Here is a 236875-nt window from a genome sequence, read left to right as displayed (position 1 = left end):
GGAATCTTGAGTCTCGTAGCAAAGACTGAGTAGAGTCAGAGTAATGTCCCCTAGCCTTGGACAAACTATCAACAAAAGAAATAAAATCAATATACTTACAGCCACAAAACTTTTATATTAAAAAATGCATACACATGTGTTTGTTCCCATCCATATGAACAAAACAGCGTTGAAAGTTTTTACAATTGTTGCATTTCTGGAACGTTTGATGATTTTGAAATCTTGAAGCGGGACCTAGATCTACTAACAAATAGCCGCCATGTTTTTTGTTATCAATGGTAATCCCGTTCACAACAATTGATTTAGTTCGAAAACTTTTATCTCTCCCTGGCCAACCAGACATGAATTAACGCGAGAAAGAACGATAAACTTACAAGCCCAATAGATGAATGGAAAAAAAAATCGTTACAAATCACGTGACGTCATATGGACGTCTTTTGACTAATACGGTTTGACAGATATCGGCTTCGGGAACTGAAATCTGAATCCGATTACATTTTTTTCCCAAGATCTCTGGAACATTCTCCTTTTAATTATAGGGGCTGTTTTAATAATTTAATTTTAAAAAAAATGTGGGGGGTGGGGGGGGGGGGGGGGGGGGGGGAGTAGAAATCGTATTTTATTGGGAACTGTACGGATTCGACGAAAATTGTTTCCGACTTAATGTTTACAGCTGGTTAGGTTTTTCTCTCCCCCCCCCCCTACCAAAGCAACAAACCTAAAGCAGGGTCAGGGAAAGGGGATATCACGGCTGGGAATAAGGGTATACACAGAATGGAGTCCTAGTTTTATTGGTGAAAGTGAAAGCAAAAGACGGACATGAGATCGCAGGCGTTAGAATAAAAGGGAAGTGACGTCCAAACAAGGGAGGTCAGCTATACAAATAGGACCAACGGAAAGGGGAGATTATAAGATAACGTCCCCTGGTGGGGGAGAGAAATATGTGGCTCGCGATAGAAACATTTGTTTAGGACTAGTTAACGTCGTTCTAAAAATAAAAATTAAAAACCTAAGAAAAACACGGTTATTTTAGTGTAATTTGCAGAACGATAGATAGTAGAGTAGTACTATCTAGTATCAATACTAACCATAGCCGATTCTTTAAAAAACACATGCACGTAAATTCTGTTTTGTTATAGAGCAGTGGTTCTTAACCTGGGTTCGATCATCGAAACACAGGGGTTCGGTGAGTCAGTCTCAGGGGTTCGGTGCAGGTTAAGACAGACACCCGACTCGTATTATTCAGGATGGGATTGTGTCAGTGCGGACTAAAGAGCTATTAACAAAGGTTCCGTGAATATGAAACTGGTGGGGTTTGGAATCTCTAAAAAGATTAAGAAGCACTGGTATAGAGTATCGCAATCAAGTCAGAATTGCGTAAAAGCTAGAGATAAAATTATTATAAGGGCTAGGCTTGGGTTGGCGGTACTAGTAAAATGTAGTTTCGATAAGACTATTCGTGGTCTTGTAAAAATTACATAACAGCTAATATTCCTTTTTTTTCTTCTTCCTAGAATCGGTTTCTCCATAGCTAGCGATGACAAGAACATACTTTAAAATATAATATCATCGTATCATCTATGAATATAGCCGAATGTACACCTATCAATCCGCTGTGTGCCTTCTTGGTGAACGGTTTTTTTTTTTCAAACGGTATCTTTCAGGATTTCACTCATACGCTTAAGTTACACTGGAGTCTAACCTAAAAATAATCCTACAACGTACCCTTCAGAACCTTACGGTCATTTGTTTCATTGACCTCGCCAAATGAAGGGATATTCTTTTCAGCACTATACCCATCCGCCTTTACATTCCCTCACCAGAGCTTGGTGGACTCAGAGACGTCGTACGGACTCTCGAGCCTGGGATCCGAACCCGCTAGGCAGTCGAACGCTCTACCATTCGACCACATCGTCTTTAATCCTAATACATAAAGTTACACAAACATCAAACTCAAATCTTAATCCAAAAGCTTCAGACGAAAGAAACCCCCTCCAATACCCCCCTCCCCACCCCCTCCAATCTCCCCCCCTCTAAAACATAAATACATTCTAATCCATCACGTCCAGACGGTACCAAGTCCAGGTCGACTCCCATGGCAAACAATACACTCAATTCAAACATAGATTAGATCGATAATGTTCTCATGATGGTGATGAAGTGGGAGGTAGGGGGGAGGGGAGGGGAGGGGGGACTTACACCAGGACAACCCGTATGACCGGAAATGCCAATCAAATGTTTGTCGGTATGTTTGATTATAACGTTACCGGAAGTGGCTAACACAGGACCGTACAACAGTCAGGATATGTGAAAGTTGTATGTTTATGTCGTCATTTGAAGCCATACAGGCCCATTTTATAAGGTCTTAATAGCTTGTAGATCTACCTATCAAGAACAATCTTGGGAATGAACTGGGAAGGAATTCTATGGAACCCATCATTTAAGTTGTGTATCTGTATTTATGCGCACATCGTTATTTGAAATGCTATAAATCGTTAAAGTTTAAAAGTTTATTTTTTGAATTAGTTTGTCAAATTTTGAAATAAAAGAATGCTATTTAAGAAAACGCTTTAGAATAAACTAAATATCTGCCTATACTAAGCTTATATATTTATAATTCACTCTTAATGATCCTTATTACTGAAGAGAAAGCTAGCCATTTAGTACTAGCGCCTAGGATCTCTTTTCTTTACACTTTAGTACTTGGTCATAAAAAAGAAGCCTCTTTTTAAACTGAACTAACGAAACAAATAATTCGTCACTGACTTTTATATTTCAAATCACACATTTCCCGTCCGCATTTTTAATCCCGCGCAACAAGCGAACGTAACGAGGTCACTTGAAGTAAACAAGAGCCCCGCTATTCTGGAAGCCATCGATCACGTGACGCTATGACTAACCAATGAGTGATGAGGGCATGTTAACAAGCTACTCAGTCTCCCCCATCAGAAGGCATTACTGACAGCCCGGCTGAAATTTGTGTACATGTCGGTCTAAGGGTCAGCGGCCCATTTCCCCCCACTCGAAAATTCCTTTCGCGTATCCTCGGGGCGAAAACCCTGACTGAGGTCAAAGTGCATCCATCCCATTACCCCCATCTTGTCTTTTCACTTCGGTTGTTGTTAAGTGAAAATTTTCAGCCAAACAAGGAATCGGGAAAAAAAAATTATTATTATATTTTTTTTTATCATTCTTTATTTAAACTTTCAGAAGTTCTGGGATTTGGCAATGTTGATGAAAATATCATTTCCTGCCAAGCTATTGAGAGCGCTCATGATGAAAACAAAAAGATCACCCAGAAGAGAAAATTGCAATATTGACAGATTGTTTAAAACAGTAAACAAAACAAAAATTCTAGCAAAAGTGAAATAGAAAATCATAGATAATGAAATAATTATTTAAATCAATATTTTAAAGTCAATGTGGCTGAAATATAATAATATTAATTTTAAAAAAAATCTTATTACATTTGATATTTTTTACATTCTTTCTGTGAAGCTGCGATTTTAATTACAGTTTTTATTTTAATCATATTTTATTTTCAGCAACTTGTGTACAGTTTCAAGAAAACGTCAACAGTTGGTGATGCATTTTTAATTTAATAAAATTGTACACAGGCTAAAAAGGATAAATGATTCAATAAAAAGATTGAGGAGTTAATGGAAATATAGTTTTTTTAATTGAAAAAACAACAAAAAACAACAAGCCGAATTCAATTAAATGTTAAATTGCTCTAGGGTGTGCTGAGAGTTGATTAGGTCACGGATCAAAATCGACCGGGCGTTTTCAATATGACCTGTACAGATTGAATACGAACAGGTCATATTCAACTATAGAGGTCATATTCAATTTATACAGGTCATATTCAATCTGTACAGGTCATATTCAGTTTGTACAGGTCACATTCAATTATAGAAGGTCATATTCAATTTATACAGGTCATATTCAATCTGTAGAGGTCATATTCAGTTTGTACAGGTCATATTCAATTATAGAAGGTCATATTCAATTTCTACAGGTCATATTCAATCTGTAGAGGTCATATTCAGTTTGTACAGGTCATATTCAACCTGTACAGGTAATATTCAGTTTCAGAAGGTCATATTCAGTTTCAGAAGTTCGTATTCAATATGAGGAGAAAATGGTAACAACAACCTTAAAATAATGTAAATCTCGAGGCTGATATGACGAGGGCGTTTGAGAAATTGAGCTATCCCAGAAGCAAGACCCTATTACATGGTGGATGAGGTTTGTGCTGGACTCTTAAACCCATGTAAAACGTGTGTAGTTGTAGCAAACACACTATATGTAAAGGTTTTTGAATAGGATCCTGACGGTGGGATTAGAAAAACTAACCCGGTCTTTAAGGCAAGTGAAGTTGAGTTCACTTGTTTCTGTGACCTCGGCATATGAAGAGATAGTGTGGTCAGCACTATGCCCAGCCATCTTTACTTTCCCAAACGTGAGTTAAGTACCCATCAGAGTTGGGTGGACTCAGGGACGGTCTACTGACTTGAACCCGGATTCGAACTCGAGACATAGGGGTTAGCAGTCCAGCTCTCTACCGCTAGACCACTCCGTCCCCTAACCCTTGTGTATAGGGTAGGGATAAGACCCCGACCCCTTCATAAGAGGTGTGGGGGTCTTTGAATGTAAATAAATATGCAAGTAATATCAACGGCGTTCTAATATTTATTTATAGCGTACGTAAAATAGAATATCTTAGCGATATCGGCTATTTTCCATTCATACATTACTGCTTAATACGTTTTAAGATTAAAACTGAGCATCAATGTTTAAACGATAATTGTGCTTCCACAATTTAATCTTACGCAGTTTTATAAATTTTAGAACACTAATCAGACAGGGTATGTGGATACATAAAGAGTGAGTTAAGCAAAAGTTGAGCACCCCTGAAGTCTAGAACATGAACTCACCCAAACCACACGTGGTATTGACACGTACTCACCTTTGGTCTGGACGAAGTTGTCACCCCCGCCGATGTAAATGAACGGGTCCAGGTTCAGATAATACCCGTGGGCTATCCTCTTCTCCGTGGCCTTACCGTCCAGGTAAAAACTGACCACACTCTCGCGGTGGTCGATGGTCAGGTTATGCCACCTGGTGAGGTATACGCCAAAGGTAAATGGTACAGGTAAAATCAGTTTTAAATATTATTCACAAATAACGTGCTTTATAAACTTAATAGAGTTACACGGCTCTGACAATCGTGACTTTAAATGTGCACACGCTATACACAAATAAAATGTAAACAATAAAGTTAAAAAAATATAAATTATACAATTTAAAGGAAATTAAGTATAAAATTTTACATATTTTAATACATTGTATTTAATTGCTTTATATAAGCCTACTATTTTTACAAATAATGTGATATATTCCTTGCATTGAGTTACCAATGTGTTTGCCTAATAAACAAGAGATATGCCTGCACGTAAAGCTCTTCCTTGTGTTCAAAACAAAGTTGTTGACTTATTGTATAGGGATAGTATTAAAGTATTAATGTATAAAACACACAAGGTTTTTAGTGAGTGAAATTATTCAGCAAACAAATCATTATTAGAAAGTTAAGTAATTAAAGTATTATTACAGTAGATTAATTAATAAAAATATATGCAATCTAAATCAATTATGTTAAGAGAATAGCAATACCATTTTTTTTTAAATTATAAAATTGAAATATTATACTTTAAAAGTATAAAATGCATTATGTAAAAATGATAATAATTAAAACAACAAAAAATACATTCCAAATAAATATTAGTTCCAACACTTAGTGAAGCTGTTCCTAGAAAGGTCTTATCATTAATTTCTGCAGGTTAGACTGGGTACCGATGTTGGAAAAGTTTTTGAACGACTGTCTTAAAGATTTCCACATCTGTTTGAAAACATTGTCTTTATTTAATATTGTCAAAGCTACTTAAAATCTAGCAAAAGAAGTAAGTTTGTAAGAAATTTTGAAAACCCCTGAAAACTTGAGAACCACTGCACCATTGATTGCAGCAAGCAATGAAAAACCTGCGTTGCTGATAACGTTACTGATGCTAAAAACTTGAGAACCACTGCACCATTGATTGCAGCAAGTAATGAAAAACCTGCGTTGCTGATAACGTTACTGATGCTAAAAACTTGAGAACCACCGCCCCATTGATTACATCGGCTAATGAGAAACCTGCAACTCCTGCCGATAAAGGTACTGATATTAGAAACGATGATAACCACTGCACAATTGATTGCATCAGCTAATGAGAAACCTGCGTGGCTGTCGATAAAGGTACTGAGGCTAGAAAATATGAGGACCACTGCCCCATTGATTGCATCAGCTAATAAGAAACCTGCGTGGCTGTCGATAAAGGTACTGAGGCTAGAAAACTTGAGACCCACTGCCCCATTGATTGCATCAGCTAATGAGAAAACTGCGCGGCTGCCGATAAAGATACTAAACATTTGATTGCAGCAAGTAATGAAAAAATCTGCGTTGCTGATAACGTTACTGATGCTAAAAACTTAAGAACCACTACCCCATTGATTGCATCAGCTAATGAGAAACCTGCGTGGCTGTCGATGAAGGCCACCCAGCTGTTTGTTGTACATCATTTCCGTCCCTCCCTGCGAGCAAACGACACTTCCCAGCATGCCATTGATTAGCCGCGCCATTTGCCAGGGAGCCGCCATTGTAGGCTAACCTTCAATCTCCCACTCACAGCGGGATGTCATTAGTGTCAACACTATTGAGTGACTATTCTCATCCAGTCTGTCTTCACTATAGGGTAAAGTTTTCTATTCACATCCCATCTCTGTCTTCACTATAGGGTAAAGTTTTCTATTCTCATTCATTCTCGGTCTTCACTATAGGGTAAAGTTTTCTATTCTCATTCAGTCTCTGTCTTCACTATTGGGTAAAGTTTTCTATTCTCATCCAGTCTCTGTCTTCACTATAGGGTAAAGTTTTCTATTCTCATTCAGTCTCTGTCTTCACTATAGGGTAAAGTTTTCTATTCTCATCCATTCTCTGTCTTCACTATAGGGTAAAGTTTTCTATTCTCATCCAGTCTCTGTCTTCACTATAGGGTAAAGTTTTCTATTCTCATCCAGTCTGTCTTCACTATAGGGTAAAGTTTTCTATTCTCAACCAGTCTCTGTCTTCACTATAGGGTAAAGTTTTCTATTCTCTTCCATTCTCTGTCTTCACTATAGGGTAAAGTTTTCTATTCTCATCCCATCTCTGTCTTCACTATTGGGTAAAGTTTTCTATTCTCATCAAAAATTTGTAATCGCCATTATCAAAAAGTACCTAATAATTACTAACTTTAATTATCTTCTATAAACTATAGATGGCAATATACAAAGGCTTAGCAAGCTATTTCGGCGACCAGGACGAACTATCAATTTTGCACCCCCACCCCCAGATTAGGCCTTCATATGGCTACATTTATTTGCGTTAGTGAAAATGCACCCCCACCTCCCTACTGCGTATTTGATTTTTTTTTTTAAAGGCGTCTTATTATTTTGAGTATCTAAAATTAATGTAATATCAATCGTTGAACTACACAAAGCGGCAATTGAAAGAATGTCATCGATATTGACTAGAAGTATGTTATAATAAAGCTACTATGTTTATACTTCAAACAACCTATAGTTAAGTAGCCAATTGATAAAATATATTGTTTTGACAGGTTACATAATTAATATAAATTTTTTAGATATAATTTATAATGATTATGTGATGAAATTTAAAGAGTTTTTTTTGTGTTTTTCAATCATGTCTTAGTTACACTTGGTTAATTTAGCTATTCTTATGAAAGTTATTTCCCTTGAATGAAATTTTGGTATTTGGATTTCAAAATGGGAGATAATTCGTTCTTTAGCTTAGATTGACTGCTTACTCATAAACACAACTTTAAGTTATTATTTGCTATTGTAAAAATTATATAGAGCAGAAGTCCTAAACAAAATATTTTGGAAGGTTGTTTTTTTAGCAAGTTGAAAAATAAATACATTAGTAGCCGTTATAGATTGCAATACTTAATATTAGTAGACATATAAAATGAGATAGTGCAATTAATGCGTCTAAAATCGTTTTAGTCGCAAATTAATCATCTGATTAATTAAGTGTCTTTTTATTTATATTTTTCTCCCTCTCCTTAAGCAGGGGTCGGCAACCTGAGGCTCGCGAGCCGCATGCGGCTCTTTTGATGTCAAGATGCAGCTCTCCAGCTCCATGCACAAATATTAATAGTTATATTATTTCATTAAACAGGATAAAAACACTCATCAGAAAACAGTGAGAATAAGTGCAGTAGAAAGTATACGGACAGCTGACAGCTGCTAGGGCACCAAGCCCAGTCCTACAGCAGTGCTCTGGACAGCTCCGTGGCAACAATTCCATGCTTGCCACAGCCCACTTTTTCGAATATCGTTAGATGGGAATGTTATTTTATTCAGAATGCATATCCCTATCTGTCAGTTATCATTAATTTGACCTGAGTAACGTAGTTTTTTTTTAGTTATTAGCTTCCTACTATTGAGCTGGGTACTGGACGGTGAGGTACGAGTTTACCCTGCGTTAAATCATAAAATGGGATGTACCTGGGGAGAACCACTATAGGGGTAGTTTTCTATTTTTACAAACTTTTATTTAACTTGCTTCCTCTATCGTCAGTCTGTTGACAGTCTATCTGTCGTCACAGATCGTAACGGACGAGCAACATTTTAATCTTTAAGAAGCGTTACGATTCTTACTTAGATAAACCAAAAACATTGTGTATGGATAATATAAGTTTTGTTTGAAAAAATTTAAACATTGGGGCTACAGGACTTTACCCCTCGGACATTTCCCCTGTAATAACCCCCCCCTCCCCCTCTCAAGTTAGAATCCTAACTCAAATTCTATACCTATATATTACCTTAATCCTAACCTTAAGAAAAAGACAAAAGCATTAGAATTCACCTCAGCCTAAAACTTAACACAAAACCAAAAACAGATCTAGACATTGGTTTAAGCCTAACTTTGACCCTAACCCTAATCATAGCCCTGACCCCAACCCTGACCGTAACACTAACCCTAACCTTGATCATAGCCCTAACCCTAGCTGTCCATTAAGCTGTGATCGGGGGGGGGGGGTAATCGACAGGGGGGTAATAATGTCGGGTTTAGCCTAGTTTGACATAATCGTACGACAAAGGATGATGACAATTCACGAACATTCCTTGTCTTGATTAGTCCAACGTGCTTTTTTGGGCTGTTACCTTTCAAATATCTCTTTCATGCCTAGTACGTACCTTACTCCAACTATTATAAATGTCTTACAAAGCAATCTTCAAGCAGAGATCGAATTTTTAAAAGCAAGACATCTACATTGAAACAAGCCTTCATACATTTCAGACGTCTCGCTGTCTAAATCGTGTTATTCTAAGTCACCGCTGTCCATTTAGTGCAGGGGCCTCCAAACTACGGCCCGCGAGGTCCTCTCATCCGGCCCGCGGAGATCTTTTTGTCCACGGAGAAAACGTTGATAGGTGATGGCTGAGGATCTTTGCCCAGAAAAATCAAAGACATGTCCGGAAGAAACTGGCCCCCGAACTGAAATTTGATAGTCAATGCGGCCCTCGGACTAAAAAGTTTGGAGACCCCTGATTTAGTGTGATCGACAATATTCAAGAAAACCATTAAACTACTACCATTTTAATGATGGGATGAAACAGAGAGGGCCTAACAAAAATTTTGTATCTGTGACTAGCGTGTTGTCTCATCGATTCTACTATATCAGTGGTTCTTAACTTGGGTTCGAACTGTGAGTCAGTGTCAGGGGTTATGCGCAGGTCAAGACACACACCTACTCATATGATTCATGATCGGATTTTTAGCGCAATTTCCATACGGACAATAGCGATTATTAACTCGTCATTTCTGGATGTATGGATGTGTGTCCGCAGCCTTTAAGTCGTATCTCCTCCTCAACGAAGCAATATCGAGGACTAGTTCCAAAAGCAAATATGTTAAGCAAGTTCCAAGGATGATTGTGGGCCAAAAAAATTCCCGGAATTCCTTCCTGGATTTCCCGGAAAAGCCATAAAAACTTGAACAAATGCAGTTTTTGCTCCATATCTCGGCAAACAGACCACTTAGCGACTTGAAACATTTACCAATCGATTTCTGCCATAATTTAAAACAATATTGCCGAAGAAAGTTTTCAAAAATATCCTTTCGTTCGGTCACAATTTTTTTTAAATATATTTTAAACTGAGCATCGTGTAGGCCTAGGATGATTTAAACTGAGCATCGTGTAGGAGTTTATATTTATAGGATGATATTTACAAAAAATTAAATTGTCACTAGACTTTTTATTAACTTGTTTTTTTTTAGTGCGGATAACACTATTAAGAAGGGTTCGGTGAATAGTGAATGATCATATGAAACTGGTGGGGTTTGGTACCTCCAAAAATGTTAAGAACCACTGATGTAGATCAAGTAAGACACCTTTCTGGCAACAACAAGCGGAAGTCCAAGAAGAAACAACCAGTCAGCTAGTGATTTACTCATCGGTCGCTGGTGGCTTCATGGAGCGATCACAGGGTCAATTGGCTTTCGGCGTTGACAGAATTTACTTGACTGTGTTAATAAAATATGATGCTTCCAGTGTTTCTTTCATACTTTTTTCGCCAAGGGGTGGGGGACACTTAATTTTAGGGGGGGGGGGGAGGGGGGTGGAGGCGTGCGGACTAAATTTTCAAGGGGAGGGCGGACATTGGTAAAAAAAAAAAATTTCTATATAAATTCCATTTTGTTCGGGTGTGTGTGGGGGGGGGGGGGGGCAGACTTTTTTCGGCCCCCTCCCCACACACCCTCGAAGATATGCCAGGAAGAAACTGAATGCTTCATTGCTAACTTATCATGGCTAAATATAAGTATTGCTTGAATAAATATAATGTATCGAACTTTAGAAATTGATTACTAATTAGTTGTTAATAAAAAAAAAAAAAAAAAAAAAAGCAAACAAGAACTTAAAAGATTAACTTTAATGATTAGTGTTAAGCAAAATACGTATTATTTTAAAAGCTAAAAATATAAAAATGCAGCCCATAACCAAGTGCAGTTACGAAACAAAACAAAAAAAAAAGATTAAAATAAACAGTGTGCTCACCCACTTCTGAAATGAAAAACATCAAAACATGAAATGTTTTAATTCAAATAATACACGCTTTTTCTATATGATGTTGGTTTGTGAGGTGAATGATAACTTGTCAATAGCAACTAGCAACAATGAGGAAGAAGATAAAGACGTAAAGGTTTTATAATGCAATAAGTCTTAAGTTTTCATACACACAGTTAACACATCAAAGGGTGTTTTTTTTAATTATTGAAAACAAACTACAGAGTTAAAAATCTTTATTTTAATATTCATTACAGGTTAATTATTTCTAGAACAATTCGTTTAAATATAAAAAATCGTATAGCTAATAGCTTGCATATTTCAAGATTATAATAATGTGCAATGATAACTAGGAGTGTTAAATTATTTCTAGTCCATTTACTAGACAAGTGTGCTAATTACACTACGCTACACGCGTGTAAAAATAGTTTTTTTTTCTCTGGGCAGGGCATATACTGATATACAACATTACACTATAGATACTCAACAAAATATGTCTACAATATTACAACGAGCTGCGTAAAAGCAGTCTCTAGATGACAAACAATTTTTAAAAAAACTTTAAAAGATTGAGAAACACATTGAAACAACATGCAAAAATAGATTTTCCAATTGAAAACATCTATAATATAATCGGGCTGAGCGTGTCCTTCCTTCCACCCCATGCGGATCATCTCAACGACAGAATCGTTGAGCCTCTCTCCGACTGTGTCGCTGAGAATAAAACCCTTTGGTGGTTTCTCAGTCAACACTGTCGTTGAAAATAAAACAATAATTAAACATGCTCTCCACAATTAGGAAAGCATAAACTGTAGGTGTTTTGAAGCTAATATTCCAGCCATTTTGTTTTGACGAGAGCTAGTCCAGATCTAGACTAGATCTACTTGATCAACGATTTACACTGATGTAAAACCTACGTAGATTCTAAATCAAATCTACAAGATCAGGATTTAGATCTAGAAATCTACATTATTGACTAGACTAGAGAGAAAAAGTTAAAAGTATGCATAGTGCGTCGAAAGTAAATGATAGAATCTAGATCTAGAAAAATGAAAATCTAGTAATTTTTCAGTAGCACTAGACTAGATCTAGATCTAGTCTAGATTGACTAGATAGAAAGATAATTATTTCTGTGGCATAGCTGTCCTTTAGCATTTAGGATCTAGATCTACTCAATTTTAAATCTCTTCTATTTCAAATTGTTTGTAGATCTATATCTACAAGATTAGGCTTAGGTCTAAAAATATACTAAAGTTAAAGCTACACAAGTACACATCATTCCTAAACTTAATGCCATTAATGGCTAAAATTCACTGAGCATTGTTGCACTTAAGACTTAAACGTAAGGCCTAAATACTAAATAAAATTATTACGTTAGCTTAATTTTCGTGACAGCTTTTCTCTTCTTTTTTGCCATGCTTAATTTAAGTCACTTTCATGTGCTGGTAGCTTAAAATAAAACTTGTTTAGTAAGTTTATTTCTTTCTCCCTTTCATAATGCTGCAAATATGAGTAAGACGCTTATTATTATAATTAAATAGCTGCGATAAATAATCATTTGCATCTTTTTGGGGGTATTTCTTTTACATGAACTGTGAAATACGGTATCTCAAATTTTGCGCGTAACTCAAAGCGAAATATTACTCGCTCAACTGCTCGTATTTAAAAAAATCTGGTATGTCGAGGCACTAGAATGTTGAGGTACCACAGGATCTACTATGTATTGAAAGAAAACATAAATTAATTATAGAATAATAGGCAAATATAGTAATAAAGTAGGCCTTATAGCTTTAGATTTTATTCAGCCTACTAATAAATAATTAAATAGGCCTAAAGTAGTACTAGATATTAGTTAAATCACTAGTATTGTGTAGGGTTATTTTTATTAAAAAAACAGATCACATCTTATACATTAAGGCGGGCTCAATAAAATAAAAATAATTTATTTAGGACCTAGGCCTATCTTTTGGAGATCTAAAATTCTAAATGAAAAATAAATTATTAATTAGACCAACAATAGGCATAGTATGCTAAATCTATTTTAGTATTTAAATTTAAGGCTCGGCCATCTACTAAAAATTTTATAAATGTCATAAAATGGCCTACTTAATTATAATTACTAATTACTATTAGGCCTAAGTTTAAACTAGAGATAGCCTATTTTATTAGTAGAAAAAGTATTAGTCATAGTTAAGATGGTATAGCCTTATGTAAATTAATGTAATCAGTGTTAGATATTATGATATCGATCAAGCAATTATTATATAATATCGGAAAGGGGCCTAGCACTCTCTTAGTCATTAGTCTATTAGGTCTTACAAGTAGTTTAGCCTATTTATATATTATAGGGCCTATAGGCTGTTATTTAAATTAGGCCAAAGGCTTATTAGGAAAAGGCTTAATAGGCTTTAGTTTTTAATTAGGCAACAAGGCAGAGGCTTAATGTTGCTTATAGATTTAATTTGAAATTATTATGATATACGCTACTCTGCGACTATCACTATAGACTGCTATAGAGTATATTATAGCCTAGGCCTATCTAAATAAAATAATTCAACTCACTTAGCTTACTATAATTTTTAAAAATGTTTAGTTAAGTATTCAGCTCTCTATGTCAGCTAAGGCCCATAATTGTAATTATCCTACTGTTAGATCTATTAATTATTTAATAATTAGTAGGCCTAATTATAGGAATTAGGTCTGATACATTAAGTCCTATACATTGGTCGTAGAGTAATACTATTGGGCTAGTAATTATATACAATATCTATACAAGCCTACTTATCGTTAATTTGGAAGTCTTTGCATTGACCTTAGTTTTCAGATGTAGCAGCCTAATTTTTATCAGATTATACCATAAAATCAAAAGTAGACTTGTAGATCTTTTTAAAACAAGGCATGAAATATTAATTTAAATAATATAAATTAAACAAATAGCCTAAATAACAACTACACAAAGTTAAAGTCATAATAACTTTTTATAAAGGTATCTTGAATTTCAACTGGAGGTAGTTTTGATAAATATTAGTATTCTGAACATTAAAATAGGTAGACTTAACATACATTTGTTCTGAAAACATATTTAGAAATTGGTTTTAAAAAATGAGGTTAGGATTGGGGTGATAACTAGTTGAGGATTAGATTTGATATTCATTGTGTTTATCCATATTGTAATTTCTCTTTTACAGGTTCATCCAAAAAAAAGGGAAGATCTGATTTTTACCAATAATAAGACTACAGCATACTAAATGACACAAGATGTTCTTTCTCTATTACCTCTTACATTTGACATAAAAGTAGGAAAAGGTATGACAATTATTAATAAGCTGCTTTAAATTTTATAATTTGTTTTTTTTATAACTTAATTGTACCATTTTTATTTCCAATAATGATAAATATAATTTAGTGTCATTTATATTTTAAAATATTTATATTATACTAGATATAATTTACTTCTATAATATTACTATCCAGGTTTAACAGTCTATGCCTACAACATAGATCTCCAGGACTAAAAGTACACAAAATGGCAATCAGTATATCACAAGTGTAATAACACATGCATCTAATCTGCTTCAGTGGCGAGAACTGGGTGAATCCTCTCAAACATTAATCAGGTAAGTTATCACAAGTTTGCTTTGGTTTATTTTGAACATGTTGATTGAGATAGATTTTTATTTGTATAAATATTGTATTTTAAAAAATATTTTACCTAGTAAAACCAAGTCAGTGGTGATGATTGATACAATATCATTATGTATTTTTTTAAATATTTGTTTTGCAAAATATGCTGATTTGCAGGAAGGATATATATATATATATATATATATATATATATATATATATATATATATATATATATATATATATATATATATATATATATATATATATATATATATATATATATATATATATAAAACAGTATCATTTAGTGGTTTGTCTTACAAATTTGAATTATTTACTTAATCTGTCTTAACTGCTCAACAGGAACTAGGCATACCTAATGAGCGTCAAGCTGATACAGTAGATGTACAGAAAAGTTTATACACCAGGTAAATATTGATAAATTTTAAGTTTTCTTTTTTTAAGGATACATGTAGTGTTTTGGGAGAAAGGAATTAAATTATTTAAATTAGGCCTAATAGTTTATTTCTCTAGCTTATGTTTCACTTAAAATAACTTAAATTTTTCCCCCTTTATCACTAAAGCAAAATTTTATAGATATCTATGCCATGATTCATCTCATTCAATCACTTTTTTCTTGTTTTGTTTTGATGTATTAAACTAATTTAAACTAAAGATTTTTTTGTTTTTTTTGCTAATTTTATTATTTCAGATGGATGATTAAGAAAATCATTTTGTTTTGTTTCACGAAGTGAAAAGTGATGTAAAGGGCAACTAATACTTCCATCTACCATAGTTAAACAAGAATCTGCAAATGGTGATAATTGCAATAATCTTGATATATTAATGTTTGGCTTTATAATTATATGCAATTGTTTCATAAATAAATTATTTCTCAAAATTTGATGTATTTGGTTTTCTTACTTTGTACATAAGATGCAAGTGATTGAAAGCTGAAAAGGGTTGTATGTAGTTATAGTATTCCCAGCACAAGTTGACATTAAAACAGCTGAAGCCCTTTAAAAAAAAAAATAATAATAATAATCTAGGAATGCTGTTTCTATTAGCTGAGCATATATTTGGAAAAGAACTTAATTGTTTACCAGAGAATACTGTGACCCAGTTTGTACTCCAGGCAAAAAGTGTCTATGGTTAATATTATTAAGTTAAAGAAAAGTATCAAACAAACAGGATAATATTAATAAGCAAGACCCCCACACTAGAGAAGTATGGAATGAGTGTTGCATGGAATTCAAATCAACTTTGATGTTGCTAATTGCTACACTGGCCATAATTGGCCTACATTGATTTTTGCTGAGGTAGGCAACTGTTTAGATGTCGACTAAATAAAGAAGAAAACTGACACGGCAATACCAAAATCAAGAACTTGTAAAGTTCGTGGTTGCTAAACCGAGAAGTCCTGAGTTCAATCTCCCGTGTAGATGAGGCTCTATAGTTGGGGATAGCAACCTATCTTGGGGATACAACACTTGTTCTTGGATTGACAAAAGATAAGAAAAGAAATCCAGAAAGAAAAGCAGCTGAACGAAGAAGAAAAAGGCTGGATATATTCGGTATCAACTGTACAATTTTAACAGACACACATTTCAAACTACACATGCATTTCAATGACAAAGTTCAGTGAAGCCATAATGTTGAGTTTGACTGAATGAAGAACGATATTGTTATTTCAAGCAAAGTTAAGGTTTATTGTCTTAAAGACATTGTCGTGGATTGATTTAGACTAAGACTTCCCTGTTAAATAAGCCGACAACGATGGCTCTTTTTATTTCTCGTCTTTGATGTTGCTTTCAAGAACTTGTATGAGATTAGATTACCTACATACATAAGGCTACACAGTTTGGAATCTTGGCTTTCTAATAGTGGACCTGGCTACATGACATTACCCCCACCCCGTCAATTACCCCCCCCCCCCCCGGAGGAGACCCCCCCCTCCCGTATTTACCCCCCGGGGCAATTACCCCTTGTCAATAACCCCCCCTGGAGAATCCCCCCCCCCCCCCCGGCCTCAAGTTATGATCCTAACTCAAACTCTATACCTATGTATTTCCTTAATCCTAATCGATAAAAAAATGACCAAACCCTAAGCATTCACCTCAGCCTAAAACTTAACACATAACCAAAACCAACTCTAGACTTAGGTTTCAGCCTAACCTTGACCATAACACTAACCCTAATCCTAGCCTTAATCCTAACCCTGACCATAACACTAACTCTAATTCTGAATCTAACCTTAGCCCTAACGCTAACCCTAACCTTAGCCCGAACGCTAACCCTAACTCTAGCCCTAACTCTAACCCTAGCCCTAACGCTAACCCTAACCATAACCCTAACCTTAGCACAAACGCTAGCCCTAGCCCAAACTCTAACTCTAGCCCTAACTCTAACCCTAGCCCTAACGCTAACCCTAATCCTAACCCTAGCCGTAACCCTAACCATAATCTTAACATTAGCCAGAACGCTAACCCTAACTCTAACCCTAACCCTAGCCCTAACGCTAACCCAAACCCTAACCCTAGCCGTAACCCTAACCATAACCCTAACCCCAGCTGTACCTTAAGAGGTGTGTGCGTGGGGGGGGGGGGGGGGAAGATGTCCTCCTTGGCGGGGGGTAAATGACAGGGGGTAATTGCTTCAGGGGGGGGGGGGGGAGAACTAATAATCTGTAAGTCCTACTATTCAATACATTTGGTTAACATAATGTCGTCACACATGTAAAACAAAATAAGCAGTGTTTTTATTATTTGTATCCTTAAAAAATGCAAAATAAATGCTACGCCATTAACTCAACCCTCTTTTTTCTCGTTACATATCGTCACATAAAGCCACCGCCCAAAATGATGGTGACGTCAATATACAATCATAAAGTGGTCACCCATTAACCACGACTCACTCTTCAGACGATTTTGCACCAAACCCCCCTTCTCTAATTGTAACAAATTTTCGCAAAAAGCCAGATCTTCACTCCCCCCCCCCCCCACCACTCTCTTTAAAAACACTACACCTCAACACATAACCCCCTCCGCCGTTCCCCTGAAACTGCATTTTTACTTTCTCGTATATACGAAGTATAGAGAAAGTCTTGTAATCGTGCAAAAAAAAAAAAAAAAATCGAGATTTTTTACAAATCTCGACGTTTTACACCTCACTGATACGGAAAAACATAATTTTGCAATCTTGTCCGTATGTCTGTGTCTGTGTGTGTCTGTGTGTAAACACAATTACTTGAGTACCGTTACAGCTAGGTTGATGAAATTTCATATATAAGTATTTTATCAAAATCATAGATCCGTATAAACTTTTGAGTGATTTCCGATAACCGAAAGTGGTACTTTTTCTACTTTGAATTTTTCAAAAGCCTATAACTTGAGTACTATTGCAGATAGATAAATGAAATTTCACATGTAAGTAAAAGATCTAATTCTCTACCTTTTGTCAAATTTTGAGTAATTTCCGTTGACAGGAAGTACTAATTTACACTATTTCCGATTTCTCAAAAAACGCACGTAAATTTATAAAGTACTAATAATGTTGCGTACTATTATGCACATCTTTATTTGACGTTCACTTGGTGTGCAATTCTTTTTTCTACGAGGTTTTATTCTATTTTAAAAAGTTTAAGTATTTAAAATGGATTAAAAATCATGTCTATATCCCGAGTTGCCATTCCCCGTAGTGTTATATTATAATATTCGAGAAAGGTTAGGGGAGATCACTCCCGGTTTATTATAATATGTACTGACCTCGATAAACATTGAGTTAATAAATGAATTAATACCAAAAGCAATCTTTTAAAGCCCGAAATAACGGATGAAAGCAAAAATGTGTCGTCACACTTTCCGATCATCCCTTCCCATAAATGAAAAAAAAAGCCTGAACATACTAAAGGAGAGTATGGATGTTGATGGAGGATCCCAACGTTAAAAATTAAAGCAGCGCAAAATTTCAGGAATCCATGTTACATATTATTATTTTCCGTAGGTATAACAAAGGTATTTACATTGTGTTTTATATTTTACGAGCCGCTATCATACGCCGCTATTTAGTTGTTTCATTTTCTACTTTTCAGTAATTCATAATTTGTGAATTTGACAGTAACAATGCTGCCACTGAAAATATTTGCTTTAAAACACTATCAGTATCTCGTTAAGGACGATAACCCCCCCCCCCCCCTCCTTTCCCAAAAATCCTACCCCCCCCCCCCTCCTCGTGAAAGCAGCCCCCTCTGAGTTACCTCCACTAAGTTTAAAATCGTTTCAAACTAAATTATCTGCCCCTAATAGCTGTCACTAAACCCGGCTCTACGATTGTAAACATTTAGCTTGAACCACAGCTCACCAGACCATGTAGGGATGGGGGTGGTAGGGATAGAGAGAAAGAGAGGGGGCTGCTAGGGGCACTTACAGCTTGGTGTTTTCTATGGTATCCATGAAGAGAATTATTTATATAGAAGAAATATATATTAAACCAGCGTACCCGTCCCGCGCGTTGCTGCGGTCTCAGAAGACAGACTGACGCAATATTTTAAGAGGATTCCATAATTACATTAGCAATCACGTATTTTTTTACGCTTGACATTGATTTCTAAATCTAAACAATTTAAATGTAATCAAAGCCGGTATTATTTTGCTTTCATCATAGTTGTTGAGGCGCAAATTCTACCGCACACAGTAGCCCATTGTATCCATAATGTATCGCACTCTTTAAAACGAACGTAGGCGCAATAGTGTTTATGAGGGACCCACACAGGGGCGCTAGACCACACGCCAGTGGTGCAGTAGACAAAAAAATTCCCTACTGTAGGGCGCTCTTTTAAAACTCATAATGTTCCTCCCGAAGCCAGTGGCGCATCGGGTCAAACGAATTGTCATCGAATGTCGTGTGCCACAGGGTCAATATTGTAGAGTGCTCTTTAACACAACCTTAGGATATCTCAGGGCGCCAAATCGCTTCCTGCCGGGGCGCCGGCAGAAGCGCCTGATTCCATATAGTCAAAAATTATTGTTGCCCATCGTGTCTTTAGTGTATAAATTAAAACAAAACAAGTTAATTAAAAAGTCTAGTGACAATTTTAGCGCAATTTCCTTATGTTATCTAAAAATAGCTCTGTCGTAGCGTAAATCAAGAGCAGGGTTAGTAAAACCATTGGTTAGTTATTAAAACGTTTTTTATTAAATAAACCTAACTACTAACTAAACTAAGCACCTTGAAATCAAGAGCAGGGTTATTAAAACCATTGGTTAGTTGAACTTGATTATCAACATGATAATCATTAAGATGATAGATCTCTACTTCCGGCATGTATATACAACCACACCACACGCGTCATCACGTTCAATAGATGCGTCATCGCGTTCCATGGCTGCGCCATCACGTTCAGTAGGCGTGCAAGTTAATTAAAAAAGTCTAGTGACATTTATGCGCAATTTCTTTATGTTATCTAAAAATAGCTCTGACGTATAATGATGGGGTGCGTTCAAGCTAGAAGAGCGATCGGTTTGTAGGTGTTTATGTAATTTTAAAATTTGTGACCGAACGAGAGGATATTTTTTAAAACTTTCTTCGGCAATATTGTTCTAAATTATGGCAGGAATCGATTGGTACATGTTTCAAGTCGCTAAGTGGTCTGGTTGCCGAGATATGGGCCAAAAACTGCATTTTTTCGAGGTTTTTTGGCTTTTACGGGAAATACATGAAAGAAACCCGGAATTTTTATGGCCTATGCTCATTCTCGTATCTTGCTTAACATAATTGCTTTTGGAACTAGTCATCGATATTGCTTCGTTGAGGAGGAGATACGACTTAAAGCCCGGACACACATTCATCCATTCATTCATTCATCCATCCATCCATCCATTCCCAGAAATGACGAGTTAATAAACGCAATTCTCCAGAATGGAAATTGCGCTAAAAACAAACGTAGGCGTCATAGTGTTCACATGGTAGCACGGGGTGCTTCGGGTTACGTAATATCCGGGGCGCCGGCGGCTGCGCCTGTTGCTGCTTTTTTACCTTAGCCCCCATGCAGTTTTAATATCGCCGCCCTGGATTTTCAGGCGCCAAGCCGTTTATTAACAAAAATCGCACCCTCCAGGGAAACGCCCATAATAAATTTTAATTTTTGTTTTCGCAGAAACCTTCTCGTGAGTGTTTTCATTAACTCTCGAAAGTTTAACGGCACTCAGATAAACGATGTCAAACAGCATCCGTTTTGTTTTTTACAAACTGTGTAGAGAAAAATTGCACCCTCCAGAAGCGCCGCCCTGTTAAAATAAAAAAAAAATAACCTCCCCTGAAGTTTTATGGCGAGCGGATGAACGGGATTAAACCGCAATCTACTTTTACGTATATATACCCTATATAGGGATCTATATATAGAATCGATTCGCGCCCTGCTGGGGCACCGTGCTTGTGAAATATATCCAGTGGTATTCTTAACTTAAGTTGCATGGCCATAGGATGAAAGGTGTAGTGCTGCATAGAGGACATAAACAAACCCACAAACAAACAAGCAAAACTTCATTATATATATACATAGAGAGAAATATAAATAATTCTACATATGCATATATATATATATATATATATATATATATATATATATATATATATATATATATATATATATATATATATATATATATATATATATTTATAGCTACATTTGGTGACTTCCCATTTTCCCCAATGGCGTCAAATTTTGCACATAATCCACCTATTAATTCATGTGAAAAAAAGCATCGTTTTCATCGTAAATTATTAGATTTTGGTATCAGCCTCTCTCCGGTCGTCGCTTAGCAAATCTGTTATCCAAAAATTCAACAAGCATGTATTCACCTGTACATTTTGCAGTTTGTGTCATCTCCCCTCACCCCCCCCCCCCCCCCTGAATGATAGTTTTTAAACGTGCACAGTTAATTGTATATTTTTTTATCTGCAGTCAGTTATTAGTACAGTTAACTCTCATTAGTCATTTATTGAACTGGCAAAATGCTTACTTCTTCTATATATTTTGCTATTTTTCGCCATGGTGTCACCCCCGAAATTTTGCCACCTTGCGCAGTCCTCAGCCCCGCCCCCCCCCCCCCAACCTTGTGACGCCTCTGGTTAGGGGTACTACTTGAGTACAGTAAATATGTATATGTATATATATATATATATATATATATATATATATATATATATATATATATATATATATATATATATATATATATATATATATCGGGGGGGGGGGGGGGTATAGCCCCTTGGCACACCTTGTACCTACGCCACTACATAATCATGTTCTTAAGATTATATAGCACATTCTATGTATAAATTCGATAAAAATAGCTATTACGTATTCTGCAATTTTATATTTGTAATAACATATTGTAAACGAAATGAGTCTTAAATTCGATTAAAAAATGGGCCTTTATATTATGTATTTTTTCTATTTTGCAATCATATCATGTATTACTTGTTGTATAGCCTAGATTCTATAAAAATATACTAATATATTCTATATTACATAATCCTATATTATATCGTTTAGTAATCTCTACCCTAATGTTTTCTAGATCTATACCGAATAATCAATATTCTGTAATTCTAAATTGCGTATAAATTAATCATACAATCTCTAAAATTAATCATAACTATGATCACAATTAAATTCAGCAATCCACTGTATTAATTTATATTGCTAAAAAAATTTAATTATCAATTTTAAAGACAGAAGATACATTTTTTATAATATTAATTATTTTTAGCTCTGTAAAATGAATGGTTGTTTAATTTTTCTTATATTAAATATTTTAAGCGATTAATTAATCGAAATGGTTTATTTCCGTTAGCTAGTTTTTACAGTTTATAACTATAATTAGAGTCTCAACGACAGAATCAAATGAGAAAAAATCTATAGCGTTATTATATACCGACACTGTTGATAAGCCACTCAACGACAGTGTCGTTGAGAATAGTGTAGGATCGGCTGTTTATCGATAACATGTTTTTCCTAAGCAAAGAGTTTATCCTCGTCATCCAACTGACGGATATATCGTGAACATTGCTAATCCTATTATTGTCAAGTGTATCCTGTACAATATACGCGAATGGGTTACCGGATAAGGATAAGTATGCCACTACAGGATAACACTTAAGGTATTTCCTTCATTAGTAAATGTATGAAATTTAAAAGAAAAGCTTTGATTGTGATAAAAAAACAACAACTGCGGATTAGTTTGAAAGGTGCTTTTCTGGGTTCTAGAGTAGTAGTTCTAATTCTTGGGCGGCACTTTGTGATAAGCATTAAGAGGGGGGGGGGCTGACAGGGAGTTAATCTTTTTTATAATGTCATGCGCAATGAACCAAAAATATGCGCCTAAATGGTCTAGGTAATTTTAAATACGTTGAGGTTTTACGCTGCTTCAAAGTTACCAACTACGATGCTCAATTAAACCTAATGCCATGCGCAATGAACCGAGAATGTTAACTTAGTTGATGCGTGGCGACCGTGCTATTATCGCGCCTTAGCAAACTAATGAGGCCCAGCGAGTGTAGCGCTAGACTGCTAACCTAAAAGTCTCGAGTTCGATTTCGTGTTTTAATGAGTTGAACGTCCCTGAGTTCATCCAGCTCTGATGGGTACCTGACTCGCGTTAGGCAAAGTAAAGGTGGCTGGGCATAGTGCTGACCACACTGTCCCTTCATATGCCGAAATCACTGAAACAGGTGACCTCTACTTCACTTGCCGCGACGACCGTCAGCATCGAGAAGGGAATTTTACTTTTACTTTACTTAATTTCTAGATGATGCGTAGCTAACTCAATGTTCTGGCTGGTGTAAACGTAGTAGTATTCCGGCCTCTTAGACACAACCAGTCCCTCTCTGTAAGCAGGTAACAAAAGCTCCGTTCAACATATAGATGCCAAATAAATGTTAATAAAGTTTGAATAAAGCTTTTTTACACTTAATTCCCCCCCCCCCCCCCCCCCCCTTGCGTAAAATGTTAAGTTTTACGGTAATGCGATGTGTTTCACTTGTGACGTCATACAGATCTCCCAGACAGGACACTGTCATAGCGTAGATATAAAGAATTAGACGACTAGTAGAGGTTACAAAGGACGGTGCGAACTTGACTGTAGACGATTTGGTGCGAGAGTATTGTGCGCATGTGGAATACAATATTTGTGGCGCGAATGTGACGTGAGCATGACACGACAATGTACCAATGACGTAGACCGCAGCAGTAACGTGAGTTGGGGGTTAGTAATTGTAGGAGACGGATGTATTCTTTGATATTGTGCAAATAAGTGTGTATTAATAAAGTTAGTGTTTTTTTCATAAACGAAGTGGTTGACTTTTTGCTAATTAGTGTCTGCGGAACATAAGAGTGATTCCCGTCCTACTCACAAGTATAATAGTTGACGTATGAATAGTAGCAGATCAGAATATAGAAAAGATTTAGAGAATATATAATTATATAATATATATGAAACCCCCCATCACATATTGAAACCCCCCATCACATATTGGTGGAGCACAAGTGGTCCTTAATTCCGCAAGTGGTGTTTTAAAAAGGATTCGAAGTTGTGAAATTTGAAGCGGATTCGTGTTGACCAGAGGTGCTACTTGATCATCGCAGGGAAACAAGATAAGTACCTTCCTCTGATTTTTTTTAAGTAACCGGGATTGTTTGGATCCGTGCTGGTTATTCAGCAGTTTTTCTTCTTCGTGTTTGTTTTATGTCTTTATAGATCTAGTCTTGTTATTCTTAAATTGGCTGAGGCTTCCTAACGATAGGACACACTGAGTGTAGGCCTGCCTTTTAAGAAGTACATATTACTATTAGATGTAGAAGTCCTGTTTGTACTGCCGTTCTTTACCTTCTATTGTTACCATAGGTCCTGTATTATTGTTGTGATTATCGCGTCAGTTATCTGTGCCGTTTATCGCTGTTTGTATAACACTTTAGTTATTGTTGTGTGTACGATTATTTTGTGTGCGTTCATTCAAATTATTAAAATTCACACACCATGACTGACCTCGCTCAGTTGTATAAGCTAGGCAAGACGCTTGAAAAAAGTGGTGCTGAGCTAGAGGCATGGGTTGAAGAAAAATATAGAGCTATCACGGCTGATAAAGAGCGGTTGGCCCAAATAGACGCAGACAAGTGTATTAGAATTGAAATGGAACGTGGAAAACTGGAGCTAGAAAAAGACAAAGAAAGGACAAAAGAAAAATCAAGACTGGAATTGGCAAAAATAGACCTTGAGAAAGAAAAGGCTAGAATAGAAATGGAGAAAGAAATTGAATTAAAACGGTTAGAAATCAACAAAAAAAGTACACAAACAGAGCAGGTTGAAGCACCACCAACAACAACCAATTCTTCCAGAAGCATGCTATATAAAATGCCTAAATTTGAAGACAAAAAAGACGACATAGATGCTTTTATTCGACGGTTCGAAACGATCGCCAAGTCAGAAAACATAGCCGACAATATGATGAGCCAACACCTGCTCACCCTGGTTGGTGGAAGAGGACTCGACGCCTGCCACACCCTGACTGACGAGGAAATAAAAGACTACAAGACATTAAAAAAGACCCTACTAGAATTCTACCACCTGACAGAAGAAACTTACCGACAAAAATTCCACCAACTTCAACCTAACAAAAATGAAGATTTCAAAGTGTTTACTAATGACTTAAAACTTACACTGGAAAAATGGATTGAGGCAGCATCTATTAACAAAACTTATGAAGATCTATTCCAATTCGTCCTAGTCGACAAAATATTAAATTCAGTCCACAGTGATCTATATTCCTTTTTACAAGAAAGAAAACCTAGAGATATAAAGACTGTCACAGAAATGACGCAGAAATTCATAGCGGTCCACCCGACAAATCCAGTATGTAAAAAGTACGACGAGACAGAATTAACTTCAGTATTCATGACCCATGTTGCCGACGGAAGCAGGGACAGAAGTAAATACAAGAACCATATGCAGTTCAAACCCGACAGACAACAACAGATGCATCAGTCGGACAAACGATGTTTTTATTGCAACGGCCTTGGTCATTATAAAAAAGACTGCAGGAAGGCCAGAAGACCAAACTCGTTTCAACATAATAATCAGTTCCGTGCACACAGTGCGAACGGTCGCTACTACAACAGAACAGAGCATGTTCATTTTATGAGAACAATAGGACACCATAAACTGCCGAGCTTCCAATGTAGGGTTAATGGACAGGTGGTGAACGCAATCAGGGACACAGGCTGCAGCACACTGGCCGTCAAAAGCAGTGTGGTACATCCCAACCAGTATACGGGTAAACATATACCTGTCCAGGGATTTGATGGTAAAATTTCCCTTCACCCTACTGTACGGATAGACGTTCACACACCATATATATCAGGTAGATATGCCGCTGTTGTTTTTAATAAAGGACCATACGACCTGATCATCGGCAATGTGATTGACAATCAGACGCTACCTCAAGGTGACATAGATAAGTGGCTGCAAACGGAAATAGTTCAGTTGGTAGAAACGAGGGCCCAAACTGCTGCTAAAGTTATAGAAGAAAGTAACAACATACAAAAACCCTGCAAAGAAGAAGATGCTGAATTACCTGCAACAGTTGTAGACAATGAAAAATGTATTGAAAATAAAAATGGTATCCACTTAGAGAGCGAAATACACGAAAAAGAGGTGCCTATTAATGAAATACAAGCAGGAATTACTGAATATCTTGGGGAACATGAAGGTTTTAGTGCTGTTATAAAACAAAGGTACTCTGATTTCATTGTAAATGAAGTTGATTTAGATGGAAATGAGGTGCATTTAACACAAATGACATGCCCTGTTGAGGAGACAGATGAAGATAAAAAAGCTGAAGATAATAATGACAAGATTGTGTTGGAGAAACCAGATGTGATTAGTGATGAAGATCTCTCCAAGATTGATAACCTTGTTAAAACAGGACTATCATTTCACAGTTGTTCCCATCCCGGGAAAACAGAACCGACTGGCTGACATATTGTCAAGAAACTAAATATAGCTTACACAGTCACAGGCAGAGAGCTGCTCCTGCACTACAGATATGTGACACGCAATACAACACATGTCTTTTCTTTGTGTGTAGTAGATCTCTTTCTATTTTAATGCTAGTCGTGTGTAGTTAATGATTTAGTAATGTAGTTGATATTTTGTTGACAATTATAATAATGTAGTTACTATTATTATTATGTAGTGTGTCGTGGACAAATAACCAGCATATCAAAATTTGGTGGGTTTTTCTTTAAAAGAGGAAGGTTATTTGTCCGACGGGCACAAAAACGCTTAGCTGGCATATGTTTAAGACGACATGTCCGCTCATATTTTCTCAGAATCTGACGTCATCTTCGTGAATGCTACGCACTGATGCCCAGCTTAAATGCAGCGGTCAAACGACCAGTACATCATGAACGTGAACATATGAAACACATCGTCAAGGACACGTCCGCAGGATCATGTCAAGTAACTCATCTAGAGGAACCAAATCAATGTGAGATGGGTCATCCTAACCAGATTACTGAAACCTTACGCATGGTCGCGGTCAATTTCCGACCAAGTCGTAACGGCAAGAAGGGTCACCATAACCAGCTAACAAAAGCCTTACGCACGGTCGCGGTCAATTTTCGATCAAGTCGTAACGGCAACTTCAGCTTATAAATATTTGTTTTTCGGTCACAGTGTTGCCAAGTTTTGTGTTTATAAAGCTCAAGGGAACATTTAGACGTCAAGTATAACAGGGAAAACTGTCTATACAGATGATAAACGTTTGTGGAACTGTCTCTACCGAAGATAAAGATTCATTGAGTGACGTATATTTTGTAAATTTGTCTACACAGATGATAAACTTTTGTGGAACTGTCTTTACCGAAGATAAAGAATAAATTGACTGACGTTTATTTTGTAAATTTTTCAATACAGATGATAAAGTTCTCTACTGGCAGTTCAAGATGCGGCATGACATTGTTGTCGTTTGTTTTTTTGAAAATGTGAATGCTGGAATTGTTGCTATTGAAATGTTAATGTAATTCAGTCATTGATGACGCTATGACTATGTATTTATACGATGATTGACTAAGAAGACAGAAAAAAAAAAAACTAATAGTATTAGTTTTTTTAATTGTAGGGGGGGGAGGAGATGTCATAGCGTAGATATAAAGAATTAGACGACTAGTAGAGGTTACAAAGGACGGTGCGAACTTGACTGTAGACGATTTGGTGCGAGAGTATTGTGCGCATGTGGAATACAATATTTGTGGCGCGAATGTGACGTGAGCATGACACGACAATGTACCAATGACGTAGACCGCAGCAGTAACGTGAGTTGGGGGTTAGTAATTGTAGGAGACGGATGTATTCTTTGATATTGTGCAAATAAGTGTGTATTAATAAAGTTAGTGTTTTTTTCATAAACGAAGTGGTTGACTTTTTGCTAATTAGTGTCTGCGGAACATAAGAGTGATTCCCGTCCTACTCACAAGTATAATAGTTGACGTATGAATAGTAGCAGATCAGAATATAGAAAAGATTTAGAGAATATATAATTATATAATATATATGAAACCCCCCATCACAGACACGATGATGTCACCGACCAACCAGCTGTCTAGACATGTGTTTTGTGTTGATGTCCGTGTAAATCGTGTACACGTTAACCCCGTAAAGCTGCGAGATTTGACCTGTCACACATCAGTCATGCAGGGGATGGGGCGTGATGATGCAACACTGACGCGATCGTACAGTTTTATTTGACAAGGCAGGGATCGAATTAAGGTCACTAAAAATTAATAACAGGTCTTCGTGGTTGGGTCGGTAAAGCTTATGGTTGCTAAACTGAAAAGTCACGAGTTCAAAAACCATGTAAATGAGGTTCGATAGTTGGGGGTGCAGTGTTTCTTTCAGACTTTTTTCTCCGATGAGATGCCTGAAAGAAACTCTGGCTGAGGGCAGCAACCTATCTAGGAGAGAAAACACCAACATAAAACAACTGCTGTCTTGTAGCTTTTAATTCGATGGATCCAGACTTTGGTAACGATGTGTGATCAGTGTTTCTTCCACGCCCACCCCCCCCCCCCCCCCAACCCCGAACGAAAAGGAATTTTTATAGAAAATATATACATTTAACAGTGTCCACTCCCCCCCCCCCCGGAAATTTCAGTCCGCCCCCTCCCCCAAACATTTATAGTGCCCCCCCCCCACCCACCGGAGAAAACATTGTGTGATGAGGAGGGGGAAGAGTCCAGAGAGTGTGTCGACACAATGTAGCATTTCGTTTGAGAACTAATATTAGAAAATGAACTTCAGCCGCGATTTCGCTTTTTAAAAGGATTATGTTGTATGAATTGTAATTAAAATGTCTCAGTTTACTGAACGTTGGCCGAGCTCAGTCAATATTTTAGAAATTAATGGCAGTTTAAAAACAAATGTGACGTCATTTTAGGGGAGGTGGTGTGACTTTTTGAGACTAGGCCTATAGGGAAGGGAGGAGTTAAATATCTGTTTTGAAAAAGCATGACGTCATTGCGGACGACCACGAAGTGATGAGATAAAGCAGTCTGCAACAGCACAACAAGTTAATTAATTGATTGATTGATTAATCATAGGTTGTGTAATAACGAGGCACTTTAATGAGAAAAAAACTAATTATATTATCACAGAGGCGTAGCGACCCTTCCCGGCGCCCGGGGACAAACTTTCGATTTGCACCCTCCCCCCCCCCCTCAAACTGTCAATTTGCACCCCCTCAAACATTCGATTTGCAACCCCCCCCCCCCCCCCCTCAAACTTTCAATTTGCTTTCCCCTCAAAATTTTCCGGGGTGGACACTGATAAATGTAAATGCCGAAGAGCAGAGTTTCTTCCAGGCATCTCTTCTACCCGCCCCCCCCCCCCCCGAACGAAATGAAATTTATATAATTTATATAGAAAATATATACTTTTAACAGTGTCCGCCCCCCCCCCCCCCCGAAGAAAGTCTACCGCCCCCCCCCCTCGAAAATTTCAAGTGCCCCCCCCCCGGAGAAAAAGTCTGGAAGAAACACTGCCGAAGAGATGCCTGAAGAAACTCTGGTAGGGACCGGGGCAAACTATCGATGTTGCGCCCCCCTAAGCAAAAATTTGTTATTCTGTTATTCGCGTTGGTGAAAAAAAAGTAACCCCCCAAACCCTACACCAATTCGAGAAATCAGTCTGTCAATCAAGCAAAGCAGCAGTCGATTTTCTTAATTTAACTGGGCAGAATGAACTTTCTATTTTATTTCTACCCAGTTTGGCCGCCCCACCCGCCCTCCACTGGCTACACCTCTGTGCACGTTTCTACCCCCACCCCCACCCCCACCCCCCCCTCCCGTTTTTTTTCCTTTCATGAATGAATGACCATATGACCTTCGTGTACTTGATCTGCTAATTTAAGCGAACGCCCACGGATTGAAGGTATTTTATGTTGAAATGCGCATTTGAACTATGACTATTTTCATAAATGTATTATTTTCAAGGAATCGAATACAAGAATCGCTGAACCACCCCCTGTGTGGCTTCATAGTTGACAGACAAATAACCGGATTTTAAATACAAAAACTGAAAAACAAAGAAAAACAATGACACGGTTGAATGTAGGAAAGCCCCGGATGTTGACATAAGTACCTCGCACGGGAAGTAGGTCACAATTTTCCCTACCACCTTAGGTGCTATAAATATATTTAGCTGTGTCAACAATTCTATTACGAGTTTTAAGGCGCATCTTTTAGACCCCGTGGTAGCAGAGGCGTATCTACAAAACTCGCACAGAAGAGGGTCTTGTGGTCTGGTTAGCGTCTGGAATATTATACTGTTTTAATGTTACACCGCGTCCTGTAAATATTGACATTCTATACATTTTTTTTAAAATGTCGTTCAAGGAAGATCTACTACGCCTACCTTCGCTCGTCAATGCTTCTTAAACAAATATAGACTATGCGTCTATATCGCCTTTCATAGTTTTCACAACTCAATCTATAGCAGGGGCGTAGCGAGTGGGGGGCGGGGGGTGCGGACCGCACCGGGTGACACCATTTAGGGGGGTGACACCAAGGCAAAAAAATAGCAAAATATAGAGAGAAAAACTTGTGGGGGGGTGCAAATCGAAAGTTTGAGAGGGGGGGGGGTGGGGTGCAAAATCGAAAGTTTGAGGGGGGGGGGGGGTGCAAATCAAAAACTTGAGGGGGGGGGGTGCAAATCGAAAGTTTTGAGGGGGGTGCAAATCAAAAACTTGAGGGGGGGTGCAAATCGAAAGTTTGAGGGGGGGGGGGGGGTGCAAATCGAAAACATGAAAGTTTGTCCCCGGGAAGGGTCGCAACGCCTCTGGTGGGGGGGGGGGGGTGACACCATTAAGTGCCGCACCGGGTGACACCCGACCTCGCTACGCCACTGATCTATAGTATAAATTAACCCTTGACGGTGGGCCCACTTTTCTTCTTTTTAAGCTGAAAATCATATCTGAAGTAGGGCCTATATTTTTAAATAGCAACTTTAAGATAAAATATAATTTAAAAAATGTTTTTATCAATGCTAATAAAAGATCTACTTATTGTAATTGGTATTTTAACGCCCACTACTTCCCTTATATATTTTTTCAAACAAATTAAAATGGACACCAAAAAAATTATTTTAAGACGTCCTCGATTAGATACAAGGGCAGTCAGCTTGATATGTGAAGGAAACCGGATTATTTCCCTTGAACGCAGTATCATAAGCTATCCTAAACGAGTTAAGGGGATTAACTTTTGATAGTTCAATATTACATTTTTCATTTTAAGAATTACTATAATTAAACGGCAAATGGATTACACTGTCAGCTAATCGTTCTGAGTTAGTGGGATTTTCTTAATTAAATGACCAACGTAATTTTACTTGTATATAATTAAAGAGCCGAGACTACTTAGGCGTAACTCAAAAGTTTGTATAGGTTTTGATGATAAGTCATATTGAGAATAAGGGGCGGTTGGGGCGAAGATCGTTTGTTATGGAATCGGTGAGGGGGGGGGGGGGGTGCGGGCCGCACTGGGTGAAACCATTTAGGGGGGGGGGTGACACAAAGGCAAAAAATAGCAAAATATATAGAGAAAAAATGATAATTCCACTTAATTAAGTGATTTATTCGAGTGTTAAATAATCTTTTAAGAGCAAATTTGATAAATCTCAACAATGGTGGTGGGGGGGGGGGGGGGGGGGCGGTGCAAATCGAAAGTTTGAGCGGGGGGGGGGGGGTGCAAATCGAAAATTGAAAGTTTGTCCCCGGGAAAGGTCGCTCCGCCGCTTGGGGGGGGGGGGTGACATTATTAAGTGCCGCACCGGGTGACACCCGACCTCGCTACGCCACCGCAGCTACTGCCTTGTAGGCTATGAAAGCAAATCCTGAAATTGGAGTCAACGGGCCGTAAGGCGCATTACATGATGACACGTAATACTCAATTGTGTTTTAGGAAATCTCGCCCAACAATACAATTAAGAACGAAAAAGAAAAAAAAAATATTTGAAGTAATACGAAACATGAAATATAAAATTTTTATAAAAGGTTGTTCACCTTAAATGCGCGTTTTTTAGTGGGAAAAGATGATATGTGTTTTTATGTCTCTAAGCTATGTTTATAAAACGTAAACTTCAACGTTTACTGGAGTTTATGGGACGGCGTGGTCGGATGATAAAACGTGCGACTGCTAACCGGCAGGTCTCGAGTTCGTGTCCCTCTCCTGAGTCTGTAGAGTCCACCCAGCTCTAATGAGTACGCGACTTACTTCAGTGAAATTAAGGCAGCTGGACGTCATAGTGCTGACCATATTATCTTTTCATATACCGAGTTCACAGAAATAGTTGCACTCGAGTTCATCTTCCAATAGACCAGACTACCAGGTCTCAAATGGTAACTTTTCTTTACTGGAATCATTAATAATGCCGGTTTAATTGATTTGAATGTTACGATTTGTTTTTTGGATTTTGTTGGAAGAAGTGAAGAAGTCTAATGGAGTTGTCCTCATTTTATTTAGTTGAAATAAACGAAAATCTATGTTGTAAAAGGAAATCTATGTAAACTAATTTTCCAAAAAATAAATAAATCGCCGAAATGTTTTCACAATTACTACTATCATCATCATTTTAAGCGGCCTTTAGTATTGGCGCTGCTGTGAGGATGGCAGTGCCTAATTGACATACCGCTACAATTCACTGTTTGCAATCCGCACTGGCAATACCAATATTGGCTTCCAACTAATGCAGTTTAACTGGCCTGTTTGGTGTTTGTGTGGCTAGTTCAACAGGGTTTATTGACCCACCTTGTGCGAGTCACAATGGACAACTCACCTTCGTGACTGTACAATACACACACTAGCTAGAGCATTATAGGGGTGTGATGAGTTACAGGCCAAATCCATAGGCGGCACCAGCCTTTAGGAATTTGGTGGAAGTAGGGGGGGGGGGATGGAGGAAATAAACACATCGACACAGGACCCTTTTCTAAGGGGTAGTTTTAAAAAAAAAATTGTTATTTCCACGAGGCCTACAAAGTAATTGTAATGAAATATTTTTCTATATTATTTTAATTTAATTTTTTTTTATTTAGCTGCAGTTTTTGAAATGATAGAATTAAAGAAAAGAGACTGTATTTCCGATTTCATTAAATACGTATCCAGTTGTATTAAGTTGTATTCAGTGTTTCCTCCAGGCATCTACGCCCCCCCCCCCCAACGAAATGAAATTTATATAGAAAATATATACTTTAAACAGTGTCCGTCCTCCCCCCCCCCCCCCCCCGGAAATTTTAGTCCCCCACCCCCGACATTTTAAGGCCCCCCCCCCCCCACCCCCCCACGGAGAAAACAATTCTGGAAGAAACACTACTTGTATTTAGATATTCGATTTCTGTTTCCTCACAGTCATTCCGTCGTTTATTTTATACTAAATCGAGTCTGGGTGAACTCTTCATTTAGCATTTTTTTTTGTTAAACAAACAAAATGAACGTTGAGTTATGATTTACCTCCCAAGAAAGGACAGCAAAATGATGCAAGTGTCAACAACATCTGCCATCGCTTCTTAATCAGATAGTATTTACATAAAGGTAGGCAGAGTTTCTTCCAGGCATCTATTTGGAGGGGAGGGCACCGCCCCCCCCCCCCCCGAACGAAATTGAATGTATATAGAAAATATATAATTTTAACAGTGCCCCCCCCCCCCCCCCCCCGTAGAAAAATGTCTGGAAGAAACACTGAAGGTAGGCTAACGAAGCTTTCTTTAAACCGCGCCCGTGACAAAAAAGCCCCGTCAAAACAACCCCGTCAGTCCGACCCCATTAAAGAGAGCCATTGTAAAAGGATACCATAGCCTGTTTTTGTACATGCGTGTCTGGAGTGTGTATGTTTAATTTAATTTAATTTCAGTTACACGACACAGCCAAGCAGATGCATAAAAAATAAACAATAGTATTCTAAACATAGGCTATATTTTAAAACAATTATATCTGGAAATAGGTGACATTACAATACGTACGATCAATACATTTATGAACACAGTAAACACCTGTTGCATAATTAATCTCAATCGGTCTTTTGTTGTTCTATCGACGAACTTTTATGTGTGTAAAGTCTACGTGCATTTGACAACTAAAACGTAAACCATAAAGAATTGTGATCTACAATATTACAGCACTGCGTAGTTCTAATACTAAATGCGTTCCGATTTTTAGAATATTAATCTGTGCTCTTGGAAACCTATTTGCAATGTGTAGGCCTACTTAATACACTCAGTCAGTCTGATCCCTCCCACTTTTACAATTGATTTGTTATCACACGGTTATGTATTGTGTTATTCAACCTATACTGTCTGTGATAATTCTGGTTTCGCTACTTGCCCGTACAGCTTATATACATGTAATTTTTTAAAAATAAACAAAAGCAGTTTTATTATCTATGTCGTCAAATTGGACGTCATCACTCGTATGGACATAACAGTATTAACAGGCGAGAATGCATAGGTGCGGGGATTGCTCCTACTGTAAGCATTTTCCATAGAGATGACACATGATTAATGTATGTAGATTAAAATGTATAGCAAGCCAAACTTAGTATATACAATGGAGTGAAATGGTGACGCTTTCTCTTCTACACATTAACGTGGCTGCTCTCCTGATCATCCAGTAGGCTTAGTATAACAGACCACAATCAGGGGCGTAGCCAGGTTTTCGGTGTAGAGGAGAGACACATGCAAATAGTAAAAAAAAAGTGGGAGTAATCTGCCCTAAACTTTATCGAAAATGTTAGATAACACTAATAGGGATGGCAACTTCAGTGCAGTCGGGATATAATTAAAAAGAAATCATTTTTCAAATGCTTAATTAAAAAACAACGAATCTCGTAGAAAAAAGAATTGCGCACAAAATGAACAGCAAATAACCTGGGTATAATAATGCAGAACATTATTACTTTAAAAAGAAAGACAGAGGAATCAAGTTAAAAATAAATTCATTTGCGTTTTTTTGATAAATCAGAAATAGGGTAAAGTACTACTTCTGGTCACCGAAAACAGGCAATTATATCTTCTACGTGTATCTGACATTTCTTCTATTTAACTGAGACAGTATTTACGTTATAGACTTTTGAAAAAAAAACGAAAGTAAAATAAGTTTCACTTCCGGTTATCGGAAATCGCTAAAATGTTAAAACAGAATTACAAAATTGAAATAATACTGAAACGTGAAATTTCGTCAACCAAGCTGTAACTTTACTCAAGTTATCGTGTTCACAGATACACAAACAGATACATACATACAGACAAAATTGCAATTCTTTTCCGAATCAGGGAGGTCTAAAACGTCGAGATTTGTGAAAATATCGTTTTCGATTTTTTGCACGATTACAATACTTCCTCTATACGCCGCATACAAGAAAGTAAAAAGGTATTATTAGTATCCTTACAAATTATAAAAGACAATTACAGGTACCTCTAAATAGCGCCATTGTCTTTAATGTGTGAGGATACTAACACTTCCTGCTTTATTTCTAATTGCAAATAAATTCATTGTAGCTACCATTTTTATGTGTTTTTTCAAATGTATACAAATTGAGTATAGAGATGTTACTATTCACCCTTCCTTTTCCCTTATTCTCTGTGTTATAATAAAGTCCAACGAAACAAAGAAAGCCATTTGTTATAGCTCCATTTCTACGATCCTTCTATCACACAGTTGTATAAAATGTGATTTCATTCATACCCTGCTAGAGCAATTTCCCCCAAAATGGATTCCATTGTTAACTAACATGGAGGTACAGACTCTGACCTCAAAAAGGCGTCATCATTAATGTACTGACGCTGATTATAATGACCTTCATTAATATTATAACTGTTAATTTTTTTTACAACCATCGTAACTTATTTTAATTATTTTTTTAACAGTGTATATGCCCAAATTTTTGGAAAAGACGCCTCAGTCCTGAAAAGTTTTCAGAGAAGAGTAACAGTAGGCGAAAGCAGAGTTTCTTCCAGGGAGATTCCCCCCCCCCCCCCGAAAAAATTCTACCGCCCCCCCCCCCCCCGAACGAAATGACATTTTTATAATTTATATAGAAAATATATACTTTTAACAGTGTCTGTCCCCCCCCCCCCCAGAAGAAAGTCTACCGCCCCTCCCCCGAAAATTTGAAGTGCCCCCCCCCCCCCCGAGAAAAAAGTCTGGAAGAAACACTGGGCGAAAGGGTGCTCCCTTCGTGAACCTCTTCGCCACAAAACGAATGGACTAAATCATATGTTTAAAAACGTATATCACCTACACATCGGCAAGACATTTCTAGAAGTAATTTTATGATTTATTTACACCTATTACACTAGGTATTCTCAGCTTCAACTATTAGATCTAGAATCTATATTTAATAGCTAACTGTAGTAAAACGGCTTCACAAAGTGCACCTCAACTCTTTCAACAATTCGCAGCGCCTTTGGAATATGTCCATACTCTTTTTTTAAAAATATCTTTGCATACATTTTAATTGTAAGCTATTTTAAAGATTTACGAGAAAATAGTGATGCCATCTTAAATTTTATTGGTAAAATATTTACTAAAATTGTTTAACTGGGTTGCCGCTTTTGCATAAAAAAATAATTGAAGAGTTCCTAATATTTTTTTCTTTTGTTGGTCAGCATAGTCTCCTCTTGATTACGCCATTGCATTACGCCATCTTGATCCGAGTTAGAAGGGGAAGTATATAAACAAGCACCTTCCGCCCTGTTAGTAAAGGTGGACTTCACACATGAGCCTTCAAAGTTCATCCAAAATGTCTCACCACAATCTTTCAATGCTTCTACCCCATGTAACACTCGCGATGCATTACGATGAAGTACCTATGATGTCAACATTTGGGTCTGTTTTCTGCTTGAATACGCCCGAAACCCAGTGTCCTCTGTCATTCCGGAAGAAAACTGCACCTTTCCTCGACTCAGTCATAACCTCCTCTTAGGACTTATTACAAAAAATATCAATATTAAAATGTTATAGTATATATATATGAAGGATAGGCATAATCCATTGCTCAAAATTTCAAGTGATATTTGTTTTATACTCTGCTTGTAATCTGTATGTACTGGAGAGTACTCTCCAACTGTTGCCAGTCACACAAAAATGAAGTATAAACAAAACATGCATCAGGAAAAGAAAACAGCTGGCAATACATTCAGCCCATAACCCATTTACATCAGCAAAGACTTTAATAGATATACTTTAGTGTGGTTACGGTTAAATTAGTGAAATGGGGGATCCAATAACAAGGAAAAGTGCAGCTGTAAGCAGATTGCGGAATAACCTCCGTAAAAAGAGGGAAGCTTTAGCAGATCAATTTGACTTCAAGATGTACATATCGTTTCATTTTAAGGATGAGGTACTGCTTTATTCTCATTTGGCCATAGGCTAATGACTTAATTTCCAAGAGCCACCATAATATAGGGGCCTATATATAACTTCTGATTCTCATCTTTCTAATTAAAAAAAATATTAAAATATACTTCTCTATTTCAGAAAAAGAAAAATGCACTCTTTGAGGTGGCTGAAGTTTTGCCTGTGATGACAAACAATTATGAACACAGCATACTGCAAGGCGTAAAGGTGTGCATTAGTAAAATCAGTTTTTGTTTCTTAAGCTGCACCAGCCTAATACTAATAACCCTTTGAACCCTTAGCTCCTGAACCTAAAATATCCATGCCCCTGAGCGCCTAAGTTATATGTACACACTACAGACTCTAAATAAAAAAATAAAAACTATGAACATAACAACAATGTTAATTTTATCATTTCAATTAACATATGTACATGATTTATCGCCAATACTTAGATCTAGTAATCCAGTTGTTTGAGTAGGTAGACCCTTCTTTTAGACATAGGTAGATGTAGACGTAGGTAGAATGCCGGTTTAGAATTTTAAAATCGTCTTTCCATCTTAAATTGTAAATGATAAACATAAATTTGGTTCATTGGCTCAGCCAAGCCAGGAATTTGCCACGAGTCGAACAATACCAGTTACTTACTTTTTTAATATCACAATTTTATGTACAGACTGGCGATCTGGGATCAGGTATCTAATACTGCTTTATCTGTATCTTGGGGTATGGAGATTTAAGACTAACTGATAAAGCTGTACCGCTGGTTCAAAGGGTTAAATGGTTGTTTTAAAGGGGTTATTAAAAAGAGAATTTATATAGTTCTAGGGTTTTATTTAATTTAGGCCTCCAAGTTGAATTAATTTGGATTATCCTACTTCAATTTTTTTTTTGTTTACGTAGATGTGTAGAACAGAAATGAATTGAACTAGTTCCATAATTATAAATATTTATTTAAGTTAAAGTAATTTAACAATATTTTTCCACAGAATGATTCATATTCATATGAAAGCTCACGTGAGCTGATCGAGAAAGATGTTGTCCAATTTCATGCTCATAGATGGCAACCCTTGAGACGAGTAGGTTTTATTGTTATACTTTTATAACATATCTGTTCAATTTTTTAACTTGGTAACTTAAGAAAAAAAATTTAAATCTTTAAATGCTCGCAGTACTTAGTATATCTTATTCTATGAAATGTAAAAGAAACACTAATTTTCTCCTTGATAAATCATTTAATCTTTTTTAAAACTCTTTTCAGGATGTAATTGGTTGTACTGGACAAGTTGACTTTTTTTTGTGGCCTCGCAATGATATTGAAAAGATTCAATGCCATTTATTTTCCCGGTGGAAGGGTGATGATACCCCTTATAAGCCACTTAATGTAAGTTGTAAAAATAACAAAAATTCCATAGGATAGTATTTTGTTAAAAAAAATTTCTGACAGAAATAAATTAAAAATGATCCTGTTGTCGATAGTTTTTGAAAGGTTTGACTTACATTTTTCAGGCTGAATACATTTTTCGCAGTGATGACTATGAGCGTCAGCTAATGCGATTATTAACTGTACGGGACAAAACTGGACTAATTGTCACAAATACAGATCAGACTGTTTTTCTTTTTGTGGACAAGCAGCATATGCAGGTAATGAGGGATCATTTACAACATATACTATATATCTAAAATGTTGCAAGTTGTTTTGAACTGATAAAATACTAACTTTAGCTACTGCTTATTCTTTTGTAATCTTTTAATACCTGTCTTAAAATTTACTTTTAGACAAATAAAAACAAAGTGATGGTCTACAAACTACGCAGTGTGTGCCTTTACATGCCCCAGGTAAGTTACATTATCAATTATTGAATGTGATTATTACTTGCAGTAAATACATAATGCTAAGCTTTTTCTTCACTTCTTTTCATGCTAGGATCAACTGATGAACTGGGGTGCTGGTACAATCGAGGAACTGGTTACCAGTCACTTTATGTGACTTTGAAGTCATAATGCTACTTCAAGAAGTACATGCTGTTTGAGGTTCATACATATGAATTCCATTCACATTTGTTTTGTCATAAAATCCTTTTTTCAAAAATAGAAGACATTTTTAGGGACAAGTCGTAATGTATTATTTATTTATAAGTAATCTCTCTTTGTTATCTCTTTAGACTAAATGAATGGCGGAGTTGTTTTACATTCTGTTATGAAAACATTTTAACGTGTTGATGATTCTTATAATTTGAAAAGCTTCTCGCAGAAGTCTGGGTTTTGTTATATTTTTTTTCCACCTTGGATGCAGCTATAAGTCCATAAATTATTATTTACTGTTAAACTGATTGCAAGACCAGCTTACCAAAGTCAATCTCCTAAGCACAAAACAAATTGAGGATGTTAAATATAAATCTGGGGCAGTGGGCTTACTTATTGTTTACAATTTCTGAGTCACATGTAAGAGTAAGTTAACAAATAATAAATACTGTTCCCCACAATTGAACTATTTAATGTTTGTACTTTCTAGTCTTCCCAACTCAAATCTTCATTACATTTTACAATCATACTGTTTCTTAGAAAGGATTATTTAAATTCACTGTTTGAGTTTCTATTCCTGAGAGTTATCATTTTTTGATGATTTCTTTAAGAATTATATCATCTGGTAGTACACGAACTTTAATTCCTTTAGGTTCCTTAGACTGGGTTTTTTAAAACTTTGACAAAAATTAGGGTTTACAGGTGACGTAATGTCATTGTCACATTGTGTGGACTCAGCCTACTCATACACTCTACTAATAAAAACTAGCATGATGACCAGTTGAATATTTTCTGTCTAAGGTGACACATTGATGAAATTTATATAGAACTCACTATAACTTACTAGCATAGGGCTTGTAAAATAGTAGAGAAAAACCAACTGAAGCAATTGGTTGGATTAGTGTGTGCAACTGCTGAATGTACAATTACCTTATAAGGTCGCTTTAATGAAATTTGTTTTTATAAGACAAATTCAAGATTAAAAGCCAATGTGAAAGGTCTTCAGAACTGCCTTTTTTGTGGTAAAAGTGTTGCTGTAACAATTCTTTCCTTAAGGTTTTTTTTTTTTTTTTGCTTAACAATTTTGGCAGCTTTAGCCATTCATTTACTTCTGTTTTTGTTTAACAAAATGTTACTATGTTAATCAGATTTCTTTTTGTTTTTTTTCAATTCCAAGATTATTTGTTGTAAAAAAAAAAAGAGCTGTAATTACTAATTTTTTGTAATGTTATTTTCATTCTTGTAAATGAGAGACTACTGGATGAGAAATGTCTGACTTTTAAGTTATTAAAAACCAACTTAGTTATTACAACACGCTGATTAAGTAATAATTTCTAATTAAAATTCATTAAATCATTTATTTCTGTAACCTTTTCATTATAAAATTTTCAGTGATTACAATTTATTGTAATAACTGAGTATGTTGAAGATGAGTGATGGTTATTTGCTTCTTAAGTTGCAGTGTTAACTAGTATTTTTACTTTTTGTGTGTGTTATTGTTTGAAGGCAAACTTGCTTTCTCATGAAAAGAATGGTACAAAAAATTGTTGTTTTCATTATGTTATGTTGCCATTCCTTGCTTAACCATGCCATATTTCATGTTTGTATTGCTTGATAAGCAGTTCACATTGTTTGTAAACATTTTGCCTCAAAGCTCATCCTGCAAATAGGATTCCAGATGAGCTTCTTATTGAAATTATTTAGGGTAAGTGCCTTACAAATTAGGTTGCATAGATACATTTGATCAAGTGCATGTGAAAAATTTAAATGTGACTTCCTTTATTATAAAGTGTAAGTTTTTTTATCCAACTAATATTAAATGGGTTTTTTTTTTTTTAAATAAAGAAATTTTAATGCAGTAAATGTTAAAAAGCATTTCAGATTTCTGAGTATACCTGAGGATTTAAAAAAATCCAAAATTAAACAATTTACGTACTGGTGGTCACATGACCGTTTTCTTAAGCTTATAAAGCAAGCAATTATTCTTAACCCTAGAACAGAAATTTTATTTTATGATTTATCTAGTCTTTTAATAAGCATGGTTTAAATTTTTTAAAGCTTTTATGGCCATTTTATTGGAGTGAAGATGAATAACTATAGGTGTGAGTCATAGTGTGCTAGCATTAAAACATTAATGCAGAAAATTCACTTTAATTGTATATTAAAATGGTGTGTCTGAAAATCTACTAAACAGATTTTGACATATAAAGATGACCTAGGTGTTAACTGGCTAATAAATGTTTTGTAAATATGCTGTATGTGGTCATGGAAGATAAAAACAAGTTTACATGTATAACAATTTATCTATGGAGCTGTCATATAACCATGCAAAAAGATTTTGTTAAATTCTTTTATTAAAAGAAATTTAAATTAAAAATGATTGAAGAAAATAATTTTTTTTACATTAATTTATTTTTAAATAGAATACAACTCATCAGATTTTATCACACCACAAGTGATTTATACAGTGTACTAGCTAATGAATATCATTGCTAACACCAGTGAAAATTCTTGGACAATCACCTCACAATACAAAATAACTTTTGCAGTTCCTGTCAATAGGCATACTTTTTGTAATTTTTTTTTTAGAAAACAATATTCTCACAATGGAGACAAAACTAAAAAATCAGCAGTATAAAACAATCACTTAACTTTGTTCATACTCCAAATATTTAAGTAAGAAAATTATAGAATAATTAGTTTTAAGCAAAGGTTATCATCACATTTAGAGACACTAAAACAAGAATACAAAATGGGATGTGGATTTGTTGTTCAGGTGCAACAATATAGAAATTTACAGAAAAAAATGTAACAGTAAGGTTAGCAGTAATCCAGTATTTTTAAAAGTTGTGAAACTTAAACTCTTTAACACAAAAACAAGTTGATGCATAAAGTCCTTATGCCCTAGCCCTGCTCCATCTTTTTAATTAACTCCAGTAAAAATGGCTTGACAGTAGACAGGCCTACACTCTTGTTCGCCTGTGCAAAAATATCCTCTACTGAATTTGATAATTGCTGTTGTCGAACAGCTGTCTGTTCTGTGGCCACTTGAGCAAATGATAGGAAGCTGGAAATATGTTGAACACTTGATAATTATAGTATTACATCAAGCCGTACATGAGCCAATGACACTTGTTTGAAAACAAATGTGTGGGCTTTTATTTAACAAGTAAATAGTTTGGGGGATAAAGTATGTTACACGTATATATTTAAAGTTACCTTTTCCATGAAGGCATGATGGAAAACAAGTCAGGAATGTAGTTGGTCAGCACTTGGCTCTTTAAAAAGAAATTAAAATCTTTGATAACACTTTAAAAAAAAAATAAAGGCCTACATTTATTATTTTATTATCTGTTTTTAATTAGCTGCATGAAAAAATTGAAGTTTGCATATTATGATAACCTTTAAGTAACTGACTATTTTAATCTAACTGGTATTTAAGTAAAATAAAGTCTCACCTGGGCTAGTGCTGTAGTTGTTATATGTAAGTATGATGGCAATTTCTCAACATTTGAGGCCTCGTTTTTAACCAGCTCAACAGCCTCAGACCAAAGCTCATGCTGAAGTAGGTACTTCAATGCCTTCTCTACACAATTACTTACTTCACTGAAACAGACCAAAGCTCATGCTGAAGTAGGTACTTCAATGCTTTCTCTACACAATTACTTACTTCACTGAAACAGACCAAAGCTCATGCTGAAGTAGGTACTTCAATGCTTTCTCTACACAATTACTTACTTCACTGAAACAGACCAAAGCTCATGCTGAAGTAGGTACTTCAATGCCTTCTCTACACAATTACTTACTTCACTGGAAACAAGTAGGTTTTTTTTAAAAATGGTTAAGAATGCAGAGTTTTAATTTTAAAATGTTGAGAATAATACTAAACTGATAACTTGAAGAAAAATTAACTAATTAAGTTGCGTATCAATAAAATGCTGATGCTATTCTTTTTAGAGAGTTTTAAATTTCCCCTCCTAATGTACAACTTGACAAAACTAACAATGACAGACAGGGGGTCCATAGGTGACTCCCCGGCCCAGGGGCATAGTGGCCCTTCCCAGCGCCCGGGGACAAACTTTCCATTTGCACCCTCCCCCCCAAACTATTTATAATGCAAAAATGCAGCTAAAATGACATTTTAATTTGTTTTTCCAACCCATTACCCCCGCCCCCCCCCCCTCGCTACGCCTCTGCCCCTGCCTACACTACTGTTGACAACTAGCAAGAATGAGTGTGAACTACCAGATGATACCTAGCAAGAATGAGTGTGAACTACAAGATGATACCTAGCAAGAATGAGTGTGAACAAGCACATGATACCTAGCAAGAATGAGTGTGAACTACCAGATGATACCTAGCAAGAATGAGTGTGAACTACCAGATGATACCTAGCAAGAATGAGTGTGAACTACCAGATGATACCTAGCAAGAATGAGTGTGAACTACCAGATGATACCTAGCAAGAATGAGTGTGAACTACCAGATGATACCTAGCAAGAATGAGTGTGAACAAGCACATGATACCTAGCAAGAATGAGTGTGAACTACCAGATGATACCTAGCAAGAATGAGTGTGAACTACCAGATGATACCTAGCAAGAATGAGTGTGAACTACCAGATGATACCTAGCAAGAATGAGTGTGAACTACCAGATGATAACTAGCAAGAATGAGTGTGAACTACCAGATGATACCTAGCAAGAATGAGTGTGAACTACCACATGATACCTAGCAAGAATGAGTGTGAACTACCAGATGATACCTAACAAGAATGAGTGTGAACTACCAGATGATACCTAGCAAGAATGAGTGTGAACTACCAGATGATACCTAGCAAGAATGAGTGAACTACCAGATGATACCTAGCAAGAATGAGTGTGAACTACCAGATGATACCTAGCAAGAATGAGTTTAGACTTGACCAGGGCTGCCATCTTAGGGTTACTTGATGCTACACAATCAGGAAGACAGTTGCAGGCAGTTTTGTAATAGATCAGCTGAGGAAGAGTCATACATGACTGAAGTTCATTTCATTCAGTAAAATAAATCAAAATGAATTAAACAAATCAAACTTTTAGATTAATTTTTAAAAAATTGGTAAAAACAATGTTTGCCCAAGAAATCTTTGCAAAATATTTTAGTGACAATTGCTTTTAATATTATAACTAAGTACATTTATTTTAATTCTTGGGGCTATTTAAATTTAAAAGCTTCCTATTATAGAGTTTTTTAATGTATTATTTTCTACAGTACAGTAGTAAAAAAAACTGTAAAAAAGTAGTGAGTTTTATAAACATTTAACACAAATTTTTTTCCCCAGGCTGCTTGTACTTCAGTCAACACATCATTTCACACAAGTAAACAAATATTAGCATTTTGTGTTGATTATACCTCAGCCCTATACATCAGCCTAACTCATGTAACTCAAAACAAGAATTATATAAACAAGACAGGAATTATACAGACAATACTAGAATAAAACAGATAAGACTAGAATAATACCTACTGTATGTTTCTTGCGGACAAAAGCTGAGACACCAACAGAATGTTCACTAACAGATTCTGCACATTTAACAAAGTTCAGCTACAAGGAACAAAGATAGATCAATCAAATCTAATGAAATCTTTAAATAAATGAAAGGTTTTATAATAGAAAATTTTAAGTTATAATGTACCGGTTACTCTTCTATCCACAAAACTGTCAAGATGTTGTTGATTTTTAGAATTGCAACAAAAAAAGTATAACAACTTTATTATTTGAAAAATTTGACTGTTGTAAATAAAAACTACATATCTGGACAAAATTAGTTTATGGGTTAGAAACTTGTATTCCCTTTTGGGTCTAGTTGTGTGGTCCTAGTTAAACTAACACTTACTAGCTTATCAGGGTGGAGTTGAAACAACAAACGACAGATAATCTCAAAACTCATCAGATCGCTGCTTTCAATTCCAAGAACTGCCTGCCACCTCGGAATTTCCATCTGGTCAACTACAACTGGAAATAAATTTTACAAGTCCATGGAGTAAATATTTTAACTTTGTCTACTAGTTTTGAAATTTAATCCCTATTTAGAACTTTTTTGAAAAGATTATTGTGGTTATCCATCCTTGACATAAAGTTTTTTTAAAAATGATTTTTATATCCTCCATTTGATCCTCCTGTAAATGATGTCACATGTCAGCCTTATTCCCACCCATAAAACTGTAATTTCTTGAAATAATTATCTTTTTTAAATATATAAACTAAGCTGTTTCATTATTTTGTATATTAATAAATTCTTAATCAATTTACAAAAAAAAATGTAAAAAAAAAAGACTAAATGTTATAAAAATATTATTTTAAATGCGAAAGTGTGATGTCACAACTTTTGAAGCCCATATTCACCATTACAAATCACTGCTTACAAATCTCTTGGGGGAAGATGTCAATTAAGCACAACCCCCTTATTGCTTAACCAAGCAATTATTTTTTTTTAAAGTAAAAAACAAAGCAAAAAGTGTAAAATCTCTAATTCTAGGCTAACGACATACTGACTTACTACAGTCTATAGTGATCCCTTTACACAAATAGTTCAAGAGCTCTTCAGGATAAACCTGTGAAAGCCAAAGCATTTTAGCATGCTGTGAAGACTTGGACAAACTACGCATCTCCATCAAACTAGAGACCATGGACTCGCCAACATTTTCTTCCCCTTTCATGACAACCTGTATAGAAAAATGTTTACATTTACAAGAATGTAAATAGCAATGTAACGGTCATTTAATTAATATTTAAAAATAAGTATATACTGCAAATTATATAAATACCAACTATTTGGACCAATCTAAAAACCAAAATTAAATCTAACAACAAAGTTTAGGCATGGTGGTTATGAAACAATATGACCTACCATTTTTGATTCTATGAGAACTTTTAACAGACTCTCCAAACGCCAATATTCTTCAAGATAAGGAACTGTAAGTAGAAATGTTGACACAATGAAAATTAAATTTGAATATTTAACAATTAAAAGAAGCCATCTTACATGCAAAATTAAAATACATAAAAAATAAATATGAAGTTGATAAGTGAAAGCAGTTGTTTAATCACAGTAATACAAGTTAAACCAAATCTAATTTTTACAGAAACTTTATTGAATTAAAAATTACAATTATACATACTTGATATAATTTTGAAAGAAGTAGAATGACATTGATGGTGAAGTTAAAATACAAATGGAATAAGCACTGACCAATGGTTTGTGAAATTTGTGAATGAGGTTGAACATTCTTGCCATCAGTGTATTGTTTCTTTAATTTTTCCAGTTGTTGATTTGTGTTATAATCAAAGTTTTCCAGCCTCTCCTAGATCATAGGTAACAAATTATGGTGGCTAATGATATCTTTTTACTTTCTCGTATATACGTAGTATAGAGAAAGTATTGTAATCGTGCAAAAAAAAAAAAAATCGAGATTTTTACAAATCTCGACGTTTTACACCTCACTGATACGGAAAAACATAATTTTGCAATCTTGTCCGTATGTCTGTGTGTCTGTGTGTCTGTGTGTGTGTGTGTAAACACGATAACTTGAGTACCCTTACAGCTAGGTTGATGAAATTTCATATATAAGTATTTTATCAAAATTGTAGATCCATATCAACTTTTGAGCGATTTCCGATAACCGGAAGTGGTACTTTTTCTACTTTGAATTTTTCAAAAGCCTATAACTTGAGTACTATTTCAGATAGATAAATGAAATTTCACCTGTAAGTAAAAGATCTAATTCTCTACCTTCTGTTACATTTTGAGTAATTTCCGTTGACGGGAAGTACTAATTTACGCTATTTCCGATTTCTCAAAAATGCATCTAAATTTATTAAGTACTAATAATATTGCGCACCATTATGAACATCTTTAATCAGCGTTCGCTTGGTGCGCAATACTTTTTTCTATGAGATTCTATTAAATTTTAAAAAGTTTAAGTATTTAAAATGGATTAAAAATCATAACTAGATCTATATCCCGAGTTCCCATCCCCTGTTGTTTTATATAAGAATATTCGAGAAAGTTTAGGGGAGATCACTCCCGGTTTATTTCAATTACATTCAGATTTTAATAAATGGCCTTTCACCCTTGACAAGCACATACAAGAGTTACCATTTTAGGACAGCACATACAAGTTACCTTTTAAGGACAGCACATACAAGAGTTATCATACAAGTTAACTTTTAGGACAATGGAAATTAATCTATTTCTGTGACCTCGGTATATAAAGCAATACTATGCTAGCTCTATGCCAAGCTGCCTTTCCCTAACGTGAGCGAGGTACCCTTCACAGATGGGACTTAGTGACTTCGTTAGTAGGTCTACTATAGCTCAGGATACAAACTCAAGACTTTTGGGTTAGCACTCTACCCTCCAACCCCCCAATCCCACAGAACATTGAAGAGCAAGACAATTGAAATAATGACCAACCTCTTGTAGATGGGCAATACGTAGCACGTCAGTTTGTAGCAGGTGATCATCAGGCAACTTGTCAGCAGAGTTAAACATTTCTTTCCCCTTGGTATCTTTTCCCTAGTAGGTTTAAAGAAAACACAGTGAACATTTTTATTAAGCTTAACAAGGCACATAGTTACTTTGCATTATTAAGGATATAGCTGATAAAATTTTACAAAATAGAGCAAGCTAATTTTACATGCAAAGTATATATTTAAGTTTAAAAAAAAAACTTCACTGCAGATATTTCAATGATGAAGCCAACATAACAACAAATATATGGATGTTGAACTAAACATCAATATGTATATAAATGAAGAACCAAACAATTTAGATCAAACGGTGTGTACCTGCAACCCAAACATTTGTTCATGAGTTAAAATCCAAGCAAAGTATGCTGGAGATGTGCTAGGGATCACCTGGTAAATGTTGCATGTTGTAAAAAGTTTTGTCACGCAAACAAGGCTAAAGTCTTGCAACCTGAAAATACTAAAAATTCAAAAGTATTTTCTTTAATGTGAAAGTCATTTAAAACATTGTATGTATTTCATCCTAGGGATACAATTAGATCAACTTTAATGTATATTAACTTGAGTTTGTAAACCAATTTTTTTTAAATACTCAAAGTATAAAAATTTAATGGCGGATCATAAAAGTTAATTGAAAACCAAACATAGCCACAGTAAGGTAGGTAACTATTGTTTGTTGTTTTACAGTACAGCAGGAGTAGGCTTACATTAAAAATATATTTGAAAAGAAAAAAAAATGCTTTTGTAATATTCCCACCAACTTACTGAACTGTTCCTTGAACAAATACTCCTACATGCCCCTTGTGTAGAAACCAATCAGAAGATTTTAAATTTGAATCTTCGCATATTAATGACTTTAAAATTGTGCTCTTCTTTGACATTTTCTTTTTACCAGTATCTGAAAAAGGAAAAAGAAAGATCAGTCATTTGTTATTCAATGCAATGTAATTTTAAAATGTATTTGTTTCTTGTGCTTTGGTGTCTTATTTATATTAAAATAAAAAAGTATCTTGTTAAAGATGACTAGCCTGTGAAACAAGTGTAGTATTCTAGTTGACCTCCAGAATGTAATACTGCAACCTCTCCTCTTGAATTATCTGCCCTTACACCAAGATTACCTTGACCTGGGTCAGCCTAAAAAAATAAAAATATATAAAAATTACATTTTGATATTAATTTGTGCTAACGATGCTTATGAACAATGTCAACATCTCGGATCATACAGTTGCAATGATGTTAGTAAACTCAAAGAAAAGTTATTATTACGCGAATGCAAGCAACAACAAACCAGGGATGTGTTTAGTCGGTTCACAGAAAAATGTGCAAAAGGAAAACTGCAAACAGAAAAATGTGCACATACAAACTAATTATACTAATACACTTTAATTTCATCATATTTCGTGGAAAAGTTTTTTATAATGTTACAATGTGCATGTGGGTTTTTTTTTTGCCAGTGTCTATAAATGTTCGATTTTAGAAAAAAAAATATGCCCATGCACACTTTTTAGTTTGCAATTTTCTGTTGCACATCTTTCTGGTCACAGTTTAGTCTGATCAAGCAGTTAATGGAATATGTATGAGAACAAATGTTAGCCACAGAGAAAGGTAGAAAATGAAAACAAAAATATATAAAACTTACTTCTTTTTCTTTAAATGTACGATTTAAGAAGTATAAAAATTAAAAGGACAAACAGTTGTACCCTTTACATTGCTCAAATGTTCTTACCTTAGCTAAGTATGACACACATATTAACATGGTTTCTTGAAAATCAATAGCTGGTACAGCAGGGAAACTTATGGACTCATTGCCAATATAAAAGACAATCAATTGGCTCTGGAAGTCATACATCATATGCACTGACACATGCTCAGGAACAAACCTGACAAATAAGAGTAGTAAAAAATTAGTTTAAAAATTCAAAACAATTATGTAAGTCTGGCTACAATATTCTTGTTAAAATGCTGCTTTTGTATTCTTAAATTCCCAGATTTTTACCTAATCAACAGCCAAAAACAAATGTCTAAAAACAATGAAAACTTACTTATTTCTGATGAAAACTACATCATTAGACATGGTCAACATTTCACAAGGGGGGCAATTAGACAAAATTATTTCCCTTGTGCTTTGATCAGTCTCTGCATGATGTTCAAATCCTGATGAGTTTTTAAAAAAAGTTGTTGAGAAATAATATATCAATACAAACAGACGTCACCTGAAATGAAAGCGCTGATTTTTAAACTGATACTTTCTATAAGATGTTTATAAACACCTTACAGAACGTTTTTAATTTATATTAGTAAATATGAGGTTTTAATAATGAGGGCTAGCATCTATGTGATAAGCATAAAACATATTTGGAAAAAACTTAAGTCCATGTAAGAATAGTGTTTTATTTATTTGAAATTTTGCCCATTATTTATTATTCATTAGCTTTTACTACAGCTTCTAGAGTAGCAGTGCTTTAGTTAAAATTGACCCAAAAAAATAATTTATTTGTTAATTTTCTTTTTGTAGATAAAATTTTACTGGTTAATACCTCGAGGTAACTGCCTCTTACATATACAGTATGTAGTCACTGCAGAAGTAGGTGAAGATTTTTCACACCACAGCAAGCACCTGAGTGTGGAGAGGTATGCTACACTAATAACCTCTGTATTGCCTGAGGTGCTAAGGCTTAGATTACCAACCAGGGACCAGCTAAAGTCTGCACCAAACCGCCAGAATTTCATTTGACCTGCTGAGTCCACCTAAACAGAATTATACAGATGATTAAAAAACAAAGTTTTCCAAAAGATTTTTCTGGCTGTTTTTTTTATTGTACTCAATTGTACTTAAATTGTCCAAGCTAATTTCCTAGACTCCATAATTATGCTGTTAATTGTGAAATAAATAATGAAATAAGAATACACTTTTTTGACCATATAAAGTTATGTGTGGCCATATAATGCTGAGTCTCTTTTATCCTGTCTAATTAGGTCCCCAGTACAGTTGGACCTACTCAGACAGACTTGAGCCTTAGAAATGACCTAAAGTAATCTAGAACTGTGAGAAAGTAAATAGACCTTCAGTTTGCCACACCAAACCAGGCCTTAGCACACTCTATTGCTAGATGTTCTGATATCATTAAGTTATAAACAGAGACTATGATCTACAATATAAACACTATACCAGAGCTACTGTATCCACAGACACCATAAAGACATCAACTAGGGAAGATCTTAGATGTGATATATCCAGGCATCCAATGTTTGACATCTGTAAATAAAATGAATACTAAAATATGACATGATGTTTAACACTAAGGTAAATGATGTTACTTGCATTTCATTTGTGTTTATTTTATGAAGCTTCTAATCAGACAATTTTCCCATAAGGATGCTGTATCTATTTCATGGATTAAAACTTATAATCTAATTTATACATCATTTCTGATGGTTGAAAAATAAGTTATCTAGGTTACCATGCTGACATTTTTTTGGTGGTGTATCTGATATATAAATGGTAGTTTGAATCATTGGAAACCAGTTAAAGAAAAGAAGCCAAAGAAAACCTGAGGTTTATAACTAGCATCTAATATCACTTTCAGGAGGTAAAATACCTAGTAAGATGCTTTTAAAATAACTTTCTATCTATAAGTGCCACTGAAAATTTATCTTTATCTTCAAATTAATAACAAAATATTATATTATGTTGGTAGCTTACATTCTGATATGACAAAGGCTTGCAATCAAATGTGAAGAGTTTCCTGCCATTGTCTGTGGTTATTAGAATATGTCCTGGTAATGCCCAGACTTGACTTACATCCCCATAGACTCGTCTACAAACATCAGTGAAAAGCTAGGAATAGAAAATGTTACAACTTTGTTTAATTTCATAATTAAGTCCCTTCATCTATTTACTATTTAAATTATAGATCTTTCTAATAGTCCAAGCTCAAAGCCTAGGATAACAGTTTAACACAATATTATAATAAATAGGCATATATTAATCATATATATATATTATGGATGTATGCCCTAATTATAATGTAATAGGCCTATATAATATATAAATCTCAAATAGACTCTGTACCTCAGTATGTATATTTGTAAAAGACATGCATATAGTAAAAAAAAACTTAATCGCCATTGTGTAATATATTTCCTAAACCCGGGCAATGCTCGGTATACTGCTTAATAAACACACAAGTCACAGTCCTTTAATGGCTTTAGTCTTTAGAAATAGGTTTTTTACAGAGGACAGTGCAGGGCCCCGCCAGGACAGCTAGATTATAGAAATCTAAATATAAATGTCAAACTTTAAAAAAAATAGTTCACCTTAATTATATTCATTTAATAATGAAATATAGTATGGGCTCTACAATCTACTATATAATTATAAAGATCTATATCGATCTATGCCCTGCCCGTACTATTTTTTGAGTTAATTAATAGTTTTATATTTAACTCAGTCAATGAACATTGAACAACAAGACCACCCGGTTCCCGGTAAAAAATGTATAGTAATAGTATTATGTATGTACTATGTAGTAATAGTTAGAGTATAGTATGACATAATTTAAAAAAAATAAAATTTTTAGGCCTATTTTTAATATTTTATTTCAGTATTTAAATTTTTTTATTTTTATTTAGACTCTCACTGTCCGTTACCGTTAGTCTAGTCACTTCTCTTCTAGACCTAGTGTCTACTAGTGACTCGAGTGTTAGTTTGACCCACCTCTGTTCTGCACAAAGGAATGCATTGTGCAGCTTGGTAAATGTTAACTTCCATAGGAATTAAACGTTTCTAGGAATGTACCAGTGTAGATCAAACAATCAAGACTAAAAATTGATTTTTAGTGATACACTAAAGACATTTTGATGAAGCCTAGGAAAAAATTTTCAGTGTTTAATCTTTCCTTTTTGTTTTTGTTTACTTTCCTACATGTCATGTGACTTCCGTAAAAATAATTTTCGGCGGTGTAAAGTTAGTACCGTATGCCTAAATTAAAAAGTATTAGCCTAAACTTCTATTAAATACGTTACGAAATTAAGAACTAGATTTGGCTTATTCTTTAGTTTTAGCTTTTAAACTGAATATCTTCAGTCATCATCATCTTAATATTAGATTAGAACTACAGAAGATAAAGTCTAGGTATTTCCATCATATATGAAAAGTTTTACTTAACACCGTAAATTGTTTTTAAACTGCTAAGTACTGTTTGTGTCCAAATTCCAAGTGCCACTCCTATTGCTTTGTATAGCAGTCGTAGATCTAAAAAGTCCATAACATGCATATTATAATCTAGATCTATCTAGGTTATAGATCTAGTTTAAAGTGTAGGTTTAACAATTTAATTGGTCGTCTTGCACTTATTGAAAATGCATGTATTTTAATACATTTAAAAAAATATTCTAAAATTTATAAATAGAATAGCAGCAACAATACCACACACACTCACACCCATGCTTGGCAAGAATTTTAGGTGCTTTTAATACTTTTATCATCTATCTTGAATGCCAACAGTACTGAACCAGCAGAATGATGAGATTGAGAATGACACAACTACCAGCTGTAACTGTTAAGTCCTACCAAACTTACAACAGTTTATACACTTCAGTCAAACATACCTTGCAGTTTACCAAGAGTGTTCCATTTTCATCCTGCAGTAATTTTCAAAAATTGTACAACAAAGTCAAAATCAATGCATCAAATATTTTTGCTACAGGACTATGGAATGGAAATCACCATCTTTGTAGATTTCAAACTAAGACAACTGTCTATGCATATAGATATTTATCAACATGTTCAGAAATTCCATTTAAAGTAATTAAAGAGAAAGCACATATTGATAAAACATCAGAGGAATTTTCCAAAAATATCAACAGATTTGAAAAAACAGTTGAAATATACCAGCAGGCTGTCAGTATTTCTCTCGCAGGTGGAGGTGAAAAATCAATTGAAAGACATGTAAAACGACATGGAAAAATGGTGATAACAGACAGATTAAAATCCTTGTTTGATGATGAGTACCTTGAACTATCTCTTATTGGTGGCATTGGAATGGAATATGGACATATTCCACGTGCAAATGCTTTGACAGGTAGTAAGGCTTTTGGAATAAAGAATATTTTTTTCTGCATTTTGTTTTAGCTTGGTCAGGTACTAAAAAAAAAAATCAAGTTTGTACACTGATGTTGCCATAAATATGAAGATTATACTTAATTTTCAACAAGCGATCACATTAATAAACAGTTACTGAACTAAGTCAACATTGAGTAACTTAGTTTATCAATCAATTTTTATTACAATTTACACAATTTTTCAAACATTACTTTTAAAAATGTGAATTGTGCTGTCACATTTTCTGAATTCCCTCTCCCCTAGGAGTGTGGCATTTTCTATGGACTATCCTTTGAGTTATTATTTTATATTAAGTTGATCAGCATTTTAATAGCATTAACTGAGCTTTCTTTATAACTAATTGGTTTTCAAAAATTTTCAGCAATAGGTAAAGTCATGGGAAGATACTGCTTAGTGTTGGCTAATGATGGGGCTTTCAAAGGTGGCTCCATTTATCCAGTAACTCTTAAAAAGCAACTTAGAGCTCAAGAAATTGCAGAACAGAACCGTCTGCCTTGTATTTATCTTGTAGATTCTGCTGGTGCCTTTCTTCCTCTACAGGTATATTTAAAATTTGTCAAATGTTTGTTAAAAGTTATCATCCTTTTGATAAAGTTTTAAGTCAGACTATTGCTGAGTTTAAATTACAGTGTATCATTTTGTTCAGAATAAAGAGAAAAAAAACTGTCTTAAACAAGAATATAAGCCTTCTAGACATGACATATATGAAGCTAATATACAACTTTTCTTTGTAATTCACAAATACTATTTATTATACAATGAAGTGTTATTTCCTTCTAAAATAACAGAACATTAACTGTTATTAAAAAAAACCCACTTATTCCTTTGCATTTTATTACTCAAGCTTTTTTAAAACTTTTTCTTTTCTAGTCTGAGATCTTTAACCTCGGTGGCAGAGCCTTTTATAATGAAGCTGTCATGTCGGCAGCCAAAATCCCTCAGATTGCCATCGTCTGTGGTAGCTGCACAGCTGGAGGTGCCTACATTCCAACCATGGCAGACGAGGCAGTGATCGTACACAAGACAGGGACCATTTTCTTGGGCGGCCCACCCTTGGTGCAGGCAGCACTGGGGGAGATTGTTTCTGCTGAGGATTTGGGTGGTGCTACATTGCATTGTGGGTAAGGATTTTGTTGAGCTTGCATTTTTTACATTCTTTGTTTGCAAATTTTTAGACTTTTTTCAAATTGGTAATTTGTAACATTTGAGAAACCTTTGAGGTGAGCTGTATCAGAGGCGTAGCGACCCTTCCCGGCGCCCGGGGACAAACTTTTCGACTTGCACCCCCCCTCAAGATTTGCACACCCCCCCCCCTCAAACTTTCGATTTGCACCCCCCCCCCTTCAAGATTTTGATTTGCACCCCCCTCAAACTTTCTATATGCACCCCCCCTCCCAACCTTTCAATTTATTTTTCCAACCCATTTTGGCACCCCTTAAGGTCGACACCCGGGGACATATGTCCCCTTCCCCCCCTCGCTATGCTACTGAGCTGTATATATGTAAAAAATAAAAAACTTTTGAAAATTATTAATCCAGTATTTTATATGTTCACAGTACAAGTGGATGCACTGATTATTTTGCTGAAAATGAAGCTGATGCATTACGCCTTGGTCGGGATATTGTTGCTAGTCTAAATGTTACATGCAATGACGCACTTGATTCACATAAGTATGATGAGCCTCTTTTTGATGTTGAAGAGCTTCCAGGAATTATTCCCGCACCCCACAATCACCATAAGATTGATATGTACAAAGTAATTATTGTATAAAACAGGGTAGATAACCTTTAATTAAATAAGAAATATTTTGATGCATGCACTTTTAAAATATAATATTAAAAATACATTTTTTGATTTCTGAAATAAGGTCAGAATATTACAACAATTAATTACATAATTGTTTCTCTTTAATTAAAATACTTTAAAAAAATAGATTTTCAAGTTTGATTTAAATAAGGTACTCTATGTTGCAGATAATTGCACGTATTGTTGATGGTAGCAGATTTCATGAATTTAAAAGTATGTTTGGCACGTCAATGCTGACTGGCTTTGCTCACATAAAAGGGTATCTATAAATTCTTTTTTTGTTTCGTCAATTTTATGAATGACACTTTAAAAAAAAATCATATTACATTATATAGCTTTAAAGATGTGGAAAAAATATTTCTTAAATCAGTAAGTCAAAAGTTTAAATTCAATATAATCACAACAGCCATCTTGTGGGAATAATAGCCAGTCAAGGAGAGATAATGGAAAGAGAAGCATCCAAGGGAGCTCACTTTGTTCAACTATGCTGCCAGAGAGACATCCCTTTGGTGTTTTTACAAAACACAAGTGAGAGTAGCCTTTCACAGTCAAATACTAAAGAGACAGGTATGTTAAGCCTGTACTGTTTTTATAGTTAGTTTGTAATTGATAAGTGGTTTTTTTTTGGTTTGCATTTAGACATCTAGCTAGAACTTAAATCTAAGAAAATTTCATTTTTTAAAATGTATGCAAGTATTTTGAAATTTTAGTTAACCATTTAAAATTTTTGAAAATATCAAATATTCAACTATAAACATTGTTAACCCAGTTTGATTAATATTTAAAATAATTTAAAAAGTTTAACCAGCCAACCTTATGGCATGTTCAAAACCTTATGGCATGTTCAATAGTGGTGGGTGAATGTGTCATCATTTGTTGACTCAGGAGCAAAGGCCTACAGCTACGTTTTTCCACTAGACTCTGTTTTGGGCAGCTCTCTTTAGTTGAGCCTACATAAGCCTAGCAGCCTTTAGTTTGTAGGCACTGTATGAAATATTCAAAAAGCTTGATAGTAGGAATGTTCTGTCTTGCAATTAAAAGCCTGTAAATGTATTTCTTCTAGCTATTGTCAACAGTGTATCTTTGAAATCACAAGCTCGAATGCTGGCAACTGTGAGCTGTGCTTCAGTCCCAAAAATTACAGTCATTGTGGGGAATGGATTTGGCCATGAGCATTATATAATGGTATAATCATTGATGTTTCTCATTAAAAAGATATTTGATTGTTTTTTTTTCTTCTTTAAAAAGGGTGAACGCAAAAGTGCTAATCTAACTTAAAGATCTTTTTAGTTTAGAGTTTAGTTTAGTTTTCTTTTCATATGGATACAATTTAAAAATTGAGCCTTTAACTATTTGTTTTTTAATATGAATTCGTAGGGAGGCCGTGCTGTTAGTCCAAACTTTTTATTTGCTTGGCCAAATGCAAGAGTGGCCACAATGGAGCCAACAAAGCTGGCCAGGGCAGTGGCAGAGGAAGTAAGTGGATTAAGCTTTTTTATTTTCTTGTTTATCATGTTGTATATCCAAGGTGAAAACATATGATATAGTCGAAATGTGTAATTCAGTCAGATGAGTTCAAACAGAAAGAAGAGTTTGAGAAATTAGTCGAGAAACATCACAGAGAATCATCAGCCATATTTGGGGCCACGAGGATTCTAAATGATGGCATTATTTTACCACAGGAAACTCGTAAGGTAATCAAATTATTGAACTTGTTTGTGAAAGCTTGATTACTATCTAAATACATTTGGAGTTGTTTAATGCATTTGTGGGTTAGTATTCTGTGTAATATCACAGTTGTTTAAAGATTTAATTGGGATTTATTATTTCATGACGTGTGTTATTGTTGTTAAATTTCACCTCTTGTCATGATTTTACTCTATTATTTCTGTGCGAAAAACATTCAACTTTTATCTATTAAATATAATAATTTGCCGCAACACCTTTTTTTTTCAAGAATATTCAGAATTTTTAATATTATTTATCAAAATTATTTACTTTGGAAGCAAAAACTGGAATCATTTTTTTTTCATTGGATCTTTACAAATCTTTACATTTTATTTTACAACTCTTCAGGTTTTGTCAGAGTGCCTGTCTATATGCAAAGCTTACAGACAACCTGTCAGCCAAGACTATCCTGTGTTGAGAATGTAATGTTATTCCTGAGATGTATAAAGAATAATTTGTTGTTAGTTAGACCTGGGATATACAGAGAATTTGTTGTGATGTTAGTCTTGAGATATATGGAGAATAATTTGCTGTTATATTTGACCTGGGATATAGGCCCTAAAAAGAAAATTTGTTGTAATGTTAGGCCAGAAAATAATTTGTTATCACTTCTTACTGCAGCATGTATTGTGTTTTCACTGCTTACATTTCCATCCCAATTTCCAAAATGTTTTTTCTGCTTGTTGTGCTAATTTCATGTTGCCTTTGCTCATATTGTGATTTCAGTATCATGTCAACAATTTTTATTCACTACTTATGTTGTGATCGCAGTACCTTGTTGCCACAATTGTTTTTTCATTACCTACATTGTCATCCAAATACCTTGTTGTCACAATTATTTTTTGTTATGATCAGTTTCCTGTTGCCAAAAATGTTTTTCATCGCTAATGATCATAATTTCTTATTGCCACAATAATTGTTTTTACAATACTTGTGCTGTAGCCATTTAAATTATTTACCAAGTCCAGGATTACCACTGGTGAGTTCAAAGTCTTGCCGTACTTAAATTTTGCATGTTTTCATTTTGGTATTGGCATTAATCAGATATTCATTTACCTTTCCCACATGTAGCATCCCCACTTAATTCATGTTATAAAGTATATTTAAAAAATTATTTTATTAATGTCAGCTAATGAAATTATTTGAATGAAACTGAAATGAGAATCTGTTATTGCAAGGGTAATTTTTGTTTTGATGCAAACACAGTGCACTAGATGTGTTTGTTATGTACTGCCATTTGCATGTAAGCCGGGTGATTTTTTTAATCAAAGAAATTTTATTTTGTGATACTTTAATTTACTGTACTGTTATAAAATAAATTGTATACACATTTGAAATTTTTTAGATTTCATTACATTTACTTTTCTTTGCTCTTTTTTTCCTGCTTTTATAATACTGGAACATAATTTTTCTTTTAAACTTACTGTGATTAGTACTATAAATCTTCATTTGCTGAAGCCTATAATTATCTAGCAACATCTGCCATATAAATTGCAAATAGTAGCTTTTTTAAAAATCAGAAAAAAAATATAGCCTTGATATTTTAATGAATGAGCAACTTTAAAATTATTAAATAAAATCAAATAATTTTAAAACAAGGTGAAAACAAAAATAACAAGTTCATCTTTTAATATATTTTTTACAAAATAAATTGTACAGCAAAAGGAAACGTTTACATTAACTTATAAAATAACAAGTAAAGTAAAGCAAATTACATTTGTTTTATAAACACCAGCTCATAGTTAAAATGTTTTATATAGCAATTATAATGGTTCAACTTGTATGTGTACATTCCTCAAATCAAACTCAGTTGACTTTGACTTTAAAAAAAACTAATTTCAATTATAAAATCATTTTAACAGCTACCTAAGCTAATCTTTGATACAAAGTAAATCGAATGCTAATGGATAATTTTGTGAAGAAAATTTGTTACTAAATTTTATAAAACTTTCTTAATCCTAACACTTATTTTGAGGTGATTTTTTCCCCATTGCCATTGGCAAGCAGAAACTTGCAATCAGCAGTTTAAAAAAAATTAAATAATTTAACCCACATATTCAGTTGTGTGGATTAGAACACATGATTAGATTATTTGACATTAGTAAGTAATGCTTGATTGCCTTGTTTTTGTTATTTTAAGAATGAATCTTATGGAACACATTTTTGAAATAAACCAATAGATTTAGCTTAAGTATAAGTTACTGAAAAGGAATATAGTAATTCTTTGTTAAAACAAAAAAAATAATTAAAAATTTGGCTTAAAATTATTGTTTACAAAATTATTTTGAGTAAGAGGGGGGAGAGAAAAGAAATAGATTAAGCCATTTAGATCAATTTCAAATAAAAAAAGTTAATAAAATAATTAAATAGCACAAAATTAATAAATAATTATAATGATTGATTTTGATGGAGAATTAATTTCAACAAATTTTAAGGAATAATTAATAAAAACATATTCACATAATGGAATTATATGGATAGGCATTGCGTCTGTATAAGTACATTCTCTCATTATCATTTAAATTATCTGTAAGTTAAAAATCTTAGAAAAAAACTACAAGAAATGGCAGGTAAAAACAATTAAAAGTGACTAGATAGTTTCCCTTCTTTCATTTTATCAATTACAATGGCATTTGTTTTAGCCTCGTATAATCATTATCACTTCAAAGAGAAAAAACTAGCTTTACACTTCAACTTTAATGAAAAAAAAATGCGATGTTTTATTTGAAGTTAACAGCAACCTGACTGGAATAATGTAGTGATAAGTACTTGAGTCGCAAAAACAGTTTTTATAAAAAACAAAAATTGTATTCAAAAGTTAGAAGAATAAATTTTGCTTATTATTTTTAAATAACTACAATCATATAAAAAGTTAATTTTCTTGTTTTGTACTTTGTAAAGTTCTATTTAAAAAAAAGAGTAAAAATATAACAGATGGCGGCCATTTACAAAACAAGACAATTTTGTCGTAAATTAACACTCCTAATATATCATTATAATGTAAATTCTATAAAAGCAATTTACTACAGGTACATGGTAGATAAATTAAAATGGAATTCAGTAAAATGCAAATAAAGTTTGTAATACTTATTTAAATGAAAACAACTTTTTCATTACATTAATGAAGTAATACAACCATTTCCATGAATAGTTTTTGATGTCAAGATGTGTTTTTACAGATGATCTTTGCATATGCACAATCTGAACATTTATACAGCAGATGGAAACAGGATCATAAAAATAATAAATATTAAAAATACACTCAAACAAAAGCTTTGGTAAAGTAATTAAGTAATTGGGTGTCTGAATCTTTGATTCAATTTAACACATTTTTTTCTCTTCCTACTATAGGGCACTAAAATCAGATATTTTTATTTAGTTTAAAGTAACTAATAATAACCTTTTTAGACTACACTGTTATAGATTAGTTTAAGAAATTAATATTTCAAATTAATAAAAACTGTAAAAAAAAAAGTTATTGTCTTATGCAAAATTACTTTTTACAGACTATACTCACAATATTTAAATAATTGTATATAAAAAAGGTGTACATAGCATTCAATAGAAAAATAATAAATGCACAAAACATCTTAGGAAAGGCATGGCCATTAAGTAGTCAGGCATAATTAAACAGGCTAGCAGTAACTTCATTCTAATGTCAAACACAGCATCTCATACAATAGAAGAAATCAAGATTTGTTACAAATAAATAACAATTTTTGTTTACACATGTGAATTTGTAGCCAGATCATTTACATAGACAAAAAATAAAAAAATGGTCAGTTCATTCAGGGCACTTATAAACAGCTGAAGTTGTGCACAGCTTTAAAGCAACAATGGTGATCCATGGTGGGAGGGGAGGGAAGGAGGGAGGAATTCCACATAGATGTTCTTAACTCAATATCATGAGCGTTGTGATCTCACTACACTTATATTTATATAAGAAAAAAAGTAACACTAGTTATCTTTACAGACCTCTCAAGTATGTATTTATATTAGAATACATGTACTTTGAATATAGAACTAATACTGTAAGACTAAAAAATAAATTTGGCTGTTATAAACTTTAATTTTAAACATTGTTAGGTAGACGTTCTGACTGTATAGGTGAAACAATTTATTGCACATAAACACAGTATTTTAAATTGAAATAAATTGTCTAATGAATGATAAATTTCAATACATTCAGTAATTTATAAATTATAAATCTTAACATACCAGTAGCAATAATACAATTATTTTATTAACTATGTAACATACATATACAATACTGTAAAGAAAAAAAAGCTTATTAGAAATGCTTTTTATTTTACGGTTTTTAATTTTCAAAATGCTCAATTATAAATACACTAACCAACTTTAGGTTTCTAAGTATTATTTAGTATTATATTAGTATTATAATAGTATTTATTTATGTTGAGTGTATCAGTTTGTCTTGATTATTTTATATTAACACATTGTCCTTGTTCATGGAGATTAAATGCTGAAAGCATTCCGATATCGCCAAAAGTAAGTCTGTGCAAATGCTGTAAATAAGCTAAGAAGCCATTGCACTCGTATTGTAGAGGTAGCAATGGGGAGTATGAATACCTTTGCCACAATCACGGAGCATGTCCAGAAATGTTTGAAGCAAACACAGATACTTTAAAATTGTAACTCTTCATGGAATTATTTAAAGCTACTAATACTTGAGTCGTGCGGGCTGGGTCACACCTCGGAGTCGTGCGGGCTGGGTCACACCTCGGTGTCGTGCGGGCTGGGTCACACCTCGGTGCCATCCCGCAGCAGCCTCTCTCTGGCGCTCAGCTCCGACATGTTGGGTGAGCTGTCTGGGTGGATGTCTGGAACGTGAAACGAGAACAGTTTATGGTGGTGGGTGTCGTAGTCGTCATCGCCCAGCGTTTCAGGGGTGATGTCGTCCTCCGTCACCTCAGGTCTGGACTCGGCCTCGTAACCTGAGTCTCCATTGCATTCAGCACCGCTGGTCATGTGACTGGACCAGGGTGGGGAATTGGACCCTTCATATGTGTCTGCTTTCTGAAAAATCGTTTGAAACAAATCTAATTACTTTTGAGTGAAGTGCGGTTTCCCCAAGACAAAAGAATAAAATTATTTTTAAAAAATTAGTCTAGAATACAAATTAACACTTAAATTCAGGCAAAAGTGCATGCCAAAAGCTGTGAAAATGCAACAAATACTAAAGGTTATAATAAAGGTCTTTATTGTGTCTATCCTAAATGTAAATAATAAATGTAAAAATAGCATACACTGTTAATAATAAAGCTTACTAAATAAAAGGGAATTTTGAAAAAATTAATAGGTCTGGAAATATATTTATAAAATAAATATTCCCTAGATGTGGCATAAGGTTGACTATAATGCAACATTTAAAAGGAAGAATTATAATGTAAAATAGATTTTATAACTTCAAAATAATTTTTAAAATTAAACATAATAAGCATAAATATTTTGAAAAGCATTTACTCTTCCAAAGTGTAGGTGTTATTATTTTACTGGAAAAGTGGGTCTTCTAATCAAACTAATATTTAAAACAATGTATAATACATATGGTAATTCATTCAACATTTACTGTTTTATTATTTTAAACAATTCTGACAAAAGGTTTGTAGGATAATAGCACAAACAGAAAAATTGACATTAAGTTCATGACATTTATTGGAAAAGAAACTACAGAAAATTAGGATATACTTAATACTTAGTCTTTCAGCAGCTATTAAGTAAGACAGTTGTATTTATTGAATTGAATGTATTGATAAAACTACTATTTATGCTTTTAAAACTAATCAAAAACATCCAGAATTTATTTTTACATAACCTAACAATGAATTATTTTGCTTAATAATTTAAAATTTATTTTCTATGTGCTTTTTGTAATAGCACATTAAGTATTACTTAAGTTGTGATTTTTAATGTAAAGGAATAGGGGAGGATTAGACCAGTAAACATTGGTTGAGGACAAACCTGGTAACTGTCACCACCAAAGCTGGATGGGTGACCAGAAAAGCTGCTCAATCTGGACTCCTCCAGCTCATCAGGAATGGGCAATAAAGGTGTACCGGTATTAAAAAATAGGATGTCTTCCTAAAGCCATGAAAATAAATCAAGCAAAGGGTAGCAGGAAATTATAATTTTAATGAAATAAAATGTATTTCAACTACCAACAGGCAATTTTGTAATTTGAAAGCTCATTCAGTTTGAGGTGAACATAAAAAAAAAACAATATCCTATGTGCTAAGGTTAATGATAAAACCATAAAAACAACAAAAATTTTAGAACACAATATTATTTAAAATTAATATTCAAAATTTTAGAATGCAAAACAATATTCATATTTGTGCAAATTAGTAAAAAAATAATTTTGATTTTAATTCATTGAAAAAAAACTTTCAACAAACTTAAAGAGTAAAAGTCCTGTCAAAAGTAGGGCTGTGGATTCAACAGAATAAACAAACTAGTTTTCATACATCTTGAGCCAAAATGACACTTCAAAAATGGTATTAAATTATAGCATCTATTTAAAATCTTTGAATGGCCTTGAATAGCTTATACAAGAATTAACCACAGGTGTTCATTATTGCTATAAAACCAAACTATGGTTAAAGATTGGGTAATATTAATCTGAGTACATTTTGTCCAGAGATTTATAAAGTTAAACAAATTAATAGTTTAAATTGACAATTATCCAGTAAATTAAATTTGAAATTTTTATTCTTTCCAATACAACTGGAGCCAGTCATTTAAAAAATTCAAACAAGACAAAAAATTGTTCCAGCTCTTATTTTCCACAGCCCATTTTATAAAATTGGCAGAAAAGTTTATTTGTTAAAAAACTTAAAATACTTGAGATTAGAAAAAATACTAAGAAACAAAACAGTATTTAAAATGTTTCTACAGTTTCTATAATTTAATATGTAGTTTTGTTTTGAGGGAAATATAGGCCTACTTATCTTGATTTCAAGTTAGCTATCCTTCAACATTAAAATCAAAACAATTTTCTTTATAATATATAATAAAACAAAGAAAGCATAACAATTATACAGCACATGTATTTCACACATTTGAAAACAGTAGTGGAAAGTTTAGCTACACTGCAAGTGAAAGCATTCATTAGGTTGAAATCGTTTTTAAAAATTTTAAAATCTTTTTTACGCTGAATTAAAAGAATATACAATTTAATTAGCATAATTGCATTTTTTTTTTGCTTTTTGAATGAGCAACTAATAAACAAAATAATACTTTGATTAAGAGTTTAAATTACACATAAAACTGAAAAATTAATTCTAATTGATACATTTTTGGTCATTTCAATAAGAGTACTAACTACTATAGTAACATACATGATGAAATAAGGATAGGTAGACAACAAGCCTGAAGAATACTCAAATGACTTCAACTTTCTACTTCACAAATGCTTTGAAAAGTCTCAGAAAACAGGTTAAAAAAACAGAAAGCAAACCTTTTGGAGAAACAATTGAAACGCTTACGTGTCTAATGGGACTTGTAGTATCAGCTTGTGGATCCCATTCCAAGTCCCCTTCCCCATGGCTTCTCCTTATCATATCATCTGGAGATCCTTCATGGCAGGTATTAGAATAAAGATACACAATTGAAGCTGGTCTTCAAATCAATTTTTTAATATTTAAAATTTATTCAGTTGGTTAAACTATTATTAATTAAATAAGTAACAAATGGATGGCTTCTTTTTCAAAATTTGGTTTTAGGTTTGAATAACAGTATTTCAATATATTAAAAGATTTAATTTAAATAGAATCAAAAGTACTGAGAAAATGCATCTATTTTTTTTCAAAGACAAATTTTTTTTCCCTCTCTTTTCAGTGCTTTAAAACTAAAAGTAAAACAGCCATGAGTATACCAATGTACAAATATTCAATTATATTAGATGGTAGGTAGATTTGTATTAATACAGCTAAAAATAATACAAGATGAAGAAAAAATGAAAAAAATGTTTCCACTTAATCTTAATGGTTAATTGTCAAAAGAATATTGGAAGAAAGGTTCCTGGTCTTCTGTGTTCAAAGATTCTATTTCTGTTTCTCTACAATTCACTCTGACATACTCACCATTCTGAAAGGGAAACTGCCTTCTCTCTAGCTCTTCAAGTACCTCTGAGATAGATGAAGCTGGTCTCTGCTTTCGAGCATTGAATATAGGGCTAATGTATTCTTTCTCATCATCCATAAGAGGCTAGCCAAAAGTGAACAAAGTAATTTAATGAAAAATACATTCTCCTATCTTCTGAACTAAATAATGTATAATGTTCATACCTCTTAGTTGCTAAAAATTTGAACAGTATCTTTAGGGTTAACCAAACTGTATATTTTGTTTAAAACTTAAGCTCCATGCAAGGTATAAATAAAATTTTATTTATTTTTATATATTTGAGGACAACTCACATAGCTTCCTTGATTGTATCTCTTTTTAGAGAGATCTGCAGGTAATGTGTCAGCTTTTGGTGCTGTAAAATGGTCAAATGGTTACTATTAAACAAGGATCATAAAATCCAATTTTAAGAAAAAAAATATATTTATGGATAGAAAATCAGTCTTTATGTAGCTATACATATAAGTGATAAACCAACATAATTAGAAATTCAAAGATATTTTAACTGATATAGATCTATTAGAAAATGGGATTAAAAATATCTGTAGATATGGTAGATTTCTGTACACAAACAGGAAATTATTTCAAGAAATAAAACTTCGAAGAGTAAATTACAATTTTTCAAATAAAACAGATTTATAAAAATTCCTTAATCTCAAATTTTAAAACCTGATTTTAATAATATTGCACTATATTTCTAACCTAAGCTGTGTTTGAAAACAAGATGCTCCTACCTCTGGGCCCCAATATAGCAGTGATCATACTAAACTCATCCAGCTTGGCTAAATGATCTGCAGGTACAGGGCTGTTGGTCATCTCAAAACTAGGATTGGTTCTGTTGCCTGACCTGGGCAGGGTGTGGGAGGGGAACTTGGGGGGCTGGGAGTAGGGTGAGGAATGGTTGTTGTGGTTCAGGGGCTGTTTGAGCTCCATGTCAGCATCACCTTCATTCTTGACCAGGTAGTCGCCGCGCTGCTTGCGCTTCCTGACTAGGATCAAGGCCACGCATAAGGTGATGATCAGCAGTGCCGCGATGATGGAAACCACAATAACTGGAACAGTAAACATAACATGAATGAATGCATAAAAATTGTTTGTGAATGTTTTTTAAAAAATGGTACATAATTTGTAAGTGAATTATTTCTAATTTTATATAATCTAGTTTTCAGGTTAAGGGTTGCTCATCACATATTCTCAACTCTCCAACTCATCAAAATCATCACAAAGTCCAATCGCCCCACCTCCACCTCACATTTATGGGCAGACTCTCTGTTGCATTAATTTTTTTTTTCAGACTACTTTAAAATCATTTATTTTATATTATCCTAGTAGAATCATACTTTAATACAACCTACAAATTAACATAAATTTTTGTTAACCAAACTGTGATAAATCTAACAGTTATAAAACTAAGTTAGACACCATTTGAAGAAAACAAAGAGAAATTGTTAAATGAGCAAGATTTAATCCATAATATCCAGAAACAGAAGCACACATTGACCATCATGTACCTATTAGTAAATTGAGTGAATTTAAAAAATAATGAAATATATGAAGAAGAACACTGAAAGGATTGAAAAATGGAAATAAAACTGTACTTACTAATTGTAATGTCATCTACAGGGTCCTTGTCTTTGGATTGATAGATAGGGACTGTTTCATTCCTAGAGTTGCTGGACAGCGTTGTTGTAAACAGAGGCGTTGTTGGTGGACTGCCTTGGTTGGGGATGGGCCCGAGTGGCTTCACCACAATCTCACTGTTTAACCACGGTGGCATTGTGAGAGGCTGAGTGGATTATAAGACACAGATCTTCTTCTTCATCTTCATTTTTATTTGTAATGCTGGAGGGGATTTCCTTCAACACAATTAAGTATTACATGGCAAATTGTTATGCACCAAACAGGCCGTTCTCCAATTTCAGCCTGCTTTTCTTTCTGGATTTTCTTCCACAGCATAAAACTACAAGAACTACAAGGCAGCAGTTGTTTGATTTTGGTGTTTTCTTTCCTAGATGGGTTGCTGTCCCTAGCTATTAAGCCTCATCTACCCAGGGGTTTGAACTAGGGACTTTTTTGGTTTAGCAATCATGAGCTTTACTGATCCAACCATGCCAATCCACAAGACACAGATGAATATATCCCAAACATGAATACAAATACAAATAGCAATTCAGTGATGATCATAGCTTAACATTTAAGGAATAAAACTTTAAGTTAAAATTTGAAATGCAGTTCAGACGGGAGAATTCAAAGTAGAATTTTTTTGGTTTATGGCTAGCTGCTCTAACTCAATTCAGGTACCCATATCAGCTGAGTAGGCTCAGAGGTGGCCTACAGCAATTACATGGTGTAGTAACCATGAGCTTTACTGACCCGACCTTGTTGACCAGCAAGACACAGATGAGTGAACTGGTTAGCCTCAGAGGTGGCCAATAACAATTACAAGATCAACCATTCATCCCTACATATTGTATAAGTAAAGTACTGTAGCATAAAATGAACCAAACTTGCCTTGTAAGTCCCAGGTGTAACCTTGGACACTGAAGTGCTGTACCTGGTAGTTGTCTCCTCTAACTCACTAGTTGAGCAAGTGGTAGTTGCCTCCCCTAGAACATCTATGTTAGATACATTGATGTACAGATCTCGCAGGGTGTAGAACATCAGCAGGCTCGAATCCTTGGGTTTGAAAACTGTGTCTGTTTAGTAAGAAAACAGGAAATTTGGATTAAAATAAATCTTTTACTTTTTTTAAAGACATGAATTACTGTCTTTAAGAAATGGTTTTATGGGCTTTACATTGCCAAGTAATTGTATGAATAAATTAGTTATGTTTCATACACATTAAAGAGAATGCAGGGACAAAAAGCAATTTATGATCAGGAATTTTCATTAATACTATTAATAGATTCTAGTTTTGATCTAAACTAAAAAGTTATCAAAAGTAATATATTGAGAACAATACAATTAAATTACCCACAAAAATGTTTTTAATTAAAATAATATAATTTTAGGGGAGGATATCATAGTGGCATTTTAGTAAGTAATAAAACACAATATGTGCCATAATAATACACAAAACACTTTCCTGTATAATATAACAGTTCTTAAAAGTGCAATGCTTATTAATTAATGGTATATATTTAAAAATAAATGTCCACATGTCAAAAACTTACTGGAAATACATCCAGAGAAGTTAGCTACATTAGAAAATTTTATAGCATCCATTATATATCCTCCAATGTAAATAGCATTTAAGTTATTTAATGGATATGCTGGATAATTATTCATAGTCTCCACTGTTCCATCCACCTGTATAAATAAAATTGAATTGTTACAATCACAAAATTAATTTTCTACATACAAAAAATCATGTATTTAATGTTAATTAGTTAATGTTTTATTTGTTCAATGCAGAGAGTTACGGTTCTTTATTAGGTTTTTTTAAAAAAGTTAAATGCACATTTAGTTTTGTAATATAAAATTGTAAGTAAAATGCTTAATGATTCTAATAACTAAAGATTCATTTATTCAATTTTAGTTATATCAAGATACTTTATTTATTATTTTGTACTATTTTTGTACTATAATGGTTTAAGCATTTTTTAGTAAGTCTATTTTCTAATTTCCTACTGTATTAGTCATACTTAACTAGACAAGTGTTATTTCAAAAATGCCTAAATTACATAACTTTTTTTTCTCATTTTTTTTATTCTCATGCAAATGGGGTTATTTCTCTTTGTGATTGAATCTAAACAAATACAGATAACTATGTCATAACATTTCACTGCAACAAGACTAAATTCCTATAATGAATAATGATCAATGATAATTTCAAAATAAAGGGTATGCCTAGCCTGTAATTAATACTAATACACTTCTCAATACAAAATATGAGAAATAAAATAAATAAAGATATATTTATGATGATTTGCTGGATACACATTGGGCCTGCATTACATTAAAAATGGTGTTAAAAATTTCATAAAATTATGTGTGTGAAATTATTAGAAATGTAGGTATGTTGAAGATGTAAATCTTCTATTATGTAAAAGAAGCAGCTCAACTTTAAGTCAAAATGCTAAATCTCTTCTCAGTCTAAAATTATTGTTGTGACAAAAGACAAATCCTTATTTTGATTGACTAAATATATATCCACAAATGTTTCTCATTTACACGTAGTAATTATGCATGATTTGTTAAAAGAAACTTTGGATTAAAGCAAAATTAATAACAAGCAAAATATGTTCTACCACTAATTCAAATTAGTGTTTTTAAGCATAATTAAAGTTGTTATTTGAATAACTACTTAGAATCAGTCTCATTTCCTACAAGCAAAGTATGTTATTCTACAAACTAAGATTAAAGAAAATGTCTGGGATGTTATTTCAGTCTGTGTATCATTTTGTGTAAATGTCTTCACATAAAAATGACAAGTTGCCAAGATTAACAAAAAGATGATCAACTTCCACAACAAAATGAATCAGGATTGTGAATGACAGATGATGGAGGGTTAAAATACATGTATTCAATAGCTTGAAGATGGCAATTACAAATACCAAGAGCATTAAAATGTGTTGACCAAGCAGACAAATGCAATATATAAAGCTGCTGTAGCATATTCATAAAAACTTTGAACTTGTTTTAAAATAATTTTATGAATGAGTAAACAATTAGGTGGAATATTAAAATCTGTTTGGCTGTTCAAAATCAAGAGATGAGCTTAATAACATGCAAAAAAAGTTGCATTAAAGTACAAATAGATAAACTCTATTTGGTCTTCAAATAATAAAATATTTTTTCATATTTTTAAAAATAAAAAAAAACTCTATTTGGACTTCAAATAATAAAATATTTTTTCATATCTTTAAAAATAAAAAAAAAATTAAAATCAAGTTCAAATAAATAATAATTATTTTAACATTTGTTCACCACTAAAAATATACTAGATAATACCCACAAATTATTTCTAATAGTAAGACATGTTCTACATGCTAAAAGCAAACATTTTGCATAGAAGGATTCTGAAGCAAAATAGTAAGAAGAAATGCATATGTATAGCTAAAGCATAAAAATGAGAGTGCTGGATTAAAATAGTGGCATCAAATACGGACATGGCTTCATATAGAACGGCAGTACTTACAATGACATTTCCAAAAGGGTCAAGAGGTTTGACCTGTAAAACCACCACACTGATGGGCTGCATGTTCTGAGGTACAGATTTACAATTCATTTAATTTTTCCCTTTACAGTTGTGTAAATGCTGTTCATATGTTTTGTTTAATAATATCTTAATAGTTAACTTTATGATATATTGGTTTGTCTGTAAAAGATAGTTTTTCTTTTAATCCTTTACTAAAATGATTCTGATTAGTTTTATCTTTTAATCTTTTACTGACATGATTCTGATTTTCAAATTTTATTTGAAAAGTTTGGCTTTGATATAGATCTACTTATAAAATGAATTCCAGCACTTTTTGATATTGTGAGAAGAAAATGCCATGTCTTGTGATAAAACAATTTTTTTAACTTCTACCTTGTGAAACTGTCTTTAAAATTTAAAGCAACAACAGCAATTTGAACACAGAATAACGCAAATAAAGATAATTTAAAATAAAACAAAAATGTGATTTTTTTCCTAAAAAAATAAATAAGCTCACAATAACGTGTTTATTGTATGTTACAGTTAATGTATGTTATTTATTATTTATTACTTTTTTGTCATTCAGATTAGCATTAATTAACAACAGTAACACAACAGTGTTACACTGTTACATTGCCATGCAAAGATTGCCATGCATCAGTCTTGAATGTTTTCAGACTAAGCTTGCAGGCATAGTTTTTAAATCATTACAATGTAAAAGTTAATTATTGAAAAAATTTAATTAAAAATCTTAAATAGTTGTATTATGAATGCACTATACATAAAAACAGATCATTATTAAAATAGCTTTAAATAAATGTTGTTTTTAATGTATGAACCTCGTGGAAATGACCTAAATTTTTTTCCCCCCTTAATTATTTAAATAAAATAAACTGATGGTTAAAAAACAATTTTCTAACAATTATACTATGAGCTCTAAAATACAAATCACTAATCAAACTATTGTTTATAGGCCTTTAGGTATTATAGGTGAAGTCCTACAAAAAGTTAACCTAAAAATTTCCTTTTCAAATATTTGTCAAACATTTTAATAACAACATAATGCCAAACTGTATTGATACAAAAAGTTTCCAGAAATAGATGTTATTTTAAAAAAATGATGTACTGCAGATTTATAAAGAATACTCAAAATAACAAGCTAAAAAATGTTGTTGAAAAATTTAAGGCCACAACCTCTTCATCAAAATGAAAATGAAGTGTTATCAATCAAATGTTTTTGTTGTGTTTTGATGTTTAGAGCTCTATTTAGGTAATGGGACAGAGGTATGTAGGGGATTTATATTGATGGTGGATATCAGAAGAAAATGCATAGCTATGAAAAGAAAGAAATGTTCATATTTATGCAAACAAATGAGTGGGAGAAACTGAACTTTGGTTTGATCCAATAGATAATAAGCGATTGCTGCTAGAATGCCTGCTCAAGAAACATTGATGGCTGCAAATCAAAATATGTTTAAAAATTTGATATAAAGACATTCAAGTGTAACTCACTTGCAAATTAATGTTTGGTGTTTTTCTGCTGTATGAAAAGTCATGAGCTCTGCCATCTTTAAAGTCACCAGTTAGTTTCATTTTATCTGGGATGTGGAAAGCAGAGTATTTGGTAAAAAATAAAAATATCATATTTAGAAATATAATATTTAGTTAAAAAAAATCAAATTTTAAAAACATATTTATGCTACATGTAACCCTTTTCTCTTTATCAGTAAAATAACACAAACACCCAAATGGTAATTTTCAAACCTTATATACCATGAAACAATTAAATTAACTATATCCAAAATAGATCTATTTTTACTTTTGCTAAATAATTCTCAGCACTTTATGCAATTTTATAAAATGCAATCCAAATTTTTAGATTTATTTTATAAAACTTCAATTCCTTTACATAAAATTAAATAGGAATCATATTGCGTAGTGAACTAATTAAAAAAAAATTAATACAAAATGTTGCCGTTTAGGATTTGAGATTAAAAAAAAAATTACTTACAAACTCCTGAGCCTTGATTGGTTTCCATTTTTAAATTCCCCAGATTATCCAGTGTGATGAGAATGTAATCTTTAAAACTAAAAACGACAAATATTTTAAGGTGTAAATTAGTTTATACAGTTAAATGAAAAATACAGAATAAATACAATTGAATTTTTAAAAATAGTGACATTTATTTTCCACTTACTTTGAGCTGGCAATGTAAGCCAACACTGTTTCTTTACCAAGGCTGTAACTGTTTTTGTGCTGGTTGTCATACTTAAAGCGGAATGACAAAGTTTCACTCACACTGTACTCTTCCATGGGGCCAAGATCGAGTACATGACGTACCACTGTATTGCCTTTCACTAAAATTGAAGGCTCTGACAAAAAAATGAGAAATTTAATTTAAATTGAGATTAAAACTATCAATATCAATATAATAATATATCAATCAACAACTATGATTGTAACATAATAAATAAATAAAATTTTTCCTTATTTGAAATAATTGGGCAAGAAATAACAAATGGAATTAAAATGTTTCACAATAAAAACTTAACAACATGGCTTCTATTTAGGATAGGATTTTTACAATCTATTTAATTGATAAGATTTACATAAAGAAAATTTAAAGGCCTAATTATTTTTCATTAAATTTGAAGTGTTTAAAAAAACATTAGAACATTTTGTGTAAAAGTTGAAATTATTATTAGCATCCAACTCTCAAGACAACCCATTTTATGATTCTGTTGGTAAGTTTAATAGGAATTTATTTTGACATAAGAACTGCATTCATAGACTGTCAAGAGTCTACAAGTGTATCCACAATAGCTAGGTCTGTTGACTTCATACCAAACTTGCTTACAAACCTTTTTCACATCTAAAGCCAGTGAAGCCGCTATCTGCACAGTTGCATTCAAAATTTTTATTCCTCCATTTTTCCTTGCAAATTCCTTTATGCAGACAAGTGTTCACTTCACAGCCTCTTTCACAGGAGAGTGCAACCACTGTAAAAAAATAACAAATCATAGTACCAGTGTTTCTTCCAGACGGGGCTCCCCCGAAGAGATGCCTGGAAAAATCTCTGCATAGTACTGACCACACTATCCCTTCAAATGCACAAAAACAGGTGAGCTCTACTTCATCTATCCCATGGATGGCTGGGTCTAAATGAGTAGCTACTTTTTAAAGATTTATTTAAATGAAACTTCTATAAATGTGTGAAATAAACACAAGAAATTTAATACTATAAACTTTTGATCCAAAAACATACACGTGTCATTATCCAATGCTGTTGCCTGTTCTGATAATGAAAACACATGATCTCCCACACGCATCCCTCTAATGCACCCTTCAATTGGCTTCAAGAAACTGACGTCACTTGGCAAACCTCCAACGTATGCATGTACAAAAGCTGGTGGCTCTTCCAATGGGTAACTCCAATATACATGTACTGAAAAAAATAATTTGAAGCATTAATAGATAGTTATCTTTCATTTAGATATAACATTTACCTGGTTAGATATTAATAAATTTATAGCTGAAACAGTAGGATATAAAAAGCTGTGTGTATTTACCCTCATTTAAAGCATTTTTGAATGGCTTTGATCTGTAGATTGAAATGCGGCCTCTCTTCATTTCAATGAATTTTGACTGGCCTTCAACTATCAGTCGAGTGTAGCTGTGAACATTTTCTACAACAACTTGCTTCCATTGGCCATCATTCAAAGGCTCTGTCAACAGACAATTTTATGTAATAAAAAATACAGATTGGCTAAGGTTAACTGAAGCTATTTTTTTGCTTGCTTATTGTCCACAAACAAAAACTTGCTTTCAAAACAATAGTTTTATTTTATTTTTGAAGCTGTTTTAATGTAACTAGTTCTAAAAGCACGTCAGCTACATTTTTGACATAGTAAAAAAAATAACTACAATTAATCCAGTTCAGGTATTTCAACTGTATCTCAGAATAACATGTTTTAAATATATACCTTTCTTAAACTTTTTATTAAAATAAAAAAGAAAAATACTAAGATGTAAATCTAAATCATAAAATGAATATTTTGTGAAGGAAATACAGAAAATCTACAGTTTGTTACTTTGAATAATTACCTTGTGTAGAGACAGTATCCTCCACAATCTGGTAAAAATTGTTGAAGCTGACCTTAATGACATTGTTCTCAACCAACTCCAGCAACACAAAGTTGCCCATCTGGTCATGGGCATAAAAGAGCACCACATTTGTAATCCATGTACGGAAACTCAACACAATTGTATCTACCAGAACTGAGGGCTTGTCAGAGACGTCAAAAAAGAGAAAGGAATTTGGCAGCCCACTGAATGTGACTGAATCCTTATTCAAGTCTGGCAGGAAGAAATTACATTTTTATTATATTTTGTATTAAACTTTTGGCATAAATAAAAAAAAAAATTTGGCAACATTTTGAGGTTAATACTTATTTTTTAAGTTTCAAGTACATTTACATTATTTATTAGTGATACTTTTTATATGTCTTATTATGTGTGTTACTTTTATATCTAGTATTAATATTAAAGTAGGTCTTTACGATTTCTTGAGGTTTATGAGGTTAATACTTTTTTTTTTTCACTCCCGGTGATTTAGGGGATCTAAAATTTAATACAATTCTTGTTACAATAATACTTTTTTTTATTGTAGGTACTGCAAAATTTAATAAAATTCTTGTTACAATAATACTTTTTTTTTATTGTATGTACAGCGTGAATAATACTTTGAAGATAATTTTTAATGTTAAGGCTAGAAAGATCCTAGGCTATAGTTTATTTATTACAGATAAACCTTACAAAAGAATAAAGCATGTAAAGTGCAAATAGAAATCATTATATTGCAGACAAAAAATTGTAGTTGTGAAACTGAATCATTATATAACTCATAATACTGCAGACAAAATTGTTTAGGCACTTTAAAAAAATATATCACCATTTATTATTTAAACTGTTAAATTTGAGGACACAATTAAAATATGTCACCTATTTCACAGTTGTCTCCCATATGAGCCCAAGCATCAGTGCATGTACACTTGTAGTGTGACCAGTCCTCTTCACAAACTCCTCCATTCTTGCATGGGTTGGGCCAGCAGTATGACATGCATCCCTTTGTGACACCACTAGTACTGAAACATTACAAGATTTATCCTATTACATTCTTTTAAAACTCATAACAGAAAAAACAAAATTTGTACTAAAACATCATAAGATTTATACTTTTACATTCTTTTAAAATTGATATCAGAAAAAATACCATTTGTACTAAAACATTTACAAGATTTATCCTATTACATTCTTTTAAAACTGATATAAGAAAAAAATCCACTTGTACTAAAACATTACAAGATTTAACCTATTACATTCTTTTAAAAAACAACATCAACCTGCAACTTCTACTTAAAAACTCAGTAAAGCTTCACAACACTTCTATAGTAATTAGAATGTGGATCTCACTTTACAAAGATATAAACACAAAGAAAATGAGCAACACTTAGTACCTGGCATCAATCAACTTAGTGAGATCAACTGACTCCTTGTTGTAGACAAAGCCGTGCAAACATCCAGTAAAATCTTCAGCTGTTTCCAGAATACTGCAAAGTAGAAAAGTTCAAAAGGTTATTGCTGAATGGAAAATAATGAAACAAATTGTTTTAATTGACATTAAATTAATTTTTTAACAAGATTAGTTAAATTCTAAACATAATTATTTCAGTTGGTACCAAAGTATACAAAATGATTAAATTTTAACTTAAATTTGGTAATATACTATGCTTCAAAAACTATTCTTACAATTTGATATCTTAATTTACAAGAAAGAAAAATTTAGAGGATACAGCATTCAAAGAAACCTTTCCTTTATCAGTAGATGTAACTTCTATTCAACTGTAAAACAATTCAAAGAAAAGTGGTATAAACATACGTTTTGTTGACCCCTCCAAGATACAATACGCCAGTGAAGTTTGTGACAGATTCCACCCCTTCAGGTACGTCAACAATAGCCGACGTGGAGTCCAGATAGAATCTCACGTTGTAGCGGTCATGTTCAATGCTGATCATGTGCCAGTCTCCTTGGTCAAGCTTCTTTGGTGATCTCAGAATTTTTTCTATCTTACTTTCACCAAGTTGCATGAAGAATTTCACATCAGTTTCTGAAGTTAAAATAACACTTTAATTTTAAAGTTTTCAAAACATAAACATGTAATTGAATAGTCTATAATGAATTAACTTGAAAATTATATTTATAAAATGAATTAATAGAAAAATATAACTGAAAACCATTTAAATATCATCTATCATCTATTGATGTAAAAAAAAATATATTAAAAAAAATATATCAAGCACCATACATACAACATACATTTCATACAACTTCAATAACAATTTAGTTATGTTTCTTTGAATTTGTGTTTTTGTGAAATATCCTATTTTAATCTAAATGCTAGTCGCTATGTTAGTAATTAATACTAATTAACCTGTGCGGTGAAGAGAATATATAGCCATTACAATTGGATCAAACTTAGACTTGCCTAATTAAGCTTAGTTAGCATTTATATTTGAGGTAGATTATTAATATACTGAACAAAATAAGTATAAACCTACTTTAATTTTAAAGTAGAAGAAGCCACAAACCTGATATAATTTTAATATAAAAGATGTTGCCAGTTTTGTCTTTAGCCAGGTTGTATGGATGCTCCTGTTCCTTGCTGGACTGGTACATCAGTATTGCATTTGTTTTGTGTGTTTTGAAGTTCAGTTTTAAATCACCTGAGGTCCATGGATGCTGTAGTAAATAGCTGTCCCTGTTTGTTATAGTTATTGAACTCTCTAATGGCTGGTCATCTGGATAGTTTTAAAAGATAAACAATTGGATAAAGTGATTAGGATGTCAGAATGGATTTTTAAACTGTAAACATGTAGCATATCATACGGATAAGATAACTTTTTTCCCCAATATAACTTGTCTGTAACAAAGGCTTTTACTTAATTGGTATGAGATTAAAAGTACATTAACCAAGCATTGAGTCTTTAAAAAATAGTTCAAATAAATATGGTACATAAACAGAAACTGAACATGATGTTATGGTTCTATACTTATACTAGAGGCACTGTATTTTACAAGAACCTCAAATAATTGCTTTAAACTAATAGATCTACCCAAATAATTTCCTGTTTATTTTCTGCATTATTTTTTTTTTAAAATAACACATTAAAAAAATACAACTGTAATACAGGATGCATTGCATCTGTCCATTTGGATTTATAAAATGTATTAGCACTATGTTGAAGATCTTTACCCCAGCAGAAGATCCTTGCAAGTTTTTTGTTTACAAACATTAAATATGCTGACAGAAGGTTACCTACCACTTCCCCAACACTTCAAAGGTCCTAAGGTCATGTTAGCTGAGCCTTGCGGGTTCTGGATAAATGTCAGCTCCATGATAGGAAGCTGCTCCTTGATCTTGTTGAAACCTTTGTCTATTGTAATATCTTTCTTATCTGTAAGTAATAAAATGGTTGCAATGAAAGTTTTTGTTGTGATGATATCTTGATAACTGAACTATTGTCACAATTAATACCTTTGAAGTACAAAAAAAACCCAAAAAACCCAGAATTTGCAATTGAAAAAAAATTTAAATAAATTGTTTCAAAATGCATAAGTACAGTTTCCTTTCCAACCTAATGATCCACAGGACAAATAATCAGGGGTCCAGTTTTTTTTTAAATTGACATATAAAGGGATGACCTGGTAAGTCCGAGATCCAAACTCGACACTTTTAGGATAGCAGTCCAGCGATCTACCACCCAACTATGTCGGCCCATGAATTATATAAATAACTAAGTGGTAAATAAGAAGAAAAATTTAAACTATGTTACATTGGAAGAAAAATATTAACTCAGTTTTAAATTAGAAAAAAAAAGCATTGAAATTTTACCCAGATCACAGTAGCAAGATTTTCCACCGCAGCTCTTGCCAGGTGGGCAGTCACAGTATCCAGAGGACGGGGCACCAATGTAATCTACTATCTGGCCAGTTGATGATTTGAACCACGTCTTTTTTGTAAGCCTAAATTTTGTTTGGAAAATTAATTATAATTGATTACTGGAATGTATTTTTTACAATTTTTTAAAATTGAAAATAATTCATAGCTTTTAAAGTTCTACTATCAGTTAAAATTCATTACATTGTGAATGTGAAGTTAATATCAGGTTACATTTTTAAACTAAAATTTAAATGAACAATTACATTAAAATTAATTAAAAATGATCTACTAATTATTCTTGAAGGATAATATAGCTGTTTATCTATAAATAAAAAAAAAGATTAATGTATACTTTAAAATTGTGACCACGCTTTAAACAAAGTACATAAAGGATGATTACTGAAATAGAAAAGTATTAGATACTTACTCTATTGGTGAGTTTGAGCAAATATATTGTATATATTGTTCACAGTGACCAGATATTTTGGTCAGTGTAGTTACCTGCTCCCTGGACAGTTCCCTAAAACATAAATTACAAAAGTAATGTAAAAATATTATGTGTAGGCTCTTATTTAATTAATAATTCTTCAGTTAAGTAAGTAATTTAGTTTTTCATACATTAGCATAGCCAGGGTGAAACAAAGATGGCTGCACTTTTATACATATTTATCAATTTAACATAGCAAAAATAAAATAAAACTGTCAACTTAAGTCAAAACATATTATTGAGGACATATCAGCATCCGACCTTATGTGGTCACCCACAGTATTCAGAGATTTACTAGGCTATGAAATCACTAATGAATAATGGTGCTAAGCTTGATTAGAAAAATGACCTGTATTTTAAAGTATACTGGATGTCAGGTAGCCATGATCCACGGACAGTGGTGTTGGGTAAGAAATTGTGTTCAACAATGGTTGTTCCCCCGACTTGGTTGGTGTCCATTTCACACGTGACGTAGGAATGTTCCAGTGGACCCGCCCCGTCCACGTCGATCAGGTAGACGCCGTTGGTTCTGTAGCCCATTCTGTGATACTCCTCGCATGATGCAGCATGCTTGGCTTTTGTTTTTTGAAAAAATAATCAACAAATTAACACACAATAATATTGGAATGCTTTGTTTTTGTGGTTTTTTTTTAATAATCAACTTACAACAATAATTGAATGCTTTGCTTTTTGAAAAAACAATACAAATAAACAAAATGCTTTGCTTTTTAAAAAAAAAAAAAAAAAAAAAAAAAAAAAAAAACTCACAATAATATTGGCATGAAAACTCTTATGTAAGTGTAAAAACTTTGTAATTATTTTAAAATGTAATAACATGATACAAAGTTTAAAGTTTTAAATAGTATTTTTTAAACTTTAAAATAAATTCCTAAAAAAATATTACTAATTACTAGTCAACATTATATTAATTTTAATCCAAATATAGTTTTTTTGCAATATTTTAAAACAAAAAATGTGTGTTATCTTACAGAAATGGCAGGCTTTCCCTACGTAATGGTCCCCTGGACATATGCAGTGTGTGCCATCCCAGTCGGACAGACATACAGAGTTATGTTCACATATGTTGTTGTTAGAACAGTGGTCAGTCAACTGACACCTGCAAGATTTATCTTGATTGTAATCAAGCTGTTTCATTTTTAATTCTACATCTAAAAGAATCAATGTTGGAAAAAAATTTCTGATCACAAACAGTTTATTTAACAAATTTAAGCATATTGTGCCTGATATAGGAATAAAAACTGAAATGTAGTAAATATATTATACTAAACACATTAAAGTTTTACTTTAGTATATACCAGAGAGCATGTACAGAAAATATGATAATCTGTTGCATAAATGTGAGAATAGCAAGGATAAAATTGTGAGAATAGCTTATACCAGTGCAAGAATATGCAGATTTTTCTTTAGGTTGATGTAAACACAAACTCACCCATCCAGCAAGAGGCCTATAGCAGCTGAGGAAGACATCAGGCGTATTGGATCTAGTCGCTGACCTTGTATTTTAATTCTGTGCATGCAGCCAACAAAACCATGCTGCCCTGAAAAGACAAGTTATTTGATACTATGTAGGCCTATTAATTTGTTATTTGATATGTTTTAAGGTAATTTGATAGATTTAATAAACATTTGTTTTATTCCTGTCAAAAGGAAAAAAAACTCTTATTCTAGTTTTTTAAAATGACATTTTAAAATAAAACTTTTGTTCATTTTAGCAAAATTTTGGTATCTATTTTCTTTAATTTTTTAACCCTAGACTGCTATTGTATGAAATTACTCTGTACTGGCTTTAGACCCTGCTATTGTGTGAACTTACTGGCCTTAGACCCTGCTATTGTGTGAACTTACTGGCCTTAGACCCTGCTATTGTGTGAACTTACTGGACTTAGACCCTGCTATTGTGTGAACTTACTCTCTACTGGCCTTAGACCCTGCTATTGTGTGAACTTACTGGTCTTAGACCCTGCTATTATGTGAACTTACTGGTCTTAGACCCTGCTATTGTGTGAACTTACTGGCCTTAGACCCTGCTATTGTGTGAACTTACTGGTCTTAGACCCTGCTATTATGTGAACTTACTGGTCTTAGACCCTGCTATTGTGTGAACTTACTGGCCTTAGACAATGCTATTGGGTGAACTTACTCTCTACTGGTCTTAGACCCTGCTATTATGTGAACTTACTGGTCTTAGACCCTGCTATTGTGTGAACTTACTGGCCTTAGACAATGCTATTGGGTGAACTTACTCTCTACTGGCCTTAGACTGCTATTGTATGAACTTACTCTCTACTGGCCTTAGACAATGCTATTGGGTGAACTTACTCTCTACTGGCCTTAGACTGCTATTGTATGAACTTACTCTCTACTGGCCTTAGACTGCTATTGTATGAACTTACTGGCCTTAGACTGCTATTGTATGAACTTACTGGCCTTAGACTGCTATTGTATGAACTTACTCTCTACTGGCCTTAGACTGTAGCCCAGCACAATTGTGCCTCTGTGTTCTAATGGCTTTGAGTACCTTCTAGAACTGATGGAGTTCCCATCAACCTTCAGTGTTACTTTGCTGCAAAACAAATGAAACCAAAACAAATTGATAAGTGATGAGAAATAATAGATCTATATTTTATACTTAACTACTGCCTTCCATTTCTATCCCTGAAAGTTATATATCTATATGAATATATATTGAATGCACTGAGAAACAAATGCAGTATGTCCAAAAAGCTAAAACTCAAGAAAAATTAGTTTATAAATCACATTCTCATATTAAAATAGTGCAAAAAATTTAATATTATGTATAACTCTCAAAATATATTTGCATTATATTTTTCTGATATCTAACACAAATGTCTGGTATTTTCTGTTATTGCCAATATAAGTAAAAATGTACATTGATTTCACAAAAAGTGGACATACTGTATTTTTCTTCTATACAGTCTTTATATGTATTTTTCTCTTGACCAATACTAAGAGAAGATGAGGAGTTATCTCCCATTGGTTATTATCTTCCCATTCCCAACAGTTTGACTACCATGCAGTAGCGTACGCAGGGGGGGGGGGGGGAGCAGGGGGAGCGGCCATTTTCAGCAAAGTGGCGCCTTTTTGGAAACTTTTAAAACTCAAAGTTTTAAACAATGAAATTTGTTAAATAACTAATTTTGGTCGGCACATCTATGTAAATCACAAGATTTCTTTTCATGCAGCAATTAAGCATTATTGTACTAGTCTAGTTAGTAGTGTCTACGTTTACAACACATATTAACAGCTGCATCAGTTTGCCATTCTTAAAATAACCATTATGATGCATTGCAATGTTTAAAAAACCTCTACGGTAGTACCACTTGGCAAGAGGGGTGTTAAGTTTAAAGCAACTGTATAATGTATTTGCTTACGAATAATTGAATTAGAAAATGTTATACATAAAACTTCACACATAATTACTTTATATATACAGTTTTAATCGTGTGATTAATTTTTAAAAAATTGCAATACAGAAACAAATACAACTGATGTGGCACCTCTATTTAAATTTACTTATGAGCAAACTGCGTAGTGGTGGGGACATTTAAACCACCACCCACCCACCCACCCCGAACTGATCTGTTAAGTACATGTAGAAAAACGCGTAAAGATGTACCTAAGTACCATGCCGCCAGAAAAATAGCTTTTTAAACATAAAACTCTATGAATATTGTTTTTGCAATTACCAGTAAAAATGTTTGTGATCAATACAGTGATCTAACCCATACCTATCACTATGTTAAAAAATGATCTTTAAAGAACACAAAGAAGCAGTAGTTAATTAAAATATATGGTCTGAACTTAAAGACAGATATTTAGTTAAATGTAAGTTGTTATTCCGAATGTTTTGCTATCATATCGAAAAGCGTGGTTTTATACCAACTCTGATTTTAAAAACTTTCATTATGCTGTAATTTTTTAGCATTTATGATGACGATATATTAAATTCTGATTATAGACAAAAACATTTTGTAAACACGAATAGTGTTAAACAATTTCATTATATTCTAAAGTAATTATTTATTTGTTTTGACATTTATAATTAAATGTGTAGATATATACATATTGATATTAAAAGAGTGATTATTTCCCCTATTTCAATTGTCTTAAATAATTTCCCAGGAATTATTATGTAATAAAATTTTTTTACAAGAATTATAAAACATTTTGTGTTACATTCATTGTTTTTGGTTGTAGTGTATATATATATATATATATATATATATATATATATATATATATATATATATATATATATATATATATATATATATATATATATATATATATATATATATATATATATATATATATATATATATATATATAATTTTAGATTGATACAATTTTTGTTTTGTCGGCCTACATTGTGTGTTTTTGCTTATTCTTCAGAGTGCTACTTTCAATTTATTTTACATTATAGCAAAGTAATGACATACAGCTAGTAATTAAATATATATATATATATATATATATATATATATATATATATATATATATATATATATATATATATATATATATATATATATATAATACACGTATATAGAGCGTGTTACAAATTCAGCGCCTTTTTTTTCTCTTTTTGCTCCCCCTACAACGAAAACCTGGATACGCCTCTGCTACCATGCTAAAGCTACAAACAGCTAATGTACTAATCCCTATTGGGTTGAGCCTACCTGTTGGTCAAAGTGACCATAATTTCATGCACTTGTCCATCACTGATGATGGTGGGTTGTGTGATGTTCTCATGGCTCATTGTGTCACGTGATGATGGGATGAACTGGACCACGGCCATTTTGTCCACTATCCACAGCTGATGGGACAAAAAAGCAAAGAAATAATAACAAAATAATAAAAGGCAAGATAATAAATATGTTATGAAAAAAAATGTGATAGATTCAACATATAGAACTTAATGAAAGCATTATAGTGAAATAGATCTAGACTGCTTGAATTCTGTTAGGAGGGTGACAATCAGTGCCATTATCTAATCGTATTTAAACGTGATGTTTACAAATGTAATGTCACATTTTACTGCACTATTTCTGGAGTGACGACTTCTATGCTTTACAAATGTGTCCTTAATCTCAAATTAAAATGAAAACTTATCTCCAACCAAACTCTTCCGTTAACGAAAAAACATTTATTTTTTTAACGAAAAAAAAAGTATTTTCCTAATCCTAATTAAATACCATAATATTGTAACAAAATTGGTAGTGGCTCTTTAAAACCTGGGAGATTTTGTAAATTGTAATTTTTTGTCACTAGACTTTTTTAATTTTTTTTTATTTATTTGCAATTAAAACAAGTACATCAACATCAAATTTTTAAACATAATTTTGAACACCAAATGAAAACGAAAGGTTTTGCAAATGTACATAATGAATATTTACATGATGTCATGTATTTGATTATAAAAAGAAAATTGCAAAGGATGACAGTAAAAGGGGTGAAGGTCAAATGAAAGTGTCAGAAGTCTGGGTGGGGAGAGGAAAGGAAATTTTTCAGAGAGGGTCAATGGGACAGTGAAGCATTTTCTATGTAGGGAAACAACTTAAGTTGACTAGTTGAAAGGGTGTTGTAGTGGTCGCATTGAGTTTTCAAAAGGTTGCAGTGTGAAAGATGAGGGGAAAGAGACAAGATTTAGAACTTTAAATAAGTTCTGGATATTGATGTTGCGGTGGGTGGTGGGGTCGTTGGAACAGTTAAAGGGATTGTGGGGTTATCATGTCTGGGGGTAAAGTGGATAGAGGGGGAGAGAGGAGGGGGTAGATTTTTTTTTTATTTTTATTTTTATTAATTCAATTGTTTTAAACATTTAAATCAGTAATAATAATATATTTGATAGATTTTGCATAGCATCAAAGACATGAACAATGAACATCAATTGCATATATAATAATCAAAGGGAAAAAAATAAAATGGCATAAGAACTAGAATAAAATAAGGTGTGCAAACTAGGTTTCTCTTCACTGCTTAGTTTAGTGTGCTGCGGAGTCAACAGTTCACACTGTAGCCACCCATGGACAGAAATAGAAACGACTGTGGGAGAAGGGTCTCTGTAATCACGTACTGATCTATCATTCCAAAACTTTCCATGACATAAAATTGACCCTTCGCAATGAAGGCACGCTACCTTGAATTGTCCGCCAGTCTGGTTGAGTGGGGGGGGGGGGGGGGGGGGGGGGGGAATGTGTGTGTGTTGGGGGGGGGGTTGAGGTGGGTATCTCTTTCTACCATTCAGGTTGTGCATTTTAAAACCCGGGAAACAGAAGACTGTTCTAATGTTAATTTACTTGGGGGCTGATCGAGTGATGTTTGGCTTGAGACTGTCTAAATTAAAATTAATACTTTATTTATTTCTTTCCTGTATATTTCTTTTTTTTTTCTCAGTTAAGTGAGAGTTCCCAGTCTATGTCTTAGCTTTGCTTGAAATATTTCTTTTAACTCGATGTCCGTGTATTTTGTGAAAAAATATCTGACTTTATTCCTAATTTGCCATATAGTCGATCTATAAATAGCCATTGCTACTAGTCTGTTTTCGTCTTCTGTTCTTTGTCTAGTCGTGTTAATTAAATTAAGTGTGATTGCTTTATTTGTTGTGGCTGTTTGATTGGTGGTGTTTAATATTTTCGCAAGTGTTTGCTTTGTTTTCTGTACTAATATACAATCTAAATAAATGTGTTTCTCAGTTTCTTGTATATTTTGTTTACACGTTTGACATGTTATTTTAACATTTTGATTTGACTTTGTATTTCGTGAAACTGGAGTTGTGTTAAAAATCAGTCTGTATGCTATTTCCCTTTCTTTTGGTGTAATGCGTTTATTATGTAGGTTTCTAAATGTATCTTTAATGTCTATTATATTGTGTTCCCTGGCCCAACTAATTCTCGTGTATAAGGGTGTCGCTTGTTGTTTGATTAGGATGTCGTATATTTTTTGTGTGTCTTCCCCAATAATGCTTTTGTTTCCTTGGAATGTTGCTAGCGTTTCTTTATAAAAGCTGCCTATGTCATTTCCCCCATAGTGTGGTGTTATGATGTTTAATTTTAAAATGCTCTTTATGTTTAACCCAATGTAGTATTGTGCTAATGGATGATAATGTGGTTCTATCCTTATTCTATCCAGGTGTTTTAATCGGAAGGTGTTTATTTTAGTTTGAATGTCGTGTAGCCCTATACCTCCATTTAATTTATTTTGTATTAAGGTTTTGTGGCTAATGTTTCTAATCGTATTTTTGAAAATGAACTCTCTAATGTGCTTGTTTGTTTTTTTAATAAATGAGTTGGGTATTGTAGAGTTCGTCGCTACGAAAATTATTTTTGGAATGATATATCTGTTTACTAATGCAGCTCTGGCAAAAATGGTTGTATTGCAGTATTGGTATTTTTCCAGATTGTGATTTATTTTATTTTTCAGTGTGGTCTAGGTTTCTTGGTCGTTTATTGTGGGATCGCTAGTATAGGTTATTCCATAAATTTTTAGTTTGTCAGTTATTGTTATGTCTATGTGATAGTTATCTTTACCTTTCCATGTACCTATAATTTCTGGCTCTTTCACCTAAAACGGTTGACGATCCCTGATATAGACTAGACATTTTAATTTGAGTTTTGAGAAGTTTCCAATTAGCTTTTAGTATAGTTAACAGTTTTCTATTTAAACTGAAATCCAATGATTAATCTAAATTCAATACTGTGTTAAGTTAATAAAGCATTCATTTAATTTTTAAAGAATATTAATTGTTAGTAACATAATTACTAAAAAATCTCATTAGTTCTGTTGCGGGTAAATTTCTTTTTATTTCGATCGACTTTTGGGAGCGTAGTTATAAGTTGTTTCCCTTAGTATTATCCCTGTTATAAATGGGAAGTAACTGGTCGAAGAGTGTTGACAATTGTGAAGAATGGCAAATGACGCATTTTCTATGTATTTCTTAGCGTCATGTACAATCAAGAAATTGATTGTCTTTGAACATAACTATTTCGTTACGCTATTTCAAATGACGATAGTGGGTGGGTATGGAGGTAAAATTCTGATTCAATTTCTAGATGATAACCACAAATTGTAACACTTAGACGTATATGAACAATAACCAAAAATGTATAATAGGTAACTCACCTCCCTCCTGCAAACACACGCACACAATTGTTTTACACACACACAAATTATCTGCCCTTAGCCGGTTCTCAGATACAAAACATCAGTGACCCCAGCTCTTATGACTGATCGAGTAAAACTCGCTACTAATTTATCTTATTATCTCCCCTTTTATTATTGACCATGTTCACGTGAATTGTTAATGGCAGATTTAATATTTAGATAAACCAAAAAAAAAATGATCTATATATATAATTCTCTTCTGGGAGACGCTAGAAAACAAGCTGTAAACGCGCTCCCTACCATCCCCACCCCTACATGGTCTTAGTGAGCTGTGGTTCACGCTATGTTTACCTTCGTGGAGTCGGGTTTAGTGACGGCTATTAGGGGCAGATAATTTAGTTTGAAACGATTTTAAACGTTGGGGGGGGGGGGGGGGGGGGGGGGTATGGCCCTTAACGAGCTACTTATAGTGTTTTAAAGAAATATTTTCAGTGTCAGCGTTGGTACTGTCGAATTCACAAATTATGAATTACTGAAAAGTAGAAAAAAAAACAACAACTAAATAGCGGCGTATGTTATGCCGCGGGCCGGCTCGTAATTTATATTTTAGCGTTGTCTTCAGAGAATAATGTATCTGGATAAGTTCGAATGCAATCACTGCACTAAAAAAATTATCAAAATTGATTTACATGGCTTGACACAATCCTACAGACAAACTGACAGACAGACATTGCAAAGCAAGTAAGAGCTTATAAAAAAGAAAATAGTTCACCTCAATAGTGCCAAAATCAAAGCCGACTCCCGATTCTTTGCGAGACATGAGCTCAACAAAGAGCACGATGGCCGTGTTGTGGAACGTTCGGAGCTTAAACTCCACGCTCAAGTTCTGTTCTCTCTCTCCCGTCATCCATTGCAGCATTGAGGAGGACCTGCAACAACCCGGTACATCAGGCAACCCGGTACATGAGACAACCCGGTACATGAGACAACATCAGACAACCCGGTACATGAGACAACATCAGGCAACCCGGTACATGAGACAACCCGGTACATGAGACAACATCAGACAACCCAGTACATCAGACAACATTAGAAAACCCGGTACATGAGACAACATCAGACAACCAGGTACATGAGACAACATTAGACAAAACGGTACATCAGACAACCCCGGTACATGAGACAACCCGGTACATCAGGCAACCCGGTACATGAGACAACCCGGTACATGAGATAACATCAAGTAACACAAGTAACAGCCCCCCCCCCCCTCAATTTTTTTTTTTTTTTTTTTTGTAAGTTAGGGCCTACAGTACTTTATATGAAAACATGCCTTTGTACATTTTGGACCTACGCGTCTCTTACCTCGGGAACGAGATGGGAATCTCCGTGACCTCCTCACACCCGAACTGTGGCTGTCTGCCGCCATTGTACCGACACTTGGGGTTGGCCTGGGACAGCTCGTACAGGACAGACACGTCATCAACGTACACGTTACGCAAGCAGCCGACAAAACTCTGCGTCACTGGGAGACCTAGGATTGAAAACAAGAGTCGTCATGTTATAATGTCAATGGTATTAGTGCTGTTAGACCTGTTTGAAGCTATGAGTTACAGAAGGGGGGGGGGGGGGAGAGGGTGAGTGGGGTCCCCGTACCGGATGACACCAACTCGAAAATTCTTTCAGGAACGTTACTATAAAAAGTTCAATTAATAAAAATGGTTGGGAGAGAGGGGGTGACACCAAACCGACAATGCACTTTTTTTTTGTTTGGGGGTGGGGGTGGTGTGGGAGGAGGAGATGGAAGGGGGGTTGATACCCTTAGTTACCAGGTGACACCCGACCGACTGTCGGGCCTGACGACTTATATATGATCGTATATACTCAGATATGCTACTATAGAGGTGAGAAGAGAAACAACCTACTTGTTTAATTAGTAGGCTCATTATTATAACTACTTTATAACTGAATGGTGATATCTTTTTTTTTAGACCTATTTAGTTATAAATATAATTTTTATTGATTTTTTTTAGTATATGTTCTTCATTTAGGTTAGATTGTATTAAATCCATGGCCCCTTTAGCCATCTTTCGGTGACCATTTACAATAATTAGTGTATTTCTTACACTTTACATTGTTTCGTAAACAAAAATCGTTTAAGTTTTTCATCGCCACATCTTTCGTTTCATAGTGTCTGTAAAATATATTTTTATGTGGGATCCTAATGTTACACTAAAATGTTTTAATTAGGTTGTAACGACAATTGGGCTTGTAAGTTGTTAAAGTAGCTTACCAAGTTCTCGCTCCGGTAGTTGCCAGCTAGCGTTTTTGTTGTTTTTCAAACCAAATGTGAATATTTTTATTATTTTTTTTTTTAAGTTATGAAATCTACTTTCGCTTTTGGAATAAAACTCCGACAATGAGTTGATTTAAGTAAATTAAGTTTAAAATAACACACACACAAATATATTATATTTTATATAGATCTAGAATACACCCTGTATAATAATAATACATTTATATAAAATATGAGATTTATAGGCCTAAAAGATTTCAATCGTCAATCTGAAATCAAGCCTAAATTTTATATATATATATATATATATATATATATATATATATATATATATATATATATATATAGCCTAGATCTAAAATTCTATATATAGATTCTAGATCTAGATCTATGACTTAAAAGAAAAAGCCCTCTTGAAAATTCCGACTTAGACAGTAACATACGACATACAGGATTTATTTTTAATTTATAGACCCAAGAGTAGTATTGAGATCTAGATTCTAGATCTAGATTATTTTATTTTACAGTGTAGTTGAGTGGAATTAATTACTAAAATTAGGCCTAATAAATAGGCTATTTATTTTAAGACAGGTAGACTAGAGTATGTTCAATATCAATCTATATAGAGAATTGATGTTTCTAAAGCCTTGCATGAACTTAATTTAAATATATTTAGCTGCCCAGGCAAAGAACCCAATGAATTTTCCAGAATTGGCTTGTCGTTTGACTGATGATAACAAAGAGAATCACTTAGGATCTTTGCTGATAAGAAACTCTGAAGACGTACCTTATTTTTCTATACCTAAATGTGATTTGTCTAATGAAAATATTTATTCAGTGACAATTGCTAAAGATATTTTACCATTATTTCAAACATCATCTTCTGAAATGTTGTTTTCTATCTCTAAACCTTCCACAATTTCTTCAAGTTTCAACAGATATTTTAACATCATTGCCTACTTCCCACAGTTCTTATGTTCAAAATTTGCAATTTTCTGAGAAACAAAGTAATAATAAATTTGTACCCAGTGTTTTAGTTTCAGCTCCATTAAAATTTAATAAACCAATCAATTTCAAAATTAAATGTTTCTTATCCCATATGAAAGTAGTCTGTTTTATTTAAGAAAAATCACCTTTAAAAAAATTTAATGTTTGGATGTCAATAAATTATTGACATGGACTGGTTTGCGGGTAAGCTTTTATACTTAATGTACAATGAAGATTCAGTTTTGATGTCAATATAGTTGCTTCTGAAAGAATTAAACTATAAACAATAGCATTTATATAAATATCTCAATGGCAGTTCAGTATACTTTCATCATTGTTTTCAAATAACAAAACAGAACTACAGTTTTAAAATTGAAAAGAATGTCATAAATGGATGGTTTTTTAATTACTTAAAACAGAAGATGCATCAATACAGCATTACAATGTATATGATTAATATTAGTTTTCATGGACAATTATCATTTAAATTCTTCATTAAAAGTTAAATTCAGCTTCCTTGTGTCTAAAAATCCACATCCATGCTGTTCCATTTACCTAGAAATTAAATAAATAATATTTTTAACAACTTTCAGTAATATGAAAAAATTAATCATTGATTAAAACAGACAGGCAATATAGCAGATGAATTAAAATTCACCTGTTTCTGTGACATTTGCATGTAAAATTAGAGTGTTCAGAGGTATATACCCAGCCACCTTTAGTTTCCCTATCTTGAGCCAGGTACTCATGAGAGCTGGTACTCATGAGACTTAGGACATCATACCAGGACTAAAGCCAGGGATCTGAACTCTTATCTTTTAGGATAGAAATGTGAAAGCTACTGTCTGACAGTCCCACTATCAAACCATACATATTAATACTTACAGTAAATAATCTTAGTAGCAACATATTCTTTAAGAATTAGAACACTGAATCGGTTTCAAACTTGGGCTTAAGCTGAAAAATGGCTTATTATAAAAAAATTCAGCTCACCTTTAGTTCAAGATCAGCACCAATAGCCACAGTAAAGTGTGAGAAAATTGCTTGCCAAGTACCTAGAGAATTTAAATATAATAAATTATTAAGTTTATCCATATATTATATTAAAGTAATTATTTAACTAATATGTGATATTAATATATATATCTATATATATATCTATATATCTATATATCTATATATATATATATATATATATATCTATATATATATATATATATATATATATATATATATATATATATATATATATATATATATATATATATATATATATATATATATATATATATATATAGAGAGAGAGAGAGAGAGAGAGAGAGAGAGAGAGAGAGAGAGAGAGAGAGAGAGAGAGAGAGAGAGAGAGAGAGAGAGAGAGAGAGAGAGAGAGATAGATATAAGGTTTCATTTATTGTAAAGGTTCAGTTTTCTATCTACTTAGCTTGTCTTAAAAACTAAAATATCTGAGTTAACCATATCTTAACTGTTACAAAAATTTAGTTTCATTTTCATTACTTGTAACTAAAAATTGTAGTCAATAGATCTAAAACTTTATTCTATTAACAGCTAACTGTAACCGTACTGACTCTGACCAATTTATTAATTTTTGTACCATGTAATTCATTAATAATTAGGCTTATACTAAAAGGCCGAAAGTTATCAATTGTAGAATTTATAGTCCCTGGTCTAGACTAACAAATCTAGTCTACAAGTCTAATAGTACTTATACACATGATCTAGTTTCTAAGTTTACTACAAGGCAACTTGCTAGAAGACTAGTACTTAACCAAACTTTAACTTGCTAAAAATAAAAGGCCTAATACAATAGTAGTTGGACTAGTAATACTCTTTTTTTACTGTGCTACTTACACTGCTTTTGGTACTATTACTACTAACAAGACTCTATTGTAGCTTGATGGAGATCTATCATCTTGCTCTTCTAGTAGTCTACACTACTTACTACTTAGAAAAGTAGTAGCACTACTGTAACAATTTCAAACTAAATTTAATCTATATATTACTAGATCTACTAATTGCAACACTGTAGTCTGATAAGTCTATAAGCCCTAAATGTATCTGGATTCTAGTCTAATCTAGTTTAAGTCTAGTTATTAGTACCTACACTCTACAATAACAATAGTCTACAGTACTCTACACAACACTCTACTACTACTCTACTCACTCTACTGGCTTCTAGTAAATAGCTAGAGTAGATCTAGTCTAGATTCTAGATCTAAAAAAATCGATTTAAAATTAAAAACAGGTTAGTCTTACTAGCTCTTTACTAAACTTAACTATGGTAGGTTTTACCTAAACTAGATCTAATCTAGAAATCTAGATCCTACCATACTACCATCTGCATCTAGATCTACTATCTCTATCTCTAGCCATCTATCTACAAGCTACTTCTTATAGACTTCTAAAATATTAAACAGTAATCACTGAGTAATCAGTACTAGAGTCTAGTTCAGTAATCTAGCTAGATCTAGACCTAGATCTATTATTAACATTGTTGTCAAAGTCTAGATCTATATCTAGCTAGATGATAGATCTAGAATCTAGATCTAAATTTAAAATCTAATAGTAAAATGTTTAGATTTAATTAAATTTTACATAAACAAGAGAATGTGGTCAATCTAACTTTCTAATCTAGTCTGATCTAAATCTAGATCTAGAATCTAGATCTATCTCCACTCGATCATTAAGTTAAGTAATAAGTTGTAGGCTGAGTGAGACTGAGAGTCATCCTTTTCTTAATAGATCTAGATCTATTTTTAATTTAATATTTTATCTAGATCACTAAAATACTAGATCTAGAATCTAGATCTAATAGATTCTAATTCATGAACTTATACGCTTAGAACTGGATTAAAGCAATGTAGATCTTAGTATGTAGATTCTAGAATCTAGATCTAGATCTAGATTCTAGGTCTGGGAATCTTGAGTCTCGTAGCAAAGAAGTAGAGTCAGAGTAATGTCCCCTAGCCTTGGACAAACTATCAACAAAAGAAATAAAATCAATATACTTACAGCCACAAAACTTTTATATTAAAAAATGCATACACATGTGTTTGTTCCCATCCATATGAACAAAACAGCGTTGAAAGTTTTTACAATTGTTGCATTTCTGGAACGTTTGATGATTTTGAAATCTTGAAGCGGGACCTAGATCTACTAACAAATAGCCGCCATGTTTTTTGTTATCAATGGTAATCCCGTTCACAACAATTGATTTAGTTCGAAAACTTTTATCTCTCCCTGGCCAACCAGACATGAATTAACGCGAGAAAGAACGATAAACTTACAAGCCCAATAGATGAATGGAAAAAAAAATCGTTACAAATCACGTGACGTCATATGGACGTCTTTTGACTAATACGGTTTGACAGATATCGGCTTCGGGAACTGAAATCTGAATCCGATTACATTTTTTTCCCAAGATCTCTGGAACATTCTCCTTTTAATTATAGGGGCTGTTTTAATAATTTAATTTTAAAAAAAATGTGGGGGGTGGGGGGGGGGGGGGGGGGGGGGGAGTAGAAATCGTATTTTATTGGGAACTGTACGGATTCGACGAAAATTGTTTCCGACTTAATGTTTACAGCTGGTTAGGTTTTTCTCTCCCCCCCCCCCTACCAAAGCAACAAACCTAAAGCAGGGTCAGGGAAAGGGGATATCACGGCTGGGAATAAGGGTATACACAGAATGGAGTCCTAGTTTTATTGGTGAAAGTGAAAGCAAAAGACGGACATGAGATCGCAGGCGTTAGAATAAAAGGGAAGTGACGTCCAAACAAGGGAGGTCAGCTATACAAATAGGACCAACGGAAAGGGGAGATTATAAGATAACGTCCCCTGGTGGGGGAGAGAAATATGTGGCTCGCGATAGAAACATTTGTTTAGGACTAGTTAACGTCGTTCTAAAAATAAAAATTAAAAACCTAAGAAAAACACGGTTATTTTAGTGTAATTTGCAGAACGATAGATAGTAGAGTAGTACTATCTAGTATCAATACTAACCATAGCCGATTCTTTAAAAAACACATGCACGTAAATTCTGTTTTGTTATAGAGCAGTGGTTCTTAACCTGGGTTCGATCATCGAAACACAGGGGTTCGGTGAGTCAGTCTCAGGGGTTCGGTGCAGGTTAAGACAGACACCCGACTCGTATTATTCAGGATGGGATTGTGTCAGTGCGGACTAAAGAGCTATTAACAAAGGTTCCGTGAATATGAAACTGGTGGGGTTTGGAATCTCTAAAAAGATTAAGAAGCACTGGTATAGAGTATCGCAATCAAGTCAGAATTGCGTAAAAGCTAGAGATAAAATTATTATAAGGGCTAGGCTTGGGTTGGCGGTACTAGTAAAATGTAGTTTCGATAAGACTATTCGTGGTCTTGTAAAAATTACATAACAGCTAATATTCCTTTTTTTTCTTCTTCCTAGAATCGGTTTCTCCATAGCTAGCGATGACAAGAACATACTTTAAAATATAATATCATCGTATCATCTATGAATATAGCCGAATGTACACCTATCAATCCGCTGTGTGCCTTCTTGGTGAACGGTTTTTTTTTTTCAAACGGTATCTTTCAGGATTTCACTCATACGCTTAAGTTACACTGGAGTCTAACCTAAAAATAATCCTACAACGTACCCTTCAGAACCTTACGGTCATTTGTTTCATTGACCTCGCCAAATGAAGGGATATTCTTTTCAGCACTATACCCATCCGCCTTTACATTCCCTCACCAGAGCTTGGTGGACTCAGAGACGTCGTACGGACTCTCGAGCCTGGGATCCGAACCCGCTAGGCAGTCGAACGCTCTACCATTCGACCACATCGTCTTTAATCCTAATACATAAAGTTACACAAACATCAAACTCAAATCTTAATCCAAAAGCTTCAGACGAAAGAAACCCCCTCCAATACCCCCCTCCCCACCCCCTCCAATCTCCCCCCCTCTAAAACATAAATACATTCTAATCCATCACGTCCAGACGGTACCAAGTCCAGGTCGACTCCCATGGCAAACAATACACTCAATTCAAACATAGATTAGATCGATAATGTTCTCATGATGGTGATGAAGTGGGAGGTAGGGGGGAGGGGAGGGGAGGGGGGACTTACACCAGGACAACCCGTATGACCGGAAATGCCAATCAAATGTTTGTCGGTATGTTTGATTATAACGTTACCGGAAGTGGCTAACACAGGACCGTACAACAGTCAGGATATGTGAAAGTTGTATGTTTATGTCGTCATTTGAAGCCATACAGGCCCATTTTATAAGGTCTTAATAGCTTGTAGATCTACCTATCAAGAACAATCTTGGGAATGAACTGGGAAGGAATTCTATGGAACCCATCATTTAAGTTGTGTATCTGTATTTATGCGCACATCGTTATTTGAAATGCTATAAATCGTTAAAGTTTAAAAGTTTATTTTTTGAATTAGTTTGTCAAATTTTGAAATAAAAGAATGCTATTTAAGAAAACGCTTTAGAATAAACTAAATATCTGCCTATACTAAGCTTATATATTTATAATTCACTCTTAATGATCCTTATTACTGAAGAGAAAGCTAGCCATTTAGTACTAGCGCCTAGGATCTCTTTTCTTTACACTTTAGTACTTGGTCATAAAAAAGAAGCCTCTTTTTAAACTGAACTAACGAAACAAATAATTCGTCACTGACTTTTATATTTCAAATCACACATTTCCCGTCCGCATTTTTAATCCCGCGCAACAAGCGAACGTAACGAGGTCACTTGAAGTAAACAAGAGCCCCGCTATTCTGGAAGCCATCGATCACGTGACGCTATGACTAACCAATGAGTGATGAGGGCATGTTAACAAGCTACTCAGTCTCCCCCATCAGAAGGCATTACTGACAGCCCGGCTGAAATTTGTGTACATGTCGGTCTAAGGGTCAGCGGCCCATTTCCCCCCACTCGAAAATTCCTTTCGCGTATCCTCGGGGCGAAAACCCTGACTGAGGTCAAAGTGCATCCATCCCATTACCCCCATCTTGTCTTTTCACTTCGGTTGTTGTTAAGTGAAAATTTTCAGCCAAACAAGGAATCGGGAAAAAAAAATTATTATTATATTTTTTTTTATCATTCTTTATTTAAACTTTCAGAAGTTCTGGGATTTGGCAATGTTGATGAAAATATCATTTCCTGCCAAGCTATTGAGAGCGCTCATGATGAAAACAAAAAGATCACCCAGAAGAGAAAATTGCAATATTGACAGATTGTTTAAAACAGTAAACAAAACAAAAATTCTAGCAAAAGTGAAATAGAAAATCATAGATAATGAAATAATTATTTAAATCAATATTTTAAAGTCAATGTGGCTGAAATATAATAATATTAATTTTAAAAAAAATCTTATTACATTTGATATTTTTTACATTCTTTCTGTGAAGCTGCGATTTTAATTACAGTTTTTATTTTAATCATATTTTATTTTCAGCAACTTGTGTACAGTTTCAAGAAAACGTCAACAGTTGGTGATGCATTTTTAATTTAATAAAATTGTACACAGGCTAAAAAGGATAAATGATTCAATAAAAAGATTGAGGAGTTAATGGAAATATAGTTTTTTTAATTGAAAAAACAACAAAAAACAACAAGCCGAATTCAATTAAATGTTAAATTGCTCTAGGGTGTGCTGAGAGTTGATTAGGTCACGGATCAAAATCGACCGGGCGTTTTCAATATGACCTGTACAGATTGAATACGAACAGGTCATATTCAACTATAGAGGTCATATTCAATTTATACAGGTCATATTCAATCTGTACAGGTCATATTCAGTTTGTACAGGTCACATTCAATTATAGAAGGTCATATTCAATTTATACAGGTCATATTCAATCTGTAGAGGTCATATTCAGTTTGTACAGGTCATATTCAATTATAGAAGGTCATATTCAATTTCTACAGGTCATATTCAATCTGTAGAGGTCATATTCAGTTTGTACAGGTCATATTCAACCTGTACAGGTAATATTCAGTTTCAGAAGGTCATATTCAGTTTCAGAAGTTCGTATTCAATATGAGGAGAAAATGGTAACAACAACCTTAAAATAATGTAAATCTCGAGGCTGATATGACGAGGGCGTTTGAGAAATTGAGCTATCCCAGAAGCAAGACCCTATTACATGGTGGATGAGGTTTGTGCTGGACTCTTAAACCCATGTAAAACGTGTGTAGTTGTAGCAAACACACTATATGTAAAGGTTTTTGAATAGGATCCTGACGGTGGGATTAGAAAAACTAACCCGGTCTTTAAGGCAAGTGAAGTTGAGTTCACTTGTTTCTGTGACCTCGGCATATGAAGAGATAGTGTGGTCAGCACTATGCCCAGCCATCTTTACTTTCCCAAACGTGAGTTAAGTACCCATCAGAGTTGGGTGGACTCAGGGACGGTCTACTGACTTGAACCCGGATTCGAACTCGAGACATAGGGGTTAGCAGTCCAGCTCTCTACCGCTAGACCACTCCGTCCCCTAACCCTTGTGTATAGGGTAGGGATAAGACCCCGACCCCTTCATAAGAGGTGTGGGGGTCTTTGAATGTAAATAAATATGCAAGTAATATCAACGGCGTTCTAATATTTATTTATAGCGTACGTAAAATAGAATATCTTAGCGATATCGGCTATTTTCCATTCATACATTACTGCTTAATACGTTTTAAGATTAAAACTGAGCATCAATGTTTAAACGATAATTGTGCTTCCACAATTTAATCTTACGCAGTTTTATAAATTTTAGAACACTAATCAGACAGGGTATGTGGATACATAAAGAGTGAGTTAAGCAAAAGTTGAGCACCCCTGAAGTCTAGAACATGAACTCACCCAAACCACACGTGGTATTGACACGTACTCACCTTTGGTCTGGACGAAGTTGTCACCCCCGCCGATGTAAATGAACGGGTCCAGGTTCAGATAATACCCGTGGGCTATCCTCTTCTCCGTGGCCTTACCGTCCAGGTAAAAACTGACCACACTCTCGCGGTGGTCGATGGTCAGGTTATGCCACCTGGTGAGGTATACGCCAAAGGTAAATGGTACAGGTAAAATCAGTTTTAAATATTATTCACAAATAACGTGCTTTATAAACTTAATAGAGTTACACGGCTCTGACAATCGTGACTTTAAATGTGCACACGCTATACACAAATAAAATGTAAACAATAAAGTTAAAAAAATATAAATTATACAATTTAAAGGAAATTAAGTATAAAATTTTACATATTTTAATACATTGTATTTAATTGCTTTATATAAGCCTACTATTTTTACAAATAATGTGATATATTCCTTGCATTGAGTTACCAATGTGTTTGCCTAATAAACAAGAGATATGCCTGCACGTAAAGCTCTTCCTTGTGTTCAAAACAAAGTTGTTGACTTATTGTATAGGGATAGTATTAAAGTATTAATGTATAAAACACACAAGGTTTTTAGTGAGTGAAATTATTCAGCAAACAAATCATTATTAGAAAGTTAAGTAATTAAAGTATTATTACAGTAGATTAATTAATAAAAATATATGCAATCTAAATCAATTATGTTAAGAGAATAGCAATACCATTTTTTTTTAAATTATAAAATTGAAATATTATACTTTAAAAGTATAAAATGCATTATGTAAAAATGATAATAATTAAAACAACAAAAAATACATTCCAAATAAATATTAGTTCCAACACTTAGTGAAGCTGTTCCTAGAAAGGTCTTATCATTAATTTCTGCAGGTTAGACTGGGTACCGATGTTGGAAAAGTTTTTGAACGACTGTCTTAAAGATTTCCACATCTGTTTGAAAACATTGTCTTTATTTAATATTGTCAAAGCTACTTAAAATCTAGCAAAAGAAGTAAGTTTGTAAGAAATTTTGAAAACCCCTGAAAACTTGAGAACCACTGCACCATTGATTGCAGCAAGCAATGAAAAACCTGCGTTGCTGATAACGTTACTGATGCTAAAAACTTGAGAACCACTGCACCATTGATTGCAGCAAGTAATGAAAAACCTGCGTTGCTGATAACGTTACTGATGCTAAAAACTTGAGAACCACCGCCCCATTGATTACATCGGCTAATGAGAAACCTGCAACTCCTGCCGATAAAGGTACTGATATTAGAAACGATGATAACCACTGCACAATTGATTGCATCAGCTAATGAGAAACCTGCGTGGCTGTCGATAAAGGTACTGAGGCTAGAAAATATGAGGACCACTGCCCCATTGATTGCATCAGCTAATAAGAAACCTGCGTGGCTGTCGATAAAGGTACTGAGGCTAGAAAACTTGAGACCCACTGCCCCATTGATTGCATCAGCTAATGAGAAAACTGCGCGGCTGCCGATAAAGATACTAAACATTTGATTGCAGCAAGTAATGAAAAAATCTGCGTTGCTGATAACGTTACTGATGCTAAAAACTTAAGAACCACTACCCCATTGATTGCATCAGCTAATGAGAAACCTGCGTGGCTGTCGATGAAGGCCACCCAGCTGTTTGTTGTACATCATTTCCGTCCCTCCCTGCGAGCAAACGACACTTCCCAGCATGCCATTGATTAGCCGCGCCATTTGCCAGGGAGCCGCCATTGTAGGCTAACCTTCAATCTCCCACTCACAGCGGGATGTCATTAGTGTCAACACTATTGAGTGACTATTCTCATCCAGTCTGTCTTCACTATAGGGTAAAGTTTTCTATTCACATCCCATCTCTGTCTTCACTATAGGGTAAAGTTTTCTATTCTCATTCATTCTCGGTCTTCACTATAGGGTAAAGTTTTCTATTCTCATTCAGTCTCTGTCTTCACTATTGGGTAAAGTTTTCTATTCTCATCCAGTCTCTGTCTTCACTATAGGGTAAAGTTTTCTATTCTCATTCAGTCTCTGTCTTCACTATAGGGTAAAGTTTTCTATTCTCATCCATTCTCTGTCTTCACTATAGGGTAAAGTTTTCTATTCTCATCCAGTCTCTGTCTTCACTATAGGGTAAAGTTTTCTATTCTCATCCAGTCTGTCTTCACTATAGGGTAAAGTTTTCTATTCTCAACCAGTCTCTGTCTTCACTATAGGGTAAAGTTTTCTATTCTCTTCCATTCTCTGTCTTCACTATAGGGTAAAGTTTTCTATTCTCATCCCATCTCTGTCTTCACTATTGGGTAAAGTTTTCTATTCTCATCAAAAATTTGTAATCGCCATTATCAAAAAGTACCTAATAATTACTAACTTTAATTATCTTCTATAAACTATAGATGGCAATATACAAAGGCTTAGCAAGCTATTTCGGCGACCAGGACGAACTATCAATTTTGCACCCCCACCCCCAGATTAGGCCTTCATATGGCTACATTTATTTGCGTTAGTGAAAATGCACCCCCACCTCCCTACTGCGTATTTGATTTTTTTTTTTAAAGGCGTCTTATTATTTTGAGTATCTAAAATTAATGTAATATCAATCGTTGAACTACACAAAGCGGCAATTGAAAGAATGTCATCGATATTGACTAGAAGTATGTTATAATAAAGCTACTATGTTTATACTTCAAACAACCTATAGTTAAGTAGCCAATTGATAAAATATATTGTTTTGACAGGTTACATAATTAATATAAATTTTTTAGATATAATTTATAATGATTATGTGATGAAATTTAAAGAGTTTTTTTTGTGTTTTTCAATCATGTCTTAGTTACACTTGGTTAATTTAGCTATTCTTATGAAAGTTATTTCCCTTGAATGAAATTTTGGTATTTGGATTTCAAAATGGGAGATAATTCGTTCTTTAGCTTAGATTGACTGCTTACTCATAAACACAACTTTAAGTTATTATTTGCTATTGTAAAAATTATATAGAGCAGAAGTCCTAAACAAAATATTTTGGAAGGTTGTTTTTTTAGCAAGTTGAAAAATAAATACATTAGTAGCCGTTATAGATTGCAATACTTAATATTAGTAGACATATAAAATGAGATAGTGCAATTAATGCGTCTAAAATCGTTTTAGTCGCAAATTAATCATCTGATTAATTAAGTGTCTTTTTATTTATATTTTTCTCCCTCTCCTTAAGCAGGGGTCGGCAACCTGAGGCTCGCGAGCCGCATGCGGCTCTTTTGATGTCAAGATGCAGCTCTCCAGCTCCATGCACAAATATTAATAGTTATATTATTTCATTAAACAGGATAAAAACACTCATCAGAAAACAGTGAGAATAAGTGCAGTAGAAAGTATACGGACAGCTGACAGCTGCTAGGGCACCAAGCCCAGTCCTACAGCAGTGCTCTGGACAGCTCCGTGGCAACAATTCCATGCTTGCCACAGCCCACTTTTTCGAATATCGTTAGATGGGAATGTTATTTTATTCAGAATGCATATCCCTATCTGTCAGTTATCATTAATTTGACCTGAGTAACGTAGTTTTTTTTTAGTTATTAGCTTCCTACTATTGAGCTGGGTACTGGACGGTGAGGTACGAGTTTACCCTGCGTTAAATCATAAAATGGGATGTACCTGGGGAGAACCACTATAGGGGTAGTTTTCTATTTTTACAAACTTTTATTTAACTTGCTTCCTCTATCGTCAGTCTGTTGACAGTCTATCTGTCGTCACAGATCGTAACGGACGAGCAACATTTTAATCTTTAAGAAGCGTTACGATTCTTACTTAGATAAACCAAAAACATTGTGTATGGATAATATAAGTTTTGTTTGAAAAAATTTAAACATTGGGGCTACAGGACTTTACCCCTCGGACATTTCCCCTGTAATAACCCCCCCCTCCCCCTCTCAAGTTAGAATCCTAACTCAAATTCTATACCTATATATTACCTTAATCCTAACCTTAAGAAAAAGACAAAAGCATTAGAATTCACCTCAGCCTAAAACTTAACACAAAACCAAAAACAGATCTAGACATTGGTTTAAGCCTAACTTTGACCCTAACCCTAATCATAGCCCTGACCCCAACCCTGACCGTAACACTAACCCTAACCTTGATCATAGCCCTAACCCTAGCTGTCCATTAAGCTGTGATCGGGGGGGGGGGGTAATCGACAGGGGGGTAATAATGTCGGGTTTAGCCTAGTTTGACATAATCGTACGACAAAGGATGATGACAATTCACGAACATTCCTTGTCTTGATTAGTCCAACGTGCTTTTTTGGGCTGTTACCTTTCAAATATCTCTTTCATGCCTAGTACGTACCTTACTCCAACTATTATAAATGTCTTACAAAGCAATCTTCAAGCAGAGATCGAATTTTTAAAAGCAAGACATCTACATTGAAACAAGCCTTCATACATTTCAGACGTCTCGCTGTCTAAATCGTGTTATTCTAAGTCACCGCTGTCCATTTAGTGCAGGGGCCTCCAAACTACGGCCCGCGAGGTCCTCTCATCCGGCCCGCGGAGATCTTTTTGTCCACGGAGAAAACGTTGATAGGTGATGGCTGAGGATCTTTGCCCAGAAAAATCAAAGACATGTCCGGAAGAAACTGGCCCCCGAACTGAAATTTGATAGTCAATGCGGCCCTCGGACTAAAAAGTTTGGAGACCCCTGATTTAGTGTGATCGACAATATTCAAGAAAACCATTAAACTACTACCATTTTAATGATGGGATGAAACAGAGAGGGCCTAACAAAAATTTTGTATCTGTGACTAGCGTGTTGTCTCATCGATTCTACTATATCAGTGGTTCTTAACTTGGGTTCGAACTGTGAGTCAGTGTCAGGGGTTATGCGCAGGTCAAGACACACACCTACTCATATGATTCATGATCGGATTTTTAGCGCAATTTCCATACGGACAATAGCGATTATTAACTCGTCATTTCTGGATGTATGGATGTGTGTCCGCAGCCTTTAAGTCGTATCTCCTCCTCAACGAAGCAATATCGAGGACTAGTTCCAAAAGCAAATATGTTAAGCAAGTTCCAAGGATGATTGTGGGCCAAAAAAATTCCCGGAATTCCTTCCTGGATTTCCCGGAAAAGCCATAAAAACTTGAACAAATGCAGTTTTTGCTCCATATCTCGGCAAACAGACCACTTAGCGACTTGAAACATTTACCAATCGATTTCTGCCATAATTTAAAACAATATTGCCGAAGAAAGTTTTCAAAAATATCCTTTCGTTCGGTCACAATTTTTTTTAAATATATTTTAAACTGAGCATCGTGTAGGCCTAGGATGATTTAAACTGAGCATCGTGTAGGAGTTTATATTTATAGGATGATATTTACAAAAAATTAAATTGTCACTAGACTTTTTATTAACTTGTTTTTTTTTAGTGCGGATAACACTATTAAGAAGGGTTCGGTGAATAGTGAATGATCATATGAAACTGGTGGGGTTTGGTACCTCCAAAAATGTTAAGAACCACTGATGTAGATCAAGTAAGACACCTTTCTGGCAACAACAAGCGGAAGTCCAAGAAGAAACAACCAGTCAGCTAGTGATTTACTCATCGGTCGCTGGTGGCTTCATGGAGCGATCACAGGGTCAATTGGCTTTCGGCGTTGACAGAATTTACTTGACTGTGTTAATAAAATATGATGCTTCCAGTGTTTCTTTCATACTTTTTTCGCCAAGGGGTGGGGGACACTTAATTTTAGGGGGGGGGGGGAGGGGGGTGGAGGCGTGCGGACTAAATTTTCAAGGGGAGGGCGGACATTGGTAAAAAAAAAAAATTTCTATATAAATTCCATTTTGTTCGGGTGTGTGTGGGGGGGGGGGGGGGCAGACTTTTTTCGGCCCCCTCCCCACACACCCTCGAAGATATGCCAGGAAGAAACTGAATGCTTCATTGCTAACTTATCATGGCTAAATATAAGTATTGCTTGAATAAATATAATGTATCGAACTTTAGAAATTGATTACTAATTAGTTGTTAATAAAAAAAAAAAAAAAAAAAAAAGCAAACAAGAACTTAAAAGATTAACTTTAATGATTAGTGTTAAGCAAAATACGTATTATTTTAAAAGCTAAAAATATAAAAATGCAGCCCATAACCAAGTGCAGTTACGAAACAAAACAAAAAAAAAAGATTAAAATAAACAGTGTGCTCACCCACTTCTGAAATGAAAAACATCAAAACATGAAATGTTTTAATTCAAATAATACACGCTTTTTCTATATGATGTTGGTTTGTGAGGTGAATGATAACTTGTCAATAGCAACTAGCAACAATGAGGAAGAAGATAAAGACGTAAAGGTTTTATAATGCAATAAGTCTTAAGTTTTCATACACACAGTTAACACATCAAAGGGTGTTTTTTTTAATTATTGAAAACAAACTACAGAGTTAAAAATCTTTATTTTAATATTCATTACAGGTTAATTATTTCTAGAACAATTCGTTTAAATATAAAAAATCGTATAGCTAATAGCTTGCATATTTCAAGATTATAATAATGTGCAATGATAACTAGGAGTGTTAAATTATTTCTAGTCCATTTACTAGACAAGTGTGCTAATTACACTACGCTACACGCGTGTAAAAATAGTTTTTTTTTCTCTGGGCAGGGCATATACTGATATACAACATTACACTATAGATACTCAACAAAATATGTCTACAATATTACAACGAGCTGCGTAAAAGCAGTCTCTAGATGACAAACAATTTTTAAAAAAACTTTAAAAGATTGAGAAACACATTGAAACAACATGCAAAAATAGATTTTCCAATTGAAAACATCTATAATATAATCGGGCTGAGCGTGTCCTTCCTTCCGTCATCGCTATAGATTTTGGGACTATAAAAGTAAACAACGCACCATGCTGTGCTTTTCAGTGCACCGCAGTGTCTTATTATAAATAGTAGAGTAGGGTTTGTTTATATAGCCACATAGCGCTATTTTATAATTGCCACTGTGTTTACTCTTTTGCATAACTTAAAGAAAATATTAAATACACGAAAATGGCTAAAACATACTTAAAAAATCAATGTTAAATATCATTTTCGTTTATATTCTTAGAAAAAATGGATATATTTTTATGAAAGTAGGTCGAAAAAACTAATTAATTCAACTTTTGTTTGGTAATTTTTTTGCAAGGGAGGTAATTTAAAAATATATTTAACTCATCAATATCTAAGTTAATTTTTTTTTATTACTACCGCATTGATTATTACATGTTAAGGTTCATAATTAAAAGAGAAAAATGTTAAGATTATTTATATTATTTATTATTATTTTCTAATTAGTCTATGATTTCTCAAAAATCACTTTCTTTTTGCTTTTGTTTTTCGGTGTTATGAAAACAGATGGTAAAATTTGACTTTTTGAGAAGACTGGAAAGGCTCATTCTGAGCGCGGACGTATGGGAAAATTTTTTTTTTTAATATTTAACTCACTCTCAATAATTTAAGTTATTTTTTTATTACTTCCACATTGATTATTATATGTTAAGGTTCATAAGTAAAATAGAAAAATGTTAAGATTATTTATATTATTTTCTAATTAGTCTATGATCTCTCAAAATCACATTTTTTTGTTTTTGTTTTTCGGTGTTAACAGATGGTGAAATTTTAGGATTATAGTATAGAGAATGCTGAAAAGGCTCTCTACGGGCGCGGACGCCTGGGAAAAGCGTGTTTTTCGGTGGTGATTCTAATTACATTGCCAATGTGTTTTCTTAGAACCATAAAAGTAAACACCACTTGCCGTACATTTATTTGCATTGCATTGTTTTATTGTAAGTTATGGAGTAGAATCTATTTTTGTGACTTAAATAAAGGCTCTCTTTGGGCGCGGACGCCTAAAAAAGCGTGTTGTTTGGTGGTGATTCTAATGTTGTGGCTGTGGTTGTTTTGTAGTTGTTTTGTGGTTGTGTTGAGGTTGTTTTGTGGTTGTGTTGTGGTTGTGTTGTGGTTGTGTTGTGGTTGTGTTGTGGTTGTGTTGTGTTGTGGTTGTGTTGTGGTTGCGTTGTGGTTGTGGTGTTGTGGTTGTGTTGTGGTTGTGTTGTGGTTGTGTTGTGGTTGTGTTTTTGTTCGTTTTGTTCTGTTCCAAAGTTGTACATTTAAAAAGATTTACCGTGGCGGAGCACGGGATGCAGCTAGTTTATTATATGCATACACATAATTATATCTAATATAAATCTAAAACTTAACACAAAACCAAAACCAATGCTAGACATTGGTTTAAAGCCTAACCCTAACCCTAGCCATAACTCTGTTATGGGGGGGGGGGGTGTCCTACTGGGCGGGGGGGGGAATTGACAGGGGGTAATTGACGGGGGGGTAATGTCCTGTTCCTATATATATATATATATATATATATATATATATATATATATATATATATATATATATATATATATATATATATATATATATATATATATATATATATATATATATATATATATATATATATATATATATATATATATATATATATATATATATATATATATATATATATATGTATGTATGTATGTGGGAACAGGGCATTTCCCCCCTGTCAATTACCCCCCGGACATTTCCCCCCCCGACATTACCCCCCAGAGTAATTACCCCCCTGTCAATTACCCCCCCCAGTCAATTACCCCCCGCCCAGTATGACATTATCCCCCCCCCTCCGGACAGGGTTAGAGTTAGGGCTAGGGCTAGGGATAGGGTTATAGCTAGGTTTAGGGGCTAGGGTTAGGGTTAGGTTTAGGGCTAGGTTTAGGGTTAGGTTTAGGGTTTGGGTTAGAGTTAGGGCTAGGGCTAGGGCTAGGGTTAGGGTTAGGGTTAGGGTCAGAGTCAGGGTCAGGGTTAGGGCTAGTGATAGGGTTAGGGCTAGAGTTAGAGAGGGTTAGAGCTAGGGTTAGGGCTAGAGTTAGAGAGGGTTAGAGCTAGGGTTAGGGTTAAGTTTAAACCAATGTCTAGCTTTGGTTTTGGTTTTGTGTAAAGTTTTAGGGGGGAAATGTCCGGGGGGGGGGGGGGTAATTTCCAGGGGGGTAATGTCCTGTAGCCATGAATGTATGTATATATAAATCAACCTAACCGTTTTCTTACTGCAACTAGTGATACGACACATCTAAACACTACAGTACAGAGTGGAGGCGAGTGACAGAGACAGCTAGACACTCACCCTTTGTCGTCCAGACCAATCCCTTCAGAGAATGTCAGATCGTCTTTTTCGAAGGAGATGGAGGCGTGGATAGCGCCGTTGTAGATGGAGATGGTGATGTGGTTGTGGTAGGGACTGGCGCCCACTGCGTACAGCAACACGCCTGCTCCTCGCCCCGTCTGATGGGAGACAAAAAACAATACGTGTTAACATCTGATATACCAGTAGGTTACATAATGGTATAAATAATTTAACCATACGGTTCACAGAAAGATGCGCAAATGGAAAACTGCGCAAAAAGAAAACTGCGCAAAAAGAAAAATGCGTATATACAAACTAATTATAATAATATACTTTAATTTTGTCATATTTCGTGTAAAAATGTTAATTATGCTACAATGTACATGCGGTCATTCTTTGTTTACGTCTTCAAGTATAAATGATCGATTTAAGAAAACAAAAATGCCATTGAGCAGTTTTGCGTTGCGCATGATTCCGGTCACCTGATCATACATATGTCCAAAATCAACATTTAAAAATATTTTGACAGACAGACAAGAAGGAGATACACCCTAGCCTGCGTGGTTTTATGCTGGTTTATTCTCGATACTTAAATAAGTTATTTAATGGCTGCTTTCAAATTAAATGTGACAATCTTATGACGTTTTGCATTTGAAGATCGTACACTTATCTGAAAAAAAAGGCCTGTAGTTGGTAATTAATGCTATAAATAGAAGGAGAGTCAATGTTTTGTCATCTGCTGGTGATGAGTAATATTAGTTAGAAAAAACAACAACACATTCTTATAGTTGTAACTTAAAAATTACAATTTTTAAACAATTTTTTTTCCCGATTGCGGATACGATTTTTATATCAGAACCTTGTTCACCGATCGAAAGCAAATAAAAATAATCATCCCCGGATCATGCTCGAGCTCGACAATTTCAAGTTCGATAATCCGACGTGATCCTCAAGATTATCAGCAAACTCTGCCCTAAGTTTAAAATGAGAAGCTTAATAAATGTTCTTTTTTTCCCTGAGCTATGTCCCACGTTACCAGTCTCCTTTGGTAAAGTTTTTGCGTTGTGTTTGTTTACTAAGGTAAGATAAAAAACAATGTCCATTTTACGTAATTTCTAGCAGTTTGTGTGTGAATCTACCGGAGATCACACAGCAGCATTTCAGAGCGAGATACCAATAAAAAGTGTGAATATAAAGAAATGACGGCTAAGTTCAAAGCTGAGATCAATACAGAGCTTGTGAGATACATTATTTCAAAATATAAAAACAAACATGAAAACGTTTATCAAAACGATACATAAAGTTCCCTTCATATGCCGAGGTCACAGAAACAGGTGAACTCTACTTCACTTGCCCCATGGACAGCCAGATTCGAAAAGGCAATTTTTACTTTTTTTATGAATTTAAGATTTCGCTAAAACAAAAGCTAATTTCGATGTCCGCAGATAGACTATTTTGTTTTATTCTTTTCCTTTCATTAAATCTCTTGTAGTCTAACTGGTCAATAGTTTTTCTGGTATATTTTATTCTGCTCTTGATATATAAACATACATACAATGTTTCCCAATAATAGAGGTCCAAACATATAGTCGACTGTTTGCTATCTTCATTAAAAAAAATTATTTTGTTACTTTACTTTGAAAAATCTTTGTTGCTTTCGTGTATGATGAATAAAAATAAATGTAACAAAAAAATTATAATAATAAAAAATAAATAAAACCTAATCAAGTTTAAGCTCTATACTTAATTAAAATAATTTTTAAAAAAATGCTTCCGATAACAGAAAAACGACTCAAAAACGTATTTTCTCCTAAGAATTACCATCGCCAGGAATATTATATGAATAAAAACATTTGGGTTTTCAAATAAAACAATTATTTGCAAAAGAAGTTTTAATTTTTTTTCCTTAAACGTCAATTTTCTAATGTTCAAACAAACATGCGCAAGAGAGAAAACATAAAAGCTTAAAAAAAAAAAACCATCGTGTCGCCCTTTAAAACTTGAGCATTAAACCTCACCGCTCGGCAGCCGTTTGTCAACCAAACTCTATTCTAGAGTAGAAAAATTTCCTTCAGGGACACTCCGGAAACCGTACATTTCCGGCATCGTTCGATGTTCACTTCCGCCGTGCAAACAGTCAGCTCAAGGAAACCGTAGCAGGTGCAGGGGTGGTTCTGGAGGGAGGGGGGATTCTGGGGGAGGGGGGATTCTGGGGGGGGGGGGATTCTGGTGGAAAAGGGGGAGGGGTGATTCCCGGGGAGAGGGGAGGATTCTGGTGGAGGGAGGGGGTGATTTGGGTGGAGGGGGATGTGGGATTCTGGAATCCTTTATTGCGACTTCAGCCGGCAACCGGCAAACAAAAAATATTCATAATCATGCGATACTCTATTAAATATGAACGCTTTTCATTTATGCCGTATGTATATATCAAACGTATAGCCCAGTGGTTTTGTTTACCAATACCAGATCTGCTTAAAGGTCATACAAGCTCTTACGTTACATTATTTTGCGGAAAATTGTAATTTTCAAAAAAAAAAAAAAAGTTAAAACATGCATTTTATTGAAATATTTAACCACTTGTTTAAATAAACCGGGAGTGATCTCCCCTAAACTTTCTCGAATATTCTTATATAAAATAACAGGGGATGGGAACTCGGGCTATAGACATGATTTTTAATCCATTTTAAATACTTAAAGTTTTAAAAATAGAATAAAATCTCGTAGACAAATTAATTGCACACCAAGTGAACGCCCAATAAAAAAGCGCATAATAGTGCGCAATATTATTAGTACTTTTAAAATTTACATGCGTTTTTTGAGAAATCGGAAGTAGCGTAAATTACTACTTCCAGTCAACGGAAATTACTCAAAATTTAACAGAAGGTAGAAAATTAGATCTTTTACTTACATGTGAAATTTCATTTATCTATCTGAAATAGTACTCAAGTTATAGGCTTTTGAAAAATTCAAAGTAGGAAAAGTACCACTTCCGGTTATCGAAAATCGCTCAAAAGTTGATACGGATCTACGATTTTGATATAATACTTATATGTGAAATTTCATCAACCTAGCTGTAACTGTACTCAAGTTATCGTGTTTACACACGGACACACACACAGACACACACACAGACACACACACACACAGACATACGGACAAGATTGCAAAATTATGTTTTTCCGTATCAGTGAGGTGTAAAACGTCGAGATCTGTAAAAATCTCGATTTTTTTTTTTGCACGATTACAATACTTTCTCTATACTTCGTATATACGAGAAAGTAAAAAAACGATACGTAAGTTATTATATGGATATTTAAAAATAAAACGTTAGTTGAATAAGGTTTTTATATGCTAAGGTTCTATAAATTTATGTTCTATGGCATACAAACAGCCATGTTATGTGGCAAATTTTAATCTTATACAAAAAAAAAAAAAAACCACGTTGGATACAAGTCGTTATATCTCGGCACTCAACAGACGCAAGCTACAGAAATAAAACACTTGTTGACATCGTAAATCTTGTGCATTCTGCTGGATGGTTGGAGGCTATTTCAATAATTATTAGCATCCACACACAGGATACATGGAAAAGGCTGATGACGTTCGATGTGAATCAATTATTGATGGACTTTTGTTGTATAACAAGCCTAAGGCTAAAACGTCAACATCTTATCTAAATGTTTGTAGTTGGTTTTTACCATAGTTGAGCTGTTTCATGGGCTCATTGTTAGCTGTTACAAAACTTATTTCTTCTTGAATCTATTTATATATAGTTTTTAACTTGCTGAGCTATTTCTTTTATTTATGCATGTTTTTCTAAGGTATTTCTCGCTATGTAGGCTTATGCTTAGTTTTCAACATGCAGAATTATTACTTCAATTCATGCTTAGTTTTTATAAAAGTTATTTCTTCTATTTCGTGCTTAGTTTTTCTGAGATATTTCTTCTATTTCATGGTGTTTTTCTGAGATATTTCTTCTATTTCATTCATATTGTTTACCTAGCTGAGCTATTCCTTCTATTTCATAAAAATACTTCCATCTACCCTAGTCGGCAATTGTTTACAGTAAACAGTATCGATACATTTAGGATTAGAAATAAGGTTAAGGCGAATGCCAGGTTTAAAAAAAAAAAACAGGTACAATCCTCTCGAGAAACGTTTTTTTTTTTGGTGTGTTACCACTGCATTACCGTAATGACATTAAAATGGAATACATCAGCCTCTTGTCGACTTGACTATACAAATATTTTGAAACTAATTCATTATATTTTTCGCACTCCTGCTTAACCATGGCATACAAATTTACTGTTGTTTTCCCATTAATAGCTAATAAACACAATCAACCCTAATGTAATTATCCTGTCCGTATTACTATTATCAGCACCCAAACGTGATCTGGGGTATTTTGTTATTCGCGTTTTATGATTGCAATAAATAAACGAACAGATTGCCCATGTGGACACAGGAATACAAGGACAAATAGCGTTGTTTGCCAAATAGCGGTGAGTCATTCGGATACCAATTTGTTGCAGACACGTTTCGGGTTTTCCCGGCGACCACCGAAATGAAACGGTGCACCGCAATCTATGAAATCGGAATTACCCGAACTGTTTAGCATCGTGGTGGGAAAACAGAGGAAAAATATAATTTCGGTATTTGTCAGGGGAGTTAAATAGTGGACATAAGGTACAGAGCAATCACTTACTGAATTTGTATGTGATTCGCAAACAACAAAGTTAATTTTAAAGTTAATGTAAGTATTATTATGAATAAATAAATATATTATATATATACACATATATATATACATATACATATATATATATACATACATACATATATATATATATATATATATATATATATATATATATATATATATATATATATATATATATATATATACATATATATATATACACACACATATAAATATATATAGATACATACGTATATATATACATCTATATTATTCTATATACATCTATCTATATATAGATATATCTACTTACACATACATTTACATACATACATAAATATATAAATACATACATAAATATATATATACATATACACACATTCTATATATATATATATATATATATATATATATATATATATATATATATATATATATATATATATATATATATATATATATATATAAATTCCGTTTCATGATATTAATTAGTTTTCCATATTTTATAGCCAACGCTATGTCCCATTATTTTAAGCCTTTAATGCGAGCTTTGATGTTACCATTGGCAACGGCAGCCTCGCTATGGAATGTGTCACATTAAATATTTCATCAGCTGTTTATTATCCCACTCCTATTTCGCTTAGCTTTGTGTTTTTTCTTCTCTACTTTCATAGTTGAGAACTCGTTATTGATTTTTCTCTTCAGCAAGTAAACAAATGGAAAAGAATCAAACGTGGAGACTATGTAGAAGAGAAAGAAAACAAGTTAACCTTTGTCTATATTTAGCTCCAATGGCGGCATATTTGTAAGATTTATGTTTCATTAATTTTTCATTAATGAAAAACAAAAACCATTACGAAAAATTGCCGCAGTGTGTCAGAAAACTATACCACTGGTTCCGAAGGACGTTCACTGACCACTTAGATCTACCGCAGTCTTAATGATAGTCGAGATAATGAGCCGCCCAAGGCTATAGAAAAACGCATGAAAGGTATCGGTTTTTTTAAAAGAGGGCTTTGAGTGTCATAGCAACTCATAAAAGGACGTATTGATTTCCATCGTTGGCCTTGACTGTTATAGAAACTCAGAAGAGAAATCAAACTCTAACAACGGTTTTGACTGTTATAGAAAAGCAGATATCAGTTTTAAACAAGGGCCTTAACTGTCATTGAAACTAAGATATCAGTTTTAAACAAGGGCCTTAACTATCATTGAAACTAAGATATCAGTTTTAAACTAGGGCCTTAACCGTCATAGAAACTAAGATATCAGTTTTAAACAACGGCCTTGACTGTTAAAGAAAATAAGAAACTCGAGTACTTTGAACATTAAATTTGGTGCAGTTGTTGCTGACACTTTGGTTAGGTTGTTGACCCATGTACACATGGGTTTTATGGGCATATCAGCGCTGATCAGTCCAGATCAGACCCCCTCTCTTGTCCTGATACATCATCTGATGTTCTCTTTTGGGCTTACAATCAATGGGGATTTTATTACCTCTAGCCTCAAATATTTAAGGTAAGTCCTCATGTTATGTTGGATGACGAATTGAGAGTGCAGTCAATACATCAGCATTTCTCCAATGGAGTTGTTCTTCATCAGGTCGTCGTGGTTAGAGCTGGACCTTATGGTCATATCTGGACCTAGTGATTACAACTGGACCTTGTGGTCACCTCTGGCCCTTATGGTCATATCTGGACCTAGTGATTACAACTGGACCTTGTGGTCACATCTGGCCCTTATGGTCATATCTGGACCTAGTGATTACAACTGGACCTTGTGGTCACATGGACATTGTAGCAGCTGGACCTTATGGTCATATCTGGACCTAGTGATTACATCTGGACCTAGTGATTACAACTGGACCTAGTGATTACAACTGGACCTTGTGGTCACATCTGGCCCTTATGGTCATATCTGGACCTAGTGATTACAACTGGACCTTGTGGTCACATCTGGCCCTTATGGTCATATCTGGACCTAGTGATTACATCTGGACCTTGTAGTCACAACTGGACATTGTGGTCACAACTGGACATTGTGATAGCAGCTGGACCTTATGGTCATATCTGGACCTAGTGATTACATCTGGACCTAGTGATTACAACTGGACCTTGTGGTCACATCTGGCCCTTATGGTCATATCTGGACCTAGTGATTACAACTGGACCTTGTGGTCACATCTGGCCCTTATGGTCATATCTGGACCTAGTGATTACATCTGGACCTTGTAGTCACAACTGGACATTGTGATAGCAGCTGGACCTTATGGTCATATCTGGACCTAGTGATTACATCTGGACCTTGTAGTCACAACTGGACATTGTGATAGCAGCTGGACCTTATGGTCATATCTGGACCTAGTGATTACATCTGGACCTTGTAGTCACAACTGGACATTGTGGTCACAACTGGACATTGTAGTCACAACTGGACATTGTGGTCACAACTGGACATTGTGATAGCAGCTGGTCGTTGCTCGTGTAAATCATTTTTCCAGAAGTCAAGACTAGAGACTGATCTAAACATTTTTTTAAACCAGGGTGTGGAAATCTTTCTGCTGCTTCTTCATACAAGTGGGCTCCACACTAACCCTACATAGGCGCCCTTTCACTCGTCTCAGCACCGCAACAATTTTTGCTCTTCCCATACACATTATGACTTTACATTTTCTTTTTATATCATAATCCCTCGCCTCTCCACCCATCTGCGACATTTCCCTTCCCCCACCCCACAATTTGTGTGGTATCTATTGGATCTCATGTAGACACATCATCCACGTATAACTGTATTGACAACCCGTCAGTTGAGTGTTGTACAAAAGGACCATCACTCTACCGCCCACAAACTATCGACAAAACTAGACTTAAAGCAGGAAATCGGATCTAACGGTCGTACATCAGTCACCCCAATTATCCAGCATATCAAGTTTTAACATAAGACCGTCTTCAATTTCATTTCAGGGAAAATAGTTAGAGTCTTATACATTATTCAACGGTTTTATTTTTATCTTCTCAGTGGGGGAAATCGATTTTTATTTGTGAAGCTATGTAAAGCTAGTAATAGTGGTGGGGGGAGGGGGCGGACTTCACAGAAGGAAACGCCATTGTAGGTCCAACGTTGAAAGTATTTTACGAGACGGGAGGTTTTAATACACAAACCAATTAGCGGAATACGATCCTGGCATTTTATCAAGGGAAAAATTCATTAAAAAATATTTTCTAGTTTTATTTCAGAACAACACGATAAGAAAGAAAAGAAAAATTAGACACAGTTTAATAATTCAATAGCATATTAGTATTTGTTTCATACGTGATTTTTTGTGTACGATGGCAAGCCAGTAGGAAACCATAGTGCAAAACTAAATATTGCAATTAAAATATAATTCAAGAACGTACTAACACAACAGTGTTAATGCTATAAACATGTAATTTAAAAAAAAAAAAAACAGCAAAATTTAATGTTTCCATTGATTTTTGTTTGACAAAATAGAGATGAACAATCGCACGAATTTTCAGACAGCACCAGAACCAAACGGACAAGAGATGAATGAAAACAACGTACCTTGAACTCCAGTGAAATCCGAGTGTTCTTGGTGAACCTCTTCTCCTCGAAGCGCTGATAAGCCACCCATTCATACCCTCGGAAGGTCATTGTTTTGGAGCCTGAAAGTATACAGTGCTGGTGTTAGAGATTATGTGAGCTACGTCATAGTTAGAGATTATGTGAGCTACGTCATAGTTAGGGATTCTGTGAGCTACGTCATAGTTAGGGATTATGTGAGCTACGTCATAGTTAGAGATTATGTGAGCTACGTCATAGTTAGGGATTATGTGAGCTACGTCATAGTTAGGGATTATGTGAGCTACGTCATAGTTAGAGATTATGTGAGCTACGTCATAGTTAGGGATTATGTGAGCTACGTCATAGTTAGGGATTATGTGAGTAGTATATTAGGTCACTTTTGGTTAGTATTTTTGGCGCAGGTGGTGGTGGGAAGGTACAATGACATATAGCAAAATACTCGGGAGCAGGGAAGGGTGAAGGTACAATGACATATAGCAAAATACTACGCCAACTGGCGCATCGCAGGGTGAGGTGGATGCGCTGCAGGTACAACGACATATAGTAAAATACTACGCCAACTGGGGTTGGCGCAGGTGGTGGGGAAGTAGGTCACCTTTTGGTGACCTTGTGACGTAATCATTGACCTTGTGACGTAATCATTGACCTAGTTACGTAATTTTAATGCGTTTTTTAATGAGTTTTAATGAGTTTTTAAAATTTTAATTAATTTTTGACCTAGTTACGTAATTTTAATGTGTTTTTATTACGTAATTGTTTAATTTGTTTGATTTAAATTGTTTAATTACTTTGTTTATATTGTGTAATTTTTATTAACGAGTTACGTAATTTGATTATTTGTTTACTTTTTAATTATTTTTATTTTGTTTATTTTTAATTTAATTTTATTTTATAATTAGTTAAATTATTATTAACTAGTTACGTAATTTGATTTTAATTACTTTTGTTTATTTATTTATTTGATATATTTCTTTTCTTTGTTGTTTAATTTGTTGGTTTGTTTATTTGGTTGTATGTATGTTTAAAATTCTCCCCTACAACGCGAACGTATACTTTGTATACCACCCTTTAACCAACCGTGCAACATGTGTTACATATCGATCCGCAATCCTTTGTTTTTGTCAAACACTGGACAACGGGCGCGTTAATATTGATTCCACCCACGGGCCATCACAGCATGATGTCCCACCTAATTAAATTTTGTTATGCATCAGTGATTTTTCCCCGCTCGGTTGACAGGTCATGATGATTAACGACGTACATTAAGTGCCTCTCCGCGTTAAGTGTGGGAACATCTGTTACCACTTTAATTGATTTTTTCCCCGCTCGGTTACTAGAGTGGGAAGCCATCACGTAACAGCTGGTGCTGTAATTACGCTGAGTAAGGACATTGGTTGTAACTATTCGCTTATAGCGAGGGTCACCGAAAACAAAATATATATTTAAGGGTTGGAATTTTCTTTTAACCACCGTTAAATCAGGTTTTGAGACGAAACGAAGTCTCCGTAGGTTCGTGTTTTTTAACGGGCGACAGGGCGACTTGGTGCGTTGGTACGTGAGGTATGCGGGGTAGACATGTTTTTTACAAGTCTGGAAAAGTAATTAAGTTTTTTATGACCGTTCCGATTTTCTTTTGATCTGACCACCATTTGACCACCCTGAGCCAGATAAATTTAACAAATGTTCAATACATAGTCGCTTATAGTAACATGGGTGAGGGGTGTAAGCAGGTGGGTGAAGGTGTGAACAGGTGGGTGAAGGGGGAAATATTAACAAATGTTCAATACATACTCGCTTATAGTAACATGGGTGAGGGGTGTAAGCAGACGGGTGACGGTGTGAACAGGTGGGTGAAGGGTGAAAGGTGGGTGAAGGTGGAGAAGGTGGGTGAAGGGGGAACACGAGTAGGAGTAAAGGATATATAGTAAAAGACTCTACCACCTGAGTGAGGTGGGTGAGGAGGCGGATTTTCATTTTAATTTTTTATTTTATTTTTTCATCATCTGTTAACTTTAAGGTTCTATAACTCTATATATTTAAATACATTTTTTGATTCAAACAAGTTTCCTTTACCTAATGTAAGTACAGGTAAAGAGGGATTTCCTATAGATCTGTAATGAAGTAGGCCTTGTTGACTATGACTGGTTGTCCAGGTGTTGACATGATACACTTTTTTGAGATACACGTACACACACACACACACACACACACACGCGCGCGCGAAATTCATACTAGGTCGGTAAAGGCGGAGAGAACTTATAGGTATACATTATCATGGCGACAACAAAAGCGACCCTTATTTTATTTACATGAAAGCGTGTTTTCCAAAAAGTGTCACCAGGCCGTTGCCATTTTCGCAGCGGGGTTTATTTTAAGTGCACCTTGTGCACGTTTGTTTACATTTTAAAAGACGTGTCGCGTGTCTTCCCCACATGTCTTCCCTACTAGAGAAACGAGAGGAAAGACAACTGTTCTAAAATTAGAACAGACTTGTTTACAGCCACGAGTATCGTCCCTTGTGAAAAAAATTGCGCGTCAGAATCCTTAACAAAACAGTCAATTTCTTTAACAAGTTAAAAATAATTTAGGAAGACAAGGGTTAACAACATTAGACGCCACCATTTTTGTTTCATGTGACGACAAGACACAATACACTTTTGTAGTTTATGTCTCAAGTAGAGGGGTGGGATATTTTTTTCTTTGTAAGAGTTTTGTAAACAATGGGTAGAGGAGGCGATTACTAAGTAAGAGGGGAGAGAACGTGACTTGCATCGCGATATTTGAAAACATGGCGATGTTTAACCTCAAGCAGATTACCTTCTCATGTTCGCTTTAGTATTACAGTTTTCATCAAACTTCTTTTTGACTTGAACTTCTTTAATTTTTAAGAAAGTTTACTTATACATAAGACATTACGTCTAATTACAATTTTTTATTTTTACCACTCAATGTATTTTCTTTTTCTATATCTTACATTGTCATCTTAATTTTTGATCACCTTAGTAAAAATTTGCTTAAGATTATAAACTTCAAGTTTTAAAAAACAACAACGTTATAGTACGTCGTGTCAAATGACACACCGTTTAAAATGTCTACATTTAAAGTTCACCAATATAATGACGTAAAAACTAAATATGATATGACGTTAGCATACATATCATACAATCTAATCACTCTAAAGTACAAATCAATAATTTTTATTGATTAAGGGGCTGGGTGAGTTATTTTTATCACTATTAACCCTTCCCCTTCCCTTTGTCCGCAACCCCTTTCCCCTTCTCCCATCCCTAACCTCAATACTAACCGTACCACTACCCATTCTATTCCATTTAAGAGACAAAGGCTGTATGACAATCTTACATATCTCTTGCACCCTACCTACATCGACAACTTTGTCCGCCGCCCTCGCCCCCGTCCCTAAACACCCGCTAGATAAACAGACCGTACCTCTACCCACACTATTACTTGGACAGACAAAGTAACAGACAAATATTTATCCCCCTTCGTTTACTGTCACAAGTGACAACGTTCCCATTCAACTCTGAAACATCCATGGCCCAATTTCGAAACCAGCCTCGTTGAAAACTCCCCTGACCCTAGTTTAACTTTGCCTCACCGATTCCAAAACAGTCCTGTACCAAACACCCATGCACCAACTTTGAAACAGGGCTTGTTGAAAACAAAGACCGTCCCACTCTAGTGTAAACTCTAACCCAACCAACTCCGAAACATGGATTTGAAACACGTCTCGGTGAAACCCAAACTCCCCCGACGCTAGTTTAAACTCTTCCCTCGTCACTTCAAAAACATCCCTGTACCAACTTTGAAACACGCCTCGGTGAAACCCAAACTCCCCCGACGCTAGTTTAAACTCTACACCAATCGATTCCAAAACATGCCTGTAACAACTTTGAAACCGGCCTCGGTGAAAACAAAAACCATCCCACCGTAGTATAGACTCGGCCCCTAACACTTCCAAAACATGCATGTACTAACTTTGAAACCATCCTAGTATGGACTCTACACCTACCGATTCCAAAACACGCATGTTCCGAGTTCAAAACCAACCTTCACCGAAACTACTATGAACTCGACTACCAACAATTCCTAAACATACATGTTCCGAGTTCAAAACCAACCTTCGCCGACACTAGTATGAACTCGGCTACCAACAATTCCCAAACATGCATGTACCAACTTTGCAACCTGCCTCAGTGTTAACAAAACTCCCCGACCCTAGTATGAACTCGACTGCCAACAATTCCTAAACATGTATGTCCCAACTTTGTAACCTGCCTCGATGAAAACTTCACCGACCCTAGTATGGACTCTACACCTACCGATTCCAAAACATGCATGTTCCGAGTTCAAAACCAACCGTCACCGACACTAGTATGAACTCGGCTACCAACAATTCCCAAACATGCATGTACCAACTTTGCAACCTGCCTCAGTGTTAACAAAACTCCCCGACCCTAGTATGAACTCGACTGCCAACAATTCCTAAACATGCATGTCCCAACTTTGTAACCTGCCTCGATGAAAACTTCACCGACCCTAGTATGGACTCTACACCTACCGATTCCAAAACATGCATGTTCCGAGTTCAAAACCAACCTTCACCGACACTAGTATGAACTCGGCTACCAACAATTCCTAAACATGCATGTACCAACTTTGCAACCTGCCTCGGTGTTAACAAAACTCCCCCGACCCTAGTATGAACTCGGCTACCAACAATTCCTTAACATGCATGTCCCAACTCTGTAACCTGCCTCGGTGAAAACTTCACCGACCCTAGTATGGACTCTACACCTACCGATTCCAAAACATGCATGGTCCGAGTTCAAAACCAACCTTCACCGACACTAGTATGAACTCGGCTACCAACAATTCCTAAACATGCATGTACCAGCTTTGCAACCTGCTTCGTTGTTAACAAAACTCCCACGACCCTAGAATGAACTCGGCTGCCAACAATTCCAAAACACACATGTTCCGAGTTCAAAACCAACCTCGGTGAAAACTTCACCGACCCTAGTATGAAGACGGCCCCTAACAATTCCAAGGATGCATGTACGACCTTCGAAACCACCCTCGGTGTAACCAACACACCTCCGTCCCTAGTGTAAACACTGCCGCATCCAACTCCTAAACATCCATGGTCCGAGTTCAAAACCAACCTCGGTGAAAACTCCCACGACTCTCGAATAAACTCTCTACCTATCAATTCTAAAACATGGATGTACCAACTTCGAAACATCCCTCTGTGTTAACAAAACTCCCCCGACCCTACTATAGGCTCGACCCCTAACAATTCCAAAACATGTATGGTCTAGCTTCGAACCCTGCCTCGGTGAAAACGTCACAGACTCTAGTATGAACGGTGCCCCTAGCCAACTCTAAACCTTCCCTGGGCACCCGAATAAAAATAACTCACCCAGCCCCTTAATCAATAAAAATTATTGATTTGTACTTTAGAGTGATTAGATTGTATGATATGTATGCTAACGTCATATCATATTTAGTTTTTACGTCATTATATTGGTGAACTTTAAATGTAGACATTTTAAACGGTGTGTCATTTGACACGACGTACTATAACGTTGTTGTTTTTTAAAACTTGAAGTTTATAATCTTAAGCAAATTTTTACTAAGGTGATCAAAAATTAAGATGACAATGTAAGATATAGAAAAAGAAAATACATTGAGTGGTAAAAATAAAAAATTGTAATTAGACGTAATGTCTTATGTATAAGTAAACTTTCTTAAAAATTAAAGAAGTTCAAGTCAAAAAGAAGTTTGATGAAAACTGTAATACTAAAGCGAACATGGGAAGGTAATCTGCTTGAGGTTAAACATCGCCATGTTTTCAAATATCGCGATGCAAGTCACGTTCTCTCCCCTCTTACTTAGTAATCGCCTCCTCTACCCATTGTTTACAAGACTCTTACAAAGAAAAAAATATCCCACCCCTCTACTTGAGACATAAACTACAAAAGTGTATTGTGTCTTGTCGTCACATGAAACAAAAATGGTGGCGTCTAATGTTGTTAACCCTTGTCTTCCTAAATTATTTTTAACTTGTTAAAGAAATTGACTGTTTTGTTAAGGATTCTGACGCGCAATTTTTTTCACAAGGGACGATACTCGTGGCTGTAAACAAGTCTGTTCTAATTTTAGAACAGTTGTCTTTCCTCTCGTTTCTCTAGTAGGGAAGACATGTGGGGAAGACACGCGACACGTCTTTTAAAATGTAAACAAACGTGCACAAGGTGCACTTAAAATAAACCCCGCTGCGAAAATGGCAACGGCCTGGTGACACTTTTTGGAAAACACGCTTTCATGTAAATAAAATAAGGGTCGCTTTTGTTGTCGCCATGATAATGTATACCTATAAGTTCTCTCCGCCTTTACCGACCTAGTATGAATTTCGCGCGCGCGTGTGTGTGTGTGTGTGTGTGTGTGTGTACGTGTATCTCAAAAAAGTGTATCATGTCAACACCTGGACAACCAGTCATAGTCAACAAGGCCTACTTCATTACAGATCTATAGGAAATCCCTCTTTACCTGTACTTACATTAGGAAAAGTAAACTTGTTTGAATCAAAAAATGTATTTAAATATATAGAGTTATAGAACCTTAAAGTTAACAGATGATGAAAAAATAAAATAAAAAATTAAAATTAAAATCCGCCTCCTCACCCACCTCACTCAGGTGGTAGAGTCTTTTACTATATATCCTTTACTCCTACTCGTGTTCCCCCTTCACCCACCTTCTCCACCTTCACCCACCTTTCACCCTTCACCCACCTGTTCACACAGTCACCCGTCTGCTTACACCCCTCACCCATGTTACTATAAGCGAGTATGTATTGAACATTTGTTAATATTTCCCCCTTCACCCACCTGTTCACACCGTCACCCACCTGCTTACACCCCTCACCCATGTTACTATAAGCGACTATGTATTGAACATTTGTTAAATTTATCTGGCTCAGGGTGGTCAAATGGTGGTCAGATCAAAAGAAAATCGGAACGGTCATAAAAAACTTAATTACTTTTCCAGACTTGTAAAAAACATGTCTACCCCGCATACCTCACGTACCAACGCACCAAGTCGCCCTGTCGCCCGTTAAAAAACACGAACCTACGGAGACTTCGTTTCGTCTCAAAACCTGATTTAACGGTGGTTGAAAGAAAATTCCAACCCTTAAATATATATTTTGTTTTCGGTGACCCTCGCTATAAGCGAATAGTTACAACCAATGTCCTTACTCAGCGTAATTACAGCACCAGCTGTTACGTGATGGCTTCCCACTCTAGTAACCGAGCGGGGAAAAAATCAATTAAAGTGGTAACAGATGTTCCCACACTTAACGCGGAGAGGCACTTAATGTACGTCGTTAATCATCATGACCTGTCAACCGAGCGGGGAAAAATCACTGATGCATAACAAAATTTAATTAGGTGGGACATCATGCTGTGATGGCCCGTGGGTGGAATCAATATTAACGCGCCCGTTGTCCAGTGTTTGACAAAAACAAAGGATTGCGGATCGATATGTAACACATGTTGCACGGTTGGTTAAAGGGTGGTATACAAAGTATACGTTCGCGTTGTAGGGGAGAATTTTAAACATACATACAACCAAATAAACAAACCAACAAATTAAACAACAAAGAAAAGAAATATATCAAATAAATAAATAAACAAAAGTAATTAAAATCAAATTACGTAACTAGTTAATAATAATTTAACTAATTATAAAATAAAATAAAATTAAAAATAAACAAAATAAAAATAATTAAAAAGTAAACAAATAATCAAATTACGTAACTCGTTAATAAAAATTACACAATATAAACAAAGTAATTAAACAATTTAAATCAAACAAATTAAACAATTACGTAATAAAAACACATTAAAATTACGTAACTAGGTCAAAAATTAATTAAAATTTTAAAAACTCATTAAAACTCATTAAAAAACGCATTAAAATTACGTAACTAGGTCAATGATTACGTCACAAGGTCAATGATTACGTCACAAGGTCACCAAAAGGTGACCTACTTCCCCACCACCTGCGCCAACCCCAGTTGGCGTAGTATTTTACTATATGTCGTTGTACCTGCAGCGCATCCACCTCACCCTGCGATGCGCCAGTTGGCGTAGTATTTTGCTATATGTCATTGTACCTTCACCCTTCCCTGCTCCCGAGTATTTTGCTATATGTCATTGTACCTTCCCACCACCACCTGCGCCAAAAATACTAACCAAAAGTGACCTAATATACTACTTATGTGAGCTACGTCATAGTTAGAGATTATGTGAGCTACGTCATAGTTAGGGATTATGTGAGCTACGTCATAGTTAGGGATTATGTGAGCTACGTCATAGTTAGGGATTATGTGAGCTACGTCATAGTTAGGGATTATGTGAGCTACGTCATAGTTAGAGATTATGTGAGCTACGACCTTGCTAGACATATACTTGACTACGTCATTTGTTAGAGATTATGTGCGTTACGTCATTGTTAGAGACGTTATTTTTAGAGATTATGTGAGCTATGTCAATGCTAAACATTTACTTGGCTACGGCATAGCTAGACATTTACTTGACTACGTCATTTTTTAGAAATTATGTGCGTTACGTCATTGTTAAAGATACGCAGTTTTTAGAGATTATGTGAGCTACGTCATTGTTGGAGATGATGTGAGGTAAGTCACTGGAACATAGTGTGTGGGTTACGTCATTGTTAGAGATGAGCTGAGATAGGTTACTGTTTTTTAGAGATTATGTGAGTTACGTCATTGTTGGAGATGATGTGAGGTAAGTCACTGGAACATAGTGTGTGGGTTACGTCATTGTTAGAGATGAGCTGAGATAGGTTACTGTTTTTTAGAGATTATGTGAGTTACGTCATTGTTACAGAAAATGTAAGATTGCGTGCTTTAATTACAGAACATTTGTTACAGTAAGATGCTTTGTTTTGAAAAGAACTACATTTGTGTTTTATCATAAGGTTACTCAGTCTAAAACAAGACCATCCCCCCCCCCCCCCCACACACACACACCCGAAAGTGTATTGTTTATAAAATGCGTCTTTGAAATTAAGGCGCTTTTTAAAACTGTAAGTTAATTATTTAATTTGGCTTAATTACCCCGATTACCAGCAAGGCGATACATTTCAGCTTCATGGGCGGACTCTCATTTTAGCCCTCCCTCTTTCCCACACATCATTTTCAAAAGCGTAGACACAACCAAACAGTAAGACATTCTTAATCGGACCGCAGTCTTGCAACGCCATGGATCTAGCTGGCTAAATGAACGTTTTATACAGATAACGAAGGGTGGGGATTGGGGTGGCAATAAATATGGAGGGAAAAAAAGAATTGAAATTTAATCAGCTTCGAGTTATCGAAAAAAAAAATCTTTCAAAAATGAAAAAAAAAATCTAGACAAATTTTGTAAAAAGCGACGCACATCGATAAGACAAAACTAGCCTCATCCATCAACCCGGCATACGTTATTGCTAGACACTGTCAAGGGCCAGCCATAATACACAACCGTTCGATGCAGGCGGCTAAGGAAATCATGGAAGTAATAAACCTTTTACCACGTATGGAAATTAGCCATTACCTTATGGTAATCTGGCTAGAGAAGTCGATACCAAGATGTTTTTTTTTTATCATTTAAAGGATATCATCCAATGTTGGCAATTTAAAAAAAAAAAAAACTACGTAAGAAACCTTGTATAATATAGTTTAAATGGAAGATAATTTACGTTTACCGTAGTCATAACCTTAAGCCTTCAAATTACCATAATCTATACCCAAGGTGATGAAAACAGTACTAAAAACAGCATCAGGTTTGAAACAGATTCTCTAAACAAACAAGAAAGGTAATATCAACTAGCTCCACTAGTGTCATGGTGCCTCAACAATTATACTAAGTACCACCACCACCACCATCTTTCACTACCACCAACCCTCCCTACCACCCACCCTCCATACTACCACTAACCCTACCTACCACCACCCACCATCACCAACCCTCCCTACCCCCACCCACTACCACCAACCCTCCCTACTATCACCCCTTCCCACCGACCTTCCTACTACCACCAACCATCCCTACTACCACCCCCTACCACCAACCCTCCCTACCACAACCACCAACCCTACCTACCACCACCCACCAACCCTCCCTACTACCACCACCCCCCTCCCACCAACCCTTCATCCATACCACCAACCCCTTACCACCTATTAGTACAACAGCTCATAGATTAGCCTATCGGACTCACGTGTTTAATATCTCTACAACACAAACCAGCCCTCCCCTACACCAAACCTCCCTACCACCAATCCTCCCTACCCCTACCACCCTTCTCTACCACCAACCCCCCCCCCCCCCCTTACCACTAACCATAGATCAGCCTATCAGACTCACATGTCTAATATCTCCACTACACAAACCCACATCAGTGAGAGATCGAAGATGTCACAAAACCTGATGTTGACAGATGGTTCCAGGACAAACTCTGAGCGCTAATGATCACGGGAGCGGAAGTTAATTAGCAGGTAAACCTTGAGACCCGAAGAGCGGCATTACGGTAATGCTGAAGACGCCCAGAGCTTCAAAATTGCAGCATTATCTTTTGTCTATCTTCTGAATCAAACACAAAGATAATGGATACCATTCTTGAGCATATAGGAATAAATTTATAATAATTTTTTTACAGAAGAGATGGCAATAACATTGATCTCATGCTAAGGGTTGTAGCGATAGAAAGGGAAAATAAAAGTATTCGCAGAGAAATGACAAGCGCCAAGGGAGGTAAGTGCAACATAAAATCCGAAAGGGGAAATCACTAGTGAATCGTTGGCTCACGTAATTACAAGTTATAAAATAAATTGATTTGCAAGATGTAAAAAAAAATGAAATTGTTGATCAGAAATAAGATGAGGAATGTTTTTTTTTAACGGATGCTCTTAATGAATTAAAATCAATATAGTTGATTTTAATTTTAATTAAATTTTTTTTATACCTGATCCATTTGGTGAATGGATTCAATGATTTGTTGACTAATTCTATCTTTAAAAAAAATCGAATTGACCACTATATTGTAACAAAAATATAATTAAATAAAATACTAAAATATAAATGTCGATACAAAATATACATCTAAATACACAATCACTGCGAGGGATAAAGCAATAGAGAAAACAATTTAATTGCTACGACAGAGAGCCGTCTAGTTGATGCAAAAATTGACTCACACAAAATACAGCTATTTGCCTAAGATGTATGAATAGTCGTTCAACTACTACTATGAAGCAATCTCCGGATATGAGATGCTATGACAGTAACATGCTAGCGGTCGACTGGTGATTGGGAGAAAGTCACCTAGATTTCTCGGGGTCCTACGAAGTCCTCAAGTGTTTTAACGTGTCGTACAATGTCCTCCAGTGTTTTACCGTGTCCTACAATGTCCTCCAGTGTCGTACAGTGTCCTCCAATGTCCTAAAAGTCTTGTCGTGTTGTAGTATCCTACAATGCCCTTAATTTCCTTTCTGTGTCCTGCATTGTCAAAGAATGTCATAGTCTCCTACAGTGTCCTAATACTCTACAGTGTCCTACAATGTCCTACAGTGTCCTAGTCTACTACAATTAATTTCCTACAGTGTCCGAGTATTGTACAATGTCTTACAATGTCCTACTTTATCGTACAATGTCCTACTGTGTCCTAATATCCTACAATGTCCTACAGTGTCCTAATATCCTACAATGTCCTACAATCTTCTATAAAGCCCAACATCTTCAAATTATTGGCTTCATCTTATCGATCCAGCCTTGACTCTGCTAGTGTCAAGGTGACCTCAACACGAAGTTACCCAGAAGGCAATTTTAAAACGTGCACAATCTTCCCTTAGCCAGCGATGTGTTTTTTCCCACTCGTAATCAACTTGACGTTACATTTTCGTTTTTTCCAAAAGTTTAAACACATTTTAAAAGGGCAGATGTTCAAATTGTCAACGGAATCTGTCACAAATTTTTCATCAAACCTGGCATCAATGGTTGAATATTGGAAACATTAAAAATGCACACATAAAATGAAACATGATATTTAAAAATAGCCTATATTTCGTAGCATCAAGTATTTGTCAACATAAAAATTCGCTGTATATATAAATATATAAATATATAAATATATAAATATATAAATATATAAATATATAAATATATAAATATATAAATATATAAATATATAAATATATAAATATATAAATATATAAATATATAAATATATAAATATATAAATATATAAATATATAAATATATAAATATATAAATATATAAATATATAAATATATAAATATATAAATATATAAATATATAAATATATAAATATATAAATATATAAATATATAAATATATAAATATATAAATATATAAATATATAAATATATAAATATATAAATATATAAATATATATATATATATATATATATATATATATATATATATATATATATATATATATATATATATATATATATATATATATGTGTGTGTGTGTGTGTGTGTGCGTGTAAAAAAACACTTTACTAATCTTTTTAGATGTGATCTAAATTTGGAAAAGAATGAGGAAAAGAAGAGAGCTAGGTGTGCATACGATTTGTGGTTTGTAAATGAAAAACAAATATCACCGTATTTGAAAACATAGTGGGAACGTAGTGAAGGGAGCGTTCGCATATTTAAAAAATTATGTATTCAGCTCAGCCGTTTGTTTTTATATTAGTACTAGAACTAAATAATAATTCTACTATCCAAGAAATATAGAACGTAATAAAAACATCATATACCATTTGTAATTGCCATTCTTACTAATAAAATAAGTAATGAAATTAATGTGTTAGTTTGTTACAATTAAATATCACCCTTTTCAAATCTGTTGGGAATCAAGTGATTGGTTACCTCCCTTGGATGTTAATAAAAATTGTATGGGAAGTAATAGATTACATTTGATATTTAAACAATCTTTTGTTTCAACCTTGCAATATATTCATTATTTATTTTTATACTACTAAGATTCACCGGGCCTTCAAGTTTGAATTATATATATCTAAATATATAGGCCTATATATATCTATATATCTATATCTATATATCTATATCTATATCTATTTCTAAATCTAAATCTAAATCTAAATCTATCTATATCTATATCTATATCTATATCTATATCTATATCTATATCTATATCTATATCTATATCTATATCTATATCTATATCTATATCTATATCTATATCTATATCTATATCTATATCTATATCTATATCTATATCTATATCTATATCTATATCTATATCTATATCTATATCTATATATATATATATCTATATATATATATATATATATATATATAAATAAATTTATTTATATATAATACGAATATCCTAATATATAAAACCCCACGTTCGCACCTCTCTCTCTCTCTCTCTCTCTCTCTCTCTCTCTCTCTCTCTCTCTGTCTGTCCGCAAAATATTTTCGCCGGACATCACGTCAGAATCGGCAGCGATATATGGATACCTTTATACGGACTTTTGTTGAAAATAATATGCTAGATGTTTTAAATGTATAACCACAATTTTATTTAAAGAAGAAAAATAAAAAATAAAGGTCCTAGGACCTTTGACCACAGGTGCTTTGACCATAGGGTGTTTGACCATAGGGGGTTTGACCACAGCGGAGCTTTGACCATAGGAGCTTTGACCATAGGGCGTTTGACCACAGCGGGCCTTTGACCATAGCGGTGCTTTGACCATAGGGGGTTTGATCATAGGGGGTTTGACCATAGGGGGTTTGACCACAGGTGTTTTCTCAGCAGAGGTTCTTTGATCACAGGTGGTCTATTAACTGGTCCGGCTTTGATCATAGGTGTTTTGTCCACATAGGGTCTTTGATCTCAGGTGTTTTGTCCACATAGGGTCTTTGATCTCAGGTGGTTTGTCCAATGCTGTCCATATATGGTAAGGATTTATTTTAAAAGTTGCTAAATTATATTTTAAATTTCGACATGCAAGCTACCCAGCTGAGAAGCGATACAAGATGCTGCACGAAAAAGTACAACGTGCTGTCCAGACATATGGTCAAACAGATGTACTGACATATTTGCGTCCTATAGCACATCTGTCATTTAGTTAACCATTTTATGTATTACATCTTTGACTATATTGTTGGCACGTTTTGTATCATGTTTTATCCTTTTATCCTTTATATATGCTATGTATTTTCAAGTACATCTACATTATTTATTTGTGAAACGTGTTATATGTCGCATTATTTGTGTTTCATTTATATTTAAAATAAATCTATGAGGCCTAGCACCAGCCTTTATGAGAAGACTAAAATATAGTTCTTGGCTTTTTTTAAAATACATGTTAATTTCTATTAACGTACTTTCAGGAAACATGTATAAAATCGTGTTAATTGTATCACACCTATGATCAAAGCCGGACACAGCGCTTGTGATCAAACACCAGTTAATAGACCACCTGTGATCAAAGACCCTCTGCTAAGAAAACACATGTGGTCAAACCCCCTATGGTCAAACCCCCTATGATCAAACCCCCTATGGTCAAAGCACCGCTATGGTCAAAGGCCCGCTGTGGTCAAACGCCCTATGGTCAAAGCCCCTATGGTCAAAGCTCCGCTGTGGTCAAACCCCCTATGGTCAAACCCCCTATGGTCAAAGCACCTGTGGTCAAAGGTCCGCGCACCAAAATAAAGGCCTATTCGAATGTAGAGAAACAGTATTATTTATGCAACCGGAAAAGCATTTATAGATGTGAAAAAGAACGCATAAAACTGTGACGTCACTAATGTTTATACAATAACTAATGACGTCATCTGCCGTGTTTAGAATAAAAAGAAATGAACTATTTCATTCAAATTTGATTTAGATCTACGTACACTATGAAATGTACACAATACAATTTTTTCCGGCCTAAACTCATAAAATTTATTTTATTTATTTGGATTCTAGATCTAGAGATTCTAGATCTAGACTAGATCTAAATCTACAAATCTACGCAATAGAACTTGTAAGTTTAAACTTGTAAGTTTATCGTTCTTTCTCGCGTTAATTCGTGTCTGGTTAGCCAGGGAGAGATAAAAGTTTTCGAACTAAATCAATTGTTGTGAACGGGATTCCCATTGATAACAAAAAACATGGCGGCTATCTGTTAGTAGGTCCCGCTTCAAGATTTCAAAATCATCAAACGTTCCAGAAATGCAACAACTGTAAAAACTTTCAACGCTGTTTTGTTCATATGGATGGGAACAAACACATGTGTATGCATTTTTGAATATAAAAGTTTTGTGGCGGTAAGTATATTGATTTTATTTCTTTTGTTGATAGTTTGTCCAAGGCTAGGGGACATTACTCTGACTCTACTCAGTCTTTGCTACGAGACTTAAGATTCCCAGACCTAGACCTAGATCTAGATCTAGATCTAGATTCTAGAATCTACCTACTAAGATCTACATTGCTTTAATCTAGTTCTAAGAGTATAAGTTCATGAATTAGAATATATTAGATCTAGATTCTAGATCTAGTATTTTAGTGATCTAGATAAAATATTAAAAATATTAAGAAAAGGATGACGGTAAAAACTAAAACAACAGGAAAATGAGGATGACTTCCAGTCTCACTCAGCCTACGACTTACTTATTAAATATTAATCGAATCTAAATTCTAGATCTAGATATTAGATCTAGATATCTAGAACTTAGACAACAATGTTAATGTTAATAGACCTAGATCTAGATCTAGCTAGATTACTGAACTAGACTCTAGTACTGATTACTTAGTGATTACTGTTTAATATTTTAGAAGTAGGCCTATTACTGCCTATTAGTATTATATTATATTATATATTAGTTATTAGAAGTAGCTTGTAGATAGATGGCTAGATAGATAGTATTACTAGATCTAGATAGAGATAGTAGTAGTAGAATAGATCTAGATCTAGATTCTAGTTGCAGATGGTAGTATGGTAGGCCCTATATCTAAAATCTAGATCTAGAGAATCTAGTAGATCTAGATAGATTCTAGATCTAGATTAGATCTAGTTTAGGTAAAACCTACCCTAGTTAAGTTTAGTAAGAGCTAGTAATGCCTAGTAAGGCTAACCTGTTTTTAATTTTAAATTAATTTTTTTATATCTAGAATCTAGACTAGATTAGATCTACTCTAGCTATTTACTAGATCTAGATCAGTAGCCAGTAGAGTGATTAGAGTAGTAGTAGAGTGTAGTGTAGAGTACTGTAGACTATTGTAGAGTGTAGGTACTAATAACTAGACTGAAACTAAATTAGACTAGAATCTAGGTCTAGATACATTTAGGGCTTACAGACTTATCAGACTACAGTGTTGCAATGAGTAGATCTAGTAATATATAGATTAAATTTAGTTTGAAATTGTTACAGTAGTGCTACTACTTTTCTAAGTAGTAAGTAGTGTAGACTACTAGAAGAGCAAGATGATAGATCTCCATCAAGCTACAATAGAGTTTAGTTAGTAGTTAATTAGTCATAGTAATAGTACCAAAAGCAGTGTAAGTAGCACAGTAAAAAAAAAGTATTACTAGGCCATCTATTATTGTATTAGGCCCTTTTATTTTTAGCAAGTTAAAGTTTGGTTAAGTACTAGTCTTCTAGCAAGTTGCCTAGTAGTAAACTTATAAACTAGATCATGTGTATTAGTACTATTAGACTTGTAGGCTAGTCTTGTTAGTCTAGACCAGGGACTATATTAAAATCTACAATTGATAACTTTCGGCCTTTTAGTATAAGCCTAATTATTAATTAATTACAGGGTACAAAAATTAATAAATTGGTCAGAGTCAGTATGGTTACAGTTAGCTGTTAATAGAATTAAGTTTTAGATCTATTGACTACAATTTTTAGTTACAAGTAATGAAAATGAAACTAATAGTTTTGTAATAGTTAAGATATGGTTAACTGTAAACCAGATATTTTAGTTTTTAAGACAAGCTAAGTAGATAGAAAACTGAACCTTTATAATAAATTAAACCTTTTATAAATATAAATATATATATATATATATATATATATATATATATATATATATATATATATATATATATATATATATATATATATATATATATATATATTAATATCTCATATTAGTTAAATAATTATTTTAATATAATATATGGATAAACTTAATAATTTATTATATTTAAATTCCCTAGGTACTTGGCAAGCAATTTTCTCACACTTTACTGTGGCTATTGGTGCTGATCTTGAACTAAAGGTGAGCTGAATTTTTTTTTTATAATAAGCCATTTTTCAGCTTAAGCCCAAGTTTGAAATCGATTCAGTGTTCTAATTCTTAAAGAATATGTTGCTACTAAGATTATATACTGTAAGTATTAATATGTATGGCTTGATAGTGGGACTGTCAGACAGTAGCTTTCACATTTCTATCCTAAAAGATAAGAGTTCAGATCCCTGGCTTTAGTCCTGGTATGATCTCCTTAGTCTCATGAGTACCAGCTCTCATGAGTACCTGGCTCAAGATAGGGAAATTAAAGGTGGCTGGGTATATACCTCTGAACACTCTAATTTTACATTCAAATGTCACAGAAACAGGTGAATTTTAATTCAACTGCTATATTGGCTGTCTGTTTTAATCAATGATTAATTTTTTTCATATTACAGAAAGCTGTTAAAAATATTATTTATTTAATTTCTAGGTAAATGGAACAGCATGGATGTGGATTTTTAGACACAAGGAAGCTGAATTTAACTTTTAATGAAGAATTTAAATGATGATTGTCCATGAAAAGAAATATTAATCATATACATTGTAATGCTGTATTGATGCATCTTCTGTTTTAAGTAATTAAAAAACCATCCATTTATGAAATTATTTTCATTTTTTTTTTTCAATTTTAAAACTGTAGTTCTGTTTTGTTATTTGAAAACAATGATGAAAGTATACTGAACTGCCATTGAGATATTAATATAAATGCTATTGTTTATAGTTTAATTCTTTCAGAAGCAACTATATTGACATCAAAACTGAATCTTTATTGTACACTAAGTATAAAAGCTTACCCGCAAACCAGTCCATGTCAACAATTTATTGACATTCAAACATTAAATTTTTTTAAAGGTGATTTTTCTTAAATAAAACAGACTACTTTCATATGGGATAAGAAACATTTAATTTTGAAATTGATTGGTTTATTAAATTTTAATGGAGCTGAAACTAAAACACTGGGTACAAATTTATTATTACTTTGTTTCTCAGAAAATTGCAAATTTTGAACATAAGAACTGTGGGAAGTAGGCAATGATGTTAAAATATCTCTTGAAACTTGAAGAAATTATGGAAGGTTTAGAGATAGAAAACAACATTTCAGAAGATGATGTTTGAAATAATGGTAAAATATCTTTAGCAATTGTCACTGAATAAATATTTTCAATAGACAAATCACATTTAGATATAGAAGAATAAGGTATGTCTTCAGATTTTCTTATCAGCAAAGATCCTGGGTGATTCTCTTTGTTACCATCGGTCAAACGACAAGCCAATTCTGGAAAATTCATTGGGTTCTTTGCCTGGGCAGCTAAAAATATTTAAATTAAGTTCATGCAAGGCTTTAGAAACATCAATTGGATAAAACTCTATAATTTCATTAACTTTTTATTAATATCAGCTCCAAAGGAATAATATAAACAAGTTACACATCATCAATAAATCAAATTTGCAGATATTTCCATTTCACCAAACTTTCTCTAAGTCATAATATATATTTTAAATTCATGGCATTTTGTTAGGCTAGATATGTTGACTTTTATTTACCACAATAATCTGATTATATAAATTAGGATTACCCAGCTATCATACATTCTTCTTTTTACTGCCCTCCTTTATGAGGGGGAGGCAAAAATCATCATAAAATGTGTGATGCAATTTACAGATGAACCCTCTCTCTCTCTACCCCTCCCCTTATATATATATATATATATATATATATATATATGTATATCTACATAATCTCTAAAATCATGTTGGTACCTCTACCTGTTTGAATGTTAGGCCCATTTCCTTCAACTGTTTCTGTGTGGATCTTCTCCATGGGGGGTCATCTATAAATGACGTCACGCATTTTTTTGACGATTTTTACCTCCCCCCCCCTCCCCCTACACATCGTCACAAAAAGCCAGACCCCCACCCCCTAAAATGACGTCACACAGTACTAGATTCTAGATCTAAATTACTACAGTTGCCTACACTCTAGATTTTGTTCTTAAGTTCTACAACAAGACTACACTAAACTTCGCTAGATCTAGAATAATCTAGATTCTATATATAAATTGATATTGAACATATTCTAGTCTACCTGTCTTAAAGTAAATAGCCTATTTAGTAATTTAGTAATTAATTCCACTCAACTACACTGTAAAATAAAAGAAACTAGATCTAGTATCTAGATCTCTAGACTACTCTTGAGTCTATAAATTAAAAATAAATCCTGTATGTCGAATGTTACTGTCTAAGTCGGAATTTTCAAGAGGGTTTTTTTTTAAGTCATAGATCTAGATCTAGATATAGAATTCTAGATCTAGAAATCTAGACTCTAGATCTAGGTTATATATATTTATTAATTAAATTAGGCTTGATTTCAGATTTACGATTGAAATCTTTTAGGCCTATAAATATCATATTTTATATGGATTATAGATGTATTATTATTATACAGGTTGTATTCTAGATCTATCTAGATCTATATAAAATATAATATATTTGTGTGTGTGTGTTATTTTAAACTTAATTTACTTAAAACAACTTATTGTCGGAGTTTTTTTTATTCCAAAAACGAAAGTAGATTTCATAACTTAAAAAAAAATAAATAAAAAATATTCACATTTGGTTTGAAAAAACAAAAAAACGCCAGCTGGCAACTACCGGAGCGAGAACTTGGTAAGCTACTTTAACAACTTACAAGCCCAATATCTAGATCTAGATCGAGACGTAGACGCTAGGATCTAGATGTAGACTCTAACTTCTCTAGAATCTATTCCAAAAATAAATTTCTATATTAGGACTAAACTATTTCAAGACATAATTATTTTATACAAAATCTTTGTTTGGAACTGGCTAATTTCAACATTTGGGATAAAAAAAATAATTTGAAAGAATAGGCATATTCGCGTAAGTTAAGATTTTAAAATACGTCTTTCATTCTCCGAAATTTATAAGGTGCCTATATAGCGGAGATGATAGTGTACCCACGCAGGTGGTGCGGGTTCGAGATGCACCAAGTCAACTTGGTTAATCTATTTTTTTTTTTATTTTGCTCGGGCTAAACTTAAAAAAAAATTAAATTAGGATTCTAGATCTAGATCTAGATGATCTAGATCTACGGAAAAACTAGACTTACACAGATGTAGACCCTACCTAGATCTAGAATCTATTCGAACAATACATTTTTATACTAAAGTATTTCAGGCCTTAATTACTTTATTGAAATATTTGTTTATCTTTGCAATTTGCTAATCTCTATAATATATAAAGCAAAGTTGTCGGGTGTCCGAAATGGCACTTTCCGGCGCCGCAGGCGCTTCAAATTTGGCAGGATCTTGCCTTGGGGCGACAGAACACGAGGGCCGGTTGGCCGAAAAGTCTACGATGAGGGGGTCAAAACTGACTTCGACTGACCGGCGCCTTATATAAGCTATAAATCGAAAAAAAATGTCCACAGAGGAACCTCTTCATAACTCTTGAGGTCGTAGACCGACCCTCGGGCGAATTAATTCAGCATTCAAATTCTCAATGTTTTCGAAAGCCTAAGCGAAGCTGGGCAGCATGCCTAGTATATATATATTGGAGAGAAGAAGTATATAATAAGGGAAGGGTTGGGACAGTTTTGTTTGTGTTGCGCACCGATCCCGGCAGACCGTTTTCCAACGGGAAAGTTGACGCCTAGTTGAATTTAAAAAAATCATGTGTATATGTGTATATATGTGTATGTCTGTAAGTTGTGTGTGTGTGCGAGGGAGGAGAGAGAAAGAGAGAGAGAGAGGTCATTTGCACAGATTCTATTAAATCTGGCTTACACAATGGCTGCACATATGAACCTACTTTTCCATCATCTACAATACAGTCAAGGATTGGGTGCCAGCCAGTGTCATCTATCTGATTTTTCTAGAGACCTTTTGACCTATGAGATTGAAATTTATTTCTACGCCAAGATTTACTTTACTTGAACACACTGTCTTATGGATATTCCCGTTCCACGATTTTCCCAGAGAAAATCCGCACTAGAAACAGAAGCAGTGACCAATTTAGTCTGAATGGGATATTCCCGGTCATGTTCCATCAACAAGCTCAACAAAGTTGGCCAGATTTTTTAGTAGGTCTATGCCAAATCTTGACGGGGGTGAATCTCTACAATAAGGTATCTGACATAATCCAGAATCACTAGCCTGATTTTTTTTCCTTTTGGATACGAAGGCATGACTTGTGGAAAACAATAGGGCTTGTAAGTAGGTCACCAACTTTTCGTTTTCGATCTTTCCAGCCAGTTGATTTTTTTTAAAACAAATGTGAATATTTTTATTAAATCGTAAATAAAATAAATAAATAGAAAATGTACCTCCGATATTGTTAAATTATTTAAAATCGTAAACATTGATGATACTGACTAAAAGATATAGCTAGCTTAAAGAAAAATAAAGCCTATGTTAAATAGTGTTTTTTTTTTCAAGAAGCGTGTATTTTGCTGTTATTTATTCGAATCCGAAACCAGTTTTCCTAAACATAGTTATAGTATTAATATAATATTTTTGTGTGGCATAGGCCTACCAGTAAGCTACTAAATTTGTTTCTATTATCAGTAAAAAAATTAGTCGAGTTCAGATAAAGGGCTTTTTTTTTACATTTTAATGCATTCTTTATTTGTGATATTTTTTTTGCGATTTGTGAATATGATAAAAGCTTTTTTTCCTTAATTTTTAGAATTTTTAATGTGAGATTTATTTACCTCTATCATTAACCTTCATACCGTTAATATAAATATAAACAAAACGCAGCTTTTAATTAAATGTCACCTACAACTATAGTCTTAACATTATACACTGTTGAATAATTAAATGAACTCCCACACATACTACATAAATAACGTTTAATCTACTCAACTCGTTTGACCAACCCTACATTCCTACAAATGCGAGGACAGGCTGAATTAATGTCCATCTAAAAGACCACGGCCTTTTATTGCCCTACTTGGCAGACTAATCACATAAAATATTTTTGGGCTGTGGCGTCGGGTATTACCCCTATCGTCACCCAGTCTACGTTTTTTTTTCCATTTTCTTCTCAGAAGGCGTTTTACTCTGTATAACACCAGAAGACTAGCCGGCGGACGCCTGTGGTTTTTTTTTTGTGTGGCAACAGTTTGAATGAACACTTCACTTGAGACCGGCCATTAGGGGAGTGTCCTCCTATCAGGGAAATTGAGATGACACCCATCCATCTAATCCAGTCAGTGACTATTGAGAAAATCGCATTACTTGTACGGGTTGATGTGCGGGCTGGCGGATACAATTACTCAAAGAGTTTGTACATGGGCAGGGGGTGGTGGTAGAGGGAATAGTTTGAGAATCCCCTTATGAACCATATTCAATGAGAGGGGAGAGAAGCGAGACGAGACGTTCTTGTTTTTATCAGTGTAAGTTTGATGTTTTAGTTTAACTTGAGGTTGGGGTAAGGATTTAGATGTGGCTGTGGTTTGAGTTATAAGATGGTTTAGTTTTATGACTAAAGAGTAAGGATAGATTTAGTGTTAGTTTAAAGTTGTTTAGTAAAGTAAAGTTGAAAGTGAAGGCGGCTGGGCATAGTGCTGACCACACTATCTCTTCATTTGCCGAGGTCACACAAACAAGTGAACTCTACTTCACTTGCCCTATAGACCGTCAGGTTTGAAAAGGGAACTTATTTACTTGCCCTATAGACCGTCAGGTTTGAAAAGGGAACTTTACTTTTTTAAAGTTGTTTAAATTATTGCGTTAGGTGTAGTGTTAGGTTTAATTTTCGGTTTCATTGAGAATTAAGCACAGGATTGTAATGTTATGTTTTTAATTTAGAGGGGTATCATACAATCTTATGAATATTTTTCAGGATTGTGGTGTTATATGTTTTTAAGTTAGATAGGTATCATACAATCTTATGAATATTTTTATTATCTGTGTGCTTGAATAAGTTGAATTGCTTCTTAACAACATCTAGTTTAAATTAAAGAATAACAGTGCTCAATCATATATAACTCGGCAAAAAATGAAAGCTTAACGTTCGAAAGTAGGATTGTTTTGGCAATGTAATATTTTAAAAAAAACATACGTTAATATAAATAATGAAGAACATAATAGGCTTTCAACTCTAAGCAACATTGTATTAAAAAATAAAATTGATTATAAAAATACGCATACGAATTACAGATAAACGCACTTATTAATATAACAGCTCCGATTATTTCCCTTATAAGTGTTCAGCTTAAGTTGATAATGGCATTCCGTAATAATCGACGTATCAGCTATGGCGGAACGAAGTGGCTTAATTTACCAAAATTTCACCGTTTATTCTAATGTAATATGTGTAAATACTGCAGTGGCTGTTAATAATGCAGATAATGGGCAATAATATTACATGCAGCTTTGTCACTGTGTATTATATATATATATATATATATATATATATATATATATATATATATATATATATATATATATATATATATATATATATATGTATGTATGTATGTATGTATATATATATATATATATATATATATATATATATATATATATATATATATATATATATATATATATATATATATATATATATATATATATATGTATGTATGTATGTATATATATATATGTGACGAGCGAACATTTATCCTGCCGACAACGCCAATTGTAACGAGCCAACAGTTACCATGCTCGCAACGCCACATGTAATGAGACCTAATTGCCTGTAGTGCCACGTGTTAACGAGTTTAACCACTCATTCTAGACAACATTGACCACAGTATAGATACTCAAGATGCAGGTTCGCTATTGATCCTTTATTACATGAATCAAGAAATGCTTCATAATAACACAATAAATCAACAGGAATGCTTCTCAATAATAGTCTGAATCAACTGACCCCTAACAGTCCTTCACTAGGCTTTATATAACTGAATCCACATGTCTATAATCCTTCTTAACACAATACGGCTAACCCGTTCTATAACCGACTTGACATAGTCACACAGACTGACTGATCTAAGCGAGCGATGAAAGAGGTAAGAGCCTCGAAACGGGAAGAGAGAACGAGTTCTGCCGTCCCCTCCTATTTATGCCTTGAAATCGTAGTCGTACTTGTCTCCATTTCCGTAATCGATACTTGTAATCGATGTATCCGAATACTACTGTCGCAGTTTCTGACGTACCGTCCGATTCACTAAAACATCTGCGTCCCATCCATCAAAGTTGACAGCTCGTCTGAAACTTCTCGTACCGTTTCCCAAAATAGCACGCGTTGCCTTTGAGATTGTTATCAGACCGATCCAATAAGCCACCTGTTATGGTTGCGTCAGATTTCATACTGCGTCGCGGCTTCTCGTTCGTTATCATTTGTAACTGGTAGTTAGGCCTACCCCAGTTACATCCACCCCTGCTTTTTTTATGTGTTTTCAACCACAAACAACGCCTGGCAGGTGCACTTCCTAAATGTCCATCGCATCATCGTAAAAAAAATTTATTGTTCCACTCACTGTCCACGACGTTCCATTCGTATACGATTGACAGTTATACCTATTTCACCTATCAACTGTGTCTACATCATCTTCCTGAGACACAAAACAGTTCTAGAATTCACATCCACCCTTTCCATTTGGTGCCTTCACCAGTTCACTTCTATAGCTCTTTGAACAGTCTGTTTTCATACCAGCGCGACCATGAAAGAATTGATGGTTGCTGACAAAAAATTTCGTATTCCTTCTGTTCCTTAAACTTCTCCGCGGACCACTTATCTGATGGTCTACTGTCTCTCTGCTTCTGGAGGGACCGGGATCCTCATTGTTGCCGGTATCCTCCCCTTGCGTATCGCGGTTGTTCTGTTGATGGTGATATGGTTCCGGAATGGGTATGTGACTTTCCGTTATAACTTCCGGTTCCCTAATTGTCTTGGGTTTCTCTGTGTGTAACTGCTCTTCTTGCCTATTCCAATATTTCTTTAATTGAGCAATATTCGCCCACCGATCCGGTTTGGCGTGATCGATGGGTCTTATCTTAAAGGGGCCACCTGCTGCTTTAGGCATCTCCACGACTTGCCATATCTCCTGTCCCCAGAGATCGTGGATTTTGTTTCTGCCTAACGGGTGGCTACGCAGTAATACCCTGTCATTCAGTTTGAGTGGCGGGTCCTTCGTCTGTATCGGCGGTTCCCTTCGCCGAGATTCATGTTCTAGTCTTTCCTGTACTACCCTGTACATTTCTCTAATTCTTCTCATATGTTCATTCACATATTCCAGTGCGGTGTATGAGCCAGTCATACTCTCCCTTTTTCCTAAGAACAAATCAAGAGGGAGTCGAGCCTCTCGTCCGAACAGCAACATGTATGGCGTAAAGCCGGTTGTGGCATGGGGTGTGCAGTTGTATAGATATACCAACTCTGGGAGAAAATCAGGCCAACGTTTTTTCTGTTCAGGTTCTAGCGTACGCAGCAAATCATGCATGCTGCGGTTGAACCGTTCACACTGTCCGTTTCCCTTCGGATTAAATGTGGTTGTTCTAGATTTGTTGATCCCGTAGTGGCTGCACAGTTGGTTAATTACTTCTGACTCGAAAGCCCTTCCTTGGTCAGAGTGTAATTGTCTTGGTATGCCATATTTGATGAACCAATGTTCTAATAAGACCTTTGCCACTGTTTTGGCAGTCTGATCTCGTGTGGGCACCGCCACAGTCCATTTGGTGAATACATCAGTCATTACCAACACATGTTCCGTCCCATCCGATGATTGCTCCAACGACGTAAAGTCCATAGCCACAATCTCTAGTGGTTTTGTCGCTAGTAGGTGTCCTGATGGCTGTCTCATTTTGACAACTGGCATTTTCGCATGCTGACACCTCACACAAGCCTCACAATGGCGTTTGACCTCCATTTCCATATTGGGCCAGTAACACCTCCGTCGTAATATTTTGTGCGTCCTGTCCTGACCCTGGTGTCCTGCCCTGTCATGTGCCAACCTTAGCACTTCTTCTCTTAACTGTCCAGGCACCACCACCTGGTGTATTGTCCCATCAATTTGGTCATGAATTCTCCGTATGAGAACACCATCCTCTATACTGAGACGGTCCCACTGACTCAGTATTTTCTTTGTTTCTCGACCAAATTGTTCTCTTTCCCTTCTTCCTGGGAATTTTTGTTCCTGGACGTATTTCAATAGCGGTTGTAAGCCACTATCCGTTCTCTGGGCATTTCTTATCTTTTTGTGATTAAGGCAATTAAAATCACTATTGTCCATATGTTCGGGCTCTGTGGATATGTGCTCCACCCCGGTCTGCCCGTTCTGCATCACTTGTACCCCATGAGGGATATCTGTTGACGCTCTGACCTCACATATTCCTGTCAGTGTTTCCTCCTCATCACCCGGTCTCTCGTAAGGATTCCTTGATAAGGCGTCCGCATTGCCATTGGACCGCCCCGGGCGATGTTTTCTCTCTAGGTCAACGAGTGCCAAATCTGCTGCCCATCGCTGTTCGATGGATCCCAGCCTTGCTGTAATTTGAAGTTCTTTTTCAATATCTGATAATTTTTCTAGTTTGCCAACACTGTTCTGTTGTCTACTATTTTTATTTACTTCTTCCGATAACAGACGCTCTAAAGATGAACATTTCTCCTGTGCTTTTAATTTGCATGAACTTTCCCTATCCAGTTTCCTGGTTAACATTGAGATCTCATTCTTAAGTCTACCAATTTCTTCCTTATCATCATTTTTCTTAGCCAACAAATTGTTCACTTGAAACTTTTCAACATTCAAGTTCATTTCACAGTTCATTTTTCCACTATCTGATAATTGCCCTTCGAGTCTTGTTTGAGACTCTTTCATTGTTTGTTTCCTTTTGTTTCTTACGCCATAACCTCGCCGCTCTGTAGCCTTAACCTGCCTTACAGAGGGCGATCGTTTCACCGGACAATACCGTGCCATATGTCCGGGTTGTGAACAGGACAAACAAATTGGTCGACCGTCTGCCGTCCATTGGAGTGATGGCTTGGCAGGACGCGGCCGTCCAACCCGTCCCTGTTTTGTACCGTTCTTTTCCTGATTCTCAGCTGTTGACCTGCTTTCCAACCACTTCAAGCGTTGGTCAACCTTCTCTAGGTGGGCCAACAGTTGAGCCATCATGGTCTCCATCGTGTCGGCCCCTGTGGGTGGGGATTGTCTCTGTTCAGGCACAGAGACTTTGTCCACCGAACAGTTCGATTGGTCCTCATCCTCGGACCTGCGGATCGCTGAGTTCCTGACCTGAAGGAAGGTCAACTGCTGGTCTCTGTGGACCTCCTCCTTCAACTCTCTCCTTAAGATCGGGGTTGCTAGCCCCTCGATGAAATGGTCCCTCAGTAGGCGTACATCAATGTCCGGTGATTTGCCCTTTACCAAATCAAAGGCCCTGTTCATCCTGTGTGAGTACTCCATCACACTCTCCGCCATTCTCTGCTTTAAGCCCACGAATCCCGATAGCAGTTGCACTCCCGACCGTCTCTCCCCAAAGGTCTCCATAATCAGATCTAGCACCTTATCTGGATCTGATTGGACGGTCCTATCGTGGCACTTAACCTCTGCCCTAACCGTTTCACCTATACTGCCCATCAGCAGTCTTAATCTTTCCTCTGGTGACATATGTCTCGAGGCCCAGGCCGCTTTGACCTCTTCACTGAACCTGTTGGTTAAAGTTGGATCTCCGTCCCCGTAAAATTTGTTAATATGGGACTCTCTGGGTAGGACCACTATATGGGTCTGCTTCTCGTCCAGAGTAGACATTTTCTTCCTTAAGTACTAAAAAAAAAAGAGTTCTTTCTTACCGTGTGTGTATGAAAAATTTTTCCTCGTTCCTCAATTTTCACAGTTCCTGAATGTCCGAATTCACACACACACTAAACACAGTTATGCACAAGGTTGACTATAGGTGCCTTAAACGGCAAGTCTAGTTGAATTCATCCTGATCGCAGCGCCAATTGTGACGAGCGAACATTTATCCTGCCGACAACGCCAATTGTAACGAGCCAACAGTTACCATGCTCGCAACGCCACATGTAATGAGACCTAATTGCCTGTAGTGCCACGTGTTAACGAGTTTAACCACTCATTCTAGACAACATTGACCACAGTATAGATACTCAAGATGCAGGTTCGCTATTGATCCTTTATTACATGAATCAAGAAATGCTTCATAATAACACAATAAATCAACAGGAATGCTTCTCAATAATAGTCTGAATCAACTGACCCCTAACAGTCCTTCACTAGGCTTTATATAACTGAATCCACATGTCTATAATCCTTCTTAACACAATACGGCTAACCCGTTCTATAACCGACTTGACATAGTCACACAGACTGACTGATCTAAGCGAGCGATGAAAGAGGTAAGAGCCTCGAAACGGGAAGAGAGAACGAGTTCTGCCGTCCCCTCCTATTTATGCCTTGAAATCGTAGTCGTACTTGTCTCCATTTCCGTAATCGATACTTGTAATCGATGTATCCGAATACTACTGTCGCAGTTTCTGACGTACCGTCCGATTCACTAAAACATCTGCGTCCCATCCATCAAAGTTGACAGCTCGTCTGAAACTTCTCGTACCGTTTCCCAAAATAGCACGCGTTGCCTTTGAGATTGTTATCAGACCGATCCAATAAGCCACCTGTTATGGTTGCGTCAGATTTCATACTGCGTCGCGGCTTCTCGTTCGTTATCATTTGTAACTGGTAGTTAGGCCTACCCCAGTTACATATATATACATATATATATATATATATATATATATATATATATATACATACATACATACATACATACATATATATATATATATATATATATATATATATATATATATATATATATATATATACATACATACATATATATATACATATATATACATATATATATACATATATATATGTATATAACATTTGTAGAGAGTGAGAGATAAGGGGGTAAGAGAATGATAGAAGAGAGGCCTAGATTATTTGACACTGCTAGAAGAAAATGTACACCTCCTCTACACATAACTCTAAGCTCAAGTATTTCTAAAATTGTAATACTGCAGACCAAACTAATCACAATATAATATTTTTTTGGACTGCTCGCTAATAATGTGATATGTAAATCTGGGCATCCGTGAGAGTGGAGGGGGGGGGGGGGGGATAGCCAATCAGAGCATGTAGGAAAATATAAAAATGGTGTCCCAGTGTTTTAATTACGCTGAGAGTGTCCGCACGATTGTTATCACGTGACCGCTGCCTTGACCAGGCACGCGCCGTGCTAAAGCGTGAGTCAGTTTGGCCCGGCCGTTGTTTGACCCCAGGCTGGACACCCTGATTAAACCAATTGCTTTCAGGTAATGGCAGTTTCAATGGGCTGGCTGCCCCCAGTCTCCGCTTTACAGGCGCGGTCGTTGATGTGCGCATGCGCAGTGCTGGTTTCATGACCGTAATTTTCAACGCTACATTGCTGGGGACGTCGGTTTTGATTGTCAGCCTTACATTTTCATGCAGCTTAATTAAGCTCCAGTCTTACATTTTCATGCAGCTTTATTAAGCTCCAGCCTTACATTTTCATGCAGCTTTATTAAGCTCTAGCCTTACATTTTCATGCAGCTTAATTAAGCTCCAGCCTTACATTTTCATGCAGCCTAATTAAGCTCCAGCCTTATATTTTCATGCAGCTTAATTAAGATCCAGCCTTATTATTGAGCTCGCAGTTTCCACTTCAGGATTTGTAAAGCACGCGGGGGAATGCATATGTTTCTATGATCTAGTCATTCTAGAACTTTCTGAGGTTTGTTAACACCATAAGCTAGACGCGTATAGTTACAAAGACGTAGTCAAGATCACAATAGGAAGTATCAGTATCCGAACCATTTTCCACATAATTAGAATGTAAAGTTTACTGAAAACTCAAAGGAACTTGTCTGTAAAATCTTTATAAAGAAAACGAAAACATTATTTGCCTTTTCACCCCCCCCCCCCCACACACACGCTTCACCTGACTGATTTAAAGTACAGGTAACCTTTAACCAAGAGCTACATCAAATTGTATTATTAATATGACGATAGATTTATAACAATAAATAACATTACAAGGTTCCATACTTATTTTATATACTTTGAATCTGACACACAAGAAAGTGTTTACATATTTTCAACGACTAAACTTACCCACGTATTGCTATTAAATTTCGTGTTTGGCATTGAGTTTAATCTTGCTAACAGTGCTATGAATATTAATGTACGGCTAATCGACGAGCTACTTAGGTTAAGAACATCCTGTGTTCCTTTCTTTGTCCTACACTTATAAGGATCAGCAAGTTTATTTTTTTCTGAATTAAGATCCAGTTTGTGTTTGCTCCTGAACACCTTATAACCTTACTCTACCATTCCCCTTCTTAATAGCAGCACTAACACATAAGCTTAAGTTTTCAACGTCATGGAGTAAAACATTTCTTTCAAAAGTACTAAGGAACAATAGAAATATACAGTGTTAGTAACAGTATTCTCAAATATAAAAGACAGCTAAAAGTACCTTGGGTAGAAACGTCTAGTGTACATGTAATTGTCTTTAACATGTGAGGATATCATTACCTGTTTTTATTATTACTTTTTGCATGAATCTCACTGCAATTACAATTTTCATTTTTTGTAAGACTATAAGCTATAGGACGGTTTAAGGACTTTGTATACAGATCTAACTTCAGTTATCGGATCATTTCTATAACCCTACTACAATACTATCAGCTACAGGGAGGTTTAGGGGCTGTGTATAATGATCTAACTTCAGTAATCGGATCATTTCTATAACCCTACTACAATACTATCAGCTACAGGGAGGTTTAGGGGCTGTGTATAATGATCTAACTTCAGTAATCATTTCTATAACCCTACTACAATACTATCAGCTACAGGGAGGTTTAGGGGCTGTGTATAATGATCTAACTTCAGTAATCATTTCTATAACCCTACTACAATACTATCAGCTACAGGGAGGTTTAGGGGCTGTGTATAATGATCTAACTTCAGTAATCATTTCTATAACCCTACTACAATAATATCAGCAACATAATTGCTTAAGGGCTTTGGGCATAAAGATTTAACTTCAGTAATCAGATGTTCTCTATAAACCTAATACATTACTATTAGCTACAACAACGGTTTAATGGATCATTATAACGATCTAACTTCAGCTTTTTTCTATAAACCTAATACAATACTATTTAGCTGCACAACGGTTTAAGGTATCTGTATAACGATCTGACCATCTCTAGTCCTATATAACCAAGCAATTCTGACAGGACAGGGGAGACTAACATGAAAACCACTTTCCGAGACACAATAGGACATTCCATGATTAAACCTGAGCTAAAGGTTACGGCAGTTAACCTTTGACCTACGGCGTCATGGGCACTTAAAGAGGCCATTTTTATTTCCACGATAAGGAGGTTCTGGCCGCGAGAAGGTTTAGAATGTTCCAGAATATCAATGGGAAACGCGCTCATATGGACGAGATGAGCAACGGTGAAGGGAATTGTAAGAAGTCATGTTTCTAGGATAAAACTTGCAAGCGAGATTAGGAGAATAAAATTCAAACTGTTACTGTCTCACCCGACTGCGTTGGTAAATAGTATATACGCGACATGCATTAGACATGCTGATATATCTTAAATAAAGTTAATTGTTGGGGACAGAATAGGTAATAGAGGTCCATTACTGATATATTGGTGGGGGGGGGGGGGGGGGGGGAAAGGGTTATTGCGAGAAAAAACATGTTCACAGTACTGTCCATCCCCCTTAGTTTTTTTTTTTTTTTTAGTTTAGTTACTATGGACAACATTCAGACAGGAACAAAGTTACAACGGATAACTAGGTATATCAACATATCCAAGACAGCACTGAACATGCTCATATATCTTACATAAAGTTAATTGTTGGGGACAGAATCCGTAGTCCATTTCTGGTATGTGATGGGGGGGGGGGGGGGGGGGCAAAGAGGTTTAATGCGAGAAAAAACATGTTCACAGTAGTGTCCATCCCCCTTAGTTTTTTTTTAGTTTAGTTACTATGGACAACATACAGACAGAGACAAAGTTACAACGGATAACTAGGTACAACACATTATCAAAGGCCGCGACGACACTAAACACGAACTAACGATCACAGCGCAAACACAAACACGCCATAGATGATGTGTTTCTAAGACAAAGCAACGCTCCTAGCCCAGCGGTTCTCAGATCTGACGTTATTGTTCCCCGATCACTTGTGACAGAATGTGCATTGTCCATCGGGACAATTGTAATTAATTAGGAAATTGACCGCTGGTCAAAATAGAGGTTAATTCGTCCGGCGGGACTGTCATTTCGTGGACTGTAATTTCGTGGACTGTAATTAGGCTGAGAAGTCAGTGCGCGCTGATCAGTTGTCTTTCGTGACGGGCGAGGTTTAAATGACCGTGTGAGAACCACTGACTGAACCCCCCCCCCCCCCGAGCGACTCCCCGGGGGACGAGTGTAATATTCCTCCCTCAGAGACTGGGGTTAGATTACGTCCAATCATCCCGTTCTACTGCTGACGACTCAGTTCAAGGATAATTTTGGAACAGTTGAATTGTAGGAAAATCAATAAACGCACTCAACAAACATCAATATATACAACAAACAAACAAATAAACGCAATTAAAAATCAATAATCGCACCTATATAGATCAATAAACACGATAAAAAACAATCAACAACTTTAATAAGCACAGCAATACACATCGATAAACACAGTCAAAAAAAAACCGCACAAAATCATTAGTCACATTGACAAACATCAATACACAAAATTAAACATCACTAATCACATCTACACATCAATAAACACAATAAACAAGCAATCTACAAAATCAATAGACACACTAATAAACAGAGTCAACAAACAAAACATTTTCACGCTTATTTAAAAAAAACAAAACTTATTCCAATCAACTTTAACAACACCAAACTCCCCATGTCTGTCTGCCTTAATCTTTCTCTACCACACTGTGCCCCCCCCCCCCCCCCCCCCCACACACACAGTGTTAAACTACCGAGAACTGTCCATGTACCACCCCCTTCTCCCAGCACACATTTCTCCTCCAACCCAGACATATTAAGCACCCCCTCCCCCACTCCTCCTTTACTTATTGGCCAGGCTCACGCATGCTGTCCAGACGTATTGTTGATGTATCCGTCTGTAGCAAACAGTTCCAGCCGTTTATTGACCAAGACACGGGCACCAAGACTGACCCACAAGAAGTCATCACGTGCTATCATTTTTCTTGTTTTTACAGGAGACCTCCACGCCACCAACACCCCCCACCACCCCCACGATATCCCCCGGGGCCACACGAGGGTATGAAAACATTTTTGCTTTCAACACCCTGAATCCATGTTTTAAAATTGTATATGGAGTCTAAAAGAAAGCTTAACACTGTTGCATGATTTCCTGTTCTGCCGTAGAATACAAGTTTACGTTGTTTCGTTGTTGACACATCATGACATAGTTCTTTACACTATCTCAGCCAATTTAGAATCAGAGTTTCTTCCCTAAGAGAGTTAGGTACCCATCAGAGTTGGGTGGACTCTTGGACGTTCCAATGACCTGAACCCGGATTCGAACTCTAGACTTTCGGGTTAGCATTCTAGCGCACTAAATCTAGGCCACGCCGTCCCATAATGGTAAATATACTGTTCATAAAAATAGTTTTACGATTGCTTTAACCTCAAGAACGGTGTTTCTTTCAGACTTTATCTCTCCGAGAGAAGGGGGAGGGGAGGAAACTTGTAAAATAATACATTTTCTATTTAAATTATATTTCGTTCATTCGGAAGGGGGGGGGGGGCGATGCCTGAAAGAGACATTGCTCAAGAGTGACAAACGTTACCAATATCATAGTGGGATTTTAAAAACTAATGACCGGGCGCGGGGTCAATGGTTGTGTAACATCAAAAACAGGGAACAAAACACCAACGAATTAATAAATGGACGTCCCAGAGTTGGTTTATCCTTATTCAATTATTACAATACAAACCCCGCCAATTATTCCCAGCCAACATCCCGGCTCATGAATATTCATGACGATATGGTAATTATGCTTGCATGTGTGGCTTGTGAATTAGCGGGTGGAGGGTGAATGAAAGGAGGGGGGGGGGGGGGGTGGGGGGTAATAATGTTAGATCCCCGTCTCCCACAGGAACAGTATGGATGAGGCTATCCGGTATTTTCCTGTTTTGGCGCGGTTACTAGTCCGACCGCTGGAGTTGTAAGGGTGGCTGGAATATTTTGGATGCACTTTACGAGAGGAGTGAGTCGATTCGGTACAGAAAATAGGCCAAACTGTTTTGGCGTTTGTTTTGGTCTGAAATCAACTCTAGCTTGCGAATAGAACGTGAATTTATGCAACATGAAAAGAAAAATGGGAATTTGTTTTTTTTTGTCATAAACGTTTAAGGTGTGATTTAAATGAAGTTGTATAATTTTACCTTAACTCTAACGCTAAATGCACAAACGTCATTAATGTATACATACAACAAGATAGAATTTTATACACTCTCGTGTAAAAAGCAATGAAGATTCGTAATTTAATTAAGTAAATTTACATTGTATCAAAACAAAATATGAACAAAGATTGACAGAGGCATCCAGAATATATGATAAGAACTCTAGATAAATGTTTGTTTTTAGATTTTCTAGCTTGTTTTTTTTTCTGGCCAATGAACGATCTATCAACTAGTGCCCGACAAACAGAAAAGAAATTCTAGGTATCCCCGTACAGTCGGAACTAATTTATGTCAGTGCAGGGTTACAATTTTGCTTGATGACATTTTGGCTCACGTTGCTATGTGTCATTATTAATATCATTTTTTAAAAAAACTCTATATCATCACGTGAATTATTTCTGTCGTCTATGTCATGACAAATTAGACAGGAAGCGGCTGCAAATTTGATCACAATATTTTAAATACGTGGGGTTAATATTATTCAAAAACAACAACAAAAAAAAACAACAAAATAAACACACAAACAAAAACAAAACAACAATACAAAAGAGTTCATGTCTGGTCAGCGCATGAAGCCAACAAACAGATGCAATCAACACTGAAACAAGCGAGTCAGCAAAACTCGTCAATTGAACGATGTTGACTTGTTAACGGCCACGAAATATCATCCACTTGGCCACCCACCAACACCAGAGGCCCGCTGGACGTCCCCATTAGCCAAGTGTGATTTGGTGTTATGTTTTGTTGCTCGCGCTGGATCAAGTGTGTTTTGAACTTTATGCACTATGGTGTTGGGTTACAGGATTGAACTTTAGCACAGACGGGATTAATGGATCTAATGTATAGGAACTCTAGATGCTCTCTAGCACTAGGTCGGCTCTTGCCTAACCTATTCATGTAATGTAGCCCTCGCTGTACTATAGCCCTCACTGTACTATAGCCCTCGCCGTATTAAAACACTCACTGCATTTCTGCCCTCACTGCATTTCAGCCCTCGCTGTATTATAGCCCTCACTGTATTCTAGCCGTCGTTTTATTATAGCCCTAGCTTTATGATAGCCCTAGCTTTATTCTAGCCCTCGTTGTATTCTAGCCCTCGTTGTATTACAGCCCTCGCAGTATTATGGCCCTCGCAGTATTATAGCCCTTTCTGTATTATAGACCTCGCAGTATTATAGCCCTTTCTGTATTATAGCCCTCGCAGTATTATAGCCCTCGCAGTATTATAGCCCTTTCTGTATTATAGCCATTTCTGTATTATAGCCCTCGCAGTATTATAGCCCTTTCTGTATTATAGCCCTCTCTGTATTAAAGCTCTTGCTTTATTATAGCCCTTGCTTTATTATAACCCTTACTTTATTATAGCTCTTACTGTATTTTGTCCTTCCAATATCATTAGCACCTTCCGGACAACACTTAGTACACTTATCATTGTCAATCTTTAAACAAATGTCCATGCGACCTATTTATCCCTATAACAAGCCTACCTTCAATGTTACAGAACTGTCCCTCGTGGTCCGTGCCGTAACAATCGCACGTGATGCCCGTGTACCGGTTGATGCACCGGCCCAGGTTGCAGGACCGGTCCCCCTGGCACAGGTCGACACACCCGCCCACGACGCCGCTGGTGCTGTTGAAGGTGGGGCTGGTGATGGTGCCGCTGGGCAGGGTGTAGCCGATCTCCCCCAGGCAGCCGATGTAGCTCTGGTACTTGATGTTTTTGCGGGGCTTGAAGTCTGGAACGAGGCGACAATGAGGGTTTGAAGGTTTTTTTTTAAAGTGAATCAATATCCGCTTTTCCACAAGACACATGGGGCAGATGAACTACACTATATGTTTCGATTTCATGGGCATACAGAGGATAGTGTGGTCAGGTAAATATGTCTATGCCACTTTAATTTTCATAACTCAGGGACTTCATACATACTCGGGATTCGAACTCGAAACTTTCGGGTTAGATTCGTGGTCACTACCATCCGACCATATTTGTCTTTTAAAGGAAGTTTATGACGTCATGCAGCTAGTGGAGTGGGGGTGGGGGTGGGGAAGGTTGTCTGACATTTGTAGCAATGTAGTACGTGGGGGGGATAAAAATATGACATAACAAAATAATTAGCATAATTTTCTTAAAAACATAGATTTTAAAAAACTTGTATTTTGGTACATTTGCATGTTTTTAAAGAGGAGACTAAGTATTTTATATCACAAGACAGGGTGGGGTGGATTAGGGCGCGGTTAACATTTTTATGAAGGGACAATACTATCGTTGCTGGGCAACAGTGATTTAACGGGGTGGGGTGGGGGGGGGGGGGGGTGGGAACATCTATACTTCAAAAAAATTATCGGTGTGAGTTGCCAAGCAACGGATATTGGGAGCTTTCAACGGTAAAGTTAAGTAAAGTACCAATAGTACCAAGTATCATTGCATCTTTTCTACCTCATCATGGGGTAACTTCGAAGCTTATCTTTCAGACGGGAGCCGGGCGTTTTCCTGAAAGACACTTGCCCGAATGGACACTTGCCCGAATGGACACTTGCCCGAATGGACACTTGCCCGAATGGACACTTGCCCGAATGGACACTTGCCCGAATGGACACTTGCCCGAATGGACACTTGCCCGAATGGACACTTGCCCGAATGGACACTTGCCCGATTGCGACAAACGCCCGAATAGACACTTGCCCGAATGGACACTTGCCCGAATGGACACTTGCCCGAATGGGACAAATGCCCGAATGGACACTTGCCCGAATGGGACAAATGCCCGAATGGACACTTGCCCGAATGGACACTTGCCCGAATGGGACAAATGCCCGAATGGACACTTGCCCGAATGGACACTTGCCCGAATGGACACTTGCCCGAATGGGACAAATGCCCGAATGGACACTTGCCCGAATGCGACAAATGCCCGAATGGACACTTGCCCGAATGCGACAAACGGCCTAATGGACACTTGCAATGAAACTCTCTACCAGTTAAGTGAGAGTTCCCATTCCTCACTACATGGCTATGGATGATCGATCAACACGATAATGTTATACCGACATAGTAATAAAACTGATAGTGTTAGTTACCTCACAAGTTAAAGACAATTACACGTACTATGGACGTTTCGACCCAAGGTCTTCGTTAGCACATATTTTATATCTTTTCACTACACACACTCGCCTCCCCGCCTGTTATAACCGTAACTTAAGTGCTCACCTCCAATGTAGACGACAGACTCGCCCCCCCCCCGCCTGTTATAACCGTAACTTAAGTGCTCACCTCCAATATAGACGATAGACTCGCCCTCCCCCTCCCCGCCTGTTATAACCGTAACTTAAGTGCTCACCTCCAATGTAGACGACAGACTCGCCTCCCCGCCTGTTATAACCGTAACTTAAGTGCTCACCTCCAATGTAGACGATAGACTCGCCTCCCCATCTATAAATAATCGTAGCTTAAGCACTCACCTCCAATGTAGACGATAGACTCCCCTCCCCGCCTGTTATAACCGTAACTTAAGTGCTCACCTCCAATGTAGACGACAGACTTCAGTTCCCGCCAGACCAACAGTTCCCGCGTGTCCATCCAGTAGTAGCCGTTGAGGATCTCGTTCTGGCTCTCCCGGTCTACAGAGACGGTCAGCTTGGTCTTCTTGGGGTCAACCTCGATGTTGACCACGTGCCATTTGTCGTCATCCAGAGCTGGGGGAGTAGAGAGGACATCAAAAGGTGGTTGAGTGGGACAGGTGAGAATGTCAACAGGTAAATGGGACAGGTGAGGATATCAACAGGTGATTCAATGGGACAGGTGAGAATGTCAACAGGTAAATGGGACAGGTGAGGATATCAACAGGTGATTCAATGGGACAGGTGAGGATGTCAACAGGTGGTTGAATGGGACAGGTGAGGATATTAACAGGTGGTTGAGTGGGACAGGTGAGGATGTCAACAGGTAAATGGGACAGGTGAGGATGTCAACAGGTGATAGAATGGGACAGGTGAGGATGTCAACAGGTAAATGGGACAGGTGAGGATGTCAACAGGTGATAGAATGGGACAGGTGAGGATGTCAACAGGTAAATGGGACAGGTGAGGATATCAACAGGTGATAGAATGGGACAGGTGAGGTTATCAACAGGTGGTTGAATGGGACAAGTGGCGATATTAACAGGTGATAGAATGGAGCAATAGTCTAGGTGACAAGGGGTTTTAATTCTTGATACACTGTAATCATAGACTTCGTTATATATATACAAACAAGCACATTATTAGAGTTGTAATACAATACGATCATTTTGATTTAAAAAACAAAAAACAACAGTTAAATGGACAAAAATAAAGCTGACTTTAAAATCAATGGATAAATATCACATCAACTATAAGTGAATCCAAGTAAGGAGTGTTAAGGTGAGTGACCATTGGGGCATAAAAAAACTAGAATAAAATCTCCCCGGATGTACAAGAGGTTTGAATTGGAATGTTTGCTCTGATTTGTTTGAGGTTTTTGTGTCATATCGCCGTTTCGTACAAAGCAATAAACCATTACAGAATCAGAGTTTTTGGGTACACGACCAATCTCTTGAAATAAAACACATGACGTTTTTCTTCAATGCTGAACCAAATATCGTGAGTGCGAGTCTACATCAATGTAGACCAGAGGATCTCAATCTTCAAACAGTTGGGGCATTCACTGTACTAGCCTTGTGCGGATAACGTATAAAGTCTTCATTGTACGAGCTTAAAGTTGGATAATGTATGAAGTCTTCATTGTACTAGCCTTATGGCGGATAATGATTAAAGTCCATTATAAAGATGATTTTGTTGTGTTTTTTCTTCTAATTTATCGGTACGCTTTTGAAATACATGTCTGAAATAACGAAATTCCCAAAGTCTAACCCTAACCTCGGAAACCTAGCCCTGTACTAAAGGAAATGCTACGTGCATCAAGGAACAAAGGCCGACTGCTACGCTAGGACGGAAAAGTACAATTATAATAACTAGGGTTTCTTTAGGAATTTTTTTAGGGGGGGAGGGTTCACTTGAAATATATACTAATTTGTTTCTCTCGTAAAATCGGAGGAGGGGGGGGGGCTCCTGGAGGCAGTGCCCCATCCCACCCTCCCTAGAGGAGATAACTGAAAGAAACTCTGATTATTACATGTGTCCTTTTTACATTCGAAGTATTTCCGTACACATATTATAACACGTGTCCGCTTGATATTAGCAGTATTTCCGTACAATCAGCCCCGGCCCCCCCCCCCCCTCCCAGAGTGAGATCCACTGATGCAGAATCTACGAATTACTTCCAGACGCCCGCATACTGATGCGTCTCGAGGATGGCTTGACGTTTACTTACCGGGTCATTTATGTAGATGGGACTAGGACAGTATGGATCGTGTCTGTAAAATAGGACAGAATCGATTATGTTAGGATAGAATAGGACAGTATCGATTGCGTCCGAATAGGATAGATTTGATTGTGTGCGAATAGAATAGGATAGATTTGATTGTGTACGAATGGATTTGCTTGTGTCAGAATAGAATAAGGCTGACTCGATTATGTATAGTACGAATAGAATCGACAGTATCGCATGCGTCTGAATAGAATAGGATAGGTTTGACTTTGACTGAATAGAATAAGGCATATTCGATTGTGTTCGAATAGAATAGAACAGAATCTATTGTCTGAATAGGAAAGGACAGTTTAGTATTTGTACGAATATAGTATGACTGTATATAATATTTACGAAATGAATAGGAAAGTATTGATTTTGTCCGAATGGAATTGGAAAGGATTCATTTGCCTTTAAGTTAAATAGAATAGTATCGACTTTGTCCAAATAGAATAGGGCATAATCGATTATGTCCAAAAATAAATTACAGTCACTATTACGTCCAGTGGAAAATAACGGAATCGATAGTGTCCGAGTCTATGTAAGAGAAAAATCTCAAAGAAGAAAGGAAAACTTCCGCTAAAATGTTTGTTATAAGCCTTAGAGTAGTAGACTGTTGAGGTCTTGGTCAAGAAAATATGTCAAAACCGTCTCCGTCGAGACCATTAGGCGGCTTCTATAAATGTCGTCTGCTGACGTGTTGCCGTCTGGGTTGGTCAGATGGGGAGGTGTGTGTGTGTGTGGGGGGGGGGGGGGGGGGTTGAAATTTTTAACATGGGAGTTTGTATTTAGAATGAGCTAGACACTACCGTCAATAGCGTGAAGGTCTTCGTATCGGTAGCATTGTGTGGCTTTCTTACCAAATCAATAACAGAAAATGTTGTGTTACTATTTTTTAACTATTTTTTCTTCGATAATGTTCTTTTTGTTTTTACTAATAAAACAAAAGTCTAAAAGATATATTATGAGAAAAAAAAAGCTAGCGTACGAGTGCCGAGGTGGATAGTATTACATAATGGTACCGTGATGAATGTATGAATAGGATCGAGGATGACTTCTGAGAAAAACGTTTTTTTTTCGTTTCATTATGAAAAATGCAGTTCCCATTGATTAGCTCTGCCTACATAATCGTATTGTTGGGCAGTTGTATTTTAACGTACAGCGAATATCACAGATAACGACACATCGGCTTTTAGGAAACGGGTTTAACTTTAAGGTAAATTTAGTAACAGGCTTGGGGATAGGGTAAGGCAAGGGCTAGGTTCTTAAAGTCAGTAAATTCCTTTTCAAACCTAACAGAATATGGGGAAAATGAAGTAGAGTTCATCTGTTCCTGTGATTTCGACATATGTAGGTCTGTGATTTCGACTTATGTAGGGATAGTGTGATTAGCAGTATGCCCAGCCGATGGGAAATATGTATGCATGTGCGGTGAGCGAACGAGTACCAACTCGGCTTTAATACACTATATGGTGAGCTACTAGTTCAACATAGCTGTCACAAAACAAAAACACACAGAAACAGTTAATCTATAGCAAGAAAAATAGTCTTTGACGCGAATTTCGACAGTTAGTACAGAAAACAGCAAGGGGAAAAAATACAAAGGTGACAAATACGCCCATAAAGTTGGTAGATTGTCGTAATTTAGTAATGCAGTACTTTAGGTAAATAACCATTTTTTCCCGCCCATCCCGAACAGACGAAGGATAATTGCCTACTAAATCCCCCGGCACCCAGATTGCGACAAAATTGCTCGGTAAAGCTAAAAATTGCCGGGTGTGTTTGTCGTAGACGTTTAGATGGATGGGACAACATCAGGAAATAAGAAGAAAACGCATCGATTTTTTTATATCTAGAACAAGAAGACCTTGGTAGATGGAGAGATAAAGTATGGGGAGGAGGGAGGGGAGAGAATCAACATTTTATCTTCAATTCTTCAACAACAAACTGGGACATCAAGATGGAGCAGATATTGAAGATCCTTCGTGGTTACCACTCACAGAGGCCTTTGGTTCTAGAAGAAAAAGGGAGAAAAAAATTGACAGCAAATACTCTCTGACCCGATGCGTTTAGATCTCGGAGTATTACGTTTTGTAATCTCCGCACCAATCAAAGCCTTCGTAACAAATACCAGCTCCATCTCGATCTGAAATGACAGTCTTTGTCGGCTGTTTTGAATGGGGAGTTGTACTTTAAGGCTGGGCTATTCAAATATTTGTTTTTAAAACATGCAAGCATCATTGTGTTGGTGTCACAACAGAGATTTTCATCTGCCTGTTGTATTAGCCTGTGTTTTGTGTCTGATGGAACATCAATGCCATAATGCTATGCTTGAAACAGGATTTTAAATTTATTTAGAATTTTCTAGAGATCCGGTGGTTATGAAAGATTCGAGTTACGAACGTTTCGATTAACGAACGTATCGAATTATTAGTGTCGGATAAATTACGAATGTTGAGTATTGTGAATTATTCTGAATATGAATGCTTTGAGTAAAGAATGTTAGAATTACGAATACCTGGTAGCTATAAAAATGTCTTTATGGACGGCTGGATTTCTGTTGTTTTTTTTTAATTTATTTTATACACTTGAAAGAATGACGCTTTGGTATTCCGATACTTCAATGATTACTTATTTAAAGTTTAAAGTGCAACAAGTATTGTCAAGCGATCGAATCAAGATTATATCGATTTGATGTAAGCTTTGTGTTTGTAGTGCTGTATCACACACTGTCATTAAGGCAGCCTAGCCATAACTGTGTGTATGTGCGTGTGTGTGCTTGCGCGCGCATATGTGAATGTGTACGGGTGTGAGCGTATGTGTATGGGCGGGTGTGTGTGTGTGTATGAGTGTGGGCGCGGTTGTATATGTGTGTGTATGCGTGTGTGAATGGGCGCGGGTGTGCGTGCATGTATGTACGAGTACTGTCACGAGAGTTATCCTCACGATGTCGTGTATCAGTAATTCCCCGAGACCATTAATAAGAGGGACGTAAAATCGAATGTCATGGTGAGGCATGAGCATGCATCCTTCAATGTACACAGCTTAAATCAGTACTCAGCATAGTATGAATGCAAGACACGCGAAAGCCCTCGAGCAATGGCCATTGAAACTGTGGCGACAAACTGAGTTTAAAACTTGTAATTGTGCACATTAGTACAACTTCATCTGTGAGGTAGTTAGGAGTGCGGTACTTAATTTTTACGGTTTGAATTTTATATAAAGCAAGATATTTAAAAAAATAAAAGAATTCTGCAAAAAATATGTGTATCATAAAACAATGAAATATAAAAGCTATACGTGTTTAATTAGTTCTTAAGCGGTGTAGTGATCCGTTTAGGATACGGCATGGTGTAGATTGCATCAATAATTAATTCATCTAGGCATTCGTCGCCTCAGGATATTTTTACACAAAAAACCTCTCTTTGAACCTTTGAATAACATGGAGTGACTAACTTATCTCATCAAATAATGTTAGACAACTCTGGTGTCAGTCTAATGGAGCGGGGCCGAGAGTTAACGCCCTTTAATGTCAGCTAAATCCTGTAACATCAAAGTGGGGAGGATGGTTTTAACGTGACAAGGGTGTCGTACAGAGTTTAATTTGGTGGGGCGGCGAGATGGGGGGGGGGGGGGGGAGGGGGGGGGGGCGGGAAGGAGGGGGTGTACTGAGGCGGAAACTAGTACATGGTGTCAGTGTGCGTTCAAATGTACTCCAGGCAAAAATTGATTATTTTTCACCTCATGTCCAAAATCGGTTACATGGTGTATACAATTTTAACATAATAAAAAATAATGAGTTTTGACCCTTTAAAAGTTTAAACATTTTAAACTGCAGTCATATACTCGGAGGTCGTGAGAACTAATTTGACTTCACAGAGGTCCCATCAGTATACTTAATATTAATTCATGGACACCAGATTCGACTTCGGGAAAACATCGGTTTATTTGTTTTTAGCTCGTGAGCGATATCTGTTCTCATCTAAAACATGTGTGCTCTTGTACTCGCTATCCAGTTATAGCTGTAGAACTGGAAACCACTGACATATCCAGCGCAGAGGTAGATCTAGATCAGTGGTTCTTAACCTTTTTGGATGGAACGAACCCCCATCAGTTTTATATGAGCATTCATCTAACCATTCTTAACAGTTCGCACTGGCGAAATCCGATCGTGAATCATATGAGTCGGGTGTGTCTTGACTTCCACCGAACCCCTAGGGTTCGACGGAACTCAGGTTAAGGACTACTGATTTAGATTTTTTTAAAACTGATCAGCATAGCCATCCCCAACCCTCCTTCCCAAACACACATACCAACATACACAAACAGACACACCGACACACACACACACACTGGAACACATGCGCACATACACAAACACACGTAACTTATCGTGTCTCACTAACAGGCATCGAATGAGTAAAAGTTTTCAAACGGAGCAATATTCTGCATGGAGTAGCGCACATGTAAATTTGTATTGATCTTCTATCATGTCCACATTTTTGCGCTCATCCCCGGCACAAGAATGATTGGATCATTAAAGTAGGATCGGAATTTCAATCCGTTGGAGAGTTTCAACTCTTGAAAAAAAATCTCCACTAGTAACACGATGTTGGACGCATATTTAAATATAAAATATTAAATGTCAAGTAGATGTCTACTTACTCGCCTTAGACTCTTGGGCATTTCCATATAGAGTGACGGTTAAATATTCTAATTTTAATTTTGACAAGTGACTTCAGATGAACAACAAAATAAATGGCTGTTTATTTTTTAAGGTTTACTTTGCGCTTCAGAGTTTCTATGTTACTGGTATTTATTAACAGTTTATATAAAAATATATTTTAAAACATATTTTTAAAAGTTATATACATTATACATAAACATTATTTTGGTCAAATATCTTACATTTGTTTAACTCTAAAATAACAATCAACAGTATCAGGGGAAAAAAAATCTAAAAAGATGGTTATAAAGTACAGGTTAAAGTTATCTTTCGCAAACTTCAACACACACCCAAATCAAAATGTTAAAACCCAACACTTCCCATTCTCCGTTCGTAACTTTCCATAGTCCTATTCCCACAAATGTAAACAAACTAGTTGCACGAGAGATGTATTGACAAGCGGAACACACATACACAACATACAAAAGGTGAGCACATATGTCTATCAGAGTCAACGAGCATGGAAAATATGAGCAAGCGTCGGCCAGGTTTGATTGATTAAAAACATCGATCTGCCAAACAAGCAATCGATTGTAGCATTGGTAGTGATTATGGGACGGAGTGGTCTAGCGGTAGAGAGCTGGACTCCTAACCCGTAAGTCTCGAGATCGAATCCGGGTTCATGTCAGTAGACCGTCCCTGAGTCCACCCAACTCTGATGGGTACCTAACTCACGTTAGGGAAAGTAAAGGCGGCTGGGCGTAGTGCTGACCACACTATCTCTTCATATGCCGAGGTCACAGAAACAAGTGAACTCTACTTCACTTGCCCCATAGACCGTCAGGTTTGAAAGGGAAACTTTACTTTTTTTTTATTGGTAGTGATTCAGATGGGTCACGATTGTACTGTGGATAAAAATAGACACCTCGAGTTTCATCCAGAGTGGGCAGTACACCCCCTACATAAACTGACCAAGTTTGAAATATGGAAACAACTGAACCCTAATAGTTTTATCCAGAGTTGGCAGTACAACTGCTACCACGACAACTGACCATACTTGAAATATGGACACAACTGGACATTTCTACCTGTATCCAGCGTTGGAAATATAGCCTCTACCCCGACTACTGACAGAGAACACAGCTGGACATTTCTACTTGTATCCAGCGTTGGAAGTATAGCCTCAACCCTGACTACTGACAGAGAACACAACAGGACATTCCTAGTTGTATCCAGCGTTGGAAGTATAGCCTCAACCCTGACTACTGACAGAGAACACAACATGACATTCCTAGTTGTATCCAGCGTTGGAAATATAGCCTCTACCCCGACTACACTACTGACAGAGAATACAACAGGACATTTCTACTTCTAGTTTAACCCAACGTTGGGCATAAATCCACACGGACTACTGATCATATTTGTTAAATGAATACAACTGGGCACATATTGTCCGATTGTTTTTCTCGCTTTAGCCAAACGGCTTTCCCACAATGTACGATGTGAAAGGTGAGTTACACACACGTGTAAAAAAATAAATCGCCGTTACCTGTAAGTTACAATGACAGACCGACTCGCTCCGACAGACGTGTAAACACAGAGAGGAAAACAAAAACAAACTGCCGGCTGACACACGGTTACAGACACAACAAAACGATAAACACGGCGGAACGGAAAACTTTCCGAATACCTGTTGCTACACATCGTTCTCTTTCTAGCTACACAAGCTAACGGGAGCTCAACATCGTCTTGCTAATCTTCGCCTTGTTTTTTTTTTACCCATTTTCTCTCCCTCTCGTACCTTCTTTTCTCCCTCTCCTGTCCCCTTTCTCTTCCTCTAGTGACCTCTGTTTTCCTCTCTTGCCCCCTCTCCTTTTCTCCTACCCCCTCTCTTATTCTCTCCTCCTCTCTTCTGGTGCCCCCACTCCTTTTCTCCTACCCCCTCTCTTATTTTCTCCTCCTCTCTTCTGGTGCCCCCACTTTCTCTCCTACCCCCTCTCTTAATCTCTCCTCCTCTCTTCTGGTCTGGTGCCCCCACTCCCTCTCCTACCCCCTCTCTTATTTTCTCCTCCTCTCTTCTGGTGCCCCCACTTTCTCTCCTACCCCCTCTCTTAATCCCTCCTCCTCTCTTCTGGTGCCCCCACTCCCTCTCCTACCCCCTCTCTTAATCTCTCCTCCTCTCTTCTGGTGCCCCCACTCCCTCTCCTTCCCCCTCTCTTATTCTCTCCTCCTCTCTTCTGGTGCCCCCACTCCCTCTCCTACCCCCTCTCTTATTCTCTCCTCCTCTCTTCTGGTGCCCCCACTCCCTCTCCTACCCCCTCTCTTATTTTCTCCTTCTCTCTTCTGGTGCCCCCACTTTCTCTCCTACCCCCTCTCTTAATCTCTCCTCCTCTCTTCTGGTGCCCCCACTCCCTCTCCTACCCCCTCTCTTATTCTCTCCTCCTCTCTTCTGGTGCCCCCACTCCCTCTCTTACCCCCTCTCTTATTCTCTCCTCCTCTCTTCTGGTGCCCCCACTCCCTCTCCTACCCCTCTCTTATTCTCTCCTCCTCTCTTCTGGTGCCCCCACTCCCTCTCCTACCCCTCTCTTGTGCTCTCCTCTCTCTTCCTCTGGTGCACCCACTCCCTCTCCTACCCCTCTCTTGTGCTCTCCTCTCTCTTCCTCTGGTGCCCCCACTCCCTCTCCTACCCCTCTCTTATTCTCTCCTCCTCTCTTCTGGTGCCCCCACTCCCTCTCGTACCTCCTCTCTTGTGCTCTCCTCTCTCTTCCTCTGGTGCACCTCTTTCATGATTTCCTCCTCTCTCTAGCCACCCGCCTAACAGGAGTGCAACAACTTCCAGCAACTACCTGTTGTTTGTTTGTAAACAGTCTAGATCACGTGACTTGGGCAATAAACTTTCCTAAAATAGATCGTAATTGGCTTCATGGGGTCACCTAATTACTGTCTCGTAATGTTTTCTACAGGCGTATATGCGGCGTACGCTTATAATTTGATTCCCTATCTGCAAATAACGTTAAGACATTATGCAGCTTCCCCAATTTTTTTACTATTGTAAACAAAATACACCTTACGCTATGTAGAAGTTCGTTGAGTAGGCTAACACGTTTCCCTTCCTTCACATTGAGGCGCTATGCGCGTGAATAGCGTTATATTGTGTATTGATGTACTCTTAATCAAATTGACCACACCAACTTCAAAGTCTAATTAAATCTATATATCGTTTTCTTGTTCTTGTACGCTACATTGTGAATCAAACAAATATGGCCAACAGCAACAGAGTTGGTTGTGTTTATACATAGTTTTTCTAGCCCTTGTAAGCTTTATTGTGTTACAGACAAATATAGCATACAACAGCATCAGTTATGTTAACAGCGAACAACATTGTCCACACGTAAACAACCACACGATTTAAAATCTTTATGTATTAAATAACCCCGCATCACGTGGTTTCTTCTAACCAATAAAAAACATCCTATTTCCTACAGCGCCATCTGGACAGAACCTCGATTGTTTACAGAATGTTTTTGTTAGATCAAGCAAAGTAAAAAAAATGTAGTTAACACGACACATCAACAGGAGCAATCAAACGACGTTTTTCTAGCAATACGAGACTTTTTAGGCCACGCTAAACAGACAGGGGAATCGGATGGGAGACGGCCATGTTGTTTCTAGCAATGTGAGTGGGAGATTTTCCTGAAAGGGTTCCATTTTGTTTTATAGGAGATAGATTTATTTTTTCAAAACTTGGATCAACAAGAAATATAAAATTTCAAATACTTAAAAACCACAAAACAAAATAAAAATAAAACATTACATTTATGATCTGAATGGACAAAGACTCGGTGATAAAACAAGAAACATCAGTGACGTCAAATGATTTCACGTGAGATAAAAATAGCTCTTGGTTTTTCCCAAATCTTGAAAGATCGCCAGATCATGTCCCTTGGTTCATTTATCTCTTCAATACGTCTAGCGAGTAATGGTAGCAGTTTCTAGTGCGACATTTATATTTGGTATTGCTCTATACGGAAGACCATAGAATAGGGATCACTCGAAGAGTTTCTGTGAAATCAGTTCCTGTATTTACATGTTCGATATTGTTTGATACACAGAAGGCCATCGAAGAGGGGATCAATTGTAGGGTTTCTAAGAAACCTGTATTTACATGTTCGATATTGTTTGATACATAGAAGGCCATCGAAGAGGGGATCAATTGTAGGGTTTCTAAGAGACCTGTATTTATATGTTTGATATTGTTTGATACACAGAAGGCCATCGAAGAGGGGATCAATTGTAGGGTTTCTAAGAGACCTGTATTTACATGTTCGATATTGTTTGATACACAGAAGGCCATCGAAGAGGGGATCAATTGTAGGGTTTCTAAGAGACCTGTATTTATATGTTTGATATTGTTTGATACACAGAAGACCATCGAAGAGGGGATCAATTGTAGGGTTTCTAAGAGACCTGTATTTATATGTTTGATATTGTTTGATACACAGAAGACCATCGAAGAGGGGATCAATTGTAGGGTTTCTAAGAGACCTGTATTTATATGTTTGATATTGTTTGATACACAGAAGACCATCGAAGAGGGGATCAATTATAGGGTTTCTAAGAGACCTGTATTTACATGTTCGATATTGTTTGATACACAAAAGGCCATCTATAAAGTAAACAAAACCAAAAGAACGGGTCGGGCTGTCAGTAACGATACGTGATAAAGAGGGGAGAGAGGGCTGTATATTTGACGTCATCACCACCCTCGCCGACTCCAGTGACAGAGACAGGCTAGCGGGACAAGGGGGACCTACAGAGATGGCCAGACCAAAATGGCCAGACAGAGACGAACAGAGAGAGATGATCAGCGATAAGAGAAACGAGCCGACCCGCGGCGTATCATACGCCGCTATTTAGTTGTTTTATTTTCTTTTCAGTAATTCATAATTTGTGAATTCGACAGTACCAATGCTGCCACTGAAAATATTTGCTTTAAAACAGTAACCCCCCCCCTTTCCCCCAACCCCAACCCCTCCCCTACCCCCCCCCCCCCCCTACCCGTGAAAGCAGCCTCCTCTTAGTCACCTCCTCTAAGTTTAAAATCGTTACAAACTAAATTATCTGCCCCTAATAGCCGTCACTAAACCCGGCTCTATGAATGTAAACATTTAGCGTGACCACAGCTCACCAGACCATGTGGGGGAGGGGGTGGTAGTGATAGAGAGGAAGAGAGGGGGCTGCAAGGCGCGCTTGCAGCTTGTTTTCTAACGTCTCCCAGAAGAGAATTATATATATATAGATAGATGGCCAGACAGAGGTGGCAGACAAACCAGACGGCGACAGACCTTATAAAAAAACCTTACAAATATACTATACATTGTTTACATTTTTGTTGTTAAATATCTCTAGCTCATCTTTAGTTCAGGTTTAGCTCATCCCCCTGGCAAATCCCCAAACACACATAAATAAATAAAAAAATCCATCAAAGCCACGCAGATAGCAGATCGTAAATGAAGGCTCATAAACGCCGCCACGCATAAAAAAAACCCCACAACACAACGTACCTGTATAACGTAGAGTATAATATTACCTGATAATGTAGACATGAGACGACGCCACCCACCCACAAGGTAAAGTATACACCTGCGCCACAGGTTGGTGAGAATCTCCGTAAAGGCAGACAGCCTGCCACGACCCCGCCGGTAAAAATGTACAAACACAAACACGGTGGATATGTGAGTTCAGCAAGAAGTTGTCCGGTAGTTGGTACAGCATACAGCAATCTTTACATCTAGCTTTCCGCGCAGCACCGAGTAATGCGTGCAGCATCGAGTGATGCGCGCAGCACAATGCAGTTCGAGTAAGGCTAAGCGATCCATCTAGCATCCAGAAATCCATAGAGCATTAAGTAATCCTTTGAGCGTCAAGTAATCCATGCAGCATCCACAAATGTATGCAACGTCGGGCAGTCCACAATCCCATAACTTCGTGTGGCACATTACAATCCACGCAGCATCCAGCAAGCGTTGCGGCATCAACCAATCCATACATCATTCAACATCCATGCAGTATCCAATAACCCATGCAGCATCCAATAATCCATGCAGCATCCAATAATCTATGCAGCATCCAGCAATCCATGCAGCATCCAATAATCCATGCAGCATCCAATAATCCATGCAGCATCCAATAATCCATGCAACATCCAATAATCCATGCAGCATCCAACCACTCATGCAGCATCCATCAGTCTATGCAGCATCCAGCAATCCATGTAGCATCCAACCATTCATGCAGCATCCAACAATCTATGCAGCATCCAACAATCCATGTGGCATCCAATAATCTATGCAGCATCCAACAATCCATGCAGCATCCAACAATCCATGTGGCATCCAATAATCTATGCAGCATCCAACAATCCATGCAGCATCCAACAATCCATGCAGCATCCAGCATCCAGCAATCTATGCAGCAGTCCAGCATGTGGCACAACAGCCTGACAAGACCGGCGACAGACACAATTAAATCTATCGATGTTTGCCTTCATCAAACCCGAGTCAAGTTTCTGTGTTTTTTGTCTGTTTGCCAATAGATTAAACTCTACACAAGCACAATAAGATGTACTTTTACCGAAGAAACAAGAATGTACATCATGTACTTTTATTTTGTTTTAAAATTTCACATTTAATTTAAGTGGAACTCGTTTAAAGACGCGGGTTTCATTAAGCTAAATCACGGCTTTTAATTAAGGCTCTCGTTTATTTGTGGCGTTTTTAATTAGCATGATGCAATAATTTATTAGAGCTTGGCGTAATGAGCGGATGGCCAAACCTAAATAGAAGTAAGGTCAGATTCTTATCGTTTCTGAATCCACATTTGAACAACGTACTTTAATATGTATCAGCTAGATCTAGTGCTATTACAGTTCTTTGTTCTCTTAAAACATTTAAATTTGACATTATTTCAGAGTTATGGTTAACATTATCTTTGCAGAACTAATTAAGGATTATAATAGAACATTTTATAAAATAAACCAACCGAGGTGCTAGTTAAATGGGTTACAACAAGCTGTTCCTTAAACTACTTAAAATATCAAATTTTAAATAACTTTATATTTGAGGTTTTTTGGTGTTGTAACCGCTCGTAATGACATCTTTGACATTATGACAATCGCTTATAAATAAATGTTCAGTTGGTAAAGTCACGCCACGAAGTCATCTCGGCTGTCAAATATTTTCTTACAAGACACAGTGTGAGGTAAAATTCAAAGAAGACAGCAAAAGAAAAGGCGGAAAGAACGCATCAAAGAATGTATGGGTCCAATATCTGGGTGGGGCAGTGAAGATTGTAGATGACTTAAAGGAGCGGAGGCAACTGGTCAAAAGGACATTTGTGGCGCCCAGCGGTCGTCCAGACAACCAGACAGATCCAATGCCACCATGTCTTAAGTAGAAAATCTCCGTTTGGTATCAAATCCTATCTAAAACTAATCTAAATATTCATTTACCCTTTCTGTATTTTGACATGATACCTTGCTACTTAAGATCGGGCTTATAAAAATAACATATGGACATTTTAAACTAACATCTTACAAAAAAAGTCTATTTCCAGATTACAAGTTAATTTTAAAAGTCAACATAGCCCCCTGGTGCGAAGTCATTAGCCCACTCTTTCGGGCAAAAAACTCTGAAAGAAACACTGCATTCGACTTTAAAATCGTACAGCAAACAGTTTTCTCCAGACGCCAAGTAGACGTCACAAAACATCCGACAGACAGCCGATATTTTAACACTACACAGGAAGTACAATGGCAGGTAGGCGCTAATGCAGAAGTCAATCTCTAGCAGACGTGACATAACCGCGGGCACAATGGCGCCCCAGGGCTTCAGTCAACCGTTAAGAGTTCTGAACAAATTTGTTCGCCGCCGACTTTTTAACATTTTACTTAGGGCTCCCGATTAGCTGTCACTGGTTAAAGTACTTTTATTTTGTAGATGTACTATGAAAAACTACCATCAGATGTGTTTGTTCAGTGGTTGTAAAGTTGAAAATAGGTTCTTTAGAAAAGGAATTGTGTAGAATACATTACAGATTGAAATTGGAACTTCCTAGTTTAAACAAAGCGTTAAGTAACCACGTAACGTGACTTTTTAAAAGTAAATAATGTACCTACCTAACAGCTTCACTAACGAAACTCCCCGAGCGAGAAAATAGTCCACCCACACAAAAATCATATTAAAAAACCCACTCATAAGAAGTCAATCCCAATTTAAGATAAATAACAGTATCCCTACAAATACTGACTAGGTAAAAGCCTGCCTTATATAACGAATATAAAAATATTTGTTTTAAAAATCCCGAATACATAAACGACCAATTCAAGCTATAATTATCCTCATTAATTCTTCATTAACAACCCACTGAAAGATAAACTACACACGAGAGGGACAATACAGCAACAACGAAAATTACAACCTATTCAAATTTTACAATTACAAAATCAGCGGCATAAAATCAGAACCATCACTAAGGGTAACTAAACAACCACCCGAACAAACCTTCTAACATAACCATCCAAAGAAACCATCAGAACTTATCAGCCCACATTACCACCAAAACACCCAACGAAAATTGCCTAACCACCGAGTCTGACCACCCACACAAACCACCCCACTTACCACCCAACCTACCCACATACACACCAACCATTGTCTAAGCACCCAACCTAAGCACCCCAAGCTAAGCACCAAATCTACCCACATACACACCAACCATTAAGTCTAAGCACCCAACCTACCCACATACACACCAACCATTAATTCTAAGCACCCAACCTAAGCACCCAACCTAACCCCCCCCCCCAACCTAACCCCCCAACCTAACCCCCCAACCTAACCCCCCAACCTAACCCCCCAACCTAACGACCCAACCTAACCCCCCAACCTAACCACCCAACCTAACCACCCAACCTAACCACCCGACCTACCCACACACTTCAACCACTCACGCCACCATCCCACCGCCTTCCCACAAATGACAACTCACCTTTCCCGATGACAATGTCATCCTGGTATGTGGTGATAGCGAAGCTGACATTCAGCCTCCCTAGCCTCAGCTCGGCAAACAGCTGGTAATCCGACAACAAGGGTATCGCCTTGTTCTGGGGAGATAATTCAAACACTGATCAGCCCATCTTCTGACAGGGGAGACTACCTAGTAGGTCCTGTAGATACTAGCTTTCAAATAGTTTAAAACTTAGTGAAAAAAAAATCAATTCCACACAAGTGCTAATTCTTTAAGTTTCTGAAACAATGGAAATTATTATTTTTTTACCATTATAAGAAGTAATTTGTTTAGAATAGAGTAAACAGGTAGGCTAACTAGTGCATTTAGCTTCAAGAGGTTTATATATGGTAAGCAGGGATGGGCCGTGAAATCTCGCTAAACTTTTCTTCTTCTCAACAAAAAGAATAGCATGACTAAACATCCCATAGTCCAAAAAAAAAAAAAAAAAAAAAAAAAAAAAACAAACGAAAAACAACAACTTAACAATCAAGGCGCGCACAAAAAGACAAAAGGTTATTTTCAACACTTCTAACATAATCTCGTAGTATTCTCTTGTATTCTCTTGTTTTTGTCAATTATTTTCCTCGAAACGTCAAGTAGTATGTGGCTCTAAACCATCGGCCGAAAACCGTTGGAAAATTGTCCCAAGACAGCGCACCTGAGGCCTAGAACTTCTATAGCCCAGGGACCTGGTACAGAGGCTAAAAAAATTTTCAAGAACGAATGACGTAAGGGTGTATCTGGAACTTTTATTTACATTGTTGCCAAGATTAGCCTTGGAAAGTTCTCACTCCCTGTCTAAATATAGACCGAGTTTTAAACGTCTTCTATTTGCCACCATCGGTGACTCACAATGAAAACATGCACAAACTCCACCTCATCATGAATTCTGCTAAGTTCTCGGCTAAGTCACCCGACTTAAGACGCCAGGGTTAACCTGTTTCAAACGGAGACACACAAGTCAAGTCATGACACACTTAGGGGAGGATTTCGGAATGTACCTAATTAATCTCGCTGCTTTAACCGCTGTTAAGACGAATTAAAATTAAACTGATTTATGCCAGATAAATTTGATGTGTTCTCTGTCACCAAAAATTATGGGTTTTATTTAAATCTAATATTTTAACTCCAAGAAACAAAACTTTGGAATATTCTAAATCTAGTGTTTTATTAATGGAATATTTTTTTTTTGCAAAACTTTTTCCAAGTTAGGAAATCTGACAAAATTTGATGAGTAAAAATAAAACTGTGTTAATTGGTAGTTTTAATTTTAAAGTGGTGACATCGCCATATCGCTGACATTAGTAATTAGGTCAGTTAGTTTTAATTGGAATGGATTAAAAGGAAGCCTTAATGTCGACATCGCCGTGAACTCTCAAGAAGTAATACTAATCAAGACATAAAAAAATATTTTTAAAAATTAATTAAAATGTATTATGAATTACGAATCGGAAGCATAACATCTGTGTGGTATTTTAAAACTATTCGTTGACTTCTGATCGAAAATTTTATCACGCTTTACAGTGGGGTAAGGGCAGTGAACCTACACATTCAGAAAGGCGTGGGTGTATTCTGTACCATCGGGTTAAGTAAAATGTAGGCTTTGTGAGCTAACATTGTTTCGAGAATGTATTTTGTAAGTTGTACCCAGACGAAAGTACTTTTCTCTTTATTTTCTCTCATAGAAAATTCCAGAATTTTGAATGTGTTTGAAAGCAGTCTGTGGCGTTTCAATATTTAATATACTCACTCACACGTAGGCTTACATGTTGTTTAACCACACCCCTTATATCAGCGACTATTATCAGAATTACACTACAGTACCATATCGCAGGGATATCTAGTTTATAAACATTACACTCGTGTTTACGATCACAACTACATGTAATGTATAGGACATTTATATTATCGAAACATCTATTTGTAATTTATTAACATTACACTAACAGTACAAAAACAAAGCTAAGTGTAATTGATCACCATTACACTTACATTATCAGAACACAGCTACATGTAATTGATCACCATTACACTTACATTATCAGAACCCAGCTACATGTAATTGATCACCATTACACTTACATTATCAGAACAAGTCTACATGCAATTGATCACCAATACACTTACATTACGAGACCACAGGTACATGTAATTGACCACCGTTACACTTACCTCAGCGTCCAGTATAACATGTTGAAACAAAATGCCGTTGGCCTGGTTGGTTTTGAACTGGAATGTAAAATGTAGACTCCTGGTGTCTGACAGGATGGGGAGGAACGCCAGTGACGACACGCCGGGTTTGTTGAAGGTCCACGTTTGCTCCACGGTCGCCACGGCCTCCGTCAGACTCAGCAGCGCGCCCACGACCAGGATCAGAGCACCCAGCCTGGCCGTCAGGGTCAGTTCTCGGCCTGCAGGTGTGGTCATTTTGTATCACGCCATTGTCTGGAGACACAGGTGGAACAAGTTATAGTGGGTTGTAGGTATTAGAGGCTCCAGGGTAAGTATATCAGATAAAATATATCAGATAAAATATATCAGATAAAATATATCAGATAAAATATCTCAGATAAAATATCTAAGATAAAATATATCAGATAAAATATATCAGATAAAATATATCAGATAAAATATATCAGATAAAATATATCAGATAAAATATATCAGGTAAAATATCTAAGGTAAAATTTTTCAGACAAAATATCTCAGATGAAACGTCTCAGACGAAATATCTCAGACGAAATATCTCAGACAAAATACCACAGACCAAATATCTCAGATAAAAAAGCTCAGATAAAATATCTCAGACAAAATATCTCAGATGAAATGTCTCAGACGAAATGTCTGAGACAAAATATCTCAGACCAAATATCTCAGGTAAAATATCTCAGATAAAATCTCAGAAAAATATCACAGATAAATATCTTAGACAGGTTATCTCAGACGAAAATATCTCAGATAAAATATCTCAGATAAAATATCTTAGACAAAATATCTCAGACAAAATATCTAAGATAAAATATCTCAGATAAAATATATAAAAAACATAATATTTCAAGGACAAAATAGCTAAATGACAGAATATTCCACTGCCAAAAAGCTTAGACAAACTATCTCACACTAAAATATCCCAGATACCTAAAGTACAAAATGTCTCAAGGACAAAGTATCCCAGATAAAAATTTCGCAATACAAAACATCTTAAGTATCTAAGATAATCAAAATATTAAAATACTCAAAATGAATATTGCGAAAAGATTTTGTAAATATCAATTTTGTTCGTGGTTTTTTTTTATTGATTTATACGGCTATTTAAATTTGTGATTAGTTTTATAAATATGTTATAAAATTTAGTTTTGTAAAATTTGGCTTGTCTTGTTCTATTGTTCTAAAAATAGACGCTTATACCTGAAAACCTTTTCATTTACCTACACAAACAAAAGACGCTTTTCTTATCTGTACAGGTAAAACTTGTGTATTGTTTTTTTAAATCTTTTTCATTTTTTTACGATGAGAAATTCTAAACACAAAAACTCTAAGATCGCGAACAGACGGAGACTTTGATTTCTACGTCGTTACGAATAACGAGCGTATTCATAAAACATGAGTACATTACACAACCAAGTGTATTGTCTTTTAATTGTGACGCGCACTCTTCCACTCTCAAAAACAAAATTGGTTTTTGTTTTGAAGAACTCTTTAGATAACCGCAGGCATGTATGTACAGTACCAGTGTACTTTACCGTATGGTATAAGAGGGTCAATGTAAGTAACTTTCAGAAACAAGCCCACACAAAGATGCAGGTGTTTGTGAGCACTAAAGTAATAATAAACGCTGAATTGATATACATAAATTAACATTTTGACATTTTATAAACAATACAGTACTCCAAACAACAATGACTATTGTAACACATTCATGTATATTAAAATGTATTGTTAAAAAAAAGTTATAAATATAGGCTATATCCTTAATTTTGGTGGTTTTTTTTTTTTTAGGCAAAACGATAGTTGTACTCAGCTTCCCTCTTTCTAAATCAGCGGTTCATAACCTTTCTGGAGGTACGTAGACCCACCAGTTTCATTTGGACATTTACTGAACCCTTTTTAATATTTCTATCGTCCACACTGCCAAAATCCGATCGTGAGTCCGCCGGTGTGTTTCTTGACCTCCGGCAAACCCCTGAGATTGACTTAACAAACCTCTGGGGTTCGATCGAACCCCGGTTAAAAACCATTATTCTAAATAGGACTTTACATTTAAACATTGAATTCACTATTAAAAAATAAAAAATATATATAAAAATAGAAAAAAAAATAAAAAAAAATAAAACGAGGCAGTTTAAAAATGTGTATGAAGGAACGGGAAAAACTCGTTCTGCCGTCACTAAAAATCGGGGAAATCCGCATCCATGAAGATGATTGAATAATAAAGAGGTGTTTATACATCCCTGCTTACCTTCTGTCTCTCTCAATCACGTCGTTTACAGTTTATTGTTGGCCTTACCTGCTCACGCGAGAAAGGTAAACAGGTGGGAATACGCGTGCTTCAGGTAGGAATATCCTACCGGAATTACCTGTGGTGTTTAAATTTACATGCATGCAGGATCAGTACGTCTGCGGCTTTTTACGGGGGATGGGGTAGATTTAAGAAGTTTTTTGTAGAGGGTGTTTATCTATTTAGTTATTCAAATAGCAAATGTTCAGATTGTAAGAAAACATCACAAAAAGATTTCAAAGTAGAAGGGGAAAAGTGATCATGTGGAACTTGAGGAAAGAAAAGTCGAACATTGGATATGTTCTGGTGTTGAGGGTCGGCACATTTGTTCTGTGTAAATGTGCCGAGTGTAAAATAAGGCGAAAACCCGCAACTGTAGAGTTATGTATGTAAATTATGATAAAACATTCGTCATATAATAAGTTAATCAAACAAAATGTAATGTAATAAAAAAAATGAAGAAACAATCAAAGTGGAATAAAAAAAAAATTAGTAAGCGGTTCATGTGTATGTTTAATAAGAAAGTTAACACCAGTAACCCTTTTTCAATACATGGTTGTAAATTACAAGATCAGCAACGCATCATATCTACAATATCATGTCTACATTAAGTAAAATAAAAGTAAAGTTCCCCTTTAGAACATAACTATACATGGGGCAAGTAAAGTATTGCTACACTAAGTAAAGTAAAAGTAAAGTTCCCCTTTCGAACATAACGGTCCATGGGGCAAGTGAAGTATTGCTACACTAAGTAAAGTAAAAGTAAAGTTCCCCTTTCGAACATAACGGTCCATGGGGCAAGTGAAGTATTGCTACACTAAGTAAAGTAAAAGTAAAGTCCCCCTTTGGAACATAACGGTCCATGGGGCAAGTGAAGTATTGCTACACTAAGTAAAGTAAAAGTAAAGTTCCCCTTTCGAACATAACGGTCCATGGGGCAAGTGAAGTATTGCTACACTAAGTAATTCTGTAAAAACACGCACTACTCTCTGTGGGACTTTAGTGGATCACAGATGTTTTACTAAGGAAGAAAAATGACCTAATTGAACTTTATAACACAGCGAAGATGTATAATTCCTTCAAGATCAGGTGCCATCGAGCCTGTATTGGTACGAAAACTTGAGGACACCAGTATACAGTGGTCTACTACTTACATCGTTAATGATAATTTAGACATGTAAATTTAGTACATCGCGTCACACGCCGTCCTGTAAAATAATTTTGAAATTGCCTCATGAAAAAGTGGTGGTTTAGCGCAGTGATTCTCACACTGGGAGATGTGCCTCACTAGGGCATCGCGGACTAGTGCTAGGGGTTAAGCAGAAAGCTCAACAGTTGAACACATGTGATGTGACGTATAGGGCATTGGACCTCAAAGATCAAATTTGTTTTCTATCTTATTTTAAGAGTCTAATTTGCTTTACAAATTTTACCTTGTTGCATTTCGGAAACACATTTTTAATTTTTTTTAAATAGATCAATACGTTAACTCAACTAGCTACTTCCAATAAATTTAAAATACCAAATGGGAGACAACCTGATACAATTTTCCAAAAAGATATTTTAAAAATCAGGGAGATTCAATAGTATTAAAAATAACATTGTTTGTTATTTTTTCAAACAGGAATATTTACAACCTCATACAACTGCCGGTCCAAGTTGTATATTTCAAATATGTTTGACTTACAATTTGACTCTGCATTATGTAAAAACCTATCAGTTATTTAAATACTTTAGTTGTAGAGATGCAAAAATTCACTGTATTCACTGATGGTAAAAAAATGGCAGGGTTTTTAAGCTTAACTTTCCCAGTGTTTAAGTACTCACTTGCAGAAAAAAATCACGCCCAAAGATGGCTTCCATATTTTTCAACTTTCGAGATTGTACCCTCCCTGCCCTCTCCCTGATTTCCAACTATCAACTAAATAAGTAAACAATGGATTCAAGTTTTTGTTCTGATGAAATATAATTAAGACGCTCTGTATGAAGAATGTACAAATGATTGTGAAAAATATTTTTGTAAAACTACATCAGGCCTCACAAGCCGTTGATGAAAATAGTAATACAAGAGCAAACAAGGTGACAATCGCACTGATGATAAAATTTACTTGTCCTAGCCACACAAAAAAATAGCCATTGGTATAGGGACTGTTCAATCTATACTCGGTAATTAAAAAAAAAAAAAAAAAAAAAACGCGGCATTTTTCCCCAGCCCTGGTGGTTAATTTTTAAATAGAATCTAAAAAATTAATTAGTTTTTATTATTGATGAAGACCTCCTATTGTGCAGCAGGGCCTGGAGAAATGAAATAAAAATGGCACGGAGCTAGTGGTCATGAAGGTTGATGTGTTTGTTGCTGGGTTCGAATCCTTGCCAAGCTAGAGGTACAGAGTCCTGTTAGACTTCCCGGGTTAAGCGAGCTTTGTCTTTTAAATATGCTATTCGAACCATAGACACGTTGAGTCGAAATAAATTTTGTTTACCAGGTACATGTATGTTTGACTGTCGAGGAACTTAAAAAAAACCGAATGGTGGATGGGGGTGTTCTTGAAGGTGTAGTCGCCTCAGTGTAACAATTTATAGACCGCTGCTTTACAAATATACCTATTTTTCACAAAATACTTCTAGCTGTTTAAAATAATTCTATAAACCTTATTTCACTTGTCGTGTCCCAAAAACCCACCCCCTTCCCCCTTCCCTACTTCTGTTTCCGCACCCACATCGCAAAAACATTTCTAATATAAAATAATCAACATCATTTTCATCATCATTTTCCATTACCACGGAACTGTTATTCGATGAAGGGGGAGGAAGGAACAACAGAAGAACATTTACTTACCAGCTTAACATTAAAATACAGATGGCCGGCCCTTAAACTACAGTGTAAACTAAATACTTGATGAACTGTTTTAATACATTAGAATAAGGAACTATAGAACTGTGTAATCTGCTTTCCGCTAAATGTCATAATAGATAAGGTGGGGTTATGAAAGCAAGAACGCAATCGAATAATCTGCTTGGGTGCAGCTATTTATAGGAATATAATTTATCAACTAAGCGTTATTTTTGTTAGATAATAGGCAAATCGACTTAAATCAGAAATTCTGGTTCACATTTTAATATTCATTATTTTTAAAATTGTTAATTATTTTAAAACTCACACGAATTTTCTGAAACGATTAAAAATTGAAAGCTGTCATAACTTCTTAATCACCCCCCCCCCCTCCCCACACACACAACGTCCCTCAATTTAATACAATTTTACATTTCCATATTGCCACTACACGCATTTTCAACATTTTACAAAAAAAGCCCCCCCCCCCCCCCTTCCCACCCACACAACCCCCTTTAACGAGGTAGACAAGCCAGTAACCCTCTCCCTAAAAGTGTAGAAACTAAAACTATATTGACCATCCCCCATCTGCACTCTAAAACTTTACTAAAGCTACTTATCTTCGAACTAACTCGGCGAATTTATAATCATCCTACCTGTATTTATAATCATCCTAAATGTAATTATAATCATCCTACCTGTAATAATAATCAGCCTAAAGCATTTCCGTTCGTCACAAGATTAGCCGATGACCAGGAATAGAGAAATATTGCGTATATCTAGAGAGGTTTGGTGTATCCACGGTAAGCCAATGGTCTCACATTGTTGCAGGTCTTGATCAAGGGAGGATTAAGTCTTAGCCAGAGCTGAGAATAATCCTGGGCCCCAGGCTGAGATTATTCCTAGGGCCCCTTGCTGAGATTATTCCTGGGGCCCCTTGCTGAGAATAAATCGGGGCCCCTTGCTGAGATTAATCATGGGCCACTTGCTGAGATTAATTCGGGGCCCCTGACTGATATTAATCATGGGCCCTTGCTGAAAATAATTCGGGGCCCTGGCTGAGATTAATCATGGGTCCCTTGCTGAGAATAATTCGGTGCCCGTTGCTGAGAATAATTCGGGGCCCCTGGCTGAGATTAATCATGGGCCCCTTGCTGAGAATAATTCGGGGCCCTTGGCTGAGATTAACCATGGGCCCCTTGCTGAGAATAATTCGGGGCCCTTGCTGAGAATAATTTGAGGCCCCTGACTGAGATTAATCATGGGCCCCAGACTAAGAATAATCTGGGCCCCCTGGCTGAAGTTAATCATGGGCCTCTGGCTAAGAATAATCCGGGGCCCCAGACTAAGAACAATCCGTGACCACAATGACTTTATTTTTATCGCGAGACTATTTCGTATCTCAAAGACAATTTTGTTCTATTTATAGGTTCCATTACGTGTTGTCGTGACGATATTTTAAAGAGCGCTAGTTGGTCGATCCCGATTTGAAAGGGCGGGGTGAGGGGGATTACAAAATCGTTCAAAGAAATCAAGAATAACATTGAATACCAAAGCATGAACACAGCGGGTTAATTGTTTTGCTTATTGGTGAATCTAAAAATAGATTGTGTGCGGCGTAGGTGTGGAGTGGAGTGGAATTGATGGTTTGGGGGGATGGAGAATATATTATTAAGATAAATGAATACCACTATCTGAGCCAAATGTTAAATCTCCTAAATGTTTAAATAAGATAGAGACTCACATTAAACACAAAACAGATTAATATAGGTATTGTAAGTAGGGGTTATATATACACTACAAGCAATAACTCTACACTTTTAATTGGCATCATAACCTAGAGTCTTGGCTTTAAAAAATGACAAATTAAATGTTAAAATTTCAATTACGCGTGGAATGGTCCATTTTCTATGTGAAATTGTAAGGCTTTTAGGGGTCGGTGTGGTCGAGTCGGTAAAGCTCGTGGTTGCTAAACGCAGAAGAAGGAAGTAAGGCGTTTCGTCAGTTTGTTGCAAATAGCAGAAACATAAATAAACAACATAACTGTAGGTAAAAATGTAAACACATTACAACAGAAAGGAACGATGTATTAAAAAAAAAGTTGTATAAACACACAAAAAGTTGGAATTTTCAATAATATTATTTGTTAGCCACAAACCTATAAACAACATTAAAGCCAAGCCTTAATGAAAGCCACTACAAAGACCCGTATGCTAATGCGCAACATGCATGTTACATCAGAACAAAAAATTCTTCTGCAGACATCTGTCAAAACTCGAAACGTTGTTTCGCGAACAGACGACCGTGCTTCTCCTGTTTCCGGTCTGCGTAATACCAGTCATAAAATGAACCAGGCGCATGCGCAACGGCACGATCGGGAAATGTAAGAAAAAATATTCATTTCAGATTTTTTTTTTTTCATTTATTTACCACGAAAATGGTTGAAGTAATTATTGGGACTTGTTAATTGTGAATTCGTGTTCTGCATGTCGACGACAAATGGCAAATCGATAAAAGCACTCGCTTTTTGTGGGGGATAAAAAAAAACTCGATCATCAGCATTCAAATTTTGTTTCACGTGTCTGATGTTTTTTTTTTTTTTTGCCCCAAAGTTTATCGTAGCATGGACGATTGCATTTTAAATATACAGCGGGGCTTTGTAGAGGGAGGTAACACGCTGGTTTAAACACCGTCATGATGATGGTGGGCCATTAATACTTTCCTACATAGATGATGATACCGGGTGGGGGTTTTTAAAACTTTTTTTTCAGAGCGTTTTTTCTTCTCCAGTTAATACGGATTGCATAGGCACTCAACTCACGCTGGCCATATATCAGGTTGTAGACAGGAGACTTAGAAAACAAGCGCTTCTTAAAATCATGTAAACGGGGACATGTACTTTTTTTCTTTCAAAATTCATTCAAAATCTTCTATAAACAGGGGTAGCAGTCATATTAACTTAACTAAAATGGTTTTAAAATGAACATGTTTTAAGAGCTTCATACTACCGAACATGAACTTCTTGAATTAAATTTTCATTAATTTTTTTATGCAACTCACCAGCTCAATATATATTATCAATTCAAACTTTACTGTATAAAAATCATAAAAAGTCAAACCCTCCATACATACCACTGATAACGACACATCATTCAGTCACTACAAACAACATTCAGAGGTTACGCGGGAGTCAATCAGCTTTCAATGGCATGTCTCGGTAACTAGGATGTACGGAAGGCAACGATAAACGAAGTGAACAACTCCGTTTCACAACTTCACCACGGGGGTTAGATAACAGTAACTAGCCTTCTGTTCGTCAAATCGCCATGGCTTGTTTCGTGTATTATTTCTAGAATCTATAGCATAGAATGTCATCAAACGTGACTTTTAAACAACAAAACAAAACATACGATTTTACCCATCATATACGTTATCCGTAACTACCCTTCTGTGTTTCTAGTTACCATGGCATGTTTTATGTATTAGATCTACTCCTATCGCATAGAATTTCTTCAAAACATGACTCTTAAACAACAAAACCAACGATTTTACCAATACGTTATCCGTAACTACCCTTCTGTTTTCTAGTTACCATGGCATGTTTTATGTATTAGATCTACTCCTATCGCATAGAATTTCCTCAAAACATGACTCTTAAACAACAAAACCGACGATTTTACCAATACGTTATCCGTAACTACCCTTCTGTTTTCTAGTTACCATGGCATGTTTTATGTATTAGATCTACTCCTATAGCAAAACATGAATTTTAAACAACAAAACATACTATTGTACCTATCCTAAACGTTATCGGTACCTAGCCTTCTGTTTTCCATGGTTTTCCTTCTGTTACCATGGTATGTTTCATGTATTAGATCTACATTGAATATCCACAAAACCTGACTTTTAAACAACAAAACATACGATTTTACCTATCCTATATGTTATCCGTAACTAGCATTCTGTTTTCTAGTTACCATGGCATGTTTCGTGTATTAGATCTACTCGTATAGCATATAATTTCCTCTAAACATGACTTTTAAACAACAAAACTAACGATTTTACCTATCCTATATGTTATCAGTAACTAGCGGTCCGGTTTCTAGTTACCATGGTATGTTTCATGTATTAGATCTACATTGAATATCCACAAAATTAGATCTACATTGAATATCCACAAAACCTGACTTTTAAACAACAATACATACGATTTTACCTATACGTTATCCGTAACTAGCCTTCTGTTTGTAAAATCGTCATGTAGTGTTTCATGCACTAAATCTACTCCTTAAGCATAGTACATCCACAAATCGTGTCTTTTGAACAATAAAACTAACGATTTTACCTACATGTTAGCCTTAACTCTTCTGTTTGCTAAATCATCATAACGTCTTTCGCGTATTGCTTTTATTAGTGTATCCTCAAAACGAATGTTTTAAACATTCCAATCAACTATTTTACCTTAACAAAAACCGGTTGCTAGGACTACATACCATGTTTTAATTTTATAATTGTATTAGTACCTCATCAATTTTCATTATACCGCCACTGCCTCTGTTTCCTAGTGATACAGCATTATTTTCTTTTCTTTCATCATCATTTTCCCATTCGTGCCCAAGATTTTTGGGTAGATGAAGTAGAGTCCATCTATTTCAGTAACCTCGGCATATGAACGAATAGTGTAGTCAGCACTATGCCCAACCGCCTTTATTTTCCCTACAGTGAGTTAGGTACCAATCAGAGCTGGGTGGACTCTGGGACGCTCTACTGGCTTGAACCCGGATACAACCTCGAGACTTTCTGGTTAGCAATCTAGCGCTCTACCGCGAGACCATTCCGTCCCCGCTGTTAGTATACGGAGAGTATTTTAACGAGTGTGTTAAAGTTTCGACTCTGTAAAAAGAAAGTCAACGGTTGTAGCGGTTGGTGATAGAGAAGTTCAAACGTTTACTTAATGTTGGTCTTGAATAATTGATACCGAAGTACCGGGGAAACATTCAGACACAGATTCGTGACGTAAAGATATGGGCTTTTTTGTGTTGCCACTAGAGAAATGGGCTTTTATGTCCATCGTATGACTTTTAGAAATATGGGTTTTCTTTCCACCGTATGACTGTTAGAAATATGGGTTTTCTTTGACTATGGTGTGACTTGTAGAGATATGGGCTTTTATACTACCCTTCATACGACAATTTCATATGACTACTTCATATAACCACTTTGTATGACCACTTTATATGACCTCTTCATACGACCACTTCGTATGAACACAGTTTCTATTTGTGCTGCCATTGTTTAGAGAAGCACAGTCTCTTTATACTTGCAGCGGTTCCCAAAACTGGAAGGCGCGAACCATTGGAGAGGCGCGGACAGGTGCTAGAGTATAAGCGATAAGTTTTTGTCTCCAGATACCCAAAGGATTTTCAAGGTGACGGTCAATAGTGCAGATGAAGTTGAGTTAACTTATTTCTGAGATCACGGGCTATGACGAAATTATGTGCAGCACTATTCTCAGCTTACGTCTTGCTTTTCCAGACTCGTGCTGTGTAACCATTAGAGCTGAGTGGACTCACGTTCTACTGACTCAAACGCAGGAACGGAAATCCCCTGTATAATTATCAGCAAAGGCCTCTCCGAGCGTGATACAACAATCATAACTTTTAACCTATATCCGCATACTTTGTTATAATCCCAACGTGATCTCTTATATTATAGATAGTGGCCAATCAAAATCTCACCTTTACTTCGTTGTTTAGTATAGATTGTACAGTAATACAATGTATTTGGTAAAAAGAAAAGTCAAACATGTACTCTTATTAGTTCCTTAAATTGTGCTGTGAATGTTAAGTATTTTACACACAGGCTATGAAGGTCATACCTTTCTTAGACGCCACCCAATTTAACCCCAACTTACCTCACAGCGGTGACGTAATACCGTCAAGGTAGCGATTTCCTTTATTTTAAAACTCGGGATGACTTTTTCTATTGACCCCCTCGACCTCAGGCTCGCTCAGCTACAAACACCTCGGACAAGCTGCCACGTTAAGTATTTCGTAGTTCCCGGGGCCTTGAGCGAACAAACATCCCTTCTGTAACAACAATGGACTCGTCCACAAAGTTCACGCGGATGTCGAATGTATTTGCTCAAGGGAAGCAATTTCGCGAGCGCTGTACGCAAATGTTTTGTTTTAGGCCAGCTCCCCCTAGGGGCGTGGGTGGTACGTGGGGTGGGGGAGATGTTTGGCTGCTAAACTGACTAACGTAGCCTCGAGTTAAATTGATTAATAATTAACAAGAAGAGAGGCGGCTTCGCTTTTTGAACTCCATTAAAAATGCGGCAACGACTAATTGACATTGTAATTTTTCAACTACACTTTTTTTTTTTTGCATCGTGAAGAGAAAAAAAAACAGCAAGTTTTTTACAGGGATTCTAATTACCAACTAAAGTTTGAACAAATCGGTATCCAGACTAATACGATGAAGTTAACATACTATTTCTCAAAAGTCGATACACAGAAATTAAAGTGGCATAGCAAGGGTTGCTTGCTCTTAAGAAAAATAAATATCTGCACCTATACTCATTTCATGTAACGGCTGATGTAAAAATTGATATTTAATTTTCAGCGTATTTGTGTTGCTAGTTTGGACCAGAATTAGAGTTAGGACTAAGGTTATAGTACCATTAGGATTGGGGCTATGGCTGTTGTAGTAATAGTTGGGATAGGATTTGGGTTAGGGTTGTAGTAATAGTTGGGATAAGATTTGAGTTTGGGATAAGTTTGCATTAACGTTAGCAAATTATAATTTACCCCCAGTAACCTGACACACCCTTTTAAAAAATAAAATCCTATTATCGTGGCACTATCTGAAGTTGATATTGAACATAATCTCAGTTGTCATTCATAAACTAGGGAAGGCAGCACTGATACCATATTCAAAACATCATTGAGTTAATTGACTAGAGCATTAAAGTACAACCCTAAGCTTTGATGGCATTAAGTCCGTGGAGAGTACTCAAAAGCTAAAGAGAAGATTCGACACGTGCAGAATTAATCTCTTGACGAATTTGATTTTTTAATTTACCCGTCACTTATCAATACGCCTGTCTACTTCATGTCTTTTCTATATATTCCAGAGTAAATTATTACTTCTTTTTGTAAATAAAAATGATTGGCGGTATCATATGACCTCAGCCCCCTCCTACACATTAATCAAAGCAAGATATTGGCGAAACTAGGTCCTTTACTACAAATGAGATAAATTAGGGGCGGGGAGGAAGTGGGGAGGAATCACACTTTACGTATTGGTATCGGTTGATGATTAGGCTATAGATGTAGATATATTTCGTCAAATCACGTACTGAGAATATGAAATATGTATTTTTAGCGTTTGTGAGTTCTGACTAAAGGTCTCTTGTATTTCTATTAACTGACAGAAGGTCTCTGTGTTATTACTACCTGACAAAAGGTCCCTCGTGTTTCTATTACCTGACAGAATTTCCAGTGTATTTCTATCATCTGGAGAAATGTACCATTATGTTTTTCTATTACCTGATGTTAGTTCCCTGGTGTTTCTGACATGATAATAGGACACTAGGGTTTGCGTACCGAGCAAAGGGATGATCACACTATCCCTTCATATGCCGAGATTATCAAAACGTATAAACTCTACTTCATCTGCCCAACGGGTTATCCGGTCTGAAAGGATACTCAATTTTTTTTTTAAATTTTCAATTTCCAATCGATTTAAGTTGGGTAGCAAGAAAAATGGATGATAACAAAAACCTTATGGATTTTTCCAGTACCTTCTCCACCCCACTCCACCTCACCCCCAGATCCACTTTTCGAGACATCCACAACCCCATAAGAAAGAAGTTCACTTTGACAAGTTGGAATCCATCACGACAATGATACATTTCTGTTGGGCACACACACACAATAAGATCATTGTCAAGATAGGAACCCGACACCTGAGTTATGATTTTCTTTACCGTGAACTCGACATCCCACATACAAATAGGATGTAGGGGTTGGGTGGGGAGGGGTGAAAGAGACATCAACGTCTATAAATCTTACAATAACGACCTTCAGGTGATGTAATGTAATACACCTTTTGCTGTTCGTCATGCTTGAGTTGTGTTACAGACATAGCCTTGTACTTGGTGTGACGATTCTATAACAAATATTCAACCTTATATAATATAATTTTTAAAAATATAAAGCTAAAGTTTTGTTATAGAATCGTTCTCAATCAAAACGTTACGGGGTTACTTTTTTTTTTTAATTTAGCGTCTGTCTATTATATTTCTCTAACAAAGCGTAGAATGTTTTAAAACTTGGAGGTTGTTTTTTTTTTACACTTCTCATCGGTTTAATCTAAAACGTGGATACGTTAATTAATGCAGCATAGTTAGATTACACGGTCATCCGGTGGTGGATTTAGGGTCAGGCTGACCTGGATACGTCTAACGACTTCAGAAAGTTAGGGGCCAAGAACAGCTTGATTGAATCTATAGCTAATATTAATATTCGTTGTGATCGTTTTATGATAAATATTTTTTTGATATTGTGTCAGCCAAAACATCCAATAGCACAATCATTAGGATCGCTTGAGGAGGTTCAATGATACAGACTTTACTACAGAGTGAATACACTGAATGACTAAAGCTTTAAGGATTACTGGAGGACAAGCAAAGGACACAGGCTTTTAGAAATGTTTTAAGACAATCAACGGCACCAACTGTAGAAACGCTGCAAAACTAATCTCACTGAGAGGGAGGGATGTGTGTGTCTGTGTGTGTGTGGGGGGGGGGGGGGGGGGTGGTGGGTGGGAGGGGAGGGGGTATAGTTACTTGTTCCGATATATTGTAATTTCTCACATCCACACATCCACACACACACACACACTCAACATCGCCAGGGTTTGTCCGGTTGATGAAACAAATAGGATTAGGGAGGGGACTCTAGGTCGTAGTCACTAGATCAGAAGATCGGCGCCATGTTTTTACAGTTGGGATAGTAAATCCAGATCGTCACTTGGAGAAATCACACGATGACAAGTTTTTATCTATACAGGTTTAAAATGTCACACCCACTTATATTTTACATATCAAGATTTAAAATTTAACACCCACATATAATTAACATGTACATGTTTAAAATTCAACGCCTATTTATGTTTAAGGTTCTATTTGAATTAAAATGCTGTTGCATAATATATTCTTTTATATTATCTACAGTCTATAGATATTCATACATGCATATACACATAATTTTTTTCCTTAAAAGTATACATACTTATACACACTTTTTATTTTCCTTTCTGCTGTAAAAATACAAAAACCATGTTTAATTTCACAAAGTTATACAGATCTACAAAAAAATGGTCCAGTTTATTTCCATTCAGTTGAATACGTGTTCAATGGCAAGGGCATTAATTTTACCCAGCATTAAAAAAAAAGTGAAACTCTCCTTAAAAAGGATTGCTAAAGAGTAGTCGAATGTTTTCTCGCGGGCGTCAAGTTAATTTGCGCACCAATTCCGTGCGCACTCCTCGCTACTGCCAGCTCCCTAAATAGGAAACTTCAAAGGAGATCGGCGAGACTGTATACATAGAAGAAAAATTCGCGTCGAGTTTACAAGATGTGCGCACTTAAATGCACAAACAAGTGTTGTAGAATTCCCTTCAGAGTGTATATTTTGTGCTTCAGCAGAATGCAAACAATGGCGCCCAACCCACTAATGAATAACATTTCACTTTTATTATTCTAACCTATATTTGAAACATTTTTCAGATTTTAACATTTATGTTTCGAATCGTGGTAATTTTCACAGGGGAGCTGAATAAGGAATTCTTCCAAAAAAAGGGTGTGATACTTTTAAGTTTGTGGGACGAGGTGGCCTAGCGGTTGAGCGCTAGATTGCTTAAGTCTCGAGTTCGAATCCAGTTTCAGGTCAGTAGAACGTCACTTAAGTCCATCCAGCTCTGATGGGTACCTAACTAAATAAAGGCGGCTGGGTACAGGGTATCCCTTCATATGCCGAATTCACAGAAACAAGTGTTTGAAAAAAGGAACTTTGGTTTTACCTGTTTACTGTTAAGTTATTATGACTAAATCAATTTGATAAATTCAAGCGCTAAACATAATCCTATTATTTGTCATAACGTATAAGCTTGCAGTAACTTTATTTAAAAAAAAAAAAACAAAAAAAAAAAAAAACATCAATAGCCTACTAGTTCACAGTAACATTCCATTTACCGAAAAAGTCTTTTTTTTCTGGCAATGGTTTGGAGAAAGATTCCCATAAACTCTGACCTCTAGGTTCAATGTAAAAAAAATAATTCCTGACCTCTAGGTTCGATGTACATTTTTTTTCTCTGTGTACATATCCTTACAAATAACCAGAGAGCTATCCAGCTTAAAGTGGCGTCTAAATCAGCGGTGGAATCGACAAGTGGAAATTATTCATCTATACAGGATTCCCATCCCTACTTTTTTTTCTATACAGGATTCCCATCTCTCTCTTTTTTTTTTTGGGGGGGGGGGGGGGCGGCAAAAGGTCGATCGCAGGAGATGAGAGAGGTTCTGACTACGATAAAATACTGTATAGATTTTTTGTATACAAGCATTAGATTTTGCAACCGAGGGCTCTCGTCAGTAAGAAAATTGCTATTCTCGGGTTTCGTTTGCAATTTAAGTTTAAAATTTTAACATGTCGTATTAGTGATACTTGATATTTGAATACGGTTAGGGTTAATGCATGTTCTACAAGTTAAATTCTATTGTTTTGATGTAAGTTAGTGTGAGCGTCTACGGATAGTTAGATCGTAGTGTTTTAGAGATAATTAGAAAGTATTAGTGTTAAGGAGTAGTTAGATAGTTGTGTTTACTGGTAGACTAGTTTTTAAGTATTAGAGCTAACACTAACAGTGAACAGGTAGTTAGTTTAGTAGACAGTGTCAGAGTTTATGTGTAATCAACGTCCGAGTTTAAGGTTACTACAACTACAATCCTCCCCTGAAGTCTTAATCGTAGACAGTAATGCTTTAAAAAATTACCCAACAAAATTTAGTAGGCCTATAAGACCGGCATGTCTAAAAGTAGTAATATACTAGATTCGAGATCTAGAATCTAGTTAGTAGTATACGCACAAAAAGTAAGTTAAGCTTAACATTAACCTAGAATATTTTTTTACAAACAAATCAATTATCAATAAATTCCTACGACAATGTAATACATTTGTGTTTGTGAATCAGGCTAAGCTTAGACAAAAAAAATGTATTGTTAATTAGTTAATGACTTACCTAACTGTAAATCCAAAGAAAACAACAGAGAATGTAAATCCTTTAACAACAAGTGTCGAATTTGTAGGGATAAAATCAAAACATCCGGTGTCCAATGTGTGAACACAGTGAATTAATTCTCTTGCTTCACGTTACACAATCCATGCAGGGGAAGTCATCCACTCCAAGGGAGGCTATTCACAAACACAAACACCCGTAATATTAATATTTCTTTTGAGCTGTGCTATTTCCACATTTAGAAGGCAGAATTTAGACTCCGTTGTGTAATCCAATCTCACGAATATTTCATGAATTTCATCTGCAAAGATTAAACGAAGAAGTTGATTTTTTTTTTCTTAAAAAAAAAAATTGAGTTACAGGTAGCTGGTTTATTTAACGCGAACCCCTCGGAAGTTAAAATTAGACACGGTCTGACCCGGCAGCGAGAAAAAATAGGGGGCCAGTGGAGTTAGAGCGCGCGCCGTGGAATCGATACGGCGTTATTCAACACTTGCTCGACTTCTTTCCGACTATTGAAAAAATCTCTCTCGCCTACAGCGAGGGCGATTGGACACGGGGGATGTTCAAATTTGCGTTCTCGTTTGACCTTTCGTGGGCGGTGAGGGAGAGGGTATCTCGGCGGAGACCCTCGCTGAATCACGCGACGAAAAGTGTTACAGTAACAACCGACCAGTTGCCGTTGATTAATTCTTTAACGTGAAATAAATGCATCGGCAAGTGGCTGTTTTACGTCCAGTGTTTCTTCCAGACTTATTTCTCCGGGGGGGGGGGGGGGGGGGTGGGGGGCACTTGAAATTATAGGGGGAGGGGGGGGGGGGGCGGTAGACTTGCTTCGAGGGAGGGGGGCGGACACTGTTAAATGTATATATTTTCTATATAAATTCCATTTCGTTCAGGGGGCGGTAGACTATTTTCATGGAAGAAACTCTGTTTACGTCAATTTTGAAGAAGGAATTATTGCGTGACACTGTCGCATAAACTACCCACACTTTACATTAAATAAATGGTGGAATACTGGATTTAATATTTTTTTAGAGCTGTCTTTATAATTGTGTAGATCAGGGGTCTCCAAACTACGGCCCGCGGGCCGGATGCGGCCCGCAAGGTCCTCTCATCCGGCCCGCGGAGATCTTTTTGCCGGAGAGGATATATTCATTGAGTTAAAGAAAACATTTGCTGATTATAACTTGGACAGTAATTCATTTAGATTTTTTTTTATCGGAGGGAGGGGTGCGAACTTGAAATTTGTATATATTTCTATATAAACTATATTTTGTTAAGTGGGGGGGTGGGGCGGTTGACGGTTTTTTTTTTTGGGGGGGGGGGGGGGAGGGCTCCATAACACCGAGGATATGCCTTGAAGAAACTCTGGCCCCCGAACTGATATTTGATAGTCAATGCGGCCCTCGGTCTTAAAAGTTTGGAGATCCCTGGTGTAAATCATTAAATGGATTAGTGAGTCGGCATCGTAGTATCGCGGAAGTAAAAAAAAAATATTAAAAATTTATGACAAGTTTGACATGTTTATCTAGTGGCGTAGCTAGGTGGTGCGTAAAAAGGGGAGAGTTGGGGTGGGGGAGGGGGGTTCAGACCCGGGCTTCATGCTTAAATTAAGTATATAAAATAAAGTAGCGTCCATATAATAAGTCGGCCCATATAATTATAGTATGTTGTATATAATTAAAGTGCGAGTCTTCCTTGCTATTGACTGCGTGTATTCGTGTATTAATTATTTAACAACATAATTTTTATACCAATTTAGCATTAATTTTCTGTTGTGTTGTAAGCGCTTTATAAGAACGGTGGATGCTATGCAAGTTGAGGTTACAAAAACTTTACCTTGAAAGAAACACGTCTCAACTCTAAGCGTTAAATTCTAACTCGAGAAAAACAAAACTTTAACTCGAGCTAAGATAAACCTGATCAAATTTTAACAAAACAACCCCGCACCGTTTACGGCGCTATTAAAACGTCTATCACAAGAATTAACCCGACAAGACCGTACAAAAAAAAAAAAAAAAAAAAAAACGCACGAGAAAACAGGTAAACCATTTTCGTTTTACCTGTACCCCAGTAACAACCTTCTCCGGTGTAGTATAAATGTGGGTGGAAGTGGAGAAATGAAGGGGGGGGGGGGGTAAATTCGACGGTCACTTAAAACATTTAAAAACGCATTACCCTTGTTATGAGGATGAAAGGGTTTCTGTTCATCAAGTCAACAGTTGACTTCGACTTCCCCGAGGGTTTGTAAATAAGCATGACATTAAGGCTATTGTCGTCACGAGAGGTAGGGGGGGGGTAAGGCCGCACGACGGGAGCACTAACCGAGCCAAGTGGCGAAAACAAATTAGGCTCGAGTGGTATTGTCGTACGACTACTTATATTACACGCGTGTTTTCAAAAAATAAATATTGGCTACCCAAAAGGTGATGTTTACTGAGGGATTAGCTTTTAAACAGGGTGTCTGGGGAAGGGTAGCTACGGGGACAAATTTTTTTTTTAGAAGTTAATATTTCGTACGGTGTCTTGGCTGTGGAACTTGATAAGGGTAAATAATGAAGACATAATCAAAATGTTAGGAATGACTGTGCATTAATATTATATGTTTGTCGACCATATCAAATTGACCTGAATTTGCTATCAGTTTGTGAACAAATCCAACATAAATATGGTTAAACGTAAATAATATGTGTTATACGAAGTAACACTAAACGTACATACACACACACATATATGTGTGTTGGTATAATATATATATATATATATATATATATATATATATATGTATATATATATATATATATATATATATATATATATATATATATATATATATATATATGCCACACATGATATACAAATATGTGTGTGTGTAAACATAATTTGTTACATATATATATATATATATATATATATATATATATATATATATATATATATATATATATATATATATATATATAATGTATCTGCCCATATATATGAGTGTTTGCATGAAGTATCAGATGACTAGGCTATAAGAAGACCCTCCTATTGCAGGGTCACGCAACTGAAATATTTGTGGAGTATTAGCTGAATGATCATAGTGGGTGGGGAAACGCCTTAAAAAACTGCCGATATTGCGTAAGGACCAGTGTGAGGTGTTATATTCAGACATTGTTGGATATGTGATAAGGTTGTTCGAGTATAGAATTTTAAGGCAGGATGAAAAGTGAAGGGAAATTATGGAGATATAATGGTCGGTAGGGGTAGGGCAGAGTATTAGGGTTAATGGGGGGGGGGGGGGGGGTAGCGTAAGAAGGGCGAGTGTGTTCGAGTCCTGGGGGTTGTTTGGGTTAGGGTGTAGTATGTTAGGGGATGGGAGGGGCGTCAGCTTGTGGTAGTATGCATGAGTTTAGGGGAGGAGGGTGTAAGCGTTAGGGTGGAGGGTGTTGGAGTAAGGGTGGATGGGCGTGGTGGCTTTGGGGGTAGAATAGAAGAATGATAGTAGTAACGTAGTGAACATTTGATATCGGGGTGTGGTTGAGGGAGGTGTAACATGAGAGTAAAATAATGCTGCCGTTGCAGGTTGGTGAAATATGCACATACAGAAGGTGGTGATGATGAATGTGAATAGGATTGACTGAAAATGGTAGTAGGGGAAGGGTGGGTGATGGGAGTGGTAGAGCTGATGGTAGTGGATGAAGGAAAAGAGGAGTGAGAGTTACAGAAGGGAGTGGGAAGGTGAGCTTTCACATTGTATGCACCACACAGGTTTCTGTAAACTTCCTATTTGAAGAATGAGGAAACAGACCACTCCCATCACCGGGAACAGGTTCGGGACCCGGCTAGACAAGCATTTATCACATTGAACATATCCCCATTCAACTAGAATTCCAATGTGTGTGTATAGATACGTGCAAACAGTTAATGATGTTAAAAGGTGCACCGACTGGTTTTTTTTTTGTTTCTTCTCACGTAAGCTAACTCGTGGGCGTATGAATCGCTAGATCGGACCAATGAATGAAGGCTTGGTCAGGTGGGTTATACACGTACGGCTACGCACATAAAACGAAAGGATTACTTTTTAAATACATTTTTTTTTCATTCGTACTTTACAAACCTAATCGACGTATATTTTTTTTTCTTTACAACCGTTTACCATCAATGTCACCAAAAGTGGTAGAGGTTCTTATCGAATGTTTACATTTGCTCGTTATTAGTTGACTCTCGTACGAGTTTATTTCAGGTAACTCAGTGCCACAGTTTCCTCCCTGTACATAAAAAAAACTACTGTCTATGGACGAACCGTGTGTCGAGTGTTTGATTATGGTTGTGTGTCAAGAGAAGTAGTTTCTAGCCGTGGGTTTACGCTTATGTAGGGGAATCTTAACCAAAGGCTCCCATTTCTAGCGAGTAGTTAAAAAGTTATTTACACTACGTATGTCTATTGACATTATGAAAAGTTCATACGTGGAAATTTAGTCGAGCTTTAAGCAAGCCGGAACTAGAATTTTGAAAATATTTAACACTTTTTTCAAATAAATTAGGAACTTTTATTTTTCTAAAGTTGAGCAATAAATATTACATTAGAAAATATTTTCTCATAATTGCTGTTATAATTTCCATCATGTTTGTAGCATAAAAGAGTCCTTAATTTCAATATTAATCAACACTATTAATTTATTTAAATAATTTTTAGACCTTACTTATGCTTTTAAATTTACAGTCTAAATTTATTGTATAGTGTTAAAAACTGTAACTCCAATCGTAGAAAAATATTTTTTTAAAAATAATTTTTGAGAAAACATTGATGACCACGTGTGACCCGCGGACCGCTGGTAAATTAAACCACGCTGATTTTCACCTTTGATAAGCTGCCCGCGATGTATCCTTGCCATAAAGACCGGGTTCATTCCCCACCGTAATTAACGGGAATTAACTTGACCCGTGAACAAAAGCGTAATTTACTTCAAACAGAATGTGGCGAGCTTTGCACGTCGCTAATGAAAGAAGGGGCACTGAGGGGATGAACGTAACACGAAGCCTCTTTCTCGGAGTCTTATATCAAAGCGAGGCTGGCCATGTATAGCAAAGCGAGCCTGGTCTCTTAGATCAAAGCGAGGCTGGTCTATATTAAAGCTAGGCTGTATACAGAGGCGTAGCGACCCCTCCCGGCGCCCGGAAACAAACTTTCGATTTGCGCCCCCCCCCCCCCTCGAACTTTCGATTTGCACCCCCCCCTCAAACTTTCAATTTGGCGCCCCCCTAAGGTCGGCGCCCGGGGACATATGTCCCCCCCCCGCCCCCCCCCCCTTGCTACGCCTCTGGCTGTATATTGTATTAAATAGAGGTTGTCCTATTATATCAAAACTGCTGTCCTGGCATATCAAAGCGAGGCTGCTTGGTATTAGTATAACGAAGCGAACTTATACTAGTGTATCAAAGCTATGTTGTACTAGAATCTAGAATATCAAAGTGCGGCTACATAGTATTTTAAACGAGGCTGTATTGTAACTTTTTAAAAATAAGTGTCAAATTTAAAACATCTAAGATTCAACGTATCGAATAAGCAGCCTCTATTTGTGTTTGTATGCTGATAAACTATATAAATCTATAATATGAAAGTGTGTATCAGTTTTACCCTAACCCTGTAAGGTACGTTCATAAAACTATACATATTTCCCCACTAGCCATTGTGCTAACTAAACTTGCAGGAAGAAATATTTTAAATATTTTAATTTTGTATCCACCCCTTCCATTCCGTCCACCCCCCCCCCCCCCCCGCAAACGTTTCAATGCCAAACTAGCCTTAACTAGCCGAGCATCGTACTTGAAGAAGTAGAGAGCAAATGAAATCCATTTTTATGTCCTGCAATTACCATTTATATGAAGTCTTGAACTTGAGCATTACGGAACTAAACGAATAAATAAAATAGATTCTTGAAATATTAAAAAAGAATAATTGGCCTTTGACGTGTCATTTTTAATACGGTATTTATTTTTGTTAATCTTTATATAATCCTCTTTAACTCTAAGACTCATTAAACAAACAAAAAATCTCCTGCATAGACGTTTATAAAAATTGTTTCGAACATACGGTCTGCACCACCAACATTAAATCAGAGAATCAAACAACACTAAAAAACATACCAGACTCGGCCATGCATGCAATGTTTGACTATACAAATACTTCTCTCCCTTGAACCTGCTATTGCAAATTAAAAATAACTTCACACTGAATGCCTGTTGGATAATCTCCCTCGCCTTACGGCTCGGTCTATAACTGGATGTCAATCCCAAGAATTTCCTCACTGAACTTGGAACTAGAATTTTTTTTTTAAATCACCGCACTCGAAAACATTTCTCACGGAGCTGTGAATGGATCTTTTGTCCAATCAGCAAACAGCCCTACAGCTCGGAGCGTCGGCCTATTTTGTTTATAATCCCCGGATTAAAAAAGGGGGAATGCAGTGGGGGGTGATTGGTGAGGTCGATAGTGTGTTTGAGTCCCGTTCTCGAAGGCTCTGTTTGCTGTGTACGTCTGTTTGTGTGTGTTCCTGTCACGTCAGTTTTGTAATGGTGTGTTGACGTGTTTCGTAATGGTGTATTGACTGTTTCGTAATGGTGTATGGACCTGTTTCGTAATGGTGTGTTGACTGTTTCGAAATGGTGTGTGGACCTGTTTCGTAATGGTGTTCTGACTGTTTCGTAATGGTGTGTGGACCTGTTTCGTAATGGTGTGTTGGCCTGTTTCGAAATGGTGTATGGACCTGTTTCGTAATGGTGTGTTGAACTGTTTCGTAATGGTGTGTTGGCCTGTTTCGTAATGGTATGCTGACTGTTTCGTAATGGTGTGCTGACTGTTTCGTAATGGTGTGTTGGCCTGTTTCGTAATGGTGTGTGGACCTGTTTCGTAATGGTGTGTGGACGTATTCACGAATACCAATTGACCTTTTTAAATGTTCTTGGGGATATAATATTTACTCAAGTGAACTTACTACATTGAAACTCATTTCGGATCATGTCCGATAATAGACTCATCCGAAAATAGGTGTGTTAGGTTGTTAGTAGTATTGTAATCTTGATTAGTTTTATGGCTAGAAATTAGGAATAAGCGTATGGTAGGAATGGGGTAGGGTTATGGTTAGGATTACCCTGTGTGTGTATTTCAGTTAACTAACAGTATCTAAACATTTAATTTTTAAAGTAGATTCTATTATCAGAGACTTGAAAAAAAAATCCTCCCCCACCTGATGTCAACTAGTGTGTGTTTATGTTACGCCCATTTAGTATATTTAATGGTGTGTAGGCCTATTCACTAATAGAAACTATCCTTTTCAAATTTTATTGTTGATTTGCACTCTAGCGGGCGTAATACACTAAACCTTATTTCAACATCCCCATACAAATTCAAGAATGCGTTCAGAGGAACTAAAGATGAGGGGGGGGGGTGACCTCCCCTAGCTACACTTAGTTATATAAATTGTGTACCTGGGATGCGGTATTAAGACGCTGAAATGGGCGCCGAAGTTTGGAACTTAATCCCTGTAGTACACGCAATATGATACTGAAATATTACCATATAGACTTAAAATAATTCTGATGATTAAAGATACCGATGTCTTATAGTAGACCTTTCCAAAAAAATTTTTTTAAGTTGTTAGTAGTACTGTAAACTTAACTAGTTTTATGGTTAGAAATCAGTGTTAGGTTTATGGTAGGACTAGAGTTGAGTTAAGGGTTAGCATTCACTTTACCCCGATTAGCAAGCCATATGTGCATTTAGTTTAGTTAACGACCAGTAACATAACACCATTTTTAAAGAAGATTCTATTATCGGACACTGGTATAAAAAATCCACCCATTTCTAATACCACCCGCAGTCTCTGATTTCTTGATTTCAATGATGGTTTGTTTGTGGGACGACGAAGGTCACGTGTTCGGGTCCCGGTTATAAGGTGTGACTGTAGGACGTCCATGAGTCCACTCAGCTCTGATGGGTACCTGACTTACGATGGCGAAAATAAAGGTGGCTGGGGATAGTGCTGCCCACACCATCCATTTCATATGCTGAGGTCAAGAAACATATGAACTCTACTTTATCTGCCAAATGGATCGCTAGGTCTAAAAATAAATATATTTTTTTAAACAATGGTTTGTCTGATTCATTTTCATTTTACAAGACTATCCTTAAGCCTGGTATACAATTATTTTTAAATTGACTGAAATTTTACATCAGTTTTCACTTTCAGCACTTCGAACGGGCCATCACTTGAACGGGAGTGGTTCTTGTTAAGAAACGAATTAGACAATTTACATTTCAATTTGAACACTACTGCAGGGTACCCCTGCAACTAAATGAGAATCTGACTAGGGGAAGAGGGTGGGGGTGGTTGTTTGCGTGGTTGTTTTCGAACCAGTAATTCAATTTCGGTCCAATAGTGTTAGAGCTGCTTAAAGCGAACTTGTTCCAAAAAACCGGAACTGTGACGTGAATTGTAATTTAATTTCCAACTCGAGGCCAGCCTCGAGAAGATAGGATCTGAGTTACGAGTTTGTGACCTTGGTGAACTTGATGGGCGGGTTTAAAATAAAAGAGAGAAAATATAGAGGCGGTGGTGATAAAATGGCAAGATTTAGCTTGGGAAATGGTGTGAATTTAACGTCTTTTAAAGGCGAATTACAAACAAATCAGAAAAAAAATTATATAATGCAAAATACGGATTAAAACCACAACCTTATGCAGTGCTTTATAGTAATATCTATATCACCCCTATTCCATACAATACGATTAAAAAAAACAATGACCCCTTGCAAGCACTTCATGTGACAACATGTACTTGATCCTACGTACACTCATAAGCAAATAAAGTGCAACCTCTTCAACAGGTAAAGCTTGAAGATCGTAACACGAAGGTAACTGTTGTTTTATTACCTGTCATAGCCTTTGGTGATACTAAAAAAATTATTGTGTAGATAGTCTTACAGTTATTTGAAAGGTATCAATGTACATCTAGATAAGGGGGTTTAGGCCTGCTAGTTAATGATATTTTGTGTTCATTTTCATGACTTAAATTATCAATATTTTCTCTGGACATAGTTTGAATCGTTAAGCGTTTTCTTAAATTTAAAAATTGCTTTTGTTTTTATCGTTTGGAGATTAGCAGGTACGCATAAAAAAATGTTTTCGAATTATCATTTGGGTTAGAGAGGGGAGAATCACATATATAATATTCATCGTCTAGAGAGTCTTGAACTCTTTAAAATCATAGTAATAATTGTAATGAGAGCGGTGTAATCGCTCCCTCTGAGTGATTTATAATGACAGTGGCGCCTATCTAAGCGAATATCGTCATTCAATTAAAACATTTAAAAGTCTGGCTGATTGCGAATCAAACTAGAATGAAGTATCGGCGCCTTTCTATGCACGCTGCGTTACTCCTAATAAGAAAACACGGCAACACCCCTGCCTATGACTTGTATAAACAGACATACGACATAAACACAACTCACGAATTACATAACTAGAATAAAAGTGTAAAGTTTACAACCGAAAAATACATACGAATGACTTGTCAAATTTTTGTTTTGGTTATAAGAATACGCGAGAAAATTTCTCGAACCGTTTTTCAATAGTTCCTAAATTGACGAGCTTAAGGCCGAGTTATTATTTGTGTGGACGATCCTGTCCATATTGACAAGCGGATCCTGGCGGAGATTTTCACGTGACGTGCCTCCCCCTCCCCCCCCCCCCTTCCCCATCAGTACTGGACCACGGATCGCCGTTGTTTACATAAGTTTTTGTAACGTCTTTAAGGACAAGGTGACATAGTACTGTTGTAGAACAGCATCACAAAATATCAATACACGCTTTTAAAAAAAAAGATTATAATTGTGTAAGTGCTTTTTTTAAAAATTGCATTCTACTTCTCTATTAGATTTGATAACCCAATTATAAAACCGTTTTTGTCACCGTTGTGACAAAATGCTTATGTAACCACGTACCTGCGTCGTGAACATGGCACTGATACACCCAAAGCACGATCGATTTCTTTCAGACATTTTTCTCCAGGTGGGGGGGGGGGGGGGGGGGGCTTAAAACTTCGGGGGTGAGGGGAGGACACATGTTTAAAAACATATCTATTTAAGTGTATTTTTCTATTTCGTCTGTGGGTGGGGGAGGTGGAGGGGAGGAGGCAGATGCGTGATAGAAACTACACTTAAACTCGGTCTTAGCTTTCTTATTTGATTTAATTTTATTAAGGCATTTTTTAAAATATTATTACTCCAGTTAATTATATCAAATTACACTTCCCTATACGCTTCATTATTAATTTACCACGGTTGTTCCATTAATAATGCATAATGATTATCCCATTTAAAAAAAAAAAAATCTGCACGACGCATGCGCAGGCAGTGTTTACATCTGCCATTTTGTGTGACCCAAAGCTCAGACAACTCTCGCTGCTAACATGACGTCACGGACCGGATGGAACAGTTTTGGCATCCAGTCACCTGTTCACTGGAGCGTGTTAATTTGACAGAAACTGTCGGGGCGCTCTGAGACGGAGCTTGTTAAAAGAACACTACAAGTGTCTGATTCAAGGGGATGGAAGTGTGGGGTGGGGGTGGATTCACAGCCATGCATTTCTTCGTCGAGAGGTTCTCAAACTGTTTAGACCCACAGTGGCACCATTTCATCAATGTGCTCGTTTTATAGATTTTTACATACATGTTTGTTTCAGTTAATGACGTTTCTCTCAGAGGCGTAGCAAGGGGGGTAGGGGGGTACATATATCTTAGGGCGAGGGAGGGGCATGGAGGGGGTGTCGGGAAACAAATACTGAGTGAGTAGTGGACATGAAGGGGATGGGACGGGGGAGGGGGTGGTTTTGATGAACACAAAAGCAGGTCATTTTTATTGTGAAGTGGGTTTTCTACCGAGGGCGTCTATTCTAAAAGCTCATTTTAGCTGCAGTTTTGTATTATACATGTAAAAAATAAATGGGGGGGGGGGGAGGGGGGGGGGGGGCGCCAAATTGAAAGTTTGTCCCTGGGTGCCGGCAAGGGTCGCTACGCCTCTGGTTTCTCTGGACTCGGATTTTAGAACCTTCTATACATAATTAATGTAATAAAATTACATCTTACTATAGAAAATTATTAAATGAAAAAACAAAAAAATGCCCCTCCTCCCTAAATAATCGCAGATCTCTTAAATTTAAACATATCTATAACTTGACAACTTGAATTAACTTAAAGTAAACAAATGCTAAGAAATCAAGTAAATATTGGGTTTCGCCAATCAATCACCACAACTCCTGGTAGTGGGTAGACATCATTCGCCCTATTTTAATATGAATATTTATAGCCATAAGAACGGCTACTCGTCTTGTGGTATTTTATTATTACCCTCCCCTACCGAGCACACTGCCGTGTTGCTAGTTCCATATTTAGTGGGCCAATCAACTGGCCAGGCTGGGGCTAGCTCGAGTCAACGGATGTAATCGATATTAAGACAATGTGGGTGGCATGCTAGCTTAGACAATCAAAAGGAAGCAATAAGAAAGCACATTACTCAATGTTAATATTTTAAGATCTCGTAGGGGGAAAATGGTATCCGACAGCTGTCACTAGACATTTGATAGCATTAGATTCTTTTACCTAAATTTTACGACAAAGTCAATGTGCAGTGAGAAAAAAATCATACTGCTAAACATAACATAAATACTTCTTTTCAAATGTGGTAAAATTATGTATTTGTCACTAAGCTTTTGATAGCATTATATTTTTTTCCTAAATTTTAAGATAAATAAGTCACTGTGCAGTAAAAAAGAAATCATAATGCTAAATATAAATACTTCTTTTCAAATGTGGTAAAATTATTTACATATTTTTACAAGTGAAAGAGTGTGGAAAGTATTAACAAAGGATCATGGTTTTCTTAAGAAATATTTTCTAGCTATTGTTTCACGTAGCGGGTTGTGGAATCGACGAAACAGAAATCGATACCACACCATAGTAGGCGTTGTTGTTGCTCTTTTGTATTCGGACTTTCCCGTTCCGACAACGCAGCGCCCTCGCTCGGTGTCAGGCGATATCGGTTTTTTTTTAAAATGTCTCTCCGGCCACGGACCAGTGAGTATTAGCTTTGTTGTGCCACGTGATGCGGACTTCAATGGCGGCTGGCAGATGGACTTAATTTCCTGATGAGAGGAGAGATGAGGGAGGGGCATGGAGGGGGTGTCGGGAAACAAATACTGAGTGAGTAGTGGACATGAAGGGGGTGGGACGGGGGGGGGGTGGTTTTGATGAACACAAAAGCAGGTCATTTTTATTGTGAAGTGGGTTTTCTACCGAGGGCTTCTATTATGACGGTCACGAGGCGTCTGCTGGAAATAATCTTAGATTGGGATGCGCGAGATTATCGAGCGGACAGACGGTCAACGTGGTCAGCGTAATGGCCGCACGTGGGGGTGTTAGTGGAGTCATTAGTGTAGGAATAGCAGACGCGAACTGCGAGGCTGTCGTTTGACTGTGGACGTGAGATCGGACGTGTGTCGAGGCGGGTGGCGAGGGGTGGCGCCACGTGTTTACAATAGAAAATTACAAATTGAGGCTGACACATTTTTTCCCCACTCATTTAAATATTTGGACACATTCAAAGCGCTGGACTGCTAATGCTTTGAATAAGCCACGTTTTTTGTGTGGGTGAATAATAGGTAGCGACGCTCATTAATTTAAAAAGTGTCAATTTTTTTAGTCTTGATTACACGTATACTAAACGAAACGAAAGACCCATTTACCACTAATAATTTGAATATTACCGTATGGGGGAGGGGACTATTGAATGTGTAGAATAAGTATATCCTTTAATTCTTACAAGCTTGGTAGTAATCAAGGGCTGTTTATCATTTCATGACCAAACCAGGTCTCATTTTTTTAAAATAAATGTATAAATCACGAGGAATTCACTTTGCGATTAGTGACAGTAATACATAACATCCTGGCATTAATTGGTAGATGATGATGTGTCATACATACATGCCACTAATAGAAAATATATATTTAAAAAACCTAGCATTGCCAATTAGATCTGTGAATAAAGTTTTTGTGTGTGTGTTTAGAATTGAATTACTTAATCATTAGAAAAACTAGATTTCTATTTCTTTATTTTTGAATATATATATATATATATATATATATATATATATATATATATATATATATATATATATATATATATATATATATATATATATAAACACAAATTTTATCGGTTATTTTGGAATAATTAATAATTAAGTTTTATTTTTCTTGAAAATATAATTTTTTTAAGAGGGGGGGGGGGCGTCAGTCCCTCAACACACCCTAGTTATGCCACTTCTGTGTAAAAGTGTGTGACGTGATAGTGGTGGTGGGCGAGAGGGGGGGGGGGGGGTCCTGACGCTGTAGCTTTCAACACGAGTACACAAGGTGTTAACAATTGATTACCCCACGTGGGGTCGTTGAACCCTGACACCGTACCTGGGATCGATTCACCTGGCACGTCCGGCAGCCGAGGGTGCAGATGGGCTCGTGGCGCCCTCGAAGGTAATTAGTGGCCCGTGGAATAATATTGTTCCAGTCTGTAGTCCGCTGCTAGGCGGCTGATTAACGAGACTAATTACATCGCTGCGTTTGGTGTGCGGTGTTGATGTTCTAAACGTTAGACTAAAGCGCATATTTGTTCGTAAGGTGCTTGAACAGGTTTTTCTCTTACGAAAAACAAATGACTAGTTAAAATTTTGATAGTGTGCATTTCACCATACTCTCGGAGCGTATTTTAAAGTAAAGCTATTGAGTGAAACACGGTAGGTGTGACAGAGTACTGAATCAACCATCGTCGTATTCGATGATATCGGTTTGTTATTATCTATATATCGGTAATATGCATACTCAACATCCTGGCTTTATCCCTGATCCTACCCGTTATCCTTACCATAATCCCGGGCCTAATAACAATACGGACAAATCCCCCCGATCCGATACTGAATTGTGTTTTCGACGTTGTAATAACACCCGTAATGCCTCTAATACTGGTGGATCTCAACTTAATTACCCCAGCAAGGAGCAAGCATCATGGACTTGTAATGATAGCTTTACAGGGCATTCCATTTCTGTTAGGGATAGCGTAATGTTTTCATAGATTTTAAGCCAAGGCGAAAACGACATTTTTAGTGGTTAAAAAAAAGACATTTTAAATCATGGTAAAATGACATTTTAAGTTGTGGTAAAATGAAATTTTAAGTCGCGGCAAAAAAAAAAAGACACCTTAAATCAGGGTAAAATGACATTTTAAGTTGTGTTAAAAATTACATTTCAAAAGGAATTTTGCATACCTCATCGTGAATGATAATTTTTATAGTGTCGAGGTGGGGAATACTTTAGCAATTGGTTCTCTTCTTCTTCTTCGTTCTTAATTTTTAGTGTTGGAAGGGATCGAGCTTTTGCCGACTCGACCACGCCTCCAGCACAATTAAGGATACGTGTCAACTGGTTATGCGCCAGCAAGTGGTTAAAATACAGGTAAATTACATAAGAAAGTGAGAGATAATTACTTTTAAATATTCAATTAAATCAAAATGTGTTTAATTTATTGCTTAATTTTTCACAATTTGAGAAAGATTAAGAGGAAACTCTAATTGAAATCCCACAAGGAAAGGGGAAATTAGGTAGGTTAAAGCAAACTTGGAAAATGTCAGCTGTCAGTAAAGCAGAAGCAGCTGGAATGTCATGGACCCAACTTGGAGGAATCGCCTAGAACCGAATACGATGGAGAGGTGTGGTTGCGTCCCTATGCTTAACAAGGGGTCCACAGGAAAGATGATGGTGGTGATGAATAGGAAAATACCAGTACTGTTTCAATCATTCCAATGCTCAATTTCAAAAACAGAAACAATTTTTGTGCTGCTCATAAAAACGCGATCAAATTCACTTTAAAAGACCATCATAAGATTTCGTTCATCAATATCACAATCATGAATATGACCCCCCACCCCCTCCCCTCCATTTTATCTCTATCAACTAGTACTGATTTTCTTTTTTAATAGAACGACATTGCAACGAAGGTCACATTTTATGCGGGCCATCGATTCGACAACGTTTCCCTATGCATGTGGCCTCGTATTGGATAATCTTATTCCGTCATTCGATTACTTCCGTTCGCACGGGCCACAACCCAAACAGAGGCGCCGATCAATGCCCTTGTGCTGCAGCTTCCCCCGACAAGAATATGTTGGCGTTTTGGCTTTAATCAATTTCCACGCAATGAATGGGGAAAAAAACAACTCCTTCATGCTGAATTAGGGATGACAAAGTTTTCGCTTGTAAGAGATATTGATCGTAGATAGGAGTGTATCACCGTTCGTTAAGTCATCCATGAACAAGTATGTTTACTAATATGTGTAGCACTTCAGCGTAGTGTGTATACATTGTAAGTAAGTAAAGTTCATCTTTGGTAAAGTTCCCTGTTTGGTAAAGTTCCCTCTTTGAACCTGACAGTGCTTGGGGCAAGCGAAGTAAAGTTCACCTGTTTTTTTTTACTCAAAAAAAAAAATAGATGGCGTGGTTGAGCGGTAGTATGTATTAACTAACCCCGAAAGCTTCCAGTTCTGTTCACGCCCTATACGTCCATGAGTCGACCCAATTCAGATGGTTACCCGACTTTTGTCGGGGAAGGTAAAGGCGTCTGGGCATATTATTTTATTCATGCATGACCTTGCTTCTAAGCCTTCAAACGCCAAGGTGAGAGAAACAGGAAGTCTTCCTCGTGTGCGCCATGGGTCATTGGGCGTCTAGGGGCATTCTCATTTAAACCATTAAAAATGCAAGCTAAGGTATATAACAAAACCAAAAACAATTTAATTAATAATTTTTAAAAATAACATACGTACGCGATATATGTGTAGCAACCAAAACGAGTTGTTGAAATATTCAGCACACGCGAAAGTGCGTCGCTTACTCAAAAAATTAACGCAACAACTAGCACACAAATGAGAGCTAATGTAAAAAACAAAAACAAAAAAACCACAAAAAAAAATATATAACGTACATTCGCGGTAAATGTCATCGGTTTTAGGTTCTTGGAGGACAATGTAACCCTCGTGACCTTTCGCTAAAAAAAACAACTTCCAGTGAAAGTTCAAATTGTCGACATCCGGGTTGTCTACGGCTCATGTCACGGAGACATGGGCGCAACGACTTTTACGGTATTTAAACTGACCAATCAAACGCTTTGGAGCTTATCTAAATAGACTTTTATAATATGTTTAAACTGCAATTTGTTTATTTTAATGTTAATTCTTTAGCAGTAATGTTAGTACGACAATTTTTTAACACTTCTCTCTATCAAATGACCCTTTAAAAAACAGGGGTTATGGGATTCTTAAATATTATATAATTTTGTTTAAGAATGTTAGGGTTGGTTAGAACTAGGTTATTGCTACATGTTAACATAAGGTTTCGGCTTATGTTTTTTTTTTCAAACAATTTTAGATTTTTGGTTTGCAACTAGCAACTTAACATTGAAACACTGTTACAAAAATATTACTATCTCAACCCCACAATTCAACACACTTGTAAAAAATATTTTCTCACACTCACATTTTCAGACATTCTCTTAAAAATGACTCTCCCAAGTCCACAATTTACAAAACTCTATATACCAAATACCCTCCCACCTTCACAATTTACAACACTCATGTAAAAAAATTCTCTAACGTTAATCCGTGTGTCGGTAAAGTGTCTATGTCACTTGTTATTAAAAATTAGTAGTTTTCTCTTTAGAAAAAAAAATCAATAAGTTTAATCCTATCGAACAGAAACTAAACCAAAACTGCCTCTAAGCAAAACTCAGATTTTGAACATTTTTGTTAGTAAGGATTGTTTTACTTTGTGTTGAAGATCCCAGAGAACGGACGACCAATGCTATTAGCAGCTAAACCGATTGATGGGCGTAGGTACCCTACGTTAGTTCCCTGAAGTTTTACATCATTACTCAGTCGTTTTATGGTTAGTATTAAAATTTTTGTTCAAGTTCTAAAATACTTGAAACTCCTAAGTATGACAAAGGGGGTATCTAATATATTTTATAACATAGCTGCTCCGGTATTAAAATCGAATCCTTACTCCTTATCCTCAGTGTTTCTTCCAGGTCGAAAAACGTCTAACGCCCCCCCCCCCCCCCTTTCCCGAACGAAATAGAATTTTAAAGAAAATATATACTTTCACCAGAGTCTGCTCCCCACTCCGATAATTTCATGCCTCCCCCCCCCCACCCCCCGGAGAAAAAACTCTGTAAGAAACACTGCTAACCCTGACCAAATTCTAGAGTCATAAACTAAGCTCTGACCATAACCATAGCGTAAGCCAAAGCTCTAGACGTGATCCTAGTTTTAACTCATGACGATAATGTCAGAAAAATACATGAGCAATATTGCCCAGAAGGTTACTTAAAAGAACAACACGTTAAATGACCAAACTGCACACACGTTGAGCTTAAATATAAATTGTGTGTTTAATTAGCGTAAAGGTTGTAAACAAAGCAATCAACACACTGGACTCTATTACCATCGAAGTCTTCTATGAGTCATGGCCCCGGGGAGAGAATGTGTGGCCAGTACAATACTCCGCCGCCCTCTAAACCCTCGCCTTAATCCTTAAAAGGTCTCAGCCCTTGTTTGAGTCTCGAGTTCTGCGTCTCCTTACAAGGCTAATCTAAGAAACTCCGAATTTTCTTTACGAGAGTTTTTTTTTATATTTCTTTTCAGCGTGTACCCCAGATCTTGAGAGTGTATCGAGGGTTTAGCGTAGATTACGAGACATTTAAACAGCAGACACTTAAGTAAATATTTTCCACATACCAGTTGTGTGTGAAGTAATAAAAAGACTTCACACATCATTAAATAGACGAAGGCTGGTGAAATAAGGAGTGGTTAGGGAATGGGTACACTCTACTGTACTGATATTCTTTCAGTGAATGTTTATGTTGAGTTTTGAGCTCATTGTTGTTGTTTTATGTTATATTGTATGTCTGTAGCATCACCCCATTCCTCTACACGCATACACAACACATGCGTGTAGCTCATCACACACATACGGGTCACATAAAGATTATACCGACTTGTGAAGCACACGTACAAATAGACATTTAACGTTCAACATACCAAAATGTCCAAGACACACACACACAAATACATCGAAGCACCATACTTATCTCTTCAGCTTAGCACACATACATACACACGACACATACACATCACACTAAAATTATACATACAGACACACACTAATATTACACATCATATACACCACGCATACACACCGCACTATTACACATACATACATATCACACTTACACATCAAACCTAAATTACAAATATATACACACACTTAATTTAAACATACCTACACATTACACACATGCATACCTCATGAACTTTCCTTATGCTCTAATCGTTACGTAAAACAAAATAATTGTCGCGAACACGGCAAGCTATGGGAAAAGCGGTTCACTTAAATGTATTGAAAAATCGAAAATCTTAAGGTGGAAAGAGAAATGTATGTGTTTGTATCCGTGTACAAAATACAGTGTGTATTTGTGTATGTATGCTGGCAGAGGGCAGAGAGAGAAACAGAATGAGATAAATTGAGTGACACGAACGAGGTTAAAACTTAATCTTTTTTTTTTCTTTTAAATCGAAAAGATTTATTGCTTTATTAAAATTCAGGATTACAGAAACGATTAATCACTGGCCAACTTCAGCATCTACGAAACTGTTTCATACCTTTTTTTTTCTTTTTTAGGACATTACCCCCCCCCCCCCCCCCCCTCCCCTCATAATTTTGCACCCTTCCCCATACTCTATACTCTATAGCAGGGGTTCACAACCCTGCGCCCGCTGAACGATTCGTATGTGCCCGCCTCTCACTATTCGACAGAGACAAAAAAATTTCATAAACATTATTTTAAAATATGATTTATTTTCATTCATGTGTTACAGTTTTAATTTTTTTTTTTGACTGCCTAGGTTTATTAAATATGTTTAATACTTGTCCCAACTTCTCTAGCGGCGAGCAAGATTGCACTATTTACGCTAGCCTGGAACGGCTAGTGCCATAGAGAAAAGTTCCCATTGTTGAAAAAAGCGGCATATAAAATTGAATCATTTTTCTGTTCGAAATATTTATGCGAATCATTGTTTTCAAACATGAACTTAATAAAATCAAGATATAGATCTCGACTCACCGATGAGCATAGTTATGATTGTCTGCTAACAGGATTATCGTCATACGCTCCTAATTATGAAGCTCTGGCCAATGAAATGCAATGCCAAAGATCACATGGACTTTATTATATTTTTTAATTAAATGTTTTCTTTGTATTTATGTGTTTTGTTTACTTTCTTTACGTTTGTAAATACATTTCTCTGTGTGGATGCAATTTGAAAAAAAATGCCAAATAATTTTATTATTTTGAAACATTTTTGTTTATTATTTATTAATACATTATGACTATAAGAAAATAAGAAAATAAATTATGGGAAAATGACAAGTAATGGAAGGATTTTGTCGATTTCAAATAGGTGGTGCCCGCACCCTACCGATATTTTAGAATGTGCTCTAGAGTAAAAAAAAAAAAAAGGTTGGGAACCCCTGCTCTATAGTGTCAATTGTATTGACCAAAATACAAAATTTACAAAAATAATTTTTAAAGATTAGGTGCCATCATACAATAGAAATTGCGAAATTATATTTTGTAATCTGTGCTATCATGGAGTAAAAATATAAGTAGATCTACAAATTTATATATTTAAAATTACTTTCGCTTGTAAAAAAAATAAAAATTAAAAAATCAAGTAAACAAGGCGTTTTATACAATAAAAGAAAAACAACAAAACAACGCCGACTTTTGTTTATAAACCAGAAACAAATCGCCTGTTGTGTGCGAGAGTTGATTTCCCACAAATATTTGGGGCCATGTTACAGTGGCATTTCTCACCCTATCACTTGTGTAATACAATCTTTGCACTTAATCACCAATCAAGTCGGCAGACAGTTATAAACGGTTACACCGGACGTGGGGGAGGGGGTGTTGAGGGGGGATGTTTGTTCCTTGACGAAGTGGTGGAGGTGACGCCAGGCGATTACAAAGTCGAGATCACGTGATTAATAAATAACTGTGAAATGCCGTGCAACTGGTCTGAGGTCGTGGGGTTCGTTTGAAAACTGAGGGGGGGGGGGGGGGGTAAGGGGGGTGAGGGGTGGGTCGGTGCGGCGTTAACATACATTAATGAGATGGATGTAAAATAACGAGGTGTGCGGGTCGCTGGGAGGTTTGGGGTGGGGGGGGGGGGTGGATAGTGGGTGGTTAGCGTGATGGTGTGTAGCAGCGGGGTCATTAAGATCCGTCCCCAGGGGAGTCACTAGAGTACATCATCAGAGGAGTCACTAGTCCGTCACCATAGGAGTCACTAGTCCGTCCCCATAGGAGTCACTAGTCCATCACCAGAGGAGTCACTAGTCCATCACCAGAGGAGTCACTAGTCCGTCCCCATAGGAGTCACTAGTCCGTAACCATAGGAGTCACTAGTCCGTCCTCCAAAATAGTAACTGGGGTACATCCTTCAGAGATATTTTCTCTTTATAAAATTATCTTTTCCGTCCCCGCCCATGGCACATGTTTCAATGACTCTCGGTCGAGCCCGGGATCCGAACTCGAGACTTTCGGGTTAGCAGTCGTAAGCTCTACCATTCAACCATAAAATACCGTTACTAAAAACTAGCATGTGTTAAGGTGTGTGTATGTTGTATGTGTTAGCAGTATTGCTTCTTTCACCGGCACGGCGACTGTTGCATGACAGAAGTCAGTAACAATGCAGCACTCGCAAAGTGTAAAATTTATGAGCACTCGCACATGGACAGAGCCCCGTGATCTGATTAGGGATCTACTAAACGCGAGCGATGGATTACAGCCCATGTGGAGTAGAGCCCGGTGCTCCCCTCCCCCCCCCCCCCCCCGCCCCTCACGTTGTTTTATTCACGAGTTCTGTACCAGGGCTATTTGTACGTCGGGCTCTCACGCTATTGTAGCACACGAAGGAAGCTCGTCCGATTTGGTGGTCCTGGTTCATGGTATAAAAAAAATTTAAAATATTTTTTTTTCATTAAAACACATAAAGATGTCATGAATTTCTAGAGTAAAATACGACAAGTCCACTCTTTAAATGCTGTACCCCATGTGGCAAGATATAAGTTTCATAGAGGCTACACTAAAGAAAAATCAAAACCAAAATATCCCACTGCTTTCCTGTAAATAAAGCATTTTAAACACTAAGGTCCTGCCCTTATGTGGTATTCAGTGTTTATTTCAGACTTTTTTCTCTCTCTCTCACCCCCCCCCCCCCACTCCCCACTTTAACTTTCGGGGGAGGGGGGGAGTACACTGGATAAGGTCGTCATTCTCCAGCACCCCACCCCCGAATAGATGCCCGAAAGAAGCTTAGTTCATAGTGTGGGGTTGTCCGATATATGTATTTAAATGGTTGGGATTAAAAGCCCGTGGTCAACTGATTCGGGATTTCGGTATCGAAATCGGCGACACCGGCAATTATTTTATACTTATCCCGGGTTAATTGACTGGTATCTGAAACGATTCATGCTGTATCAAACTAGCAACATCCGCTGTCTCTAGTCCTAACTTGAAAACCCGATCGTCCTCAAGCCAAGCCTACGCCAACATAGGCCCTAATCGTCTATTGTTTCTGCTTTATATTAGATCACGTCCTTTTGTTATATCCCCAGTACAGCCGTCAGTACCATCAATCTAAGCCTACGCCAACATGCATAGGCCCTAATCGTCTATTGTTTAATATTAGATCACATCATTTTGTTGTATACCTAGTACTGCCGTCAGTACCATCAACGAATGTATTACTCGCCAACGACAAAACAACGAACTCGCCATCCGCCTTTTCCCCTTCTCCCCCGCATTAGAAACATACCACGTGACACGTGGGTAAACAAGAACATTGAGGGCTGTTTGTTTGACCTAATTTTGGCTAGTTGCTTTGGTCAGTTCCGTGGGTGAGTGTGAATATCCACAAAATTTTTTTTTTATTAAATTAGATAGCTGAGTTAATGTTTGTGTAAACAAAATGCTTTTAGGTCCAGATCTACCAACAGTAGGTTATTTGTGTTTAAAAACGAAAACAGATTTAAAAAAATGAAAAAGCAATTAATAATGATCTAGGTTTTCTAAAACATTTTCTTTTTTATAGGCGAATCTGACCTTTTAAAAATTTAAACTGATTTACTTAAGCCCACATAAAGGCCTGTATCTCAGACATTTTTTTATTGACGAAATAGATTAGAAGGACGGGCTGTCTGACCATCGGGGTACAGACAGACAAAAGAAAAAACATAACTTTAAAAATACAGGAAACGAAAAAAAAAAAAAAAAACCAAGACGGCAATCGATAAAAGCTGATTCCAAATGAACAAAATCGATGGCTGGGAGAAATCATGACCGGGGGGGGGGGGGGGGTAAAAAGACACCCCCCCCCCCTCACGCCAAGGGGCACGTGAATTAGACGCTTGACATGTGGCGGTGTCATTGCAGGTTAGGGACGTCACCGTTTGGCATGTCAATTGCTGTCACGTGGTCTCTGGTAACGACGGTCATGTGGGCTATGTTATTGTTGTTTTTTCGTCTCCCGCCCCACCCTCCTCCACTCTGACATAGGATGCTGGTAATGACAGCTACCCCCCCCCCCCCCCCCCCCACACACACACCCAATAGCTCCATTCTTCGTGAGATAGGATGCTAATAATAACAACCTCCCCCCCCTGACCTAGGTCGCTGGTAATGACAGAACCCCCCCCCCCCCCCCCCAGCCTTTGGTGCGTGAGAAACGAAACAGTCACTGGTTGCCGTTGTCACAGTTGGATATCCTAGGCGGTCCTTAAATGGTTTGTTGTGGTTTCCGATGGTGTGGTTTCCGATGGTGTGATTTCCGATGTTGTTATTGTGGATGTTATGGTTTCCAATGTTGTTTTTTATATTGTTGTCTTCGGTGATGTGATTTCCGAATTCCGATGTTGTGGGTTCTGATGTTGCTATTTCCGATGTAGTGACTTCCCATGTTGTGGTTTTCGATGTTTATATATATATATATATATATATATATATATATATATATATATATATATATATGTGTGTGTGTGTGTGTGTGTGTGTGTGTGTGCGTGCGTGCGTGCGTGCGTGTGTGTGTGTGTGCGTATGTAGGCCTAAGTGTGTATGAGCGTATAATGGTAATATTTAATAACATATATACCAATCTATTACACCATATTTCTATAATATGTAATGTAAAAATAGAATATGTTATCGGTTAATATTAATTTGATTTGATTGTGTCCCATGTAAAAATTTAAAACAACTAGGGGAAGCTACCTATAATTATGTTACAAAAGGACAAAATATACAGGTAAATTCAATAGGAATAAACAAAATTGTGCTGGTTATTGCTTTTTTTATATATTAAAAAAAACATATATATTAAAATAATTATTCATTACTGAAGTACAACTTCACTCTAGTGTAGATTAAAAACTATTAGCGAAATAAACCCTAAATTAATAGACTTTTGAAAACCTACTCAGGTAATAGCTGCAAACTGATTGATTACTCTAATGAGAGAAGATCTTGCTTTCCCTATATATTTGTTAATTTAAAAAAATAATTGAGAATTTAAGTAAGGCAAAAACTATCACTGGACTATCACTGCAAAAACAGTGAAGTTATTGAGACAAAAATGATTTTAATTTTGATTAATGTTAACTACTTGTGTACATTATTTGCAAGATATTATGCTTATGCACATGTTTGATTTATTGAGACAAAAATGATTTTAATTTTGATTAATGTTAACTACTTGTGTAAATTATTTGCAAGATATTATGCTTATGCACATATGTTTGTTTGATTTTTTTGGACTTTAAATTTATAAAATTAATAAACTAAAGTAAAAATACTGCGAGATGATGTATGCTCCTGGTTGTCACTCGAGAGTACCATCATGAAGAGCAAATGTGGCAAAAAAAAAAAAAAAAAAAAAAAAAAAACAACAAAAAAAACAACGAGAACTATCAAATGATAATAATGAGATAACCATGTGACATAATGAGTTGATATTAATTAATGAAAACCAATATGAAAACCTCATTTTAATAAACATATAAATGTCTAAGAATAAAAAATAAAAATAGAGGAATCCTGTACTAGAAAAGGGGCAAAATAAATTATTTCAGCATATTGACGAGGCAAAAATATTTTAAAAATCGTTTATAGGCATCTAGCAGAATTTGTAAAATAAGATTGAAACATATATATACTTCTGAAATAGTTTAACACATTTACCTGTATTTTTCCCTAATTTTCACACCTGCACCTGGGAGTTAAAAACAATAGACATGTCAATGCAGGTGTGATTTACGCGCCGCCTGTCTTCGTATGATTTATCGACCTTTCGACGCGGTAATTACGTTTCTCGGTCGATCGGTTTTTTTTCGCCCTTGGGACAAGATTCGCAGCAACATGTAGGTTAACGTTTTCACTAATTATGTATTGATTCTCTTTGTTTCCTTTTGTCTTCTTCTTTCTTAAACTCTGTACAGTGGAGAATCTTATAGGTCCAACTTTGATGGTCTCCATCTCAGCAAAATGTCCTATACAATCGTTAGTTTGTTTTGAAGATAATGTAGAAGGCTTTTATATATTCCACAACAGGCGAATACAGACTAGTATCGTTGGTTATATTTGTGTGAGTGTATCTTTGTTAGGGTGATGGTTAGATAGAATTTGGGTTATGTTCACGATTAGACCAAATACCAAAGAAGAAAACAGAGTTTAAAATTGCACTATATTAGAACGGGCAAGCATCTTGAAGACTGTGAATAGCAGTGTCAGCGGAGATTGTCAATCGACTCCCCTTTATTCGCCCAACTTATGTTGGGTACACATTTGAGCTGTGTGGGCTCAGTGGCGTGGATAAGCTGGATACAGATTATCCCTAGGTTCCCCATCCCACGCCTCTATGGTAGCTCCTTGCATTGCCCTCAGAGGTGGGTGTGTTGACTGATTTGATATTTACTGCTCAATGTATTAGTAAGCACTATAGGTGTTAACATGTAATACTGGCAGTTAGATATTTAAATAAAGTACTATTAGTGTGGGGACAGAGATGTGTGTGCCATTAGACTTCAAATAAAGATAAAGCCCATAACTGAATGGCATAAATATTCCATTAAAATACCATCACTATATATATATATATATATATATATATATATATATATATATATATATATATATATATATATATATATATATATATATCGCGTATATTATTTATCGCTGTATCAAAATCACATCACTGCAAAAAAATGTTAACAAATTTGTTAATAATTTAAATACAATTAAATTCAAACTTTTTTTTTTACACACATTGTTGTCGTTTGCTTTATGCTTATGCTTATTTATAGGGAGGGAGTGGGGGACAAGGCTGTACCTGTTGTTGTTTTTAAAAATTAAACTGATTTTTTTTAGAATTAAATGAAATAGGACCTAACCAATAAAAGTCTTTAAAAATTTAAATCCTCTTCTGCCTCGTTAGGTCCGCTATTTTATTGAACCAGCCCTCACCGGTCTCCCGTCACGAGTTCAGGAAGTGAGAACACTTTCGTAGCGTGCCTGGTAACCGAGCCGCCATGCGAGGGTTGTCTGCACGAGTCTCAAACTTCGGGGAGGGGAGGAAGGGAAATTAGAGGAACAGAAATAGTGTTCACGTGTTTTATTAGAAAGCCGTGCCGTCTGGCTGTAACCATCTTAGAGGGAAAAAAAGTTGGTTGAAAAAAAAAGCAACCAAGATACTTCTAAATAAGGGGACAGGACCTATAAAATCTTGTATACAAACTCTGAACTTTTATCATGAAGCATAGCCTTACCCTAAATCTAACACTGATTCACTAATCCTGATTCCTATACCTTATGCACAATTTGACATTGACCCTAAGCCAAATCCTAATCTTTATTTTAATAAGAACATCGAGAGAAAGTCGTTTCGATACGATGCTGTGAGAGAAAAGATACGATACGATACTAAAGAGTCAAGTGTTTAGATAGAACACTGAGAGAGAAAAGGTTTGATTCGATACTTGAGAGAAAAGCTACGATACTATACTAAAGAGTAAAGTATTTTAATAGGATACTGAGAGAGAAGTGTTTAGATACGATACTGTATTATACTGGCTGGGGTTTATATATAAAAAAATTATGAAAAAAAATTATGATCCAGTATCGATAATAAGTAATAAACAATACCACAATGGACACATATTTTGAGAATCTCTGTACGGCAATATTTATATGCTTTACATTATGCATTCAGTAATTAAAAAAAATTTATAACTCGCTTTAAAACGTAACATTCCCGTCTTGAGTAAATTGCTGATAAGAAATTTAAATTTTATGCAACCAAAAAAAAAAATGAAACCATTATTGCCAGAGATGATTTTAGCCTCCATTAATGCCGATGTGGATACCTCAGGGTGCATGTCTACCTCCCCAGGTAATACCAGCACATCCCATGTAACGTCACGCTCTGTTAAGTCCCGTTACGGTCCTGCGATCGTCAGAACTGCCTGGCATTCTTGATAAAAAAAATTGAAAGAAATCGTTCGCCTTCCCGGGACACAACAATGCCAACAGTTTAAAGGACTTAAAATGTGTTTTACCTAGCACATTGGTGAATCATAATACATTACATGTTGGGGGGGGGGGGGTATTTTAGTCGTGACATTAAAAATGGTTACCATTCTAGTGTTTTTTTCGTCATGGGTTTTGATATAGAGTAGGGTTAGCAATGGACAAATGTCGGCAACCGTTTTAGTCATTTCCCAAGGTCCTTCAAGCAATTTAACCATTTTCCTCTTTTCTAACATTTGTGGAAGTAATTAATATTTTCTACACAAAAAGTTAATGTTACACCACATATTACATCTATATATTTGTATTAATATTGATATTTATTGGCCGAAGAGAAGAGCACACACAGGCAGAGATGACTGGAAGAAACTCTGCACACAGGGAACCAGAATGAACAGCTATGAAAGTCGTTAAGGGCGATGGGTCTTGTCCAGATAAGCCCCGCCACTAATTCAAAAAGTGCACGGGCGAACAGTTAAGCCCCGCCTACTTGTGAACTATATCTGATGTCTAGACTTATGCATATTTAAACGCACGCCATAAAAATCACAACTCCTTCTCCGCCGCTAAAAGTACAAGTTTCACACCCCCTTTTTATTACCTTTTTTTTAGGGTGGCGGGGGTTAACTTTTTTGGGAGGGTTTTATCTGGACAAGATCCATGAAGTAAGTGGGGATTTATTGATTTTGATCCTCAATTTGCTGGCATATAGATCTACCTTCAAACTTACGCCTGTTAGGTATCTACATCTAACAGCGCCGATATTTTCTTAAACATAGCAATTAAAACAGCATTATTGTCCCAAACGTGGACAGACTCGCACCTGTGATTTGTGAAAGGTGAACACGTGTGGCCATCTGGTACTGTGTGTGCAGGGTGGGTATGGGAGTCTAGACAGGTTTGACACGACGACACTAGACTACTGTGAAACTGATTTTGAAATATTAGGCCGTCTGCGAGGCCGTCTGATAGTATTTTTATTGTATCAAATCGTCAAACATTTGAAAAAATATCGACTAGATCTAGATCTAATAAAATTACTACTTCAAAGAGTCAAAAGTATGAGACCCTATGAACGTGTGGGGAGGGAGGCTCGCAAGATAAGTAATGCAGAAGCTATTTTGAATATATACTAGATCTAGATCTAAATCTAGATCTAGAATCTATATACTTTAAGTACGAATATGGAAAACATGAATTAAATAAATCTATTTGTGGACTTTGTTGTATTTTGACGAGAGAGAGCCAAGTTCTGTGACGTAATTTTACGGAAACACGTGACAGTATTGTCAGTATCTTAAAAAAAACGTTTCACATCTGTCACAGAAGGCCCCGATCCTAATTTTAAACCATCTTCAGCAGAGTAATGATATAGATCTAGTCTAGATCTAGATCTCTAGATCTAGATTAAACTCCAGATGAGTCTAGACGGAAAACGGGTCGAAATGTATTCAATTTAGATTAGATCTAGACTAGATCTAGAATCTAGTAGTATTAAAATAGGATGTACTTACATACACATTTCTTGACTTGGTAAAAAGAAAATAATCCTTTGCACAAGAAAAATTCCACAACACTTCCGATTGTTAATCACTAATCAGTGACTAATCACTTATCTGTGAAATAAAACACATCACATCCAATCAGTGAAAAGTGAAAGCATTCAAAAGGATAGACAAATTTTTTTTTTGTTCACAAATCATACACATTTAATAAGTATTTTTGTAGATTTCTAGATCTATCTAGTATCTACTTCTACTTAAAACTAATTATTATTGTGTAAATTAGTACAGTTCTACATCTAGGCCTAGCCTACAAACTTTCAAAAAGCACACACTATTTTTAGATATTGAACTCCTGCTCCAATCAGAAATATTTCCCTCCGTGTTTCCGTGTTCCTATTTAGAATGTCAACTAACGAAATGAATTGAGCTCTATATCTAGATCTAGGTCTCGGTATACTATGTCACATATTAAAACCGAGCCCGGCTCGAGAGAGAAAAAAAAAACTGCAACTACAAACAGCAAGTGTCACACTGTTGGATGGCCGTGTGCAGTCTGCAAACACTAGCAGCGTACGTGTCCCGTCCGTCTGCGATGATGGTGTGTGTGTGTGTGTGTGGTGGAGGGTGGGGCGGGGGGAGGTGGGGAGCGAGCGTAACCGACGGTTTTTTTTTAGGGATGCGCGGACGTCCAAGGCGAGATGACGGATAGCAATCGGTGGTTCCAGTGGTGTGGCAGTGCATGCATGTCTGGGGAGGGATGGGGATATTTTTTTCTGATGGGAGGGACGGGGGGGGGGGGTAGTGGTGGGGTGGGGGGGATTAAAGTGAGAATATGAAGTTCCAAGAGTGGAGGGGGGACTACATATGTAGAGAGAGATGAGTGGAACAGGAAGAACAATGGAGATAGCATGAGGTTTGTGAGGAGAGAGATCAGCGGAATAAATACAGAGAGAGGGGAAAGATTTTTTTTTTAATTGGAGAAAGGGGAACATTGAAAGAGAAATGGTTTTGGGAGAGAGAGAGAGAGAGAGAGAGAGACAGAGAGAGAGACAGATAGAGAGAGGTAGTAAGAGCGTTTGAGAATCACATTACCAGATCAATTTTGATAGCAAATTAAAAGAAGTTATGGTCTATCTCTTTAAACGATCTATGTTGCGCCCCCCCCCCCCCATTTCTTTATCTTGTGATCGAGTTACGATAATAATTTCGGTGCGCGCTTGAAAATGGTGATTTTACGATAGCCAACAGCACTTCCTGCATTGTAGTATGTCATGTATGGCTTCTTTAATCTCAGTCAGTGTGTACAAATATGACATTGGGTATTTTTTTTTACACATACGGCATTGGGTACGTATACACATACGGCATTGGTTATTTTGGGTTGATGTATGATATGATTGCTATGAATCATTTACAAAACGTTATTGTATGTTGGTGTTAATTTTTTTTTTTTTTTGGCGAGAGACATTTTTTGCATATTCAGACAAGATGAAGCACGTAAATACCTGTACCAAGCAACGTAAAAAAAAATAATTCCCCATTCTTTTCCGTAGTCTGAACCTTATTCTCTGTAAAAAATTAAGGTCGGCAAATCCACAACACTTTTTAACATGGGTTTAAACCTTGAGTTTAAGACAAGTTTTAGTTAGGTTTAGAGTTCATAGGGGATATGTTTCAAAATCAAATATTTAGTATAAGAGAGTATTGTATTGGTTAGCAAAAAATTTTTGGGAGGGAGGAGCGAGAGGGAGACCCACAATAGGAGTCAGGGGGGGGGGGATCCATAAAAGAAGAAGAAGAATTTTTGCAATATTTATTGATGCAGGATTTCTCTAGAAATATATTAAGTTCAGCATCAGATCCGCACCGCCTTATACCCCCTATTCCTTACATCCTCTATTCAATCCCACCCCCCACCCCCCCCCCCCTTTTTTTTTCTTCTTCTATGTAGCGCCTTTAACATTTCACACAGCAGGTTGTCAAAAGCCCTAACATTTTCTTTTACCCACAACTGATTTATGTCTTTACAACAAGCCTAGACCGTGTTAATAAAACCGTCAAAGGATCGTATATTAGAAAGGTTTTTTTTTTGTTTCCTTCCATTTTGTTTTTTTATTTTTTATGTGGCTAGTGTCAAGGTGATAACACAACCCTGAAGAAATGTGTAAATGCACGTTGCCATGGCAACGGAACAGAGATGTCTTATAGGAGAATTGATACCCAGAATTGATTCCCCCAGCCTTTTCGTCTCCATCTTAAGCCATTGTACACAGACACACACACACACACACACACACACACACACACCACACATACAAACAACAAGCACACAACCCCACACAAGCTTACACACATACGCAAATACACACACTTTCACTCTCACGCACCAAATTACTCACTCTCATTCACAGAAGCTCATACACACGTACACGCACATACTTTCACTCTTACACACACATACACCTATTCTCTCTCTCACACACATACACACATAAGCTCACACGCACGCACACACAAACACGCATACACCTAACAATTCGCTCTTAACTCACACACACATAAATCCACTCTCCGTCTTACATACAAGCTCACACACACACGCACACACACACATTCACACACTCACGCACACAATACCCCACACGCCCTTGCTACACTGATTAAATGCATTATGTAATCGATCTATAATTGAGCGCGAGATGGCTCGCCCGTTGGTATTGAGAAGCTAACGTATGCGCACGTGATCGAAGGTGAGTCACACGTGCGGTGTAACTAAGGCCCTGATTGGCTCTGATTGCCGTCAGACCAGAGCCAGGAAGACATAAAAAATTGGAGTTTAAAAAAAAAACTTCAGTCGTACTCGACCTTGAGGCTTTTCAATTTCAACGTAGCATAAACACTGTTTAATGTCTTCGCTATACAATGCCAGTTGTCCATTGATTATTTTTTTCCTTTATTCTCAAAGAAAGTGAGGTAAAATGTTAGTAATTTTGATGTAGTGTTTTCTACAATTAGAAAGCCGAAAACTGATCGGAATTGATTTACTTACAAATGATAAAATTTTAGGGACATATTTTTTTAGTAACAATAAGAAACGGTTTTAAGGTAAATAATACCATTGTTTTTATGCGCATAGTATCATTACTTTACTTATAAATTCGCTCCACCCCCCCCCCCACCACACACACACACACAAACACACACACACTCCGCTGCTTCACTGTATCGCTAAGTGTCACGCTTTACCTTGCTATAATACTTAAAATATATTTGTGTATATGGTACTGCCGAAAAGAAAATTCCAAAATTAAATTGCAAAGATGATTGTGTCGAATCAAATGTATGCGCCTGGTCGGGCGGGAGAACTCATGGTGGCTTTTCCAAAAGTCCCGAGTTCGTACCCCTAGCAGATGAGTCTCGTTAGCTGGGGACAGTAACCCGTCTAAAAGAAAACAGATCCAAAATCAAACAACTGCTGCCTTGTAGTTTGTTCTTGGTTGGACAAAGGCTATGGAAGCAAATCCAGAAAGAAAAGCAGGCTGAAGTTGGAGTCAACGGATAATATGGCGCATGACATACTGACTTAATTGTGTTGGGCACTTAATGGTGTCACCGCCCCCCCCCCCAGAGGCGTAGCGACCCTTTCCGGCGTCCGGGGACAAACTTTCAATTTTCGATTTGCACCCCCCCCCCCTCAAACTATCGATTTGCACCCCCCTCCACCCTTGTCGGGATTTGTCAAATTTGCTCTTTAAAAACCTTTTAACACTCGAATTAATCACTTAATTAAGTGGAATTTTCATTTTTCTCTATATATTTTGCTATTTTTTGCCTAGGTGTCACCTCCCCTAAATGGTGTCACCCGGTGCAGTCCGCACCCCCCCCCCCCCGCACCCCCCTCCCCTCGCTACGCCACTGACCCCCTCTCCAAAGTATTAAAATAAAAACAAAGAAGAAGAAATATTTATGCCTTTCTTAATTTATAAATCAAAGCCTTTATATAATATCGCATATTTAATTTTTAAAACTATTCGTAATATGAACCAGACCATCTGTATCTCTCTCGTTCTTATCTAACCATCCTATCCTAGCGCCATCTGTATCTCTCTAGTTCTTATCTAACCATCGTATCCTAGCGCCATCTGTATCTCTCTAGTTCTTATCTAACCATCCTATCCTAGCGCCATCTGTATCTCTCTAGTTCTTATCTAACCATCGTATCCTAGCGCCATCTGTATCTCTCTAGTTCTTATCTAACCATCTTATCCTAGCGCCATCTGTATCTCTCTAGTTCTTATCTAACCATCGTATCCTAGCGCCATCTGTATCTCTCTAGTTCTTATCTAACCATCGTATCCTAGCGCCATCTGTATCTCTCTAGTTCTTATCTAACCATCGTATCCTAGCGCCATCTGTATCTCTCTAGTTCTTATCTAACCATTTTATCCTAGCGCCATCTGTATCTCTCTAGTTCTTATCTAACCATCCTATCCTAGCGCCATCTGTATCTCTCTAGTTCTTATCTAACCATCCTATCCTAGCGCCTTCTGTATCTTTCTAGTTCGTATCTAACCATCGTATCCTCGCGCCATCTGTATCTCTCTAGTTCTTATCTAACCATCCTATCCTAGCGCCTTCTGTATCTTTCTAGTTCTTATCTAACCATCGTATCCTCGCGCCATCTGTATCTCTCTAGTTCTTATCTAACCATCGTATCCTAGCGCCATCAGAGACCTACAAATTGCCAATGGAAGAGTTGGTCCTGTATCTAGACATGACACCCGTTTGTGTCCTATTCAGTAGCGATACGCTAAACCCACGGTCTTTCACTTGAAGCAGGCGAGCGGAAAAACTGGGCTAAGGTGTCGTAGTATATTGCTGAGCCAAGAATCGCATTCTTACACTGTTGAAGGGTGCACCTTCGTAGTCTGGAGTGGTCTGCGCGCTTGAGTAGGTTTGAGTAGAGTTGATATTATGGGATATAAATGTAGTTCCACTCTACACTTGGGAGTGTCGACCCCCCTAGAGGTGGGTTATTGTTGTAGGAAATGACACTTAACTAAGGGTTGTTGTTGAGGATATAGGGGCGCTCTTGTCGTTGCGTGATCGTTTTGACGTGATCTTTTCACACGTGATCATTTCGTGACTTAACACGGAGCCACTAAAATGTTGAGTAATTATGTGTAAAAATTTCAACTTCTTTCTTCTTCTTCGTTCTTATTTTTTAGTGTTGGAGGGGATCGAGCCTTATCTGCCAGTGGGTTTGAACTCGAGACATAAATTTAAACTAAATTTATGTAATGAGTTAAATTGATCGCATGTTTTTCGCTACTGTTTGATGAAAAAAAACAGTTTGAAAAACAAATAAACCTCCCCTCACCAATTAGGTCCTGTCGCTTTAGCCTTGTAACAGATTAGATTGGATTTGTTTAATTTGCTTCTAATTAAATGGTACAATCGCGATTGAAATTAAATCCTATGATACTGTGTGTTTAATGGGATGATGAGGATAGTTTTTTCAAATTAAACATGGCCTGGACCAATACGTCTGCGTCGTTTTTGTCGATCAATTTTCGTCTGGTGGGGGCCTTTTAAAGGGGTCGTTTTGTCGTGGCCGTTTATACGGGATTTAATTTTGGAAATATATAAAACAAAATAAAGTAATCACACAAACAGACACACCAGAGACCCCTATAATAGTCCCACGCACTATAACATAAACCACTCACACCAATGAAACACAAACTGGAGACCCCCAGCCTACAAAATATACATTCCATACCTCACCACTGGCCCCGCTCGAGTTAGTCATCTAATGGAATAATTAGAAGAGGAATATAGGACCGGCTTCAGCCAGTAAAAAAAGAGGGTTCTACGATAATTTATTTAAAGGGCCTAGAACTCAATTCAATGGAGTGGTGGTCATTTATCTCAAGGGCTCTCAACACATACACGATCAAAGGGGCCGCTAAAACATTACAACAGTAGGGAAGAAAAGAAAGCGGTATTTCAAGGGGTTAATGGATACCCATGGCCGTTCGCAATTAGTGCTATTTCTTTAATTTTTTTTTATTTTTTTTTGGTGTATTTAAAGCATTTGTATTTCATTCATTGAACACACATCTTGAGACAATATAACAGTACTTAAATAAATGTTAAGATTTTTGTTAAGATTTTAAACGCAAAGTATTTATAATTTATACCATAACTTGTTTATGAAAAAAAAAACGTGTCGATCGAGATCAGATTTAAATAGGCTGAATTTTACATTAATAGACGAAAACAATACGGAATAAAAAATTTAAACTGCTTTCTAGGAAAATACACCACATTCTCAAAGCGATGCATCAAAAACAATTAGCTATTGTACAAAACTGTGCGACTGCGCATCTCTCAACTTTCAGCCCAAGGGGAAGCGACTCTAAGAAAATGGGACACCATTTCCAACACATTGATAACCGAAATGTCAAAAGCAATGTCAGCAATTAAGCTTGATTGGCATGAGGACTGACCAGCTTTGTTTGGCTGGCCGGGCAAATGTTGGGCTATCCATCAGAGAATAGTCTTACCCCTGTTTAGGCTCAGGCTTGCGGGAAAACCTATTAAGTGCTTTCTCGTGAGTACTACTACTAATATATATCTCGTGAGTACTACTACTACTACTGCTAATATATATATATATATATATATATATATATATATATATATATATATATATATATATATATATATATATATATATATGTTGTCTTCATTAATCTTATAATTGTTTTTAGTTTTAAAGGTAAAAAGTGTATTTAACACCATAATTTTAAAAATAAATAAATAAAGATTGTAAACATAACGTAGATTCGATATATATTTTTTAAATTGTTGTAGAATTAATTGTAACTGAGTATATTTAATTAGTCTGGCCATTCAAAACAGATTTTAAAAAAAAAAAATGTTTATTCATCCACTGAAAATCAAACAACAAAAAGGCGGAAGAAGATAACTGAATTTGTAGTGCTCCCCCTTGACTACGGCGAAACGGTAAGGCATTGGTTGAAAATACCGAGTAAATGCTACAGAAGTTGCTTGCAGAGTTTACTTTAATGCATCTTTTTTGTGCCCCCACCCCTTTCCAGCCGAAACACGTCCACAGACCCCCCCCCCCCTAACGAAATAGAACGTATATAGAGTTGGTACTTTTACAGTGCCGCTTCCCCCCACCCCACTCAACCCTGAAATTAAAGTCCGCCCCCATCCCCCAATTCGTTTGAGGTTCAGAGGTCATGTGATTACATTACAGTTCTTTTCCTTAAAATAATTCTTCCATTTTAGATTATTTGAGTTTCAGCTATCGTTGCTAAGGACGCTCAATCCTGATTGAAAGCTTTACAAAAATCTGGACAATGCTGTAGCTAGTGCGTTGTTTGCATAGCATTCCGAGAAAAATCCGGACAACGGACAAAAATCGATTGTTGTTTAGCCCTTCTCATTTTCGTTGATAATTTTTTTTTATTATTTCGGATACACAGCGCATAATACCGTTTTTATCATAATTAATATTCTTCTTCTTTTTTTTCGTCTTATTATTATTACTATGTTTCTTTTTATTATTCTATTATTTTTTACACCTTTATTATTTTTATTATTACTGTCGATATCATTATCTTCGGTTTTTATTTTGTTCTTACGTGTATTATTATAATATCGATCATGAAAACTTCTACGACCTTTTTACTAATCATAACAAATCGTAACTTTAATGTATCCTACGTTAAAGTTACAACAAGCAAAGACGTCTAAAGCATGTGTGAAGATTTTATAGTCCGCTCTCCTTTAAAAAAAATCACATTAGTGAGTTACAAAGAAACTTGATTAATTTCTCATTTTGGCCAGTTTATATGTCTGAGTTACAGACAAGCATTAAGATACAGAAGCGTATGACTGTATCTGTGTTGGAGGGGGGGGGGGGTGGCAGGTATGAACCATCCACTTTGGTCGTTCTTGACTATGCCACTGAAATCGTATAAGAATAGTCGCAAAGATAAATGGCGATCGAAGCGGTCAAGTGCGGAGTGGATGGAAATACTGAAGTTTAAAAGCACACAGGAAACACGAGTGGTGAGTAGAAAAAAACGTGGAAAGAGGGATAGGTTTAGTCAATGATGGGGTAGGTTTAGTTAAGGAGGGGTAGGTTTAGTTAAGGAGGGGGTAGGTTTAGTCAATGTTGGGGTAGGTTTAGTTAAGGAGGTGGTAGGTTTAGTCAAGGAGGGTAGGTTTAGCCAATGAAGGGGTAGGTCTAGTCAAAGAAGATGTAGGTTTAGTCAAGGAGGGGTAGGTGTAGGTTTAGTCAATGATGGGGTAGGTTTAGTTAAGGAGGGGGTAGGTTTAGTCAATGAGGGGTAGGTTTAGCCAATGAGGGGTAGGTTTAGTCAAGGAAGGGTAGGTTTAGTCAAGGAGGGTAGGTTTAGCTAATGAAGGGGTAGGTCTAGTCAAGGAAGATGTAGGTTTAGTCAAGGAGGGGTAGGTGTAGGTTTAGCCAATGAGGGGTAGGTTTAGTTAAGGAGGGGGTAGGTGTAGGTTTAGTCAATGAAGGGTAGGTTCAGTCAATGAAGGGGTGGGTTTAGTCAAGAATGGGTAGGTGTTGGTTTAGTCAATGAGGGGTATGTTTAGTTAAGTAGGGATTAATTGTAGGTTTTGTCATGGAGGGGTAGGTTTAACCAGTGGGGTAGGTTTAGTCAAAGATTGGTAGGTGTATGTTTAGCCAATGAGAGGGTAGGTTTAGTCAAGGAGGGGGTAAGTGTAGTTTTATTCAATGAGGTGGTATGTTTACCTAATGAGGGGTTAGGTTTATTCAAGGAGGGGTAGATTTAGCTAATGAGGGCGTAGGTTTAGTCACGGAGGAGGTGGGTGAGGGTTTAGTCAAGGAGGGATAGAGGGAGGTTTGTTAATGAGGGGGTGGGTGAGGGTTTAGTCAAGGAGGGATAGAGGGAGGTTTAGTCAATGAGGGGGTGGGTGAGGGTTTATTCAAGGAGGGATAGAGGGGGGTTTAGTCAATGAGGGGGTGGGTGAGGGTTTAGTCAAGGAGGGATAGAGGGGGGTTTAGTCAATGAGGGGGTGGGTGAGGGTTTAGTCAAGGAGGGATAGAGGGAGATTTAGTCAATGAGTAGATAGGTGTAGACAGGTGTAGATTTATTTAAGGAACAGACACAAGGGCAGCGACACTTTCTGGATCCTGGAGCTAATTATAATTTCTGCCCCTTTCTCCCATAAGTAAACACTAACCAAAACTAGACTGTTTTAACTCCTCAATTTGTTTTTCGATATTTATACCCCGCTGTGTTCTAACTTCACCAAGAAATCGTGGCAAAATGTATATTTCCAATATCTTTCACCATTAGTACACAAAATTCCATTTCTCTGCGTATTTGATATAAAACTGTTGCGGAAGATTTAACTTAAAACCCAGTGAGCATTTTTTAAAACTTGATTCCCCCCCCCCCCCCCTCCCACCCTCCTCAATAACAATCCCATGCCTACGCCATTGGAAAAAAATGGAACATTTTGTTTATCCTGCAATGTTGTCAAATGTGAGGACTATCTCGTGCAAATGTAAACTCTATAATAATTATAAAATTATAATTTTAAAAATCATAATGAAGGGTTTTTGTTTTACACAAACACTTAATTGTAAAGCTTGTTTGTTTTGTCGACGCTAAAATATATTTTAAGTTGTGAATAAATCAAAATCAGGACCGTAAATGAACTCACAACACATAACTTGCAATAAAAAATAACACATTATTCAATAAGTTTCAACGATAGAAGTTTAATGTGGAAAGTTAATTCTATTAAATACTTTTTATAGTGAAACAAGGGAGGTAATCCATTTCTTTTTAACCAAAAGCCATTTAAACTAGAAAGAAATCCAATAACATAAAAATAAAGATTAATTCTCAAAGTATATTATAATATTTAACATGCACATTAACATATACTTGAAATCTTTGTCCACTCTGTATGCTTTGATAGATATTAGATTTATTATTCTAAACTATTTTAAATAGAAAACTAATAAATATATTATTTACGTTGTTCTTAAATAAGTGAAATTTCACTTATCCTTTTAGTACTATGAGTTGTTCACCGTTTGAAATCATTGTTACACTCTATCCAACAGGAGGCACCTTGATCAGCAAGGAGGTCCTCCCAGTCCTACAACATCCTACAATGTCATCTCCTCGCATGATGTCATACGCAGATATTACCAGCGCCAGCAAGGGGGTTGCGCCCCTGGATATTCCCCCTGAGTCGAGAGACTTGGGGAGGAGCCACCCGGACTACGGTTCGGGTGGCTTAATGAAAGCCTGGGCCCAACCCTTTCCAGCCAAGTCGACTACATTCCTGAACCTGCCAGAAGAAAACTGCCCAGACCTGTTTGAAGCTGAAACGCCCACAATGCAACTGAACATAATCTCCAAAGGACATCCTAACCTACGAGGTCACGTAATCCGGCAAATCATCAGTGACCAGCAAATCCAATTACTTAATTACGGCAGAGTGGACACATGGTTTTTCTCATCGAAAGCCTTTGACGTCACCACTCTACACAACACACACAAAACTCACGGACCATACACACTACACTTCACACTATACGAAAAAAACAAAATCAATGGGACCCTTAGATGGGTACCCCCTACACTAAACAACGCAACTCTCATTCAAGCACTACGCCCCTATAGCAACCAAGAACCTATCATCACCACCATCCCACACACCAACAACCGCAGTTTCTCCATATACACCGACAACCCAACACACATCCCACACTACATCCACATAAACTACAAAGACAATACACTCAACATACTTATAGCAATTGCCGGAAGGAAACAAGCCTGCCAATTCTGCTCCTCCAACCTTCATTGGACGAGCCAATGCCAAATGTCCAACCTGTCAACAGCTCAATATGCACCACCACGCGAAACAACAACCTCTACGGATAACCAAACTGCACCACAACCCTCAAAGCCGATAGATGACCAGACGACCCCAAACACGACCATCACGGACACTCTCAATAGTAGTCCAGCCAACTCTTCCAAACCGCCTGATAACACAACAAACTCTAATACAAGCACAACGAAACCATCAATCATCAAAGCAACTGAGACAACAATCCTTAACTCAGACCTGCCATCACCTCCTACGACGTCTCCAGACAAAACTACAACAAAGCAAATCCCTGCATTCGACAGCCCTAGCTTAGTATCAGATATGGACACTAATGCAGTCTCAAAAAGAAAAAAGAAGAAAAGCCCCACAGAGGCAAAGAAAATAACAAAGAATCTAAAAATCGAAAAACTAGCTCATAACAAAACACATTGCAAATTCTGCACCCTGCGATTCAGAACAACCTTGGAAGTGGACCTACATGAAGACGCAATGCATAAAAAGTTCAAACAGTGTCATATTTGTAAACAAACCACGACAGGTTACACAGAAAGCACATTCTACACGGACATACTCAAGCACTACGAAGAAGAACACCCCGACGAAACAATGTACGCCTGCAACATATGCGACGTATCCCTCCCATTAGATGGTATACGGATGCATACAGAAAACCACCACCCAATCGCTCAACGCTCAAAAGCGAAGAAAACCTAGATCTAGGCACTGGTTAATGTCTCAGAAGGAAAAGAAGTAAGAAAACAGGCAACATGGAAAATAAAGAAAAAAAAATTATTTATGGCCTAAACAGCATATCTATTTATTTCTTTATATGTATACATTTGTAAATCCATCTTACAATGTTTTTAATACGAACATTTGAAATTATGTAAAATATGTTGATGTTGTTGCTCTTAAAAAAAAAAAAAAACTATCCAACAAGCATTAAATTCGATGTATCTTTCGTATTCATATACATTTTCGCTATTTATTTACTATATTCTGTACACCAATGTAACTATCTTGTAAATGTCCACCCAAACGGCGTGGAACGTTACTGTATTTGTTTAAATTGGAAAATAAAGGTATTTAAAAAATGCAGCTATCCCCCCCCCCCCCCATCCAATCTATATTTTTAGGCAGGGGTCAGCAACCTGCAACTCGCGAGCCGCACGCGTCTCTTAGATGGCATGATGCGGCTATCCAGCCCCATGTACAAATATTAATACTTATTTTAGTACTTTCTGGTATTTACAACGTATAGAGAAAGTCTTGTAATCGTGCAAAAAAATTCGAGATTTTTGCAAATCTCGACGTTTTACAGCTCCCTGAGTCGGAAAAAAATTGTTTTGCAATCTTGTCCGTATGTCTGTGTGTGTGTATGTGTGTGTTTGTGTGTGTAAACACGACAACTTGAGTACCGTAACAGCTAAGTTGATGAAATTTCATATATAAGTATAATATCAAAATCGTAGATCCATATCAATTTTTGAGCGATTTCCGATAACAGGAAGTGGATTTTTTTCTACTTTCAATTTTTCAAAAGCCTATAACTTGAGTACTATTTCAGATAGATAAATGAAATTTCACATGTAAGTAAAAGATTAAAATTCTCTGTCTTTTGTCAAATTTTGAGTAATTTCCGTTGACCAGAAGTAGTAATTTTCGCTATTTCCGATTTCTCAAAAAAAAAAAAAAAAACCGCATGTGAATTTATAAAGTACTAATAATATTCCGCACTATTATGCACATTTTATTTGGCGTTCACTTGGTGTGCAATTCTTTTTTCTACGTGATTTTATTCTTCTATTTTAAAAAGTTTAAGTATTTAAAGTGGATTAAAAATCATGTCTATATTCCGAGTTCTCATCCCCTGTTGTTTTATATAAGAATATTCGAGAAAGTTTAGGGGAGATCATTCCCGGTTTATTTTCGAAACAATCCACTTCATCAAGCAAGGCATAGGCTGGGTTTTCCTTTCCTTGCAGGTGTACATTTAGAGCTCATTTAGTTTCTTTGTGATATCCACCATGAAGTTGAATGTTTTAATTCGGGATCAGAGTTTCTTTCAGGCATCTCTTCGGGTGCCCCACCCCCTCCCCTCCCTGAAGAAAGTCTACCGCCCCCGAACGAAATTTATATAGAAAATATATACTTTTAACAGTGTCCGCCGTCCCCTGGGGTAGGACATTTAAAACTGTCCGGGGAGCGTGTGGGGTGTGTGTGTGCGTGCGTGTGTGTGTGTGTGGGGGGGGGGGGGGTAGCGGATACTGGTTTTTCTGTTTTTTTATGAAAGGGGAAAAAACGGTATAGATGCCTGAAGAAACTGTATACATCTACGGAAAGTGGGTAATAAAATGAATTGTAATTCAGCTATTTAAAAAAGTCATCGGAAAATTAGAAAAAAAAACATTTTATTGATCAGGAGCATTGAAATGATTTTTCTTTTAAACCCGGCTGTTCAATGGTAGTTATGTTGCTTTTGCCTTTTGAAAACACCTATTTCGGCTGAGCATGGGTCTGACCACATTATCGCTTCATATGCTGAGAAGACAGATACGGGTGAACTCTACTTCACCCAGCCCCGTGTCCCGCCTAGTCCCGATAGGCAACTTAATCATTCACATCTAAAAACAATTGACAAACAAATTTAACATATACATGATGTGTCTTGAACCCGTACCGCCCGTATGGTAACTATTACTCTATCAACTCAGCTATCTAGAGTTCACTTGTCCTTTACCTCAGCATATGAAAGAATAGTGTGGTCAGAGCCATGATTAGCCCAAATCGTTTTTTTTTAAACGATAAAAACATATTGTATGAGACTTGGCGGGACACTGGGCAGGTGAAGTACAGTTGGGTAGGTCACCTGTGACGTCAGCATATGAAGGGATAGTGTGGTCAGACACCACCGTCACACATTGTCACAAATTGCCAGATCATCAAAAAACATTGTTTTAAAACACGATATAGCGGCTAAAATTCAGTTTCTAACATAACTTCTTTTTTTAAACGCCAACGTCACACTATCTGACCACCCTTACCTTAACCACATATCGTCACAAAATTACGAACCCCCCCCCCCCCCCCAACTCATTAGAATAAGTTGTCAAAGTGGGAGAAGAACCCTGACGTTAGTGTGGAAACAATCAATCGCTAGTAGAGGGTTCAGATACCTCGCCTAGTAATCAATACGCTAACACTTCAACCAGTGACTGTATTTATAGGTGATCGATGTGTCAAGATAGTTGAATGGGTTGTTTTTTTTTTTTATTGATGTGAAACAATAACATGGGGGATGGGTGGGAGCTGTTAGTATTATACCACGTGACCAGTTGCTTAGCTCGGATAAGGAAGTTGCTAGCGGTGTTTCTTTAAGATTTTCTTTTCTCCAGGGGGAGTGGGGGCTCTTGAAAATTACGGAGAGGGGGGGGGGGGCACTGGTAAAAGTATATATTTTCTTTATACATTCTATTTCGCTCGGGGGAGGTGGAGCGTTAGTCGTGCAGAGAGGGAGGGGGCACAGCCCCGAATGAAATGCCTGAAAGAAACACCGGTCGCTAGTATTATGTTTTGTGACCAGTTACGTAGCTAGGATAAGGCTGACATAACTGAACACATAGTTAGAATTGAATATTTTTTCTGCTGGTATAACCTAAAAAAAAATGTTGAAATATGAAACTGTATCTATGAAGACCCCGACAAAATCGAAGGACACTTTGGAAAGGTTATCAAGCCCTTCGTACTGTTTCAAGTTCACCTTTGATCCCCGTCATGTTTCTAAACCGGGTTATGTTCGTTTATTTCGGAAAGTAGGCGCCAAATTCAAAACACTTTATAGTTATCGCTGGCGTCACAAGGGGGGGGGGGGGATCACACCGCATGACACCACCCATAAGGTGATACCAAAAACGTAAGAGAAAGTCTGCTTTTCCCAGTTAGTTATATAATTAATTAAAGTTATATACATCATTAAGCACAGGAAAACACTATTGGTCATTGGGATGACACCGAATTCCTTATAGTTTTTGTACATCATAATAGTCTTTGTCGTAGGGGTGTGTGTGTGGGGGGGGGGGGGGGATGTGACACTAAATTACGGCACTGGTTGTGACTCAACCTAGTGACGCCACCGGTAGTTAATTGAGTATCAATCAAATTATTTTTTATCTAACCTTTACTAAGTTTTTTTTTTTTTTTTTACTATTCTTATGTACAGCTTTTAATGTGTGTTCTTGCACAACACCGCACAATGAAAACCGCTTATTTAGTTAATGAGAAAAACAACACATAAAAAAATGCATGCTTAGAAAATCTATTCTTGTCCAGGTATTCATATTATGGTCAACATGATTAAATCCTTGCAAAGGTGTCAAGAAGGTCACGTGACACGTCTGGTCAACAGAAACCGGATCCGGCGATGATTAGTTATCGATGTTTTTTTTTTTCCTCGTTGACACGTCTTGGCCAGTTTAAGGACACCCTGATAGTGCTGGACAAACTCAGAAGTATAGCAAGGCTGATGTTTATTTTTTCTATCGAGGACTGGTCACAGGTTTGGTTTGGTGGATTCGATGTTTAAAATATCAGGGCTAATGGGTTGTTTCAGTGGCGTAGCGAGGTCGGGTGTCACCCGGTGCGGCAATTAATGGTGTCACCCCCCCCCCCCAGAGACGTTGCGACCCTTCCCGGGGACAAACTTTCAAGTTTTCGATTTGCCCCCCCCCCCCTCAAACTTTCTATTTGCACCCCCCCCCTCAAGTTTTTCTCTATATATTTTGCTATTTTTTGCCTTGGTGTCACCCCCTAAATGGTATCACCCGGTGCGGTCCGCACCCCCGCCCCCCCCCCCCCCCTTGCTACGCCCCTGGGTTGTTTTTCTTCTGGTTCAGCACTTTCTTCAATATGTTATAGCTTGTTTATGTTCGTGAGAATAGATGTCGGTAGACTTGCTATATTTGCAAATACAACATCATATTATTAGAAGATTGAGTATCTTGGCTGAAGGGTTTCTCTGTGTCTATGTATACACATACTCAAACATTTGCATACACATACTCATACATTTACACCGGTTGCCAGAAGAATGCGCAATAGGAAAATTGCGCACACAGAAAAATGCGCGAATGCAAGCTAATTATAATAATACACTTTAATTTAATCATATTTCGTTGAAATATGTTTTATTATGTTACAATGTACATGTAGTCACTCTCAGTTAAGGTCTATGAATGCTCGATTTAAGAAAATAAAAATGCCTTGCGCACTTTTTCTGCGCAGTTTTCCGTTGCGCAGTTTCCGTTGCGCATTTTTCCGGTCATCATTTACACCTGGACGTCCCGTACCTGTACCCGTACACGTAGGCTTCACATACACATACCGTAAAGGTACACGTATTGTACAAACTAAAAAAGTGAATTAGCTTGTTAAGAAGCATTAATTATTAAATATGCATTTTCTACTAATTGCAAAACAAAATAAACAAATGTAAAAAAATGAAGCTGGTTACCTTGATTATATTATTTTAATTAATTAAAATTCAGTTTTCCAAAAATTAAATTTACAAAAAAAAAAAAAATAGAAGAAGCATACTTGGATTACAACGCCATTAATTTTCTTATCGCAATTAATCTAAATAAATGAACCCAGTTTTTAAACGAAACAAAACATGAAGAAACAAAACCAAGCCGAGGGTGATTCAACTGGTGTTTTAATCAATAACACACACGGGCCCTACAGCGATGATACATTATGGCAACAAACACAGGCGAGCGAGGGTGGTAATGCCCCCCCCCCTCAGAACATAAGATGCAAACAGAGAAATTGATACACCCAGCCTGAGCCTGACAAGCTATGTCCATACTGGCGCTATTGATTGGAGGGCTACACCCGCCCCCGGTGGGGCCGTTAATAATTCAATGACCACCTCTGTTGTATGGCATTAGAAGTTAAGCCTCCACCACGCCCCCCTCCCCCAACACTCAAATCAAAAGTTTGATAAACTGGTGGTGCGTCCTCCCCCTATTGTGTTTCGTGTTATATATGTTACCGGCAATACAGAGCCGGCGTTAGGGGGTGGCAAACGGGGCGGCCGCCCTAGGCCCCGCGCCTGAAGGGGCCCCGCGCGTCAACACTGTCATTGTTATCTGAATTAGTTTGTAAACTTAAAAAAATTGTTGCTGAATTCAATTGGGAAAAACTAAATGGTTGATATGCCGAAGTTGTTGATTGTTATAACTGAGGCCCCGGTTGATGTTTGTGATTTATCACCCACCTGAACTGGGAAAGGACGTAATTCGATACAAAAACGGGGTCACACCTTCCATTTGTGTAGGGTACGGTCGCCTGGCATTTGACCTGAGCTGACTGGAGATTGTTGGATGCAAATCAGCTCCCGACCTGACATGGATGTAAATTTGGGAGACAGGTAAAAAGATACCCTATTGTATGCGGACCCATGAAGACGTCCTTTTAGTGAGCAGAGGGATGCCTGTAGTAGACAGTTAGTGACCCGATGAACTCTAGTCCTGACTTTCTTGTTGTAGATGTTTTAAATGCAGGCCTACTTGTCTTGGTATAACAAAATTAACATTCAGTTGCGTGCAGAAGGGTGGGAAGATGGCGATGAGGGGGGGGGGGAGGCCCTTAGGATCTATATCAAGGGGCATTAGACAGAGTGATTTATTATTATTTTTTTTGAAGAAAGTTAAAAGTGTTGATGTAGCATGTTTTCGCTATCATTAGCAGGTTTACGTCATGGTGTCACCACCAGCCCCCCCCCCTCTCCACCCTTGTCGGAATTTATCAAATTTGCTCTTAAAAGACTATTTAACACTCTAATTATCTATCATTTTTTGTATATGTTTTGCTATTCTTTTTGCCTTTGTGTCACACCCCCCCCCCCCCTAAATGGTGTCTACCGGTGCGGTCCGCACCCCCCCCCCCCCCTCGCTACGCCCATGCTTTTATATTAATAATTAGTCATCAACAAACAATTTAAACAACTTTATTTTCCTAATTATTTGGCACGTGATTGAATTTTCTTAAGTGATTTGGTATGAATGACATATCTGTCAAAAGTTATTAAATATCTTAGCATGAAAAAACCCACTAAGAACATTGGGTTAAAACGTGGGAGTGGGAGAGGTAAACATCTGTTATTAAAGTCTTATAGCCTCCAAAACATTTATGTGTTATTATGTGTGTATGCATATTATATAGGACTATACACACACACACACACATATATATATATATATATATATATATATATATATAATGGAAAAAAGCAGGCCCCGCGCGGATGGTTGGCCCTAGGCCCCGCGTATTCCTAACGCCGGCTCTGCGGCAATAGAATTCCCAGGCAATATATACAATCCCTGGCGTTTTCAGGAAGAGTATAAAATATATCGACGGTGTTACTTTTTATAGGCATTGTTGAGGCTGTCTGTGGGGGGGGGGGGGCGAGGGGGGTATCACTGACAAGACAGAGCACAGAGATGTACGAACACAACAGGACCCATAGAGCTAGCTAAGATCTGAGACACCTGTTACATACTCTACTCGTAGTACTCTCAGTACAATAATAGGCGGCACCAAGTAGAGTCAGAGTTTCTTCCAGCCATCTCTTTGGGGGGGGGGCGAAGCCCCCCCCCCCCCCCCCGAAATTTTTTTACCGCCCCCCCCCCCCCCCCCCGAACGAAATGAAATTTATGTAATTTATATAAAAAATATATATCTTTAACAGTGTCCGCCCCCCCCCCCCCCCGAAGAAAGTCTACCGTCCCCCGAAAATTTTAAGTGCCCCCCCCCCCCCCCCCCCGGAGAAAAAAGTCTGGAAGAAACACTGAGTAGAGTACAACAGTAAACGACATCGAGTAGAGTACAACAGTAGACGACATCAAGTAGAGTACAACAGTAGGACGGCATCAAGTAGAGTACAACAGTAGACGGCATCAAGTAGAGTACAACAGTAGACGCAATCAAGTAGAGTACAACAGTAGACGGCATCAGTAGAGTTACAACAGTAGACGGCAACAAGTAGAGTACAACAGTAGACGGCATCAAGTAGAGTACAAAAAGTAGACGGCATCAAGTAGAGTACAACAGTAGACGACATCAAATAGAGTACAACAGTAGACGGCATCAAGTAGAGTACAACAGTAGACAGTAGAGTACAACAGTAGACGGCATCAAGTAGAGTACAACAGTAGACGGCATCGAGTATTTAGAGTACAACATCACGTACACTTTATTAAAGATATAGAGAATAGTTTCTCCCCTTGTTACCCCACTGGGCTGGTTTATGTAAGAGTAGATTCGCCGTTTTTTAACTAAGTAATGAAATTTATTTTATAAATTAAGTATCACTAATCGTGGTTATTTTTAGCTCCTAACCTTGCCTTGTAAACGATGGCTACTTCCGTGGTTTCAATTATCAGATTGAAGACAAG

At 36.3% G+C, this 236875-nt stretch overlaps 6 protein-coding genes and 4 long non-coding RNA genes across 16 annotated transcripts; 4 read left to right on the top strand and 6 right to left on the bottom strand.

Moving 5' to 3' along the window:
- The first annotated feature begins 14395 nt into the window (after positions 1-14395).
- LOC131935768 (uncharacterized) lies at positions 14396-15248 on the top strand. The gene is made up of 3 exons (XR_009385977.1): positions 14396-14480; positions 14649-14791; positions 15165-15248. It is a non-coding gene; the product is annotated as an uncharacterized LOC131935768 (long non-coding RNA).
- Positions 15249-37036: 21788 nt separating this feature from the next.
- On the top strand, positions 37037-41603 carry LOC131935765 (uncharacterized protein C6orf62 homolog). The gene is made up of 7 exons (XM_059292410.1): positions 37037-37750; positions 37888-37974; positions 38736-38825; positions 39008-39130; positions 39256-39390; positions 39526-39585; positions 39674-41603. Exons 1-7 carry the CDS (start codon positions 37622-37624, stop codon positions 39734-39736), a joined length of 687 nt encoding a protein of 228 aa, XP_059148393.1. The 5' UTR covers positions 37037-37621; the 3' UTR covers positions 39737-41603.
- Positions 41604-42655: 1052 nt separating this feature from the next.
- Positions 42656-53194, bottom strand: LOC131935769 (uncharacterized). Of its 4 annotated transcripts, XM_059292414.1 has the most exons (19): positions 53001-53194; positions 51987-52121; positions 51453-51539; positions 50821-51031; positions 50326-50437; positions 50010-50163; positions 49312-49417; positions 49049-49181; positions 48605-48743; positions 48231-48332; positions 47007-47118; positions 46665-46729; positions 46314-46479; positions 45651-45769; positions 45281-45358; positions 44671-44771; positions 43230-43377; positions 42991-43049; positions 42656-42838 (listed from the first exon to the last, which is right to left on the bottom strand). In XM_059292414.1, the coding sequence occupies exons 1-19, from the start codon at positions 53052-53054 to the stop codon at positions 42676-42678; spliced, it is 2244 nt and encodes a 747-aa protein (XP_059148397.1). In that variant the 5' UTR covers positions 53055-53194; the 3' UTR covers positions 42656-42675. The 4 variants fall into 4 exon arrangements, with proteins under 4 accessions (XP_059148397.1, XP_059148399.1, XP_059148398.1 ...); XM_059292416.1 differs by lacking the exons at positions 42656-42838; positions 42991-43049 and having other exon boundaries at positions 43285-43581; XM_059292415.1 differs by lacking the exons at positions 42656-42838; positions 42991-43049 and having other exon boundaries at positions 43285-43513.
- Positions 53195-53766: 572 nt separating this feature from the next.
- LOC131935759 (methylcrotonoyl-CoA carboxylase beta chain, mitochondrial) lies at positions 53767-58403 on the top strand. The gene is made up of 10 exons (XM_059292405.1): positions 53767-54366; positions 54769-54947; positions 55278-55528; positions 55964-56162; positions 56381-56472; positions 56620-56780; positions 57277-57398; positions 57591-57689; positions 57779-57907; positions 58290-58403. The coding sequence occupies exons 1-10, from the start codon at positions 53805-53807 to the stop codon at positions 58365-58367; spliced, it is 1872 nt and encodes a 623-aa protein (XP_059148388.1). The 5' UTR covers positions 53767-53804; the 3' UTR covers positions 58368-58403.
- Positions 58404-62361: 3958 nt separating this feature from the next.
- LOC131935760 (uncharacterized) lies at positions 62362-67865 on the bottom strand. 4 transcript variants are annotated; one of them, XM_059292407.1, is made up of 8 exons: positions 67686-67865; positions 66818-67135; positions 66377-66438; positions 66044-66167; positions 65447-65535; positions 63924-64043; positions 62709-62978; positions 62362-62654 (listed from the first exon to the last, which is right to left on the bottom strand). In XM_059292407.1, the coding sequence occupies exons 1-8, from the start codon at positions 67858-67860 to the stop codon at positions 62649-62651; spliced, it is 1164 nt and encodes a 387-aa protein (XP_059148390.1). In that variant the 5' UTR covers positions 67861-67865; the 3' UTR covers positions 62362-62648. The 4 variants fall into 4 exon arrangements, with proteins under 4 accessions (XP_059148390.1, XP_059148389.1, XP_059148391.1 ...); XM_059292409.1 differs by lacking the exon at positions 62362-62654 and adding an exon at positions 63651-63672 and having other exon boundaries at positions 62903-62978; XM_059292406.1 differs by having other exon boundaries at positions 62362-62978.
- Positions 67866-68423: 558 nt separating this feature from the next.
- Positions 68424-80280, bottom strand: LOC131935767 (axotactin-like). Its single transcript, XM_059292412.1, has 19 exons — positions 80061-80280; positions 79652-79744; positions 79177-79307; positions 78605-78739; positions 77873-78082; positions 77163-77391; positions 76741-76833; positions 76226-76368; positions 75329-75580; positions 74794-74949; positions 74490-74669; positions 74086-74223; positions 73422-73596; positions 73235-73311; positions 72736-72821; positions 71224-71289; positions 69257-69392; positions 68595-68779; positions 68424-68501 (listed from the first exon to the last, which is right to left on the bottom strand). The coding sequence occupies exons 1-19, from the start codon at positions 80249-80251 to the stop codon at positions 68424-68426; spliced, it is 2754 nt and encodes a 917-aa protein (XP_059148395.1). The 5' UTR covers positions 80252-80280.
- A 420-nt stretch (positions 80281-80700) lies between these two features.
- Positions 80701-82298, bottom strand: LOC131935763 (uncharacterized). The gene is made up of 3 exons (XR_009385976.1): positions 82186-82298; positions 81162-81270; positions 80701-80828 (listed from the first exon to the last, which is right to left on the bottom strand). It is a non-coding gene; the product is annotated as an uncharacterized LOC131935763 (long non-coding RNA).
- Positions 82299-84428: 2130 nt separating this feature from the next.
- LOC131935766 (axotactin-like) lies at positions 84429-195396 on the bottom strand. The gene is made up of 12 exons (XM_059292411.1): positions 195318-195396; positions 189186-189483; positions 172723-172995; positions 170530-170644; positions 154952-155125; positions 152920-153168; positions 116510-116610; positions 108247-108404; positions 99040-99191; positions 89222-89390; positions 88629-88785; positions 84429-84569 (listed from the first exon to the last, which is right to left on the bottom strand). Exons 3-12 carry the CDS (start codon positions 172975-172977, stop codon positions 84429-84431), a joined length of 1671 nt encoding a protein of 556 aa, XP_059148394.1. The 5' UTR covers positions 172978-172995; positions 189186-189483; positions 195318-195396.
- Positions 91569-94339, bottom strand: LOC131935762 (uncharacterized). Its single transcript, XR_009385975.1, has 3 exons — positions 94170-94339; positions 92133-92194; positions 91569-91694 (listed from the first exon to the last, which is right to left on the bottom strand). It is a non-coding gene; the product is annotated as an uncharacterized LOC131935762 (long non-coding RNA).
- On the top strand, positions 131767-134947 carry LOC131935761 (uncharacterized). The gene is made up of 3 exons (XR_009385974.1): positions 131767-131928; positions 133824-133885; positions 134328-134947. It is a non-coding gene; the product is annotated as an uncharacterized LOC131935761 (long non-coding RNA).
- Positions 195397-236875: the final 41479 nt, after the last annotated feature.

This window comes from Physella acuta, unplaced genomic scaffold (genome assembly GCF_028476545.2).
Source record: "Physella acuta isolate Inbredline_101_S28 unplaced genomic scaffold, ASM2847654v3 ptg000157l, whole genome shotgun sequence".
In the NCBI taxonomy this organism is placed as follows: domain Eukaryota; kingdom Metazoa; phylum Mollusca; class Gastropoda; family Physidae; genus Physella; species Physella acuta.
Note: the sequence above shows the minus strand (reverse complement) of the source record. Positions and strands in the feature narration are given on the sequence as shown.

Excerpts from the sequence above, each read along its gene's own strand:
- LOC131935760 (XM_059292406.1), bottom strand. The coding sequence starts at position 67,860 with ATGCCACCGTGGTTAAACAGTGAGATTGTGGTGAAGCCACTCGGGCCC. Across the intron at positions 67,136-67,685 it reads TGTAGATGACATTACAATTA|TTATTGTGGTTTCCATCATC; the intron begins GTAAGTACAGTT and ends TTACTGTTCCAG. Across the intron at positions 62,979-63,923 it reads TTGGTGGTGACAGTTACCAG|AAAGCAGACACATATGAAGG; the intron begins GTTTGTCCTCAA and ends ACGATTTTTCAG.
- LOC131935769 (XM_059292414.1), bottom strand. The coding sequence starts at position 53,054 with ATGGAAGTTAACATTTACCAAGCTGCACAATGCATTCCTTTGTGCAGA. Across the intron at positions 51,032-51,452 it reads CTGTGGATACAGTAGCTCTG|GTGGACTCAGCAGGTCAAAT; the intron begins GTATAGTGTTTA and ends AATTCTGTTTAG. Across the intron at positions 46,480-46,664 it reads TTCTCATAGAATCAAAAATG|GTTGTCATGAAAGGGGAAGA; the intron begins GTAGGTCATATT and ends TTTTCTATACAG.
- LOC131935766 (XM_059292411.1), bottom strand. The coding sequence starts at position 172,977 with ATGACCACACCTGCAGGCCGAGAACTGACCCTGACGGCCAGGCTGGGT. Across the intron at positions 153,169-154,951 it reads GTCTGTCGTCTACATTGGAG|ACTTCAAGCCCCGCAAAAAC; the intron begins GTGAGCACTTAA and ends GCCTCGTTCCAG. Across the intron at positions 84,570-88,628 it reads TTGATTTTGGCACTATTGAG|CTGTGGATAGTGGACAAAAT; the intron begins GTGAACTATTTT and ends TTGTCCCATCAG.
- LOC131935767 (XM_059292412.1), bottom strand. The coding sequence starts at position 80,251 with ATGGGCTACAGAACCAACGGCGTCTACCTGATCGACGTGGACGGGGCG. Across the intron at positions 76,369-76,740 it reads ACTAAGTTGATTGATGCCAG|TACTAGTGGTGTCACAAAGG; the intron begins GTACTAAGTGTT and ends GTAATGTTTCAG. Across the intron at positions 71,290-72,735 it reads CACCAAACATTAATTTGCAA|AACATGCAGCCCATCAGTGT; the intron begins GTGAGTTACACT and ends TCTGTACCTCAG.
- LOC131935759 (XM_059292405.1), top strand. The coding sequence starts at position 53,805 with ATGATGAGATTGAGAATGACACAACTACCAGCTGTAACTGTTAAGTCC. Across the intron at positions 54,367-54,768 it reads ACGTGCAAATGCTTTGACAG|CAATAGGTAAAGTCATGGGA; the intron begins GTAGTAAGGCTT and ends AAAAATTTTCAG. Across the intron at positions 57,399-57,590 it reads GCCATGAGCATTATATAATG|GGAGGCCGTGCTGTTAGTCC; the intron begins GTATAATCATTG and ends ATGAATTCGTAG.
- LOC131935765 (XM_059292410.1), top strand. The coding sequence starts at position 37,622 with ATGGGGGATCCAATAACAAGGAAAAGTGCAGCTGTAAGCAGATTGCGG. Across the intron at positions 37,975-38,735 it reads GCATACTGCAAGGCGTAAAG|AATGATTCATATTCATATGA; the intron begins GTGTGCATTAGT and ends ATTTTTCCACAG. Across the intron at positions 39,131-39,255 it reads CCCCTTATAAGCCACTTAAT|GCTGAATACATTTTTCGCAG; the intron begins GTAAGTTGTAAA and ends TACATTTTTCAG.